Source organism: Dendropsophus ebraccatus, chromosome 10 (genome assembly GCF_027789765.1).
Source record: "Dendropsophus ebraccatus isolate aDenEbr1 chromosome 10, aDenEbr1.pat, whole genome shotgun sequence".
Lineage (NCBI taxonomy): Eukaryota > Metazoa > Chordata > Amphibia > Anura > Hylidae > Dendropsophus > Dendropsophus ebraccatus.
The window spans coordinates 76,352,747-76,617,055 of record NC_091463.1 but is presented as its reverse complement, the minus strand read 5'-3'; the positions used below and the strand labels follow the sequence as shown (position 1 = coordinate 76,617,055).

Below are 264,309 nucleotides of genomic sequence, written 5' to 3'. Positions count from 1 at the left end.
ACATTGCAAAACCATACAAGTGGCCATTAAAGCAGCTAGTTCAGACCACCTTGGAGGAGAAACAGACACTGGCTATATTGTATTTACAATAAGTCCGTCTTTAATTTTTTTCTTTCTATGTTTCTACTGCATCTTTACTATATTCCATAACACTGGTATATTTCAACGCTTCCCATCCCATGATATATAGGTACATGATGGGTTAGGTGAGGGAGTGTGGCACAGGCACTGGAGTCATTTAACTGTTTAGATGATATGATTAATATCGAGGTATCGTGGCATTGAAGCAGTTTTTGAGTATTCCATTGGTGGCACAGTGGCCAAATCCACACGTAATAACAATATAATATAAAGGTTCTGACCGGTTGTCACAGCAGTCCAAAGCCTTGGATACGGGCCCTATTACACGGGACAATTATCGTGCGAATCGTTTTGTGTAATTGCAGGCAACGATCAGAAAATCGGTCGTGTGTCGTTGATCGTTGGATTAGATCTGAACCTACAATTATCGTTAATCGTTCGCTGCAATTCCACATTCATTCGCTCAAGTTCCGCATTTGTTCACTAATCGTTCAGTGTAACTGCACATTGTTCATTGTGGGATCAGAAGGAATAAACGATCATAGTAACGATCGCAATAACGATTGTAGTAACAATCGTAACTAACATCCATCGTTCTGTGTAATTGCACATTGCACATGGTCCATTGTTTTGCTGGGATCAGAAGGAATAAACGATCATAGTAATGATCGTAACTAACAACCATCGTTCTGTGGCGAACAATTTCAGGTTAACGATAAACAATCTGGGATCGTTTATCGTTAGTCGTTAAAAATCACTCCGTGTAATAGAAGCCTAAGACTTGGTTCCTGCTGTGACTGATCTGGTAAATCAAGAAAGGAAATGTGACTGCATCCAAAATTTTTGAAATTTTCAAGTTTAATACATTTTCAGGAGTATACATGCAACATTTCCACCCCAATAAGTCTTAATATGTCAAGCATACATTTAGCGAGTGCAAAGTCCATATTTTTACGGTGTGAAATGAAGCACAGACCAATAGAAAACACACATTAAGTGATATCATCAACTGGGAGTGTTAGAGACAGCAGTGGTGTAACAGACAGCCAGTGTGGACCCACTGTGGATCACTGGTTTGGCTATGGGCATCAACAGGAAGCAGAGTCTCTCTGGTGCCCTCTGGGTCCTCACCCTTTATCCAGGATGCAGAAGCTGGTATTCTGTGGCCAGAGGACACCGGCTCACCAGCTTACTCCACAAGTCAGTGCAAGACCAGGGGAATATGCCTGGTCAGCAAGCCGGGTCATCAGTAGGAGAGTCTGTGCAGTACCAAGGGTGAACCAGGTATCATAGTCAGACAGGCAAAGGGTCAGGAAAGGGAGCTTCAGAGGCAGATTAGGCAACAGGAGTCGGCAACAAGAGAGGCAGACAGGGAGTCAGGCAGGAGGTGTAATTGAGAGAACAGGCACCACAGGTCAGGATTCACAAAGAATCAACAGAATCACAGAAATGTACCTTTGCTTAGAATGCACAGATACTACAACTCTCAGGCAGAAAAGAGCAGGTGGAGCTAGTTTAAATAGGTGCAGGTGGCTCTGTATCAGCAGAAGGCACAAGCAGATGAAGACAAGCTACCTCTGTAAATCCAGAGCATATGGCCACATACACACCCTAGTGCAAGAGGTGTCATTGCAGTAGGGACCAGAAGGAGAAAGAAGATTCCAGAAGACACAAAAACAAGCATTCCAAAAATCAGCAAGAGCGGACAGGAGTGTGATCCAAACAGGAGGTGCAACAGCAACCCACAGGTGCAGGGGCTCACCGTATATACTCTTCCCAGTATACACACGGTAAACACCTGCTCATTAGGTATAAAAGAGGGAGGATCTTAGCAAACTATTTGATCAAACAGAGTGACCCATGTCGCCACGTTAAGGCGTCCTCGAGACATGGTCCCTACTCTAGCATTTTCACACTAGCAATGGCCTCTCCTATAGTGTGGACAGAGTCATTGATGTGCTGCCAATTTTATTCTTTTTTTCTGTTGAATGTGGGGGGGGGCTACCTCCTGTTGGCTTGCACTCCAACCATGTCCCAAGACTGCTATAAAAGAGATCATTTGGCTCCTATCTGCCCAGTTGTAGGCTTAATCAGCCCAGGAGAGGCCATTGCTAGTGTGAAAATGCTAGAGTAGGGACCATGTCTCGAGGACGCCTTAACGTGGCGACATGGTATACTCTGTTTGATCAAATCGTTTGCTAAGATCCTCACTTTTTAATACCTACAGAGCAGGTGTTTACCGTGTGTACGCTGGGAGGAGTATATACGGTGAGCCCCTGCACCTGTGGGTTGCTGTTGCACCTTCTGTTTTATTGTCTGTATTTGAGCCACAAGCAGCGTGCAACCTGCAGTGTGGACAGAGTCATGGATGTGCTGCCAATTTTTTTCATTTTATTCATTTTTTCTTTTATTCTCAGCAATGTATCACGCCACCTATCCTTTATAAATACAACAGGACGTTTTGGCGTTAGCCTTTCTCAGCTGAGAAAGGCTAATGCCGAAACGTCTTGTTGTATTTATGACGGATATGTATTCTCTACAATAAAACTATGAAGCATTTATGGTGAGTGCCGAGATTGACTGTTCACAGTATTGCTGGGATTTTTTCCTACTACGTGCACCAGCCACAGACACAGAAGTGCCGTCTAAAGACTTTTTCTGGGCAAGTTGTCAGTATTTGTTCCTCTTCTTACCACAGGAAATCTGTATGTAGTTTTCATCTTGCATAAGCAGCAGTTTCAGCCACAAGCTAATATGATTATGTGATGATTTCTTAAGAAAAATATAATGTCTCTCATATGAAGATTACAATGTTTTATTGATTTATGATCAATACCCTGACAGCCCCCCCTAAAAACATTGAAATCTAATATCGCTCCCTGGATATTCCTAAGGACTATTGAACACCTGGGGAATCCGAGGGGAAAAGGTATGGAACACTTCACCAGATTGAGATGGGTTTTCCCTAGTGGGTAACCCCCCCCCCCCCCTCTTTAACAAAAGAAGACCGTTATTTCTAGATCAAAAGGCTAACTGTGTGTGTGTGTGTGTGTTCCGAGGTCTTCTCTACTTTGGGGACAACCCATCTCTAGCAGATAGGCTATCTCTTAAAGGGCTTATACAAAGGAAAGTCAAATTCTAATCTATTTCTCTCTAATATGGAAGGTATGGGGTTGGCTTTGCTTCTTTTTTGTTCATTGGCTTCAGCCCTTTGGATTCTTCTTAATCGTTGGAGACGGGGAAATCGCATACATAGATGGGTTGCCTCTTCAACATCTGGATATTCCTTAGAGATGTTTTGTCCTTCCTCCTGGAAAAATATCTATAAGGTTAGTTTTAACCACTGATTTCATACTGTTCCCCTTAAAGAGCTGAAAATTGGAGTTAATCCCTGATTAGTTCAGTGTATCTGTGGTTGGTGAAGAATAGATATCAGAGGGTTTTTGTGCTTGAAAGTGTCTGTAACTTAGAGAATGATTTAACTTTACTAGATAAGTGGTCCAAACAATAGAAACTACAGTTCAATTCTTCCAAATATTAAATAATGAACATGGGGAGGATGTATCCTCTATACGAGTATCAGTAGTTCTGTGACTGTTCAAAGACTGTAGAAGAGAGAGATCTAGGGGTGGTGATCCCTGACAGCCTTAAAATGAGTCATCACTGCAACCAGGTGGTAGATAAAGCTAATCGTATGTATAACCAGAAGAGAGAGGGAGAGTGTTTTTGATAATACAAACTGAACAAAAGAACTAGGGGACATATGAGGTTAGTTGGGTTAGTTACGTACTGTCATCTTTACTCAAAAATTCCTAGTTGTATCTACATAGTGGCAGCATGTCGGTCCAGTCACCTGACAAATACCTCTCTTGATTTTATGAAAATAACCAAACCTCTTTACCTTAACACCCCCACACCTCCATAAAGAAGATAGACCCTCCCTGTGCCCCCATACAGTAGTCAGGCCCTTCTGTGCCCCTATGTAGAAGCTAGCTTCCCTTCTGTGCATCTATATAGTATTTAGACATCTCTGTTCAGGCAATCCCCCTCTCCTCCAAAAAGTAGTATCCTCCATGTAGGCACCCCCCTCCAGCACCATCTCCCATGTACAGTAGGTAATCTATTTGGATACACTCTAATCTACTCTGTATAATGGTTGTACATGTGCTGGACATGAGCATCACCCCCCATCTGATCAGGGACTGCTTGTGTTTATAGTAGACGGCATACTGACCAGGGCCGGAAGTTACACTGGACTATAGTCATTGCGGACTGGGGCAGCAGTTATAATACAGCAGAATGACCAGTGGTGGCGGTTACAATAGACTATAACAGTGCTGGGGTTTTTTATACAGTGCTGGGGGAGGGGGGTCTATATACTGCTGGGGGCAGAGGGTCTATACAGTGCTAAAAGGAGGGGGAGCTCTCATGTGCTGTGGAGGAGATACACAATTTAAATTATATGCTTGTTCCATTGTACCGCGTGATCTGTTTGATGTTCATCAGTGAGTGCTAGCTAAATACTCATCATTATCAACATTTACTCTTCCTGTTATTACCTAACCAAGTTGGACTTTAAATCTTGAAAGATGATCTTGGCATTTTTCTGACGTTTTTGACTACAGATGTTATTGCCTTTTTTTTTCTCTTTAGCATTTTTGAGTTGTACAGAAGAAGGGGGGGGGGGGCACGCCAGAGAGGGGGGAAAAAAACACCATTGTTTTCAATTGTTTTCATTTCAGGGAGTTTTATGTTTACGCCGTTCACCCTGGGGTAAAACTGTCTTGTTATTTATGTTCCTCAAATCGTTACGATTACAACGAAATGTAACATGCATAACTTTTATTTTACGTGATGGCTTTTAAAAAATTCAAACCGTTGTTAACAAATATATGTTCCTTAAAACCGCTCCATTCCCAGGCTTATAGCGCTTTTATCCTTTGGTCTATGGGGCTGTGTGGGGTTTAATTTTTTGCACCATGATGTGGTACCTTGATTGCGCATATGTGACTTTTTGATCACTTTTTATTACATTTTCTGGATTTGATGCGACCAAAAATGCACAATTTTGCACTTTGGAATTTTTTGGCACTGACGCCGTTTACCGTGCAAGATCAGGAATATGATCATTTAATAGTCAGGGTGATTACGCACGCGGAGATACCAAACATGTTTATTTGTTTGTTTATTTATATTTATAAAATGGAAAAAGGGGGGTGATTCTGACTTTTAATAGGGGAGGGGATTTTTTATTAATAAAAAACATTTTTACTTTTTTTTTTTAACTTTAACTGGGAGTCCCCCTTGGGGACTTTTATATACACAGAAGTGATCTCTCTTAGAGATCAATGTTGTGTATATACACAATGATCAGTGCCCTCAGCGGCCATTGGTGTGGGTCAATCTAGGGGGGTGGGGTCTAGATCTTTAGGCTGGTTCTTCCAATGGCTGTTGAGGGGCGGGGCCTATGCAGCGATGACGTCAAGGATGGGGCAGGGCTAAGTGGCGCTAGGGACGTTTAGGCCGGGAAGCTCCGCCCACATATCCCAATCCAAAGATAATAAAAGCCACTTTTTACCAGAATAAACACCATGACGTATAATATAAAATAATTAATGAAAGCTGTAAAATGTACCCTTTACACCTGTGGAGAGCAGTCATAATGCAAAAAGGGGGTGACAGTGTCACTTTAACCCTTAGGCGACCCTGGACGTACCCGTACATCCAGGGCCGCCTCCACGCGTTCAGAGCGGGGCCGCGGCAGCCTGAAGCAATCGATGTGCCAATCTCATCGATCTATGCTGCATATCTATGCAGCATAGATCTCAATGAGAGATCAGTGCACTTATACTAAAAGTCCCCCAGGGGGGCTTCTAGTATAAGAGTAAAAGAAAAAATAAAAGTCTTATTATTAATAAAAAGCCCCCTCCCCTAATAAAAGTCAGAATCACCCCCCTTTTCCCATGTTATAAATAAAAATAAACAAATAAATAAACATGTTTGGTATCACCGCGTGCGTAATAGCCCAAACTATTAATTTATCACATTCTTGATCTCGCACGGTAAATGGCGTAAGCGCAAAAAAATCCCAAAGTGCAAAATTGCGCATTTTTGGTCACATCAAATCCAGATAAATTGTAATAAAAAGCGATCAAAAATTTGCATATGCGCAATCAAAGGACCGATAGAAAGAACACATCATGGCGCAAAAAATGACACCTGACATAGCCCCATAGACCAAAGGATAAAAGCGCTATAAGCATGGGAATGGAGCGATTTTTTAGGAACATATATTTGTTAACAATGGTTTTAATTTTTTACAGGCCGTCAGATACAATGAAAGTTATACATGTTACATATTGTTGTAATCGTAACGACTTGAGGAACATGCACAACAAGTCAGTTTTACCCCAGGGCAAATGGCGTTAAAACAAATACAACCCCCCCCCACACACACACAATAAACAAAATGTGTTTTTTTTGTTTGTTTTTTTTCAATTTCACCACACTTTGAATTTTTTTCTGGCTTCGCAATGAACTTTATGAAAAAATTCAGCTTGTCAATGCAAAGTACAATTAGTGGTGCAAAAAATAAGGGCTCATGTGGGTTTCTAGGTGAAAAAATGCAAGTGCTATGGCCTTTTAAGAACAAGGAGGAAAAAACGAAAACGCAAAAATTTAAATTGGTCGGGTCCTCTAAGGGTCATTTAGCCGGCGTGGCAACGGGACCCGCGCCGGCTAATAGAGGCGCTCCCCGGCTGTACATAACAACTGGGCCCGGCGCCGTTCAGATACGTCATGGGACGCTAAGGGGTTAATAAGGCAACGCGTTTCGGTCTGTCTATTGTATCACAGACCTTTATCAAGCATCATTCAATTCAATACACAGACTAAAAGGTGTTGCGCTATTAAACAGAACAATTGAGTCACATCTCTGTGTGATGCTCCTACTGTGATTTCGCTGGTCTCCTGGACGTCGACCTGCGGGTTCTTCTTTGGTTCCTGTGATCTCTTCTGACATACAACTCTGCATTTTTTTTACACCAATTGATTTGGAAAAAAAAGAGTACTCCTTTAATAGCCTATTAAATAACCTTGGAAAAGCAGCAACAACATCAATGACTGGATTCAACAAAAATCTGTCATGGATCCTTTTTTCTGGCATAGAAATACAAAAAAGGAAATGATAGCAATTGCTTAACAAATATATGGACTGTACAGCAATGTAGTGACTTTATCTAGGTCTGTATCTATTGGCTTGTCACATTGGCCCCTCCTTTGGTGGCCAAAATGCATTGGAACAATATTTTTTTTTTTTTTTATCTACCTGCATGAGATATTTCTGACTATTTTTCTGTCTAGGATATCATTTTGCTGCTGTAGTGTTTTTGCATTACTTAAAAAAAAAAATTAAAGGAGGGGGGATCTGACTGATTATTAGCTAAATTCTCTCTTTTATGACAACTGACTTTCACTTCATCCAGATGGGATTTATAGGATCTAGGATGGACTTGATCAGGGCCAGCATTAGCACAATGCTTACCTGGGCAAGTGCCGGGGCCCACAGCACCTCTAGGGGCCCAGAGAGTGATAGAGGCCCAGTGTTCTAATGTTCAGCCCACTCACTGTAGTGCAGGGGGAGCACTGAACATCAGATAATACAGGAGACAGAGCAGGACCTGGAAAGAGAGAGAAAAGGGTGAAGGACCTGATCACAAGACCCAAAGATCCTCAACCTCATAGTGTGGAGAGCAGCCTGACAGAGAGGAAGAGGGAGAAGACTGAGCTGTAATTTCTGTGTCAGTGTCTGAGGTGGTGGTGGTAGCCGGCTGCGTAAACTATAACTTGAACCTTTTCTCAGAGATTTACAAAAATGTTTTTTTTTTTCTTTCTAATGGCAACTAATCACAGCACAGCTTTTAATTTCCCATTCTGGTTTCTGGCCAGGTTTCTTGTAAACATTTCAGTACTTAGAGAGGGTTAAACAAGAGATTGTGTACCTATTCAACTAACTGGTTATATCACTTCACCTACACGCAGTGATTTATTGAAGACAGTCATGTTTTCTCATACTGTTCTCTAGGCTTAGTGCCAGGCTTTAAAGGTTTATGACCAGGCAAGTGAAAAGTTAACAACACTAAATCTAAAACGCAAGAGCAAACATACAATTATAAGGGTTGTCCATTTTGGGCATGTCTTTTTTTCTTACCTGAGGAATCCTATTACTATAAGTTGATCACCAGGTATGTTAGGGCCAGGACGCCAACCTGACTATCCCATACCTCCCAAGTGTCCCTCTTTTGGAGGGACAGTCCCTACTTTTGACCCATGCTCCTCTGTTCCTCTTTGCCACTTATATGTCCCTCTTTTTGACCTAGAAATGAGATTGGCATTAATAAACTTTTTATGTTGCTCTAGAAAGTGTCTAGCAAGTTTCTTACTGTATAATAGACCCAAACGTGCATATTATTCTATCATGTGGTGCATGTTGGATCCTAAAAATTGTTATAGGCCCCTTTCATACATCATTTCACACATGCAGTTCATATGGTCCCATACACACATCTGGAAGTACCCAAGCCTCTGTCATTCTTCTGAATCTGGCAGCCTAGCCGAAGAGATGCTCGGCTGCTCGGGAGAGCTACTGGAATCCCCGGCGCCGTCAGTGGATGCCACACTGCCTGCGCCGGGAACGGGACAGAAGACGCGTGGAGGCTGGGAACGGGCCCCATGTGAGTTAACTGTTTGTTTGTTTTATAGTGGTCACCCCATATGGTGGGGATGTGGCCATTTTTGAGCCCCCCCCCCCACACACAAACACACACTGTATGGGGCGACCATACCCGGTGTATAAGACGACCCTTGACTTCTAAGAAGAATTAAAAAGTCATCTTTATAAGCCGTAAAATACAGTATATACGGTGGTGCAGTTGAACATTTATACCTGATTGGGTCGGCCAGATAAAAATACACTTCTGATGTCCTTGCCTGTTGGCACTAGTCAATCGTTGAAGAGAGTCATTTTTAATGCTGCCATTATGTATCAATCTTTATATTAATGCTATTGATATCCCAAGCAGGACGTAATGAGATCTTTCTACTTTTCAGTAAACACAGCACACATTTGATTGCAAAAGATTTCTGGCAACTTTTTCATCCAAACAGGCCTTCCATCACCCATAGTGCAGGTTATATTGCTAATTAACTGAAAGCTGGATAACCAAACACCACTACAGGTATATCATCTGTAACCACTGTTCTGGCCTCATTCAGCAGACAATATAATGCTTGTCACCACATCCCCCTCTTATCCCAAAACTTGTGTCTACAACTGGATCACTATCTGCTAAACCAATTTCATAATTTAAAGTGGATGTCTATAGATGTCTACCTTTGAGATACCCTACATATGTGATGTGCTGACCACAGAAAGGGCTCAAAAAAGGTTACAGAAAGGGTCAAATTAAGTCTTTGCCATAGGAGATCATTGGTCTTTTACCCTACCTGGTGCTTGTGGGTTTAAACCTGGGGTCTTTTTAAAACATGGATATGTTAGGGCCCTATTCCACCGAACGATTATCGTTCAGATTATCGTTAAATTGTTCGAATCTAAATGATAATCGTTCGTTAGAATAGCAGTTAATGACTAATGACTAAACGAGAAATCGTTGATCGTTTAATAAGACCTGGACCTATTTTTATCGTTGCTCGTTCACAAAGCGTTCGCATTGAATAAGAAGTCGTTCGGTCATTTGCAGTAGTGACGAACGCAATAGCGACGACAAGACGACCGCAAGTAACGATTATCTTTCCATGTAAATGGAATGATTTCAGGTCTTACATAATAGCGGTCGTTTGGATCGTTTATCGTTAACGATTATGCGAACGATAATCGTCCGATGAAATAGGGCCCTTAGTGTATGGAACCATTAGATGTCCCTCCAGGTAGTGTAGGTGATGTGTGGGGCCCTCAAGCTCTTCAACTCCTGTAACCTAGCTCCTTCCCCTGCTAGGCAGTCTGATCATAGATTGCTTCGCTATAGCTGGTATACTATACAGGTTGGGGGAGGAAGAGAGAAGGAATTTATCTTGCTCCTAACTTGCTTTGGATTTTGGTTGTAGCCAATCACTGAGTCTTTTTCTCTATGCAATTTTTCTACAACAAGCGTTAAAATCATAATAATCATCTCTTAGATGTGGCACCTGGCTTCATGCAATGTAATGCATTTACAGTTTCTATATAGATATTATCATACAATATTTATATTAATGATTTTAAAACTTCAGAGATTTTGTCCAATAAAATTAGGTCAGTCATTCCAACTCATTCAAAAATAGTTTACTAATCATATAAGAGTTAATTATTGGCCACATGAAATAGTAAATTATGCTATTGTTGTCATCCAAGCTTGTATGGGATAGACCAGTTACACAATACAGGCTTTTGTACATTGCCTCTATTTACCTTGTATTTCAGAATGATCAATGCCGTAATGAGGTGCCAACTGTCTATGACTCAGGAAAAAAAAAGACAATCAGCAAAAAGAGAAGTTGTTTTTTTATTGTTCTGTAATGTTACACGAGACAGACCTGCCATTATTCTGTGTGTGCACCTAAAGGCTAGGTTCACACAATGTCTTTTTTGTCTGTCCGGTGGCCTTCTTTGTGGACGTCGGTCACTTTAAGGTCAAATAACATTCACTATTTCAAAATAATGGACGTCCCCAAAGACAGCTGTCGAACGGCCCCCCAAAAAAGTTGTGTGAACCTAGCTTAAAGGGGTATTCCCCCCAAAATTATTTAATATGCATTAATACGCTGCCCACCCGTAGCTTTTCATCTTTCCAATATAAAGGTATTATGGATTCTGCATAGTTTTGCTGTTATCCAGCTGCATTCACCTCCATGGATTGCATAGAATCATCAGACCTCACCCGACACGCTCCCTGCTCCTGGCCCCCACCCTCCGTGTCGGCATTACGTGTCCTCAGTCCCAGCACAGTGAAGTGACTGAGAACACTGATGGGGTGGATGCTGTTACAGAGGGCGACAGTGATCAGGGCAGCTGTGACTGCATCCCTCTCTAACAGCAGCCACCCGGTCACCCCAGCCCAGAGCTCACCCCTGTGTCCAGAGCCTCCCGGCACCCGCAGCACTCAGCCCCCTGGCCCCCACCCCAGCGCCCCCCCCCCCCCCCGCGGCTAGCTTCGCCCCCCACAATCGCCCGCGGCTAGCTCCGCCCCCCACAATCGCCCGCGGCTAGCTCCGCCCCCCGCAATCACCCGTGGCTAGCTCCGCCCCCGCAATCGCCCCTGGCTAGCTCCGCCCCCCACAATCGCCCGCGTCTAGCTCCGCCCCCCGCTAGCTCCGCTCCCCGCAATCGCCCGCGGCTAGCTTCGCCCCCGCAATCGCCGCCGTCACCGCCAACTCAGCTCTGCTACGCCGTCACCGCCAACTCAGCTCTGCTACGCGTCACCGCCAACTCAGCTCTGCTACGCCGTCACCGCCAACTCAGCTCTGCTACGCCGTCACCGCCAACTCAGACCTGCTACGCCGTGACCGCCAACTCAGCTCTGCTACGCCGTCACCGCCAACTCAGCTTTGCTACACAGTCATCCCCAACTCAGCTCTGCTACACAGTCATCCCCATCTCAGCTCTGCTGCTTCACCATCATCAGGCATAAGCATTGCATGATGGGAAATGTAGTTTTCTATCTGGGATATAGACCGGCTTTTAGAAAAACTTGTAACTTGAGAACGGCAGCAGCTAGATAGATGGGAGACGGCTCAAAATACTCACGGGGACTTGGTGAGTAAGGCCAGCAAGGTTTGGGAGCATTTCATTTTTTTAGCTCTTGGGGGGAATACCCCTTTAAGGCTACCAGCCTAAAGCTATGTTTACACACTGTCAAAATGATGACCGTTTTTAATGGACGGCTGTCATTTAACAACAAATAATAGGCATTATTGTACAAATAACTGCTACTGATATAAAAATAATGTCCGTTATTTGTCAGTAAATGACAGTCGACCGCTAAAATGTCCGCCATTTTGACAGTGTGTGAACATAGCCCTGAAGTGACAGGTATAATGTCCACATAGGTGAATGTACCCACAGTTGGGAATTCAAAAGGGTTGTCCTGGGGTTTTCCGGAAATGCCCCATGGGTGCTGGCAAAATAAAAGACATCCCATAAACACATGCTCCGATTCTTCATCACTGCTGTTTTGATGGAATCTGGTCCTCCACCCGAAATTCTACTGATGATGGGCTAACCCTGCAGGAACTGCTCACTATCACTAAGTCAATCTCTGGCCACAGCAGTGACCCACTCAGCCAGTGATGAGGTGAGCCAGCAGTTCCTGCATGGTTGGGATGTCAGACAACAATAAAGAACACCAAGGTCAAACACAACCATTTACAGGAAAATACATGGTATTTGGTTATTTCTTATTTTGACCTAGCCCAGGGACATTTGTAAGAAATGAGTTTGCTAACAGACAAATCCTTTAAAAGAGTTTTCCCGGGTAGCAACCATTTTTAGTATTTGTGCTCAGGCAGGTGAAAAATTAAAAAAAAAAAAAAAAAAAAACAAACAACACAAAATACTTAATTTCCTCACCTTCCCTCACAAACCCACAACTCTCTGCTCTCATAATTTCTGGGATTGCTTGGGACACCAGGCTACAAGTCACCATTATAGATAAAGATAAAGGTCTGCCTTTAAAAAAGACTTTTTGTCCCTTCCATTCCAAATGAATGAATTATTTGTGAATCTTGCTATGGCAAACATCTTGCTAATATGTATAGATGGGGTCTCTGAAATTTGGGGTTAGTCAAGCATCAGGTCAGCAAATTTTGCTCACCCACTAAAACAGCATTTTTTTAAAATTCAGAGGCTACACAACTTTTTCCCTTATCCCAGCTTGTGTCTACAACTGGATCACCATCCACACTGGATTTCACATTGCGAATTTTCATTCCACTGCGGATATGTAACCCGGCCCCTTTAACCCCCATGGCCTGCAGCCCCCGGCCTGCAGCATACATTACCTTTTCAGCGCCACGGCTGTGTGTGAGGCTCCCGGCTCTCGTCAGTCCCCATCAGTCAATCAGTGCTGCCCTGCACTGATTGAGGGGAGCCGGGAGCCTCACACACAACCGAGGCGCAGGTAATGTATGCTCCAGGCCGGGGGCTGCAGGCGCACGCACGCGGGGGGAGGGGGGGAGGGGTTAAAGGGGCCGGGTCACATTTTGGCAGTGGAATGAAAATTCTGCTGCGGGTATGTGACCCATTCAACTTTATACTACCAGGATCCGCAGCGGATTTTGCTGCAAACTCGCAGCGTGAAATCCGGTGCGGATCCGGTACGTGTGAAGCTACCCTAATAATTTAAATAGATGTCTCCTTACTGTTGAGACACCCTAAATATATGATAGCTTATACAATTTCTGGAGCACAAAAAGGGCCCAACTAAGCCTTTGCCAGAAGTGGTCACTGGTCCTTCACCCTAGAACTTGCATATGTTAGGGTATGAAACCACTATGGGTGTCCCTCCTGGTAGTGTAGATGATGAATGGGGCGATCAGGTTCTTCTTCTCCTGCCACCTGGCTCTTTCCTTTTTTAGGGGACCTGATCACAGATTGTTTTGCTATAGCCGGTATCCTATACAAGCTGTTTGCCAAGGTGGGCCACTGGTCCCTGACCAATGCAGGGCCTTCTAGCTTTTGTCATTTTGTACTTTTAAATAACACCTGGGTTACAGGCAACAAACCTCTGCACACTAAATTAAAAAAAAAGGCAGTAACTAATACAAAATTGTTTTGAGGTTTTTGTTTTATATTTTTTTAGTCTTCAGAGATTTTTTGGGGGGGAGCCCAAAAGTGATAGTGGCGGTCTGCTGCTGCCGCTTCTGTTGCTTGGGGTGACGGCATCAGATCGTGGCTCTCCACTTCGTTTGTCATTCAACATATCAAAAGAAAATTAATCCTCCGGGTAATTAAACCCATGACATGCTGCTGTCAAATCATGACAGTGGTATGAAGCAGGTTCCAGTATGGATATGCTTACCCATTGGAAGTCCAGCTGCGAGATCTGGCTTCTGATCCATTTCCATGGCCTGGGGGTCTTCTGAAGGCCAAACTGCCCACTATATGAACTGGGAATGTAAGTAGTAAAATACTACTACCAATATTAAGGGTCAATATATGACATATTTATTAACTGCAGATTTCAAAAACATTTCTGCATAGTCTGTACTGCCTGCTAGAATGACTTATGTAGGTCTACATGTAAATATGTTGAATCTCTGAATAATTGAAACCAGACATTGCTATATGTGGCCCATGTTACATTACACATCATACATTGAAAAATCTGTCCCTTAAATTCCAGAACAAGTTAGTCATAATTATGGCCCCAATCTGATGGCATATCTAACCCGAAGATCACACAGCTGAAGCTGATCAGAAGCATTTGAAGTAATACTACAGATTAGTGATGAGCAAATACTGTGAGATATAGTGAGATATTCGAATATTCGATATTCGTACGAATATCCCGCGAATATTCGATAAGTATTCGATAAGCGTTCAAATCCCCCAGCTTCCGGTTTCACCCTCCAAATGGTCAAATAGATGTTTTTCACTAATCAAATACTTGTTCCCATAGAATTTAATGGGATCGAATATTCGAATATCTCACTATTCACTCATCACTTCTACAGATCATTTATATAAATGTTTTAAATTCGGGGGATGAATGACAACCGGAAAAATTTGGGAATATTTGCAAATCCAGTCATTAGGGGTTTGATGTCTTCATCTGTGAGTTCTTTCTCAGGAGACAGTCTGAAGTTCTGTAAAATTGTTGTCAAGAATATGAACAACTCCATCCTGGCCAAACCTTCTCCGAGACAAAGCCGCTTCCCTAAAAGGGGAAAAATTGATTAGATGCAAATTATATTTAGTCAATTGCATTCCACCATACCTAGCATATACTGTCTTCATCTGTACCATAAAATGCCCAGCATGCCATTCTTCGCCATTGTCCTTGCTACAATGATTTAACAAAGAGCACTATTACACGGAACGATTATCGTGTGAAAAATCGTAATATCGTTCAAATTTAAACGATAATTGCAGGCAACGATCAAAAAATTGTTCGTATGACGTTGATTGTGGATTTAGATCTGAACCTAAAATTATCGTTAGTCGTTCGCTAATCGTTCGCTCTAATTCCACATTCGTTCGCTCAAGTTCCGCACCTTTTCACTAATCGTTCAGTGTAATTGCACATTGTCCATTGTTTTGCTGGGATCAGAGGGAGTAAATGACCATAGTAACGATCACAATAACGATCGTAATAAAGATCGTATCTAACGACCATCGTTCTGTGTGATATAATGAACAATTTCAGGTTAACGATAAACGATATTGTTTGCGATCGTTTATCGTTTGTCGTTAAAAATCACTCTGTGTAATGGGACCCTTACTCTTAGACATGCATAAATATGAACAAACTAGAGGTTTTAATTGAGTTTTGTAAAACATATTAGCATTAATAAATTGACAAGTGGGTGTTTACGACCGGTGCGGGGGCCCACAGGCCCAGATGTTCTTCACCCGCCCAACAGGCATTGGGTCAAATGTACTACACTAGTGCAGCTGCCATTGCTGCCACTAATGCTACACCCGGTACTGCTGCTATGAGCTCTACAGAGCTGCTTATCTCCGTCCTTGTCATTAATCATACTGTATTGCTGCTGCTGCTGCCGCTGCTGCCATTCCTGCAGCTATTACTCCCCCTGCTGCCACAACTACTAACACCATCCACAGAGTTCCATTTCCAGCCTTATCCTATAGTTCTAGCAGATGACATCACGTGACATCCAGTCCTAGGAGACCTCAGAGTGTCATAAACAACACCTTTATGCATCAGATCTATTACAAGGAGAGATGTGCAGTTGTCAGCCCATAATTTTTTTGACAGTTTTAAAAAAAAAGTCCCACAAACTGTAAAAATTGCATGCAGGCGGGGTGGGTGGGTGTGAAAATAACAAACAAGTGAACCATGGCTGGCTACAGGCTTTTGTGGGCCCTTGGGCGACATCATTGTTAAAGGGTTTCAGAGGACCCCTACTACTAAACAAGATTCTAGGGAAGCTGAGTGACCTTCTTTATACAAGATGCTAGGAGAGCTGAGTGACCTCCATTATACTGACTACATTACAAGATGCTGGGAAAGCTGGGTGACCTCCATTATACAAGATGCTAGGAAAGCTGGGCGACCCCATTTTACTGACTACTATACAAGATGCTAGGAAAGCTGGGGGACCTCCATTATACTGACTACTATACAAGATGCTAGGAAAGCTGGGTGACCTCCATATACTAAATACTATACAAGATGCTAGGAAAGCTGGGTGACCGTCATTATACTGCGTACTATACAAGATGCTAGGAAAGCTGGGTGACCTCCATTATACAAAATGCTAGGAAAGTTGGGTGACTCCATTATACTGACCACTATACAAAATGCTTGAAAAGCTGAGTGATCCCATTATAATGACTACTATACAAAATGCTGGGAAAGCTGGGTGATAACTGGCAGTGATAAGTTACCATCCTTCCTGATGTACAGCCCCTCTCTCCTCCTCAGGCCCTGCATATTCAGGCTTATCCCCCACTCGCGGTTGGTTAAGGGGAAGGTGTTGTCGGGATGGGGGCAAGGCTTACAGGGACATATCTGGGGCATTAATTTGGGTGCTGGGAACTGGGGGGGGGGGGGCTGCAGCATAACTTCTTGGGTGTCTAGTAGCCCTGCATTCAGTTGGAAGCAAGTTTCGGGGTGGGGGCCATTGAGGTGCTGTGGGCCCTGGCAACTGCCCAAGCAGGCCAGGTGCTGATGCTGACCTTGAAATAAACAAGTTGTGAGAGTGTATGGTAGGTGAAATAAATCAAATCATGTGTTCTGCTTAAGCTGGGTCCATACTACATTTTTCCTATCCTTTTAACGTATACATTTTATGGAAAAAACTGATGCAAAAAAACGGATGCAATTGTATGCCATTCGTTTGGATCCATTTTTCCATTGTCTTCCATAATTTAAAAAAAAACTGTTTAAAATGGATGCGTTTTTTTTCCCCACTGTACACAAAGATAGGGTTGACTACGTTTTTCTGTCTGTTAAAAGTAACCAATTAAAAACGGATACGTTGAACTGATATGAAAAACGTAGTGTGGACCCAGCCTTGGGTGAAGCCATTTAAATTTGAATACCTGCAGAGAATGGCATGTAGGCATCATTCTTCCTGAAGCATCCCTTGTCGTCTAAGAAATTGTTAGGATCAAACTTGCTAGGGCAGTCAAGTTTTGTTGGGTCTTGAAGAACAGAACACAACAATGGATAGATATCTGTGCCCTGAAAAGATAAGAGATGAAAACTGTTTTAAAAAGGTTCTTCAGGCTTACAAAAACTTGTCTGCTTTCTACCAGAAACAGCACCACTTGTGTCCTTAATTTGAATTTTGTTTTGCAGCTCAGTTCCAATTACTGTAAATTAATTATTCCCATAGAATTGCTAAATATGCATGGAATTTGAAGTAGAAAGTATACACACGCCATAGCCTATGCAAAAAAGAAAAAAAAATAGAAAAGCAAACGGGATTACTTGAAGTGTACATCTCATTAGAAAAAAAAAATGACATTCTACAAACAAAAGAAAAGTGAACAAAAGTCAACAAACATAAAGGAATCCTACAGCATATATTCAACGGCAACAAGTGTCAAACTTTAATTGCATCACCAATCATCAGAGCAGCAATGTTTCAAGCATGAATGGGCTTTGTCAAGCCATTCAAGACCATTTATGGTCGAAACGTTGCAGTTCTAATGCTTGGTGATGAGATAAAAGTTTGACAAGTCTTGATGTCCTTATACCAATTTGAGATTCCTGGTCAAACGGCATGCGTCTTAATACTCCAATTGATTTCTGGACATCGCTATCAAGGTGCTGTTGGAAGTAGTGTTTCCTGCTATATCACACAGACATATAAAAGCTTTGATGGGTCGGGGTTTGAGCTAGGAAAAGTCGCTGCTCAGTGTGTTCCGTCACATGACTTTGACGGCTGCATAATCTGTCAATGGAGCGACAGCACGATTATTTCATTATTCTACCTTGGGAAGAGTGTATCCCTTGAGCTGAACTTCTTTTGTGGTTGTATGGGGAAGATTTAGTGGGAGAATATCACAAAATCTCTGGATCTCGTGTATTACAGCATTCATATATGGCATATTGTTGCGGTCTTCGATATTTGTGATGCGGTTTTCACCAATCACGTGGTCAATTTCTGCGTGCAGTTTAGCTATGAAAAACGCAATAAAAAAAACATTGTTTATTTAGGCTATGCTCACACAACGTATCGGCAACAACAGCCGTACTTTTTGTGAAAAGATACGTTGCCTATTCTTCTATGAGATACACATAGTATACGCTCTTGCCGGGATCTCTTGCGGCGCCGCAAACAACTGACATGTCAGTTTTCTGCGGCAGCTATTCAGTGAATAGCGGCCGCAGAAAACCCTGTCAGTGCACACTGTGGAGCGAGCGGCTACAAGCTCCATAGTGTGCTGTGGGGAGTTCTGTTGTGGGCGCACGAAAGCTCCCGCATTAGATCTCTGGGGCGCCAAAGATCATCTGGCTAATACTGCAGTACCGGCCTGGATGATCTTTTCAGAGACCACCCGTTCCGTGTCCCAGCCAGGTCACGGAACGGCAGGTCTCATGCGCTATGTGAACATGGCCTTAAAATGTAATTATGGATCAATTATATAGTTATATACAGATTAGAGATGAGCGAACCTGGAGCATGCTCGAGTCGATCAAAACCTGAACTTTCGGCATGTGATTAGCGGTGGCTGCTGAAGTTGGATAAAGCCCTAAGACTATGTGGAAATCATGGATATAGTCATTGTCTGTATCCATGTTATCCATCCAAACAACCTTAGAGCTTTATCCAAGTTCAGCAGCCCCAGCTAATCAAATACCGAACGTTCGGGTTCGGATCGACTCGAACCCGAACCCGGTTCGCTCATCTCTAATAGAGATAGTTATAACAGATTAACTAAATATTAATCCACCTCGATTAGGTATCAAACAACCCTACATTTTATGGGCTATTAACACGTTTTTAAAATTCTCATGGCATTTAAAAACAGAAAAATCACATATAATACTAACATGTCAAAACTTTGTACAATGTGTACTGATTATATATTCAGTTCATTTTACAGAGGTATACTTCATATATGCTTCACTTTATTGATATTATGTGCTTTACTTTTACAGTTTATTAATTTAAAGTGTCACTGTCGTTTCAAAAAACATAGTCACAAAATAGTCATACATGTCACAAAAAGACTTGATCCGACAGCATCCAACAGTAAAAATATGGTGAGGTTTATTCGAGCATCATTCACAGTAGCAACGTTTTGACCCAATTGGGTCTTTTTAACCCAATCCCTCCCGGGACAATTTTCGTTTAGTTTTTTTCCTCCTCGTGTTTAATAAGCCACAGCGCTTACATTTTTTCACCTACAGACCCACATGAGCCCTTATTTTTTGTGCCACTAATAGTAATTTGCAACGGCAGACTTAATGTTTGCATAAAATATGCATCGAAACCAGAAAAAATTACAATATTACTTTTTTACAATATTACTTATTTGGGGTGGTTTTGTGTTTACGTCAAGCACCCTATGGTAAAACTGACATGTTATCTATGTTCCTCAAGTCAATACGATTACAACGATATGCAACTTGCATGCGTTTTATTTTATTTAATGGCTTTTAAAAAATGTAAACCTTTTTTAAAAAAAACTAAGGGGGGCATTTATTAAGTCCGGCGTTTTCTGCGCCGGACTTAAAAATGCCCCCGCAGCTCCGACGCTACGGAGGTTTATGTAGAGGCGGACTGCCTCTATATAAATCCCGTGTTCGCCGGTGTGCACAGCCGAAAAGCTACGCCAGCTGAGGACTGGAGTAGGTTTTCGGCATAACTTTAACAGAACAAGATAATGAATCTCGCGGACTATGAGTCCGCGCCCCCGTTCCGCCCCCTCCACACCCCCTCCCCGACCCCCCCAACGTACCCGGCGGAAAGTGACATTTTGCGAATATTTTATTCGCAAAATGGCCGTTTTGCGAATAAAATATTCGCAAAACGGCACTTTCCGCCGAAAATCAAAGATACGCCAAATGATACATGTCCCCCTAAGTGTTTCTTATAATTACTCTATTCCCATTCTTATAACACTTTTATATTTTGTAATAGTCTGGTAAGTAGGCTCTCTAGGAATATGTATGTAGTATGATGTATATAGTCAAGGAAGTATACATTAATTAGAAGCCCCCTGGGGGACTTCTATATACACAGCAATGATCTCCCCTTGAGATCAATGCTGTCTATATAATAGAGCACTGATCCATCAGATCAGTGTTCTCTTATACTGTTCTGCTGCAGACCAGACACATGGATTGCCAAGCTGGGATCAGCGTCATTCCGACGCTGAGCCCTGGCTCGGCCAGTATACCAGATCTCCTGATCACATCGCAGGGGGGAGATCTGTCACTTGTCTCTATGACATGTCAAAAGTTTTTAAAATGACAATGGGACTTTAAATAAAAACTGTTTAATACTTTAATTGCCCTGTGATGGCACCACAGAGGTATTCCATTGTAATGCTAGGTTCTTCTACAGTTTAGAACTGATCATAGGTGATGCTAGCTCCAGGAAAACTCGTGATTAACGTATCACTGAGGGATCCTTAAGAAAAATGGCCCATATTGAACTATTAGTTTAACACCAACCTTGTATTTCGGGGTACCTCATAAGTATCAGGAGCCCATGTCTTAAAGTAGAGCTGACTGTTTCTGTCCCACCAAAAAACAAGTTGAGTATGGTCATTATCATGTTTTTCCTGTCAAAGTTAGGATTGTCTTTTTCCTAAAAAAAAAAAAAAAGTGTCATGCAGTGTCATTCTTAAAAGTTAGACCCAGTTTCTGGAATAGAGCAGCTATGTTTTTTCTAATCCTGGAAAACTCCTTTAACAGGGTTATCCAGCGTTACAAAAACATGGCTACTTTCTTCCACAGACAGCCCCACTCTTGTCTCCAGCTTGGGCAGGGTTTTGCTGCTCAGTTCCATTGAAGTGAATGGAGCTTAATTGCAAACCGCACCTGAACTGGAGACAAGAGTTGTGTTGTCTCTAAAAGAAAGTGCCCATGTTTTTGTAGCACTGGATAACCCTTCAATGTAACTCAATAAGACTCACTGAGCATCTCATAGTTACAATGGCAAACTTACTTTCAGTTCATACCAGTTTCACAACTGATGTTAGGGCAGCGTTCTCCCGCAGGGCTATATTAACAGCTGCTGCCCTAGGCACCAATTAGCATTAGGATTTTCTAGTTTCTGAACATCATATTGATATCTGATCAGTCTTAGGCTGTGTTCCCACATTTACTGTATGTCACCACATGCAGCCGAAAGTAGACCCTCATGTAGTTACCAATAGGCATATGGCCACTTATCTTGATAACAGCACATAACTACTGGGGAGGAAATTGATTTCACATTGAATCAATGATTACAGCTGTCTGCATATTGTCTGTAGGAATTCTCACCACAGGATTCGTAGATTGGTAGGTAATAGCTCCAAGCATCATATTTAACACTGCCACACCAGACCTGAAAAATACAGCCATACTGTGACTGGATAACACCCCGCTAGGAGGTGGGAGAAAAAAAAAAAGTTGTTTCCTTCCCCCTGCTCCATGGTGCTGCCTCCCTGCAAGGTGCCAGACCATGACCATGGGTGCCTAGTGGTCATTACTGCCCTGCTCTCCTCTGCTCACAAGAACGCCAGAGCCCACATGCCAGGGCCCAGCGCCGACTCCTCTTTAGCCCCCTGGGACGTCTCATCTCTCTGCATACCTGCACTGTGTCCCTGTCTCTACACAGACAAAATTAATTTTTTCAATAATATGTTTGTTTAGTTTGAAATTTCTCAATTTCACGAGAAACAGGAGAGAAAATGCACTGCAAAATTTGTAAAGCAGGTTCTCCTGAGTACAACGGTACCCCATATGTGGGCATAAACCACTGTCTGGACACGCAGTAGGGCTCAGAAGGGAAGGAGCGTCATTTTGCAAAACTGCAGCTAGTATCGGTTATTAGAATAGCGCAGGTGCTAAAAATTTTTTAAATGAGATTACAGGTAATCTGGGGTAGTGACGGGCAACCTGGGAGCGTTTACTTGCTATCTGGGGTGTTTATGGGCAATCTGGGGTGGTACGAGCAGTCTGTGGCAATCTGGGGTGTTTATGGGCAATCTGGGGGTGTTTACTGGCTATCTGGGTTGGTTACGGGCAATCTGGGGGTGTTTACTGGCTATCTAGGGGTGTTTACTGGCTATCTGGGGGTGTTTACTGGCTATCTGGGGGTGTTTACCGGCTATCTGGGGGTGTTTACTGGCTATCTGGGGTGGTAACGGACAATCTGGGGGTGTTTACTGGCTATATGGGGTAATAACGGACAATCTGGGGGTGTTTACCAGCTATCTGGGGTAGTGACGGGCAATCTGGGGGAGGAGTGACAGGCATTCTGGGGTGGGTATGGGCAATCTGGGGTGGTTACGGACAATCTGTGGTAATCTGTAGTGCTTATGGGTAGCCTGTGGCAATCTGGGGTGGTTACAGGCAATCTGGGGGTGTTTACTGGCTATCTGGGGTGGTTACGGGTAATCTGAGCTGTTACAGGTAAACTGGAGTGGTTATGAATAATCTGGGGTGGTTAAAGGTAATCTGGGGGGGTTACAGGTAATCTGGGGTGGTTACAGGTAATGCGGAGTGGTTACAGGTAATGTGGAGTGGTTACAGGTAATGCGGAGTGGTTACAGGTAATCTGGGGTGGTTACAGGCAATCTGGGGGTGTTTGCTGGCTATCTGAGGTGGTTACGGGTAATCTGAGCAGTTACAGGTAAACTGGAGTGGTTATGAATAATCTGGGGTGGTTACAGGTAATCTGGGGGGGTTACAGGTAATCTGGGGTGGTTACAGGTAATGCGGAGTGGTTACAGGTAATGTGGAGTGGTTACAGGTAATGCGGAGTGGTTACAGGTAATCTGGGGTGGTTACAAGTAATGTGGGGTGGTTACAGGTAATCTGGGGTGGTTACAGGTAATGCGGAGTGGTTATAGGTAATGCGGGATGGTTACAGGTAATGCGGGATGGTTACAGGTAATGCGAGGTGGTTACAGGTAATCTAGGGCACTTGACTTTTTACCCCATCACCAATGATTTTTGGTGACGGGACAAAAAGTGCAGGAAGCATTTGGAACAAGTGATCAGTGGTATATAGTATATACCGCTGATCATTTGTGCCAGGACCACATTGGCTAGTCCCTGATCATTGCCCCATGCTCTCCGCCACCTCTGGTGGTGGAGAGAATGAGAGCTTGATCTTTTTTTAAGGGTACAAACACACTTGTCGTATCCGCAGCGAGTTTCTGGCTGCGTATTCGCAGTGAGACTCGCTGAGGATCCCAGCCATGTGTACTCAATGGAAGACAAACTCGCAGCAGGGATGTACATCCCTGCTGCGAGTTTGTCCGCAGCTCGCCCCATTAACTCCCCGGCTGCCGGAGACTATATTACACTTGATCCCGGCTACGGGGCTCCCGACGTCTTCACTGCCCGTTCAGCCAATCAGTACTGTGGTGGGGCAGCGCACTGATTAGCTGAGCGGGACGTGCCTGGAATCAGCGAAGGATCAGGTGATGTATAGTCGGGACCATGTGATGTATAGTCTCCGGCAGCCGGGGGGTTAATGGGTCGGCCTTTGGACAAACTCGCAGCAGGGATGTCATCCCTGCTGCGACTTTGTCTGCCATTGAGTACACAGGGCCGGGATCCTCAGCGAGTCTCACTGCGAATACGCAGCGAGAAACTCGCTGCCGATACGGCAAGTGTGTTTGTACCCTAAGGAATTAATCACTGTGAACACTAAGGTTATTCCGGGGGGGACGGGGGGGGGACATTCATTTCCTCTCACTGTGGATTAACGGTGAAAGGAGATGAAAGCATGTAGTGCACGTTACTGGTGGCCGCCGTTATACTGGTAATAACGGCGATCGTCGGTGCGGGGACTGGCCGGGACTGAGCCCACACTCTGCCCCAACTTCTCAGCGACCTCCGGTAGCTGAGAGAAGGGGGCTGCGGGCATTACCGACGCCGCTGCACTATTCTGCGCCATCTCCATAAAGAGCTGATGGCAGCAGAATAGAGCCCATTAGTGATCGCCATAAAAATTCATATCGGCGGTCACTAATAACATAATACATGTATTCTCTGGGTCACTAGGGTTACATCGATACCACATTTGTGTAGTTTTTTTTTTAACTATTACCACTTTGGCGCAATAGAAACTATCTTCCTAGCCAAAACCCACAAAAACTGTCGCCACATTGCAAGATCCATAGCGTTCTTATCTTTTGCGCGACAGAGCTGGTTTTGGGCTTATTTTTTGCGGGAAGATCTGTAGTTTCTATTGATACCAAATTTTATATGTATATGACTTTTTGGTCTCTTTGAGTCATGACGTATTTTCTAAAGCAGATTGATAAAATACAGCTATTCTGGTACTGTTTTTTTATTTTTGTTTTACAGCGTGTGTCGTGCGATATAATTATTGATATCGTTTTATAGATTGGGTCGTTACAGACGTAGCGATACCAAATATGTATAGGATTTGTGTTTTTGATCATTTTATGTAATGTTGTATAGTGTATGGGGAATGTAATGCATTTTTATTATGGGGGGGGACTGGGGGGATCGTGTTTGGTGCACTTTTTTTTACTTTTTTACACTAGTGTACATTACTGTACACTAGTGTAAGACTTAGATCACAGTATACAATACACTGTACTGCTTCTGCAGCACAGTGTATTGTGTCATGTGACCATCCTGCTGACAGGCAGTAGCACAGCCACCCCTGTCAGCAGGATGGCTTATCCATGGTAAGCCCGGGGCCTTCATTAGGCCCCCGGAGTTACCATAGAGACGTCGGAGGGACCGGACGGCGCCTCGGGACCTCCGATCATGTAAGTGGACCTACGGCGCCGTCCGGTACACACCGCTTTAACAGCGGCATTTAACGAGTTAAACTGCCCAGAGCGGAGAATCCTCCGCTCCGGGCAGTTACAGGAGGGTGTCAGCGGTCACACTGACCGCTGATCCCCTGTCCTGCAGCCGCCGCCGGGCGGTAATTTATTCCGATGCGTACGCCGTTAAAAGGCGTACGCATTGGAATAAAGCCCATTAGTGGCCGCCATGAAAAGGCAGCATGGCGGTCACTAAGGGGTCAAGTTCTCCGAGAGGGATAAGGAAGTCAAGAACGCGAGTTGCTCTGCCTTTGACACACGTTCTTGCTGGCATCAGCTTTCCAGAGAAAAGAACTCACTGTCAGGAGCAAAACCTATGCCTCTATTGTTCCAGCCTGACCACTTCCGCCTGAACTGCCCTCAGCGTCCACAGCGGCTGAGAAACTCCTGCACCTAGGCTGGGTAGGAGAGACCTCCCAAGGTGTGAATGCATCCTCTCAAAGCTTGTCTTTTCTGGTCACGGTCTCTGCTCCCTCTGGGCAGCATTTCCAGTCCACTGTCTTCCTGGACTATGATTCTGCAATCACTGAGTGAAGTCATTCAGTTTCCTCCAAGCCGTTGCCTGGCCTTCCGGCTCAATACCAAGATTTGGTGGATGTCTTCTCAGAAAAGGAGGCTGACATGCTACCACCTGATTGGCCATACGATTGCCCCATAGACCTTCTTCCTGGCATGATGCCTCCTCATGGTAGAGTGTACCCACTCTCAGTCCGGGAAACTGAACCATGTCTGCCTACATTAAGTAAAACCTGCATAAATGCTTCATCCACAAGTCCACCTCACTAACAGGTGGCGGTTTCTTCTTTGTACAGAAGAAGGACTGGTCCTTCGGCCTTGCTTCCACTACCGAGGCCTCAATAAGGATACGTTGAAGAATCAACATCCCCTGCCACTGATCTGAGTTGTTCTACCATCTTCGTGGAGCCTAGATCTTCATGAAATTGGACCTCAGGAGTGTGTACAATCTACTCTGGATCCATAAAGGTGATGAATGGAAGACCGTCTTCAACACCAGGGATGGGCACTTTGAATACCTGATCATGCCCTTTGGCTTGCATAATGCCCCAGCAGTCTTCCAGGAGTTACCAATGACACCTTCTGAGATCTCCTCTACACCTGTCTCATCATGTAACTGGATGACATTCTGGTCTACTCCTCAAATCATACACGGGGCATGTACATTAGGTGCTGTGATGAATAAGAGCCAATTGCCCAAGTTGGAGAAGTGCATGGTCCATTAGTATAGCCTTCCTTTTTTGGGTACATCGTGTCTGACTGTGGTCTGCAAATGTTTCCAGCAAAGCTTTCGACGGTTCTTCAGTGGCTACGCACCCACTAAGAGTGTTACAACAGTTCCTGGGCTTTGCCAAGTACTATTGACAGTTTATTCCACACTTTTCCACCCTAGTCACACTGATTGTGGCTCAAAATAAAAAAAAATGCTAATCCCAAGTAGTGGTCAGACGAAGCTGAACAAACCTTTGCCAGATTGAAGATCTTCAGTCTGCCCAGCAACTTAATCCCAAGCAAGCTAGGTGGTCCCTATTCTTCTCCCGGTTCAATTTTGTCATAAAATTTCGACCAGCGAAGAAGAATTTGAATGCTGATGCGCTCTCTCAAGCCTCTGATTTTCTTAGTCAAGAGGATGCCCCACACCATGTTATACCACCTGAACGTTTGGTGCCAGTAGGTTCTTTAGTTTTTCATAATGTCCCTCCTGGCAAGACCTATGTGTGCCCAGTGTTCAAAAGGACAATTTTATAATGGGGTTACTTTTCCTTGATCTTCAGGCATCCTGAAACCTGTAAGACTGGGCAGCTTATCTCCCATCACTACTGGTGGCCAAGTCAATCCAACCACATCATAGACTACATGGCTTCTTGCACCTCCTGTGTCCAAAACAAGATCTCCCATCTGAGACCAGCTGGTTGGTCTGCTTCAGCCCTTGCCCGTTTCAGTTTGTCCTTGGGCACATATTGCCACAAACTTTGTCAATAACCCTCTTCCTTCTGCAGGCAACACTGTCATCTAGGTTGTTACAGACTGTTTTTTGGATAAAGGATCTCAATTTGTTTTCAGGTTTTGGTGTGCCCTCTGTTCCCAACTTCAAGTGAATGTAGATTTTTCTTCAGTCTATAACCCTTAGATCAATGGGCAAGTCGAGAGGGTTAACCAGATACTAGGAAATTATCTCCATCACTTTATCTCTGCCCACCAGGACGACTGGTCAAATCTGCTCCAGTGGGCAGAGTTTTTCTATAACTATCTGGACTCGAGTTCCACAGGCATGTCTCCATTCTTTATAGTCTCGAGCAACATCCTTGTCCTCCATTGCCTCTATCTTCATCCTGTGAGGTACCTGCCGTGAAGTACCAGGCAGACAAAAGGAGGAGACCTGCCATAACTTTGTTCACAGTGACAAAGTCTGGCAGTTTGCCAAGTTTATAGACCATTTACGTTACTGAAGCACCTCAATCCAGTTGCTTTTGAACTCTGTTTGGCCCCCACCATGCAGATCCTGAACTCCTTCCACCTCCTTCCTAAATATGGTGATCCTTAATTGTTTTTTCCCAAAGGCTCATCTCTTCTCCTTCGCAAGCTGTCTCCTCTAAAATGTACGCTCTCAAGAACATCCTGGCAATGAAGACGATTAAAGGATGATGGTTGTTTCTGGTTAATTAAAAGGGTTTTGGTCTGTAAGAGAGGTCCTGGGAGCCTGAAGCCAACATCCTGGATCGAGATCACATCAAGAAATTCCTGCAGGCAAGAAAAAGGGGGAGGCTAAAGACAGGGTACTGTTAGGGCTGCAGGCCACCCCCAACCCCAGCTGCTCGGACACCACATGCCAGCACCTGCCACTACCTCCTGTTTGGTCCCTGGGTTGTCTCATAGCTCTGCATTCCTGCACTATGTCTTCCCAGCATCCCCTCTTCCTCAGGCACACGTGCGCCAGCTTTTGCTAATTTAAAAGGGCAGTGCAACCTTAATTGGTTGAACACTTAACACACTTACCTATAAATGTTGAACCTCTCCTGACCCCCTTTGAATGCTATCCATAGCTTGTGGTCCCAGGTTTTCTGCCTGTGACTCTTGCCTGTGGTAGCTGTCCTGGTTCCAGCCGTAAGTCCTGCTGTGTTCCTGCCTGCCTTTTTAGGTGTCCCCAACTCCAGCTGTTTTTGGAATAAAGACAAAGCTATGTTTTTCTAATTATAGATAACCCCTTTAAAAGAGGACCAGACTGGACCAGAAATTATCAGTACTCAGTACTCAGATTTCTGCAAATCCAAACATTTTGATGGATGTAACTGAAAGACATTGCAGAGCACATAGCAATGAGATGAAAGAATTTACAACCATAATGGTAAGGTGGTATGGGGAAGAGTGATGAAGTGTATAATGCTGAGGTCTGGTGTAGTCAGGGAGAGTGGTCATTTGCAGAGCAGAGCTTACAGTAAATGAACAGAGAGCTCTCTCATATAGTCCAGAAATCTATAGACATTCAGCGTTGGAGTAACTAGACAGGCAGTCAGTCAGTGTGTTATTTGTGAAGAAAAGGAGAGAAAAAGCCTTATCAAGAAGAAAGGGGTCAGTGACATTGTGTATGTAACAGAGGCAGACATTGGCACTTACACAACCACTGTAGACATATGCAGAGTCTTGCTACAGTATGTGATATGTTTTTAGCTTTGCTTTATGTTCAGCTTTAAACAATTCATTTCACAATCACCCCTTTATTTACCGGAAGTAAATTTACCATGTGTACATTACACATGTATACTCCAATGTGGTACAGCAGCCTGTGTATACATGACAATTTAAACCATGTACTGTGTTGCTCCAAGCCTTGGAAATTTTACAATGTAAAATAAAATAGGAAATTTCTATCTATCTATCTATCTATCTATCTATCTTTTTACCTTCATTCATCTCTGGGAATTTGTGATACAATTGCTATTGCATCTGATACTATTTTAGTTTAGGTAGATGGACCAGTTAGATATTAAGATAAACTGTTACCATATCTCTCCTCTCCAAACCAGCATGAGGACTGAATGAAATTGGTCATCAACCAAGCCTGTTGTGTACCAAGCCTGACACTGCTATCACTGAGCAAATGTCTGCCAGCCATGTGTCTCAACAGGAGCCAACACCACCGTTCCTAGCCAGGAAAAAGCTTTGCGGCTTATAAAGGTCACAAAGCACAAAAGCAGCAATTACACCTAAATAAAGACAATTCTTTTTTTTTATAAATGTAATATTTATTGACATTTTTTAGAAGAAAAACAAGGTAAACAGGTAGATAGGGCTACCAAACACATACCAATGTGGGTGTATGGCTAAATGCAAAGTTAGAAAACAGACACATAACATTGCTAACCGTAATAGACATATATCAGCCAGAACCATCAATACACCTATGCAGTTTTATCAAAAACAATATGTAGCCCCACCACAAAGTATAACTAAGGGTAAAAACACAAATACACGCAGACTTAGGGAAAACACATAAAGGAAAAGCAGGGAAAAAGGAGGGGGGGGGGAGGTACAGATCAACCTATCCAATACTCTACTCTATTAGTGAGATACTCCAGAGCGCCCACAGTAAGCTTCCCAGGGAGCCCAAACCGATTCAAACAATGGAAGTTGGTTGTTCAGAGATGCGGTGAGTCTTTCGAGGCCCCTGATTTCTTTTACCCTAGCCAGTAGGTCCTCAAATGATGGAGGGGATGTCCGCTTCCAGTTGCGGGGGATGAGGGTCTTAGCCGCTGTAAGTATCTGTAGCATCAGTTTGGTAGGTTTTTTACCTAGTGTTTTAGGCGTAACATTAAAAAGATATGTTAAGGGATCTAAAGGGACCGAAACTTCCAAGACTGATGAAAGCATTGCAGCCACCTGAAGCCAGAAGCCCGTTATAAGCGGGCAGTCCCAGAAGACATGGAGCAGGGTACCCACCCCACCATTACACCTCCAGCAGGCCGAGGGAATACTGCTATTCAATTTATGTAGCAATTCAGGGGTATGATACCAGTGCATCAGGAACTTGTAGTGGGTCTCCTTATAATTTGTACAGATAGAAGAAGAGGCCGCCCTGCTCCAAATCACCTGCCACAGCTCGGGGGAGATCACTCTACCCAGTGAAGCCTCCCATCTATCCATGTATTTGTGTCGAACAGGCATATCCCCCACAGGAGAGTTCAAAATTTGGTATATGGCCGAGATGAGGCCTCTGGTGGATCCTCCAGCCCTTATCAACTGCTCAAAGGCTGTGGGCCTCGAGACTGTGAATGACCCAAAAATGGAGTGCATATAATGTCGTATGGCCAGGTAGGAAAAATACTCCGACCTAGGGAGGTCGTACTTGTCCCTGAGCTTGTCAAAGGGCTGGAGGATTCGCGTCACTGGGTCCACGATGTCCGCATAGTGGAACAACCTTCTATCTATCCAATGTCTCACCACTGAGGGGGACATGCCTATCTCGAGGGCGGGCGTTAGCAAGAAGGACATGAGAGGAGAGGCCCGAGAGTAAAGGCCGAACCGAGCTGCGCACGTGGTCCATATCTGTCTAGTAAAGAGAATCGGGCCAAGCGTGGAAGAGGAGGGAATGGGGGGAGGGGCAGAAAACCACAGATAGGAGTTCGGGTGAACAGGAGCCAACCACAGTTTTTCTATTACCGCCCATACTTTAAACGTGCTTTGGGACGCCCAACCTGAGATCTGGCGCAGGTGTGTGGCCCAATAATAATGGAGGATGTTGGGGGTGGACAGGCCCCCCTGGGACTTATTATGCATCATCACTGATTTAGGCACCCTATGTCGCTTATTAGCCCATACAAAACGAAAGACCGCCGCCTGCAGTGCTTTCAGTTCACTCAGGGGGACTCGGACAGGAAGGGTTTCAAAATAATATAGGAGTTTCGGTAAAATGGTCATTTTCACCGAGGCTATGCGACCCAAGAGGGAGATATACTGGGAGGCCCACTTCCCCAGGAGAATCCTGAGATCCTTAAACAGCTGCGGAAAGTTTGCAGCATATAAAGTATCATACGAGGGTGTGAGCTTAATACCCAAATACTTTAAGGACGATGTAGACCATTTATACTTATAGTTGGCCTGCAAGTGCACAACTTGGGCTTGAGGGAGGTTAATAGGAAGGGCCTCAGTCTTAGTCGTGTTAACCTTATAACCAGACAGCTGGCCGAAAGAGGTCAGGAGGGTGTGGAGGACAGGCAAGGTAGTGAGAGGGTCCGTCAGAGACAGCAGGATGTCATCTGCAAAAAGCATAATTTTAAATTCCCTATCCCCCACCCTCACTCCCCGGATATTAGGGTTGTTCCGAATGGCACACGCCAGGGGCTCTATGCACAATGCAAATAATAACGGTGAGAGAGGACACCCCTGGCGCGTGCCATTGTGGATCTGGAAGGGACTAGACAATTGATTGGGTAATTTAACCGAGGCCGTAGGGTTAGTGTAGAGGCCATGAATTGCAGTCAGGAACGAGCCCGAGATGCCGTAGTAGCGTAAGGTCTCAAAGAGGAAAGGCCAACTAAGGCGATCAAACGCCTTTTCCGCGTCCAAACTCAGCATCAGAGCCCGTCCCGTCTGCTTATTCACTGCGTCAATGAGATCTATAGCCCTGCGGGTATTATCTGCCCCCTGGCGTCCAGGCACAAAACCAACCTGGTCCTTGTGTATGAGAGTGGGGAGCCAATACCCCAGTCGGGTCGCCAACAACTTAGTATACAATTTGAGGTCAGAATTCAGTAGCGCGATCGGCCTATAGTTAGCACAGTCCGACGGATCCTTCCCCGGCTTAGGGATAAGGGTAATATATGAATGGAGAAGGGGGGGTAGGCATCCGTTCCCCTCGCATAAAGGCGTTAAACAAAAGGACAAGGTGAGGTAGAAGAAGAGGAGAAAAAGTTTTATAGTAAAGATACGTAAAGCCGTCCGGGCCCGGGGCTTTGCCAGACGGCAGGGACTTCAGAATCTCCTGAAGTTCCTCCGTGGTAACTGGGGCGTTAAGCTCCTCTAGTGCCTCTGAGGGTAAGGTCGGAAGCCGACAGTCCTTAAGGAAGTCCCGTATCCGCCGCTGGCGGGCCCCAGGGTCCGAGGGCAAGGTGGAGGGGAGGGAGTACAGTTTAGAGAGAAAGTGAGAGAATACAGAGGCAATATCCCGGGGATGATACGTAGGATTGCCCATATGATCCTTGAGGACATGCGGGGTCTGAGCGGCCGAGCGGTCAGAAAGCATGCGTGCCAGCAATGTGTGGGCTTTATTCCCCTTCTCATAAAATCTCTGTTTAGAGTAGAGCAACAGACGCTCCACCTTGTGCATGAGAAGGTCCTTTAGGCGCGCTCTAGCCGCTATGAGCTTACGCAGTGTCCCAAGGGTGGGCTGATCAGTCAACTTCCGTTCAAGTGTCGCTATCTCCGTCCTAGCAGTCTGTGCTTGTGCCTGGGTGTCTTTTTTAAGTCGGGAGCCTAGTGCGATACAGTGCCCTCTGACTACCGCCTTATGAGCCTCCCATAGGGTGGACTGCAGCCCAACCGTGCCCTCGTTTTCCCTAAAATATGTGGAAATGCATTCTTTTATAGAGTCCCTATGAATCTCAGTCTTCAAGAGTGTTTCATTTAGCCTCCAATGACAGCAGCGGGTAGGGGATAGCAGAGAGGCCAATGATATGGCGACATGGCCATGGTCCGACCAGGAGATCGGCCCTATGTAGGCACCCTTTAACAAACGCACAGTCGGCACGTTCCCAAAGAAGTAGTCGATTCTAGTATGCGTCTGACGGGGATGAGAATAGAATGTATAGGAGCGCTCCGCAGGTTGATCAATGCGCCACAGATCATAAAGATTGTGGGTACGAATTAGCTTCCTAAATTCCTTAGAAATTCTAAGTAGTTCAGGAGATGGAGGCGTACCTGCAACAGAGTGCCTATCCATTATCCCAGACATGGGAAGGTTAAAATCCCCTCCAATCACACGTGGCGATGGTGGATAGGCAGCCACTCGCTTGAGGACCCTGCGGAGAAAGGGAATCTGAGTGCGTTTCGGCGCATACACATTACAGAGTAGAACCGGTCGCCCCTGAACAGTACCCTCCACAATAACATATCTCCCCCCTGGGTCTTGAAAGGAGGAAGTCACCTGCAAAGGGCAGTGCCGTGATATTAAAATAGCCACCCCCGCACATTTACCACCCGCCGAGGCAGAGTACACCTGAGGATACTGATGCTGGGCAAACCTAAAATTAGCAGTGTGATCAAAGTGTGTTTCCTGCAGGAAAGCTACATCGGCCTGGGCCTCCTTCAATTCTCTCAGTGCCAGTCTCCTCTTAACATTAGAATTTAGTCCTTTCACATTAATAGAGATACACTTAATCATTGGGAGCAATAACGGGAGGATACTTGCCCATATGGAGGCTCACCCGGCTCCAGGGTGCAACAAAGACCTGCAGGAGGAGTACCTTCAGTAGATTCGACCTGGCAGAGACGCTGCCGGACTGGAGATCTGTAAACTAGGACATAACTGTGGAGAGACAAGGTAGGGAAGGCAAGGGAAGACACAGGCAAGACTAACCCATAGGGGTAAAGTATTAACATTACAATGAAGGCACAAGGCCAATGCCCCATACACCAAACGTAGGGAATGGGGTAAAGAAAAAGCCAGGGAGATAAACTCACAAGGAGAAAGCCTGAACCCCAACGGAGGCGGAAGAATAGGGACAGGGGAGGAGAGAGCAGAAAGAGAAACAAACTCCGGTCTACAGAGCAGACCCACGCAGCAGAGAGAAGAAAATGCACATTTCAAAAACCAATGAGAAGACCCTAATTGCAATAAGAATACAGTTAATGCATTAAGGCAAACATAATCGAACCCAAGTCCTCTAGCTTCAAGCTACTATGGGTTCAGGTGGGGGTCCCATGGGAGGACCGATGACCAGGAGACAGAGTTCCAGATCGACGTCGACGCTTCTTTTGCCCCACCTGTTGCCAGACCGGAGGAAGAGGGGGGGGCGGCGGTGATAGAGTCCACTCCTCAATCTTGGGTACTCGGATATTCAGAGTGTCACAGAATCGAGTAAGATCCGAGAGGTCCCGCAGAACAGCAGAGCGTCCATCTTTGCGGGCAGATAAGGCAAATGGGAAGTTCCACCTATAGGTAATGTCATTGTCCCTCAGCAAGGTCAGGAGGGGGCGGAGCAAACGTCGTTTCTGCAGGGTGATCCACGAGAGATCTGGGAATAGCTGAATTGGGGCCCCATCAAACTCCAGATTATGCATATTTCTTGCCGTGTTCATTATACGCTCCTTCAGCTGAAAATCATGCACACAGCAAATTACGTCCCTGGGAACACCAGAGGAGGACCGTGGCCGTAGGGCCCTATGAGCCCGATCAAGCTTCACTTTGTGGGATGCAGGCTCCCCCAGGATGGAGTTAAAGATAGCCTCCAGAGTCTCAGGTAGATCCTCATCTCGCGTAGCCTCTGGTAAGCCCCGAACCCTTACATTATTCCGCCTCCCCCTATTGTCCAAATCCTCAAGGTGTCTTTGCATGTCGCTCAGGGCGGAAGTTTGGGAGCAAACCGTGGATTGTAATTGTGCTATATAGCCCCTGGTAGCGTCATGATCATCCTCTAGAGTCTCCATTCTAGTCGTAATCAGCTGGATATCCTTTCGCACTTCAGATATTTCAATACACGCTTTCTTGACCTCTGAAATCAATGAAAGGAAGTCATTTTTTGTAGGAAGTTGAGATAGGAGGTGGCGGACATCTTGCATGGAGGCCCCTTTAGGGGTGAGAGAGTCAGTGTCCGAGTCCTGGGCCATGGGCCAAATCCCTGAGGGAGAGCTATCCGCCCCCAGCGGGTATAGGGGGTCAGCAGGGGAGGCATGGATCTCAGCAGCTACATGGGTGAGAGCCCGTGTCGCCAGGCGCCCTTTTTCAGCTCTCTGTGATTTAGGCTGGGAAGCCATGGTAGAGCTATAGGCTTGGGCCTCAGTGATGGAGGCTGCACGTAGTGAGGGGGGGGGGGGGAGTCCCCTTTATCAGTCCTGAGAGGGTTAATGGTGGGCAATCCGGTCTGTCAGGCCGATGGAAGGGTTGCAGGAGCTGAGTGGGGGTGCCCAGCAGGTGCACACTATCTGGTGAGCCGCAGTGAGGCACAGTCCCTAGCCTCCGTGCAGGGGATCGTGGTGGCACAGTTCTCAGGGGGGGAGATGGCGGGCTCCCACCACGACAGTTCCCCCCTGCTCTCTCCTCAGATGGGGTGGGCAACAGAGAGCCACCGACCGCGGGAGTCAGCGCAAGGAAGCCGGTCTGCTTGTCCGGGCTGCTTCCGTGCAGGTCACCCAGCCGGCACTGCGTTCGTCCCACGTGACGGCAAGATGGCGCCGGGCCCGGAGCCGAGGGGTCTTCTGGCGCCTGCCGAGGAGAGGGCTGCGTGGGCAAAGCCGGGGTGCTTGGAGGGGTCTCCCCCGCTGTCGGAGCTCCCGCTCGTCCGTGGGGTAAGTCAGCAGCAGGGGGATCAGTGCGGGGCCGGGTGCGGGCTCTCCTCGATCTCCGCAGCGCTGAGGGAGGAGGGCTAGGGGAGAGAGGGGCCGCGGTACTGAGGCAGGCAAACTACCTTTTTATGGGTGAGACCCCCAAACCGGCTCTGGGGGTAGCGGAGGGTGCCTTTGAGGACTTCCTGGTAGATTTCCCCATGTACTGGGTGCCTTAGGAGTGAAGGGGTCTTCTGTGTAAGCTGCGTGGGTCAGGAGCTCTCCTCTGCACGTCCTACTCCATCTGCTGCTCGCTCCGCCTCAATAAAGACAATTCTAACCGCTTTGCCAAGCAGACACATAACTGCAAAATGGTATGCACAGCCTAAACAACCAGTTCCATCTTTCATACTGTTGCTATCACTGGACCTACAACAACCATAAAATCTGTTGCAAAGCTGCAAAAAATATATTTTTTTTGTGGCTAATATTTCAAAATCCAGGAATATTCTGTTTCTACTGTGCCCGTATAAGCACTATCTGGCAAATAGCTAATCTTTGCAATTTTTTATTTATTTTAGAAAGCAAAATAATCTGACAATGCATAAATTGCAATGGCTTTAATATTACAAAGGCCAGCTTGACATTAAAGGGGTTATCCAGTGCTACAAAAACATGGCCACGTTTCCCCCGTTTCCCACGTTTTACTGTTGTCTCCAGTTCAGGTGCAGTTTGCAATTAAGCTCCATTTACTTCAATGGAACTGAGTTTCAAAACCCCACCCAAACTGGAGACAACAGTAGGGGGAAAGTGGCCATGTTTTTGTAGCACTGGATAAGCCCTTTAAAGTGCTTAAAAGGGGCTAGTGACAGTCATAGGAGACTAAACCTTGCAGGCCATTTTAGCGATTCAAAAATCGAAAATGGCATCCGAATCTGAAGGATTATTTAGCCCGTTTGGCTAAATAAATGAACACAGGTTATTTTTTTGTGGGCTTGGCAATATTTTTAAATAAATTACACTGTTAAAATCAATTATACTGGTAAAAGTATATTCTACCACATGTGTTTTCTTCTCAACACTCTATGAAATGTGGATACTAGAGAGCCTTCCTCTGCACAGAGCAGACAGCCTGAGGGATACAAGCGTACAAAGCAAAACAAAATCGGTTCATTCATCTCTAATTGACACCCATTAGTGTAAACTCCAGTATATTATCAATTTCCAGCTGAATTTTTTAAAATGTGCTTGGCACTAAAGAGGCCAAGGGTATGCTATATTGATGACAGGCCACAGGATTCCACCCCAGTCAAATTGAGTTATGTCACCCACAGGGACGTAGCTAGGATTCATGGGGCCCTGTAGCAAAAAAACCATCCGCCTACACACTATAATATACAGTATATATATATTATATAGAAAAAATCTCTTGTGGCCAGAGGCAGAATCCTGCGTACAGCCACAACAGTGACTGGCAGAGGAGAAAGCCAAAGTCTGCTTGTTCTGTCCATACACTGTATTTAACTATAACAGCGTATTAAGAGCCTCATGGTTATATACATAGGTGCAGGAGCAGACTACCTTTTGCTTAACCCTTTATTTACTGCAGTGTGTAAGTGACCCAGTGTTCTCCTACATGCTGCAACACAAAGGGTTAATACAGAAGACAATTATTTCTCTGCTTCACTGATAACCCCTGACCTCTAAGAACAGAGGTCAGAGGTTATCAGAGTACTGAGGCAGAGAGCTTATCATTAACCCTTTTTTGTGTTGCAGCATGTAAGAGAACACTGGGTCATTTACACACTTCAGTACATAAGGGGTTAAGCAAAAGGACACAGGAGGCTCTTATCTTCGCTGGGCCCCCTCCCTCCATGGGCCCCATAGCAACCGCCTTCCCTGCCTCTATGGTAGCAACGCCGCTGGTCACCCATTCCTTAACCCTAATGCACATACCTCCTGCTGCTTGATGAGGAAGCAATCAATGTAATCTCTGGGTGAGTTGGGATCAAATGACTCCTCATTCATCTTTATTCGTTCTGAGATGAAATCGGTGAGTTTAAGCAAGCTTTTGTTTATTCTTTTGTGTGGTCCAGGTACATAGTTCATGACTGATGGCAGCATTTCCAGTAACTGGGTAAAGAAATACAAAACTTTAATATCAAAGAAATAATAAAAATATGTGATGAATAAACTAACAGAAAGTTCTACACTACTGTTAGTTCACTCATTGCCAATACAAATAGCAATAAGATTATGCATGGCAGCCCTAACTAGGTAACAAACACTGTATGGACAACCTCTTAAAGCGATAATGTATTCACCAACCAACTCCCCCAAATAACTGGTTCTTCTTAGCCATGTCTTTTAAAATGCGCCCAGTGCCTTTGTTAGGGTAAAAAAATTATCTTTTAATCTGCAGCGGCCGAGTCAATGTGGTGTGGCGAAGAGTGACTGTGCCTTAGGCCTGCAATGCCACTCCTTTCTTCTTCTCCTCATCATTATCAATGCCCCTGGCTAGGATTTCTCCCATTCATTACTTGTAAAAACAGTGCACATGTGCCTTAACGATCCAAAGTGGCACATGTGCATTGTTTAGACAAGCAGTGAATAGGAGAAATCCTGCCAGGGCCATTCCTAATGATAAGGAGGAAGAAGGGAGAGGCGTTGCATGCCTAGGGCACAGTCACTCTAGGCCACACCACATTGGCTCGGCTGCTGCAGATTAAAAGATCATTTTTTACCTTAACCAAGGAACCAGGTGCATTTTAAAAGACACGACCGGGAAGGGCTTACTCTCATCAAACAGACAGTACCAGCAGTTTTTTGGGGGGAGGGTTGGTTGATACAGTATCACTTTAAAGTGTCACACAGGCGTAAGAGGCATGTGCACAAAGTTGTGGGGGATGGGCTCCATTTTGCCTGATACAGCATCGGCTCTCCACTGTTTGTCCAGCGCCCACCAGAGATGTGGTCTGAGTCTTCTGGGTCCTCATGCAAAATCTATAACAGCACCCTCAGACGCCAGGGCCAGGGTCTGAAACCACTACACTACCATTTATGCACATGTGCTGTGTTCTCACGTAGAAAGTGTTAAGTCAGCTGTTGAAAAATGCTGCTTGTATAGTACTGAATTTCAGCTGATAGGGCCCCATAGAGAGAAATGTAGTGTCACTTACCTGACCCCACGTGCTGCTCATATCCATAAATACAGCCCCAAACATGGTGAGGAGGTTCTGGAAACTATCATTACTGTATTCAAAGCGGTCTCCAAACACAATGGAGCAAATTATATTTGAGACACACTGAAGTAGAAGTTTGGTTGGGTCAATGAATTGTTCTGTATAAACAATATACAAAATAACTGTTAGATATTAAGTTAAATATCTAAGGCATTTCTCATTTTCTAAATATTTAATGTACATACATGAACAAAAGAAATGAAATGAAGGTTAGATTGATGGAAAAAAAACAGAGAAAAGAAAAAAAGAATGCATTTGATTTTACGGTGATCAATAATGCCCTATTTCCAGATGTATTTGTCCTTTATGTACTTTTATATTGTTCTTAGAATTTTTATGCTACTGTTATGCTGTTGTTGTGTTTGTACCATTGCACCATTTCTGGTTGTAAGAGATTAACGAATACATTTACACAGCATCACCATTGGGAACACTCTAGAATGAGAAGGAGCTTGCTTTGTCCCCCCCTATACTGAGAGAAGAGAAGTAGTTCACATTGTAAGTAAATAAATACAGATCAAAACAGATTAAAAAAAAAACTGATCAAAACACATCCTTTTTTGACGTACACAAAGATGTGGTTGACCACATTTTTATATACACAAAAAACAAACAAACAAAAAGGACAGATTTTATTTTTTCTTTAATAATGGAAGTCAATGAGAACAGTGGGGAGAAGCTGAACATGTGGCTCAAGACTACCCAGGAACCCTTGAGGGCAAAGCAAAAAAATAGGGCGATCTTCCTCCAGTTATCGAGGTGCAGAACACCGTGTGAAAGAGGCCTTACAGTGAGAGGTGGCACCAATAGATAAGAAAGACAAGATCCTGTTTGCAGCTCAGCTTAACCCTCCCTATAGAATGACCTCTGCATAGGTCACAGAGCATGCCAAGATATATTTTCCATTTAGGTTAACACTTAACAGCTTAGGCAAGAGAGCTGCCTCATAATAATGTAGAAAGAAATTAAATAAAAAAAAAATAGTCAGAAAACATGTAGGTGATACATTTCCTTTAAAACCATTATAAAGTATATTATTGTGCGCTATGAGGTAGCTTTATCAGCTGGGATAAATCATAAGGCTACAACACTTCAAATAAGTAAGAATCTTGCCAATAAACAATACAACTGTAATACTATAAGCAGTGTTCAGCTTTAGTCTTCTGCTATGGTCATTCAGTGTATATATGTCATTTGGCACTAGGCATCTTATTGGAATATAACTAGAGATGAGCGAACCTCAAGCATGCTCGAGTCGATCCGAACCCGAACTTTTGGCATTTGATTAGCGGTGGCTGCTGAAGTTGGATAAAGCCCTAAGGCTATGTGGAAAACATGGAGATAGTCATTGGCTGCATCCACGTTTTCCAGACAAACTTAGAGCTTTATCCAAGGTCAGCAGCCATCGCTAATCAAATGCTGAACGTTCGGGTTCGGATCGACTCGAATCTGAACCCGGTTCGCTCATCTCTAAATATAACCCATTGCCTTCTTTACTCTCGTACTTATGATCATGTTGGCTAATGGCCAACACAAGTACCTTTCTGGGATCTAAGCTCTGCAATAAGAAAACGGGCTTCTTCTTGGATTCTTTCTTCAATAGTTTTCTTCCCCATGCCAAAGTTCCTTAGAACTGTGATGGAAAACCTTCGCAGATCTCTCCATCGCGAACCATTGGTGAAAACTACCCCTGAAAGAGAAATCATAGTTTAGGTACGCTACTCACAAAAAGTTAGGGATATTTGGCTTGCAGGTAAAATTTATGGTAAATGTAAAAAATTCTCCTCGCGGTGATATTATATTATGACAGTAGGGCATCTAAGAAAAAGCATGGTCATTTACTCATGTCAAACAATTTATTGATACAAAAACTTGTCACGTGCCCTTGAGCATCAATTACAGCTTCACAACGTCGTCTCATCCTATTCACAAATCTCCTGAAGCATCCCACTCTTCTTGAATAGCAGCCCTCAGGTCATTGAGGTTCTGGGGTGTAGAGTTACCTACATTATGACTTAGCTGATCCGGTTTTCTATGGGATTCAGGTCTGCAGGAAGTGTAGGCCACTTCATTTGAGGTCCCCCAGTCTCCAGCAGCCGTTCCCTAATGATGTGACCTCGATGAGCTGGAGCATTGTCAGCCATTAAGTTGAAATTAGGCCTGTGTTATTCATGCAGAGGTACAATGAGGCAATGTTATTCAAGTAATATGGGCTTGTTACTGTGCCATTCACAAAATTGTATTGGCACATCTGCCCACTCTGTAACACCACCACCAAGCTCTTTTTAAAGAACAGCAAGTTATGCAAAAAGTACCAAACCATTGTACAGTTGGACATGTCAAGGAGAATGCTCTTGTCAAGAGCCAGCCATTACACTTGGCTATTAGCACCGCCGGAGAGTACGGCCGTCCTCCCGCAAGTGTCGATGCTGAAGCATACGTTTGAACACGCAGACGGTTTTGAGGAGCATGTCAAAGGAATCCCTGATGACTGGACCGGCCAGTTGCTAGGGAAGTGGCAGCATTGCGTTTGTTGTTGCCATAGCATTGGCTTCGCTGCCCCCGGCCAATCGGCCCAGGTGTCATTTACGGACTGGCGTCCAGTACCGCCAGTCAGCTTTGCTTAGAGGTCTGGGGCTGGAAGTCCAGTCTCCATAAATATCCTACCCTGTGTGTCCTTCCTTGCCTGCGATAGAGCCTCAGTACCTGAGTGTCCCTTGACCTACCCCTTTTATCCTGATTGTATTCCTGGTTCCCTGATTCTGGTTTTTGGCTTCCTGACTTCCATTCTGACTTCTGATTTGGCACTTTGACTACTGACTGTTACAGAACTGGCTTGCTGACCATGTATTATTGTGTTTTGTTTGCCTTGTCCGTGTCACTTGTGCAGGTTTGGGACTGCCGCCCAGTTATCTGCTGCCATTTAGGGCAGTTGCGGTAGGGACAGCAGGGTGGGTGCCAGCACAGGGCCTCACCTGTCTTGTGTCCTCCAGTCCCCAACCTGACAGCTATACATCAACCTGAAGCCTTTGGTTGTGGTGGTGTTACAGTGTGGGCAGGTGAGTAGTGAATACACCCAATATATTGCTACTCAATATAAAACAACTGTTCTTATAATTAGGCAGCAATACACCAGGTGTACAATGCTTAAAAATTACAGACACAAGTTAAAATAGTTCATACACAAGACAGCAATATCAGAGCGACTCAATACATCAGACTGCAAATAGAAAGAAAAAAACAAGGGCACCAGCGCCTCGTGTCTTACCGAGATGACACTAAAATAGGGGGAGTGGGTGATTCCACTCACCTTTGTGCCCCTTGGGCTGTAGGCATATCACCCCTCTGGGGTAGCTGTAAATCCGTAAGGATATAGCAATAGGTAGGTGACTAGGATCCGGGACTGCAAAGCCGAAAATACAGAGGACGGGATACTCCCAACAACAGGGCCCGTAAGGTAACAGCAAAACACACGAAAAAAAATTGGTACTAAATACAGCGCTGTCCCAAAAGGACGATATGATGATATTGCACTGTTCTGATGAAGGGAGACTTACTTACCTCCTGAAACGTGTAAACTTTGTGCTTTGTTAATAAATTAGACATATTTAAAGTTTCTCAAGGTGCATATTTGGATTCCTTTTGGGACAGCGCTGCATTTAGTACCAATTTTTTTTTGTGTGTTTTGTCAATACATCAGAGGGAATCAATGGGAATATAATACTAAGCAACACAAATGAGTACACAATTTACACTACCATAGTGGTAACCATACACTTATTGCACAAATCCCTACCAGCCACTAGTTACAATGCCAGTAATGCTATTGCACCACCCACAGCCTGGTAAAACACAGCAAAGTGCACATGCCATCAACCATTTACAGTATGGGGCTATGTTCACACGCATGGTGTATGAGACCGGCCGGGTCACGGACTGGCCGATATCATTAAAGATCCAGCCAGATGATCTTTAGCCCCGCTGAGTTCTGATGCGGGTGCATCCGTACACGCCCGCATCAGAACTCACCACTGCACACAATGGAGCGTGCGGCCGGAACAGCTCGCTCCACATTCTGCACTGACAGGGTTTTCTGCGGCCGCTATTCAATGATTAGCGGCCGCAGAAAACTGACTTGTTAGTTGTTTGTGACGTCGCTAGAGATCCCGGACAGCAAGGTAATGTATATTTTCGTATTAATCAGGGCAATTGGAAACAACGGCCGTAGTTTTACGAAAATATACGTAGTGTGAACATGGCCTGATACTGATATACCAGTCAAGTGTGATATTATCTTCTGTCTACCGCATGCTGATGCCTCCAAAACACATTTCGCGTTGGCTTGCTCATGGAGACTGCCATTGTAACTAGTGGCTGGTGGCGGAGAGCGAAGGCGCACGAGAAATCCCAGTGAAACAATGGGACAGGCAGAATTTGAAGCTGGGCAGGCTCCACTTCAAATTCTGCCTATTTTGCTCTGTGTGAATGGACCCTAATTCCAGTCTGTGATTTTTAAGCATTGTACTTTTTTTTTCTTCTTTATTGGAATTATTAAAGTATTTAATTACTCACCTTGCGTGTTGTTGCCTAGCTATAGGAATAGTAGTGTATGGGCTGTGCAGCAGGCCTTTGGTCATTACAGGAATTATACTGTACTACAATATATAGAATAGTGACCAACTTACCATGGTTGTCCACAAACTGATCAATAGCAGGCTGTCTTCCACGACCAGAAAATTCCTCTGCCCGGTCAATTAATGCTTCCTTGATGGCATCGTAACCACACAGGACAACTATTCGATGGTGTCCAAAATATATAGTATATATTGAGCCATATTTGTTTCTGAACTGGAAAGCAGCATACAATTATTATCAGCTATACATCCCATGGTCCATATAATCAATAAAAAAAAAGTTTGGCTGGCATGGCGTTCGTATCAGTGGATTCTCTGGTGCAGTGAATCCTCTTATTTAGGGTTGTATTGCACCGGCCAATGACTTGGTGGAAGCAAGCACCAATCTGCTGGATCGGTGCTTGCTTACTGAGCCAATATACAGCAAGGGCTGTATATATATCTTCTAAGCGATGTCCGTGCAGCCCTTGTAAATTAATGAACCATACATTCTTGTACCTCTCTGTGCTCCCTGATGTCCCGCTAGCTTCCGAAGTGTCTCAAGTGAGAAGGCGCTCAGTCAATCACTGGGGCAGTGCTGTGGACAGTGATTGGCTGAGCAGCCTGTCACTTCAGATACTGCTGGGAGCAGGCCGAAGCTAGGGGGACATCGGGGAGTGTGGACAGGTATGTATGAGTTTATAGTTTTTTATTTTTTACACATTCATGAGCTGTCGGCCATGCATCGCTATTACGCTTAGCGATGGGTGGTCGGCGGCCCATGATATTTTAGGTCAGGACCAAAAGACAGGGTCAGCTGATGATCGTTGTCATTGGCTTATCATTGTTTTTATTACACGAAGCGATGATCTGCCGAATTGGCCTTATTGGGCAGATTATCGCTCTGTTTAGTAGGGCCCTTAGGAGCTTTGCCATCAGTGCAATCAGGTAAGGAATCCTTTAATAAATACTTTAATAATAATGCTTGCTCATCACTAGTAAGGATCCAAGTAACCACATCCAAGGTCAAATGTTGTATAGATGTTGGCATGTATGAATGTTGTCAAACTGTAATAATGGCTAATAGCAGAGAACAAAAGTGAGCTATTCCTTTGTACAATTTGTTGTCTGCTTCACTTGTGCGCAGAGAAATGCACCTCTACATAAATCCTGCATGCTCGTGCGCTGGTGGGGTATTTTTAAGACCAGCGCAAGAGATGCGCTGGTCTCCTCAGGGCCAGTTCACATGGAGTAAAACTGGCCGGAATTCTGCCAGCCTCCGTGTCTTACTGGCAGTCTATGGGAGACTTGCGCGCCTCCTCTCTCATTCACATGTCAATTCTTTGAGCGATTGCGAGCCTCCCATAGACTGGCGGGATTCCGCGGAGGAATTTTGCCAGTTTTACTCCATGTGAACTGGCCCTAAATGTCATATTTGAAGTTAAAAGGTTCAGGCAATTGAATGCTTATAGAAGGCAAACTACTATAGAATAGCTGCTCATAAGTGAGAAGAACAGTGAGCAAATTTTATATACGTTTGGTAAGGTCATGATTACTATATAACCCAGAGTGGGTGGCTGCTTTATGGTAGCATGTGTAGGTCGGTACTTTGTGTTTCTGTGCTCTAGGGCTGAAGTAATGAAGTTACTAGAAATGTGGTGCTAGAAAGTGCCAGAGATTTGCAATTCACTTCTATTTAAAGAATCTAAAGTCTTTCAATATTTATCATCTGCTGTATGTCCTGCAGGAATTAGTGTATTCTTTCCAGTCTGACACAGTGCTCTCTGCTGCCACCTCTGTCTGTGTTAGAAACTGTCCAGAGCAGTAGCAAATCCCTGTAGAAAACCTCTCTTGCTCTCCAGACTGGAAAGAATTCACCACTTCCTGCAGGACTTTCAGCAGCTAATAGGTACTGGAAGACTTGAGTTTTTTTTTTTTTTTTAATACAAGTAAATTACGAATCTCTGCTCAGCTCCTCCTGTTATATAACAGTGTTTTCAGTGTAACAGGTTTTCAAGGTGGACACAAAAGTTTTTTGTTTTTTTTACTTTATAACATCTGTTGTGATCTCATCCTGAATATACAGTTGGTTTTTGCTACTTAAAGGTGGTTTTTACTTTACTCTACATCAGTATCATATAGAACTATATAATATATAATGTATGATTCTAATACAAAGCCATTCTAAGTGTAATTCGTTAATGTCATTTTAAGAACTACCCCTTCAAAACTAACCTTCATCAACGATTTGACCATCTCCCCTCTCTTGATCTGCAGGATATTTCCAACAATGGGTAAAGGTGTTGGTCCAGGAGGCAGATTACATCTCCTGTATAGGGTGTTCCATGTGGAGAAGATGAGCGATAAAATGATCAAGATCAGAAGCAGGGATATAATCCCAGCAAGATCCATCTTTCCCTAAATATATTATGCTTGTTCCACCTGATCGGTTTGATGTTCACCAGTGACCGCTTAGTTATCTTTTATTGCACATTTATATTGCTTGTTAAGCGGGGCAATGTTTACTCCAACTAGGGCATGGGGAAGAAATGGGCTTGGCATTTCTCCTAGCACAGTCAATACAGTTTCTCGTGAAAAAAAAAAAAAAGTCCACTATGTTTACCTAGTTTTTTTTTAAATTATTATCTTTTGAACTGTGGGCAGTGAATAAAAAGACAGGAGCTGAATTAAAAATTTTACATTGAGAAACCTATACCAACTATATAAAGATTTCAAGGAGATTCTGGAAATGTGAACAAAAGGCGAGGTGCATATCATGCCAATGTATTTTTTTTTTTTCTTTTCCCCCACTCATTTAGATAGGACATGTGCCGAACCTACAACGGTTGATATTATGCCTTTCTGAATATAGAAATGCTGTGTAATACCTGGTTGGTGCGGTGACCCTGGACTTAGTGAATGGTGACCGTATGCTGCTATTTTAAATAGGTTTTAAACAGGTAGAAACAGCAGCACTTCCAATAGAAAAGTTGCATTTATTGTTCTGATGTGAACACACAGAACATTTATAATATTGGAAATGCTGCCGTCTCTACCTGTTAAGATTATGTAGGTGCTTTATTCATCACCTGAATACCTGCACTCAACCTTATTTTGGCTCTAACAGTGCTGCCCCAAGCTTGTATTTTGGGCAGTATGCTGAGCGTTGTAATGCTTGCGGTCACCAAGTGGATCATTAAAATGTCAGGAGTGGGACCTCTGGGTCAAGAGCATTTTCCTGATTGACAAAGCAATGAACAAGGGGGTGCAGTGGTAGTGACAGTCTCTGTCTCCAGGTGTAGCTTGTTCTGGGGGATAGTAATTGGGGTTTCCAGGACAGAGCCTTAGTAGGCCCCTTATTCAATCACTATGCACCCATCATATACACACTACGCACAATCACTAACGTACACAAACACACATTGACTGACAGACCAACACAAACACTGACTGACAGACACTGATGGAACGACTAACACAGACACTGACTGACTGACACTGACTGACATTGACCGACTGATGAGCACTGATTCACACACACTGACTGGCACAAATACTGACTGACACACTCAGACACTGACACACACAGCACTTACAGCTCAGTCTTCTACCTCTTCCTCTCTGTGGGGCTGCTCTCCACGCTGTAAGGTTAAGGACCTTTGGGTCATGTGATTAGGTCCTTCACCCTTTCCTGTCTTTGTGCAGGTCCTGCTCCATCTCCTGTGTCTTCTGATGTTCAGGCCGCTAACTCTGCACTACAGTGAAGATTAGAACATTGGGCCCCTCTCCCTCTCCAGCCCCCTAGAGCCCCTGTAAACCCAGTACGGATGCCAGCCCTCGGGATTTCCTTGATGTTAAAGGGGAACTCTGGCAAAAGTTTTTTTCTTTCAAATCAACTGGTGTCAGAAAGTTATACAGATTTGTAAATTACTTCTATTTAAAAATCTTCAGTCTTCCAGTACTAATCAGCTGCTGAATGTCCTACCAGGTAGTGGTTCATTCTTTCCAGTATGACACAGTACTCTCTGCTGCCACCTCTGTCTGTGACCGGAACTGTCCAAAGCAGGAGAGGTTTTCTATGGGGATTTGCTACCACTCTGGACAGTTCCCGACATGGCCAGAGGTGACAGCAGAGAGCACTTTGTCTGAATGGAAAGAATATATTACTTCCTGCAGGACAAAAATCAGCTTATAATTACACGAAGATTGGAGATTTTTAAATAGATGATTTGAAGAAAAAAAACAAAACACATTTACCTGGAGTTCCCCTTTTATTTGAGCGATAACATAGCACAACACAGATTTAAACTGAACTGGAACAGTTCTTTACGGAATTAAACTTGGAAAGATAATAGTTAACAATCATGTGTAAGAACAGTCTCTTGTACAGGATACTCTATGAGTATAAAGTTTAATATTTTTTTGTATTCATTAGGACGTTCCAAAGATGTCCAGGAGACCAATCCATACCCTTGTTGTTTTCTTTAACCCCTTAAGGACAGAGCCAATTTCGATTTTTACATTTTTCCACCTAGAAACCCACATGAGCCCTTATTTTTTGCGCCACTAATTGTACTTTGCAATGACAGGCTGAATTTTTTAATACAGTACACTGCGAAACCAGAAAAAAAAAAAAAGTGTGGTGAAATTGAAAAAAAAAAAAACGCATTTCGATTATTTGGGGGGTATTTGTTTTTACGCCGTTCGCCCTGGGGTAAAACTGACTTGTTATATATGTTCCTCAAGTCGTTAGAATTAAAATAATAGGTAACATGTATAACTTATATTGTATCTGATGGCCTGTAAAAAATTCAAACCGTTGTTCACAAATATATGTTCCTTAAAATCGCTCCATTCCCAGGCTTATAGCGCTTTTATCCTTTGGTCTATGGGGCTGTATGAGGTGTCATTTTTTGAGCCATGATGTTTAATTTCTATCGGTACCTTGATTGCGCATATGCAACTTTTTGATCACTTTTTATTACAATTTTTCTGGATTTGATGTGACCAAAAATGCGTAATTTTGCACTTTGGGATTTTTTTGCGCTTACGCCGTTTACTGTGCAAGATCAGTAATATGATAAATTAATAGTTTGGGCAATTACGCACGCGGCGATAGCAAAAATGTTTATTTATTTATTTATTTTTATTTATAACCTGGGAAAAGGGGGGTGATTCAGACTTTTATTAGGGGAGGGGGCTTTTTATTGACAACAACACTTTATTTTTTTTACACATATACTAGAAGCCCCCTGGGGTTAGGGTTATTCCCCCCTGGGGTTAGGGTTATTCCCCCCTGGGGTTAGGGTTATTCCCCCTGGGGGACTTCTAGTATATACAATTTGATCTCTCATTGAGATCTTTGCTGTATACTTATACAGCAAAGATCAATGAGATCGTCACTCGTTTGCTTTCGGCTGCCGCAGCCAAAAACAAATGAGTGCCGAGTCGGGGTCTGCGCCATCTTGAAGCGGACCCCGGCAGGTAATTAATACAGAGACAACGTCCCGGGGGAGCGATCTCCGCCACTAGACACCAGGGAAGCTCTGGATCCGGTAATCGGATGCAGCTGTCAACTTTGACAGCTGCATCTGATTACCTTCTTAGCGGGCACGGTCCGATCGCAACGGTCCCGGGCTACATGGGGCACCCAGGATCGAGGCGGTTCATAGCAGGGTCGCCGCGCGGCCCCGTTCTGAAGCCCCTTGCCGACAATAGGGCGTAATTATACGCCCTTTGTCGTTAAGGGGTTAAGGAGAAATAGCTAGTAGCCTTGTATACCCTGACATTTACACACTGTTTATTTCATTTGTAACCTCAGAAATACCTAGCAGCCAAACTGGCAGGAGATAACGTCATATGACTTAGTGTCAGAGGTTGCTGATAAACAACACTGGCGGGTTTATTGCCAGGTGCAGATACAACTCTAATCCAACTCTGGAGGAAGCAACATACAATCATTCATACAAGAAACATACAGGCTCCAGAATTACAGGATAGGAGAAATTATTCTCACAGCAGATGGAAATAACAGATTCTTTATTGTACAATGGGGAGAAGATCAGACCCTGCATTATACAATGTATACCATATCAGATCCTGTATTGTACAGTGTGGAGGAGATTAGATCCTTTATTGCACAGTATGGAGAAGATCAGATCCTGTATTGTACAGTGTGAAGGAGATCTATAGTTGCCAATAGTCCCAGTTTTGCCGGGACTGTCACAATTTTGAGGAGTCAGTCCCGGCAAAACTATGTCACAGGTATGTGCCGGAAAACTCCACCCAGTAGGAATCCCCGACCCCTGCCACCCCCAATGCCTTTAGCTATAAGAAATAACACTCTGTAATTACCCCGCTGCTGAAAAAAACATCTCTAGACCCAACCTGTGCAGCCAACTATCGACCTGTCTCCAATCTCCCCTTCATCTCTAAAGTCCTGGAAAGTCTGGTCTATTCTCGCCTTACTCGCTATCTCCATGATAACTCTCTTCTTGACCCTCTACAGTCCGGCTTCCGCTCCACTGAAACTGCTCTCACCAAGGTGTCAAACGACTTCCTAAATCCCAAGTCACAAGGAAACTACTCCTCTCCATGCTCAGCTCTCTTGGTCTTAAGGACTCTGTTCTCTCCTGGTTCTCTTCCTACATCTCTGACCGCTCCTTCAGTGTATCCTTCTTCTCCCTTACCTCTCTCTGTTGGGGTTCCCCAGGTATCAGTCTTGGGTCCCCTCCTCTTCTCCCCCTATACAGCCCCCATCGGACAGACCATCAGCAGGTTTGGCCTGCAATACCATCTCTATGCTGATGACACCCAGCTATACACTTCTTCCCATGACCTCACCCCTGCATTCCTGCAAAATACAAGTGACTGCCTATCTGCTCTCTCTAACACTATGACCTCTCTGTTACTCAAACTTAATCTCTCTAAGGGTGCCTTCACACCTACCGGATCCACAGCGGATCTCACTTCTGCAGATTCAAAGCGAGAACTGCTGCAGATCCGGTACCATTCACCCCTATGATAGCACATATTCGCAGCGGGATTAACATCCAGCTGTGAATATGTGCTTTAACCCCTCGCTGTCTGCTGCCCCGCCACCGCATTCCCCATCCCTGGCCGCATCCAGCAGCCCGCATCCCCCCATCCCCGGCTGATGCGGCCGGGGATGGGGGGATGCGGCCGGAGATGGGGGATGCGGCCGAGGATGAGGGATGCGGCGGCGGGGCTGCGAACAGCGAGGGGTTAAAGCACATATTCACAGCGGGATGTTAATCCCGCTGCAAATATGTGCTATCATAGGGGTGAATGGTACCGGATCTGCAGCAGTTCTCACTTTGAATCCGCAGAAGTGAGATCCGCTGTGGATCCGGTAGGTGTGAAGGCACCCTAAAACTGAACTTCTTGTATTCCCTCCCTCTAACAAACCTAAACCCAACATCTCACTCTCAGTCTGTGGTACTAGCATCACTCCTGTGCATCAAGCTCTATGTCTGGGGGTCATGCTAGACTCAGATTTATCCTTCACTCCCTATATTCAAGGTCTTGCACGCTTCTGTCATCTTCATCTCAAAAACATCTCCAGAATCGGTTCATTTCTCACCACTGACACCGCTCAGACTCTGACTGTCGCCCTGATCCACTCCCGTCTTGACTACTGTAACTCCCTACTAATCGGTCTTCCTTTCTCTAAACTCTCCCCTCTTCAGTCTATCCTGAACGCAGCAGCCAGACTTATCTTCTTCTCCAGCCATTATACTGATGTCTCCCCTCTGTGCCAGTCACTGCACTGGTTACCGATTAAATATAGAACACAGTTCAAACTCCTCACCCTCACCCATAAAGCCCTCCACAACTCTGCCCCTCCATACATCTCCTCCCTCCAGTAGTGGATTATAATAGGGGCGTTTCGGGCGGCAGCCCGGGGCCCTGAGCTCCTGGGGGGCCCATGACCACCCAAAAAGACTTATACTTTCAGCGGTGTACTGTCTCCTGGCTACACTTCCGCCATGATTTGCAAAAATCACAGGTTTTTTTATGGCAATTTTGCACAAATCAGGACATCATGACATTATCTGTCCTGTACTATGAACGCCAGGCTAGTGCTGCCATAGTTACAGTGGGGTGGGGGGGCCCAGGCTTGGTGAACAGCCCGAGGCCTATGGTAAAGTTAATCCGCCCATGCCTCCCTCATCTCCACCTACCATCCTTCCCGTGCTCTGCTTTGTGCTAATGACCTTACACTAACCTCTTCTATAATCAGAAGCTCTCACTCCCACCTCCAAGACTTCTCTCGTGCTGCACCAGTTCTCTGGAACTCCCTACCCAAAGACCTCAGACTTATTTCCAACATCCCCAGTTTCAAGTGTGCTATGAAGACCCATCTCTTCAGGCGTGCTTATAACATTTCGTAATCTCGTCTCCCTCTCTGCTATTTCTTCTCCATCCTCTCTATAACCTCTTCGGTGCTATCTACACTGTACTTGTTATCTGAGCTCAGAAAATGGCTTGTGACTGGCTTGCCCACCTACAAGCACTTAGAGATTCTATGTACAATGACTGGAACATTGACAAATAAAGCACTTGTTGCCTCTCGTGTTACTCCCAGTCATCCTAGTCTGTACGCTCTTGAGAGCAGGTCTCTTATTCTGTATTTTAATTTATTCATTGTATAATTTAATTTATTATAACCTGCAATGTATTTATATATTTAAATAAGCGCTGGGAATCTGTTGGCGCTATACAAATAAATAAATATTATAATTATTGTTATTATTATTATTATCATCATCATCATTATTATTAAGCAGTAATGAATGTACCGACACAGCAGGGAAACATAAGCTCCCGCTGTGACAGTATCTCTTGTGCCTCCAGCCACAAGGGACCGATCTCTCAGCCCGGTACCGGTGCAAGTGACGCCACAATGCAGAGCAGGGAGAGGAGTTGCTGGGGGACTAGAGGAACCATACAGGTGAGTATAGCTTTTTTTTGTTTTAATTATAGATGAATGGGGTAATGGTATGATGAAGGGGCAGAAGGATGGTGAAGGGGGTTGTAGTATGTTGATAAAGGTGCAGGAGGATGAAAGGGGTAGTAGTATGATGATGGAGGAGCAGGAGGGTATAGGGGGTAGTAGTATGATGGTGTAGGTGCAGGAGCATGAAGGGGTAGTAGTATCATGATTAAGGGGCAGGAAGATGAAGGGGTAGTAGTATGATGATGGAGGGGTAGTAGTATGATGATGGAGGTGCAGGAGGATGAAGCATGTAATAGTATGATGGTCGAGGTACAAGAGGATGAAGGGTTAGTAGTATCATGATGGAGGAGCAGGAGGATGAAGGGCTAGTAGTATGATGAAGGAGGGGCAGGAGGATGAATGGGGTAGCAATTTGATGATGAAGGGGGTAGTAGGATGATGATGGAGAGGCAAGAACATGAGGAGGGTAGTAATATGATGATGATGAAGAAGGATACTCAGGATTGTAGTATGATGATGTAGAGACAGGAGGATAAAGGGGTAGTAGTTTGATGATGGATGAACAGGAAGATGAAGGGGTAGTAGTATAATAGTGGAGGTGCAGGAGGATGAAGGGGGTAGTAGTAGTAGTAGTAGTAGTAGTGTCATGATGGAGGAGCAGGAGGATGAAGGGCTAGTAGTATGATGAAGGAGGGGCAGGAGGATGAATGGGGTAGCAATTTGATGATGAAGGGGGTAGTAGGATGATGATGGAGAGGCAAGAACATGAGGAGGGTAGTAATATGATGATGATGAAGAAGGATACTCAGGATTGTAGTATGATGATGTAGAGACAGGAGGATAAAGGGGTAGTAGTTTGATGATGGATGAACAGGAAGATGAAGGGGTAGTAGTATAATAGTGGAGGTGCAGGAGGATGAAGGGGGTAGTAGTAGTAGTAGTAGTAGTAGTGTCATGATGGAGGAGCAGGAGGATGAAGGGCTAGTAGTATGATGAAGGAGGGGCAGGAGGATGAATGGGGTAGCAATTTGATGATGAAGGGGGTAGTAGGATGATGATGGAGAGGCAAGAACATGAGGAGGGTAGTAATATGATGATGATGAAGAAGGATACTCAGGATTGTAGTATGATGATGTAGAGACAGGAGGATAAAGGGGTAGTAGTTTGATGATGGATGAACAGGAAGATGAAGGGGTAGTAGTATAATAGTGGAGGTGCAGGAGGATGAAGGGGGTAGTAGTAGTAGTAGTAGTAGTAGTGTCATGATGGAGGAGCAGGAGGATAAAAGGGTAGTAGTATGATGGTGAAGGTGTAGGAGGATGAAGGGGGTAGTAGTATGATAATGGAGGGGCAGGAAGATGAAGGTGATAGTAGTATGATAATGGAGAGGCAGGAGGATGAAGGGGTAATAGTATGATGAAGGAGCAGGAGGTTACAGGGGGTAGAAGTATGATGATGTAGGGGCTGGAGGATGAAGGTGGTAGTAGTATCATGATGAAGGAGCAGGAGGATGAAGGGATAGTAGTATGATGGAGAAGATGCAGGAGGATGAAGTGGTGGTAGTATCATAATGGAGGAGCAGGGGGATGAAGGGGTTAATAGTATGATGGTGAAGGTGCAGGAGGATGAAGGGGTAGTAGAATGATGATGGAGAGGCAGCAAGATGAAGGGGGTAGTAGTATGATGATGGAGGAGCAGGAGGATGAAGGGGGTAATAGTATGATAATGTAGGGGCCGGAGAATTATGAAGAGCAGGGCTGGACTGGCCATAGGGCACTTCTTGCAAATGCCAGAAGGAACGGTAGCCTCCGGGGGGCAGTCCCGTGCTCTTCCTGACCCGGCGACTCCTTTCCCCAACCATAGGGAAAAGGAATCACTGGGCCAAGAGGAGCACGGGACTGGCCCACAGCGCTCCTGTCAGTCCCCCGTCTGATGCGCGGCTGCCGAGGCTGGTGCATCCTATCCCCGGCAGTGCGCGTATCATAAAGCTCTCTGTGGGCTTGTTCTGAGGCCGCGACTTACGGCACAGAGACGTGTGCCGGAAGTTGCGGCCACAGGCCCACAGGGAGCTCTATGATACGCGCGCTGCCGGGGATAGGATACGACACCCTCGGCAGCTGCGCATCAGACGGGGCTGCAGGAAAAAGGCTCGACGGGGGAGCGCGTTGTTAGGTGAGTTTATTTTATTGTTTTTTTTAAACCTGCTTTCCACGAAGGGGGGGAGAAGCGAAGGGGCCATCAATAAGGGGGGGATGGGGAGAAGAGGCCATCTATAAGGATGGGGGAGAAGGGAACATCCATAAGCTTCTGTAAGGGGGCTTCTGTAAGGGGTGCAACATAAGGGGGCTTCTATAAGGGGGGCAACATAAGGGGGCTTCTATAAGGGGGGGCAACATAAGGGGGCTTCTATAAGGGGGGGCAACATAAGGGGGGCAACATAAGGGGGCTTCTATAAGGGGGGGCAACATAAGGGGGCTTCTATAAGGGGGGGCAACATAAGGGGGCTTCTATAAGGGGGGCAACATAAGGGGGCAACATAAGGGGACTTCTATAAGGGGGGCAACATAAGGGGGCTTCTATAAGGGGGCAACCTAAGGGGCTTCTCTAAGGGGGGCAACATAAGGGGGCTTCTATAAGGGGGGCAACATAAGGGGGCTATCTATAAGGAGGGGCGACAGAGAGAAGAGCCATATACTAAAATGGGGTCACATAGAGTCAGCCTACCCACTAAAAGGGGCCAATACAAATGTGCAGTGTGTATAGAGATGAGGATGGTGCCAGAGTGAGGAGTCTAATATGTCTGTCTGGCAGATTCTGTGGATTCGTGGCACGGAGAAGTTCTCATAACGGCCCAGGACAGATGGAGAAGGAGAAGAAAAGGGAAGAACTACAATCGGAGAAGACGTCCCCTGTGAGTCACTTGATATAACTGCGCTGTAATGTATATGGTGTACAGAGCCTGTGTGGAGCTGCGTCTACCTCTATATGACTGGATGAGGTGATAGTGATCTGTGTACAGAGGATCTTATTCTGACTAATGTCACCACACACTGACTAATGCCACCACACACTGACTAATGTCACCACACACTGACTAATGCCACCACACACTGACTAGTCAGTGTGTGGTGACATTAGTCAGTATGCGGTGGCATTAGTCAGTATGCGGTGGTATTAGTCAGTATGCGGTGGTGGTGTTAAACTCAGCATGGTGCCCAGGGCCGGAAGCAGTCTGCTTCTGTACACTGTGTAGTGGTGACGACCAGTAACTGCAGCTCAGCTACACAATACAGAGACAGAAGCTTCTGATCCCATTTACTGTGTTATTATCTGTAATTCCAGTCATGGCTGTGATGATACAACATGTAGCCGTGCTGCACTCACAACATTGTTTCATAACTTATCACCGCGCGGCAAGTGGGCCTGTGTGCTCGGAAATGCCAGGGCTGATTTTCAGTCCCAGTCCGGCCCTGATGAAGAGGGTAGTAGAATGATGATGGAGGAGCAGGAGGATGAAGAGGGTAGTAGTAAGATGATGGAAGGGCAGGAGGATGAAGGGGGTAATAGTATGATGATGGAGGGGAAGGAGGATAAAGGGATAGTAGTATGATGATGGAGGGGCAGGAGGATGAAGGGGTAGTAGTATGATGATCGAGGAGTAGGAGGATGAAGGGGGTAGTAGTATGATGATGGAGGGGCAGGAGGATGAAAGGGGTAGTAGTATGATGAGGCAGGAACAGGAGGAGGAAGAGGTAGGAGTATGAAGATGTAGGGTCAGGAGGATGATGAAGAGGGTAGTAGTATGATGATGGAAGAGCAGGAGGATGAAGGGGGTAGTAGTATGATGGAGGAGCAGGAGGATGAACGGGTAGTAGTATGATGATGGAAGGATAGGAAGATAAAGGGGGTAGTAGTATGATGATGGAGGGGCAGGAGGATGAAGGGGGTAGTAGTATGATGATATGCGGTGCAGCTGCATCATATGGGCACAAACTGCCAGTATATACAGTCAGTCAGTAGAGTGCTATCTCGGCTTCAACCTGTATGCTGCTCTGAGGTAGAGTGTGTAATATACTGAGGACCTAATAACGGGGGGGTGTTATATATTTGGGACCTGATACTGGCGAGGGGTGGGGTGGGGGGTAATGCTCCTTTTGTGTTGTTCTGACTATAAAATTTTAACTGGAAAATTCTGGGGAAGAAAAAACTCTGGTGACAAGCGACACCCAGCAGACCACACCCATGATAGACCACCCCCACAGAGACCACACTCACAATAAACCACACCCCTTGCTGTCGACACTACGGTGTCCCTGGAAAAAAAATGTTGGGTACCATGAAGATCAGATTGAACAGTGTGTACCGTAACCAGAAGCCATGACACAGATGTGAGACACAGCACTGCATACATATTGAGATTTTTAAGGAAATCTAATTAAAAAATCACAAATTTTTTACAGCAGCAAAATTGACAAAGTATACAATAAGAATGATGGTTACATTTCACTCATGCCACACGGGGGACAAATGACAATTTATAATCTATGGGAACATTTGCAAATCCAGTCATTCGGGGAGCAACATCAGATTCTGTGAACTTTGTCTCTGATGTTAAGGTGAAATTCTGGAGAATAGTTGTGAGGAAAAGAAACAGTTCCATGCGGGCAAGACCTTCTCCTAGGCAGATCCGCTTTCCTGAAACACAGAGAACTTTGTGACTTTTAAGTAAGTAGTAGGTGCCCTTACATTTTTACCTATTAAGCTGCCATTTCTGTGACGTATAAGTCTGTCTAGTATATGGTTAGTATAAGGCTCCTCTTGGACTGAGCATTAAAGGGATAGTTCCCCCCAAAAATGTTTTCTTTCAAATGAACTGGTTCCAGGAAGTGAATTGTAATTCACTTCTAGAATCTCAAGTCTTCCAGTACTTATCAGCTGCTGTATGTCCAGCAGGAAGTGATGTTTTATTTCTAAACTGACACAATGCTCTCTTCTGCCACCCCTGTTCGTGACAGGAACTGTCCAGATCAGTAGCAAATCCCTATAGAAAACCTCTACTGCTCTGGACCATTCCTGCCATGGACAGAGGTAGCAGCAGAGTGCACTGTGTCAGATTGGAAAAAATACACCACTTCCTGCAGGACATGCAGCTACTGATAAGTACTGTAAGACTTAAGATTTTTTTTTTTTATAGAAGTAAATTACAAATCTGTGGCACTTTCTGGCTCCAGTTGATTTCAAAGTTTTATTTTTTGTTGAACTACCCCTTTAAAATGCCTAGCTAAAGTTTTTCCCTTCATAGCAAAGAACATACACTTTGAAATAGCACCCCAACCTATACAACAAAAGCAGCACCTCAGTAGAAAAATAAGGAACTCATTTATCCAGTGTCTACATGCAGCAACATTTCAATACACTACCATGGGGGAGATTTATCAAACATGGTGTAAAGTGAAACTTGCTCAGTTGCCCCTAGCAACCAATCAGATTCCACTTTTTTTTCTCCAAAGAGTCTGTGAGGAATGAAAAGGGGAATCTGATTGGTTGCTAGAGGCAACTGAGCCAGTTTCACTTTACACCATGTTTGATAAATCTTCCCCCATGTGCTTAACCCCTAGACGACCCAGGACGTAGAGTTACGTCATGGAAGTCTGTCACGAGACGACCCTGGACGTAACTGTACGTCCTGGGTGGTTCTCCCGCTATGAAGCGCGCTCCGGAGCGGAGCACGGTTTCTAGGAGGTGGGGGCCGGCTGCAGTGAGCAGCCGGGACCTCACCGGTAATGACACGCTGCAGCGATCGCGCTGCCGTGTGTCATTAACCCCTTAAACGCAACCGCAGCATGTAAGTGTAAGTGACAGGGGGAGTCCCCTGTCACTTACCGATCGGGACCCCTGCAGTGTGACTGCGGGGGTCCCCATCGTTGAAACGGACCGCCGGAGGTCTCTCACCTGCCTCCATGCGGTCCGATCGGCGATCTGCTATACTGAGCCTGCACAGACAGGCTCAATGAGCAGAGCGCCGATAACACTGATCAATGCTATGCCTATGGCATAGCAATCATCAGTGTAGAAATCAAACTAGTGTATGTAAAAGTCCCCCAAAGGGACTTCAAATGTGTAAAAAAAAAAAAGTTCAAAACACTATTACACTACCCCAAAACCCTTCCCCCAATAAAAGTTGAAATAACCCCCCCTATCCCATTATATAAATAAAACATATAAAAATAAATAAATAGATAAACATATAATATACCGTAGCGTGCGTAATTGTCCGATCTATTAAAATATAACAAGCGTCATTGTGATCGGTGAACGGCGTACACGAAAAGAGGGAAAAAAGTGCTCGGATTACCGATTTTATGTTACATTATATAAAAAAAGTGATCAAAACGTCCGATCTTCACAAATATGGTATTAATAAAAACTAAAGATCATGGCGGAAAAAATTACACCCCATACAGCCCCGTAGGTGAAAAAATAAAACTGTGTCACAATAGGCACATTTTATTAATATTTAATTGCCAAAAAAAAGGATTTCATAAAAAAAAAAAAATATAACATTAGAGAAACTGTGTAACCTGCATATGGTTGTGTTCGGCCTGACCTATAGAATAATTGTATCATGTCTCTGTTACCATATAGTGTATTATGTAGACACAGGAACCCCCCAAACGTTACCATATTGCATTCTTATTTACCTATTTATATTTTCATAAGTAATATATTTGGAATTCCATCATACATGTTATGGTAAAAAGAATGACGCCATTACAAAGTACAACTATTCCTGTAAAAAACAAGCACTTACATGGCTTGTAGATAGAAAACTGAGAGTGCTAGAGCTCTTAGAAGGGGAGGAGGGGAAAACGAAAACACTAAGATCAAAATTTGCGCGGTCCACTGGATCATTTTGGGCCTGGTCCTCAAAGGGTTAAAGGAGAAGACCGTTGATTTCTAAAAGCCGACAGCTTGCTGGGGTGGGGAATTGGTTACAAGTGGAAACTTACCTCTTCCCGTGCCTGTGGTGAGCGGCAGGACCGATGGGCTATGTCATGACCCAGCCGATGGACTGACTGCTCACTGAGCGGTCATTCCATCAGCCAGGAGGGGCATTTTCACCCGAGTCATGACATCATCAAAACTCAGGGGAAAATGCCTTCCGGCAGGGGTCCTGGTGCTGGTCAATTGGCGCATTCTGGGAACACAGAGAGGTAAGCAATGCCTCATTGTTACACTCTCCCCTGCCACCTGTCACATCCATTTTCCCCCGAGTCGTGACGTCATCCAAAGATTGGAGAGAAAATGATTGTTCACTCAACAGTTGTTAAAAAAACCTTTAGTATTAAAAGCAATGGGCTAACTTCTTTACCTAACCCCTTTTTTCTCACTCTCCCTATGACTAGGTAATGGGCAGTGTATTTTATACTTGTTTGTAATGAATGACTGCTGAATAGAATCCTAGGCACTCACAGTGTGCTGTAGTTGGCAGTCCCCTAGTTAGCATGTTACCTTTTGTCCCTGGAGTGGATTATGTGAAATCTCAGGTCGCCTACTGTAATGAAGAGTCAAAGAGGAGTGATGGCTCAGTGTTTGTGCTGCACTCTGGCACTCTGCACCACTCCTCCCTCCATCTTCTCCTTCATCAATAATCTCTGCTCCCCGGCCTCCTGCTCCCTCAGCTGTCAGCAAGTGTCTCTGAGTGTTTATCTCTGACATAAACTGCCTACAGATATAGTTGTGTTGGAGCTGCGGTCTAGGGGTAAATCACTTTTGTTGAGACCAATGACCATAAAGTTTTTTCCCTGATGGAAATGAAATGTGGATTTTTTTTTTTCTAATTCTAATCATTGTATTAAAAAAAAAAATCATTTTAAACCTAATTTTCACCTAATTGGGAATTCTTTGCACTTATAGAAATAATTCAGTGGTGAGAAAAAAACAAACAAACTACATTTCCATCAGGGAATCGAACCCAGGAATAAACTTTCATTGTAAACTGGCATTCACCCCTAGACCACAGCTAAAACACAACTACATCTGATTGCAGATCAGTCCTCTGTAGGAAGTTTATGTCTGAAATAAACACTCAGAGACACTGGATGACAACACGAGCGAGCAGGGAGAGGAGGGAGAGGGAAGCAGTGGTGAGGAGGGCTAGAGTGGGACACAAACGGTGAGCCTCAACTCCTCTTTTACCCTTCATTACAGTAGGAGACCTGAGATTACGCATAATCCACTCTATGGACAAGTTACCAAAAGGTACCATGCTGACAAGGGGACTGCCAGCGACAGCAGAGCCGGGGTGCTGACAGATTCCTTTTGAAGCTATTATACACCAATACCTGTGGAGAATGGCATAAATGCATCACTTTTCTTAAAGCTTCCAGACTCATCCAGAAAATGTCCAGGGTTAAATCGGTCTGGGGTGGTGAACTGGCTGGAGTCTCGCAGAACGGTACACAACAAGGGATAAACATCTGTACCCTGTATCGGAGAATAAAAGAAAGAATAAAATGACTTGTCAGTCCTAATCCAGTGTGAGTAGTATAGTTATACATACATGCAATGTCTATACTAATGCATGGTGAAGCAGTCTGTATCAATCTCACTGCAACAATGGCACAATGAAGCAGAGCTAGTGGTGAATTCCAGATATGCATTCACTGTGCTTCACTCTGCAGATGCAAACATGCATTAGAATTGACATTAGGGAAGGCTTAGTATTGCTAGCACATTAACCGTATGTAACTGAGGAGGGATAGGGGCTTGTACAGCTCTGCAGTTCTGGACACAGTCATTGACAGCAGTAGAGGGGCCGAGACCCTACCAGCATTAGAATGAGTGAGGGGCATGAGCGTAGCTACAGTGACAGCAGACCACACCACTGCTATGGGGCCCGTGCTCAGATTATAATGTAGGTGGTTTGGTCTACCGCCCAGGGCCCATGGTTGTCTAAATTACCCACATCAAATAATGGAACTACACGGCTACGGCCATTAAACTAAACAGGGGCAAACTACCATACAGTGACCTACCCAGAGGGCCATCTACTAGAGGGGAACTACACAAGGTGCCATCTACTATGGGAGCACTACACGGGGGCCAGGGTGGGTGGATGGCCACGATTTAATCCACGATTGAGCAAAACTGACACAGCAAGACCCCCAGACCCCCCCCCCCCATCCCCTACGATAAGCAGTAGCATAATAACAGTTTTCTGCTATAAGGGCCCTATGAATCCTACCTATACCTCTGGCAAGGGGACACACATTTTGTAGCTATTCTATGGAGCCATTCTAAAATCATGAAGGCTAGGTTTTTTTTTTTAATGGCAGGGACATTAGAGGAGAAGTCTGCCCTAATGTTTTTTTAAATCGCAGGGCACGGAGGGAAAATAACAAAGTATACTAACTCACCTCTCCCTGTGCCTCTTTAGTGCCTGATTGCCGCTGCGGGACCCCCGTGGGTTCCATGATCCCCTGTGCTGCCTATGTCAACACCTGGCGGATGAACTGGCAGCTCTGCCAGTCAGTGACTGGGATGGGACGCAGCCAGTCCATCAGCCGGGAAGGGCATTTTCCCCCGATTCGTGACGTCAGTAAAACTCTGGTCAGTTGGCGCATTCGGGCACACAGAGAGGTAACCAATGCTTCATTGTTTCGCTCTCCCCTGCCACCTGTCACATCCTTGCCAGGGTTGGAATTCTCCTTTAAGGCTATATTCACACAAAGTCTATTCTGATTTTTACTTTGCAAATCTTTAAATATAACTCTATGGCTATATGCATACACAGTATTTTGGGTAGAATTTGATGTGTAGTACTTTTTCTAAAATCAGAAGTGGAATCAGCAAAGATAAATGACTCCTAGTTTGGCTTAAAATGTTGACCAAAATGTGTGTGAACATAACCTCAGTCTGCCTATGGAAGTACCAATCTAGTTTGCCAGCTTTTAGGGTTCAAGTTTGCAAGTCAATAACCTTATATTTATTTATGACTAATGATTTACAAGTTTTATGGCAGATAAACTGCGGTGAACTTGGGAAATATGTACAACTATCTGGTTTTGCAGGCTTTCAGATTATAGGGATAGCTCAAGTCTTTAATATCAGAAGATGTCTATCCACCATAGAACCACCATTTAAAGCATGAAAGGGGCTGTTTAATTTTATACACCATTTTCAAATACCTTCATAAAGCCATACCCCCATGAAGACCACCGGTGTCACATCCGCGGCCGCGGCACACACCTCTCGCCGCGGTCGCACTGTCACTCTTGGTCATGGCCACAGTCTTGTCCTCGGCCGCGCAGGTTCTGCCGCTGTTGCCCCATCTCCTGCTCTGTGCCGGGGCTCCTCCTCCGACTCCCTTTCAGCTCGACGGGCGCATCCCTTTCTCCTAGGGTGCACGCGCGCCGGCTCTGCTTTAATTTAAAAGGTCAGTGTGCCTTTAATTGGCTGCTGCTCTGCAGCTCTCCTATGTATTGCAGCCCTGCCCCACCACAGGTGTTGGAGCCTCTACATGCTTCCCATTAGTGTGTGGCCCAGCTCTCCTGTATCCAGCCTGTGTATCCTGTCCATATATTCCTGCCTGTGTATCCTGCTCAGTGGTTCCAACCATTCCTGGTTTCTGCCATCTGACTGCTGTCTCAGTTCCAGCCAAGCCACCTGCTGAGTACCTGTCCATGTGCCTACTAGTCTCCAGCTGCACCTCGCCACCGCCACTAGCAAGCCAAGCCAGGGGTAACGACCTGGGGGTCGCCTGCCGCAGAAAATCCATCCTGCCTTGCAGCAGGCTTTCATGAAGACCAGCGGCCCCTTAGACTCCGGTTCCTGGTGCGGCTTACGTCATCGCTAGTGGCGGCACAGGGGAACCACAACTCCCAGCGTGACAACAGGCCCATGTCTCCTAAAAAAAAACCTCTGAATTGGTGATCCCAAATATATCTCAAGCAGTTGTTATATGTCAAGAGTACTACAGTAAATTATTGTCTTCTAAAGATTAGCAAGTTCCCATTAGTATTCCGTGGACTCTGTATCTGTCTAAGCATGTGAGAACCGTTCTCAGTGTTGCCTCCTACGGGAGAGTTGGCCGCCTTGAACAAGAGGCTATTGTATTCCAGAAGCTATAAGGTTTTGTGCGGTCCTTAAAAGCTATACAGTTAAGTATTTTTGAACTGAAATCTGCCTCTGTTGTCCCTCACATCCAAACCTGCAACTGTGCAGGACTCTCTACTCTACACTAGAGCAGCCACTGCAACTCTCAACAGCTGGTCCCACTCCTAGCTCACCATGAAAAGTGCCCGTGTGGTGAGACATGGTTTATACATTCAGCAAACTTTCTTCGCTGCCATCATTTGGTAAACGTGCTTTAACTTTTTAGAACCCTAAAGGGCCTGGAAGTTTTGCATCAAATATAAAATTTTCATGAAAATATTATGAAAAGTTAACAATCAATATTTTTTTTATACAACCAATTTCTGCATTGGATTTGAGACCTGTATACTGGAAACCCCTATAAAAAATGCACCCCTAAAACTATTAACAACAGTATTTAGGAACTTTCTTTTTCTTTAACATGGCAAGTATGGCCTGTGTCAGCCCCAGTTAGCCTTGTTTACTTGACATCAGGCGTCAAAGTTAATTTCCTTTAATTTCTTTTTTCTGTAAGTTGTTTGCTTGATACTTGCCTTTGGAATGATGAATCCTCTAAATGCAGTGTCTCTGATGACAGTATGGGGGACATTCATTGGAATAACATCACTGAACCTCTGTATCTCATGGATGACGGCTTCCATGTAAGGCATCTTGCTCCGATCCTCAATATTCGGACTTCGGTTGTGGCCAATGACTGAATCTATTTCTTTATGCATCTTTTCTAGAAGAAGCATCATTCTCATTAGCCATTTGGTGTGATACCTGACATCATGCCCATTGTATATACAGTTTCCATATAGATATTATAACATGTACAATATTTTTTAGAGGTTTTGTCCAAGGAAACTAGCTTAGTCATATCAAACCAGAGCCAAGAACGGTTTTCCTAATCATAGGCAAGTTAATAATTGTCCATAAAAAAAAAATCAGTTTTACAAATGGAATCAGCTGAGGTAATATGGGATAGAACAGGTACACCAGACAGGCTTCCGTACATTGAGGCTATGTTCCCACACAGTATTTTTGCTCAGTATTTTGGTCAGTATTTTTCAACCAAAACCAGGATTGAATTGAAAACGCAGACGCAGCTGAAATTTAGTGGATGGCCTAATAGCAAATAATGGCCGATGTTTTAAAATAACGGTAATTATTTGTCATTATATGATGGACATCTACTAAATTGCCTTTCTATATTTTCAATTCACTTCTGGTTAAAAAATACTGACCAAAATACTGAGCAAAAATACTGTGTGTGAACATAGCCTTAACTTGTACTTTTTTTATTTACCTTGTATCTCAGGGTATTTCAGAAGGATGAGGAACCCATGCCGTAATGTGGTGCTGACTGTCTCTGTCCCAGCAAAGAACAAGTTCAGGACGGTCAGCAGTAGATTTCTTAAATTGAACTCAGAAGTTGGGTTTTCTTTGTCCTGTAATGTTATAAAAAGAAAGATCTGTCATAATCCCAGGCTTACATTGGAAGAATGAACAACTTTGGAACTAAACCTTTGTATTTTTCTTAGGTGACTATGCCCTCAGAAAGACCAACGACTCCATCTGTATTACCACCAATGTAAAAATCCATGTGCAGGTTTTCAAGCATATTTGAAGAGATTATCCAAGGACGAATGTTTTTTTTTTTTAGAAGTGCCCAAGGCTACTGCCAAAAACTATTGACCCTGACTCTCAATTAATTTTACTACCCCTTAATATAACAACATAGGATACTCACTAGTCCCTGTTCCCCCCCTTACCTCACTAGATACCCTGAGAACACTCCATATCCCCTGACGACTTGACATAAATAACTCAATGAATACAGAAGGAAATAATGGGTACCTGCTGCATTTTGGCGATGAAACAATCTATATAATCTCTGGGAGAAGTTAGGTCTATCGTTGCCTCGTTCATCTTCACCCTTTCAGCTACAAATTCAAGCATCTTCTCAAGAAGGGGGTTCATCCTATGGTGTGGTCCAGGCACATAGTCCATAATGCTAGGAATCAATTCATGAAGCTAAAAACAAGATGTATTTATTACCGAATAGAACATGTGTATTAATTCACAAAGTGTCACCCAATTATAATAAACATCTAGATCTGCCAAATGCCACCTATAATCGCTTCGTGTAATAGGGCCTTTAGACTCCTTCATTTGTGAGCTTATAGCAAAGGAATGCAATTAGTCAATAATGGTCCTAAACTAGATACTGATGAAGTCAGGGTAAGGGCTGTGCAGTGTACAGTCACTTTTATTAATACTGCCCCCCCCCCCCCCCCCAGAGGGGCCTCACCAGCACTAGTGAAGCCCACCTCACAGTTTGGGAAGCACTGAATACTGGCATTGTAAATGGTGCTTAGAATACTATTTTATTCTACGAATGTCTCTATATATGTGGTGGAGCCCCCGGATGGTGTTATAGCGGTGGGACGGACGGTCACTTGCTAGATGGAAGTGTGACGCCACTCCTGTGGTGGATGGCCGACATACAGCCGGACCTTAAGATTTTGTCACGTGACGCCAGTGCCAGATGGGCACACAGGTGTGATGGCATGCCTGCTTTTAAGGTGTAGGGATGGTTGTACCCCTTTCCCCTGTGTTCGGTGTCCTGTTGGGTTGCTACCGGGTACCGTGGGATAGTGTTGTCACGGATGATGTCGTCACAGGTGGCCAGAGAGGTGTTATGACCCTCCAGAATAGCAGGACCTGCCATGCTGTGTAGGTGGTAGTGAATAATCACAGTCTCCGTGGATAACGTTGACTTGATTTACTATTGGCAAATGTGCAACAGGTGATACAGATGAGCTTGGATATACACTTGATAAAGTTCCACTAAACACTTGAACATAGAGGGGGAGATTTATCAAAGGGTGTAAAATTTAGACTGGTGCAAACTACCCACAGCAACCAATCACAGCTCGGCTTTAGGCAGTGCTGAAAGGAAAGAGGAGCTGTGATTGGTTGCTGTGGGCAGTTTGCACCAGTCTAAATTTTACACCCTTTGATAAATCTCCCCCAGAGTCACCAGATCTGGGTGATAAATGATGAGTAGGATGTAGCAGTATTAGTAGAGTTGTACTAAGGTAGTAGTAGAGAGGAGGGGGCCATGAGAGTCTCAATCTAAGCAGTTATTTGCTCTGCCGGGATGTTGGAGTATATAGAAGAATACTTTTAGAAGAAGAATGAGAAAATCTGTGCCTGCATATTGACTTTTCTAGAGTCTTCACACCACCATATGCCCACTAGCATTGCCTGAACCATACTAATAGGTGACACAGGCCCCAGACCTTGGATGAGCAGAGTGCTGAGGGTTCCCTGGCTGAAACTCATGCTGCGAGATGGAGTTCATAGACTTTCACAGTAACTTTGCTCCACCCGGATCAGTTCCTAGCTCATTGGCTCTTTAGTGGATACTGTCCTGCACTGTTGTTTCTCCTAGTCTATGGCGTGAGTTAAGTTCTCTCCTGAGAGGTTTAACACTGCATCATACGGGGTATAGGCACTGAGAGAGAAGTTTGTAACAGAGCACTTTCCTGTGTCCTATTAATGCGGTGCACTAACTAAGACTGCTCCTTTTCCTTACTGGGGGACCTGGCGGAGGGCCAGGGCCCAGGTAGGATCACTGTGGAGAGCAATCTGGTCTGCGTCCTTCCTCCACAGAAACCCGACTAAGACTCCTTCTTCACCCAAGGCACTAACTTCCTATCCAGCGTATAAAGCACGCTGTGGTTGGGTGAAAAGAGTGTAACAGAATAACAGAGAGAAGAGGTGATAGGACAGAAGAAAGTGAAAATCTTACTGGCCCACAGATTCTAGTACACACAAACACAATAACCCTTACAGACACTTCAGCTGTGCAGCTTCTACACTTCAATACATAATATAGCGACATCTAGTGGTCATCTATTAATACTACTTTGGCTGCAACAAGACCACAAAAAGTACAGACTTTTGTGAAGGGTGTAAACAATAGTAACACCCCTAGTGGGAAACCACATATAGAGTGTAGCAAAGTACACAACAATACTAAGACGTGGGATTTTACTGTACCTGGCCCCAGGTTGAGCTCATCACTACAAAAACCTCACTAAATAAATTGAGTAGTTTCAGAAATTGCAAGTCTTCATATTCAAACCGATTTCCAAATACAACTGAGCAGATAACATTGGAGACCGCCTGAACAAGGATATTTCTGGGATCAACAGGCTTTTCTGTTGGTAAAAAAAATATGTGAAATAATAATAATAATAATAATAATAATAATATTTATTTGTATAGCGCCAACAGATTGTGCAGCGCTTACAGGCATGCTTATATTGACTTGATAATTATAGTAATTGACTTCAAGGGATTCTCTGTTAGAAAGGTCCCTTGACAATAAATTGATGACTAAGTGTCCTCATATTTAGCTGAACTCGAAAACTAAATGAAAACTGATGTACATGATAATTCCCCCCGTTGATCCTGGTTATTGGCGAACAATAAATATAAAGTAGATCATACGTTTATATTTGCTGATGGCTGCCACCAAACACTGCGCTTCTTCTTGGATCCTCTCCTCGATGCTTCTCTTCCCCATGCCGAAATTCCTCAGTGTAGTAAGTGAGAACCGACGGAGCTGTTTCCAACGTTCCCCATTACTGAATACAACCCCTGCATGGAGGAAATTGGGAGCTATTATCACAGCAATGTATCTATATAGATCTTTTAACTGATATCTAAGAAAAGTCTGTAATTTGACATATGTTTCCAGCCTTCTACTTCCAAACTACAATAAAGCAATGAATAAATAAAAAAAAAAAAAAAAATATATATATATATATATATATATATATATATATATATATATATATATATACACATACAGATGTAGCCTGGGTTAACTTGATCATAATGACACATTTAACTCGACACTCTAATTGACTTAGCATAGCTCCCTGACACAATTGTTGAGTCAGGGATCATGTTAACCCTGGCTACATCTGTATATATATATATATATATATATATATATATATATATACACACTGTGTTACGCTGTATACTTCATGAAAACTGATGGCGTTATGGAGATCCAGTCCCTGTTGCGTAGTTCTTCAGAATTTATAGATATGACATCATAAGCTGGCTTAGCCAATCTATGGGCTGAGGTGAGATACCAATGCAGTCACTGATTGGCTGAGAGGCCAATAACAACACATCCACAAACCTGGGAGGTCTGTACAGCAGGGATCGGAGATCCATGATGCTGGTGATGGTTCTCATGTTTGACTTGATGGCTACATGTGTATCTCTGTAATGTCTGCATTTTGTCTATATATGTACCCCTAGAATTGTAAAGTGCTGCAGAATATAGTGACGCTATTATATATATAAAATTATAATCATATGTCTAGAAATAAAATAAATAAATACATATAAATAAAAGTATTCAAGTAAAATGTTACTTACCGTGTCCTTGAAAGATTTTGTCAATTGAAGCCATTCTTCCTCTGCCACTGAATTCCTCTGCTTGGTCAATGAGAGCTTCTTTCACCGCCTGATAGCCGCTTAGAATAACTACTGGTCGTTGTCCAAAATAGAATGTAAATACAGGTCCATACTGAGCCCCCATCTGAACAGGGAAAGAGGCAGTAAAAGCTTATTAATTGGACATTATTTATACTAGGTGAATGGAACGTATTGCTTTAGATGGGTTTTCTAGGCAAAACAGATTGATGGCCTTACCATAGGACAAGTCATCAATCATAGTGAAGGAGGCCAGAAGCAGTTGGCTCAGCTCAGTGAGTAGCAGTGGTGACGTACAAGTGCAACTCAGCTCCCGTTCAAGTGACAGCCCCACCTGATAGTACCTTAGCTTTAAGTGGATGTCTTTTAAAGCGACTCGGTACCCATCATCTGACCCCCTCCAAACCGCTTGCACTGCCAGATAGCTGCTTTTAATCCAAGATCTGTCCTGGGGTCCGTTCGGCAGGTGATTTAGTCATTGTCCTAAAAAACAACTTTTAAACTTGCAGCCTTGTGTCAAATTAGTGTGGCCTAGAGTATTTGTGCCCTAGGATTGTGACACCCCTCCGTCCCTCCTCCCCGCCCTCTTCATCATTAGGAATGCCCCTTGAACAATTTCTCCTATTCATCACCTGTCTGAATACTGCACATATGCTGGATCGTCATATGCAGCGTTCAGACAAGTGATGATAAGGAGAAATCCTGCCTGGGGCATTCCTAATGATGAGGAGGGTGGGGGTTTGGACAGAAGGGCTTCGCAATCCTAGGGCATGGATATTTTAGGTCGCGCCAATTTGACACAGGGCTGCAAAATTAAAAGTTTTTTTTTAGGGCAATAACTACATCACCTGCAGAATGGACCCCAGGGCATTTCTTGTATTAAAAAGAAGCTATCCGGCTGTACAAGCGGTTTGGAGGAGGGCAGATTGTGGATTTAGAGTCACTTTAATCTTGATGCCAATGATCAGGTATTGGGAGAACTAGTTGGTTCAACTTCCGTTTCCTTATCCTGATAAGTAACACACCAAGCTCAACATTAACCACTTTTAGGCCATGTTCATACTACGTATAACAATGGCCGGGATGTGATCCGGCCGGGATGATCTTTACTTTAAGTGAATTCGGATTCAGGCCTCTGGAGCTTGGAGCTTATTTATCATGATTTACGCCTGGAAGCAGGTGTAGATTTGGTACACCAGGTGCAGATTCGGGCACCCGGTTTGCCAGATTCACTAAGAGACGTACGCCTCTTACTGAATCCTGCCTGGAAAAGGGGGTGGGGCTTAATATAAGACTGGCATACGTCGATCTTCGTTAATTAAATCCACCCCAAAATGTTAGTTTTACTGTAAAGTGCATTAAACAAAAAATAAAACCCACATTTTTGTATTATTGCATTTTGTTGTGTTTTTCCCCCATCCTTCTATTATATAAAATACAGAACATAGATAAACATCAGCAAATATAAATAATTTACCACCCCCCCCACTACTACACACACACCCTTAACCAGCCACACATACACCCATGCCTCCTTCTTCATTTCAAGATGATAATAAACAACATAATACTTGATTAACAAAATCTCTCTCTTTTTTTTTTGAAGGTATGAAGGAATATGCTCTATTGAGTCTATGGTACATGTCACCATAGGATGGCTGCTTGACAAACATCCATAGGGTTGAAACATTGCTGCTTTTGTTTGATCAGATTATGTAATAAAGAATTGATTTTTGACTTCACCAAGGATGCTGTTGGACCATCCTACATTCAAGTCTTGATGAGGGATTGTGGGCTTACCAGCATGCATCCACACATTATTGAGGCCTCAGTTGGATTGTGCTGCTGTTGGCTTTTTTTTTTTTTTTTTTACAATACCATAGATATGTCAAACTTACCTCCATAAGAGACTTCACCATCTCACCCCTCTTGATATGCAGCAAATTTCCAATCACGGGAAGTGGGGTCGGCCCTGGTGGCAAATTGCGTTTCTTGTATAGTTTGTCCCATGTTGAGTAGATGAGGAGGCAGGAGAGGACCAAAGCCAAAAGAAGGGTCCCCCATCCTGTCAGATCCATGCTGTTTTGAGATCTATCTACAATTTGTGTCACCTACCTACTATATATAGAGAGAGAGTAAAACCAATTCTCTTCTAAAGCTTTAGTTTATGGTAATGTAATAGTCTCAATCCTCTTATATAACATTTCTGTTTATTTATTGTATTTGTATATCATTTCATGTTGGGCGTCTTTTGGGTTATGAAACCATCTCAATTGAACATTCAGCCCCTATGAAATTTCAATAATTACTTGCTGTAACCTCTTCAAATAATAAGTAGTGTTAATCCTTCTTAAACTCATACACAGAATCGGGATTCACTCAAGGTTGCATGGATTTACTCCACAGTTTGTATTTAACATATAATCCAATTGAGTTTATCTTCGTTTGTTACGGTTCTTCTACATGAATATTAATGCATAATAATAAGCAAAACAACTTAATTACATTTATGGTTCAGCTGAATAAGAAAAATCCTGTAGAATACCTGCTGCCAGTTTAACACGGCACATCCAGTACTCTCTAATTAATGTTGACGCCTACTAAAGGAGTCCAGAATAATATGAATTTAGTTTATTTGGACATATGCGTATACAAAACCAAGAAGCATTCACAGGTCCGTGACCAGGAAGTGCTTCAGGAGTCATCAGAAAAACATCAGTATTTTCTGATGATAAAAACTGAAATAAATAATAAAAATACGTACTTACCTGTTCTAGGGCTGAAGCGCTGCTCTCTAGCGTCTCTTATCCACTCCCTTCTCACTCTTCTTGTGTGTCGGAGCACTGGGGTAGGTATCGGCTTCTTGTGGTTAGAGGTATAATCATTGGTGTTCCTAAAAAGGGATGGGCCCCATAGCAAACTTTTGATTGCCCCCCCCCCATCCCACTGTAGGTAATTCCCCTGTTTGTTCGCCAGTAGATATCAGTAGATATTATATATTAGGCATCTCCCCTGGTATCCCCCAGTAGATAGTGTCCTGCATGGTAGACATCTTTCCTAGTGTCCCCAGTGGTAGACATCTCCCCTCCCCGTAGATAGTGTCCCCCAAAATAGGCATCTCCCCTAGTATCCTACCCAGCACAGTACATAGTATCTCCCTTGGTAGTATGATGACAGCTCAGGAGACTCAGAGTTTTGCAGGAATGGGCCCCCTGATCTGGTGGGCCCAATGGCAGCCACTATGGCTGCTATGGTGGTAGTTACGCCCCTGGATATAATGCTGCCTCCAGCCAATTCACAGGGAAAGGAGCCAACGACTCCTCGCCTTGTCAAACACTGGTCTGCGTTTAACTGTATGCTCTGATGATTAGGAGCTGTTTTGCCAACTTATTAATACTTTATGAAGTTTTTTATAAAAAAGGTTTAGATATGTATTTAAGGAAGGCTATAGTCAATCTCTATGTTAAATAACAATGTTCTGGTACAAGCTGTGTAAAGTGAGTTACTTATAAACAGACACCAGGTAAAGGGGTACTCCAGGTAGAGGTTAAAAAAATGAAACTTCTGCAGAAGCATAACGCATTACTTACCTGTCTATCCCAGTTTTAAAACTACCAAAAATCCATTTGTTTGGAGGCTTTTTGCTCTGTATTGTGTTTCTGTCCTTCCTGGTTTAGCATTTCCCAGAATGCAATGCTTTCCCTTAGCTGATCACACAGTCCCTCACCCATACCAATCAGTAAAATTAGTGCTGCACCTGCTTGTGGCCGGTCAGAGATGGTGAATCACTCAGGGGATTGGGGTATCCAGCCAAGCCTCCTGTGACATCACGCCCTGCCCCCTGTCTGCATCATCAGCAAACACACAAAATGTGAGACAGATGCATGGATTACTTGTTTCCTTAGGGGGGATAGCAGAAGGAGCAGGAGACAATATGAATTAGCACAGGGGCCATTTTTTTTTCACTTCCTGGATTTCTATCAGCTACCAGTGTGGCAGAACCGCACAGATACGGTAATACATTGTATACACACATCTATATAACTTTGAATGTACTTTTAATAGAAAACAAGTTTTTCTTATCCCGAGTTCCCCTTTAGTCTAGCAGTGAAGCAACAGTGATACAAAATGGATTCCAAAGAACAGACTTCAAATACTCTACACAAATTAGTCCTAGGATTACACAATGGCATACAAATAAAGGGCCAGGCGCCGCAGTCGGCAGAACTTGACTGGGCGCTGATGAGTGCCGGGGAAGGGGTGTGTGTGGAATTTAGGACAAAAATAGGACAGGTCCTATTATTTCTAGACTTCCTGGGTACCAAGGCCGGCGGGGGGAGGGAAGGCAGGACGCACGCCATGTGCGCGGCATTGCGCTCTGCCCCCTCCCGTCTCTCCCCTGCCCCTGTCAAAAGATTGTGACAGCGGCAGGGGACAGAGGAGAGGGGGCAGACATAGGGACATCAGCTTAAGGGATCATTATGATCCCATAAGCTGATGTCCAAAAACGACCTGGGCATTGATGCATCAATGACCCCAAGTCGTGAAAGGGTTAAATTAGTTCTGCTCAAAAAAAACTCACATTGATAAATGTGCTCCATTATCTAAGTGTTTCAACACAGTGAATGGTGTAAATGGAAAAAATTGAAAAAAGTTATTTCTTTTTTGGCAGATTACATCTCAAAAAAAAAAAAAAAGAAATAAAAAAGAAAGGAAGAAAAAGACTGCTTCACATGTTCACTATTTTGAGGGCTGTTATCAATTACGCACATAATTCTATGTGGTGTGTGCATGCTGGCAAATTTCCGTTTGACTTTACTAAAGGACATTATTAGGCCTCGTTCACACTATGTGCTATGGCTAATTGGAGTACGGGCACAACCAAATGTACCCGCATTCCAATTAAGTTGAAGTGATGTTCTCCTGGCCGATACTGCAGATGCTTGAACATCTCAGAACATGGCCCTAATTTGTATTTACAGCCGTATTTTATTATTATTTCACTGTGCGTGAACCTAGCCAGTACAGTTAAAAAAACAAATGGTGGACGCTAACATGATACGTACAGTTTCTAATAGGGCATTAGATAAAAGGCTTCAAACATTTATCCAAAATAAAAAAAATAATCTAGTTTTTTATATCTATATTACTGCATATAAAACTTTGGTCACATTGCCAATTGGAGGCTGCCCAATTGGGCAACAGAATAATCTTGGAGACATGTTATGCTAATCTTGTACTTTGTCCTGTGCTAAACAATACAAGAAATAAATGTGATACAGCTCACAGTAAATCTATTCATTAGCATGGGAAATGGGAATATTCTTTTTAGTCAAAGGGAATGAAACCTTAAGGTGAGGTCAGGCCATGTGAAAAACTAGTCCACAACAACAAATCAAGATCCCTCCACTACATTATAATAACACTATATACATGTATTGTGCTGTACTCTGTTCAGTGGTGTATCTGTAAGAGGTACAGAAGTAGTAGTCTGGCCCAGGCCCTGATGCCTCTGTTGGGCCCACAAGGCAAATGCTAGGTGGGCTTACAAATTTGCAACGGGGTCAGGGAGCTTGAATTTACACCTTTGAAACTAACAAATTTACATGGTTTTGTAGTGCATGCAAAAGAAGATGGAGCTGAGGATACCCTACAGCACTAGTGATTAGTCAGTACGGATATCTGGGACCATGCTCTTTACGCTGGGTAATTCCCATGTGAACCATTACTTTTTTTGTTAGCTTGGCATAGGTTTCACTGACATTTTTCTGGCAGAAAAATGCTAAATGTGACGCACCCTTTGCATGCTCCCGAACACGCTACTACGCCACCTCCCTGTCGTGGCAGGGAGGTATGGGGTAATTAGGGTAATTTATTCTGCCACGCTTCAACTAACTGTCTATGTCTAGATTGTAAAATAGGGAAGTGTCGGCCGTAAGGAAATCACACCAACAACCAGTTTGGTCCAAGTTCCATATACACTCCTCTTTATTACTTCCTTGATCCATACATTTATAGGGTAGAATATAGGGGTGGTTACAATATAACATTATTACATTCCTCTTTGATCTAATTGGATTACACCAAATCTCTATTAATTTATGCATTTTCTACTGCGTAGCTTAGGCCTTTAGACTCTTGTGGTAGTAACGTTTTCTATCTTCACATATCTTCTGGACGTGACTTCCTCTATCTTCCTCTGCAAACCACCAGCATACCATTCTTTGTCCAGGACAGGAACCATTAATCTTCCATGTGAAGGCTTTGCCTTGCAGAAGCAGTTACAAGCTACTAGTGTATATATATATATGTCTGAAGCAGTTTGTTAAGAATTATATATTGTAATGAGAATCACGTGTTAGTATACATTGTAGATTTAAATGTTTCTCTTATGAGGGTCATCCCCTGACCCCATACTTGACAGTCCCCCCTAGAAACATTGAAATCACTTAATCACCCATTAGAATAACCTTTCCCTTGTTTTCCCTAAAAACTAGTAGTCCTGAGCCTTTGTAGCTGTCTCATGGTGAGGGATGGGGAGTAGGGGTATTTCACCCAGCTACTGGAGTTTGTGTTCCTAACAAACACCACCTCCTTCCACTGGGACTTAGTCACCATGAGAGTCTACCCTCCCCTTATCTATCCCTAATTAAGTTGTAAGTCTAGGTTATTCTTTATCATATAAGTGATTCAAAGGGAACCTGTCAGGCCCTGGGTTGCTCGGTAATAACTCTCATTGGGGGAGCCCCTTCTGTACTATCCTCCTCCATACAGGTGAAATTATCTTCCCCCAGATAAGGAAAGACTGGAGTAACCTCATCCAAACCCTTAGACAACATCTTCTTGACACAAGGGGTTACACAGATCACCATGATTAATGAGGCCAGTAAAACTACTCCTAGCACCGTGCCCACCTGTGCTAGCCACTTCTGCCATCCGTTCATCCAAGAGAAGTACTGGTCCCATGGGTCTGTTATGCCAGCATTCCTCTTTAGCTCTTCGGATATGTTGTCTAGTTTTTTAATGGCTAGGGTTACCTTACCGTTTGGACCAGTATTGTCAGGTATATAGGTGCAACAAACATCCTTGATCATTTTACATACCCCACCATTCTCTGCCAATACCATATCTAGGGCCATTCTGTTCTGGAAAGTCATAATAGATGTGGGGCCTAGTTGGTCTACCAATCCATGTAGGGCATCCCGAGTGTAATTGACAAATCTCTGTTGATTGTAATAAATATAGTTTATCCAATCCACATTCTTGTTTATGGTTATCTGAGGGAAAATTGATTCAAATCCTGCTTTCACCTGGTCCCTAGCTTTAAACTCATCTGGCACCCCCCTTGGGACTCCTATGGCATCTATGTATATGTGTGGGTCAAAGCTTACCTTTGGGGTCAGATCAACAGTTCTCTTGTGTCTGATGGAAGAGTCAAGGGACCTTGCAATTCTAGAATGAGAAAACCTCTTCCATCTTACCATCTTCAAGGGGTATTACATGAAGTGGCATTAGGGCATTGGCTAGTGCACATTCCCCTGTCCAATTACCTTCAAGTTTGGGTCTTATTTTCATATCCCCACAAATCCAGAACACATCAGCTACTGATTGGACCTGGTTCAGGAGTTGGTCTCTGGTTGCGTTACTGTAACTTCCACAATAGCCTGGTTCAAACTTACCCAGGTTTCTACCCTCCCCTTCGCTCACGAAGCATGTGTAATTACCAGGGTATATTGTGATTCCCTGGCTTCGGGTGGGTGCTTGTGTGATTATGGGATATTTTACTTTCCAAGTCTCACAAATCGGGTTGTTAGTAGTACTGTTGGTGAACAGGCTGAGGAAACACCGTTCTGAAGCTGGGTCTAGGTGTAGGGGAACTGACCCAAGGTGTGGGCGGGCACTAGAGCATACATAACAGTTTGATCGGTTGTATTGTGCTGCAGTGTATTTCATCCATTCTAACCAATAGTTGGTATCACTGTATCCTGTCTCAACTGCATATACCTCTTCTACCGTGGGGTCTGAGATAGCTACCATCTCATTATACATTTGCATGTGGGATTTGGCTAAATGTATTATATCCGTTGTTTGTTTCTCCTCTGTTCTCCACTCTGGAGAATGGAACATGTCCTTCAGCTTGATTCCTGCCTTATAACCAGATGCCATTCCCCGATATCCACCTATAACATATGTTCCTGCATCATTAGCACTGGGGTTTTCTACGGTTATAACTAGTTTCACCTTCTTCTTCTTAACACACAGTGGTTTGAGTAAGGTCAGTCTATCGAGTAAGGGTTTCCCATTCTTGTCTTTCCTCTGTAGTATAGCCTCTGGTCTATATCCCCAATCAGTGTCTCCAGTGTTCCATCCCACTGCCCCCCAGGAATCGCAATGTGGACCCCAATAGTTATCATCAGTAACACACATATACCACACAGTCCCCTCATCGCATGTCATTCCCCTGGGTAGATTAAAATTGACCTTAAAAGTTGCTATATGGGTGTTGGATGAATTATACCAGAGAGTAATGAACTCCTCATCTTGTGTAATGGCTACCTCTGTTGTCCCCCAACCCACCCAGGCAGAACACATTATAAAAAGGATAAAGACGTCTTTCATGGTGATGGACTGGTGGGTGACACCTTCTTGCAGTGAGAGGCGTGTATCCAGGTGGTTTTCCCTTCAAGTTTCACAGAAGTTGGAGACACCAAAAGCACTTGGTATGGGCCTTCAAATCTAGGTTCCAGAGCGTCTCTGACGTGCTTTTTCACAACCACAAAGTCACCTGGTTGGAGGGAGTGAGTGCTCTGGTCAGATTCTGGATCTGGAATAGAGGAGAAAACTGCAGCATGTGTTACTTTCAATTCATTGCACAGGTTTACAACATACTTCACAAGATTATCATTCCCTGCCTTCAACTGTTGTGGGTAATATGCCCCAAGCCTAGCAGGACCCCCAAATAGAATTTCATACGGGGTTAGACCGGTGGGCTGCCTAGGGGTGTTCCTGACAGAGTAGAGGGCAATAGGTAGGATCTCAGGCCATGGGAGGGATAACTCTCTGCTTGCTTTCAGAATTTTATTTTTCAGTGTGGCATTCATTCTTTCTACCTTTCCACTACTTTGAGGGTGATAGGGGGTATGTAAGCCTAAGTCTGCCCCTACCATCTTCCAGATCTCCCTAGTCACATCTGCAATAAAGGCTGGGCCTTGGTCGCTTTCAATAACTTCTGGAACTCCAAACCTACAGACTAGGTCGGTCAAAAGTCTTTTCACAGTAAGTTTGGCTGTCATGTTAACAACTGGGTAGGCCTCCGTCCATCCTGAGAACATGTCCACCACCACTAGGACATACTTGTATCTTCCACTCTTTGGTAGTTCCATGTGGTCAATCTGGATCCTCTGGAAAGGATATAGCGGTTTAGCCAAGTGTTTCTTGGGAGTATGCACTGTCCCCCCTGGATTGCAAGTCTTGCAGATGTCACAACTCTTAGCATAGGTAGCTGCTGCGATAGAGATTCCAGGTGCCAGGTAAAACTTAGTGATGGTGGAAATCATCTGGTTCTTCCCTCTGTGGGTGACTCCATGGGCCCACTGCACCACTGCTGGGAACAATGCTCTTGGTAGGCAGAGTCTCTTGTCCTTTCTCCAGAATCCATCTTCTTGCATCTTAGCTCCTTGTTTTTCCCACTCCTTCTTTTCTTCTGGACCTATCTGGGACTGGAATTGCTTCAACAGGGTAATTCCTGGATTGGGTATATCTTCTTCTTCTCCAGCTTCATCTTCTTTTTTCCTCCCTGCCCTTGTTAGCATGTGTATAGCAACTTCTGCTTCCTCTCGAACTTCTGGGAGAAGTGCTGCGGCCTTTGCTGCTAGATCTGCTCTGTAGTTGCCCTTGGCTTCTTCTGTCTCTGTTCTTCCATGGGCTTTAACCTTCAGGATGGCTACTTGAGCCGGTAGATGGAGAACTTCCATCAAAGTCTTCACGGCTCTGTGGTTCTTGATGGGCGTTCCACTAGCTGTCTGGAAACCTCGCAAGGCCCATTTCAGGCCAAAGTCATGCGCTATTCCATGCGCGTAGGCTGAGTCTGTGTAGATATTGGCAGTCTTCCCTTCCACTAGCTTGCAGGCTTCGGTCAGGGCCCTAAGTTCAGCTTCCTGGGCCGACATGTGGGAAGGAAGGGAGTTTGTCATCACAGTTTCTGATAAGGTGACCACAGCAAATCCTGTATGGAACTGTCCTCTTTCATCCGCGTACCTTGAGCCATCCGTGAAGAGAATATAGTCAGGATTGTCCAGTGGTGAAGTAGAAACATTTGATAGACGTGAAGTCTCATCTTCCATCTGCTGGACACAATCATGTTCTGGATAGTAATCTTCCTCTGCAGGGTAGTCTTCATCCCTGTGAGATGCAGCACTATTGCCTTCAATAGGATCACATTCCCCCCTTGAGAGAGGAAGCAGAGTTGCAGGGTTCAGAATTGTACATCTTTGCAGTGTGACGTTTTCAGGCAAGAGGAGAGAACTTTGCAGGCGTGTCTTGCGCTGCATAGACAAATGAGGTTGTTGGGACAATTTCAGAATGGCTTGTAAATTATGTGGTGCCAAGATAGTAACAGGATGTCCTAAGATGAGATCAGCCGTTTTGTCCAGAAGTGCTTGTGCTGCAAGAACTGCCCTGAGGCAGGTGGGAGCCGCTCTAGCCACTGGGTCCAATCTGCAAGAGTAATATCCAAGCGGCCGTGTTCTTCCACCATGTTTCTGGGCCAATACTCCTGAAGCATGACCATTGTTCTCAGAGATGAAAAGGAAGAATGGTTGAGTATAGTCTGGTATCCCCAAGGCAGGGGCTTGTAAAATAAGATTCTTAAGTTCATAGAAACAGTTCATAGCCTCTATGGGAAGACCATGTGAGTCCTTGATGTCAGCAAAGGAGTCATAAAGTGGTTGCATCAAAGCTGAAGCGTTGGGAATCCATTGGCGGCAGTAGGTAATCATTCCAAGAAATGCTTGCAGTTGGGTTAGAGTCTGGGGTGGCTTGATCTCTGCCACTGCCTTCTTGCGGTCTTCCGTAAGGTGTTTGGTTCCACTTGAGATACAATCACTGCACCATTGCAGTTTTGACTGTGACACCTTGCAGTTAATGGAGGCCAGGTGCTGAAGTAAGCTGATAGAATGATCTTCACAAACAAAGGCGTTTGGGGCACACAAGAGCAGGTCATCAACATACTGAAGGAGAACCACATCCGGGTGTGCCAAGATCCATGGTTGTAAGCATGTCTGCAGTGCTTGAGTGAATTGGTTTGGAGAGTTCTGTGCTCCCTGGGGCATTCTTGTCCAGGTATACTGTTTCCCACGATAAGTAAACGCAAAAAGGTATCTTGAAGATTCTTCTAGAGGAACGCTGAAGAAAGCGTTTGCAAGATCGATTACTGTGAAACAAGCAGCAAAAGGAGGTATTTGGGAGAGGAGAGTGTTGGGGTTCGGAACCACTGGGGTTTCCAGGACAGTAGCAGCATTCACAGCTCTGAGATCTTGAACCAAACGGTATTTTTCAGGTTCACCTTGTGCAGTCCTCTTCTTGACAGGAAATAAGGGTGTATTGGCAGGTGACATGCACGGGATAAGCACGCCGTTCCTCAGGAAGGCGGAAATCTGTCCTTCCAGAGCCTGTTCTTGACCAGCTTTCAAGGGGTATTGAGGTAGGTGGGGTGGTAATGCACCTTCTTTCAGGAAGATACGTACCGGGGTGACAGGAAGTAGGCCAATATCATCAGGGCCTGTGGCCCATAATCCATCTGGGATTAGGGGTAGCACTCTTGGGGGGATACGTTTCTGGCAAGGAAGCACTAGGAGTGTATGTATGGCTTGCAGAGCACATACTTCTTCAGTGGTAGGAGTATTTTCGAGGTCTAGATACATTCCAGATGAATCAAATCGGATAGTTGCTCCCATCTTCTGTAAAAGGTCAGCTCCCAGTAAGTTGGTTGGGCATGAAGGAGAAACAAGAAGTCTTGACAGTATACTCTGGTGTCAAACAGGCACTGGATAGGTAAGGCGAGTCTTGGTAGGTTGTCCGTCAACTCCGACACATGAGATATAGTCAGGAGAGAGGGTGACACCTGGTGGGATATCCGAGGTTCTTAAGACTGATCTGGCTGCACCCGTGTCCACTAGAAAAGGGATTTCATGACCATTTACTGGAAGTTTTACTGTTAAAACAGGGCCAGATTGATAAGAAAGGTCTTTGTCCGCCAGGTTAGTGAAAACAGTAGACACAGGCTTGCCAAGTTCCTATGCATCAGGGTAAAACCAGTCCTGAGGAGGAGGAGGAAATGATTGCTGATCAAGTTGGTCGTGCTGTTGAGATCTCTGTGGTTGACGACCCTGGCTTGAGGGTCGATTATATCTTTGTTGGCGGTCATGCGGGGTCATATTCTGTGGTCCCATGCTCAAATTGGAGAATCCTCGGGTTGGTGGGTAACCTTGCTGGGTTTGAAGATTCTGTCCTAAAAAGAGACGGCATTGCTTCCTAATATGGCCTAGTTTGCCACAAAAATAGCAAGCAGGTTTAGGCTTTTGGGGCCTATTGTTGTTGTTGGGCATCTGTTGGTGTCTGCCAGGGAAAGGACTTCCTGGATAGAGTTGAGCTGGCTGATTATACATAATCTCATCCACTCTTGAGGCATTGTTAGCACGAGGGTTTTGTGTTTGTTGGAAAACAGCCACATTATTATCAGTCAGTCTTTGAGGCGCATGATTAATCTGTTGCTTCTCAATAGCTTTCGAAATGAGCAAGACTTGGCTGTGGGGTAGTTCTATATATTCAGGGCGAGTTTCCACCAATTTTCTCATAATGGGGTCAAGAAGGCCTTTGACAAAAGATTCGACAAAAAGGGTGCGCTGGTGTTTTATCTTCATATCAAATCCCTGGTCTTGGAAGAGTGCCAACATTCTAGCATAGTACTTTTCCACCGTCTCAGTGGGTTCCTGAGATGTGTCGGCCACACTGACAGAGGAGTCAGCCAGTCTATCTTTGGCCCATTTCTGAAGTCTTCGGCAAAACTCTTCACCCGAGGGATAGCTGAGGGTATCTACCATCCCATCCTCCAATAATGCTGACCTGATAATAGGCCAAAAGGAATCTCCTGCCTTGATACCAGTAATATTAGCTAGATCCTGCCAGTTAGCGGAGTAGGTTTTCTGCACTTCATTGAGCCTACGGTAAAAAGGCATTGGTTGTTTCTCAGGATCAGGCAACTGGCTCAGTAGATTATTGATTTCAGCAGGGTTGAAAGGAACATACTTAGGTTTCTCTTGATTAGTCAAAACATGTTGAACTGGGGAAAATGGTGTTGGTGGTGGTGTATCGGCAATTGGTGGTGGTGGTGGTGGAAGCGGTAAGGAGTCAAATGAAATCAACGGTGGAGGAGGAGGAGGTGGAGGTTCCAGACCTGGAAGGAGGTCATTACTAAATGGATTATGTCTCGATAGGGGTATCATCTCGGTTGAGTTTTTCTGCGTAGTGGAGAGAGAATAATCTGTACACATGTACTGCCAAGTTTCTGCAAGTAAGTCAGCTATGTATGAGTCTTGAACTATGATCTTAATAAGCCGTACGCCGTAGCGTGTGGATGTGGCCATCTCGTATTGCAGATAATATTGTCTCACAACAAGGCTTCTCGGGAAACCCAAATAGGCCAGCACAGATAAGTGGTAATGAGAGTGAGGTTAATTCTTTAACTTTGACATTCTGGAGTACATTGTGTACTGTCTGTCTCAGTAAGCGGGCAGCTTCTTCATGAACATAATCTCTGTATATGGGGCCTACTGCATGTAGAATGACCCTACATTTCAGGTTGTAACCTGGAGTTGCCACTACTGCTGTCACTGGTAGGTGAGCACCCTGTCGGTATGCCAGGATGTCATCACAGTCTAACTGTATCTCCTTACCACCGTGCTTCACTATCTGTCTAGCCACACCTCCATTGTGTTTAAGGGCAGCGTTAGCTGGATTCACTAAAGCCTCTGTATCCTGATGTACCACATCACCTACGCCTATGACCAAGGTGGTCGAGAGATCCCATATCTTGGTAGTAAATACCGGAGTAAAAGGTATTGGGTTAAATTTCACTCTATTAGGTCCCTCAGACCTTCTAGTGGTAGTGTGGCGTGGGGTTATCGGATGATATGAGTCAACTGATACACGTTCATCCTCAAAACCAAACCCTGGGGAAGGCTGGCGTCTAGTCCTAAGTGACCCGCATTCAAATGTCTCGGGGGCAGATTCCCCTTTTCCATCACTCGGGTATGGAGATTCCTCCTTAAGTCTGATAGGGGTGTTATGGAATTGCTGAATTGTAGCTGCAGGTACTTTATCAAACTCATGAGACTGTGGACTGAATGGGGCACTTGATGCTCGCTGTGGTGATAAGATCATAATGGGAGCGGCACCTGGGGTGGGTACATAGTATGCTCCAGAGGCAGTCAATAAGGGATATAGGTTAGGAGCGCTGCTGTCCGGAAGGGTGGGTTTGGGTATAGCAATATGGCTGCCGGAAGCAGGCTGTTCCCCTTGGGTAGATGGGGAGGAGCTGGGAGTCCCAATATGGCCGTCCGCACGTATAGCAGTGTCACTAGGTGGGGCAGACTGGGCGGTTCTACATTCAGGGGCTGGATTTGGGCGTCCCCTCCCACAACTACTGCAATATTCAGCAGAGGGTGGATTCTGCTGATGGCAATGTGGACACTCCCAGCATCGTGGTCCACCGTCGCCATCATGGGATGTGTCACCCCCCCTATAGTACATATATGCAGTCACTTCCTCTTTTGCATTGACATATTCCACCTCTACATAATTATCTTTTGCAATTGAACATGCGGTGCGATGCCATGCTTGGGCAGCCAAAAGCAACTCATTATCCTCCAAGGTCCCTTTGTTCTCTCTAAGGGCCTTGTCCCACAGCGTAGCCTGCAGCCTCCCCTTTTTAGGCATCTGACAGACATCCATTAGTTTTTTCATATTAGCCACATGTTTCTTTCCTTCTCTTTTGGTTACCAGCTCGACTGGGCTTTCATAGGTATTATCGGGAGGCTTCGATGCAAACAAGGATCGCAAGCTTTCCATCGCGTTGCGAGTTTTTTCAGGACTCAGAGATCACGGGTGTTCCTACTCTACACTAATACCTAGTTCGTGCAATTCAAGCACGTGACCGTAAACCCAGCAAGTGAAACACTTATTTAAGATATCTGAGGAGACTAATCCTTCACAATATGGTCATTGGAGGCCCCCTGGAGGGGAATATAAATGTATAACAAGCTACAGAAACAAGTGTTTCCTGTCTGTTTGACTTCACCGGAAAATAAGGAAGTGAAAGTCAAACTTGAGGAAGTGTCTGGAAAGAACAGAACAGCTAACCGCAGCTGCTAGACTACTAGACTACTACTCCTATCATACGTTCTTTGTGTTACATGCAGCCACAGTGTCTGCGCTCAGAAGGAAAAAAAGGAAGTAGAAGTTTCACTTGCATTAAACTTTAACTGACAAATATTAACATACGGCCGCTCAAAATCAGAACTGGTCTTGCCCAGCACCACAGCCAAGGCTAATTCATTGACTTGAAACGGACAGGTTCTCTCACAAACCCCAAAATATCTAACAGATTCTCTTTCAAACCCCAAATTGTATCAGGTTCTCTGCCAAACCTCAAAATTGTAACAGGTTCTCTGCCAAACCTCAAATTCTATCAGGTTCTCTCCCAAACCTCAAATATGTATATCTCTGTAACACAGGTTCTCTGTCAAACCCAAAATTATCTCTATACTGACACCAGTTCTGACAAGTTAAACCACCACGTGTCTCAGAGCCCCAGTAAGATACCCATAGACAGTTAGTTGGTTACGACAAGCTGTACGTACACAATGATACACGTACATTTACGGGTTCTCTGGACGGCACAGCGGGAGGAACACCTCGTCGCTAAGGTCACCACGGGGATCGAACAGGTTACCCACAGACTCACACAGGACCGCCTGACACAACAGGTAAGCTACAGATTTATAAAATCAGCAGACTTACCGTTGTGGTGGAGTTGATCAGGCTCGTTCAGTCGGTCCGGGATCGTCTAGCAGACAGCCGGGTGTCGGTCCCACGGGGTAGGCCCCCCCTGCAGGTGCCGGCCTATTGTTCGGGCGCCAGTGTCGTGGCAGGGAGGTATGGGGTAATTAGGGTAATTTATTCTGCCACGCTTCAACTAACTGTCTATGTCTAGATTGTAAAATAGGGAAGTGTCGGCCGTAAGGAAATCACACCAACAACCAGTTTGGTCCAAGTTCCATATACACTCCTCTTTATTACTTCCTTGATCCATACATTTATAGGGTAGAATATAGGGGTGGTTACAATATAACATTATTACATTCCTCTTTGATCTAATTGGATTACACCAAATCTCTATTAATTTATGCATTTTCTACTGCGTAGCTTAGGCCTTTAGACTCTTGTGGTAGTAACGTTTTCTATCTTCACATATCTTCTGGACGTGACTTCCTCTATCTTCCTCTGCAAACCACCAGCATACCATTCTTTGTCCAGGACAGGAACCATTAATCTTCCATGTGAAGGCTTTGCCTTGCAGAAGCAGTTACAAGCTACTAGTGTATATATATATATGTCTGAAGCAGTTTGTTAAGAATTATATATTGTAATGAGAATCACGTGTTAGTATACATTGTAGATTTAAATGTTTCTCTTATGAGGGTCATCCCCTGACCCCATACTTGACAAGGATACCCTACAGCACTAGTGATTAGTCAGTACGGATATCTGGGACCATGCTCTTTACGCTGGGTAATTCCCATGTGAACCATTACTTTTTTTGTTAGCTTGGCATAGGTTTCACTGACATTTTTCTGGCAGAAAAATGCTAAATGTGACGCACCCTTTGCATGCTCCCGAACACGCTACTACGCCACCTCCCCGCCCTCTGTACCCACAATCTGACCCCCCCAAACTACTTGTACCTTCGGATAGCTGCTTTTAATCCAAGATCTGTCCTGTGGTCCGTTCGGCAGGTGATGCAGTTATTGTCCTAAAAAAATACTTTTAAACTTGAAGCTCCGTGCCCAACGGGAGTATCTGTGCCCTAACTTTGCACCACCCCTCCATCCCTCCTCCCCACCATCTTCTTTATTAGCAACTGAAACATTTTCTCCATGCTGAACATTGCACAGGTCCTTAACGATCCAGCCCATGTGCCGGGCTGACACAGGTGGGGAATAAGAGGCAATCTGCCTGGAGCATTCCTAATGATGAAGAGGGTGGGGAGGAGGGACAGAGATGGTGTGCAAAGTTAGGGCACAGATACTCCCGTTTGGCATGGGGCTTCAAATTCTAGGACTATAACTGCATCACCTGCCGAACGGACCACAGGACAGATCTTGGATTAAAAGCCACTATCCGAAGGTACAAGTGGTTTGGGGGGGACAGCTTGTGGGTACAGAGTCGCTTTAAGTTATTGGAACCAAGTTGTAATACCACATACAACTTGAGGACAGGTATGGCTATATATTTGCAAGAAACTTGATGAGTTTTTGTAATCCTAGATAACCCCTTTTAAGACTGAGATCACACAGAGCGGATATGCTAAAGATCTTTGGCAGTGGGAAATATACAAGTAAAAATCTGTAGGATAAAATGCAAAGCATTTCTGCTCGAAAAAAAAAACCTAGTGTATTTAAAATTCCCAGCATTTATGCTTAAAAAGAAGAAAAAAAGGATTAATAAAGCAACAGTTGTGGAAGAGCTACAGATGTGGCTATTTTAAAGTCCCATTTAGTATTTTGGAAACTACGGTAAAAGGATGGTGAAAAAAAAAAAAAAAGTGTAAATAACATAAAATAATCGCTGCTGTTCGCTAAATAACAGCCAAGAATGAATAACACAAAGATTAATTTGAAAGCTGCAGGAACTGTTGAAAAAGTGAGGAGCTGGAGATGCCTGGGCTTAAAATTTTGCGGAGATTAGTTGTAGATGGAGGAAGTCATGGCGGTCTACATTAAATTCGGTAGCAATAATCAGTGGGACACCTCCCCAGTGACTGACTGAGTGGGCAATTGCTTAGCTGTGTTGTGACGTTGCTGCTACAAGAGCCAGGTACGACGGAGGCGGCGCTACGAGGCATTGGGACTGGTTACCTTGTTTGTTATTTTCACCCCCAACCCCGTCTGCCAGCAGATGTCAAAGTTAGTGGGACATCTCCTTCAATGTAATTTTTGGAATCTTCCTTTCAAAACTAACCTCAATCAATAATATGACCATCTCCCCTCTACAATTCTGGTGGACATTTCCAAGAATAGGCAAAGGTGTTGGCCTTGGAGGAAGGTTATGTTTTCTGTATAGGGAATTCCATGTGGAGCAGATGAGAGATGAAATAATCAAAATCAGGAGAAAAGTTTAAAGCGAGATAAGACCTATCCATCCAGATCATTTTGAGGTTCACCCGTGGTCAGTGATTAAATAGCTATCATTATAAAAGTTTATTATTTTCTGGCAAAAAAAGAGACAATATTTTCTCCAACTAGGTCAGAGAGAAAGTGCTTGGCTTTACTTCTAGTACAGTCAATACAATTTCTTGCCAAAGCTCGACAGTATTTTTACCTAGCTTTTTTTTTTTTCCACTTTGAACTATGGCATGATGGTTTTTCAGCGCCTGACCCTTTTGTTGTTGGTACGATAAGCTGGTGCCAGAGCTGTCTGGCTGCGGTTTACCTTGAGAACACATGAAGGTTTGGTCATGCCGAACTTCCATGTGAATGATGAGGATGATAGAGATAGGTCATTGGGCCAATAGTTTTTGACTCTGGGTTCACACTACGTATATTTCAGTCAGTATTGTGGTCCTCATATTGCAACCAAAACCAGGAGTGGATTGAAAACACAGAAAGGATCTGTTCACACAATGTTGAAATTGAGTGGATGGCCGCCATATAACAGTAAATAACTGCCATTATTTCAATATAACAGCCATTGTTTTAAAATAACAGCAAATATTTGCCATTAAATGGCGGCCATCCACTCAATTTAAACATTGTGTGAACAGATCCTTTCTGTGTTTTTAATCCACTCCTGGTTTTGGTTGCAATATGAGGACCACAATACTGACTGAAATATACGTAGTTTGAACCCAGTTAAGGTGTATAGGCACCTTTAGATATCACTTTATTAAGGGGAATAATGTTTTTAAAGATGCTTGATATCTCTTTACAAAGGATTGAGGGGAATTACGAGGATGAACAGGCTTTTCACTGGAGTCCAACAGTTATCTCCATTAAGCCTGACTGTGGAGGAGAAGAGAGTAAGTACTCCTAAACTAGATTTTTGCCCTCTAGCTAAAACCCCTATTACGCGGGGCGACTGTAGGAGCAAACGAGCGCTGTCATCGCTCGTTTGCTCCTCATTCCCTGCTCGTTGCTCCGCTATCACGTGTGGCGTCAGTGAGCGGGTGAGTACAGGGGGTGCCGCAGGGAGCTGGGGGGGGGGCTGCCTGGGTGATCCCTAGATCCTCCGGGCAGCCTATGGAGGATAGTGGCGGTCTGATGCCGCCGCTCCTATTCTGCAGAGCGATGGCAGCAGATCGCTGCTATCTAAGTCGTTTGTCTTTCAACATGTTCAACAATGACTGCATCATTCATGTCGGCCGATCGTTGCTTTCTATTACACGGGGCGATTATCGCCCCTAATGGCTGATATCAGCCAAATACGGCCGATAATCCTTCCATGTAATAGGGCCTTAAGAAGGGAGGATTGGCTACGAAGGGTCCATCCAAAAATTCTAAAATGCTTTACCATAAAAAAATATATAGCAGTATTCTTGAATGGGCTTTTCTCACGTACACTTACAGGTGACATTAGATGTCAGAAAACGAGACAGTCCACGTATATGCTCCTGTAGGAAATTATACTGGGAATAACTGGGGGTCCTATTGTACAATATAGAGATATCAGATCTTCTATTGACCCCATTGACCCCAGCCTGACTCTAATATTGTTTTTTGCATCTGATTGTGTCTGTCATTGCTCTCCTGGCCCTCGACCCTATGAAGTATGCAGGTTTGGACCCAGACTGATATCCCCCCCCCTTACTGTCCATGCATCTAGTGGGGTTAAGAACCATCTACCAGTTGGGGGCTGAAAAAGAGGGGGGGGGGGAGCACTGGACACATATTCTGAGTTTTAAGAAAGTTTTTTGAAAATCACAATTTGCTTACAACACCAAATTTACTTAATGTGATGGTTTGCCTTTCACTCAAACCACATGAGGAATAAATTACAATTTATAATCTACAGGAACATTTGCAAATCCAGTCAATCGGGGAGTAATATCAAATTTTGTGAATTGCGTCTCTGATGTTAATGTGAAATTCTGGAGAATAGTTTCATGAGGGCAAAACCTTCTCCTGGGCAGATCCTCTTTCCTGAAACACCAAGAACTTTGTGACTTTTAAGTAAGAACATGGTATCAAAAGTATTACACACAAAAACACAAAAAATGCCACAGCGCACCAGTAATGGCCAGATACAGACCCAATACAGATATGAAAATAACTGAAAGCAGCCCCCCAACTGCTAAAAAAATCTTAATAGTTTAAACCTTACCACCACGATAAGGTGGCCTCATGCTTGGGATGGACCAACACTGTACTTTGGCCTCTCCATGGCATATAATAAGCCTATGCTCTGGGCATGCAGGATCCATCTAATACTGGCAAAAATAATAATAACCACCTGGGTGGGATGGGTGGAGTACGCGACCAAGTAGAAGCAGAGGTTTTCAATTTCAGCCATGGCAACGTCCTTCTGCCTAGTGTGAATCGTGTAGTAGGAGAGCTGACCAAATTCATCTTTTTGCCTGTATCACATGTATTAGGTGTTCTTGCTATTGTACTTACTCAGCTGCAAAACCCACACCCAAACCAATGACAACAGTGGTGCTGTTTCTGTAAGAAAGAAGCCATGTTGTTTGTAAGCCAAGATGACCCCTTTAAGTGATTGGAACCATATTGTAATACCACACACAACTTGGGGACAGGTATGCGTATTTTCCGGCATATAAGACAACTTTTTAACCCCGAAAAATCTTGTCAGAAGTCGGGGGTCGTCTTATACACCGGGTTGACCCATACAGTGGGGGGGCTCAAAAATGACCCGCATCGCCACCGTATGGGGCGACCATTTAAAGGACAACTCCGGCGAAATTTTTTTTTGGCTTATTTAACACACATTACAAAGTTATATAACTTTGTAATGTGGTTAAATACCCGGTCTGGCCCCCTTCCCCCACTTTCCGACCCCCAACCCCCCACCCCGGAAGTTAAAGAATGTATACATTACCTATTACGGTCGTCACGGTCCTCTTCTCTGGTGTCGGGTGACGTCAGAGCTGGGGGGCGGTCCGGGTCTTCTTCCTCTTCGGCGTCTTCATTGAGAGTGAATGGGAGAGAAAAGGCTGCTGGTGCACATGAGCACCAGCAGCCTTTTCATTGGCTGGAGCGCATCACATGGCTTCCAGCTTGCTCAGCCCTGATTGGCTGAGCTTGCTGGAAGCCATGTGATGCGCTCCAGCCAATGAAAAGGCTGCCGGTGCGCAAGCGCACTGGCAGCCTTTTCTCTCTCATGGACCCGGAAGCAAGAGACATCGCTGGATGGCGGACGCAGGTGACGCGGACGGCGGGCGAATGGAGTGGCGATCGTCACCGGAGGGATGGTGAGTATGGTGTCTGTATGTGTCTGTGTTTTTTTTTTTGGGGGGGGGGGGGTCCCGCCGGAGTTGTCCTTTAAAAAAAACAAACAGTTAACTCACCTGGGCCCATTGCCGGCCTCCGCGCGCCTTCTTCTCCGCTCCCGTTCCCAGTGCAGCCAGTGTGACGTACATTGACTGCGCCAGGGATGCCTGAAGGTCTCCTGAGCAGCCGAGCATCTAATCGGAGACGCTCTGCTGCTCGGAAGAGCTTCGGAAGAATGACAGAGGCTTCAGGTACTTCCGGAGCCTCCCGAAGCCTCTAACATTCTCCCGAATTTCCGAGCTTCAAATTGGAGACACTCGGCTGCTTGGGAGAGCTTCGAGTATCACCGGCGCAGTCAGTGTACATCACACCGGCTGCGCCGGGAACGGGAGCGGAGAGAAGACACACGGAGGCTGGGAACGGGCCCAGGTGAGTCAACTGTTTGTTGTTTTATTATTTAGCTGCAGGGCTGCGGTCAGGCAGGGGTTAACGTTTTTCGGCATATAAGGCGAACCCTTGACAATCTCTTTAAAAGTCAGGGGTCGTCTTATACGCCCAGTTGCCTTATACGCCGGAAAATACAGTATGTTTTTGCAAGAAACTAGATGTGTTTTTTTAATGGTAGAATAACAAAACCAAACCCTGATATGTTTTAAATCCAGAGCATGTATGCTCCAAACAAACAAACAAAGACAATGTATTTAAAATCCACAGCATGTATACTGCAAACAAAAGAATTGTATTGGAAATCCACAGTTGTGAAATAGCTACAGATTTTTTCATGCAGATTTTCTCATGCAGATTGTTTTCAGGCTATATCTGCAACACTGTAGCTTCTATGTAATGCCAGGAGAATTAATCACAGTAAGTTCATTAGCAACTTGACCTCAGAATAACCCTTCCAGCATTACAAAGAAGCTACAATGTTGCAGATAAAGCCTGCCGGGGACTTCTTTACATCAACTGTCTCTGAAGGGAGGGGGTAGGAGGGGAAGACAGAGAGAAAAGCTCATACACAGATTTTTGTGTCTTCAGCAGAAAAGCAACAGCTCAGAACTAGGGGAAGGAGACTGAATAGACAATATCAAGAATGAAAGGAATTGTTAGTCTCACCATGGGCAGCAACATATCAAAAATTATGTTTGAGTGGATTTCCCCTTTAAAAAATAGAGATTAAACATCTTAATGTATGTGCACAGAACTTTTTTTGAGGTAAAAATATGATCATTATCTTTATTTATGCATGCTAATTATTAACATTTGGCTTTATTCAATACACTATTCTTTGTTTGGAGCTTTATCGCCACCTAATGGTTATTTTGGGGTAATAATTGGTTTGTACATCTTTTCTATGCCTGTAGCAGGATGGGAATAATTGCAAGCGCACAAATGAACCCCCTTACTAAGTTGTGATGTTAGTTGTATTGCATTATTGAGAAATATGGTATTGTGCCTTTCATTATAATGACAATGTAATATTTAAAGGGTTACTCTGAAGCAAGGATGTGTCAGTACAGTACCCCAAAGATTTGGGCTATGTTAACACAGTTATTTTGAGTTATTTTGTGTAGGGCACAATGATGGAGTCTGTTTTTACCTTTGTGTTCTCAGATTTTGATGGGGTAAAGAAGGTGAGCCTGTCAAAGGGACTTAACTTAATCCAGAGCAAGACAAGTATTTTCTGGATACTGCTTCTCTCAGAATCTGGTGGTTAATGCTTTAGCTTCTAGATTTAATTCCTCCGGTTACGTACAGTTCCTTTTCAGTCGTCTGTATTGACCAATGGGTACATTCAGAAGCCATCTCAGAAGATGTCAGCTGTCAAACAATATAAAATTGTTTCTAGCCGTTGGTTTCTTATATGTGCTGCATACAAGCCTATCTATGGACGATATAATATGATGTAAAAATGAGATCTAAAAATTCTATTTTGTCTTGGCTAATGGTTGGGGTTAGGGATGAGCGAACTTTTGAAAAGTTCGGTTTGGTTCAATCTGGCGAACTTTCGTGAATTTCGGATCGGTCCGAACCGAACCGAAAACGAACCTTGCTCTAACGGCTGAATAATTGCAGCTACAATAGTGGGAGTGTGATAGGGTATAGTTTCGTTTAGTTGCAGTTGCTATTACAATGAAAAAAGTGGGAAAAAATTTTTCCAAAAATAATTAGAAAAAAAAATGATAATAATAGGAATAAAATTAATAAAATATAGTGAATAAAAGTGCCAAAATAGTGAAAAAAAAATATTGGAAAAAAAAGTTTACAAGCAGGATGCGGCAGCACTTGATTGCACCCAGGCCAATATTGTTGAGAAGAGACAAGTCGAGAACCAGGAGGAGGCAGCAATAGATTGCTCGCCTCTCAGTCCAGTATTGTTGAGAAGAGACAAGTTGAGCAGCAGGAGGAGGCAGCAGTTGATTGATTCCAGTCCAGTATTAATGAGGAGAGACTACTTGAGGAGGAGGCAGCAGTTGATCGATTCCAGGCCAGTATTATGGAGGAGAGGCTACTTGAGGAAGATGAGGCAGCAGTTGATTGATTCCAGGCCAGTATTATGGAGGAGAGGCTAAGTGAGGAGGAGGAGGCAGCAGTTGATTGAGTCCAGGCCAGTCTTATCGAGGAGAGGCTACTTGAGGAGGATGAGGCAGCAGTTGATCAATTCCAGGCCAGTATTATTGAGGAGAGGCTACTTGAGGAGGATGAGGCAGCAGTTGATCGATTCCAGGCCAGGATTATCAAGGAGAGGCTACTTGATGAGGAGCAGGCAGCAGTTGGTCGATTCTAGGCCAGAATTATGAAGGAGAGGCTACTTGATGAGGAGCAGGCAGCATTTGATCGATTCCAGGCCAGTATAATTAAAAACAGACTACTAGAAGAGCAGGAGGAGGCAGCAGTTGAATGATTCCAGGCCAGTATTATCGAGGAGAGGCTATATGAGGAGGAGGCAGCAGTTGATTGATTCCAGGCCAGTATTATTAAAAACAGACTACTTCAGGAGCAGGAGGCAGCAGTTGATCGATTCCAGGCCAGTATTATTGAGGAGAGGCTACTTGAGGAGGAGGAAGAGGCAGCAGCAGTTTATCGATTCCAGGCCAGTCTTATCGAGGAGAGGCTACTTGAGGAGGATGAGGCAGCAGTTGATCGATTACAGGCCAGTATTATTGAGGAGAGGCTACTTGAGGAGGATGAGGCAGCAGTTGATCGATTCCAGGCCAGGATTATCAAGGAGAGGCTACTTGATGAGGAGCAGGCAGCAGATGATCGATTCCAGGCCAGTATAATTAAAAAAAGACTACTAGAAGAGCAGGAGGAGGCAGCAGTTGATTGATTCCAGGCCAGTATAATCGAGGAGAGGCTACTTGAGGAGGATGAGGCAGCAGTTGATCGATTCCAGGCCAGTATGCTTAAAACAGACTACTTGAGCAGCAGGAGGAGGCAGCAGTTGATTGATTCCCGGCCAGGATTATCGAGGAGAGGCTAATTGAGGAGGATGAGGCAGCAGTTGATCGATTACAGGCCAGTATACTTAAAAACAGACTACTTGAGCAGCAGGAGGAGTCAGCAGTTGAGTGATTGCAGGCCATTATTATCGAGGAGAGGCTACTTGAGGAGGATGAGGCAGCAGTTGATCGATTACAGGCCAGTATAATTAAAAACAGACTACTTGAGCAGCGGGGGAGGCAGCGGTTGAATGATTCCAGGCCAGTATTATCGAGGAGAGGCTACTTGAGGAGGAGGCAGCAGCAGTTTATCTATTCCAGGCCAGTATTAAGGAGGAGAGGCTAATTGAGAACGAGGAGGCAGCAGTTGATCGATTCCAGCCCAGTATAATTAAAAACAGACTACTTGAGCAGCTGGAGGAGGCAGCAGTTGATCAATTCCAGGCCAGTATTATTGAGGAGCGGCTACTTGAGGAGGAGGAGGAGGCAGCAGTTGATGGCTCTCAGGCTAGTATTGTTACAAACAGACAAGTTGAGAAGGCAGCTTCCACCCAGTATGTTTACAAATAGACAATTGACTGTGGGGGCATTAGTAGGAGTAATATTCTTTTGGACCCAGAAGGACCTAGTACAGACAACTAAAGTTTGAAGCTAAGGATATGCATGTGTGTAAAAATCATTCTTTAAACATGACAACATGTTAATGTAGAGTTCAGCACAGGACAGTCAACGTTAAAAAACACCCCCTCTAACATTACACCTAGTCTAGCAGGATACAGATACGGTAAAATAGACAGAGAACATCACCCTCAGAATCCATGAGGTGAAGAAAGGACATTTAAAAAGGTACAGATTCAAGAAGGCTTTACCCCAGTTCCATTATCCAAAAATACGTGTCCAATTTTCATTAAATTGACACCTCACTGGCACTTGCTTTACAAATTGACGCAACTACTCTACTCAACTACTTCAAACCTGTTGAATCTGGGCCTATGGTTGTTGGCGATACACATATGTATATATTTTTTTCTTAACACCACTTTGATATACTAACCGGGTGTAGCGTCCAATCCAATGGATGTATGCTTTTGTGTTTTTTAAGTGCTGTCACCAGCTGGCTTAGAGGATAAGTCCAGTCAATTAATAAGTTTCTGGGTCAAGTCAGGGTACAGAAAGTTATTGACTGCCTGGACTTATCTTTTAAAGTGGGTAGGGGAAAAACCCCTGATGGGGTATGGGAGTGACCTCCCACCCTCACTTTTGTCACTCCCAAAAAACCTCAACCTATGGGTACCTTCACATGTGGCTGCGGGTCTGCTGAGTAAAATCCACAGGGCCTTTTTATACCGTTCACCAAATGGCATTCAGTACTAGGGTGCCGGCCAGACATACGCAGTTCTGCGCTGAACTGGGTATTTGCGCCCAGCCCCATAGTACTGAAGGTGGCATAAAATCAGACAACGATGCGCTGAGGATTTTAGCCAGCAGGGAACCACAAAAAAGCCTCCCATTGTAAAGGCACTCGTAAAGAAGGCAAGATAACCTGCCTTTCAGCAACTGTTTGTTGCTGTAACTAACTGTGGTGGTTTTTTATATCACAGTTGAAGGACAGCAGCCTCCGTGATATATACCCCATAGACAGCCTTATTCCACGCATGACTGCATGAGAGGCTTGAAATAATTTGCACACAGAAGAACCCCATCGGGATTTGCGGTGCAAGATTTCACTACTCTCATGATATCCACAAAATACCTCAAGAACAGTTAGTACCCGCTCACAAAACGGTGAGTAGTGTTCCTTGGCACGGGTGCCAGGGATAGAACCCCACGGCTATAGTTCACAAAAGGTGAAATCCACACTTTTTGAAGCATAGTCGCGGGGATTATTTTAGGGTTGCTACTGTTCTTGGGGTATGGGTTGGACGGTGCACTGGTGCAAGGCATTAATCTGGTGTGGAGATGTTAAATGGCCAACACACCATGGGCTTCAAATTTGGAAATGGGGACCTGTTATTTCAAATGTATCCGAATTAAGTTGGGAATTTTTAAGGTGATTTTTTAAAAAAAATTGGGGTCTAAGGGGGGAACATTACTTAATAAGTTAAATTACGGATTTTTACGTTGGGCACATATTTAGGATATCAAGGTCAATTTCTTGGACACATTGCCATGCAAGACGGGTGACTGATGATTTAGTCATTCTAATCAGGCAGGGGGTGGTATAATCCGGTGTAATCCAAGCACGATTCATTTTAACAAAAGTGAGTATCTCCACACTGTGGCAAGAGAGCCTCGTGCTGCATGATGGGATCTGCAGTGTATGGTGCATCCTGACAGGAGGTGGTATTGGGGTCACGGTTTTTCCACGCCTGTTGGTGTTGCCTTTCCATGTGCTTCCTCATGGATGTTGTCCCAAGATTATCACCCCTGCCACGACTGACCCTCTCGTTGCACAGCAGGCACAGAGCGATGTGCTTATCTGTCCCCAGCCGAAAGAAGTGCCAGACGACAGAGGACCGTGGTTTGCTTCCAGCCACGGGGGGCTTTCCTCCCCTGATGACGCTGAGGATAATGGTGCTTGGGGGCGCCACGTCTGATCAGCGACATCATCATCACCACCACTGCTTCTGTCCTCCAGTGGCTGGGACAGGATCTCAGGTGTGGCACTGGATGCCCCTCCCTGGCTTACAGCCAACACCTCCTCTGCAGTCTTTGCACGTTCCACCTGCTGCCTTTGGTGGACTACCTCCTCCTCCTCATCATCACTAAAAAGTGGTAGAGAATCCAAAGGCAGATCAAGATTTGCCAACAGTTCCCTGGCAGAAGGTGCCCCAGAGGTAAGTGGCATATTAATAACAGGGGACGGGGCAGAGGACTGTCGCTGACCGTCCCATGTAAGGGTGGTGTCTGATGATCCAGCTGACCTCGTTTGGGAGCTTTGGGGGGTGGAAGTGGAGGATTCGGTAAGCCAATCTAGAACCGCTGGCTTTGTGGTTCTTACAGAACAAGTGGGTGTCTGGGGTAGCTGCACCCTGCTGCCACGCCTGTTGCCTCGGCTGCCATCGGGCCTGGTGCTGCCACTTCTCCAACCCTCACCGCCTGCCGTTGCGGTCCTTGCCTGGGAAGTGCTGGAAGTAGGACGCTTGGACATAGTTCTTTGGTTGGTGTAAATTTTGAAAAAGAAATAATCTATTGGGCAGAAGGCACAAATTTTCAGTGACTATTGCTTTGTGGGTTGGAGGCACCCAGCAAAGCAGAAATGTACAGGTTATCCCAAAAAAAAAAACATTTTTTTTTTTAACTTTTTTGGTTGACGGAAATCAGCAGAGCACAAACGGACAGCTTTTGTGGGGCGTTGACTTCGCCTCAAATATAACAGCTGATCACAAACAAACAAAAACTTTTTTTAATTTATTTTTTTAACTTTTTTTGGTTGCTGTTGGCTAGACGGGTTTGACGGCAACCAGCAGAGCACAAATGGACAGCTTTTGTGGGGCGCTGACTTCGCCTCAAATAGAACAGCTGATCACAAACAAACAAACAAACTTTTTTTTATTTTTTTTTTACTTTTTTGGTTTCGAGCAGCTAGCCGGGGTTAACGGCAACCAGCAGAGCACAAACGGACAGCTTTTGTGAGGCCCTGACTTAGCGTCACCTACAACAGCTGATCACAAACAAACGTCTAGCGTCTCCTCTCTGTCACGGAACAGTAGCTGGTTCAATGCTACGTGTCCTGAGTTGACTCTTCTCACTTTTCTCTCCCTATTTCTTTTTTTTTATCTCCCTATCTCTCCCTAGATATCACAATTTTTGAGTTAGATGGCTATCTCTCCCTCTCTGTACCTAACTCTTGATTTCTCAGCCTCTTTCACTATGTATGAGCTTATCAAGCTTTCCCTGGATCTTGCGTTTTTTATTTTTTTATCTTCCTCTCTCCTGCTTCTCTCACAAACAGTATATACTCCTTCTCTATCTCTCCCTGTACTTATCCAGTTGTTTGTATATGTAATCTATGGGCCACATGTATCATCCGGCGAATGGATGATTTTCGGCGGAAAGTGCCGATTTGCGTCTTTTTTTAAGCAAAAATGGCGGATTTGCGAATAAAATATTCGCAAATCAGCACTTTCCGCCGAGTACGCCAGGGGGCGGAAAGGGGGCGGAAAAGGGGCGGAGAGTGGGCAGAACGGAGGGCGCGGACTCAGAGTCCGCGCGATTTATCATCCGTTCCGCCAAAATGTACGCCGAAAACCTACTCCAGTCCTCAGCTGGCGTAGGTTTTCGGCGGTGCGCAACGGCGCGCACGGGATTTATGTAGAGGCAGTCCGCCTCTACATAAATCTCCGTAGCGCCGGAGCTGCGGGGGCATTTTTACGTCCGGCGTAAAAAACGCCGGACTTAATAAATGCCTCCCTATGTGTTTTCCCTCTCTGCCTAACGTACACCTCCTCTCTCTCTGCAGTCTAGATACACAATGAGAAAGAGCATGGACGCTCAGGCACTTCCTGTTCCTGGAGTGACGTCACACACCTTGATATTCACATAATAACAGGATACAAAGGATTATAGGAGTAATAATCCCTTGTAGCCTGTTCGACGCCGTTGCGATTTTAACAAACTTCGTCACAAACTTTTTGAAAGTTCGGTTAGGTAACGAATCTGGTTCGTAACGGTTCGGTTCGCTCATCCCTAGTTGGGGTTCATTGGATGTTCCAATTGTTATTGTTTAGTTCAGATGTGAAAGAGTCCAGATGGTCATTGTGCCCCTCCAAATTGGTATAATGTCATCGATATATATCTACACAAGAGGACAAGATCCGCAGCAATCCTGTGGGCAGTTCTTCCCAGGCAGACATGAGTAGATTTGCAAAATTTGGCAGGAATATTGTCCCCATGGCGGTACCTGTGCACTGGAGGAAAACCAAGCAGAAGATTTAGCTAATGAACCATTTCTGGAAAAATGGAATGCTTTTCTAGCAGAACAATCCAAAGCTCTAGTGGGTCTTGTAATAGAAAGAAGACAAGATTTGATGGGTGAACTAGATAGAGAGATTGAAGAAATAAAGAACTCCCTAGACTGAATAGAGACTAATGATCATGTTTCTAGACACCGGAAAGAACTATGTATGAAACTAGATAAAATTTGCATCTATGATATCAACGTCTGTATTGGTCTAAGCCGACTAACATAAGATCACCATGGCCACAGACTGAACTCATGTTGACTTCTATAACCATATAGTGCAGCTGTTTTAGTACAGTGGTGCCTTGGATTACGAGCATAATTCGTTCTGGGACCGTGTATGTAATCCAAATCCACTCTTAAACCAAAGCAAATTTTCCCATAAAAAAATATAGAAATGGAGACAATTGGTTGCCCACTCCAAAAATAAGGATTTATTATTCTGAATAACATGTAAAACAAATTAAACAAACATTCAGAAACAGCAGAATATGTGATATTATAAGTTACTGTACAGTAATGGAGAGGATGGGAAACACAAGGGCGGACAGAGACTGCAGGGAGCATAAAGGAATGAGCAGGGCAGATGTGGGCACATAAATGCAGCACTCTGTCCGGGGAGAGAGGGGTTACAGCTATGAAGAGATTACCCCCACAGTCCTGTCCCCTGATGTAAGTCCCAGCCTGAAGTGTATCTGCTATGATTTGGAAGGTGAGGGAGACTTCCTGTGTCAGAGTTCAGTGCTGTAGACCACCCTGTACAGGCCATTCCCCTCCCCCACTCTGATTTTTTTGTTTTTAGACATTTATCAAATTGTTAGCAAGTTTTCTTTGCCAGGGCCCGATTGTCACTACTTTTACTGCAGATACCAGAAAATGACAGGAAAGCCCCATTTCTAGAGTTCAATTCAATGGTATTGCAACCTGCTAGTAATTTTTTGGGGATAGTTACCGGCAGTAGCGGATTATAATAGGTCCTTTTCGGGCGTGGGGGGCCTAAGGCCACCAAAACAGACTTATACTTGTGGTGGTGTATTGTCCCTGGCTACAGTTCTGCCATGATTTGCAAATAATCGCTGTTTTTTACCTCTATTTTGCATAAATCAGGGCATCATGACATTATCTACTCTTTACCATGAACACCAAGCTAGTGTTACCATAGTTACAGTAGGGTGGAGATTCCAGGCCTGGTGAACAGCCCGGGGCCTATGGTAAATTTAATCTGCCCCTGGTTACCGGCCACAACATCCCTGGGATTGAATACCTGAAGATTACAGGACCTTTGAAGAGTACTCTATCATTTAGAACAGCTTAAGAGAGGATAGCTACAAAATGATACATTTTCATTCATAAAGTTACCAGCAATTCCCTTTTAAAGTAATTACTAATTGCAGATAAATTTATGAATTAAATCGTATATTTTTATATTTATAGTATATTTTCATTTTACTTTTGCTTTGTAAACGAAAAATAGCATAATTAGCAAAAATATGCTGTATAAATATAAACTAAATGGACAGGCGCTATAAGATGCCCTTACAATAAAGCCTGAAAGTCCATTCAGTTTATATTTACTTAATAAAGCATATTTTTGTTCTACTTTTGCTATTTTTCATTAAAAAAAAAATTAAGAAAGGGTGCTGCAAAAAGCCATGAAAAATCCTGACACCAGCCTATTTTGAGATATTTCAATACTTATATTTTACTATTTTTGCACAACAATGGTCCTTTTTATTCACATGAAATATGTATAATTACAATATTATTATTCTGCTTGTATAGTGTAAACAATCATGCATTGGCTTGATATGGGGAATGTACTAATACAGGTTCCATTATCTAGTACAGTATTTCTCAACCTTTTTAAGCCAATCACCCCCATGTGATAAGATGTTGCAATAGAGTACCCCGAATGAAGTGATCAGTTATAAATACCGACTAAATAAGGCCAAGCTGACACTGCTACCATAGGTACAATATAAAGTCTACAGTTTCTTCCCAGACTCGTTCCCTTTAACAATGATACTAACCTGTATGTAATAATGCCCCCGTTCCAGACATTTATAATTCCCCTGTATCACAAAGTCCTTATGTAGCCAGATACAATGCCCCCTATATTCAGATATATGTCCCCCATAGCCATTAATTAGTAACAGTGACACTGACAAGGGTAGCCAGGGGCAGGCAGATATAATGTCCTTGTAGTAATATATAATGGTCCCATCTTGAATAATGACCTATAGTATATATAATGAAGTCAGAACAGAGCAAACTAAAAATTGGTTTGGGAGTCTGGACAAGAAGGGAGTGAAATGTTGAATAACTGAATATCATATGGAAAGCCACCAAACTTTACTACAAACCACATGGGGAGACCAAAGTACATAAGATCTAGCGAGGTACAAATGACAGCTCATAGTCGATGGGGGCATTTAAGAATCCTGCCAGTTTAGGAGCAACATCGGAGTCCGTGAATTCAGTCGGTGAAGTCAGTTTAAAGTTCTGCAGGATGGTGGTGAGAAAGATGAAAATTTCCATGCGAGCCAGACTCTCTCCCGGGCAGATTCTCTTTCCTAAAAGGAGAAATTATAAAGGACAGAAAATTCAGTATACGTGCATCGGCAGCGTGTGAATAGTTTGTGGTCTTCTAGGACTACTGGAAAAAGTCCAGAATAAGTCATCGGTTTTTGGCAAGCCATGGCGTATTCAAGAACTATAGTTTCAGTAATAAATAAATAAGAGGGTCCCTAATCTTGGTGGTCATGGCATGTTTGGCGACTGGGTCTTGTTGTTCCTCTATATGAAATGAGATTGTGGAGCTGAAATCAGCTTATTATGCACTGAATATGAATTTGTATCATGAATAAGGGCTAGTGTAGCCTAAAACGTGTCGGTTTCTTCACGGTTGTTCACAGAGCTAGAGGACTTTTGGGGTTTCTTTTTTTTCCGGTCAAGTTATTAGTTCATTGATTGCCCTGCAGACCAATGAAGTGGCCTGAATAGTTAGGCCTGCAAGTGGGACCTAGCTTGTGGGGTCTGTTTAGTAGGCCCAATTAAAACCAAAATTGAAATCCTGGAGGGTTAGGCTGGTAGAAAGTGAAAAGGATGGTAAAAGGCACCGTAGGTCTAAGAATGAACCCTTTCTGAATAAGTCAGAAAGGGTAATAATGTTTAGTAAGTGACTAAACCTTTTGAGTAAGATGTCAGGATTTCTGCTTGCCATTAGTGGTTATGATTACTGTATACTGTATAGTGTACATCCAGCCACTAAAAACTATACTGACCTACTACAATTGTATCTAGTTCTATCAATTATATCTGATGTAAAGAGCCTGGAGTGCAGGCTGACACATACAGTATATTGTATTTGTTACAAAGTGTTAGTCTACGGAAAGTCTAAGGCCTAATTACTTCTACTCTCCAGGTCGTCTGCCTCGCAAATATTCCAGGCCCTACCTGCTGAGAAAGCCATCAGTGCATCGTTCTTCATGAATTTGCCATTGACATCTAAGAAATGGTTCGGATTAAACTTCCATGGAGAAGAAAAGCGTTTAGGGTCACGATGTACGGTGCAGAGTAGAGGGTAAATGTCCGTGCCCTTAACAACAATGGAGTGCTATTAATAATAATTATGAAAATAATAATAATAATAATAATAATAATAATAATAATAATAATGTTACTATGTTTATAAAAAAATATATATATTCATCCCACAATAAAAACTATTGGATAATTTGAAGTGTAAACATTGAAACACTGTAAGGCCATGTTCACATAATGTTTTTTCTTTCCGTTTTTTATTTTTTAAAATGACTTCAGTAATTTTGAGTTCAAAATGGCAGGAGTCATTTCGCGTTTTGGACGCCCATCATTAAAGGGACGGCTGTTGGTACATTATTCTAGTTCAAGTAGACTGATCGCCCTTTGGGTGTGTCTTTAATTGAAAAGTCCATTGAATTTAATAGTAAAGACGGTGAAAGGACGGTGAAAAAAAAATGTGTGTAAAAAATAACATCAGTAACATTACTTTGACTAACACGCAAACAACATCCGTTATTTAATACACTATGGGGGAGATTTATCAAAGGGTGTAAAATTTAGACTGGTGCAAACTGGGCACAGCAACCAATCACAGCTCCTCTTTCATTTTACCAGAGCTGGAAGCTGAGCTGTAATTGGTTGCTGGGGAAAGTTTGCACCCCCCCAGCGTTAATTAACGCTGCAGGATGACACAGGTGCAGAAGCTGCGCCTGTGTCATCGGCGGCGCGTCCTGGCTATCAGTGATAGCCAGAGATCCGACCACAGAATCTATAGGGCTTTTAACAGAGAATTCTCCCTCTACAGAGGGAGAATTCTCTGTCCGCTGTCCATCAGGGCTCTGCCAAGTGATCGCAGAGCCCAGATGGTAGTCATGGAAACCGGAAGCCTCAGGCTACGGAGGTCGGCGGGGGGAAATAGGGAGGGAAGGCTGGGCGCTCTGCCCCTCCTCTCTCTCCCCTGCCACTTTCACAAGATTGTCACAGCGGCAGGGGAAAGAGGAGAGGGGGCAGACACCGGGACATCAGCTTATGGGATCATTATGATTCCATTAGCTGATAGCCTAAAACGACCTAGGCACTGAGGCATCAATGACCCCAGGTCGTGAAAGGGTTAAAATGTGATAATAAGGGACGTTATTTTGAAAAGAAAAAGCAGACATCGTTTCTCTCTTTTTTTTGTTTTTTTTTTTACTTAGTGTGAACATAGTCTGATACCAAGTAGAAACAAATATCAATGAAGTACAATGTAAATTAAAGTTTTCCTCATGGATCAGCTGCCATCACAGGAGCAACTATACAGTAAATGTTCTTTTACTTAGATTGAAATCAATAGTTTTATTGAATGCTCTAAAGGGATTGTGTCACCAGATTGCAACTGGTACAACTTTAGCTTTATGTCTTCTGTATAATTTTATTAAAGTTTTTAAAATCTCTGCTTACTGTCACTCAGTAAGAAATATCATTGTTTACAATCAGTAAAGATCTCTCCTGTTCGGGTGATAAACACGCACAGATTGTTACAATCATACATATATACACAAACAAACATAACTTGGGGATATCATTCATACATACATACATACATACCTTGGGAATATCACACATACTGTACATACACATACATACCTTGTGGATATCATACATAAACACACAGACATACCTTGGGGATATGATATCCTCTAAACTGAACATCTCTTGTCGCCATATGAGGTAGATTAAGAGGAAGAACATCACCGAACCGCTGGATCTCACTAATAACAGCCTGAGTATAATGCATTCTCATCCTGTCTTCAAAATTCGGGGTCCGTTCTCTTCCAATCTCTTGATCAATCTCCTTGTGGATTTTAGCTGAAAGGATAGATACATTGTAAAGTATCCCCCTATCTTGACCTCAGGTATAATTTGAAACTATCACCTACCATGTGCAGCTTATAACACTGGTTTCTTCTTAAATTTACCCCCTCTTACTTCTGTACCCTCATAAGCTACATTACTCATTGTGCGTAACTGCTGGAACTTCACAGCCGGCCTCTGAAGTGACAGGCCGCTCAGCTAATCAATGGCAAGACAGGACAGTGCTGTGGCCAGTTATTGGCTGAGCGGCCTGTCACTTCGAAGACTTCGAAGACATTGGCGACTTGGAGTAGGTAGAAGAAAGAAAAACACCTGGGACCATGGAGAGGTATTTATAAATTCTATTATTTTGTACACAGTCATCAGCCAGCAGCTGCACTGCGCTATTATACGGAGCAATGGGCGGTCGATGGCTGAGGAATTTTAGGCAGGGCCAAAAGACACAGCGAATAATTGTGGCCATCGGCTGATCATTCTCTTTATTACATGGAGTGATAATCTGCTGATCTAATTCATGTGTGATTTTTAACACATCAGAAGTCTTGGTCTGTGAGGTTTGGTTGCTAGGTCCCACAAAGATCATAAAAGGATTGAGAAGAAGAGTTTAGCTGAGCTTTGTGCCCATTTGGTTCTGTTCTGCTCTCCTTGGAGGTATCATAGACTTTCTATATAACCATACATGCAAGCTTCTCTCTCGGGAGGGCTGGCTAGTACCAAGGGGAAACAAAAGCTCAGTCAGTCACTTCTGCCTGCATATTTTAGTGATACGTTGGGGGTCTCCACCACCAACCAAAACCTCTACTTGTTGCTAGAGGTTTTTGTAAATGCTAGTTTTCCTTAGAGGTCTAACTCAACTGATGTAATGGTCAAACTGAATATTGTATGTAGAGAGGAGCGAACCTGGAGCATGCTCGAGTCGATCCGAACCCGAACGTTCGGCATTAGCGGTGGCTGCTGAACTTGGATAAAGCCCTAAGGTTATGTGGAAATCATGGATATAGTCATTGGCTGTATCCATGTTTTCCAGACAACCTTAGAGCTTTATCCAAGTTCAGCAGCCACCGCTAATCAAATGCCGAACGTTCGGGTTCGGATCGACTCGAACCCGAACCCGGTTCGCTCATCTCTAATTGTATGAGATAGTAAATCATGTGGTTTTACTGTCTACCAACCCTAAATTTTTCAAGAACCATGTCACATATTTTTCATGATAAAAAAGAAAGTGACACATCCCTTCTTCTGTGAAGTCCTACTTTGAGCTCCCGTTGAAATCAATGGAAGTTTATAGTAAAGCCAAGTTAAAAAACCACATCTAAATTAGCACCCAAAAAAACAAAAGCACAGTAGATTATACTCATCATTGGGCATTTCTCTATTTTGCATATTTGTAGACGGTGAAACTTAGGGCCCTATTACACGGGACGATTATCGTGCGGAAAATCATTATATCATTAAAAGTTAAACAATAATCCTTCTGTGTAATTGCAGGCAACGATCGAAAAATTGTTCGTTTGTCATTGATCGTTGATTTAGATCTGACCCTAAAATCATTGGTAATCGTTCGCTAATCGTTTGGTTTAACTCCACATTCGTTTGCTGTACTTCCGCAGACGGAGTAAACGATCATAGTAACGATTGTTGTAATGATCATAACTAATGTCTATCGTTCTGTGTAAGGCTGGGTTCACACTTTTGCAATCCTTCTTTTTATCAGTTTTTGCAAAAAACGGATGCATTTGTGTGCATCAGTTTTGATCGTTTTTCCATTGACTTCCATTATAAAAAAAACGGATCAAAACAGATCCGTTTTTTTTTTTTTTTTTACAGACACAAAAACGTTGCTGACACTATTTTTTTGTCCGTAAAAAAAACGGATCCGTTAAACGTTTGCTGAAAACGCAGTGTGAACCTAGACTAATATGGTGAACAATTTCAGGTAACAATAAAAAAATCTCGTTTGCGATTGTTAATAGTTAAAAATTGCTTAGTCTAATAGGACCCCATACTGTATATGATAGAAAGTGACAGTACATGCATAGAAGTTACTCCTTACCTTGGACTTCAGGATACCTTAGTAAGATAAGCAGACCATGCCGCAGGGTGGTGCTCACTGTCTCTATTCCAGCTACAAACAGGTTGTGAGTTGTTACTAAGAGATTTCTTAAATTAAAATCAGTATTAGGATTATTCTTCTCCTGTAAAGAAATCATACTTTTAGTAATTTGTAAAGTAATCACTGAATTAGCCGAATATTTAAAGGGGTTATCCAGTGCTACAAAAACATGGCCACTTTCTTCAAGAGACAACACCGCTCTTATCTTCAGTTCAGGTGTTGATTGCATTTAAGCTCCATTCACTTCACTGGAACTGAGTTATAGAGCCCCACCCAAAGAGAAGACAAGAGTGGTGCTGTCTCTGGAAGAAAGTGGCAACCCCAGGTTTTCCAGGATGTTACATTGACGGTCTATCCTTAGAACAAGCCATCACTGTGGTGAAAATCTCACCGACAGGATCCCCTCGATTAGTATATTGAAGCTAAAGATGGTAAAATAATTGGGGCTGTGTCTGGTATTGCAGATGAGAGCTGTCACTTGAATAGGGGTGAGGGTAGTTGAACTGCAGTACTGTGCATGGTTATATTTATATAGACAATGCTGGGCCATGTAGTGCAGTGAACACACCACAGAGTCTGCTGCTACCCTTTTGTTCTGCTCATTTTAAGAAAGATAGGGTTATGCACAATAGTTCCCTTTTCCAACATCCCCATATGCATGTTTAATAAGAAAATATTAGGTATTTGCTGCTGGCTTATCTTCTATCAGAAAGCAGGGCCTGGTACGGTAAAAGTCAACATGGACTGATCACTCTATGTTTCATGGCTTTGGGAAAAGGTAAGTGGCCCCAATTGACATTACGGTATATTATCACCTGTATTGGTGGCTTTGGCCACTTTTTATCTAATGTACTGTATATGGGCAACTAAAAGAGACTTACCTACATCCTGAGCATACCCCTTCCTGCTGAGGGTCAGGTTAGATTTGTTATTTACTTATGGCATATAAATTTGCAAGAACAGTGGGTTTATGCATATAGGGTGTGATTTATCAAACTGGTGCAAAGTAGAATTGGCTCAGTTGCCCCTAGCAACCAATCAGATTCCACCTTTCATTCCTCACAGAATCTTTGGAAAATGAAAGGTGGAATCTGATTGGTTGCTAGGGGCAACTGAGCCAATTTCACTTTACACCTTGTTTGATAAATCTCCCCCATAGTATTGCAGTATATTACTATTTAGCTGAATTAGAAATAATAATAATAATAATAATAATAATAATAATAATAATATTTCTTATTTATATAATGCCAACAGATTTTGCAGCACTTTACAATTCTGGGGGTACATACATAGACAAAAAACAGACATTACAGAGATACACATGTTATTATAAACCATACATGAGGAATGAGGGCCCTGTCCTATTTATATAGATGACTGGACCATAGTAACAGCAAAGCATGTTTGCCCTCTGCCCTTTGTCTCCAATCCTTTCCCTATACAGTTGTATAAGATACTGTTGTAAGCAAGATTGCTGCTATGTATTTTCAGAAAACCTTTCGAACACCAGTTTAAAGCTGCTGAAACCTATGAATATGTACAGTACCTCTTCCATCTTGATGAGGAAGCTGTCAATGAAATGCCTGGGTGAGCTGGGATCCAGGTTCTCCTGGCTGGCCTTCACCCTCTCATGTATAAATTCAGCTAATTCTTCTGAGATGCTGATCATTCTTTGGTGAGGTCCTGGGACGTGGTTCATAATGGTGGGAAGAATGCTGTGCAGCTGTAATGCCATATAAAACATAGAGATGGCAATTGATTTGAGATAGATTACAGTCACTCATTTAGAATTTCGTCAAGAACCACCATCTTCAGATTGTAACCAAAAATGTTTTGGGGACATTATTATTTATGGCAAATCTCTTCTGGATTGTATCTGGCGGTGTTGGACTATCTTTTGGGCATCCACATCTCATTATAAGGATCTATGTTTTGTATAGTAATGATTGCCCTCATTCTCATTGTTATGGAGTGGTGAAATCCTATGATGGACTCTCTCTGGAGACACTGCATTCCTTATTACTGTAACTACACGCGTGCTATCCCCCGGACATGACACCAGTATGGAGGCATCTTATTTACCTGTCCCCAGGAGGAACTTGCAATGTGAAAAGATTCTTCTGCAATGCCAAGGAACTTAATAAACCTCTCATCCTTGTACTCGAACCGGTCTCCAAATATGACAGAACAGAGAACATTTGAAAAGGCGTCCATGAGATTCTTGTGAGGGTCAAAGGGTTGACCTGGAATGGAAATGGACATTTTACTAAATCAACTGATTTTATTTTTATCTTTCTTCCTTCTATGTCTTTCTCAAAGATTACTCTGCAGAAATGTGGATTGATGGGGTAGGCCTTAACCCCTTAAGGACGGAGCCAATTTCCATATTTGCGCTTTCGTTCTTTCCTACTTGTGCTCAAAAGGCCATAGCACTTGCATTTTTTCACCTAGAGACCCACATGAGCCCTTATTTTTTGTGTCACTAATTGTACTTTGTAATGACGGGCTCAATTTCTGCATAAAGTTCACTGCGAAAGCAGAAAAATTTTTAATGTGTGGTGAAATTGGGGGGGAAAAAAAGCGTTTTTGTTTTTTTTTAATTTGGGGAGGTTTTGTGTTTACACCATTTGCCCTAGGCTAAAACTGACTTGTCATATATGTTCCTCAAGTTGTTATGATTACAACGATATGTAACTTGCATAACTTTTATTTCATGGCTTCTAAAAAAAATTAAAACCTTTTTTTTTTAAAAAAAAGGTTCCTTAACCCCTTAACGACATCGGGCGTAAACTTACGCCCTGGTACTTAGCGCATCAGGGCGTAAATTTACGCCCGATGTTTCCCCGATCGCTGCGTGTTCACACACAGCGGTCGGGGAAGATGGCCTGCTATAAATCATAGCAGGCCATCATAGCTTCTCGGCACGGGGGGTGGTTAACACCCCCCGTGCTTACGATCGCCGCTATAGGCTGATCAATTCAGATCAGCCAATAGCGGCGATCGGAACCTTTCCGGGTCATCGGTGACCCGATGACCCGGAAAAAAATGGCGGTCGGTGCTGTCCGAGGACGGCACCGACCGCCATTACTGTAAAAAGTAATGTTGATCGCCGTGCCACCGGCCCGATCGCCGTGAACGCCGTGAACTCACCTGTCCCGGGCTCCTGATCGGCGGCTTCCGGGTTCGCGGCGTCCTCCGTCATTCCGTTCGGTCTTCGGGTCTTTCCGGCGGTCCTCGTCGTCTTCTTTCGGCTATTTTCGGCTCCAGCCTCGTCATTTTCCGGATTTTGCGCTCTGCTGCCCCCTAGCGGCTGATATGTGTAATACACTTATCAGCAGCTACAGGGATATTCAGAATATAGAAAAAGTGTTTTTTTTTTTCCCCAATTTTTTTTTTTCTATTTTCTGCACCCTATCGCCGCTGAGTGTTGATTAGCATCGCACGAAAGTGCGCTGCTAATCAGCAACTCCTCCTTTTTGGCGTAGGGTGTTTTTTTTCTATATTCTACTGCCACGGTCTGCTTATAAGTGCTGCACATAAGTGCGGCATTTATCAGCAACTCCTTTGTTGGCGTAGATTTTTTTTATACTTACTGTAAAAAAAACACGTAAAAAACACTACATTACACCACACTACATTGAATAAAGTTTGACACTACACCACTACATACCCCATATACTAGTCCCCATATAAAGATGGCCCCCAGGGTGTTTTCGGTGTCAGAGGGATACGTTATTATTGGCTCCGACACCGAAACAGCCAGTGAGGATGAATGGGGGGGATCGTTCTTTCCTCCATTCATCCTCATCATCCAGTGACGTGTCTGGGGGTAGCGTAGCGTACGCTGCCCCCCAGACACGTCTTTTCCGCCAGTACCGTCCCAATAAGAGATGACGGTATGGTGTGAAATTCTACAAACTCTGTGAGAGTACCTCTGGGTACACTTACAGATTTAGGGTACATGCACACTGCGGAATGGCGAAGGATAACCCTTTGTGCATTCCGCAGCTGGCACCCGCCGGCGGACTGATGGAGGCGCGCGTCTCCATCCGTGTCATAGACTCCATGTTATGCACGGGCGGATTCCGTCGTCCATCCAAAGAATGAACACGTTGGACGGAGAGCGGAATCCGCCCGTGCATAGAATGGAGTCTATGACACGGACGGAGACGTGCGCCTGCATCAGTCCGCCGGCGGGTGCCAAATGCGGAATGCACGAAGGGTTATCTGTCGCGATTCCGCAGTGTGCATGTACCCTTAGAGTGTATGTAGGAAGGAACACCCGAATCCAGCCCCCAGATGCCCCCTCCCCCCCCATCCTCGGAGTTAGTGGGAAGATCGTCCGGGAACTGATCTTCCCACTGCTGGATAAAGGTCACCACCACCTGTACGGGGATAACTTATATACCAGCGCCCCCTCTTCCGGTCCCTCGCTGCCCGAGCTACTGTAGCTTGCGGCACGATCCGAACATATCAGAAGCCGTAATAAAGCCCTAATAATTAGTAGCCATATAGCGGACCCAGCGCTTCTGGATATGAAGGACCCCGTATCGCACCAGGACAACATTTTCCAGGTGACGTCCCCCACACTGGAGAACAGGAGACCCCAGAAGAAGTGCAGAGTGTGGCGTAACAGGGGGATCAGGAAGGACACCATTTCCAGTGTGACACCTGTCCTGATCCCCCCGGCCTCTGCATACTGGATCGCTCCAAGGCGCACCACACGTCACTGCGGTTCTACATTATCTAAATTCTGTCCCTTATTCCTATTTCAGGGGTCACGTTGGTCCGGGGATTATTCTGATCGCCATTATGGAGTCGGGAAGGAATTTTTCCCATTGATGAGGCTACTGTCGTCTGCCTCACGAGGGTTTTTTTGCCTTCCTCTGGATCAACACAGGTTGAATTTGATGGACACCTGTCATTTCCAACCTTATAAACTAATAATTGGCCTCATACCCCCAAATAAATTAGAATTGTCCCTTTTCCCCAGCTAAATAGGTATGGCCGCCATTCCCATTAGAGGATGCCATGATGCAATTACAAAGCCTCTGTGCGGCCAGGACAGTAGAAACCCCCCACAAGTGACCCCATTCTGGAAACTACACCCGATAAGGAATCTAACAAGGGGGGCAGCGGGGATATGGCCCCCAAGTGACGGCCACATTTGGGACGTGAAAATGAAAAAAATGGTATTTTTTATTTTCTCGGCACATGTTCTACGTAAGTGCCTGTCACCAGTGGGGTCCATATGCTCACTGCACCCCTTGTTAGATTCCTTATGGGGTGTAGTTTCCAGAATGGGGTAACTTGTCGGGGGTATCTACTGACCTGGCAGCACAGGAGCTTTATAATTGCGACATGGCCTCCATCCTCCATTCCAGCCTCTAAATGGCGCTCTGTCCCTTTGGTGACTTGCCCTGTGCCCATATGGCACATTATGCCCACATATGGGGTATTTTCGTAATCAGGGGAAACTACCCTACACGTTTTGTGTTAATTTTCTTTTTTAACCCCTTGTGGAAATGGAAAAAATCAAGGCTAGACCAACATTTAGTGTAATTTTTGTAAAATTTTTACTCTAAATCATTAATCTTGTCATGATTTTTTCATTTTCACAAGGGGCTAAAAGATAAAAAAAAAACACTAAATGTGTAGAGCAATTTCCCCTGAGTACGGAAATACCCCACTTGTGTACATAAAGCGCCATTCGGGTGCAGGGCAAGCCTCCGAAGGGAAGGAGCGCCATTTCGTTTTTGAAGGCTGGATTTGGATGGAATGGATTTTAAGGGGCCATGTTGCATTCAAAAGGCCTCTGTGTTGCCAAGACAGTTGAACCCCCCCACAAGTGACCCCATTATGGAAACTACACCCCTCAAGGAATGTAACAAGGGGTGTAGTGAGCATATGGACCCCACTGGTGACGGGCACAAATGTGGAACAATGTGGCGTGAAAATGAAATATTACATTTTTTACACTATAATGTTGGTTTAGCCTTGAATTTATCATTTTCACAAGGGGTTAAAAGAGAAAAAAACACACAATATGTGTAGAGCAATTTCCCCCGAGTCCGTAAATACCCCACATGTGGAGATAAAGCGCCATGTGGGCGCAGGGCAAGCCTCCAAAGGGAAGGAGCGCCATTTGGATTTTGGAGGTTGGATTTGGCTAGAATGGATGATGAACGCCATGTCGCATTTACAGAGCCCTCGTGCTGCCAAAACACTGGAAACCCCCCACAAGTGACCCCATTCTGGAAACTGCACCCCTCAAGGAATCTAACAAGGGGTGCAGTGAGGATATGGACCCCTTGATGACGGGCACATTTGTGCCATGAAAGTGAAAAAATGAAATTTTTTACTTTTACGTCACATTGTTCCACATTTGTGCCCGTCACCAGTGGGGTCCATATGCTCACTGTGCCCCTTGTTAGATTCCTTGAGGGGTGTAGTTTCCAGAATGGGGTCACTTGTGGGGGGTTTCCAGTGTCTTGGCAGCACGAGGGCTCTGTAAATGCGACATGGCCCTTGAAATCCTTTCCAGTGAAATTCAGCTTCCAAAAGCCAATTGGCGCTCCTTCCCTTTGGAGGCTCGTCCTGCGCCCCCTTGGCACTTTATCGCCACATGTGGGGTATTTCCGTACTCGGGAGAAACTGCGCTACACATTTTGTGTCTTTTTTTTCCTCTTATCCCTTTAAGAAAATGAAAAATTGAAGGCTAGAACGTTTTAGTGTAAAAAATATTTTTTTCTTTTTTCACGCCATATTGTTCGGAAAATCTGTGAAGCACCTGTGGGGTCCAAATGCTCACCGCACCCCTTGTTACATTCCTTGAGGGGTGTAGTTTTCTAAATGGTGTCCCTTTAGGGGTGTTTTTTAGGTTTTGGCACCCCAGAGCCTCTGCCAACCTGAAGTGGTACAGTCAGAAATGACCAAATATAACGGAGGCGTTGAAATTCACTAGGCGCTCCTTTGTATCTGAGGCTTGTGGTTGCGTCAAATAGCGCAATAGGGCCACATATGGGGTATTTCTATAAACTGCAGAAACGGGGCAATAATTATTTGGGTGCAGTTCTCTGGTAATAGGTTTATAATTATGAAAAATATTGGATTACAATAAAATCTCTGCACAGAAAATTAAAATTTTCAAATTTCTTACACACTTAGCTTTTATTTCTGTGACTCCCCTAAAGGGTTAAAAGACTTTATGGATATGCTTTTGCAGAGTGTGGGGGGTGCAGTTTCTGAAATGGGGTGCTTTGTGGGGCTTTCTAACATACAGGCCCCTCAAATACACTTTAAACCTGAACAGGTCCCTAAAAATATCTGATTTTGAAATTTTACTGAAAATTTGGAAATTTGCTGCTAATGTTTTAAGCTTCCTATTGTCTAAAAAAAATTAAAGATCGTTTAATAAATGCCGCCAACATAAAGTAGACATGTTGCTAATGCTATTTAATATATAATTTATGTGGTATAACCACTTTCTGTATACGCAAAAAAGTTTCAAAGTTGGAAAAATGCAGTTTTTCACATTTTTTCACATTATTTGGGTTTTTTTCATAAAGATTTGTTATGATTATCGACTCCAATTTACCAGAAATGTAAAGTACAATATGTCACGAGAAAACAATCTCAGAATCAGCCGGATAGGTAAAAGCATCCCGAAGTTATTAATGACTAAAGTGACACTGGTCATATTCATAAAATTTGTCTCTGTCATTAAGGCTATTTCAGGCTCTGTCCTTAAGGGGTTAAAATCGCTCCATTCCCAGGCTTATAGCGCTTTTATCCTTTGGTCTATGGGGCTGTGTGAGATGTCATTTTTTGCACCATGATCTGTACTTTCTATTGGTACCTTGATTGCACATATGCAACTTTTTGATCGCTTTTTATTTTGATTTTCTGGATTTGAAGCGACCAAAAATGTGCAATTTTGCACTTTAGAATTTTTAAACGCTTACGCTATTTACTGTGCAAGATCAGTTATTAAATAAATTAATAGTTTGTGCTATTACGCACGCGGCGATACCAAATATGTTTATTTATTTATTTTATAACACGGGGAAAAGGGGTGATTTAAATTTTTAATAGGGGAGGGGATTTTTTTATTAACAAAAATGTTTTTTTTTTACACACATAAGTCCTCCTGAGGTTAGGGTTATTCTGCCTGGGGTTAGGGTTATTCCCCCTGGGGGACTTCTAGTATCACTACACTGATCTCTTATTGAGATCTATGCTGTATAGTAATTCTGCATAGATCGAGGAGATCAGTGTTCTATTGCTCTCGGCTGCTGCAACCGAAAGCGATAGAATGCCGAGCCGGGATCAGCGTCATTGCGGGGCAGACCCTGGCCCGAACCAGAGGAGGGGATTGCTCCTCCGCAATCACATTGAGGGGGGGACGACTCACTTCAGATTCTCCTAACTTACCTCTCCCCGTGCCCACAGTGAACGGCAGGACCAGCCGTAGGACCCCTGCCAGGCTTGCGATCTCCAGAGGTGGCACATCTAGACCCGGACTCCAATCAGTGACTGGAGTGCCCTTTACTGATTGGCTGAGTGGTCAGTCCATCAGCCAGGACAGGCCTTTCCTGTCCTGACATCATCACAACTAGAGTTAAAATGCCTTCTGTCCGGGGTTCAGCGTCTGGTCCTGCTGCTCACTGTGAGAGTTAAGTTAGTACTTGTAATAAATTCCCCCCCCTGCCCCGGTCTGCTGCCGGGTTTTAGAATTCGCTGTACTTCTGCTTTAATGTACAACCACAGAGAGCAGCAATTCACTATACAGATAAACATTGACAATCACCACACCATCTTCTGTCAGTTCAATATACTTCCTCCAGCATCTAATAAAGGTCACCATATTTCTTCAATAACTGTTAGCCGACAGATATCTCTCCCGTTTCCCCCATACACTGTAATGTTCAGCACGGCTGAGTCTTCTTGTGTTCTCTATGGGGAAAAGGAGCTCTCTGAAAACAAAGGGATGCGGCAGCAATTTACTATCAAGTTACAGTTATCACTTATGTTACATGTCTTACTGTTAGATTTCCTAAATTCATCCACAATGCATTGCGCTTCTGTTTGAATTTTCCATTCAATACTTTTCTTTCCAAACCCGAAGCTCTTCAGCGTCTTCACAGTAAAAGTTCGGGTGAGTTTCCATCTTTCACCGTTGCTGAGACTGATGCCTGCAAACGAACATTTCAGAGTCTTATTCCTGCTACAAGATGGATACAAATGGACAGAACAAATGGTGTCCGTGTTTTTTGCCTTATCCTCTACAATAATTTATTTTATTTTGTATTTTTGTATAATGTATTTTGCTACATGGGGTAAAGGGAAATATAGATGCAGGAAAAAAAATTTGGTTTTTATACTTTTACAATTTACTATGAGTGTACCTAAGATCAGGGGTGTCAAACTTGCGGCCCGCCAGTCGTTATAAAACAACAATTCCCATTATACCTGGACAGCCAAAACTTTAAAGAGTCACTGTCACTAAAAATTTTTTTTGCAGAAATCAATAGTCCAGGCGATTTTAAGAAACTTTGTAATTGGGTTTATTAGGCAAATATGCCATTATCTGCATTTAAAAAGACTTTCCCCAGGTCCCCCCCTCTTCTCCTTTCTGTCATCCACTGCTCAGAATCAGGAAATCTCGACTGTTTTTTCATCGAATCTTGTCTGAGCTATGGAGAGGGGAGGGGGGAGCGGGAAGGAGCGAGATTAGAGGGCAGCTGAGAGCCGAGAACAAAGGATTACACAGCAGGGGAGCTATTCAGAGTGCTATTCAGAGGTCAGTGGTGACTGCAGAAGAGAGAGCCCATGATGTGAATGTAAATTAACTCTTTGTTGTCCTGTTTTGGTGCTTCTACTTTCTCTCGCCATAGGAGAACAATGAAGACAGGGGGGAGAGCTTCAAAATGCTTTTTCACAATAAAAATTCATTTTTCGGCTAATTACCCAATGGCAACATTTCTTGAAATCGCCTGGACTATTGATTACTGCAAAAAAAATAAAAAATAAATAACCGCAGCGACACTTTAACTTTTTCTAACAGCTACAGGCCTGCTGTTTGACACCTGTTTTATAGATGGAGCAGAGGTAGTTGTCACCTGCCAGTTTAGACAAAGAGATGGGACAAAGAAATAGCGATAAAATTTACCACTGCACAAAAGATCGAACCAGCCGATGAGAGGGCGTTTGCTCGCTTCTCAGCTGATCTGTGGCTCTTTTACATAGGCCAATTATTGGCTCATAGAATTTTTGATGTTTTTATTAAAAAGAAAAAGAGTCTGTGCATGAATCTCATGTAATCCAAAATTATTAATGTAATCTGGAAGTGTGGTTCAAGATCCTCCATGCAGGGTGTAGTGCATCACAATATGGCCCCTCTTACGCTTTTTTATACACTGCCGACTTACTGTAGTGCTGACCCATCACAGAGCTATAAAAAATGATGACCCAGAATTGTTATTTCATGGGGAAGTATAAACATTTTACTAAAATTATTTTATTAATGGGATTCTCCAATCACTATAGACTGGTGCTCAGAAAATGCAATATAGTGGTCATGTTAATACTGCCATAAAAGCAGGCACAAAATACTGTATGTCAAAATAATAATAATAATAATAATAATAATAATAATAATAATAATAATAATTTTATATCCTAAACAAAAGAACCTACTTTTCCAAGCAAAAGCAGTAAAATGGCACAAAAAAGTAAATCTATGTCTATACATATATCCAGAATCTTTCTATTGTATAGATTATTCCCTGACTGGTATTAGGATTGTAGGATTGTACATTTAGCTCCAGAGAAAAATAGATATGCATAGCTACAATGGGGGAGATTTATCAAACATGGTGTAAAGTGAAACTGGCTCAGTTGCCCCTAGCAACCAATCAGATTCCACCTTTTATTCCTCACAGACTCTCTGGAAAATGAAAGGTGGAATCTGATTGGTTGATAGGGGCAACTGAGCCAGTTTCACTTAACACCATGTTTGATAAATCTCCTCCAATATATCTATATAATGACGGGCTTGTGCACAGCCGTCACATACTAAAACGCCATATAAACATCTGAACCTTTATGAACATCTTTTTGTTCAAATGTTCATATAGATTTGTACATTTAGGCTATGTTCACACATAGCAAAAGAATCCCGCCAACCAGGGCCGTTTTTAGACTAGATGTGGCCCTGGGCAAAGTTGAGGGTGGGGCCCAAAATTCTGAAATATTTTAGCAACAATTTAAGGTCCCCATACATTTTACTCTTTTGTTGGTGGTACCTGTTGCTCCTGGTGGGTACGGCCATCAGTGTAAGGTGTATGGGGCTCTCTGGACAGTCCTCTGACAGATGATATCAGTGGACATAGGGGGTCGAGCTTGATGGAAAATCAACTCCCAACCTCTTTGTTCTCAGAGAGATAAGCCGCCATCAGATCTGTATGGCTATGGCTTTCCCCTCTCATAGAGAACACAGGAACACTTAGATGTGCCAAATTTCTGTGTATAGGGAGGACGGGACCGGAAGGGAGAGATAATTGTCAGCTGAAGGATTGTTCAGCCAGCAGTTGTTGGAAGTGTACGGCCACTTTTAAGGCCGTATTACACGGCCTGACATTCCGCAGAAGTGATTCCAATCTGGTAAAATGGAGCTCGCTTAGAGAGCCTACTCTATGGCTCTTTTATGATGCAGCAAAAGCTATGGAGGAGATTTATCAAACTGGTGTAAAGAAGAATTGGCTCAGTTGCCCCTAGTAACCAATCAGATTCCACCTACTTAGAATCTGAGTAATGAAAGGTGGAATTTGATTGGTTGCTAGGGGCAACTGAGCCAGTTTCACTTTACACCATGTTTGATAAATCTCCCCCTATGTGTGTATATACAGTATATCATTAGTGATGTGTGTGCAATGCTTGCTGTATATAGAAAACAATAAAAACATATATTACGTTCCCCGATGTCCTCAGGCCTTGTCTGTGATATATACTACCCAATGGCGGATTATAATGTGGGCGGTTTGGGCGGCCGCCCGGGGCCCGAGGCTCCGGGGGGCCCATGCCACGCCGCCCACATTATAATGCCGCTGCGACCCGGCCCCCCCCCCCCCTCATCACTGCAGGCTCTTGTGACCGCAAGCATTGTTTTGCTTGCGGTCACAAGAATCCTGCTCTTACTGTCCCCCGGCTGTTATGCAGCTGCCGGAGGTGTCCCGTCCTATCCCCCGGCAGCGCGCGCATCACAGAGCTCCCCGTGCGCTTGTGGCTGTGACTTCCGGCACACGGGGAGCTCTGTGATGCGCGCGCTGCCGGGGGACAGGACGGGACACCTCCGGCAGCTGCGCAACAGCCGGAGAACAGACGGAGCCTGCAGGACAGGAGAGGATCGACAGGGGAACGGGTTGTAAGGTGAGTTTTTTTTTGTTTTTTTGTTTTTTTAAATCTGCCTGCAGGGAGGGGGGGGGGGAAGAGGGGGGGGGGCATCTATAAGGGGGGGGAGAGGGGGACCATCTATAAGAGGGGGGCGGGAGAGGGGGACCATCTATAAGAGGGGGGGGGAAGAGGGGGACCATCTATAAGAGGGGGGGGGAAGAGGGGGACCATCTATAAGAGGGGGGGGAAGAGGGGGACCATCTATAAGAAAGGAGGGGGAAGGAGGGGGAAAGAGGGGGACCATCTATAAGAAAGGGGGGGGAAGGGGGGGAAGAGGGGGACCATCTATAAGGGTATAAGGGGGGGTAGAGGGGGACCATCTATAAGGGGGAAGAGGGGTACCATCTATAAGGAGGAAAGAGGGTGACCATCTATAAGGGGGGAAGAGGGGGACCATCTATAAGGGGGGAAGAGGGGGACCATCTCCTATAGGATTAGCACCCTCCTCTCCTGACATCCTCTGTGCTGCTGTGACCTCCCCTTTAAGATCAGCACCCTCCTCTCCTGACATCCTCTGTGCTGCTGGGACTCTGCGACCTCCCCTATAAGATCAGCACCCTCCTCTCCTGACATCCTCTGTGCTGCTGTGACCTCCCCAATAAGATCAGCGCCCTGCTCTCCTGACATCCTCTGTACTGCTGGGACGCTGCAACCTCCCCTATAAGATCAGCCCCCTCCTCTCATCCTCTGTGCTGCTGTGACCCTCCCCTATTAGATCAGGGCCCTCCTCTCCTGACATCCTCTGTGCTGCTCGGACCTCTACTATAGATCAGCATCCTCCTCTCCTGACATCCTCTGTGCTGCTGGGACCTCTCCTATAGGATTAGCACCCTCCTCTCCTGACATCCTCTGTGCTGCTGTGACCTCCCCTATAAGATCATCACCCTCCACTCCTGAAATCCTCTGTGCTGCGGTGACCCTGCGACCTCCCCTATAAGATCAGCCCCCTCCTCTCCTGACATCCTTTGTGCTGTTGTGACCCTCCCCTATTAGATCAGGGCCCTCCTCTCCTGACATCCTCTGTGCTGCTCGGACCTCTCCTATAGATCAGCACCCTCCTCTCCTGACATCCTCTGTGCTGCTGGGACCTCTCCTATAGGATTAGCACCCTCCTCTCCTGACATCCTCTGTGCTGCTGTGACCTCCCCTATAAGATCAGCACCCTCCACTCCTGAAATCCTCTGTGCTGCTGTGACCCTGCGACCTCCCCTATAAGATCAGCTCCCTCCTCTCCTGAAACCAGGTGGCAGTATGTTTATTGGGGCAGTGGAGGTGGGGTGGACAATGCTTACTGGGAGCAGCAAGGGACCAAACATTATGTTTATTGGAGCCAGCAGGGAGGGGAGGCAGGCAGTGTTTATTGGGGACAGCGGGGGGGTTGGGGGGGTCAGTAGCGGAGTATAATGTGGGCGGGCTGACCGGGGGTGGGGGTGGGGGCCCAGGTTGGGTGGACAGCCCGGGGCCCAGGGTACATTTAATCCGCCACTGATACTACCTGATCATGTTCCCCAGTGTCCTCACAGAGCGATAGCGTCCTGATTCGGACAATTTTCGCTCCATGTATTAGGGCCCTTACTCAGTTCAGAAGGTTACATGCCGGGACTGCCGCTATATGCCAGGAATGCCGCTATATGCTGGGACTGCCCCTACATTCTGGGACTGCCGCTACATGCCGGGACTGCCCCTACATGCTGGGACTGCCCCTACATGCCGGGACTGCCCCTACATGTCGGGACTGCCCCTACATGCTGGGACTGCCCCTACATGCCGGGACTGCCCCTACATGCCGGGACTGCCCCTACATGTCGGGACTGCCGCTACATGCCGAGACTGCCCCTACATGTCGGGACTGCCGCTACATGCCGGGACTGCCCCTACATGTCGGGACTGCCCCTACATGCTGGGACTGCCCCTACATGCCGGGACTGCCCCTACATGCCGGGACTGCCGCTAGTGGTGTAGAAGAAGAACTATTTATATGAATTGCTTTAAAAAAATAAAATAAAAAAATCACTATAGTCAGGACCAAATATTACCTCCATACCGTTATTGAAGAAAACTTTACTATATATAGGCCAATATTATCACCATAAAGTGACCGCCCCATAATGACTCTATATACAGACCAATATTACCACCATAAAGTGACCGCCCCATAATGACTCTATATACAGACCAATATTACCGCCATAGAGTGACCACCGCATAATGACTCTATACAGTGGCGTAACTAGAAATGGCTGGGCCCCATAGCGAACTTTTGAATGCCCCCCCCCCCTCCAAACACGCCAATAATATTAATATAATATATTACTTATATACTTACATCCAGCCAGGACAGCAGTGTGTGTGCGCGTTGTATACAGCCAGGACGGGGGGGGGGGGGGGTGATATATACAGCCAGGACAGGGGGGATGATATATACAGCCAGGACAGGGGGGGTGATATATACAGCCAGGACAGGGGGGTATATACAGCCAAGACAGGGGGGGATGATATATACAGCCAGGATGGGGGGGGGATGTTATATACAGCCAGGACAGGACAGGGGGATGATATATACAGCCAGGACAGGAGAGGGGGTATATACTGCCAGGACAGGGAGAGGGGGTATATACAGCCAGGACAGGAGAGGGGGTATATACAGCCAGGACAGGAAAGGGGGTATATACAGCCAGGACAGGGGGGTATATACAGCCAGGACAGGAGAGGGGGTATATACTGCCAGGACAGGGAGAGGGGGTATATACAGCCAGGACAGGAGAGGGGGTATATACAGCCAGGACAGGAAAGGGGGTATATACAGCCAGGACAGGGGGGTATATACAGCCAGGACAGGGGGGTATATACAGCCAGGACAGGGGGGTATATACAGCCAGGACAGGACAGGGGGGTATATACAGCCAGGACAGGGGGGTATATACAGCCAGGACAGGACAGGGGGGTATATACAGCCAGGACAGGGGGGTATATACAGCCAGGACCTGTGTGTGTTTCCTTCCCCTCCTGTCTGTCCCGACACAACACTGCAGCTCTAGTCACAGATCTCAGGAAAGAGGTAATGCTGATGAGGCTGCACAGAGCTCCGTAGCCGGGGTACTCACCCCTGCTGGTCTCTCCCATCCCCCGAGCTGTCTGATCCCTGAGAGAAGAGGAGGCCGGGTCCTGGGAGGAAGAAGACTCCTCACTGTTAGGCCCCCTTCACACGTCCGGAAAATCTGTCCGGATTTCCTATCAGGAAATCCGGACGGATTTCCGGACTCATAGGCTAACATCGGACACGGACACCCTTCCGGATTTTTCCGGAAGGGTGTCCGTTCCGGAAAATAGGAACGGATTTTTTAGATCCTGTCCTATTTTCGTCCGGAAATCCGGCACGGACGCCCCCATAGAAGTCTATGGGAGCGCCGGAATCACGGGCATTTTCCTGATGTATATCAGGAAAGTGCCCGTGATTCCGGAATGGTAGAGAGCCAGGACCTCACCACGGGGCCGACCGCCCGCTCGCCCGCTCCGCTCCGCCCGGATCTCTGCACTGCACTCTGCCCGGACCTCAACCTCGCTGCCCGGACAGAGCAGGATCCAGGACAGGTGAGATTACCCCTTTAGGACTACTACTCCCACCATGCTCTGATGGAGTTGCCAGGCCATGATGGGAGTTGTAGTTCTGCAGCCTGTGGCCATCCAGGTTGCAGAAGTACAACTCCCATCATGGCTCTGCTGGCAGGCCATGATGGGAGTTGTAGTTCTGCAGCCTGTGGCCATCCAGGTTGCAGAAGTACAACTCCCATCATGGCTCTGCTGACAGGCCATGATGGGAGTTGTAGTTCTGCAGCCTGTGGCCATCCATGTTGCAGAAGTACAACTCCCATCATGGCTCTGCTGGCAGGCCATGATGGGAGTTGTAGTTCTGCAGCCTGTGGCCATCCAGGTACACTAGGGGCTGTGTGGGTACCTGTGATTTATGTTGGCATACTAGACCATCTCGTCAGGAAATCCTGAAGGTTTTTCCTGATGGTTTCCTGATTGTAAAAACGGATTACTGTCAGGAAATCCTGATACTATCCTGATGACATTTGAGGTCTCCTGATCAGGATTTCCTGACAGTAAAAACTGACACGGACGTGTGAATGGGGCCTCAGGACGGATCACTGTGTGTCAGCTAGGTACAATGTAACCAGCAGAGCAGCGGGGATCTGTGCAGGGGCATAGCCGAGCTCTGGGGCCCACGGAGGGTATGTTGTTGCACTGCAGAGGAGACCTACCTACATACACCTGCTGTAGGGGTGTGAGGACGCAGCACCAGCGCTGGAGGAAGTCCTCGCTCTTCTCACAGTATCAGCAGCATAGTAGGAGCCAGGAGCCAGGAAGTTTGAAGTTCGGTATAGGTGGGGGGCCCGGCTTCACTACACACTATTCTCCCGGTTAGCTGGTGTCAGGACAAAGGTCCTGAACAGCTAACAGGGAACATCACAGCCTGGCCGGGCCCCCTGATGTGCCGGGCCCCGTAGCAGCGGCTACGGCTGCTACTGCGGTAGTTCCGCCCCTGACTCTATATACACTATATACAGACCAATATTACCGCTATAGACTGACCACTGTATAATGAACGACTCTATATACACTGTATACAGACCAATATTATGTGGCTGTCACTCTATGGCTGTACTATTGGTCTGTATATAGTGTGTATATAGAGTCATTATGTGGCAGTCAATCTATGGCAGTTACGGTTCAGGGAAGAAAAAGAGTGCTGCACATCACACCTATGGCTGATACTAGTACCCCTTGGCTGCATAAAAAACATCAGAATTCTGTATGTGAATTGATCAAGCCACACTGCCCCATGTACCGCGTGCAGGTATCTGATACACATGGGTCCCTACACTAAGTCCACACTTTGCATGTCAGTGACCACCACCCCCGCAGGCGTGCACAGTCAGGGAAGGGAGGCCATGGAACGGCCCTGCAACCCCCATGCCACAGGACCAGACCCAAAAATGCCCCACCAAAACCCAGCCAGCACCACCGGCTAATTGCGGTCATGTGGGTAATGACTATGGCAGTCTATCTATGGCAGGCAATCTATGGCCGTAATGACTCTACACACTATATACAGACCAATATTACCGCCATAGATTGACCACTGTATAATGACTCTGTATCCAGACCAATATTATGTGGCGATCACTATAGCTGTACTATTGGTCTGTATATAGTGTGTATATACTGTAGAGTCATTATGTGGTGGTCACTGTATGGCGGTGATATTGGTCTGTATATAGTGTCATTATGTGGTAGTCAATCTATGGCAGTAATGACTATATATACACTATATACAGACCAATATTAATGCCAAAGAGTGACCACTGCATAATGACACTGTATACAGAACAATATTACCGCCATACAGTGACCACCACCTAAGGACTGAATACCACCTTATTTTTTTCTCAATAAAATACACCGTATTGCAGCCAATCAGTGGCCTCAGTAGTCACCTGCAGCAATTACATAGGACTGATGAGGCCAGAAAATGGCTGCAGCTCCTATATACAGTCTATTCACCTCAACACTTGGAGTCTGCAGTGCTTATACACACACAGCAATATATATATATATATATATATATATATATATATATATATATATATACACACACACATACATACACACACACATCCATGAAAACACATTATACAGATTCATCCATTCATCCATTATACACTTACATTCATACACATTACACACTATATATACAGTATACTTACTCCCTCTAGCATGCTGGGTGTAGTGGTGAATCCCCCTCATGTTCCTTGCAGCAGCAGCAGGCTGTCATCCTCACCCGGCAGCCCTCTCCTCCATCGTCCCGACAGCTCCACACCAGGAGGAGGAAGTCACGTGCAGTAAGAGGAGCTGGGGGGAGGGAGAGCTACACAAGGAGCATACACCGAGCCCAGCGTCCTGCCGCCTCTGCGTGACCCCGACTAGCAGCAGCCAGGGATCATTCTCAGACGCTGCAGGACACTGTCTGTGCTCTCCTCTCCTACTGTAACTGCGGTAGGGGGCCCCTGGGGGATGGGGGCCCTGGGTAATTGCCCTGCTTGCCCCCCCTAACGTCGGCCCTGCCGCCAACCTCCCTGTCATATGGGAGGCTTGTGCGCCTCCTGGCTGAAGAATGAATTCCGCCACTTTTGCTACGTGTGAATGTAGCCTTAGTACTTTTCACATATTCTGTTAATATTAATATATATATATTTTTTTGTATTAAATAAAAGTATTATTTTGCAGGATGAAAAATAACACTATAACTGCAATTTTTACATAGAACGTCTGTGTGTGTGCCTGTTGGGGTGGGGGTGGGGCGGGGGTGGGGGGTCAAGTATGGCACCTTGAACGTTGCATGCTGCCAAAAACATGCCCACATGCAGTGACCAGTGGTGACCAGTTTTACTATTGTGATCCCTGTTATAGTGAGTGATGATTCCCCTTTACTATGGAGCGCCTCTTGTGTTGTTTATCTTTTATTGATCTCCTCTCCTGGCTTTGATCCTAGATTTGTTTTAACTCTTCATGTTTTCTAGATCCCACTTTGTTTTTAATAATTTTTAACCGTATACTGTGAATCTCTGGTGGATAAAACAAAAAGAGTAACAATAGCTAAAAATTTTTTTTTAGGTGATAAGGATTGGTATAATAGATCAGCCAGGTTTTACAATGTCCATAGTTTTTGACATAAATAAAATGTACAAAAAGTTAAAAATTAAAAAAAAAACAAAAAAAAACTTAGCCTGAATTCTGACATGAATCAAAACTTATTCAATAAATTAGAAACCATAAAAACCATATAAAATCAATTATATGTCAGATATTTTATATCCCCATAACTGTAACAGGACATCATTTTTTTTTATTTAAAAAAAACAACAACTTTAAAATAAATACCAGCAAATAAAAAAGCAGAGTCCATTGCAAAGAAAAAGAAGTCCTCATACCCTTCCTGACATTTGACATCGAAATGTTGGGGAAAAAGTATAAAGCATGTCAGAAGCTGAATCTACTTCATACACAGCAGATGATGGGTGCCTTCAGGTCCCAATACACCTAATACTTTAGTCGGCCGTGCCCACCGCCGGTATCAGGTGTATGGGGGCACTTCCTACTGTCCACTGACAGATGATGTCGGTGGAGATGGTGGTCAGGCGTGATGGAAAATCACTGCCCGACCCCTTTGTTCTGAGAGAGATAAGCTGCAGCCAGAGTTAACCTTCTCCTTCCCATAGTGAACATAGCAACACTTGGCTGTACTAAACTTTCCTGTGCATTGGGAGGACAGGCGACGGGCAGGCAAAAATTACGTATCAATGAACAATCGTTCAGCCTTCAGTTATTGTAGGCACACGGCCGCTTCTGCTATGAGGCGGAATGAGTATTCCGCCTCAGGCGGCAGATTCTGCGCCCCTGCAGGGGGCGGCAGACAGCAGCCCTGCAGCTGCTCACCAGTCCTGCGGCAGCCATCCGGTCCCGCCGCCAACGCTCACCGCTGTCCCCCGCCGTGCCTCCGCACCGACAGTCAGCAGCTATCATGGTCCTCCAGCGAGTCATAAGTGCCCGGGGTCAGCGGGCGCCGCAATGAGCGAGGACCGCGGTTACCGTTGGTGGCGGGACGGGACAGCTGCGGCAGGACAGGCGAGCGGCTGCTGGGCCTGAGAGTGGGGAGGCGTGTGTGTGTGTGTGGGGCATTGTTTGTGTTGGTTACAGGGGTGTGTGGTCGCGACGGGGGGGGGGGGGGGGGGGTTTGCGGTGCTAGTGAGGGGGCGGCCGCCTGAGGTTTGCCTCAGGCGGCAGAGACCCCAGAATCGGCCCTGTGAAGGCATATGGGACCCATGCAGTCTCCTGTGTTGTCGGGGTTCTGGACTCTTTGGTCTTCATGTCCGGTAAAATGCATTTTAATCCCATGTGCGAGGCAGGAGAAGAGCTGTGAACTAGTCATTTGGGCTGTGACTAGCTGCCAACAGGCCTCATTGTCTGTCAATCCCTTTCGATCCCTTAAAAGCAGCATTTAAATGTAGGTGACGTGAGTCGCTTCTGTCACTTACCGATCAGGACCCCCGCAGTGTTAATGTGCGGCTTCCGATCATTTTCCGTGACTGTCGCAGGTGTTATACCTCAAAACATTCAGTGATATGAAGTTCCCGCCGGAAATGGAGGCTCAGTATAGACTCTCTACTGGCTATACTGAGCTTCCATTGCTGGCGGAAACGGCATGTCACCGGATGTTTTGAAATGGCTGGCGATGGTGGGGAGCAGAACAAGTAAGTATATGTCCATAAAATATCCCCCACAGCCCCAGAAGCAGCAAAGGGCCAGCCCTTTTAATTCAGCATAGTGACTGTGGGCAAGTACAGAAGCTATGTATGTATGTATAATAATTATGTTTCCAATGGGGGAAATAAGTTTTTACATTGTAAATGTGGGATTTAGTTTGGACAATGTATAAAATATTATTAATATGTACATAAAACAATTAATAGCATTTTGGGAATTTTGTAATTGCTGGTTTATAAGGGTAGGAATCATTTTCTGTAATGCACATTACTGTAGGCATCCTATACACACAGATGGGAACCTAGTGTTAAAGGGGTTATACAGCGCTCGCACATTTTTAACATGTTGCTGCCATATAAGAAAACATACCAAAAATGTTTTGCCTACCTCTACCAATTTGTCCCAATTTGTTCACTTGTTTCGGCAGTGACAGCCTGCACGGCCAATCACAGGCCACGGCGTTGTCCTGTCTCAGTCAGTGATTGGTTGAGCGGGTTGGCGCTCTCGAGACAAGCTTGTTTCAGAAGTAAAAGTGGCTACAGACAGCAGGGGACACCAGTGACTGCATGGGAACCCCAGGGGAGCATGGAGAGGGAAGCATAACATGTTTGTTCTGTTTTCTTGTATGGCAGCAACATGTGCGAGTGCTGGATAAACCCTTTAAAATGTTAATACCACTTCTTATAACAACTAAATGTTTCCCTTACCATAGCCCTGGGTAAACTTCTCCAGCACTGGCACAGAGCCACGGGCACCAAATTCCTCCCCTCGATCAATAAGTGCCTCCTTCACAGCGTCATAACCACAGAGAACAACCACTGGCCGCGATCCAAAGTAAAGGGTATATACCGAGCCGTACTTATCCCAAAGCTGAAAAAATTTATATATTTAAATGATTCCAAAGTTTGAATAATAAAATCCTGATTCCTATCCTAACAAAAGATAGGAGGAACTGACCTTCAGGAGAGAATTCACCAGCTCCCCACTTGTTATGTGCAGCAATGTCCCTATGAAAGGCAGAGGTGTCGGACCAGGAGGAAGGTTACGTCTTCTGTAAAAGGTGTCCCAAGTGGAGTAGATGAAGATGCATGTAAGGATCAGGATCCCAGTCCATGCAATATCCATGATCAGTTCACTTTAATCCCTCAGTGATAATGACAAGCAACTAACACATCCAAAAATGTAATAGCTGTATATGGAAAACACTGGAGGGGGAGGAGACGGCTTGTTCCCTCGTTCCTCTAGAGCTGACTGTGAATGTTTACTTTTTACAAATCATATGATTTTTTTTTTTTTTTTTTTACATCACACCACCATTACTTTGTTTCTTTTGTGCCTGTAAAAAGGCACTCCTATTTAGAGCTATTACAGTCGATGCAGTAGGAGATAATATTCTGAAGAATCACCTAACATAAAGGGAGTAAAGAAACGTCATGTGACTTGTCTTTTAGGTCTTAAAACGTGGCAAAAACAACTCAGTGGTTAGTGTTGCTAATTTTTTTATTTTTTATTTTTACCCGAGCAGTGTATTAAATGAAAGCTGAACCCCAAATAAATCATAGTTATCATAGTTTTCACTATCTTTGAAGGGCTACACCTTTAGGCTATGTTCACACATTGTAAGACATCGGCCGCTCCGTGACCTGGCTGGCATCAGAAAAGATCATTCCAGCGGGTTCTGCAGTACCATTCAGATGATCTTTACCGCCACTGAATTTGGATTCCGTACGCGCCCACATCCGAATTCCCCGCTGCCCACAATGGAGCGTGTGGCCGGAGCCGCACGCTCCATTGTGTGAACTGACAGGGATGAATAGCGACTGCGTAACACTGACATGTCAGTTTCTTGTAGCACCGCTAGGGATCCTGGCTGAAGTGAATACTATGGGGGACATTTATTAAGTCCCACGTTATTTGCGCCGGACTTAAAAATGTCCCCGCATCTCCAGCGCTACCAAGATTTATGTAGAAGCGGACGGCCTCTACATAAATCCCGTGCGCTCCTGTGCGCACGGCCAAAAACCTACGCCAGCTGAGGGCTGGAGTAGGTTTTCGGCGTAACTTTAAGAGAAAAAAAATAATGAATTCCCCTCGGTCCCATCCACCCCCCCTCATCCGCCCCATAACCCCCCCCCCCCCCCCCGGCGTACCCGGCGGAAAGTGACCTTTTGCAAAATATTTTATTCGCAAAATGGCCGTTTTTCGAATAAAATATTCGCAAAACGGCACTTTCCGCCGAAAATCAAAGATACGCTAGATGATACATGTCCCCCTATGTGTATACACTCCCTCCGGGATTCTCTAAACAGCAGCACTACGTAAGTACTGTAGTATTCTCGGTTGTGATCAACAACGGCTGTGGTCAATACAGTAATTGCGTAGTGTGAACATAGCCTTAAGTTGGATTGATAAGTATCTCCATTGAGGGCTGTGGTTCTGCACCCGAATAGCCTCACGCTTGTTTTTTCTGCAGTCCACGATTTCCTTGCAGTTCCTTAAAGCGGGCTTGCTGATGTCTACAAATCAACACAGGACTCCAAAGGATTCCTCGCCGGGACCTCCCTTGGAATACAACACAATCTTTTTACATAAGCTATAACTAAACAAACACGAACATAGCGTAGGAACGGCAAACTTTGCAGTCTTAATAAAAGTCTTTAGGAGCATTCAGCAATCAGAGATTTTTGTGGCACGCCTTCAACTGGCCCAACCTTGACAGCTTCTTCCAAGGGAGTGTCAACCTGGAAGCCATGTTTGTACAATAAATGCAAAGTCTGGCGGTATGCCTAGGTAATACTAGTAAGACCTACGGGAGAAATTGGCATCCAGCAAGAAATTGCTGACTTGGTAAAAACATCTTAAAGGAACATGTGAACTGTATTTTAGAGACATAAAAGATTGTTGGCAGAAAAAGACCACTGGAACCATCTAGTCTGTCCTTTTAGTATTTCCCTTCTTATTATCTTAGGATGGATACAGTGGCGTAGCTACCATAGAGGTAGGGTAGGCAGCTGCTATGGGGCCCGTGCAGGAGGGGGGCCCAGGGAAGAAGGTAAGAGCGTGTGTCCTTCTGCTTAACCCCTTATGTACTGCAGTGTGTAAGTGTCCCAATGTTTACTTACATGCTGCAACACAAAAAAGGGTTAACTAGCAAAAGACAGAGATCTCTGCTTCACTGCACTGATAGCCTCTGACCTCTGTTCTACAACTGCTCAATCAAGTAGAAAAGGAAAATGTACAGAGCTCCGTGCAGAGGTCAGGGGTTATCAGTCCACAAGCGGTAAAGCAGGTATATGTACAGTGGTGCCTTGGATTATGAGCATAATTCGTTCTGGCATTGTGCTTGTAATCCAAATCCACTCTTAAATCAAAGCAGATTTTCCCATAAGAAATCACTGATATGCAGACAATTGGCTCCATACCCCAAATAATGATTTTTTTATTCTGAATAACATGTAGAACAGATGAAACAAACAATGAGAAACAGCTGAATATGTCATATTATAAGTTACTGTACAGTACAGCAATCAGCATGTGGTGTATAATGTATAGTAAGTGCATAAACTTGATAAAACAGCAGCAGTTTGTAGATACAGGATGGAACTGCAGATCCCCATAATGCAGTAGCGTAGTACAACAGGCTAGAATAGAGAAGCAGGGCTGCTGTCAGAGGCCTGTGTGGTTACATGACAGCAATGGGGAAGGTGTGTGTGTTCGGCATGGACCAATCAGGAAGTGAGGATCACAGAGCTGTGCAGGAGGACAGTGACAGAAACTTTTCTATACAGCAGTGTTAATAGCTCAGTGAAAGTGCTGGCACATTATAGCAGCAGTGTGTATAGCTGAGTGTGAGTGCAGGGACATTATAGCAGTAGTGTGTATAGCTGAGGGCAGGCACATTAAAGCATTGTGTATAGCCGAGTGTGAGTGCAGGCATTTTATAATAGCAGTGTGTATAGCTGAGTGTAAGTGCAGGCAAATTATAACAGTAATGGATGGGAAACACAAGGGTTGACAAGAGACTGCAGGGAGCATGAAGGAAGGAGCAGGGCAGATGTGGGCACATAAATGCAGTGCTTTCTGTCTGGGGAGAGAGGGGTTACAGCTATGGAGAGATTACATCCACAGTCCTGTCTCCTGTGTGAGGTGTCATTTTTTGCACCATGATCTGTACTTTCAATTGGTATTTTACTTGCATATATGCGACTTTTTGATCACTTTTTATAACAATTTTTCTGGATTTGATGCAACCAAAAATGCGAAATTTTGGACTTTGGAATTTTTTGGCCCTTACCCAATTTACAGTGTGTGATCAGGAATGTGATCATTTAATAGTTTGGGCGATTATACAAGTGGTGATACCAAATATGTTTGGTTGTTTATTTATTTATTTAAATGTATTTATTTAATGGGAAAAGGGGGGTGATTGAGACTTTTATTAAGTGACTTTTTTAAATCAATATATATATATATATTTTTTTTTTTAAGCATACACATTAATTAGAAGTACCCCTGGGGGACTTCTACTACAACTACACTGATCTCTCATAGAGATTAGTGTAGTATACCTAATACAGCACCGATCCATTAGATCAGTGTTGTATTGCTCTGGTGTGCAGCAGACCAGATTCATCGATTGCTGAACCGGGATCCCCTCTTCATGATCGCATTATGAAGGGGAGATCCCGCCTCTAGACACCTGGGATGGCGCTGTACAGGGCATTGAAATGCAGCTGTCATATCTGACAGCTGCTTTTGAATGTCCATATTAGCGGGCATGGCGATCGACCACACCTGCTAATAGCCGTGGTCCCGGGCTGCAGAAAGCAGCTGAGATCAAAGTGCCGTTAAGTGGTAAAGTAAGAAAGATCAATGTATATCAATGTATATCAGCTTCATGTGCCGTTAAGTGGTAAAGTAAGAAAGATCAATGTATATCAGATTTAGCGAGGTAGACATGAAAGCTTATAGCTAATAGGAGCATTTATGAATCCCTTCATCCTAGGAGCAATATCGGCGTCGGTGATCTCTGTTGTTGAAGTCAGTTTAAAGTTTTGCAGGATGGTGGTGAGAATGATAAAAAGTTCCATACAGGCCATATTTTTCCCCGGGCAGATTCGTTTTCCTAAAAAAAAAAACAAGACCTTTAGAAATAGAGAAAAAGTTTAAAGAGCTATATTTTGATTTTTCCATTTAATAATTTTAAAGTTGCGGATCTTCCTGAAGAATATCCTCTCTTTTACATGTGTGCCTTTAAGTTCAACCAAAGATCTCAGTTTCGCAGTGCTTTACATCCCTCAAATTGGTCCCCGTTCCATGTCACAATCTTAATTCACCTATCTGCATGTTTTTAATGTGGGGTTCCCATCCAACAGCTTTATGCTGTTGGCTGGGAAAGCCCCACACAGAGAAGGAAATCCCAGCATTATGATAGGATTCCCTGCTGCTGTACAGAAAGGAGGGGGGCGCTATGCACTCTTTACTGTATGGCCCTGGGAGGCCCTGGCTTCACCACTTAAAGGAGAAGTCCGGAAAAAATGTAAACTTTTTCAGCAGGCAGGGGCAGGGAGGACTTACCTCTCTGGACCCCTGCCAGAACAAATTTTTCCCCGAGTTCCAATGCTGTCACAAAAATACCTGACCTACCAGAAACACATAGGTGGGGAGGGCATCACTAAATATACCTTTAGGGTGCTTTAGTGCTACAAAATTAGACGACTAGAAAACAAGAAAAAAGAAAGCACTAGAAGCCAGCATACCTTATGATCAAAACATGTAAATGTTTATTTAAGCACAGAAAAAAAGCATAAAAACAATTAAAACATGAAAAAGACACCTAGCACCACCATAATAAGGTGTGCTAACATCCCTGGACTAGTAGGGCAGTGCTGCAGAGGCAAGGAGATGGGTAATGTTTCTCCCTGCTCTTGCCTGCTGGAAAAGTTTCAATTTCACTGGACTTGCACTCCATAGGCCTGAGCTATAGAACGAACTGGCTCCACATTAAGTGGTTAAATAGACCACCTCTGGTGTTTAACTGGTTGATACATTTCCCCCTATACATTTAGCCTCTAAAAAGAGATACCTGCTGAGAAAGCCATCATCGCATCATTTTTCTTGAACTTGCCGCTTTCATCCAAGAAATGGTTGGGGTTAAACTTCCATGGGGAGGAAAATAGTTTGGGGTCCCGATGAACGGTGCAGAGTAGAGGGTAAATTATTGTGCCCTAAGAAATAACAAGAGATGTAATTATGTTTGTAAAAGTCAGCAGGTACTGTTTATATGTAAAAACAATAGATGACTATGGGGAACATTTATGAACGATGCACCCCTGGCATATGCCACGTAAAAGACACACACATTCTTACCTTTTCTGTGGCAAGTGTCAGCATAACCCCCATTGCCTGTTAACATGATTTAGGCCTGCAAACTGTGCAGAAATCTACACCTACTGCAACAGAGGCTAGGATTCGGTTTTACTATAATTTAATAGCTTAAAAGGGAAGTCGCATGAAAACAAAACGAGCGAGGAAGAAAGGTGTGAACTTAATACTTAACTTAATGGACTTTGGTCATTTGGACCCAGGAGCAGCGTAAGTATATTTTGTTTATTATGGTACGCCCCCCCCCCTCCTTTCCTTCCTGCTTTTTTTTTTTATATGTGATATGGTTACACACCTTTTTATAGTTTTTCAATCGCCCTCTACTCTATAAATATATGCATTTAGAGGAAGATGTATTAAGCTCTGCGCCTAGCACAAACCAACAAAAGATCTGAAATTTTTGCGCAAGGACCGTCCTTGCCCAAAAAAGGGTGTCTTTTTGGCAGTTTCCACCTTGTGCACCATATAGGTGAGAGGGGACATGGCATACAATATTTATCAATATTTTTACCTGGATTAACAGAAAATAGGCTAAAAATCTATGCCTCTTGGCTTACGCATAAGCCTCTTAATAATTTCAGTGGAGCAAACCCTGGAAAATGTAAAATTTGGAGAAAAAAATATGGCTATTGATACATTTGGCCCTTAGAGTTTCCCTGTCAATTATGGTAATAGTAAGATGGACATGCATACACCTAGGGTTTCACTTTATTGAGTGCTTTAACCAGCAGCCGACAGTGTCTTCTTTGGCTGGTCTTCCCAAGAGCAGTGATCTGTTTGCCGTATTGGTCTACTAGGCATTGCTTTAAGCTAGTCAGAATCCTACTCTACAATTATGAGGGGCAACACCCCCAAAACAGCTGTTTTTGGATGGATACCTGGCTTTGATATTTCCCTGTTAATATCATCAGACTTGTAATTGAGTTAGATATCGCCTGAAGTGGCCACTTAATACGGTGGTTTTGGTGGTCTCTGTACAGGAGGCATCCCTTTTCTAGGTCCTTCCCTGGAGGAATATCTGCCTAGTCCTGTGTTTTGAGACTTGTAACTGAGGCTTTTTTTTGCAATTTTAATAATGGCAGTTTTTATCAGTAGATAAGTGTGATTATATAGTCAGGGGGTGTAAGTGTCCCACACTGAGGGGCAATTTACTTACCACTTAGCTTAATAATCTTGTCCATCACCTGATAATCACTCACATTTTTAAAATTAGGTTCACGACCATCTGACTGTTATTGCTGAATTGTCAAACTGTAAGACCACATGTCTCTGGTGTTTCGTTTTTTTTTTTCCTTGTATTGGCTACAGGTCCTCTTTAAATTGGGTCATTTTCTCCTTAACCTTTGAGGCTATGTTGTATTAGGGGCTTATGATTGCTAACACAATGTTCCCACCACAATTGATGCTAAACTTTTTTTCCCCACAAAGATTTAGGGGGAAATTTATCACTCTCTGTCTTACAGTAAGATTTTGTTTGTTGCCCATAGCAACCAATCACAATGAGTGATAAGTCTCGATCTAAGTTGTTTATCTAAGTTATTTATTCTATTCCTAGATTTAAAGGGGCACTCCTGCATTTCCTGCGGGTGCATAGTGAAGCAAACCAGGCCCACATCGGTCACTTGTTCTCCGTCTGAGAGTTGACTCTGGCTGCAGTGCCATATTCATTACAGATGTATATTACAAAGTAATATATATTTTAGATTAGAATTTAAGCCCTTAGTGACCGGGTTATTTTGGACCTTATTGACCAGGCCATTTTCATACTTTTTTGCATTGCCGCCTACCAAGAGTCGCAGCGTTGCTTTATTTTTGCCCACGTAGCCATATGAGATCTTGTTTTTTGCAGGACAATTTATACTGTTTAATGCTGCTATTTTCAGATTCATAAAACTTATTATAACATAATTTAAAATAACATAATAAATGTATTCTCTGGGTCACTATGGTTACAGCGATACTAAATTTGTATAGTTTTTTTTTTTTATTTTTTTTTAACTATTACCACTTTGTCACAATAGAAACTACTATATCTTCCTAACAAAAGCCCACAAAAACTGTTGCCACATTGCAGGATCCATTATATATATATATGACTTTTTGATCTCATTTATTGACCTGTTTTCGGAAGCGGATTGATAAAATTATGCAATTATGGTGCTGTGTTTTTTTTTTTTACATGTGGCACGATATAATTAAAGATAGATTGTATCTTTCTATGTACTACCTACCTTAGGTATTTGATATCCTCTAAACTGGACATCTCCTGTTACCATATGGGGCACATTCAAAGGACCAACGTCACAGAATCTTTGGATTTCATGGATGACTGCCTGCGTATAATGCATTTGCATCCTGTCATCAAAGGTTGGGACCCGATTTCCTCCAATTACTTGATCAATCTCTTCATGGAGTTTAGCTGTATTTAAAAACATACAGGGTTATTATAGCTAATATAGTCTGCCATATGTACAGTAGGTAACATATCATGATTTGAACAGTCATCTGGGAAAGTTGTCTCCAGTCTCTTGTGCACTTCATATTGTGCTCCCCCACCAATGAGCCTCTGACATTAGTTCCTAGGTTCTGTCCTCTGCTATTATATAGAAAATCACTTCCCTCTCCTTTAATGCCTGAACATGTCTAAATAGATATCTGAAGTTTTACAACAGGTCATAAGTAGAGATGAGCGAACCTGGAGCATGCTCGAGTCCATCCGAACCCCAGCTTTCGGTATTTGATTAGCAGTGGCTGCTGAAGTTGGATAAAGCCCTAAGGTTGTCTGGAAAACATGGATACAGCCAATGACAATATCCACGTTTTCCACGTAGCCTTAGGGCTTTATCCAACTTCAGCAGCCCCGCTAATCAAATGCCGAGTGCTTGGGTTCGGATGGACTCAAGCATGCTCCAGGTTGGCTCATTTCTAGTCATAAGCTATGGTGACCAGCAATAAACCTCATATTTTGTTCCTTTACATGGTGAATAGAGATGAGCGAAACGGGTTCGGGTTTGAGTCGATCCGAACGTTCAGTATTTGATTAGCTGTGGCTGCTGAACTTGGATAAAGCTCTAAGGTTGTCTGGAAAACATGGATACAGCCAATGACTATATCCATGTTTTCCACATAGCCTTAGGGCTTTATCCAACTTCAGCAGCCACCGCTAATCAAATGCCGAAAGTTCGGATCGACTCGAGCATGCTCGAGGTTCGCTCATCTCTAATGGTGAATGATCAGGTGTAAAACTACTCAAAAAAAATTATTTTAACATTATAGCTTGAGGATTTGTGCTTTGTATAGTGAACTTTTGAAAGGAAGTCAACTTACTATTACAGTATATACCAGACTACCCCTTTAACTTTTATAGTTATAGTGCCATCTGCTCTTTTAGCATAGTTCCTCAGGCAAAAAAATTAGCTTTTGCTATTTTTCAACAGACTATTGGACTGTAAATGAAATTATGCAAGTGTTTGACCTTCTGTTCAACTTCAGTTAAAGCTGTAACATCTAGATGCCACTAAGTAATGTTATTAAGCAAATCTAACATTGCTCAACAGTAAGATCAGTAGTAGAAGGCTAAGTTCACACTATGTAAAAATGGAGGGCCATTTTATATAGCAACAGCCATTGTTATGCAAATACTGTCTTTGAAATAACTAATGAAGCCCTTTGTTATGAAAGACTGACGTCATTTTTACATAGTGTGAACCTAGCCTTTATGTGTACAAAGGGAAAGAAAAAAATGCTAAACAAAACAGTTGGTTTCCCCCACTACAAAGTGATACTTTAACAAAAAAAAAAATACAATTAGATTTTATTTTTAAAGCTTTCATTTAATTACTTTTTTTGAGTATTACTTCCTTTTAGATTTGTGTCAACACCAAAATACTTATGTGCTTATTATTAATTTTGAGCATTTTTCAATACTTGAGTGCTCGACTCGAATAACGAGCCCCATTGAAAATAATGGAAGACTTGAGTATTTAACCAGGTGCCCCTGCTTGAAAGACCACAGTGGTAGGTATACTCCCCCCCCCCCCCCAATGTGGTTTAAAGTGTACCTATCATGATCAGACCTTCCAGATCATGGAGAGATCCTCTGTTAATCCGGAAAGTCGGGTCTCCATGGATACGGAGACGCGGTCACACGATAATGCATTTATCTCTGATTGTGTCTCTGTATCTTTGAAGGATCTCTCCGCTGATCCAGAAGCTCTGATCGTGACAGGTACACTTTAAGGCTGTGGAAATGCATTCTGCTCAGCAGCCTTTCAACAAGCTTTTTGTTAAAGGGGTTGGCCACCTTATGATAAAACTGTTCAGTGTTCATACTTGTAAGTGTACTCACTGCACTTACTGACAGCAGCTCCCTGTGTACCTCTTAGAGCTAAAATTACACTCCCCTTTTCTAGGCTGTGCTGTCCTGCTCTGTGGTGAGTCTGTCCATAAGATGGCTGACATGGAGGAGCATGTGACTATGCCAGCCCCCCAGTGTCCACCATAGGCATATACAGGTTCAGTGGTGGACACTAAGGGCTGGGCATGGTCACATGCTCCTCCTTATAAACCATCTTATCACCACAATAATTGCAGAGAAAGGAAACACAGTCTGGAGGAGGGGAGTGTGATTTTAGCTCTATGAGGCACAGAGGGAGCTGCTGTCAGTAGGTGTAGAGAGTACAGTTACTAGTACGGCACACTGAACAATTTTACTATAAAGTGGCCAACCCCTTTAACAAACACCCAAGCAGCATGCAATACTATCTCTCGAATTGAGTACTTTTGAGTAGCCTAATACTCAACAGAATACTATACTGGGTAGAGTGTGCTCGCCCATCTCTACTTATTACTCACCTTGTACATCAGGATACTTTAGTAAGATAAGCAGTCCATATTGCAGGGTGGTGCTCACTGTCTCTGTACCCGCCATAATCAGGTTTTGGGTTGTTACCAGGAGATTTCTTAAATTAAATACAGTATTGGGTTTATGTTTTTCCTGTAGAGAAATCAATTAGAAGTGCAGTGTTGTTTATTTTATTAACATGACTATTTAAATTGCATAGAGAGAGAGAGAGAGAGAGAGAGAGAGAGAGAGAGAAATAATATTGCTGCGGCACTCCAGTATAAGTGAAAAAGCAAACGGAGGTTTATTCAATCCATGTACAGGAAATATATATATATATATATATATATATATATATATATATTGTAGACGTGTCACTGGAGAAGTGTTCGAGGGGGTGTACATCTCACCGAGGTTGATACGCACGGTGAGATGGTGAGTCCAGGATGGATCTGTTGCTCAGCAGTACTATGCTGCTGAGTTGTTATTTATTTTTACCGGGCCTGGATTTACATGGAATGGCAGGTAGGCTTTGGTAGTGGGACTTGCCATTCCCTCCCCCTGATCCAGTTTGGGTGTTCCCATCAGGTCTGCTCTGATGAGCCTGAAAGAGGGAAAAAGCTCTCACAGTGTGCAGATGGTTGCTCTCAGCCAGGAGTGAACAGCCTGGGTGTCTGTTTGGGAGCAACCTGGGAATACAGCCTCTGTTGGAGCTTATACACACCCTGCGGTATCCAGGTGAAAGATGCTGTGTTATCTAGTGTCAGATAGGTGAGAAACCTGTTAGTAAGCGCCCAGACGGGCAAGATCTTTTTGTTTGTTTTTAAAAGCACAGTGTTGCTGTATTTCTGTTATGGACTGTTTATGCTGCAAATAAACGCCAAGCTGTTCTTTTATAAGCCAAGTCTTCTGTGAACTGTGTCCAACCACACCATCCCCCGGGAAGATCCCTACAATTGGTGGAGGATGCGGGCAAAACGGTTGCTTGGGGCAACGGTGTGCATCAACTTGGCTACAGCTGCTTATGTCCTGGGTGAAGACTGCTGCTTCACTCCAAAAACAGACAAGCAACATGGAGGAAATGATGAAGCAGTTAATGCAAGTGAGTCTGCAACAGCAACAGGCTCTGACAGAGGCTAACCTGCGCCATGAGCAGGCTACTAGACAGCAACAACAGGCTCTGACACACGCTAACCTGCGCCATGAACAGGCGATGGCTCAACAACAGAAACTCATTGAGCACCTGATAGCAAAGCAAGAGGCGCCTGTAGGTGCTAATCCACAGCCGCTGGCAGCAGCCGCGCCAGAGACTTTGTCTGTGAAAAGAGCCGTGCAGCGAGCGCTGCAAAAGATGACGATATTGAGGCCTACTTAACTGTCTTTGAGCGTGTGGTTAAGCGAGAAAAGCTACCCTCCACTGAGTGGGCAGAAGTGATTGCGCCCTATTTAACAGGCAAACCTCAAAAGGCCTATTATGACCTCAGTGAGCAAGAGGTCAAGGACTATCCTCGGCTAAGAGCAGAGATACTTGCCCGACTAGGAGTTACTGCTGCTGTCCGTGCCCGGAGGGTACGCAACTGGAGCTACAGTCTGTACAAATCAGCGAGGTCCCAGATGTATGACCTAATTCATCTGGCAAGAAAGTTGTTGGAGCCAGACACCTCTACTCCTGCCCAGATCCTAGAGAGGGTCGTGATGGATCACTACCTCCAAGCACTTCCTGCTGATCTGCAACGCTTGGTGGGACAAGGTGACCCTAAGAGTGCCGACGAACTTGTCAACCTTGTGGAGAGGTTCCAGGCGACTAAGGACTACATCTGTGATGTTCCTGCAGCACCTTCACCTCCCCGGAGTGCCAGACCTGTGCCGTCAGCTGGTAAGAGACTTCCATCTATTGGGGGAGTGTGGAGGGGTGCTGATAGGGGGAAGAGCACTCAGGAGGTGTCTCAAGGGCAAAAGACTGGTGATGGTCCAAGGTGGCTAAGTGGCCCTAAAAAGGACTCCCTGCCAAGGAGACCAGGCCCTATCCAGTGCTGGAGATGCCATGAGACGGGACATGTGTCTGCCCATTGCCCTCTTACCAGTGAGCCCATGGAGTGTGACGCTAGCTGGCGTCAGTCGCTATTTGCGGAACCGTCTTTTGTTGCAGTCACTGGACTAGAGACTGAACCGCAAGTCTGCAACATTACTGTCAATGACTTCCCTGTTAAGGCGTTGCTGGACTCAGGAAGCCTTGTCACCTTGGTTCATGCCAGCCTGGTGACTGGAGACTTTGTGCCAGAAAGACATATGAGTGTGGTATGCATACATGGCGATACAAAGGTTTACCCTATAATACTGGCTAATGTTGGGACTGAACTAGGCGCTGTACAATATGAAGTGGGTGTGGTTAAAAATCTCATGCATAATGTGATATTGGGGCGTGATTTTCCATTGTTCTGGGCTCTATGGGGAAAACAACAATCCCCTGAAAGGAGTGAGGATACCCCTAAGTCTATTGCATTACCCACGGTAAATGATAAAAATGTACAGGATGAAAATGATGCTTTTCCTTTGCAGGTCCTGGCTGGTGAGGAAGAGGCTCCTCCCACTGAGCAGAATGTTCCAGACTTAGAGGTGTCTAGGGATAATTTTGGTACTGCACAGGTGCAGGACCCCACTCTCAGAAATGCGAGAGAGCAGGTCACTGTTATGAATGGGGTATCTCAGGAACCAGATGCTGAAAAAAGATTTCCACATTTTTCTGTGACTAACGATTTCTACTATAGAGTCGCTAAGATTAGTGACGAGGTTGTGGAACAGCTTCTGGTTCCTAAGTCGTAGCGGCGTCAGGTATTGGACATGGCCCATAATCATGTTCTTGGGGGCCACTTGGGGACTGCCAAAATGCAGGAGAGAGTCCTCCAGAGGTTTTATTGGCCTGCGATTTATGATGACATTAAAAAGTACTGTGAGTCGTGCCCCACATGTCAGCTTAGCGCCCCAGTGTCGCATTTCCGCAGTCCTTTGGTCCCACTCCCCATCATAGAGGTACCTTTTGACCGCATTGCAATGGACTTAGTGGGTCCCATTGTAAAGTCGGCTAGGGGACACCAGTACATCTTAGTTGTCTTAGACTATGCGACCCGCTATCCTGAGGCTGTGCCCCTAAGAAACACTGCATCTAAGACAATTGCACGTGAATTGTTTTATATGTTTTCCAGGGTGGGGATCCCCAAAGAAATCTTGACCGACCAAGGTACCCCATTTATGTCAAAGGTGATGAAGGATCTATGCAAACTGTTCAAAATCTCACACTTACGTACCTCTGTATTTCATCCCCAGACAGATGGGTTAGTGGAGAGGTTTAATAAAACCCTGAAACACATGTTAAAGAAAGTGGTGGAAAAAGATGGTGGTCATTGGGATCACTTACTACCTTACCTGATGTTTGCTATTAGGTATGTGCCCCAAGCCTCCACAGGGTTCTCTCCCTTCGAGTTGGTCTATGGTCGTCACCCTAGGGGTTTGATGGATATTGCAAAAGAGACCTGGGAAAGCGAGTCCACCCCATACAAGAGTGTTATAGAGCATGTAGCACAAATGCAGGACCGTATAGCCACTGTAATGCACCTCCAGAGGGAGCAAGAGGGCCAAAGTAGAATTTACAATCGTTCTGCAAGAATCAGGACATTCAGCCCAGGTGACCGGGCACTCATACTTGTTCCCACTGTAGAAAGTAAATTCTTGGCGAAGTGGCAGGGTCCCTATGAAATTGTAGAAAAGATCAGTGAGGTAAACTACAAGGTACACCAACCAGGTAGAAGGAAGCCTTTCCAAGTTTATCACATAAACTTGATCAAGCCCTGGAAAGACAGGGAATCCTTGGTGGCGACAAACACTGTTAATAATTTGTCACAACCAACCCCTCCGGTCAAGATTGGTGATACTCTATCAGGGTCACAGAAGCAGGAGGTTAAGGAATTTTTGCAGAAAAATAAAGACAAGTTTTCTGACCTTCCAGGGCGTACGCATCTCATTCACCATCACATTGAAACTGAGCCTAGAAGCAGAGTAAACCTCAAACCCTACAGGATAACAGAAGCACGTAGGGATGCGGTATCGTCCGAGGTAAAACGTATGCTTGACCTAGGAGTCATTGAGGTGTCACAGAGCGAGTGGTCCAGCCCGATTGTGTTAATCCCAAAACCCAATGGAACTTGGAGGTTTTGTAATGATTTCAGAAAGTTAAATGAGATCTCCAAGTTCGATGCCTACCCCATGCCCAGGGTGGATGAGTTGATTGAAAGGATGGTAATGCCAGGTACATTACCACCCTCGATCTCACAAAGGGCTACTGGCAGATCCCACTTTCTCGTGAGTCTAAAGAGAAGACTGCATTCTCCACTCCTGATGGGCTCTTCCAATATGTAGTGATGCCATTTGGGTTACATGGAGCCCCTGCCACTTTTCAGAGGTTGATGGACTTGATTCTGCGACCACATCGTGATTACTCCGCTGCCTACCTCGATGATGTGGTCATTTTTAGCCCTGATTGGGAAAGTCACCTCTGTAAGGTCCAGGCGGTGTTAGATGCCATAAGTGATGCAGGGTTAACCATAAATGCGGAGAAGTGTGCACTAGCCTTAGAAGAGGCCAAATACCTGGGCTACATTATTGGGAGAGGGTTAATCAAACCACAGCTAAATAAAATTGAGGCAATACAGAATTGGCCTAAACCGCTCACAAAGAAACAGGTCAGAGCTTTCCTGGGTATTACGGGCTATTACCGTAGGTTTGTGCCAAACTTTGCCACAGTTGCAGCCCCGCTAACTGACCTGACAAAGGGAGGTAAGTCAGCAATTGTGACATGGACTCCAGAGGCCGAGAAGGCTTTTCAAAGCCTTAAGTCTGCCTTATGCCAACAACCTGTGCTAGTTACCCCTGACTTTAGGCAAGAGTTTCTGGTCCAGACAGATGCCTCCAACACAGGGTTAGGTGCCGTTCTCTCACAGGTCGTGAATGGCGAGGAGCACCCGGTGATGTACTTAAGCAGGAAGCTATCCCCTGCCAAGAAAAACTATGCCATTGTGGAGCGAGAATGTCTGGCAGTGAAGTGGGCCCTAGAGACCCTGAGGTATTACTTGCTAGGCAGGAAATTCAAGTTAGTGACAGACCATGCCCCCCTAACATGGATGAAGCTAAACAAAGAGAAAAACGCAAGGGTGACTAGATGGTTTCTGTCCCTACAAAACTTTAATTTCATTGTGGAACACCGGCCAGGGAAATTACAGGCAAATGCGGACGCCCTATCAAGGGTACACTGTCTGTGGGGACGAAACGCTCAGCCCTCCGGTCTGAAAAAGAGGGGGGGGGGATATGTAGACGTGTCACTGGAGAAGTGTTCGAGGGGGTGTACATCTCACCGAGGTTGATACGCACGGTGAGATGGTGAGTCCAGGATGGATCTGTTGCTTAGCAGTACTATGCTGCTGAGTTGTTATTTATTTTTACTGGGCCTGGATTTACATGGAATGGCAGGTAGGCTTTGGAAGTGGGACTTGCCATTCCCTCCCCCTGATCCAGTTTGGGTGTTCCCATCAGGTCTGCTCTGATGAGCCTGAAAGAGGGAAAAAGCTCTCACAGTGTGCAGATGGTTGCTCTCAGCCAGGAGTGAACAGCCTGGGTGTCTGTTTGGGAGCAACCTGGGAATACAGCCTCTGTTGGAGCTTATACACACCCTGCGGTATCCAGGTGAAAGATGCTGTGTTATCTAGTGTCAGATAGGTGAGAAACCTGTTAGTAAGCGTCCAGACGGGCAAGATCTTTTTGTTTGTTTTTAAAAGCACAGTGTTGCTGTATTTCTGTTTGCTGGACTGTTTATGCTGCAAATAAACGCCAAGCTGTTCTTTTATAACGCCAAGTCTTCTGTGAACTGTGTCCAACCACACCATCCCCCGGGAAGATCCCTACAATATATATATAGACGGAATATATATACAATGGTACCTTGGTTTAAGAGTAACTTGGATTAAGAGCGTTTTAGTTTATGAGCTCACAGTTTTTCAAAATTGTGACTTGGTTTAAGAGCATTGCCTTGGTTTAAGAGCTCCCTGTACTGGCTGGGAGGAGGAGCGGAGGAGGGGCATAGTCTGCATAGCGGGGTCTACAGCCCTGTACTCTGACCCAGGAAGTCTCCCTCACCTTCCAAATCATGGCAGATCAACTTCAGGCTGGGGCTTGCATCAGGGGACAGGACTGTGAAGGTAATCTCTCCATAGCTGTAACCCCTCTCTCCCTGGACATAGAGTGCTGCTATTTTGTGCTCACCCAATACCCTGCTCATTCCTTCCTGCAGTCTCTGTCAGCCCTTATGTTTCCCATCCTCTTCATTTTGGGGATCTATCTCCATCCTGTAGCTATAAACTGCTGCTGTGTTATCAGGTTTATGCGCTTACTATACATTATACCCCACATGCTGATTGCTATGCTGTACAGTAACCTTTAATATGACATTCAGCTGTTTCTAAATCTTTGTTTCATTTGTTTTACATGTTATTCAGTATAAAAAAATCATTATTTTTGGGGTGTGGAACCAATTGTCTGCATTTCAGTGATTTCGGTTTTGCTTTGGTTTAAGAGTGGATTTGGATTACAAGCGCGTCCCGGAACGAATTATGCTCGTAATCCAAGGCACCGCTGTATATATATATATATATATATATATATATATATATATATATATATATTCCGTCCAATCAGCTGCAGGGCCCCTCTGTGATGTCAGCACCTCCCCCTCACCCTCTTTATAGGCTGTCCCTAAACGTAGGCGGACAGTCGGCTGTGTGTGGAGAGCAGGATGGCAGCAGGCAGTTAGAGCAGAGCAGGGAGAGAATAACAGAGCGATCTAGGGACAGAGAGAAGAGGAATGGCAGAAATTGTATGATTGGCTGATTGACTTTTTTTAAAATTGTGATTTTCCGATTTTTGACACTTTTACAACAACATGCTTTAACAAATCTGTCCTTCTGTAATAGTCCCAGTATTGTAGCTACTATAGTTTAAGCTGTTTTGATTAATCTAGTTAAGATTCGATTCATGAATCTTAACGAGTTTGACCAAAAATTTGCAAAGTTTGCGAAACTAATTTCTAGCTGTTTTGCCCATCTCTAATTTTTTTTTTTTTTTTCTGCTTTATTTAAACACTTTATTTTTGCTTTTATTAAAACAAATCAAAGACTTATATAAGCAGGAAAAAGAGAGGTAAAGTATATATCCCCCACTATTGAGAAAGACATCAATAGTCATTACATTTATAGTTTCAGACATGATTTCCATAATTAAATATGCAGAGGCCTAATCTCTCTGACGCCAACCGAGAGACATCTCGCCACTAACAACTGCAACCTATCTCAATCCCCTACTACCACTCCTCCCCCTAAGCCTAATTGCCTATGATTCCATACCCTCCAGCCCGCCCACCGGGTGACAGACCACCAGCCCCAGCCTCATTCTTTGGTCAAGATTTACCGCTTTTCAATAGGACTGAAATAGGACTCAAAAAGAACCAGACCATTCGTACAAGTTAAATAAAGGTGCTAAAGGTCTGCCTACCACCCTTCGGAAGCATTTAGTACCATCAAGCCTGCTCAACTATTCACATGTATACAAGTACGCGCGTCTTCATATTATAAGGCACACTAGACTTATACCCAATGCTCCAAGTGGCTCTTCCAACCATATATTAAGGTCGAACAGAGCCATCGCGAGCACAAGGTCATTCTTCACACATACCTGGTTCAAAAGCGACTACATATGAACTTGATGTAATCTAGTTGTTAAACTAAATTATGTAGGCATATACTATTCATATACACATTGCCCCTAAAAATATATCTCAAAATCCACATAACATATTAACTTGCATTTTGTATTTCCGGGGCCACTACTCCACCACCCACTACACAGGCCGGAAGGCACAGAACCCCTACCTTATTTATTATTATAAAAAAAAGTGAAGGCAAGAGCCACAGGTTAATAAACCCATCATATACAGTTCTAAGGCGCCAGGGAGGAAAGACCCTCCGTTCCCATTACATAGCTATTTAAGGCCTTACAATAGTTCCAGAAACAGCTACTATTATATACATAAGGATACTATTTTGCATTAATGCCAGTGTCTCTCTCATGCAGAGAACCTCCCTATTTTTTCCCCCTCCATTTTATATTTCAACAGCACAACAATAATACATACAATTTATAAAAAATTAACCCATCCCACCCCCCACCCTACCCTGCCGAGGGAAGAAGGGGAAAAAAATAAATAAATAATAATAATAATTAATTTCCCATTTTGCGTACTATATGTTTTAACAATTCCAGCCTACATATAATATTCTTCATATCTGGCTTTACATATTTCCCAATACACTATAATAGGGGCCTCCGGGCGAATCCAATTTCGTATTAGCAACAGTCTGGCATAAAAAAAGGATCTTAGTACCTTTTTCACAGTTTTTTTCCCCACTTTGATCCCTCCAGATTCCCCCAAAACAGTAAAAAGCAGAGAAGGTGTCAATTTAATACCAAATGCTTCATTCGTTCTTTTGTATACCTCTAACCAATAACTCTGGATCTGTGGACAGACCCAAAGCATATGCAGAAAATCAGACTCCACCGATCCGCATCTAAAACACTCCCCACCCCGCCTTTTCTTGATCTTATATAAAGAAGTTGGATTATAATACAACCTGTGGTTTATATTAAATTGTATTAACCGGTGATTGCCCGATCTAGACACCAAATAAACATGTTGATAGATCTTACTCCATTGTTTATCACTAATAGGCCCCAGATCTCTCACCCATTTCTTTTTACTGTCATTACTTACTTCTACTGTTCTTTTTATATAAGAGTAAATATAAGAGACAATTTTTGTTTTAATTGTTCCCTTGCGCATTTGCTCAATCAGGGTGTCCAGATCGAACTCCACCTTCTTTAACCATACCGTATTTCCCAAGGCATGACATAGCCTAACATAATCGTACCATACGTTGTCCGCCAACTCGTATTCTCCCCTAATCCTGTTCCAATCTTTGATTTGTCCTCTTACATATATATCACCTAATTTTAAAATTCCCTTTCCTACCAAACTATCCAACACCCCAATTCTTTGTACCTCTTGAATACTCTCATTCCACCATATAGGGGTAAACTCAAATACCGATTTTAAATTTAATATATCCATTAACATCTCCCAAGCTCTAATTGCTGTCCCTACCAGGGGTTGGTTTCCCTTTCCTCCATTCCTCCATACTCCCATTTCTAAGATTTCATACAGGTTAAATAGACCAGCATCTTTCTCTTGCTACAACTGCCGGAAGAAATTACTTTCATACCCCCTCACCAGCCAAAACAGCTATGAAGACAGAAAGTACTGTATGTTTTCAGATCTGGAAAATCCAAACCCCCTTTCATTTTGGGAAGAGTAAAGGTCTCCAGCTTTATTCGGGCTCTTTTCCCACCCCAAATTAGAGAGTTGATCGATACCCTTATCTTTTTTAAATATCTATCTAATATCCAAATCGGAGATACCCCAAAAATATATAAAAATTTAGGGAGACAAATAGTTTTAAATAAGACCATCCTGTCCATTTTAGAGATGGGGAGTTTTTGCCATATCGTGCACTTTCTCTCTACCTCCTCTATTATATTTCTCAAATTCAGTTCATTAAACTCCTCTTTAACCCTAGAAACTCTAATGCCCAGATATCTAAAGCTGCTATTTTCTTCCAACACCCTCAACTGGGGCAAGGAGAAATCTAATCCCCTACCCAAGGGCATTGGAACGGATTTGCTCCAATTAATACTTAGACCTGAAACATAACCAATCTCTCCAATCAAATCCATTCCTTTTGGCACACTCCTACGGGGGTCCTCAAGAAACAACAATATGTCGTCAGCGTAAAGTGACACCCTGTCCCCCCACCTCTTGCCCCGAAGCCTATTATATCAGGATCCTCTCTTATCAACTGAGCCAAGGGCTCAATGCTTAGGGCGAATAGTAGAGGGGAGAAGGGACACCCCTGCCTAGTACCCCGACGCAGTGAAAAAAAACTCTGATCTCTCCCCGTTAACCAATACAGCTGCTCTTGGATTCTTATATAATAACTGCACCAACTCTATATACCTAGGGCCAATGCCAAAACGTTTCATTACTTCCCACAGGTACCCCCACTCCACTCTGTCAAAGGCCTTAATGGCATCTAATGACAGGATGGAGTGAGAGCATGGAGCACCGACCAGCTGCAAATTTTCAAACACTCTACTAATGTTATATCTGCCCATTCTGCCCGGTATAAACCCACATTGGTCCCAGCTCATCTCTAATTGTTATTATTATTACCTCATTTATTTTGATGAGGAAACTGTCAATGAAATGCCTAGGTGAGCTTGGATCCAGAGTCTCTAGACTGACCTTCACCCTGTCATGTATAAATTCAACCATTTTCTCAGCGATCTGGGCAATTCTCTGGTGAGGTCCGGGAATGTGGTCCATAAGTATTGGGAGAGTGCTATGAAGCTAAAAAAAAGAGATAAAATTCAAATATTAGACATTCTTACTTGGTAAATTCATATAGAAAATTGAATGTAAAGGAATCAAGAGGTTTTCCAGCTTAAAGAGTTTGTCCAGAGAAAATCTTTTTCTATCAAATCAACTGGTGTCAGAAAGTTAAATAGATTTGTAATTTACTTTTATTAAAAAATCTTCAGTCTTCCCATACTTATTAGCCACTATGTAATGCAGGACATTTTTTGTTTTCAATCTGACACAGTGCTCTCTGCTGACATCTCTGGCCGAGACAGGAACTCTGCAGAGTAGGAGAGGCTTTCTATGGGAATCCCATAGTATGGGAAGACTGGAGATTTTTAAATAGAAGTAAATTACAAATCTATCTATTTTTCTGATACCAGTTGATTTGAAAAGAAAAATATTTGCGCTGGACAACCCCTTTGGCATCAATTTACTTGACCCAAAATAACATTCTTACTTACAAAAATTCCATTTATATTTCTTCTATTCTAAACTTGCCAGTAGTTTCATAAACTATAAAGTCTACATTCTGACTATGTGGAGACTAACAAAACACAGTAAATACCTTGAGTTAGACATTGACAAAAAGGGGCCACCCTGGTATTTCCGTTTGTGTTCCAATACTCGCAACCGAGTGGGACTTAAGGGGATATTTATCAGGGTGGTGTGGTGCTCTCCCCATCATGGAGGCACCCCGTGGCAACAGGCTAGAGATATCTGGCTATCCCGTGTTTTGAGACTCGCAACCGAGACTCCGCAGACTCTTGTTTTGCATATTTAAATTTTGGGGGGCATCAGTGGAGACTCTTGATTGAGTACTTCATTAGAGTTTTTTTTCACTGTTCTCCTTGAGTTCAGTGATTACTGTGTTTTGTTGGTCGATTTATTATTGCCCCAACTAGCCAGAATCCTACTCCACACTGACGAGGGGCAAATACCCCGAAACAGCTGTCTGTGGATGGAGACCTGCCTTGGCAAGCCCTTGTCATGATCGCAATACTCGTACCTTGAGTTAGACATTGACAAAAAGGGGCCACCCTGGTATTTCCCTGTTTGTGTTCCAATACTCGCAACCGAGTGGGACTTAAGGGAATATTTATCAGGGTGGTGTGGTGCTCTCCCCATCAAGGAGGCACCCCGTGGCAACAGGCTAGAGATTTCTGGCTATCCCGTGTTTTGAGACTCGCAACCGATACTCCGCGGACTCTTGTTTTGCATATTTATGTGGAGACTAATATAGTTACTATAGACTGTTACATTAAAAAAGAAGAAAGAAGAAGAAAAAAGGAGAAGGAAAAGTCCTTTTTTAAGATTTAGGATTGTTGGCAACCCAGCGTGCATCCTACAGAAGACTGGCTTCATAGATTTACAATTAAGACAAAAGCAGAAAAAACAGCAAACCAGGGAGTTTCCAGCTCATAGTGCTTTTTCCTCAGACAGTGCCCATTTAAGAATGTTACAAATCCCAAATCAGTTACCTGTCCCCAGGTGGAACTTGTAAGGTGGAAAAATTCATCCACAAATTCAAGTAGTTTGGCAAACTTCTCATCCTTGTACTCAAAACGATCTCCAAATATGATGGAACAGAGAACATTAGCAATAGCATCCATGAATATCTTATGTGAATCAAAGGGTTGACCTGGAACATAATTGGACATTGATTATCTACAGTATCTATCTATCTATCTATCTATCTATCTATCTATCTATCTATCTATCTATCTTTCTTTCTTTCTTTCTTTCTTTCTTTCTAGGGATGAAGCAAAGCAAATCAGATTAATTTCAAACTTTACTAAAAATAAATCAGATTTGTTAAAACCACAGTTTTATGTAATTTACCTTGGGGTTATGTTGAGTGGTCAAGTTACTAAAGAATATTCATCTGCTACTCTTTTCACTCTGGCCTCATATCTGTACATCAGTTCATGTCCAGATAAGAGGCTGGTATATTACATATCTTACCATTAGATTTCTTAAATTCATCCACAATGCATTGCGCTTCTGTTTGAATTTTCCACTCAATACTTTGCTTTCCAAATCCAAAGCTCTTGAGCGTCTTCACTGTAAAACTTCGGGTCAGTTTCCATCTTTCACCATTACTAATAATTATGCCTGCAAGCGAACATTTTAGCATATGAGGCTGATACATAATGAATACAAATAGAACAAATGGTATTTGAATTTTTTAAAATCTTTTTACTACAATGATTTGTGTGTATTGATATATGGGGGAAAGGCAAAAATAATTAGATTTTTATGCCTTATTCACATCTTTAGGAGTAAATCCTATATATATCTGATATTTGTGGAGGCGAATTATTTGCAAGGAGGTATTTATCTTAAAATATATCACAATTTTATCTTATAAAAAGCAAAATTAAAAAATTCATGAATTCATAGTAATAAACATAATGTTATAAAATAAATAGAAACAAATAAGTAGTTCAATTCATAAATAAAATAAACAATAAAGTTCAACGTTGTATAGTGTAATTGGCTAAAAATAGAGCGTCAGCGCAGGGCCCTTGCGCCGGCTGCTCTATCAATATAGATCGCAGTTTGCATATAGAGTAAATGTCCTTATGGACATTTTGGCCTCTCTGGCCTCTTGCCCCGTGCTGATTTGGAGCCAGATGATAATAGTTGCAATATCGTGATATTGCTGCAATGTTTCAATGGGGCTTGGTTCGTATGCCCTTTATCTGATTATAGGTTACACTGTATCCACGTATGTATCTCAGTTCAATTGCACGTTATGCTATGTCCCACGTATATATCTTAGTTCCATAGATCTCACTTTGTGTGCACAAGGGAAAAGTTATGATCTGTTACGTGTAAAGTACAAGTAAAGTGCAATGTGGTGAGTGTTTGTAGTTGTCGTGGCTGATATTGTATACAAACTGTATCGGTGGATAAACCACCTCTCACCAGATATCCAGTAATCAGTAGCCGTATAGAGAATGAGTCAGTCGGGCTTTGGAGCGTGTTGCTCTCCGGTTTCCGCTGTTCTATCTTGTCGGCGTATGTAGGATTCACAGGAGGCTGTCACTGTGTCCGCATGGTATAGAGCGCGCGCTCGTTGAATCTCTGGCAACGGTTCCAGCGAGTGCAGAGTAGAGGCTACGGGAGTAGGTAAATGTGTGCCAAATGTCTTTATCGATTCAGTTATCTTTTGCAGACGCGTTTCAGGAGTATGCTCACTCCTTTCCTCAGTGAAAAATAGGTAGCTTTCACTGTTACCTATTTTTCACTGAGGAAAGGAGTGAGCATACTCCTGAAACGCGTCTGAAAAAGATAACTGAATCGATAAAGACATTTGGCACACATTGACCTACTCCCGTAGCCTCTACTCTGCACTCGCTGGAACCGTTGCCAGAAATTCAATACGGACGCAGTGACAGCCTCCTGTGAATCCTACATACGCCGACAAGATAGAACAGCGGAAACCGGAGAGCAACATGCTCCAAAGCCCGACTTACTCATCCTCTATACGGCTACTGATTACTGGATATCTGGTGAGAGGTGGTTTATCCACTGATACAGTTTGTATACAATATCAGCCACGACAACTACAAACACTCACCACATTGCACTTTACCTGTACTTTACACGTTACAGATCATCACTTTTCCCTTGTGCACACAAAGTGAGATCTATGGAACTAAGATATATACGTGGGACATAGCATAACGTGCAATTGAACTGAGATACATACGTGGATACAGTGTAACCTACAATCAGATAAAGGGCATACAAACCAAGCCCCATTGAAACATTGCAGCAATATCAGGATATTGCAACTATTATCATCTGACTTCAAATCAGCACGGGGCAAGAGGCCAGAGAGGCCAGAATGTCCATAAGGACATTTACTCTATATGCAAACTGCGATCTATATTGATAGAGCAGCCGGCGCAAGGGCCCTGCGCTGACGCTCTATTTTTAGCCAATTACACTATAGAACGTTGAACTTTATTGTTTATTTTATTTCTGAATTACTTATTTGTTTCGATTTATTTTATAAGATTATGTTTATTACTATGAATTCATAAATGTTTTAATTTTGCTTTTTATAAGATAAAATTGTGATATATTTTAAGATAAATACCTCCTTGTAATTAATTCGCCTCCACAAATATCAGATATGTATAGGACTTACTCCTAGAGAGCCTACATATGATTTCAATGTATTATTATTGTTTAGTTGTATGTGGTATTACAGTTTGTCTCTATTTACATCAATGGAACTGGGTTGTAATACCACACACAACCTTTTTTTGAGGTAATAGGGTTGTCTTAAATTGGAAAAGAACAGCTACTTTGTTGCAGAAGACAGCAGCAGCTCCTACTTGTATGTCTATATATATATATATATATATATATATATATATATATATATATATATATATACACTCACCAGCCACTTTATTAGGTACACCATGCTAGTAACGGGTTGGACCCCCTTTTGCCTTCAGAACTGCCTCAATTCTTCGTGGCATAGATACAACAAGGTGCTGGAAGCTTCCTCAGAGATTTTGGTCCATATTGACATGATGGCATCACACAGTTGCCGCAGATTTGTCGGCTGCACATCCATGATGCGAATCTCCCGTTCCACCACATCCCAAAGATGCTCTATTGGATTGAGATCTGGTGACTGTGGAGGCCATTTGAGTACAGTGAACTCATTGTCATGTTCAAGAAACCAGTCTGAGATGATTCTAGCTTTATGACATGGCGCATTATCCTGCTGAAAGTAGCCATCAGATGTTGGGTACATTGTGGTCATAAAGGGATGGACATGGTCAGCAACAATACTCAGGTAGGCTGTGGCGTTGCAACGATGCTCAATTGGTACCAAGGGGCCCAAAGAGTGCCAAGAAAATATTCCCCACACCATGACACCACCACCACCAGCCTGAACCGTTGATACAAGGCAGGATGGATCCATGCTTTCATGTTGTTGACGCCAAATTCTGACCCTACCATCCGAATGTTGCAGCAGAAATCGAGAGTCATCAGACCAGGCAACGTTTTTCCAATCGTCTACTGTCCAATTTCGATGAGCTTGTGCAAATTGTAGCCTCAAATGTGTAAAATGAGAAAAAAGATCAGGCACTCACCCATCAACGTGTCAGTTTTCTTCTTTTTTATTCATAGAAAAATCATAAAAACGCAGGGAGAGGGAGCATGGCAAGCAGGTCTCAGCGACGCACGTTTCGTGTCAAACAAACACTTCCTCTAGCTGATGATTGACAGCATCAAGCTGCATCTCCTGTAGTAAATACCCCACCCCTACGTGACGTAAAAACACACAGTGAATCCAACATACAACATTATAAAACCATTAAAGGAAGACATGTAGCTCATTTTTGTCATTTAGGCCAAGAGGACCTACTGCTTCAAAATAAGAAATCAAATAGGCTTCTCTTTGTATCAATTTCTGATGTCTATCTCCGCCGTCTCTATCAACAGCAATTCTTTCTAAATTGTAGCCTCAGTTTCCTGTTCTTAGCTGAGCGGAGTGGCACCCGGTGTGGTCTTCTGCTGCTGTAGCCCATCTGCCTCAAAGTTCGACGTACTGTGCGTTCAGAGATGCTCTTCTGCCTACCTTGGTTGTAACGGTTGGCTATTTAAGTCACTGTTGCCTTTCTATCAGCTCGAACCAGTCTGCCCATTCTCCTCTGGCATCAACAAGGCATTTCCGCCCACAGAACTGCCGCTCACTGGATGTTTTTTCTTTTTTTCGGATCATTCTCTGTAAACCCTAGAGATGGTTGTGCGTGAAAATCCCAGTAGATCAGCAGTTTCTGAAATACTCAGACCAGCCCTTCTGGCACCAACAACCATGCCACGTTCAAAGGCACTCAAAACACCTTTCTTCCCCATACTGATGCTCGATTTGAACTGCAGGAGATTGTCTTGACCATGTCTACATGCCTAAATGCACTGAGTTGCCGCCATGTGATTGGCTGATTAGAAATGAAGTGGTAACGTGCAGTTGGACAGGTGTACCTAATAAAGTGGCCGGTGAGTGTGTGTGTATATATAATATATACAGTATATACATATATATATATATTCAGTGTATATATATATATATATATATAATATATATATACACACACACACATGGGGGTGCCAGAAAATGATTGCACACAGGGGGCGCCAGCTGGGTACCCAAACCAGATTTTTTTTCCTGGTTCGTCTGAACCTGTCGATCGCGAACATTGATAGGTCTGCTGATCCCTACTAGTACAGCAATAAACCAATAGGAGATTGGCTCTATGGCACATGTACTGGCAGGAAAAACTGCCACCCACTTTTAGCAGGTGTGCCTTGAAATATTCCTTGACATACATTTAAAATGTCATGACTAGGGGTCCATTAGTACATAATTATATATCTTAATACCTTATACAGTATATATACATTATATATATCTCTACAAACCACTATATATAATATATATGTGTGTGTGTGTGTGTGTGTGTGTGTGTGTGTGTGTGTGTGTGTGTGTGTGTGTGTGTGTGAATGTTGACCTCATTTTCCTCATCAATCCCTGTCAGGTGAGTTTAAGAAGAATAAGAAAACTAATCTCATACCTAGACTGGCTAGGGCCAGGCTAAAAGGGCAGACTAGATGGACCAAGTGGTCTTTTTCTACCAACAATCAATGTTTCTCAGTTTATTGACTGTGATATTTGATGGCATGTTAGAAATATGATTAAGTCAAGAAAATTGTGCTTAAAGATTTTTATTGACTAAAATTGCCATAGTAAGACTAACTTATAGTATACAGGTATATACTTATGGTAATAAAAAAAAAGTAATAAGGGTATTTCTGCTTGTAAAAAATGTACAGAGCAATGCCCCAATGTGTTCAATGGGATTTCTGCTCTGTTGTTCACACAGCAGAACTAATGCGTGGGATGTTCCGCTCAGGATCCGCTTTCCGTCCAAAGAATTGACATGTCAATTCTTCTTGGGAATAGGAAATTTCAAGCAGAAAACTTTACTCTTCAATTCCTTTCCTATTCCTTAGTGTGAACATGCCCTAATAATACAACAACAAGGAGTTGTTTGAATTGAATAAAACTTTATATGTTCTCATCATTTGTGGCATAGCCAGGCTGTAGCAATAGAGTGCGGATCTGATGGATCCATATCATACTATATTACCTATTATCGTTGTGATATTAGTTACAGTCTGTTGGGAATTTTGCATGTTTACATGTTATATGCATGCTGTATGTTGCATCACTCCACTAAAGTTGTATCATGGTATATTACAATCTTTATAAGCTATGGATTAGGGATGAGCAAATTTACAATAAAAGGCTATGTTCACACAGCGTATGAGACCGGCTGTTCCGTTACCCCCGCCGGATCACTGAACGGCCGGTCTCTGGCTGGATCATCTCGGCCGGATCTTTCCGGCCGCAGAGCTCCGATGCAGGTTCATCAGCGCGCGCCCGCATCAGAGCTTCCCATAGCGCACAGTGAAGCGAGCAGCCAGAGCTGCTCGCTTCACTGTGTGAACTGACAGGTCTTTCTGGGGCCGGAATTCACTGAAAGCCGGCCGCAGAAAACTGACCTGTCAGTTATTTGCGGGGCCGCACAGATCCCGGCCGGAGCGTATACGATGGGTGTACGCTCCAGCCGGGATCCCATTGCTTAATAGGCTGTGTTCCGCTGCACAAAACTACGGCCGTTGTTGCCATAGGCAACAACGGCCGTAGTTTTACGTAGTGTGAACATAGCCAAAGTGTTGGCTTGTGGACTGTATCCAGCTGTTCCAGGCACCCGGAGTGGAATTAAAAAACAGGCGGTTGAAACGAGCGCCCAGCCTAGCAAAGTGCTACGGTAGTACTGTAATTTCTCTCACTTCTACGGATACATTTGCATTGATTTTCTTTTTATTGTTGATTTGCTTCCTGAAGCAACTTTCTAAACAGTTTTTATTACAAATTTCCTACCATTCAGCTGCTAACCAGTCTGATGCACTTTCTGCTTTCTCGGTGTTAGAGGTGTGTGGTAGAGGGTGAAAAAACAGCTCAGATAATAGTTAAGAAGGAGAAAATCCTTGGAGGACATTATTACAGGAAATACTTATAAAATTGTTTTTTCCCTGTACTTACTATTGCATCAAGGCTTCACTTCCTGGATAAAATGGTGATGTCACGACCCGACTACTAGAGCTGTGTGGGCTGTACTTTGTGTCTGTTCTACAGCGCATTAGCTAGGAAACAATATATGCCTTCTGCAAGTAAGTGTTTGAGGGAGTCTATAATAGTTGTGTATACATTTGTTATGCTAGTATTGTATAAAATCCTTGATTTTAGTGACAATGACTAAATATTTTCCTTACCATGACCCTTGGCAAACCTCTTCAGCACAGGTAAAGGGCATCGTGCCCCAAATTCATCATCATGATCAATAAGTGCCTCCTTCACAGCATCATATCCACAGAGAACAACCACTGTCTGTGGTCCAAAGTAAAGGGTATATACCGATCCATACCGATCCCAAAGCTGAAAAACAAATTACAGAGCAAAGTGCAAATAACAAATGTTACAAAGTTTTTTTTTGTTTTGTTTTTTCTAGTGTAATGAGAAAGAGAAATGACTAACCTTCATGAGAGAATTTACTAGCTCCCCTCTCCTAATGTGGAACAGCGTCCCTATAAGAGGCAGGGGTGTCGGTCCAGGAGGGAGATTACGTCTTCTGTAAAAAGTGACCCACCATGAGTGGAGAAAGATGCAGACAAGGATCAGGATACTTATCCATGTAATATCCATAATCAATTCATAGACTTAAATCCCACAATGATACCAAATAGTTCACTATAGCTATAGCAAGGTATAGCTACAGACAGGGAGGAGACAACTTGGCAACCTTGGGCGAACAGTGGAAAAAAGGGAATTAAAAAAAAAATTGGCCAGCCAGGTGAGAACAAAGTAATCTGTGAATCCTTGCCGCTCCACCGATCACTTTGAAGTGACTATTACAGTTTAGAAGCAGGCAGTTTATTCTCTTTATCTCATCTCATCACTAGTGCATCTTATTCCAATTCACGCAGCAAGAACCAGATTTGGATGGACCGGCAGGGCAAAAGCAAAGTGTTCTCTGTATCCGTGTAGCTCCAGCGACTGTTCTAGAGGGACTTGTACCATTGACTAAAAGGCCCACTCCACTCCACTCCACCCAGTCTGGCAGCCCTAAGGCACCAACATGTACATCCAGCAGGAACAGCAAATTTATAAAGCCTTCATGTTCCCAATTTGACACACATGAGGGAAGATATTTTACAGAATAAATTAGGCTGTACCTGGAGCGACTTCCAGCACATGCCACAAGGGACTTCTGACCTCATGGACTTCTAGGTCAACAAACTCCTCCTTATGGCTAACACCTACAGTATGAGGCTGGGTTCATACTACGTATATTTCAGTCAGTATTGTGGTCCTCATTTTGCAACCAAAACCAGGAGTGGATTAAAAACACAAAAAGGATCTGTTCACACAATGTTGAAATTAAGTGGATGGCCGCCATATAACAGTAAATAACGGCCATTATTTCAATATAACAGCCGTTGTTTTAAAATAACAGCAAATATTTGCCATTAAATGGCGGCCATCCACTCAATTTCAACATTGTGTAAACAGATCCTTTCTGTGTTTTTAATCCACTCCTGGTTTTAGTTGCAATATGAGGACCACAATACTGACTGAAATATATGTAGTGTGAACCCAGCCTCAAGGTGTAAATCATGGCAGAAATCTCTACCTGCTACTGAACAGGTTTCTGTGCAAGCCCTGTGACAGGCACAGAGCAGGTGCCATTCGTCAGGGTAATTGGGAGCAGGGTTTTATTTAAAACTGGTGTACAAGTATAATTTTATAAATGTCCCCCAATGTGTTCAAATCCTAATAAAGTGTTACTTGTTATGGGCATAAACTGTGAGGTAGCTTATGTGCAATGTGCTGTATTCTCTCTCCCACCTCTGGTGGACATATTGTATGCATATGAGAGGTAGGTCTTCACTTATTCTTCTATCCCCAAATCCATAACTCTCTACTCAGGTTTAGTCCTGGCATGACCAAGAAAGGAGAAGGTATAGTAAGAATCTGGCTTTAAAGTCAAAGGATTGGGAAAAATTTTCTGCTTTGTTAGCCTGGTTTTGTTCCATTCCTCCACCCAGAGCTAGAACTTCAAAAAGTGAAGATTATTCCCGAGACAGAGTGTAAACTAGCTACCTAAGTATCTTTCCTGGGACATGCATTGTGGAATCAACACTGCCTTGTGAGAAGCACTAAAACAGCCCAAATACTGATTCCAGGGGACATCTCAAATATTCTTACCAGCCTCCAAGGGGGAGAGAACTGTCTAAAGCCAGAAGGGTTAAGTTGAACAAGTGCACTTCCACAACTACTGGGCTCTAAGTGGGTTTCTGGTTATAGCTAGAGCAGTGTGACTTTCACACCATTAGTTCTACCACCCTACACCCTGCAATAGGGAACTGTAGTCCAAAACCAGCTTCTTCTAAACTGCTACTATGGGTAGCCACATGGACTGAAGGCTGACAGCATATTGTCAAAAGGCTTGGGTTGGTTTACACTCCACCAGGGTTGTGACCAGTTTCCTTTAGGTTTAGATCAACTATTACATTACTTACTATGCATTAGAATATTATGCCAGAGTTGAGGCTCATTTTTGGTGCATAGCGCATAATCTTTAATCATGCCCCCTTTTGAGGAAAAGTCTTCTTAAAACGGGGTCAAAAACTCATAAGATAGGGGAAATATCAGAAGCAACATGAGAAAATATATACTAGATGCTTTGGCACAAACGTCCAGCAGATGTATTAGGTAAATCTACAATAACAGAATTTAAACCTGCCTGGGATAAACCTATACCTATCCTAAGATAATAAGAAGGGAATTACTAATGGGGCACACTAAATGGACCCAGTGGTCTTTTTCTACTGACAATCTTCTGTTTCTATTCTTCTAATAAAGAGGTCTGGATGGAAATCTTTTTCAAAACTTTGCATAATGTTTACTTTGGCTTCAACTTGCTGGCCTCACCCCGCCACTCTGAGCGGATACTCCACTGCCCATAGTGTAGCACACTGGGAACTGACTGGCATGGTATCTGGTCCTGCCCCTACTCCCAAGCCTTTTGACAAGCTTTAACAGCATTTATACTTACCCATTAGAAGATTATGCTCTTGTAGGAGCCTTTGATTCTGCTGTGGCTGAAGCCTTGGGACTAAATTAAGCTCCAGCCTCGGTCCATGTGGTCCTACTAATAGCCAAGCATTTTATCCTGTGAGAATGATTGAGCCTCTCTGCACCTGATGTGCCAGTGGTGGCGGCGGCCATTATTATGTAGTTCTCTGCCATGAGGTTCAATATCCTCTGTTATCTAAAAGTAGTCCACCATAGGTTGCCTGCAACTTTTACCTAAGGTGGGGTAGTGGGTGTTTGTGTGTGTGTGTGTGTGTGTGGGGGGGGGGGGGGGTCAGGTGTGGTAGTGTGTGTGGGGGTAGTGATGATCAAACAGTAAAATGTTTGAGTTTGAGTTGAACCTCGAACAGTAGTGAAGTTCGGTTTAAAGTTTGACTCGAACTCGAACCCCATTAAAGTCAAGGGGAGATGTTCGACTTCATTTTGGCACCTATATGTAGTAGGAGAAACTGTAATTATCATCCTGAAGATTAAACTGGAAACATGGAACAACTTATAGCCTGAAATTTGGCTTTAACCCCTAGATGACCCAGGACGTAGAGTTACGTCGTGGAAGTCTGTCACCAGACGACCCTGGACGTAACTGTACGTCCTGGGTGGTTCTCCGGCTATGAAGAGCGCGCTTCACAGCAGGTGGGGGCCGGCTGCAATCAGCAGCGGGAACTTACCAGTAATGACACGCTACAGCAATCACGCTGCCGCGTGTCATTAACCCCGCGTGTCATTAAACCCCCCGTTTAAGTGTAAGTGACAGGGGGAGTCCCCTGTCACTTACTGATCGGGACCCCCGCAGTGTGACTGCGGGGGTCCCGATCGTTAAAATGGACTGCCGGAGGTCTCTCACCTTTCTCTGTGAAGTCCGATCGGCGATCTGCTGCACTAAGCCTGCACAGGCAGGCTCAATGAGCAGATCGCCGATAACACTGATCAATGCTATGCCTATGCCATAGCAATGGTCAGTGTAGAAATCTAAGTACTGTATGTAAAAGTCCCCCAAAGGGACTTCAAATGTGTAAAAAAAAAAAAAAAGTTAAAAACACTAACACACTACCCCAAAACCCCTCCCCCAAATAAAAGTTGAAATCACCCCCTTTCCCATTATATAAATAAAACATATAAAAATAAATAAATAAACATATAATATACCGTAGCATGCGTAATTGTCCGATCTATTAAACTATAACAAGCGTCATTGCGAACGGTGAATGGCGTAGACGAAAAGAGGGAAAAAAGTGCGCGGATTACCCATTTTATGTTACATTATTTATATAAAAAATTCATAAAAAGTGATCAAAAAGTCAGATCTTCACAAATATGGTGTTAATAAAAACTAGAGATCATGGCGGATATGGGCCCCATACAGCCCCATAGGAGAAAAAATAAAACCGTTATAAGCGTCACAATAGGCCCATTATATTACTAACTAATTGCCAAAAAAAAAAGGATTTAATAAAAAAAATATATATAACATTAGAGAATCTGTGTAACCTGCATATGGTTGTGTTCGGACTGATCTATAGAGTAATAGTATCATGTCGCTTTTACCATATAGTGCATTACGTAGACACAGGAACCCTCCAAACGTTACCATATTGCATTCTTTTTTACGATTTCACCTATTTATATCTTCATAAATATATTTGGGGTTCCGTCATACATGTTATGGTAAAATCAAAGACGCCATTACAAAGTACAACTATTCCTGTAAAAAACAAGCACTTACATGGCTTGTAGATAGAAAACTGAGAGTGCTAGAGTTCTTAGAAGGGGAGGAGGGAAAAACGAAAGCGCAATGATCAAAATTTGCGCGGTCCACTGGGTCATTTTGGGCCTGGTCCTCAAAGGGTTAAGAATGAAAAAGATGGGTGAACAGTGAAATATTCAATAATTCGAATAGAATAGCTCCCGATATTCGTACGAATATCGAATCCCATTATAGTCTATGGGAGAAAATTACTTGGGACCGTGAAATCAATATTCGACCACTAGTACTGTAGGTCACTAAGTACACAATGAAACCTCATTAAATGATGCCACCTAGTGATGAGCAAGTACTAAAATGCTTGGGTGCTCGTTACTCGAACCAAATACCTCCAGATACTCGAGTGCTCGTTTCGAGTAACAAACCCCATTGAAGGCATTTTTTGAGAGGACTCAAGTTCGGTAGAGGGAAGGTCGTGTGAAAACCTGTCAACCTCAGAAATTGATGGAAACACAACGGAAATGGACAGGAAACAGCAGGGGCAGCATGTATGCATGCCTCTGAGGCTGCCTAATGGCACCATTATGCCTAATTCTGTGCAACAGCCTGGTTAAAACAGAGGTAGGCATGGGGACCACCTAAAAACTCAGCCTGACACAGCATGGCAGTGAGAACACAGGGAACCATTAAAACAGAGGTAGCTTATCATGAACCACCCAAATATTCAGCCTGACACAGCATAGCGTCGAGGACAGAGTGAACAAAGTATAAGCGGTAGCCAGTCAGCCTTCCAAAAATTATAACAGACCTAGCATAGCAGTGAGTTCACAGAGAACCATTAAAAATGATTGAATAAGAAAGTGGGCCTCTCCAAAATTAGGCCAAACACTGCATGGCATTGAGCACACAGAGAACTGCTGGGATCAGCAGTAGCCAACATGGAGGCCAGGACGGAGCAACAGTAACCAACATTGAGGCCAGGCAGGAGCAACAGTAAATAACATGGATGCCAGGCAGGATCAGCAGTAGCCCACATGGAGGCAAGGGCAGGCACACCAGTAGTCAGCAGTAGTCAACATTGATGCCAGATAAGGCCCAGCAGTAGCCAACATGGAGGCAAGGGCAGGCACCACAGTAGTCAGCAGTAGTCATCATGGATGCCAGTAAAGGCCCAACAGTAGTCAACATGGATGCCAGTTAAGGCCCAGCAGTAGTCAACATGGATGCCAGTTAAGGCCCAGCAGTAGCCAACATGGAGGCAAAGGCAGGCACACCAGTAGTCTACATGGATGCCAGTTAAGGCCCAGCAACAACGAGGCAACAGCAGGCACACCAGTAGTCCACATGGATGCAAGTTAAGGCCCGGCAACAACGAGGCAAGGGCAGGCACATCAGTAGTCTACATGGATGCAAGTTAAGGCCCAGCAACAACGAGAAAAGGGCAGGCACACCAGTAGTCTACATGGATGCCAGTTAAGGCCCGGCAACAACGAAGCAAGGGAAGGCACACCAGTAGTCTACATGGATGCCAGTTAATGCCCGGCAACAAGAAAGCAAGGGCAGGCACACCAGTAGTCTACATGGATGCCAGTTAAGGCCCAGCAACAACGAGGCAAGGGCAGGAACACCAGTAGTCTACATAGATGCAAGTTAAGGCCCGGCAACAACGAGAAAAGGGCAGGCACACCAGTAGTCTACATGGATGCCATTTAAGGCCCGGCAACAACGAGGCAAGGGCAGGCACACCAGTAGTCTACATGGATGCCAGTTAAGGCCCAGCAACAACGAAGCAAGGGAAGGCACACCAGTAGTCTACATGGATGCCAGTTAATGCCAAGCAACAACGAGGCAAGGGCAGGCACACCAGTAGTCTACATGGATGTCAGTTAATGCCCAGCAACAATGAGGCAAGGGCAGGCACACCAGTAGTCTACATGGATGCCAGTTAAGGCCCAGCAACAACGAGGCAAGGGCAGGCACACCAGTAGTCTACATGGATGCAAGTTAAGGCCCGGCAACAACGAGAAAAGGGCAGGCACACCAGTAGTCTACATGGATGCCAGTTAAGGCCCGGCAACAACGAGGCAAGGGCAGGCACACCAGTAGTCTACATGGATGCCAGTTAAGGCCCAGCAGCAACGAGACAAGGGCAGGCACACCAGTAGTCTACATGGATGTCAGTTAATGCCCAGCAACAATGAGGCAAGGGCAGGCACACCAGTAGTCTACATGGATGCCAGTTAAGGCCCGTCAACAACGAGGCAAGGGCAGGGACAGCAGTAGTCTACATGGATGCCAGTTAAGGCCCAGCAACAGCGAGGCAAGGGCAGGGACAGCAGTAGTCTACATGGATGCAAGTTAAGGCCCGGCAACAACGAGAAAAGGGCAGGCACACCAGTAGTCTACATGGATGCCAGTTAAGGCCCAGCAATAATGATACAAGGGCAGGCACACCAGTAGTCTACATGGATGCCAGTTAATGCCCAGCAACAACGAGGCAAGGGCAGGCACACCAGTAGTCTACATGGATGCCAGTTGAGGCCCGTCAACACTGAGGCAAGGGCAGGCACACCAGTAGTCTACATGGATGCCAGTTAAGGCCCGGCAACATTGAGGCAAGGGCAGGCACACCATTAGTCTACATGGATGCCAGTTGAGGCCCAGCAACAACAAGGCAAGGCAGGCACACCAGTTGTCTACTTGGATGCCATTTAAGGCCCAGCAACAAGAAGGCAAGGGCAGGCACACCAATAGTCTACATGGATGCCAGTTAAGGCCCAGCAACAATGAGGGAAGGGCAGGCACACCAGTAGTCTACATGGATGCCAGTTAAGGCCCAGCAGCAACGAGGCAAGGGCAGGCACACCAGTAGTCTACATGGATGCCAGTCAAGGCCCGGCAACAACGAGGCAAGGGCAGGCACAAATGTAGTCTACATGGATGCCAGTTAAGGCCCAGAAACAACGAGACAAGGGCAGGCACACCAGTAGTCTACATGGATGCCAGTTAAGGCCCGTCAACAACGAGGCAAGGGCAGGCACACCAGTAGTCTACATGGATGCCAGTTAAGGCCCAGCAACAACGAAGCAAGGGAAGGCACACCAGTAGTCTACATGGATGCCAGTTAATGCCCAGCAACAACGAGGCAAGGGCAGGCACACCAGTAGTCTACATGGATGCAAGTTAAGGCCCGGCAACAACGAGAAAAGGGCAGGCACACCAGTAGTCTACATGGATGCCAGTTAAGGCCCGGCAACAACGAGGCAAGGGCAGGCACACATGTAGTCTACGTGAATGCCAGTTAAGGCCCAGCAACAACGAGACAAGGGCAGGCACACCAGTAGTCTACATGGATGCCAGTTAATACCCAGCAACAACAAGGCAAGGGCAGGCACACCAGTAGTCTACATGGATGCCAGTTAAGGCCCGGCAACAACGAGGCCAGGGCAGGCACACCAGTAGTCTACATGGATGCCAGTTAAGGCCCAGCAGCAACGAGACAAGGGCAGGCACACCAGTAGTCTACATGGATGTCAGTTAATGCCCAGCAACAATGAGGCAAGGGCAGGCACACCAGTAGTCTACATGGATGCCAGTTAAGGCCCGTCAACAACGAGGCAAGGGCAGGGACAGCAGTAGTCTACATGGATGCCAGTTAAGGCCCAGCAACAACGAGGCAAGGGCAGGGACAGCAGTAGTCTACATGGATGCAAGTTAAGGCCCGGCAACAACGAGAAAAGGGCAGGCACACCAGTAGTCTACATGGATGCCAGTTAAGGCCCAGCAATAACGAGACAAGGGCAGGCACACCAGTAGTCTACATGGATGCCAGTTAATGCCCAGCAACAACGAGGCAAGGGCAGGCACACCAATAGTCTACATGGATGCCAGTTAAGGCCCAGCAACAATGTGGGAAGGGCAGGCACTCCATTAGTCTACATGGATGCCAGTTGAGGCCCAGCAACAACGAGGCAAGGCAGGCACACCAGTTGTCTACTTGGATGCCATTTAAGGCCCGGCAACAAGAAGGCAAGGGCAGGCACACCAATAGTCTACATGGATGCCAGTTAAGGCCCAGCAACAATGAGGGAAGGGCAGGCACACCAGTAGTCTACATGGATGCCAGTTAAGGCGCAGCAGCAACGAGGCAAGGGCAGGCACACCAGTAGTCTACATGGATGCCAGTCAAGGCCCGGCAACAACGAGGCAAGGGCAGGCACACATGTAGTCTACATGGATGCCAGTTAAGGCCCAGAAACAACGAGACAAGGGCAGGCACACCAGTAGTCTACATGGATGCCAGTTAAGGCCCGTCAACAACGAGGCAAGGGCAGGCACACCAGTAGTCTACATGGATGCCAGTTAAGGCCCAGCAACAACGAAGCAAGGGAAGGCACACCAGTAGTCTACATGGATGCCAGTTAATGCCCAGCAACAATGAGGCAAGGGCAGGCACACCAGTAGTCTACATGGATGCAAATTAAGGCCCGGCAACAACGAGAAAAGGGCAGGCACACCAGTAGTCTACATGGATGCCAGTTAAGGCCCGGCAACAACGAGGCAAGGGCAGGCACACATGTAGTCTACATGAATGCCAGTTAAGGCCCAGCAACAACGAGACAAGGGCAGGCACACCAGTAGTCTACATGGATGCCAGTTGATACCCAGCAACAACGAGGCAAGGGCAGGCACACCAGTAGTCTACATGGATGCAAGTTAAGGCCCGGCAACAACGAGAAAAGGGCAGGCACACCAGTAGTCTACATGGATGCCAGTTAAGGCCCGGCAACAACGAGGCAAGGGCAGGCACACCAGTAGTCTACATGGAGTCCAGTTAAGGCCCAGCAGCAACGAGACAAGGGCAGGCACACCAGTAGTCTACATGGATGTCAGTTAATGCCCAGCAACAATGAGGCAAGGGCAGGCACACCAGTAGTCTACATGGATGCCAGTTAAGGCCCGTCAACAACGAGGCAAGGGCAGGGACAGCAGTAGTCTACATGGATGCCAGTTAAGGCCCAGCAACAACGAGGCAAGGGCAAGGACAGCAGTAGTCTACATGGATGCAAGTTAAGGCCCGGCAACAACGAGAAAAGGGCAGGCACACCAGTAGTCTACATGGATGCCAGTTAAGGCCCGGCAACAACGAGGCAAGGGCAGGCACACATGTAGTCTACATGAATGCCAGTTAAGGCCCAGCAACAACGAGACAAGGGCAGGCACACCAGTAGTCTACATGGATGCCAGTTAATACCCAGCAACAACGAGGCAAGGGCAGGCACACCAGTAGTCTACATGGATGCCAGTTGAGGCCTGTCAACACTGAGGCAAGGGCAGGCACACCAGTAGTCTACATGGATGCCAGTTAAGGCCCAGCAACAATGAGGCAAGGGCAGGCACACCAGTAGTCTACATGGATGCCAGTTGAGGCCCAGCAACAACGAGGCAAGGCAGGCACACCAGTAGTCTACATGGATGCCATTTAAGGCCCGGCAACAAGAAGGCAAGGGCAGGCACACCAGTAGTCTACATGGATGCCAGTTAAGGCCCAGCAACAACGAGACAAGGGCAGGCACACCAGTAGTCTACATGGATGCCAGTTAAGGCCCAGCAACAACAAGGCAAGGGCAGGCACACCAGTAGTCTACATGGATGCCAGTTAAGGCCCAGCAACAACGAGGCAACAGCAGGCACACCAGTAGTCCACATGGATGCAAGTTAAGGCCCGGCAACAACGAGGCAAGGGCAGGCACACCAGTAGTCTACATGGATGCAAGTTAAGGCCCAGCAACAACGAGAAAAGGGCAGGCACACCAGTAGTCTACATGAATGCCAGTTAAGGCCCGGCAACAACGAGGCAAGGCAGGCACACCAGTAGTCTACATGGATGCCAGTTTAGGCCCGGCAACAAGAAAGCAAGGGCAGGCACACCAGTAGTCTACATGGATGCCAGTTAAGGCCCAGCAACAACAAGGCAAGGGCAGGCACATCAGTAGTCTACATGGATGCCAGTTGAGGCCCAGCAACAACGAGGCAAGGCAGGCACACCAGTAGTCTACATGGATGCCATTTAAGGCCCGGCAACAAGAAGGCAAGGGCAGGCACACCAGTAGTCTACATGGATGCCAGTTAAGCCCCAGCAACAACGAGGCAAGGGCAGGCACACCAGTAGTCTACATGGATGCCAGTTAAGACCCAGCAACAACGTGGCAAGGGCAGGCACACCAGTAGTCTACATGGATACCAGTTAAGGCCCAGCAGTAGCTAACAAGTAGCCTTCTAACCCCAGCACCCTTTTGATTTTCAATGTGACTGTAGCAGTTGGGGTAAAATTCCCTGCATAATGTAACTACTCACTTCTACCCCTACCCCCACCCTTTCGATTTTCAATTTGACTGCATTCCCTGCATAATGTGACTCACCACCTCTCCCCCCACCGCTGTTTTGATTTTGAATTTGACTTTGATCCATGGGGATCTGGCAATTGTCTCATGCAAAGGGATCATCACTTGAGGTGTAGTGTACTTAAAATCCCAGCAATACAGTGTAGTACCCACTAGTTTAGGGGGGGCTGTACGGTACAATCTGGTAGTGGCTGGACCTAGACACACGCTGGGATACCCCTTTACAATGAGCAGTTAAGTTTTATGCAGGTGTACTACAAATGCCAGCCATTACAGTGTAGTACACACTAGTTTGGGGGTGCTTGACGGTGCTAGCTGGTATGGGCACCAACTGTACACACTTTCTATCACCCCTATACAATGAGCAGTGAAGTTCTATGCAGGATACACTACAAATCCCAGCAATACAGTGTAGTACACACTAGTTTAGGGGGTGCTATCTGGTATGAGCACCAACTGAACACACTTTCTGTCACCCCTATAGAATGAACAGTGAAGTTCTATGCAGGATGCACTACAAATCCCAGCAATACAGTGTAGTACACACTAGTTTATGGGGTGCTTGACAGTGCTATCTGGTATGGGCACCAACTGTACACACTTTCTGTCACCCCTATAGAATGAACAGTGAAGTTCTATGCAGGATGCACTACAAATCCCAGCAATACAGTGCAGTACACCAGGACCACCAGCCCCAAAATCGAAAAGGAGTACACTGAGCACTTTTTAGGGGTGTGTATGCAACACCTAATGTTCCCTTTCTGCCAGCAGCCGGTCACCACAGTGTGCTGGTTAAATCGCGGTAGCAGCACTGCAACTCCCAGCCAGCAGTCTGTAGTAATAGTTTTAATAAAAGCTGTTAAGCCCTGAAAAGGTCTGTTTGTTTATATTGCTAGTATATACCCTGCCTACTGGAACGCTAAATCCTACACTGACACTATAGTATAGTGGATAGTATAGATATAGGTAGGAAAGTGTGATTGGATTACTTTATATTACAATAGAAGCATACTGGTGTGCATACTTCTTTACCTTTCAAATTGTTTCCCCCCTTTTTTTTTTTTGGATTGGTTTGTTACCTTGTGGTCCACCGGGGATGGGCTGAGAAGGGGAGGGGAGAGATTTGTGCTTTATGGTCAACTATAATACGAAAAAAAAGTCAATCGCACTGCAAGCCTTTAGGCACAATCACTCACTATAGGATCTCCACAGACCCTTGAATTCCAATGCAGCAAAAAAATAGTGAGAGTGAATACGTGTAAAACACAGATGTACCTAAGTATCGTTAGGTTGTAGTCCTCTTTCCGAGCGGCATACCCGTGTAGAAAGGAATCCACCCACCACATGATAGAAATAATACCACTTCTCTATTAGATACATACATGCTTATAGTTATAAACACAATTGTTTATAACTATAAGCATTTATGTATCTAATAGAGAAGTGGTATTATTTCTATCATGTAGATTCTGACTTGTATATATTAGACCCTCCACCCCCTACGTCCTTGCGCATGAGGAAGGAGGAGCCTCATCCTCCGAAACGTCCACAGGACACCAGGTGGACGCTTGGGTGTGTGGATCAGCCGGTGAGCTGAAGTGTGCCAAGTATCTGAAAAATAAAATAAGCATATTGGACTGCAGTTCAAGTGTGTGGATTCCTTTCTACACGGGTATCCCGCTCGGAAAGAGGACTACAACCTAACAATACTCAGGTACATCTGTGTTTAACACGTATTCACTCTCACAATTTTTTTGCTGCATTATGGTCAACTATACCTCGGATGTATTAGTAATGTGGGAACATGCTGCATTCTTTTTTTGGATTCTTCCTCCGGTCGGATAGCTTTTTGACATGGTAATTGAACGGTACATGGTTTGCATAAGTTTTATGTTTAAGGCTGGTAATCATTTTCTGCTTCTTGGGTTTTCTCTTTCCTTACAGTAATTATGATGTTCATTTTTTGACATCCGATCTTACTTGCGTTTATCACATGGAATATTGCAAAATAGTTTAATAAGGATATAAATAAAATTAAAAAAAAAAAAAAAAAGGCCCACTCCACTCCACCCAGTCTAGCAGCCCTAAGGCACCAACATGTACATCCAGCAGGAACAGCAAATTTATAAAGCCTTCATGTTCCCAATTTGACACACATGAGGGAAGATATTGTACAGAATAAATTAGGCTGTACCTGGAGCGACTTCCAGCACATGCCACACTGACTTCTGACCTCATGGACTTCTAGGTAAACAAAACTCCTCTTTATGGTTAACACCTACAGTATCAGGCTAGATTCACACGCTGTAACTGTGCGGCTGTATTTTTTATGCGGCTGTAAATGTGCGGGTGAAACTCCGGCCGTGGGAAAAAATAGACATGCGGCTAAAACATACGGTCATTTACTTGGAAATCTGGTTCAACTAAAAATAACAAATAAAATGTTAAGAAAGTGATGCAAACACCTCTGGATGCATCTGGGAAAGCAGGGAACACAGTTTACATGAATCGCTATTACCGGGGTTTGCGATCCTCTGCACTAATGCCGATGTCTCTCATGGTTAATATATTGAATTATTAAAACACATTTTCTGTCTAATAAAGTCCCTTTTATTGTTCAATAATTAAATGTAAACGATTCCATCATTTTGCAATTAAATATACTGTTAAAATAAATATATATATAAATAAATGTATATTTATATATATATTTATTTTTTGACAGTATATTGAATTGCACAATGATGGATTCGTTAGAATTAAATTATTGAACAAAGAAGCTGTATTTATTTCAACGAAAATGTGTTTTATTAATTAAATATTAATTAGTACAGGAAGCTCCATAAGCCGTTAATTCATATTCCCGGCAATAGAGCATTCTGTACTAATCATCACTTAACTTTAATTAAAACATCAAATGTTTCTTCTAATTATGTTATGACAATAGCATTATTAGAAGAAACATTTAGAATTATATGTGCGCTCAGCTGATTGGCTGTTCGGCTGAGCGCACATATAATTAGCCGGTCCGCAGTACAGTGACTTCATTGTGCTGCGGACCAGCGAAGAGGACACATCGGGGTGAGTATAGAGTTCTCCCCACCCCCTCCCCTGCACGCATAGGGTCCCCCCTATTTTTATAACCAGCCGGGTTAAAAACCAAACGACAGCAGCCTGGTAACACCAGGGTGGGAAGAGCCATTGGTTTAGGCCCTCCCCAGCCTAAACCTTACCAGCCTGCTGCCGCCCGGTCCAGGAGCGCCAATTTTGACACTCCTGGACCACTGGCACCCGGATCTTCCCAGTACCCCTGGTGGCATTGGGTACTGGGGTAATAATAGGGGGTTAGTGTTAGCCATTTTATACCGGCTAACACTAGGCCCCGACTTAGTAATGGATTCCGTCTATTAGACGGCTTCCACTACTAAGTCTATAAAGTAAAGAAATAAAGACAAGACACAAGTTTAAAAATTTTTTTATTCAAATAAAAACACCCCCACACCCCTCATTGACCATTTTATTAAAAAAATTAAAACAACAACCGCTGGTCATCAACGTAGTCCATAGAATCCGACGTAATCCCCAGGATACCGATATCTGAAAAACAAAAAGGGATAAACACACAAAAAACACACAAACAGGAGCACAACACCCATCATTGTGAGCGGTGTTGTGCTCCTTACAGTATGCAGCATCTTTACAGATCGCTGCTTACAGTCTGACCCCCAAGGGGTTAAGGGAGGATGTATTGCATCCCCCTTAACCCCTTGGGGGCCAGACTGATGTCAGACTGCACCCATCCCAGCAAGGAAGGGGTTAAGTGACCCCCCTTCCTTGCTGGGAGGGGTGCAGTGCAGGGGAGGGGGTGGGGAGAGCTCTATACTCACCCCGATGTGTCTTCTTCGCTGGTCCGCAGCACAATGAAGTCACTGTACTGCGGACCGGCTCATTATATGTGCGCTCAGCCGAACAGCCAATCAGCTGAGCGCACATATAATTCTAAATGTTTCTTCTAATAATGCTATTGTCATAACATAATTAGAAGAAACATTTGATGTTTTAATTAAAGTTAAGTGATGATTAGTACAGAATGCTCTATTGACGGGAATATGAATTAATGGCTTATGGAGCTTCCTGTACTAATTCATATTTAATTAATAAAACACATTTTCGTTGAAATAAATTCAGTTTCGGTGTTCAATAATTTAATTCTAACGAATCCATCATTGTGCAATTAAATATACTGTCAAAAAATAAATATATAGATAAATATACATTTATTTATATATCTATTTATTTTAACAGTATATTTAATTGCAAAATGATGGATTCGTTAGAAATAAATTATTGAACAACGAGAGTGTCTTTATTACAAAGAAAATGTGTTTTAGTAATTTAATATATTAACTATTAGAGGCATCGGCATTCGGCATCATTGCCGGCTATTTTTGAAGTACTCCGTACGGACCGCCTGTCAATCCTCGGCCGCATATTCAGCCGCAAACAATGGTCTTGTTCATTTTTTACGGGTCCGTTTACGATCGGGCCGTAGATTCAGACATAGTGTGCACTGTGCAGCCGCATATCCTATACTTCCAAGCATACACACGAACCACCAAAAATACCGCCGCACAATTACAGCCGCAAATACAGCCGCACAGTTACAGCGTCTGAACCTAGCCTCCAGGTGTAAACCATGGCAGAAATCTACACCTGCTACTGAACAGGTTTCTGTGCAAGCCCTGTGACAAGCACAGAGCAGGTGCCATTCGTCAGGGTAATTGGGAGCAGGGTTTTATTTAAAACTGGTGTACAAGTATAATTTTATAAATGTCCCCCAATGTGTTCAAATCCTAATAAAGTGTTACTTGTTATGGGCATAAACTGTGAGGTAGCTTATGTGCAATGTGCTGTATTCTCTCTCCCACCTCTGGTGGACATATTGTATGCATATGAGAGGTAGGTCTTCACTTATTCTTCTAACCACAAATGCATCTTGTAAACACTTGCAGAAACTTGTAGAAGAGCCCCCAAATCCATACATCTCTACGCAGGTTTAGTCCTGGCTTGACCAGGAAAGGAGAAGGTATAGTTAGAGTCTGGCTTTAAAGTCGGAGCATTTGGAGAAATCTGGATTTGACAAAGCAAAATTTTCAGCTTTGTTAGCCTGGTTTTGTTCCATTCCTCCACCCAGAGCTAGAACTTTAAAAAGTATCTGAAGATTAATCCCGAGATCCTAAGTATCCTTCCTGGGACATGCATTGTGGAATCAACACTGCCTTGTGGGAAACACTAAAAAAGCCCAAATACTGATTCCAGGGGACATCTCAAATATTCTTACCAGCCTCCAAGGGGGAGAGAACTGTCTAAAGCCAGAAGGTTTAAGTTGAACAAGTGCACTTCCACAACTACTGGGCTCTAAGTGGGCTTCTGGTTATAGCTAGAGCAGTGTGACTTTCACACCATTAGTTCTACCACCCTACACCCTGCAATAGGGAACTGTAGTCCAAAACCAGCTTCTTCTAAACTGCTACTATGGGTAGCCAAATGGACTGAAGGCTGACAGCATATTGTCAAAAGGCTTGGGTTGGTTTACACTCCACCAGGGTTGTGACCAGTTTCCTTTAGGTTTAGATCAACTATTACATTAGCTTACTATGCATTAGAATATTATGCCAGAGTTGAGGCCCATTTTTGGTGCATAGCGCCTAATCTTAAATCATGCCCCCTTTTGAGGAAAAGTCTTCTTAAAACAGGGTCAGAAACTCATAATATAGGGGAAATATCAGAAGCAACATGAGAAAATATATACTAGATGCTTTGGCACAAACGTCCAGCAGATCTGGTAGGTAAATCTACAATAACAGAATTTAAACCTGCCTGGGATAAACCTATACCTATCCTAAGATAATAAGAAGGGAATTACTAATGGGGCACACTAGATGGACCCAGTGGTCTTTTTCTACTGACAATCTTCTGTTTCTATTCTTCTAATAAAGAGGTCTGAATGGAAATCTTTTTCAAGACTTTGCATAATGTTTACTTTGGCTTGAACTTGCTGGCCTCATCCCGCCACTCTGAGCGGATACTCCACTGCCCATAGTGTAGCACACTGGGAACTGACTTGCATGGTATCTGGTCCTGCCCCTACTCCCAAGCCTTTTGACAAGCTTTAACAGCATTTACACTTACCCATTGGAAGATTAAGCTCTTGTAGGAGCCTTTGATTTTTCTGTGGCTGAAGCCTTGGGATTAAATTAAGCTCCAGCCTTGGTCCATGTGGTCCTACTAATAGCCAAGCGTGTTCTCCTGTGAGAATGATTGAGCCTCTCTGCACCTGATGTGCCAGTGGTGGTGGCGGTCATTAAAATGTAGTTCACTGCCATGAGGTTCAATATCCTCTGTTATCAAAAAGTAGTCCACCATAGGTTGCCTGCAACTTTTACCTAAGGGGGGGTAGTGGGTGTTTGTGGGTGTGTGTGTGTGGGGGGGGGGGTCAGGCGGGGTAGTGTGTGGAGGGTCAGGTGTGGTAGTGTGTGTGGGGGTAGTGATGATCAAACAGTAAAATGTTTGAGTTCGAGTTGAACCCCATTAAAGTGGGCGCTGGAAATCAATATTCGACCACTAGTAGGTCACTAAGTACACAATGCAACCTCATTAAATGATGCCAACACCTCTGGAATGCAAATAGGACACCAGGGGAAGCATGCCTGGGTGCTTGAACATAAAGAAGAAGTTTACTGTACGTTTTGGTCTAGCGGTACTTGCGTATGTTAGAGGGTGCGTCATATTAGCGTATATATTACGCGCTTACTCGTGCGTAATATGCATACGCATGACGAACGCCAGGCCCCCGCGTATTGGCAGAGCTGTAAGGAAAAAATGGTCCAGAGATCCTCCCCATTTGGTTTTGCAGAAGCCAAATATCTTGAAGAAATTATGGATAGTATGGATTATGATCTCACTAAGGGATCAGTGCAGAATCCTAATCTGCATAAAAAACGAATAATTTAAAAAATAATAGTTGGCTTGCGGAGAAAGTTAAATGTAAGAAGAAATCGGGGGCAGATACAAAGGAAGTGGTCTGACCTGAAATACAAAAGCCCAGAGCGGCTCAGACAGATCTGTTCTGAGATATGCCAAGGTGAGTAATATGCTGGGAGCCTAATACTGGGGTGTCTAATATACTGGGGAGTCACATAGAGAAAAACATGCAGCAAGGTGGATATTAAAAAGGAATGCAAAAAATAAAGACAAACACTGCATACACAAATAACATTTTTATTAACAATAAAATAAGAATTTTTAAAGGGGTTGGCCACTTAATAGTAAAATATTCACTTTATACAGTATACTGACAGCCACTCCCTGTGTACCTCAAAGAGCTAATATCAGACTCCCCTCCTCCAAGCTGGGCTGCCCTGCTCTGTTTTGTTTTTGTCCATAAGATGACCAACATGGAGGAGCATGTGACCATGCAACGCCCCCTGTGTCCTCCATAGGTATATACAGGCTTAGTGGTGGACACTGGGGGGGGGGTTCACATGCCCCTCCATGTCACCCATTTTATGGACAGGAACACCACAGAGCGGGGCAGTACAGCCTGGAGGAGGGGAGTCTGAGTTTAGCTGTATGAGGTACACAGGGAGCTGCTGTCAGTATATACTGTGGGTACACTTATTAATACACTGAATTATTTTACTTTAAAGTGGCCAACCCCTTTAAGAATAGAAAAAAAGAATACTCTGCCTTTGGCGTTGCCTTGCCAGCATTTCTGCAAGCTCAAGTTGCAGGCCTGTCAGCAGGTGACTAGCTGCATAAAGGCGGGTGCGGACCTCATACTTGGGTGTGTAAAATGCTGGGTTCCTTATACTGGGGTATGTAATATGTTAGGGACTTCATGCCGGGTTGTGTAATAAAACAGCTTCTGACATGTGGGTACTGATTTATTTTGTAGAGTGACGCCAACAATGCAGGCACTGTCGAAGACGGGCGAATCCTCTGCCCACACCTTCCAGTAAGTGTCAAGATATGTATATTTAACCCCTAATGACCAGTTGTAAAATGGCCTTAAAGGAGTGGGGCGGCGAAAAATGTTTTTCCCCATTCCCTCCCCACATGAAAAGTGCTTCATACTATGAAAAGACCTAGATGCAATAAAAAATTTTAAATTAACCCTAGAATATATATATATATATATATATATATATACATACTGTATATATATAGTTAGTTAGTCTAGGGTTTAATTTAAATATATATATATATATATATATATATATGTATGTATGTATGTATGCACACACACACACAATTTCTTCAACAGTGAATTGTACATATTTTCGCATTTAGCTGTGACACAATGTCTCCTTCTGTTTTATTTTTCAGCTCCAACCGTCATGGATTCTCCAGGGGAATTTTCACCTGGGCCGTTCCATGATCAGCCATTATCGGTGTCCAGTATGAACAAACCCCTTTTCCTACAAACTTATCTATGTCCAAGCACTAGGGTTCATTGACACATTGATTTACGTCCTCCAATTTTTAACAGACATTCTAAGCTGAAGGTGTCTGCCCTCATCAGATCGCATGCTACCATGCGGCTTAAAGGGGTGATCCGGGTTGGGGTTATTTTTAGGGTATGTCCGGGGAAGGGGGAGAAATAGAGGCCAGTCACTGATGTCCCTGGTTCCATCGCCGGGTCCCGGATCGCTCCGCCCCATTCTCCCCTCCGGCCGCTGCTTTCTGGTCTGAACTGTGGCTTGAGACGTGACGTCTCAAGGCAGCTCTGCTATTCAGCGGCCGAGGCGGCACTCCACTCCAACCGTTGAATGGCTGAGCTGCCTTGAGACATCACGGGGATGAGCGATCTGAGACCCGGCGCTGGAACTGGGAAAGTAAGTTCCCGGCGGCCTCTATTTCCACCACTTTCCAAGCCATACCCTAAAAATAACCCCCACCCGGAGTACCCCTTTAAGGCCCGGCAAGTACCGGTATGAGAGACTGACTGGGAGTTCCAGCGGTTGACTTTTTTGCTTAAGCAGTAGAAAGAGGGAGATTATGATCACACTGTAAGAGCTCTAGTGAGACCGCATCTGGAATACTGTGCCCAGTTCTTGAGAACTCACCTAAACAAGGATATTGATAAAATAGAACGGGTCTAAAGACGAACAACAAAAATGGTAGAGGGTGTCAGACATAATGCCTACTAGGAAAAACTTAAGGAAGTCAATCTATATAGTCTAAAGATAAGAAGGCAAAGGGGGGGACATGATATGACATTTTTATATATGTTAAAAGAGTAAATATGGCTTAAAGGGAACCTATCACCGCCCGTGCTGGGTCAGAGCCTGACCGCCCCCCCCCCCCCGTTAGAGCCCCTTATACTCACCTCGTTCCCGAGGTCCCGCTTCTGGAGCCGGTCCGGGTCGGAGATATCACCCTGGGAAGCCCTGCGTTCGTGCTGCTGAGATGAGTCCGACGCCAAGAGAGAATAAATGGAGCCATCATTCTCTATGGGCGTCAGACTCATCTCAGCAGCGCGAACGCCGGGCTTCCCACGGTGGAAGCGGCTGAAGAAGCGGGAACGAGGTGAGTATAAGGTGCTCTAGCAGGGGGTCGGGCTCTGACCCGGCATGGGGGGTGACAGGTCCTCTTTAAGAGGGAAATGTTTTTAGGAAACAACTAAACTCAAGAACAAGAGGTTAGTAGGGGTTAGGGCTGGGCGATTACCCCTTGCCTCCACAGCCTGTTTTGGCCTTAATGCCCAGGGCCTATTTTTCAAACCTGACCTGTCTCTCTTTATGTAGTTATAACTCTGCAATGCTTTTAATTATCACAGATATTCTGAGATTGTTTTTTTTCGTGACATATTCCTCTTTATGTTTGTGGTATAATTTTGTTGATACACTCAAAAATTAGAAAAATGTACGTTTCTTTATCTTCAAAGCTCTCTTTTCCTAAGAAAGAAAGTCATGCCACATGAACTAATTATTACTGCAACATCTACAACATGTCTACTTTATGGTGACGTCATTTGGTGAACTTCCTTTTACTTTTTAGGATGTTAAAGGGCTTCGAAATTTTGCAGCAATTTTTAAAATTTTATTCAGTTCTGAAGTGGAATTGTGGGGCCTGTATGTTAGTTACCCCCATAAATCCTTCCATTGTAAAAACTGCACTCCTCAAAGTATTCAAAGTAACATTTCATAAGTGTATTAACCCTTGCAGAAATTTAAGCAAGTTGGAGGGGAAATTTAAAATTTTAATTTTTTTGGCAGATATTTAATTTTAATCCATTTTTTTTCTCTAACACAGCAAATACTAAATGAGAAATGGAACTCAATATTTATTCCCCATGTTTCAATGTTTCTAGAAATCCCCCATATGTGGCCGCAGTGCGTCCCCTGACTCAACCACAGGCCGCAGACATGACAGAAGCCTTGTGTATTTTTGGGGTCCTTTCTTATTTCAGGTTTTTTATAGCCAGTATATCACGTCACGGAGGCCTTGGGGTGCCAAAATATTTGTGTAAGACAAGTTGATGTTTCCATCGGTACCATACAGAGGGAGATTTGACACCCAGATCATTATTTATTAAATTTTTTATGAGGTGGTACGAATAAAAAACACAATTTAGCAGCGGTTTTTCATCATTTTTTTGAACACTTACTATACGTTACATATGACATGTTATCTTTATTCGTCAGGTCAGTACAATTACAGTGATATCCATTTTATATAGCTTTTGTTATAGTTTATGGCATTTATACTATGAATACTGTTTGTCTCTTGCATATTGTAAGGCCTGTACTATTTACATTTTTTCGCCAATGGAGTTATGTGAGGGATTTTTTTTTTTGTGCGGCATAAGCTGGCGTTTTTTGGTGATACACCTTTTGGGTACATGTGTCGTTTTGATAGCTTTTTTCTATATTTTTATATAGTATGTCATTTTGGTTAGTTTTTCTTTTTTTTTTAGGGCATTATATATATTTATCGAGCAGTGTAATTAACCCCTTCACGTCAGCAATCTGTATATATGCGTTCCTATTGCACATGCCCCGTGCAGTAGGAATGTATATATACGTTCCTGCTTTGATGGGGCTTTATGATGAGAGCGGGATTGCTACACAGATAACGATCCCGCTCTCATCTGAGTACAGCACCGGAGATAATGAGAATCAGCTGAGATCCCGCAGCTGACCCCCATTAACCCCTTAGTGACCGCCGATACAGCGGTCACTAATGGGCCGGTGCCGGCGCTGTATTTCATCTCCCCCCACCGTGAATCACGGTGGGGGGAGATGAAATAAGTAAAATCAGACCCCAGATCAGCCCCCCTAGTGCCCCGCTGATTGCTGATCGCTTGTGCCATGTGCTCCCCAGCACTTTTTATCCCCTGTCACCATGAATGATTGGTGACAGGGGATAAAAAGGGATGTAACCACCGCAGGTTGCCGGTAACCACCCCAGGTTGTCCGTAATGACGTCAGACTGCACGTAACCCCCCCAGATTACACATAACAACCGCACGTTGCCCGTAACCACCGCACGTTGCCAGTGACCCCCTCCAGATTGTCCGTAATCACCCCAGATTGCCTGTTAAAACCCCAAATTACATGTACCCACCCCAGATTACCTATAAGCACTTCAGTCTATCCATAACAATTCTAGATTGTCTGTAACCCCTCCAGGTTGCCCGTAACCACCGCAGGTTGCCCGTAATCATGCCAGATTACATGTAACCCACCGCAGGTTGCCTCTAACCACCACACGTTGCCTCTAACCACCGCACGTTGTCTCTGACCACCGCACCTTGCCACTGACCACCGCACCTTGCCTCTGACCACCGCACGTCGTCTCTGACCACCGCACCTTGCCACTGACCACCACACGTTGCCAGTGACCACCGCACGTTGCCACTGACCACCACACGTTGCCACTGACCACCACACCTTGCCTCTTACCACCGCACCTTGTCTCTGACCACCGCACCTTGCCTCTGACCACTGCACCTTGCCTCTAACCACCCCAAATTGCCAATGACCCCCTCCAGATTGCCCGTAACCACGCCAGATTACAGGTACCCACCTCATATTACCTATAAGCACTTCAGTTTATCTGTAACCACCCCAGATGGTCTGTAACCACCTAAGATTGTCCGTAACCATCCCAGATTGTCTGTAACCACCCCACGTTGCCCGTAACCACAGCAGGTTGCCTGTAACCACCCAAGATTGTCTGTAACCACAGCAGGTTGTCTGTATCCACCCCCACGTTGCCCGTAACCACCACAGATTGTCCATAACCACCCCAGATTGTCCGTAACCACCCCAGATTGTCCGTAACCACCCCAGATTGTCCGTAACCATCCCAGATTGTCTGTAACCACCCCACGTTGCCCGTAGCCACAGCAGGTTGCCTGTAACCACCCAAGATTGTCTGTAACCACAGCAGGTTGTCTGTATCCACCCCACGTTGCCCGTAACCACCACAGGTGGCACTCCTTCCCTTCTGAGCCCTGCTGTGTGCCCATACAGTGGTTTATGCCCACATATGGGGTACCGTTGTACTCAGAAGAACCTGCTTTACAGATTTTGGGGGACATTTTTTCTCCTGTTCCTCGTGAAATTTAGAAATTTCAAACTAAACCAACATATTATTGGAAAAATTCAAGTTTTTCATTTTTACTGGCCAATTTTGAATACTTTCCTCTAATACCTGTGGGGTGAAAATGCTCGCCACACCCCAAAATGAATTCTTTGAGGGGTGCACTTTCTAAAATGGGGTGACTTATGGCGAGATTTTACTCCGCTGGCACTACAGGGGCGCTGCAAACACACCTGGCCCTCAAAAACTTCTTCAGCAAAATCTGCATTGAAAAAGCTAATTGGCGCTCCTTTCCTTCTGAACCCCGCTGTGTGCCCATGCAGTGGTTTATGCCCACATATGAGGTACCTTTTTACTCAGGAGAACCTGCGTTACAAATTTTTTGTTACTTTTTTTCTCTTGTTCCTCGTGAAATTGAGAAATTTCAAACTAAACGAACATATTATTGGAAAAAATTCGAGTTTTTCATTTTTACTGTCTAATTTTGAATACTTTCCTCTAACACCTGTGGGGTCAAAATGCTCATCCTACCCCAAGATGAATTCTTTGAGGGGTGCACTTTCCAAAAAATCAGCAAAATCTGCAATGGAAAAGCTAATTGGCGCTCCCTTCCTTCTGAGCCCTGCTGTGTGCCCATACAGTGGTTTACGCCCACATATGGGGTACCGTAGTACTCAAGAGAACCTGCGTTACAAATTTTGTGGTGCTTTTTCTCTCATGTTCCTTTTGAAAATGAGAAACTTTCATCTAAACGTATATATTATTGGAAAATTTTAACTTTTTGTTGTTTTGCAGCCTATTATAATGGTGAATACTTTCCTCCAGCCCCTGTAGGGTTAAAATGCTCATTATACCCCTAGATTAATTCTTTAAGGTGTGTAGTTTCCACAATGGGGTCACTTATGGGGGTTTCCAGTATACAAACCTCCTAAATCAACTTAAAAAAGAACTGGTCCCTAAAAGAATCAGTTTTGGAAACTATCACGAAAATGTGGTCATTTGCTGATAAATTTCTAAGCCCCGTAACACCCTAAAAAAGTAAAATATGTTTACCAAATTATGCCAGAATAAAGAGAACATATCGGTAATGTGACTTAGTAACTAATTTATGTGATACGACTTTCTTTTTTTAGAAGCAGAGAATTTCAAAGTTCATAAAGTGCTAATTTTTCAATTTTTCATGATATTTTGATGTTTTTCACAAAAAACACACAAAGTAGTGACCAAATTTTGCCAATAATATAAAGTGCCATATGTGAGGAAAAAACTATCTCAGAATCGCTAGCATACGTTAAAGCATAAGCGCATAAAGTGAGACAGGTCAGATTTTGAAAAATGAGCCTTGTCTTTTAGGTGCAAATAGGCTTGGTCTTGAAGGGGTTAATGTAACGGGTTAATAGATGGATGCGGTGATACCAAATATATGTACTTCATTTATAGGGGATCATTTATAAAGGGGGATAGTAATGTGTATATTCGTGTATTTATTTATTTTAATTATTTATTATGTATTTATTTAATTTATTTCTTTTAAATATTTATTTATGCATTTGTGTGTGTGTGTTTTAACACTTTTCAGGTATATATACAGTATAATGCATTACAGCACATGATGTAATGCATTATATAGTGAATGAGCTGTCAGCTATACAGTTGACAGCTCATTCAAACGATCAGGTCCCTGCATCAGTGCAGGGGCCTGATCGTTACATACCATAGTTACCCAGACGCACCGGGAAGCGTCTGGTCTATGGTAACACCCCGAAGTCGCGCGATTGCTCGTGCGGCTTGGGGGGGGGGTGGGGTAACAAGGGGAGGGAGATCCTTGGGGGGGGGGGGGGGGGAGACGAAACGCGAGGGGGAGCCAAAGGGGAAGGGGGGCCAGGGGGAGAATTAAGCAGTGACAACGTGCCGCAGCCTCTTCCCGCCGATCGGGTCACAGATCTCCCGCATAGACGGTGCGGTCACAATGACCGTGGCGTCTATGGTGTTAACTCCCCAGGGGGACCATGGCTCCTCTCTGCGCAGTGGCAGGGGGAGGAGGCTGCGTCAGACAGCCTCCTCCCGCTGCCCGATCTCACCTAGGGACAGAGGGGGGAGGCAGGGACAGCATGACGTCCAGGGACGTCATGATGCAGTTTGGCACTGCTTTTCATACGTCCCTGGATGTCATATTAGGGGAAGGGGTTAATCGAAATAATTCAATTAATTCGCCCAGAATGTTAGAATCGATAAGATTTTTTGTGTAGATCGTAGATTTTCACAAAAAATTATTCCAGCAGAGCGGGAGGGTGGTGCGGCCAGGAGTGTCAGGGCGGGCAGGGCAACCGGAAGGTGCGGTGAGGTGCAGGGCAGATAAAGTGGACGGAAACTGCGGCGCTGAGTGTCAGGCGGGCGGGAGCTGCGGCCAGGTGCAGGGCGAGCAATCCGACTAACAGCCTGCAGCCGCTTAAAAGAGCAGTGATTGACCTGCCCCCGCCTCTTACACATAGCTTCCTGTCCTCCTTTCGGCCACCAGGAGGCTGCAGGGACTGTACAATAGGATGATAGCGCAGCTTCCGGTCCTGAAGCTGTACAGCTGGATCCCCGTTCCCGCTGTACAACTCCAGTAATGGCAGCGACGCTATCACTCTATTGTACAGTCCCTGCAGCCTCTTCTATAGACCGGGGACCTGCATGTGTGGCTGGAAGGGGAACGTGTGCCAGGGTAAGGAGAGGAGGAGGAGGGCTATGCACACTCCTGCCTCTGTCACCCTCAGCCAGGGCCGCTTTAACCAGAGGGCACATGGTGCACGTGCACCGGGCCCACTGGTTAAAGGGGCCCCCCCGAGCAGGCCGGCCGTTGCTATGTGCGACCAGTGCGGTCGCACAGGGCTCCGGCCACCAGCCTGTCATGGGGGAGCGCCATGGATGGGTAATCTACTTACCCCTCCATGGCGCCCCCTGCAGGGCCCCCCCGTCCGCCGCTGCCCCCGTCCGCTGCTGCTGCGGCGCTTCAGCGCTGCAGCAGCAGCGACACTGACAGAGAGAGAGCCATTGGCTCCCTCCCTGTCAGTCACTCTTGTGGCCGCACTTCCTGCGGTCACAAGAGGCCGCACTCTCCCTCTAGCGGCCGACGTCACTGGAGCATCGGCGCGAGGGTAAGGGGAGTGCAGCCTCTTGTGACCGCAGGAAGTGCGGCCACAAGAGGGAAGAGAAGAGGAACGCGTGGACCCAGGTGAGTAAAAGTGTTTGTTTTTTTCAATGTTATATAGCAGCTATATACTATTGGGGAGCACAGGGGGCTATATACTATGGGGGAGAACAGGGGGCTATATACTATGGGGGAGAACGGGGGCTATATACTATTGGGGAGCACAGGGGGGCTATATACTATGGGGGAGAACGGGGGCTATATACTATTGGGGAGCACAGGGGGGCTATATACTATGGGGGAGAACGGGGGCTATATACTATTGGGGAGCACAGGGGGCTATATACTATGGGGGAGAACGGGGGGCTATATACTATTGGGGAGCACAGGGGGCTATATACTATGGGGGAGCACAGGGGGCTATATACTATGGGGGAGCACAGGGGAGCTATATACTATGGGGGAGCACAGGGGGCTATACACTATGGGGGAGCACAGGGGAGCTATATACTATTGGGGAGCACAGGGGAGCTATATACTATTGGGAAGCACAGGGGGCTATATACTATTGGGGAGCACAGGGGAGCTATATACTATGGGGGAGCACAGGGGAGCTATATACTATGGGGGAGCACAGGGGGCTATATACTATGGGGGAGCACAGGGGAGCTATATACTATGGGGGAGTACAGGGGAGCTATATACTATGGGTGAGCACAGGGGAGCTATATACTATGGGTGAGCACAGGGGAGCTATATACTATGGGGGAGCACAGGGGAGCTATATACTATGGGGGAGCACAGGGGAGCTATATACTATGGGGGAGCACAGGGGCTATATACTATTGGGGAGCACAGGGGAGCTATATACTATTGGGGAGCACAGGGGTCTATATACTATGGGGGAGAGCACAGGGGGCTATATATTATGGAGAGCACAGGGGGGCTATATACTATTGAGGGGGAGCACAGGGGGGCTATATACTATTGGGGGAGAGCACAGGGGGGCTATATACTATTGTGGAAGAGCACAGGGGGGCTATATACTATTGGGGGAGAGCACAGGGGGCTATATACTATTGTGGGAGAGCACAGGGGGGCTATATACTATTGTGGGAGAGCACAGGGGGGCTATATACTATTGTGGGAGAGCATAGGGGGGCTATATACTATTGGGGGAGAGCACAGGGGGGCTATATACTATTGTGGGTGAGCACAGGGGGCTATATACTACTGGGGAGAGTGCACAGGGGGGCTATATACTAATGGGGGAGCGCACAGGAGGGCTGTATATAACTGGAGGAGCACATGAGGGTCTATATACTACAGGGACACCTTAAAACTATGGAGGCACAGAGGGGTGTAACTATGTAGGAGTACAGAGGGGTGTAACTACTGTATAGGGGTACAAGGGACCTAACTACTGTATGTGTTGGAGCCTAAAATATTTGTCTGGCAGATTCTGGAGAGAAGATTCACAGCCAGGAGAAGACTTCAAGGTGGCCCACGCTGGATGGAGAGAAAAAGAAAAGGTGACAGACTCTGATCGGAGAAGACGCCTCCGGTGAGTCACTGGATGTAACTTCACTCTGTTATAGGCTTGTACTGATAGGGGTCATGGTGTGGCGGTATTATGTAATGGTATCAATGGTGATATCTTTCTGTTTTGTTTAGTGCAGTTTTTATGTAATATGTAATCACTGAATGGTGGAAATAGTGTTATAAGGTAACTACTGTATGTATTGGGGCTCTTGATACAGTGTGGGGGCAAATTCAGTACATTATACAATGTGCAGAAAGGTAAGGGGGGGCCCACTCTTGAGGGCTGTGCACTGGGCCCACCAATGTATTAAAACGGCCCTGCCCTCAGCTGCCCCAGTCCCCCTCAGCTGTCCCAGTTTCACCCAGTCACCCACACTGTACTACTACTACCCCCCTCATTTTTACCTGTACTACTACCACACCCCTCATCCTATACCCGTACTACTACTACACCCCTTGTCTTTACCTGTACTACAACATCTGTACTACTGGGAAGCAATACAGTTGTTGTCTCAAACGTCATTCAAATATTATCTGACGCTGCAAGGAGAAAAATGTTCTGTTAATTTAGCAAAAAGAAAAAAATCGAGATTTAAATCGAAAATTGTCCAAAATGTTTTAAAAATCGAGATTTTAATTTTTGACCATATTGCCCAGCCCTAGTTGAGGGAAAGATCAGAAGCAACGTGAGAAAACATTACTTTACAAAAAGAGTAGTAGATGCTTTGAGGAAACTTTCAGCAGATGTAGTTGGTAAATCTACAATAGCCTGCCTGGTGTATACATATATCTATCAGGGGCGGTCTTGGCATTTCTGGGGCCCCAAGCGAAGTCATGCCCCACCCCCCCCAGTAGTCCTCTTATAACCCTCCTACCACCATACAGAGATTACATATCACCTCAAAACTGCTCTGAACAAAACAGGAAGATATTACCAATGATGCCATAAGATAATACTGCCACACCATGACCCCTATCACTACAGACCCTATAACAGAGTGCAGTTACATCCAGTGACTTACAGGAGGCGTCTTCTCTGATCAGCGTCTTTTACTTCTTTTTCTTTTTCTCTCCATCCAGCGCGAGCCACCTTGAAGTCTTCTCCCGGCTGGTAATCTTCCCTCCAGAATCTGTCAGAGAAATATTTTAGGCTCCAACACATTCAGTAGTTAGGTCCCCTCTACGTCTATATAGTAGTTACGCCCCTCTGTGCCCCCACAGATTAAAGGTGTCCCTGTGCTCCCACTTAATAATTAGGTATGTTCTGTGCCCCAGTATAGTAGTGAGGCATATAGGCACTTCTGTGCAGTCCCAATGTAATTAAGACCGCTGTGTGCTGCCCCCAGTTATATAGACCCCTTGTGCGCTGCCGACAGTAGTAAATACCACTTGTGTGCTGCCCCCAGTAGTATATACCTCTTGTGTGCTGTCCCCAGTTTTATATAGACCCCCCTGTGTGCTCCCGCAGTTATTTATAGACCTGTCTGATCACCCAGTTATACATAGCCCCCCTGTGTGCTCCCCCAGTATACTATATAGACCCCCTGTGTGCTCCCCCAGTATACTATATAGACCCCCTGTGTGCTGCTCCCAGTCGTATATACCCCATGTGCTCCCCCAGTTGTATATACCCCCTGTGTGCCCCCCCAGTTGTATATACCCACTGTGTGCTCACCCACTAGTATATAGCCCCCTGTGTGCTGCCCCCAGTTGTATATACCCCCTGTGTGCTGCCCCCAGTTTTATATACCCCCTGTGTGCTCCCCCACTTGTATATAGCCCCCCTGTGAGCTCCCCCACTTGTATATAGCCCCCTGTGAGCTCCCCCACTTGTATATAGCCCCCTGTGCGCTCCCCCCGTTTATATAGCCCCCTTGTGCGCTCCCCCCGTTTATATAGCCCCCCGTGCTCTCCCCCACTTGTATAGAGCTCCCCTGTGTGCTCCCCTGTTTATATAGCCCCCCTGTATGCTCCCCCGTTTATATAGACCACCAATGTGTGCTCCCCCCGTTTATATAGCCCCCTGTGCGCTCCCCCACTTGTATAGAGCCCCCCTGTGTGCTCCCCTGTTTATATAGCCCCCCTGTATGCTCCCCCGTTTATATAGACCCCACTGTGTGCTCCCCCATTTATATAGCCCCCCTGTGTGCTCCCCCATTTATATAGCCCCCCTGTGCACTCCCCCCGTTTATATAGCCCCCCTGTGCGCTCCCCCCGTTTATATAGCCCCCTGTGCGCTCCCCCCGTTTATATAGCCCCCCTGTGCACTCCCCCCGTTTATATAGCCCCCCAGTGCTCTCCTCCCGTTTTATTTAGGCCCCCACTGTGTGCTCTACCTCCTATATAGTATATAACACAAAAAAAAAAAACATTTTTACTCACCTGGGTCCGGCGTCTCCTCTTCTCTTCCCTCTTGTGGCCGCGGGAAGTGTTTCCCCTGCGGTCACAAGAGGCCGCACTCCCGTTGTCATGGCACCGGCGCTCCAGTGACGCCTCGAGCGTCGGCACCAGAGACACAGAGCGGCCTCTTGTGACCGCAGGGAAAACACTTCCTGCGGCCACAAGAGTGACTGACAGGGAGGGAGCCAATGGCTCCTGCCCTGTCAGTGCCGCTGCTGCCTGTAACTATGTGCGCTCGTTACGAGCGCACATAGTTAGCCGCAGCGGTCTTGGGCACCAGAGTAATTAGGTATGTTCTGTGCCCCAGTATAGTAGTGAGGCATATAGGCACTTCTGTGCAGTCCCAATGTAATTAAGACCGCTGTGTGCTGCCCCCAGTTATATAGACCCCTTGTGCGCTGCCGACAGTAGTAAATACCACTTGTGTGCTGCCCCCAGTAGTATATACCTCTTGTGTGCTGTCCCCAGTTTTATATAGACCCCCCCTGTGTGCTCCCGCAGTTATTTATAGACCTGTCTGATCACCCAGTTATACATAGCCCCCCTGTGTGCTCCCCCAGTATACTATATAGACCCCCTGTGTGCTCCCCCAGTATACTATATAGACCCCCTGTGTGCTCCCCCAGTATACTATATAGACCCCCTGTGTGCTGCTCCCAGTCGTATATACCCCATGTGCTCCCCCAGTTGTATATACCCCCTGTGTGCCCCCCCAGTTGTATATACCCACTGTGTGCTCACCCACTAGTATATAGCCCCCTGTGTGCTGCCCCCAGTTGTATATACCCCCTGTGTGCTGCCCCCAGTTTTATATACCCCCTGTGTGCTCCCCCACTTGTATATAGCCCCCCTGTGAGCTCCCCCACTTGTATATAGCCCCCTGTGAGCTCCCCCACTTGTATATAGCCCCCTGTGCGCTCCCCCCGTTTATATAGCCCCCTTGTGCGCTCCCCCCGTTTATATAGCCCCCCGTGCGCTCCCCCACTTGTATAGAGCTCCCCTGTGTGCTCCCCTGTTTATATAGCCCCCCTGTACGCTCCCCCGTTTATATAGACCCCCAATGTGTGCTCCCCCCGTTTATATAGCCCCCTGTGCGCTCCCCCACTTGTATAGAGCCCCCCTGTTTGCTCCCCTGTTTATATAGCCCCCCTGTATGCTCCCCCGTTTATATAGACCCCACTGTGTGCTCCCCCATTTATATAGCCCCCCTGTGTGCTCCCCCATTTATATAGCCCCCCTGTGCACTCCCCCCGTTTATATAGCCCCCCTGTGCGCTCCCCCCGTTTATATAGCCCCCTGTGCGCTCCCCCCGTTTATATAGCCCCCCTGTGCACTCCCCCCGTTTATATAGCCCCCCAGTGCTCTCCTCCCGTTTTATTTAGGCCCCCACTGTGTGCTCTACCTCCTATATAGTATATAACACAAAAAAAACAAACATTTTTACTCACCTGGGTCCGGCGTCTCCTCTTCTCTTCCCTCTTGTGGCCGCGGGAAGTGTTTCCCCTGCGGTCACAAGAGGCCGCACTCCCGTTGTCATGGCACCGGCGCTCCAGTGACGCCTCGAGCGTCGGCACCAGAGACACAGAGCGGCCTCTTGTGACCGCAGGGAAAACACTTCCTGCGGCCACAAGAGTGACTGACAGGGAGGGAGCCATTGGCTCCTGCCCTGTCAGTGCCGCTGCTGCCTGTAACTATGTGCGCTCGTTACGAGCGCACATAGTTAGCCGCAGCGGTCTTGGGCACCAGAGCGGGGCCCCCCTGGATGTCGGGGGCCCCACGCAATTGCGTGGGATGCGTGGTGCCCAAGACCGCTACTGATATCTATCCTAAGATAATAAAAAGGGAAATACTAATAGGGCAGACTAGATGGACCCAGTGGTCTTTTTCTGCTGACAATCTTCTATATTTGTATATTTCTATATAAAGCCCACACGAAGAGCAGGTTAAATCACATGCGCATGTTAATATCGAGTTAATCAAGGCAGTGAAAGAGTTGAAAATTATAGTTTATCATACTAATTATATAACTTTTTTCTACTTCAACAGAAATACCCACGGACTTTGGGCGAGATTTATCAAACATGGTGTAAAGTGAAACTGGCTCAGTTGCCCCTAGCAACCAATCAGATTCCACCTTTCATTCCTCACAGACTCTGGAAAATGAAAGGTGGAATCTGATTGGTTGCTAGGGGCAACTGAGCCAGTTTCCCTTTACACCATGTTTGATAAATCTCCCCCTTTGACTTGGAGGCAGTTTGCCAGCGCAAGTCCACCCACCTTTATGCAGCGAGTCACCTGCTGAAAGGCCAGTGCTGGCAAGGCGACGCCAAAGGTAGAGTTAATTTTTTTTCTTTTCTTAAAAAATTATTTTTTATTGTTAATAAAAATGTTATTTATTAGAGATGAGCAAATACGATTCAAACGAGATGGTATTCAATCAAATATTGCGGTATTCGAAAGATTCAAATTCAATCGAGTAGTGTGGAGAATACGCAGGAAATATTCGAAAGCCCTCCCATCGCAGTTAGCTCTTTTTTTAATCCAATCACCATGCAGGAAGGCTGTGAGGGACCCTGGGAGTACGCATGCAGCGTTAGAACGGCGTCTACCCTCATTGTTGTAGCAGTGGCAAGTATTCTCTCCCTGGCTGCTCCCATAGGTGTTGTGTGTGTTTGCTGATTGATGATTGACAGCTGACACACCAGTCAGCTGTCGGTATCTGGGCAGGACCTGGAGCCTCAGCCCCAATCACGCCTGGGACTACAGGTTCCATAAGTCCTTCGCCTGTTTCAAATCCTTTGCCTGTAAAAGACTCTAGTTACCTAGTGTTTCTTGAACTCGCTATTCCCTCTGACTTGAACTCCCGTTTACCTGACTTTTGGCTTGTACCCAACTATTCTTTGGATCTAGACTTTGTACTTATATTGACCGGCTGTTACTGACTAGGACCTCTGACTATTCCCTTTTTGTGTGTTAGTCTTGTCTCTGCTTTGTGTTTCCACTTGGATCAGGTTAGGGATCGCCGTCCAGTTGTCCACAGCCATCTTAGGGCTGGCGAGGCAAGCAGGTAGGGACAGCTGGGGCGGGTGTCAGTTCTAGGGTTGCACCTGTCTGTTGTTATCCCAGACCCCTCTACCTGACACTTATAGTGTCCCTGGTTTAGCCCACTAAGGACACATAATACATATTGTTCCAGTAGCCCACTAAGGGCACCCAATATCTACTGTTCCAGTAGTCCAGTAAAAGGCATGTGATACATATTGTTCCAGTAGCCCAGTAAAAGGCACGTGATACATATTGTTCCAGTAGCCCATTAAAAGTCATGTGATACATATTGTTCCAGTAGCCCAGTAAAAGGCATGTGATACATATTGTTTCAGTAGCCCAGTAAAAGGCATGTGATACATATTGTTCCAGTAGCCCAGAAAAAGGCACCTTCTATATACTGTTCCAGTAGCCCAGTAAAAGGCACGTGATACATATTGTTCCAGTAGCCCATTAAAAGGCACGTGATACATATTGTTCTAGTATCAGTCTATAAGATACAGCGGTCTGGCACTATCCGATACAGATGGCTAGTAACATGGTAGCAGTGTGGGGAGGTGGAAAAATTTACGGAGGTGCTCACACAGGAAAAAATATGTGCAAATCATCAATAGAGAGAATAACTTGAGGGCACTCACCGTTAAAAATGAAAAAATCTTTATTTAATCTTCCTTAAAAACATGTGTTCCTTAATGCTGCAGTGGATCGGGACGCCAAACTACAGCTGATTACTAGTCCATGACAGCTGTTTCGCACGTCACGCCGTGCTTCTACGGATGCTGGCTGGGTTCAGATGACCTAAGGTTTTAACCTTACTCTGGGCATGCGCACTCCAGCCTAGACGTCTCGAAAATATAAGTGTTAGAGTTTAAAATTGTCCTGGGGGTGGTACAATGCCCTTGTGGATCTTTGGTATATGATACCATACCGGGTTCCTGGGATATTGCGGTATTAATTTTTCCGCTCTCCTTTTTGATAGTAACCCCTTTTCCACTTGTTTCCTTAACATAGACTGTAGACGGGAACGTGTCCTATCCATGGGGTTTTCCCTCAGAGCCCGGTAGGTCCGTGTGTCCCCTAATTGTTTCAAGGCTTCTATTTTATAGTCTTCTTTATTTAGGATGACTATATTACCACCCTTATCCGCTTTTTTTTATTATTAAATTTTCTTGTGATTTCAGCCATTTAAGTGCATTTAATTAATCTTGCGTTAAATTAGCGGGTGATTTGGGGTAGACTAGTGCCTTAACGTCATCCAATACTCTTTTTCTGAAGAGATCCACATTACTCCCACTTGGTATAGGTGGTGTGAATGTGGACTTCAAGCCTCCTGTAAATTCCAGTTTATCCTCCTGTTTGCCCTCATTTATGTCATTTATGCCCTCTAATTCCATAAGCACAGAAAGGCAATCTCTGTCTTCACTGGTATGTGCACCTGCAAGAAAAAAACCTAGGTCGCCTACGCTTGTTGGAAGGTCTCCCTCTGGTCTTTGTTCACATTCAGTATGCGTTTTAAATGTTGCAAAGTGTTTTTTAAGTGGCAGTTTTCGTGTCGCTTTGAAAACATCAATTTCAAACTGTACTTCATCAAATTGTTCCACTATACAAAAATTTTGACCTTTATTCAAAAGAGATAACACATTACTATCCATTTCCATAGTGGAACAATTTGATGAAGTACAGTTTGAAATTGATGTTTTTAAAGCTACACGAAAACTGCAACTTAAAAAACACTTTGCAACATTTAAAACGCATACTGAATGTGAACAAAGACCAGAGGGAGACCTTCCAACAAGCGTAGGCGACCTAGGTTTTTTTCTTGCAGGTGCACATACCAGTGAAGACAGAGATTGCCTTTCTGTGCTTATGGAATTAGAGGGCATAAATGACATAAATGAGGGCAAACAGGAGGATAAACCGGAATTTACAGGAGGCTTGAAGTCCACATTCACACCACCTATACCAAGTGGGAGTAATGTGGATCTCTTCAGAAAAAGAGTATTGGATGACGTTAAGGCACTAGTCTACCCCAAATCACCCGCTAATTTAACGCAAGATGAATTAAATGCACTTAAATGGCTGAAATCACAAGAAAATTTAATAATAAAAAAAAGCGGATAAGGGTGGTAATATAGTCATCCTAAATAAAGAAGACTATAAAATAGAAGCCTTGAAACAATTAGGGGACACACGGACCTACCGGGCTCTGAGGGAAAACCCCATGGATAGGACACGTTCCCGTCTACAGTCTATGTTAAGGAAACAAGTGGAAAAGGGGTTACTATCAAAAAGGAGAGCGGAAAAATTAATACCGCAATATCCCAGGAACCCGGTATGGTATCATATACCAAAGATCCACAAGGGCATTGTACCACCCCCAGGACGCCCTATTGTCTCAGCAATAAATTCGATAACTGAGCCCCTGTCAAAATATCTGGACTGGCTCCTGCGCCCTATGCTAAGAACCGCACCAGCGATATTAAAGGACACTAATGAATTCCTTCTTGCTCTTGAAGATCTCACTTGCTCTCCTACAGCAATGCTATGTACAGTGGACGTGGAGAGTTTATATACGAGAATACCACATGAGTTGGGTGTAAATATTATAAGAGAACTCCTGCAGGAAACAAACCAGAGCACTGATTATATAGAATTCATCTGTGAATCCTTGATGTTTATTCTCCAAAATAATATCTTCCTATTTGACAACCAGTGGTATGTGCAATGCGAAGGCACAGCGATGGGCACGCCCATCGCGTGCACGTTCTCAAACCTCTATCTAGCCGCACTTGAAAGTAAAATGATATATACTACGTCTAACCACTTTTCCAAAGATATTTTCAGATATTTTCGTTTCGTGGACGACATATTTATTATATGGAACAGCACTGAGAGCGCATTTACAGATTTTGTCTCTTATCTGAACTCCAACAATATGAATATGACCTTTACCTCTAAATGTGACAGAGAAAGTATTGAATTTTTGGACGTAAAGGTAAAAATGGAAGAAGGAGAGGTACGTACCACAGGTTTTCGGAAATCTACTGCGTCCAATGCATTCCTACATCATCAAAGTTATCATCCACGACATACCAAAAAAGCCGTTCCATACGGGCAATATCTAAGATTAAGGAGGATAAATGATGCCGATGAAGTGTTTAAAACACAAGCACAGCAACTTACAGAAAGATTGTTGGATAGGGGTTATCCCCCAAATGAACTGGAAAATGCATATAAGAGGGCATATAACCAAAATAGGAAAGAACTGTTGCATAAACAAAAGAAGAAAACTGGAACTAACAAAAACAAAAATTTATTTGCCTTTTCATTCAAGTATAGCGCGATGGCTGATACTATACGAAAAGCTATCTACAAAAACTGGGATTTAATTAGAGCGGATCCAATCCTGGCAAGTGTACTGCAAGATAGACCCGTGGTCTCGTTCAGACGATGCGGCAACCTGAAAGATGCCTTGGTAAGAAGTGAGTTCAAAAAGAGAAAAACACCTAATTGGTTGGAAAAAACCACACCACAAGGAAACTTCAAATGCGGGAATTGCACTTGGTGTGGATATTTCCTTCCTGGGAAAAATGTTAGTATCGGGGGCATGAATTACATAGTTAAGGAAATGATCTGTTGTAAAACATCTCACGTAGTATATGCCATCATATGTAATTGTGGGGCTTTCTACATTGGAAAAACCATTCGTCCCGCAAACAAAAGGTTCAGTGAACACATAAGATCTATAAGGACCGGGAAAGGATCACCGCGGCTAATACAACATGTAAGGGAAGAGCATGCAGGTGACTACAAATGTCTAAAATTCTTGGGACTAAAACGAATCCGTCCTGCTGGCCACATAGACATTAATAAAAAACTGTTGCAGGAAGAGGCAAAGATTATTTTGGCAACTAATGCCCAAGGTCCAATCGGACTCAATGACAACATTGAACTAAACATGTTCTTATAAATGTAAAGGAAAGCCCATAGCGACAGAGGTCCCGCATTAGCATAAAAGAATGGACTTATGTCTGATTGCTATTGTTTTTAAATTTTAAACTCTAACACTTATATTTTCGAGACGTCTAGGCTGGAGTGCGCATGCCCAGAGTAAGGTTAAAACCTTAGGTCATCTGAACCCAGCCAGCATCCGTAGAAGCACGGCGTGACGTGCGAAACAGCTGTCATGGACTAGTAATCAGCTGTAGTTTGGCGTCCCGATCCACTGCAGCATTAAGGAACACATGTTTTTAAGGAAGATTAAATAAAGATTTTTTCATTTTTAACGGTGAGTGCCCTCAAGTTATTCTCTCTATTGATGATATTGTTCTAGTAGTCCAGTAAAAGCCACGTGATACATATTGTTTCAGTAGCCCAGTAAAAGGCACGTGATACATATTGTTCCAGTAACCCAGTAAAAGGCATGTCCTATAGATTGTTCCAGTAGCCTAGTAAAAGGCACCTGATACATATTGTTACAGTAGCCCAGAAAAAGGCACGTCCTATAGACTGTTCCAGTAGCCTATTAAAAGGCACGTGATACATATTGTTCGAATAGCCCAGAAAAAGGAACGTCCTATATACCGTTCCAGTAGCCCAGCAAACGGCACGTGATACATATTGTTCCAGTAGCCCATTAAAAGGCACGTCCTATATACTGTTCCAGTAGCCCAGTAAAAGGCATGTGATACATATTGTTCCAGTAGCCCATTAAAAGGCACGTCCTATATACTGTTCCAGTAGCCAAGTAAAAGGCACATGATACATATTGTTCCAGTAGCCCATTAAAAGGCACGTGATACATATTGTTCTAGTAGCCCGGTAAAAGGCATGTGATACATATTTTCCAGTAGCCCAGAAAAAGGCACCTGGTATATACTATTCCAGTAGCCCAGAAAAAGGCACTTCATATATACTGTTCTAGTAGCACAATAAAAGGCACGTCATACATACTGTTCCAGTAGCCCACTAAGGGCACCTGATATCTACTCTTCCAGTAGCCCACTAAAGGCACCTGATATTTACTCTTCCAGTAGCCCACTAAGGGCACTTGATATATAGTCTTCCAAGAGCCAACTAAGGGCACGTGATACATAGTCTTTTTATATCCCACTGAGGGCATCTTAACAACTATGAAGAAGGGTAGTGCAAAGGGACGGGGCCATGGACGCAGAAGAGGCGGTTCAGGCACAAGTCGTGTGCAAGCACCTGGACAATCAACAGCTGCTGCTGAGGGGCAAGCAGGTTTATGTTCTTCCAACATCCCTTAGTTACTTAACCGGCTAGGCATAGGTCAGAGTACACCACTGTTACGGCCAGACCAGCAGGAACTGGTGGTCAAACGGATAGAAGATAATGCTTCCACCCAAATGTCCACAGAGTCCAGTCCCGTCGGCAGCCAAGAGTCTGGACTGCAGAAACCTCGCTATGACCCTACTTCCTCCCAACCTGCCCAATGTTCTGAAAACATTGAGGTCACCTTTGCCCAGTCCCCGAAGCTGTTTTCTGGTCCTTTTCTGGCATCGGAATTTTATATGCACTGATGACCAAAGTTTGGAACATCCGCCATCTCCAGGTGATGCGGTTATTGAGAAACGGCACCCACCAGGTGGAATCTGCATAGGTGACGATGATGACGAGACACAATTGCCATCCGGGGAGGCAATGGGTCTGTCCGTTGGGCAGCAGGAGGATGACAGTGATCTAGTTGAGGAGGAGGCAGTAAACGACTTACTGACCGACCCAACCTGGCCAGTGGAGTCATCCAGCGGCTAAAGTTGTGGAGTTGCGGAGGCCCGTGCAGCCCTCCAAACTGCGTCCCAAGGAAGAGGGGTGTCCAGAGGCCGGGGAAACATAGAGCGAAGGCAGGTGAGAGGCAGCAGAGCGTAGGCCTGTATTAGCCCCCTGAGCCAAGCTCCCACCTCGAGGGGCCGTGTCTCTTTGGTTTGGACATTTTTTAATGTCTGCGCCGATGATAAACTTCACCACCTCAGGTTTGCGGCGCCATTTAGAAAGCAGGCCCTGGCCAGAGTGGGAGAGAGCAAACGCGGGACCAGCTATGTCAGGCGTCCCCGCTGCTGCCTCTTACCCTCGTTTGTCTGCTGCCTCTGCAGTCCGGATGACCAGGCAGGACACTGAAGCATCGTCCTCCGCTTCGGTCACATCTCGTCCTTCGACCCCTGCCTCCCCTTCGCCTGTGTCCTGCACTTCGCCTGCAGCTCTGTTTGCCTCCAGCCAACAATTGTCCATTGAGCAGGCATTTGAGCGTAAGTACGCAGCGAGCCACTCACAAGCCCAAGCCTTAAACAGCAACATCTCAAAAATGCTGGCCCTTGAGATGTTGTCATTCAGGCTTGTAAAGACCCAGTCCTTCTGCGACCTGATGGCGGCTGCCGTGCCACGGTATTCGCTCCCCACCAGCCACTATTTTTCCCGGCATGGCGTCCACGACCTGCACCAGCTTGTGTCTGGTAACATCAAGCGGGCCCTCAGATACTCTGTGAGCGCCAAGGTCCACCTCACCACAGACTCGTGGACAAGCGCCTGTGGTCAGGGACGATGCATATCCATCACGGCACATTGGGTCAATGTGGTGGAAGCTGGGACCGGATCTCAAACTGGGAGGGACTACCTCCGACCCCCCAAGGTAATTGCCGGCACAGGTTATGCCAACCCCACCACCTCCTCCTCTTCGTCTTCCGCCTTACCATCTTACTCAGCCACTGGATGGAGGCACTGCAGCACAGACGTGGAGATACAGCAGTAGGCCGTGCTCAAGCTCCTCAGCTTGGACGATAGACAGCAAAGCGCCCGAGGGGTGTTAAACGGCCTATTGCAGGAGACGGAAAGGTGGCTGTCGCCGCTGCAGCTCGGACCAGGCATGGTCGTGTGTGATAACAGCTGTAATCTGGTAGCCGCTCTGGAGCTCGGAAAACTCACGCACGTACCATGCCTGCCCCACATTTTTAATTTGGTGGTTCAACGTTTCCTGAAAACGTACCCCGACCTCCCTGAGCTACTGGTGAAAGTGCAACACTTGTGCGCTTAAGTCCCACGGACCCGCTGTTAGCCTGAGGAAGATTCAGCAACGCCTCAATTTGCCTTAACAACGGCTAATGTGCGACATCACCACTCGCTGGAAATCCACTTATTATATGTTGGCCTGGGTGTGTGAGCAACAGAGAGCTATGATGGAATACCAGCTCCAAAATCCCTGCATGTCTACCACTCAGCTACCTTGGCTCCACCAAGAGGGTCAGCAGCGATGACGGTAGAGTGAACCTAACCATCCCTCTCCTATGTATCTTCAAAGAAACCCTGCTCTCCACAAAGCAGGGCAACTTGTGTAGGGAGGAGGCTGGGACAGCAGTAGACGTTTTGCAGGGTGACACTGAGAGCACACTGTTGTCAGCTTCTCAGCAGCAAGGCCAGGAGGAAGAACAGGACGACGACAAGGACGAGATGGAGGAGGATGTGGAAAAGGAGGGTGCCCATACTTTGGAGGGTAGCACTCACATTGAGTGTGTACCGTCGGTTAGGCGTGGATGGGGAGAGGAGGAGGAGGAGAAGGAGGAATGGGAGAGTCAACCGTCTGGTGGGGACAGCCCATTGACAGCCCGTTGGACTGCATGGAAAGGGACTGATGCGTTGTCCTTATAATGGACAGTAGCCGATACTGGATCTTTGCACTCCTGGATCCCCTGTATAGAGACCAGGTTTGCTCTCTTATTCCCCTACAGGAGAGGACTCGGCGGCTACAGCAATACAAGTTAGAACTCCTGCAGACAATGATGGAGATCTTCCCACCCACCATTGCTAGTGGAAGAGAGGAGAGTTCATGCGGGAATGTTACAACATCCGCGAGGTCCAAGGGCAATAAGCCAATACGTTTGCTCGGGGGAAAAATGCCCCGGACAGTCCCCAAGGGTCAGAGCTTAAAAATAAAAGTGCAAATTAGCCTACGTTTTCTAGAAAGAAATTCCAGCTGTATCACATGTTATTTTACCTACTATTTACAGAGGAGCTCTATGCTGGAGGCTTCCTCTGGGGAGATGGGGTCCTTGCTGGCGATGGGGTCAGAGGGTCTGTCCTCCGTGGTGTTGTATGAACTGTCCCCCCCCAAAAAACAAAAAACATAAAAACAAAGACCTGCCACATGCTCCCCCGTATCGGCGGCTCTCCTCTTCTCCCTCCGAGCACATGTGGTGTGTAACGCACTCGGCCTGCGCTGCAAGCAGGCTCAGACTGGCCCACAGGGGAGCATGGGAATCCCCCGGTGGGCCCTACCCATTGTTGGGCCCCTTAGCAGGAGGTCTGTATTCCTGTTTAGCAGCTTCAGGATGACATATAATCCCCCAGTTAGTTTCATGGGACTTCAGTTTTCAAGAAACTTAAGTGGACGGCTGTGCTTTTTGAATAGAACAGGGATGGGGAACCTTCGGCCTTCCAGCTGTTGCAAAACGACAACTCCCATCATACCTGGACCTGTCCAGGTCCCCATACCTATACACTAGAACAGGGATGGGGAATCTTCGGCCTTACAGCTGTTGCACAACTACAACCCCCATCATGCCTTTGGCTGTCCAGGTCCCCATCCCTGGAGTGTCTGACCAGTTACTAACAGTGAACATTGCCGGTCACATACACAGCACTGTGCAAAGTCGCTATAGTAATGTGAAAGGTTTGGCACTCGGTATATCCGGTGTATGTAAGGTGGGCCCTTAGAATAAAATATTCTCTGGTGGGCCCAAGGTACCCCAGTCCGACACCAGCTGCAAGTCCTGTTACATTGTGTGAACATAGCCTATATATACATGCAAATGTGCACACTTACAAGACGGTCCCAACTTTCATCCACTGTGGGCCGAAACAGACTTTCCTCCATCAGATCTTTAAAAAATCAAACAAAAAAAAGGTATAGACGTCATCATCAGCATCATCATTCTAAGCTGTTTTATTCCTAAAAAGCTTAATACTTTTGTTATGAGAGGAGGGCCATATGCTGTGGGCTGCACATGACAAGGAGGGAACATATGATATATGCGGGCCTATGTGTTGGCAATTGGGTGGAGGTTATGTGGGTACAAAGTAAAAGGTTGTGAAAGTCCCAAGTATATCACACACCCCAATAGCAGATCCCAGTATATTACATATTCCTGTCTCAGGAATCAAGTATATTACACATCCCAGTATCACAACTCCCGTATATTACACATCCCACGATCAGGCTTACAGCATATTACTCACCGTGCCGTATCTCTGCAAGTTTGCGGGGACTCTTATATTTCAGGTCGGACTATTTTTTTGGGATTTGGACGGGGGTCCTTCTCTTGTTGAGATCCTGCTGGAGGGCACAAACCACCTTTCTTATTATACGCCTTTTATGTGTGTTGGGGTTAGTGACAGGGACACGTTCTAGGCCATAATCCATTTCATCCATGATTTGAACCATGAGCTTCAGCTCTTCATGGCCAAAAGGGGACGATTGCCTGGACATTTTTCTCTCTCCTAATCTCTGATCAGCTGCGGCCTAGCGTTCGAACAGCGTAATGCGTGATACACGCGAATAACATAATGCTCTACGGACGCACATTGGAATCATGTATGTAACGCTGCCCAAGAAATACGAAGGAAATGTGTGAACATTGCCATAAACGTTCGTAACGCGTTCGTAAATATTTTTCCTTCACAACTGTGGTATTATACTGCGATTTTGGGGTGTTGGGTGCACCAAGGCATGCTCACGCTAATATTCCAGTGTCATTCCGGAGGTGTTGGCATCGTTTAGGGAGGGTTCATGGGGGACTTGGTGACCTCCAAGTCGTCGAATTTGGATTTCCAAGTGCAGAGATCCCTATAATGGGATCGAATATTCGTTTATATAGTCGAATCTCTGTGCCTATTCGATTCGAATTCTCGAAATGCCCCAAATCATCCAAGCACATGTTAATAATTATTTAATCCTTCAGTACCAACACTACCTATCTGTGAGATAGCTGTCTGTACAAAAAAGTGAGTAAGGAAACAATGGCGTCCAGAACGCAGCACAGTGACTAATCGAAATGGCAACATGCAGGCAGACGATGGTACACTGACATAGTCGTCCATACAGCACACTGAATGAGGAGAAAATGGCGCCAAGAACACAGCACAGTGACTTTTATATGAGATGGTGATGTGATTTTAGCAGCCAATGAGACCCCTACACCTCAGCAAAGACGTTTCTGCTCTGCACTGATTGGCTGGCAAAAAAGGCGCTCAAATGCTAACTTGAACGCTTACTTGAACGAACAGTAAAATGTTCGGTTCGGTCCGAGTTCGAGAAAATCAAGATGTTCGACTCGAACCTAACTTTTCTCGAACAGTTCGATCAACACTAGTGGGGGGTCAAGTGGGGTTGTGTGTGTGTACGGGGTCAATTGCGGTAGTGTATGTGGGTTGGGTCAGGTGGGGTAGAGTGTGGTGGGGTCAGGTAGGGTAGTACTGTGTGTTTGTGTGTTTGGGGGATCAGTTTGGGGGTAGCGTGTGGGGGAACTACAAAGCCATCAGCAAAACCATGCAGCACCAGAAGTCACATTAATGATAAGTAGTACTTTATTCTTCATTAGTTGGCAACAGCACAACAACATTATTAAAAAGAATTTTTAATTTTTAAGACTTATTGGAGAAGATTTATCACACATGGTATAAAGTGAAACTGGCTAAATTGCTCCTAGCAACCAATCAGATTCCAACTTTCATTTTCCAAAGACTCTGTGAGGAATGAAAGGTGGAATCTGATTGGTTGCTAGGGGCAACTGAGACAGTTTCACTTTACACCATGTTTGATAAATCTCCCTAATTGTAGTTTAAAAGTGTTGGTCTCACATAAAATGCAGACAGTTACTTTTAATTTAGTTATAAACATATTGTATGGTTCTTATAGAATTTAAAAAAAATTGTCATTCATGTCTCTAGGCCAAAAAGGTTCCCTACCTCTGGTATAAAATATGCTGTTTTTTTGTTTTTTTTAAATGTATATATTTTTTGCACACTTAATTAAATATCATTATATAGCTTAAACCTACATATCCAGGCAATAGCTGTAAAATGTCAGTATATACAGCAAATCCATGGCTCACAAGCTGTCATCCACCAAACCCTAGTCTCCCACTCCCTAATCCACAAGCTGTGGATTACTGTGCAGTGTAATGATATAGCTGCACTGCTGTATCAGTAAAATTCTTTGAAGATCTAAACACTTTCAGCTCTCACCGTATCATATTAATACATGTTGCCAGAAGATGCCACGTCCACTGCATAACGTCAATGTCTGTGGATTATAGACCAGGAGAATAGGGCCTAAGGAGATAAAAAAAACACTCTGTAGAGGAAACTGCTGGGAAACCATGGCTGAAAGAGCTCATTTCCCAATCTGGGGAAACAATGTTGGCCCTGTAAATCACTAAAATCTGTTGTTCCTTGTATCGAGAGCATTTTTGGATGGATTCCTGTTTATTGACATTGGTAATGAATATGCAGAGAATTGTCTTGTCACATAACCATGAGTTATGTTGCATGGATTCATGTTGTTAGGTTATGATAATAATGTGTTTGAGCCTATCTATGGTAATATTTACTCCTCTGCTCCTGAGGGTATTCTTGTGACACATTGTATCTCATTACATGATGATTACTTATATTCACTGCATTTTACTATATTAATATATTTTACAAGTTTATATTTAATCCTGTGTAAGAATGTATGCCTTTATCGTGGAAGTCGAAGACTCTTTAAAGAGACAGAAAAGAGAGCTATGAGTTATTCTGCTACAAGCTACCGTTTTGCCTTTATTTCACATTACTATTACCAGCCAGGACATTACATATGAGGAGAGTCCTAAAGACTACTTCCCATCATCTAAGGGCAACCACCCTGTCACTCTGCCAGCATGACCAAAATTACAGCCCTCATCATCCGTCTCCTTTGTTATTCCATCTAGATGAAGGATTGCTATGGCCAACCTTTTGGACTGTCAGTTACAGGGACAGGTGCAGTTACAGACATGACCTTAGTAAAGCCTATTGCTGCTATTGATATCAGGGCTTGATGTCAACTGAGAAAAGATTAGAAAGACCATATTTAGAGAGTAGGCCTGAGTCTTGTATATTTGGATACTAGATTGACCTCTTTAGGAGAAGCATGGGGCCATGAAGCTAGTGGAACACTGAGAAACTGAAGGCTGGGGGATAGCTTGCCCACTGAAAGTGGTGCGAGATAGAGATGGGATGATGTGGCATGAGGTCTGTATAATACTTTACAAGATAATAAAATGTATCAATATTTTTACAAAAAAACATTTTTTGTGATGGGAAAAGTAATTCTTTTTGAAATTGGGAATCAGAGATATCTCCAGTCACAGTGACTGCTGGTAGTTGTCCGCTGTAAAACAAAGCCTGTGAATGTAGTGTATGGAACAAACTAATCTCAAGTATGAGTAGACAGTTTAGGCCCACTTTAGAGTGTCAGAAAACAAAGACTGCCTATAACCTAGAGCTGATGAAAAACAAACAAACACCACATAAATAACTAAAGCACAGACTTTACATAGACTGAATGGTCCTGTATTCCAGAATATAAACAGTACATGAGCTGTAGCGAGGTATAAATGACAGCTTATAGTCAATGGGGGCGTTTTGGAATCCCTTCATTTTGGGAGAAATATCAGTCTCCGTGAATTCAGTCAGTGAAGTCAGTTTAAAGTTCTGCAGGATGGTGGTAATAAAGATATAAAAAGTTCCAATCGGGCCAAATTCTCCCCTGGGCAGATTCTCTTTCCTGAAAAGAAAGAATGAGATGTAAAAACTGGTACATATGTAAAGAGATATGGTGGTCAGGTACCATGTGGTAAGATTTGTGCTGTGTTTCTATCTCCTATGGGCTTCCCTGATGATCTGACGATCGCCCAGGCAGCACCCCCCCAACACACACACACGCTCACCTGCTTGCTGCCGGCGCCTGTAATAGCGCTGGCAACGATCGAAGGAATGAGGAACAAGCGAGGGCTGACCTGACAGGTCGGCGCTCGGTTGCTCCCTCTGATCGCCTCGTGTAATAGGGGCTTTAGATTGGCAGTGGGGACTTAAAGGGCTATTCCCTCCAAGAGCTAAAAAAAAAATGCCTCCAAACCTAGCTGGTATTACTCACCAAGTCCCCCTAAGTATTTTTAGCCATCTCCCATCTTTCTAGCTGCTGCCATTCCCGAGTTACAAATTTTTCTAAAACATGGTCTATATCCAAGATAGGAAACTACATTTCCCATCATGCAATGCTTAAGTCTGATGATGGTGATGTAGTTGAGCTGAGATGGGGATGCAGCAGAGCTGAGATGGTGAAAATGCAGCAGAGCGGCACTGTGGGCGTCCAGGGGTGAGGGTGCTTGCGGGTGAGTTCGCAGGGGGGTGGGACTGGGGGATCGCACGCACTGGAGCGCCACCGGGTGAACAAGGGGGGGGGGGCACAGAATGTGGAGGGTGATACACGGTGTGATTGGGGGGGGGGCTGTGGGGGCTGCATGCACAGGAGTGCCGCGGGCTGGCCATCAGGTGAGTTGCTGGGGGGGGACATGCCCCAGATGTCCCGGTGGCCGCCTGCAGCATGTCCCCCCCCCCACTACAGCTCACCCGGCACCCGCGGTGCTCCTTCCATTGCAGCCCCCTCTTCCCCAGGTGTTCTGGTGGCCGCCCGCAGCATGTCCCCCCCCCCCCCAGCTTACCGGGCGCCCACAGCGCTCCTTCCATTGCAGCCTCCCTCCTCCCCAGATGTCCTTGTTGTCGCCCGCAGCATGTCCATACCCGCCCCCCACCGGGGGGGAGGGGTGACATGCTGCGGGCGGCCACCAGGACACCAGAGGAAAGGGGGAAGGAATGCTGCGGGCGCCGGGTGAGCTGAGGGGGGGGGGACATGCTGCGGGAGGCCACCGGGACACCTGGAGAGGAGGGGTCTGCAATGGAAGGAGTGCTGCAGGCGCCAGGTGAGCTGTGGGGGGGGTAGGGGGGGACATGTTGCGGGCGGACACCGGGACACCAGGAGAGGAGAAGGGTCTGCAATGAAAGGAGCGCCGTGGGCGCCGGGTGAACTGCGGGGAAAGGGGTTTGTGTGTACGCTGCGGGCGGCCACCGAAGGACCTGGGGGGGGGGCAAAGACTGTGGGTAGGCTTCGGTTGGCGGGGATAGACAGTGCTGGTGAGCTCAGGAGGGTTGGGGGGGGTGAATGGGGTTACACAGTGAGGGGGGCTGCTGTCAGAGAGGGAGACAGTGAACAGCAGCTGCAGCTGTCAGCGTCTCACTGTCCTCCCTCACTTCAGTGGACTGAGTTAGAAGAGCTAACCCAGCCCATTGAAGAGACTGGGGACACGTTATGCCGTCTCAGAGGGTGGGGGCCAGGAGCAGGGAGTGGATACGGGTTGGACTGAGATTTTGATTCTGTGTGTTTGGTGGGGGTGAATGCATCTCGATAACTGTGCAGAATCCATAATAAATTGATATTGGAAAGATGGAAAGCTATGGGTGGACAACATATTAATGCAAAATTTTTTTTTTTTTTTGGGGGGATACCCCTTTTAAGGCTCCTTAATAATGGTAACAATCCCAGAGTTTTCAGTTTAATCCAAGTCTATAGTACATGGGTGAGCAGGAATGACCAAACCTTCAGGCAAAGGATGGGTGCAATTTATTCAGTATACTAAATAGTTCATTTTAATTACACTTTCAAGATTTCCGCTTTCATACTAGCTTCTATAAAAAGATACCTGCTGAGAAAGCCATCAGTGCATCATTTTTCTTGAACCTGCCGTTCTCATCCAAAAAATTATTATAGCCAATGCAATCTGCCGTTAATAGGTTGCTTGTTTTTGGCTTACATTTCAACATGTACTTTTCTTCTATAATTTTCCAGTACATAAAACATTGCCTGTGGTTAGTGTTAATAATTTAATCTGGCCATTGTTATTCTTGTGCTTTTCTTTTCGGTAGCTGTACAAAAACCTTTAGACTTTTACATATTTTTGCTGAAAATAATGTGTTTAATCTTAATTTTTAGTGTTTGTGTTTTTACAGAATCATTTTACCCAAAAAATTTTTGTTTTGTTTTTTTGCCAAAAAATAAAATCACAAAAAGGGTAAAGATGAGTGAACTTTTTAAAAGTTTGGTTCGGCAGGTTCGCCGAACTATAATTTAAAGTTCGGGTTTGTCGGAACTGCACTTAAACTGCTAAATAATTGCAGGAATTTAACCATTTTACTGTTGTTAAAAAAAGTTTGCTCATGATACTTACCTGCCCGCACTCCCCCAGTGTCCTTCTTCTCTTGTTCTTTTTTCTCCAGTGACAGCCTGCTCAGCCAATCACTGGCCACGGTGCTGTACCATCTCATTCAACCAGTTATTGGCTGAGCAGGCTGTCACTCTCATTTCAGCAGTGACAGCCCATTCAGACAATCACTGGCTTGCTGGGATTGGACAGCAACACGGCCAGTGATTGGCTGAGTGGGCTGTCACCCTTTTTCCCTAGAGTGACAACCAGCTCAGCCAATCACTGTCCACAGTGCGGTTCCATCCCAGCCAGCCACTGATTGGCTGAGCGGGCCGTTAGTCTAGAGGTGGCCGAAAACACTGGAGACCAACAAGAGGACAACAGGAAAGTGCGGACAAGTGATTATTTTTTTTTTTTTTTTTTTTTAGATGCGTGGCTGTCATCTTCCCGAACTTGTTTAGAATTTAGCAAAAAGTTCTGTTTGGTAGCAAATCAAACTTTACAAAAATCTGAATTAATCTGGGTTCAGCAGGCTCATATAGTACATGGGTGAGCAGGAATGACCAAACCTCCAGGCAAAGTGCCTGCTTGACCAATCAAAACCGACCCCTTAGCCAGTGATTAATTAAATTAGCATTTCCTTCTACTCAGACACAGACCAAGAACTGCTGCGCAGTAAGACCTGGGCTCCATCAAAACAGCAGTTCCTCTATCACTTATTGACAATCGCTGAATGCAGTATAAGGCCATGTTCACACAATGCATGTGTTGTAGAAATCATGCAATTTGCAACAACGGCGGAGATTTATACAACATACATATTGTATGCAAATGAATGGAATCCTGTCCAGAGTGTATACACATACAGTAATATACACTCTGCCCGGGATCTCTAGCGGCGCCACAAAAAACTGGCATGTCAGTTTTCTGCGGCCGCTATTCATTGAATAGTGGCTGCAGAGAACCTGTCAATTCACACAATGGAGCATGCGGCTCCGGCCGCATGCTCCATTGTGTGCAGCGGCGATGCACCCACATCCGAAATCAGCAGAAGTGAAGATCATCCGGCCAGTACTGCAGCATCGGCCCAGATGAACTTCAGTAATACCTGCCGTTCTGTGTCTCGGCTGGGTCACAGAACAGACGGTGTTATACGTTTGTGAACATGGCCTTGTCTGGTATTGAATATGTGAAGAGTTTATGTTATTTTGCAACAACTACAAATATTTTTCATTAGTACAATCAGCTAGTCCTAAAGTGGTGCCGTATGTGTATGACAATCAATTATTCTGAGAGTTTCCCTTAAAGAACTACCCCAGGTTAGATGAATCACTTACCTTGTACTTCAGGATACTTCAGTAAGATAAGCAGTCCATATAGCAGGGTGGCATTCATAGTCTCTGACCCCGCTATCAATAGGTTTTGAGTTGTTACCAGGAGATTTCTTAAATGAAATTCAGTATTGAGATTATTTTTTTCCTACAGGAAATCAAGAAAGATCATATTTCACTTTCCATAATTAAAGTCATATGGTCACATATAGAATATAAGACTTTAAGTTGTTGTTGTTTTTTTTCCTCAATTGTTTAAAGGGGTACTCCAGCAATTTTTTTTTCTTTCAAGTCAACTGGTGCCAAAAAATGCCAGAGTTTTGTAATTTACTTCTATTAAAAAAAAAAATCCAGTCTTACTATACTCATCAGCTGCTGTATGTCCTGCAGGAAAGTGGTGTGTTCTTTCCAGTATGGAGAGCATGAGAGGTTTTCTATGGGGATTTGCTACTGCTCTGGACAGTTCCTGTCATGGACAGGGGTGGCAGCAGAGAGCACTGTGTCAGACTAGAAATAATACACCACTTCCTACAGGACATATTGCAGCTGATGAGTACTGGATTTTTAAATAGAAGTAAATGACAAGTCTCTGGTACTTTTGCTGGAGTACCCTTTTAATATCAGGCTCTGTGCTTTAGAAAATGAATGTTTTTTTCTTTTCAGTGCTATTTGTATTGCAGACACTACATGTAGTGCTGTATTGTTGCTATAACGTGGCTTCATCTCATGGCACCTTGTATTCTATGAATTAATACCTCTTCTATTTTGAAGCTGGCAATGAAATGCCTGGGTGAGCTGGGATCCAGAGTCTCTAGACTGGCCTTCACCCTGTCATGTATAAATTCGGCCATTTCCTCGGCATCCTTAGTTCGTTGCCAAATAGATGTTTATGAAAGTAACTTTAAGGGGCTGGGCTTTACTTGACCCAAAGTTACATATTTTCTTTGCATGACATCATATTCTACATTTGAGCTTAAAGCAAATGTACCATCAGGTACATTCGCTTTAAGCTGTCCCATGAATAGAACAGCACCGGCGCAGTGTTTAACCCGCGGCCGGTGTCCATGAATAAAATGGCGCCATACATGGGAACGGGGCAGCAGTTAAAAAAAAGGACCATGGCACCGGCTTCCCCGCACCATTCTATTCATGAGAAAACTTAAAGCGAATGTACTTGATGGCACATTCGCTTTAATTTAGATGGTTTACACCCACTACAGGTAACATTATATCATTTAGTTACCTGTCCCCAGGTAGAAGTAGCGAGACGAAAAGATTCACTCACATATCCAAGTAGCTTGGCAAACCTCTCATCATTGTACTCAAACTGATCTCCAAATATGATGGAACAGAGAACATTAGGAATAGCATCCCTGATCTTCTTGGCGGGATCTACAGGATGACCTAGAGTAAAATAAGTGAAATGAAATAATTCAGCATTGTAAGCTTCTTAAGACCTTCTTATTTCTTTATTGTAGACACATTCCAAAACAGCATAGAAACAAAATGGATGACAGCCAAAGATAAGTCATGCATTTCGGATACCTGATCCTGGTGGTACATCCTCTTTAAGCTCTGTGGAGTGAGAATGTCGGTCAGCATGGGGCACAGACTGCACTTTACTGAGGGAGGGGGATACTGGGAGCAAGCTGCACACTGGCATGTGAGGGACACAGACTGCACATGGAGGGGGGCCAGAGGTGCAAATAACCTAAACTGCAGCCCCACCACATCCAGTGCTCTATGATGCCTCCCCCAGTACTGTATAAAGAGGGCACCCAACACTTCCGAGATCTCCCTGTACAGTATGACAACCCACCCAGCACTTCAGAGACCCCTCGTTGTATAACCCTGCTCCCTCCCTATGTGCAGACCCCCCACCCCCTCCCTCAGTACTGCATAAAAGCTGTACCTGGCCCCTTAGAGATTAGATAAACCCCTCCCCCAGTGCCTGAAATCATGTAAAAAAAAGTCAGTGACTGTGTGTGGGAACAGATCTCCCCATATTCAGGTGATCATTGTAATTTGCTACTTCTGTAATGATCACCTGATGAGTAAATCTGTTCACAAAGAAAAAACACCTTAATTTTCCTCTAAAAGTATTGTCTTATCTTAGCACAGAGCCTTGTCCTAACATTGTGTCATAGACTGAGGGAACAGATGCAGACATTTCCAGCGATCCTCCGTTCCCTCTCTATGACATTCACTGCTCAGTAACTCTTAATTGATTCATTGATACTTTTCCTAACCACATATTACGGCCCTTTTACACAGAAAGATTATATGACAGATTATCTGCCAAAGATTTGAAGCCAAAACCAGGAATGGATTTGAAAAGAGGAGAAATCTCAGGCTTTCCTTTCTTACCTGATCTCTGATTATAGTCCATTGCTGGCTTTGGCTTCAAATCTTTGGCAGATAATCTGTCAGATAATCTTTCTGTGTAAAAGGGCCCTTACACACCAATTTATTGTGCTGATTGGTAATGATGAGAGACAGCTGGGCTACACACACACACACACAATGCTGTGCTGCAATGGGGTTCAGTCTTAAATGTTACAGCTGCCCTGCCACAGTGGTCTACAGTGACAGGACAGCTATAACATTGTATGTGTGTAGCCCAGCTGTCACAGTATATCGTGATTCCTCCACTCACATATCAGTCTTTTTTTTTTTATATTTTATTTTTCAAATTCTTGTATATTTCGTTGCTTCGAGGGATGCTTAAACGAAATATAAAAAGAATTGAATGAAAAAATCTGATGGATCTCTTCTAAACACAATAAATGTCAGTGTGGTAGAGAAGTGATGCCGTGCTTGCAGAGACTTCGATGTGCTCTATCAGTATAATGAAGATTACAATTGTTCCATGCGCCACCTGGTGGTGAAGTGTAGAAACTACATGTGAAAAAAGGTATTTTACTCAACGCGTCTAGATAGATTTGACACGTTAAAGTCAACATGACGCGCTGCTGCGTCAACCCGATCATGGTGACCTTGGCTACATCTGTATGTGATGTTACAGGTAGAAAATACAGTGTGCTGTGTGGTGTTACAGGTAGAGAATACAGCGTGCTGTGTGGTGTTACAGGAAGAGAATACAGTGCTGTGTGGTGTTACAGGTAGAGAATACAGAGTGCTGTGTGGTGTTACAGGTAGAGAATACAGTGTGCTGTGTGGTGTTACAGGTAGAGAATACAGTGCTGTGTGGTGTTACAGGTAGAGAATACAGCGTGCTGTGTGGTGTTACAGGAAGAGAATACAACATGCTTTGTGGTGCTACATGTAGACAATACAGCACGCTGTGTGAATGGGACCACAATGAAATGATAAAGTACTGCAAATAGATCAGTAACACAAAGAAATTGCAATGTGTGAGCACAGTCTAGATGTTCTTCAACAGTTTTGGGCGGGGAATGGACAGGGTGGAGGACTGTGATGAACAGCTGAGGGAAAGCAATGCATTCTGGAACCTGTAGTACTATGTCCTACTCAGTGGCGGTCTTTGGCAACAAGCACCCCAAGCGATCGCTTGGGGCCCCCAACATCCAGGGGGGCCCCCACGCCCCGCTCTTGTGCTCAAGACCGCTGGACAGGGCCGCTGCCCCGCTCGTTGCTGCCATCTGAACTGTAACTATGAGCACTTGTAATGAGCGCTCATAGTTACATGCAGTAGCACTGACAGGGCGGGAGACATTGGCTCCCTTCCTGTCAGTCACTCTTGTGGCCGCAGGAACAGTTTTCCCTGCGGTCACAAGTGGCATCACTGGAGCATCGGCGCCAGGACAAGGGGAGTGCGGCCTCTTGTGATCGCAGGGAAAACCCTTCCTGCGGCCACAAGAGTAAAGAGGAGACGCCCGGACCCAGGTGAGTATAAGTGTTTGTTTTATTGTGTTATATACTATATGGGAGGGGGAGCACACAGGGGTCTGTTTAACTGGGGGAACGCACATCGGGGGTCTATATAAATGGGGGGAGCACACAGGAGGGCTATATAACAGGGGGAGCACACAGGGGGCTATAGACTACTGGGACTTCACAGAGGGGTCTATATACTACTGGGGGCAGCACACAGGGGGTCTATATACTACTTGGGGCAGCAGAATGGGGTCTATATACAACTTGGAGAGCACACAGGAGGTCTATATCCAAGTGGGGGAGCACACAGGGGGGCTATATACTACTGGGGGAGCACACATGGGGCAATATACTACTGGTGGGGCACACAGGGGGTCTATATACTACTTGTGAGGCACACAGGTGGTCTATATATAACTGAGGGAGCACACAGGGGTCTGTATACTACTGGGGCAGCACACAAGGGGTCTATATAATACTGGTGGGGCACACAGGGGGGTCTATATACTACTGGGGGAACCACACAGGGGGTTTATATACTACTGGAGGAGCACACAGGGGTCTATATCCAAGTGGGGGAGCACACAGGAGGTCTATATCCAAGTGGGGGAGCACACAGGAGGTCTATATCCAAGTGGGGGAGCACACAGGAGGTCTATATCCAAGTGGGGGAGCACACGGGGGGCTAAATACCACTGAGGGAGCACACAGGGGGGCTATATACTAGTGGGGGAGCACACAGGGGGTATATACAACTGGGGGCAGCCAGGGGTGATTCTAGCCTCTCTGCTGCCCGAGGCGAACTATAGAATGACGCCCCCCCCCCCCCCGTCAATCCGCCCACATTATAATCCACTACTGCCCCCCCCCCCCCCACTGCTGTCCCCAATAAACATAATGTTTGGTCCCTTTCTGCACAGAGGATGTCAGGAGAGGAGGGGGCTGACTTTATAGGAGAGGTCCCAGCAGCACAGAGGATGTCAGGAGAGGAGGGGGCTAATCCTATAGGAGAGGTCCCAGCAGCACAGAGGATGTCAGGAGAGGAGGGGGCTAATCCTATAGGAGAGGTCCCAGCAGCACAGAGGATGTCAGGAGATGAGGGTGCTAATCCTATAGGAGAGGTCCCAGCAGCACAGAGGATGTCAGGAGAGGAGGGTGCTAATCCTATAGGAGAAGTCCCAGCAGCACAGAGGATGTCAGGAGAGGAGGGGGCTGATCTTTTAGGAGATGGTCCCCCTCTTCCCCCCTTATAGATGGTCCCCCTCTTCCCCCCCTTATAGATGGTCCCCCTCTTCCCCCCCTTATAGATGGTCCCCCCCCCTTATAGATGGTCCCCCTCTCCCCCCCCCTTATAGATGGTCCCCCTCTCCCCCCTCCCTTATAGATGGTCCCCCTCTTTCCCCTCCCTTATAGATGGTCCCCCTCTTCCCCCCCCTTATAGATGGTCCCCCTCTTCCCTCTCTCCCCCCCTTATAGATGGTCCCCCTCTCCCCCCCTTATAGATGGTCCCCCTCTTCCCTCTCTCCCCCCCTTATAGATGGTCCCCCTCTCTCCCCCCCTTATAGATGGTCCCCCTCTCCCCCCCCCTTATAGATGGTCCCCCTCTTCCCCCCCCTTATAGATGGTCCCCCTCTTCCCCCCCCCTTATAGACAGTCCCCCTCCCGCCCCTTCCTTATAGATGGTCCCCCCCTTATAGATGGTCCCCCTCTTCCCCCCCCCCCCCTTATAGACAGTCCCCCTCCCGCCCCTCCCTTATAGATGGTCCCCCCCTTATAGATGGTCCCCCTCTTTCCCCCCTCCCTTATAGATGGCCCCCCCCTATAGATGGTCCCCCTCTTTCAAGGAACTTTCTATATCCAAGTGAAGGAGCACACAGGAGGTCTATATCCAAGTGGGGGAGCACACAGGGGGGCTAAATACCACTGAGGGAGCACACAGGGGGGCTATATACTAGTGGGGGAGCACACAGGGGGTATATACAACTGGGGGCAGCCAGGGGTGATTCTAGCCTCTCTGCTGCCCGAGGCGAACTATAGAATGACGCCCCCCCCCCCGTCAATCCGCCCACATTATAATCCACTACTGCCCCCCCCCCCACTGCTGTCCCCAATAAACATAATGTTTGGTCCCTTTCTGCACAGAGGATGTCAGGAGAGGAGGGGGCTGACTTTATAGGAGAGGTCCCAGCAGCACAGAGGATGTCAGGAGAGGAGGGGGCTAATCCTATAGGAGAGGTCCCAGCAGCACAGAGGATGTCAGGAGAGGAGGGGGCTAATCCTATAGGAGAGGTCCCAGCAGCACAGAGGATGTCAGGAGATGAGGGTGCTAATCCTATAGGAGAGGTCCCAGCAGCACAGAGGATGTCAGGAGAGGAGGGTGCTAATCCTATAGGAGAAGTCCCAGCAGCACAGAGGATGTCAGGAGAGGAGGGGGCTGATCTTTTAGGAGATGGTCCCCCTCTTCCCCCCTTATAGATGGTCCCCCTCTTCCCCCCCTTATAGATGGTCCCCCTCTTCCCCCCCTTATAGATGGTCCCCCCCCCTTATAGATGGTCCCCCTCTCCCCCCCCCTTATAGATGGTCCCCCTCTCCCCCCCCCTTATAGATGGTCCCCCTCTCCCCCCTCCCTTATAGATGGTCCCCCTCTCCCCCCTCCCTTATAGATGGTCCCCCTCTCCCCCCTCCCTTATAGATGGTCCCCCTCTCCCCCCTCCCTTATAGATGGTCCCCCTCTTTCCCCTCCCTTATAGATGGTCCCCCTCTTCCCCCCCCCCCTTATAGATGGTCCCCCTCTTCCCTCTCTCCCCCCCCTTATAGATGGTCCCCCTCTCCCCCCCTTATAGATGGTCCCCCTCTTCCCTCTCTCCCCCCCTTATAGATGGTCCCCCTCTCCCCCCCCTTATAGATGGTCCCCCTCTTCCCCCCCCTTATAGATGGTCCCCCTCTTCCCCCCCCCTTATAGACAGTCCCCCTCCCGCCCCTCCCTTATAGATGGTCCCCCCCTTATAGATGGTCCCCCTCTTTCCCCCCTCCCTTATAGATGGCCCCCCCCTATAGATGGTCCCCCTCTTCCCTCTCCCCCTCCCTTATAGATGGTCCCCCCTTATAGATCGTCCCCCTCTTTCCCCCCTCCCTTATAGATGGTCCCCTTCCCCCCCCCCTTATAGATGGTCCCCTTCCCCCCCCCCTTATAGATGGTCCCCTTCCCCCCCCCCTTTATAGATGGTCCCCTCCCCCCCCCCCTATAGACAGTCCCCCTCCCGCCCCTCCCTTATAGATGGTCCCCCCCTTATAGATGGTCCCCCTCTTTCCCCCCTCCCTTATAGATGGCCCCCCCCTATAGATGGTCCCCCTCTTCCCTCTCCCCCTCCCTTATAGATGGTCCCCCCTTATAGATCGTCCCCCTCCTTCCCCCCTCCCTTATAGATGGTCCCCTTCCCCCCCCCTTATAGATGGTCCCCTTCCCCCCCCCCCTTATAGATGGTCCCCTTCCCCCCCCCCCCTTATAGATGGTCCCCTTCCCCCCCCCTTATAGATGGTCCCCCTCTTCCCTCTCCCCCCCCCCAATCCCCCCCCCCCCCCCCCTGCACAGCAGATAAAACAAAAACAAAAAACAGCACACAACTCACCTGCCATCCGTTCCCCCGTCGAGCCTCTCTGGTCTGGTCCCGGCTGATGTGCGGCTGCCCGGGGTGTCCCGTCCTGTCCCCGGCAGCGCGCGCATCAGAGAGCTCCCCGTGCGCCTGTGGCTGTGACTTCCGGCGCACGGGGATCTCTCTGATGCGCGCGCTGCCGGAGACAGGATGGCACACCTCCGGCAGCCGCACATCAGCCGGGGGACTAAGGCTGCATTCCCACGTTCCGTGATCCTGACGGATCACGGACGTGGAATGCATTTACCGGAGTCCCCCCGCGCCCGGACAGCATCTGTAATGAGATGCTGTGAGCGGGGGAGACTGTATTAATAAGCGCCGCGTGGCTGATTGATTACAGCGCGGCGCTTATGAATACAGTCTCCCCTGCTCACAGCATCTCATTACAGATGCTGTCCGGGCGCGGGGGGGCTCCGGTACATGGTACGATCAGTGGCGGATTATAATGTGGGCGGCCGCCTGAACCGCTCATATTATAATCTGCCACTGAATGCCGCCCCCATGAAGACAGCTGGTGGCGCCGCCTGAGGCAGACGACTCAGGTCGCCTCATGATTGCGGCGCCCCTGGGGGCAGCACACAGGGGGTCTATATACAACTGGGGCAGCACACAGGGGTCTATATACTACTGGGGGAAGCAAACAAGGGGTATATACTACTGGGGGCAGGACACAAGGGGTATATACTATTGGGGGCAGCACAGAAGGAGTATATATTACTGGCGGTAGCGCACAAGGGGTATATACTACTGGGGGCAACACACAGCGGTCTATTGTTTTGGAACGCGAGTCGAGGGGGGGCCCCAGACATAACTTTGCTTGGGGCCCCAGAAATGCCAAGACCGCCCCTGGTCCTACTGCTCACCTAGGAAGTACAGCCAAACAATACAGAACGAAGTCCCCCAAAGCAAATGAATTTTTGGTAGTTTTAAAACTTGGATAGACTTTATGCTTTATGCTTCTGCAGCAGTTTTTTTTTTTTTTTTAATCTCTACCTGAAGTTCCCCTTTAAATCTGCTGCTATGGTTCTAAATGCACTTATACCTTACGTGCTAATGTTGGGTTCTCTTACATTATTGTTTATGCTTTTACATGTATGTTGTTTCTATTGTCTCAGATAGTATCCATAGTGTCCTGCCCCTACTCTTCATTATCTGTGCTGTTGTGTTACACTGTTCTAGGTTAGTTCCCTTTAAGGTTGCATGGTGGAACTGTAACATAATGTCACTACCACTTAAGCTTAAGCCATCAACTTCCTGAACTTTCAAGGGCAGGGGACCTCCTCATAAGATAAATGCTCTGACCAACCATAGGCAATTGTTGGGTAGCAAATAAAAACTAGATTTGCATTTCCAGGGAAATACATAGTGCTTGAAAAGAGCGCCCCTTTACCAGTGACTTCCAGAGCGCCCCTTTTACTAGTGACTTCCAGAGCGCCCCTTTACCAGTGACTTCCAGAGCGCCCCTTTACCAGTGACTTCCAGAGCGCCCCTTTACCAGTGACTTCCAGAGCGCCCCTTTACCAGTGACTTCCAGAGCGCCCCTTTACCAGTGACTTCCAGAGCGCCCCTTTACCAGTGACTTCCAGAGCGCCCCTTTACCAGTGACTTCCAGAGCGCCCCTTTACCAGTGACTTCCTTTTAAGAGAAACTTTAATCCTGGGTGCCGTCTCTTTAAAAGCGACCTGGGTCCCTTCGCTCTTAAAGGGACCCAGGTCACTCTTAAAGGGACCAAGGTCGCTCTTAAAGGGACCCAGGTCACTCTTAAAGGGACCAAGGTCGCTCTTAAAGGGACCCAGGTCACTCTTAAAGGGAACCAGGTTGCTCCTAAAGGGACCCAGGTCGCTCTAAAAAGGGACCCAGGTCGCTCTAAAAAGGTACCCAGGTCGCTCTTAAAGGGACTCAGGTCGCTCTTAAAGAGACCGATTTTGCTCTTAAAGGGACCCATTTCGCTCTTAAAGGGAGCCAGGTCGCTCTTAAAGGGAGCCAGGTCGCTCTTAAAGGGACATATTTCACTCTTAAAGGGACCAAGGTCATTCTTAAAGGTACCCAGGTCACTCTTAAAGGTACCCAGGTCGCTCTTAAAGGGACCCAGGTCACTCTTAAAGGGACCCAGGTCACTCTTAAAGGGACCGAGGTCGCTCTTAAAGGGACCGAGGTCGCTCTTAAAGGGACCGAGGTCGCTCTTAAAGGGACCGAGGTTGCTCTTAAAGGGACCCAGGTCGCTCATAAAGGGACCCAGGTCGCTCATAAAGGGACCCATTTTGCTCTTAAAGGGACATATTTCGCTGTTAAAGGGACCCAGGTCGCTCTTAAAGGGACCCAGGTCGCTCTTAAAGGGACCCAGGTCGCTCTTAAAGGGACCCAGGTCGTTCTTAAAGGGACCCAGGTCGCTCTTAAAGGGACCCAGGTCGCTCTTAAAGGGACCAATTTAACGCTTAAAGGGACCCATTTCGCTCTTAAAGGGACCCAGGTCGCTCTTAAAAGGACCCATTTTGCTCTTAAAGGGACCCAGGTCGCTCTTAAAGGGACCCATTTTGCTCTTAAAGGGACATATTTCGCTCTAAAAGGGACCCAGGTCACTCTTAAAGGGACCCAGGTCGCTCTTAAAGGGACCCATTTCGCTCTTAAAGGGATCCATTTCACTCTTAAAGGGACATATTCCGCTCTTAAAGGGACATATTTTACTCTTAAAGGGACCCAGGTCGCTCTTCAAGGGACCCAGATCGCTCTTAAAGGGACCAATTTCACTCTTAAAGGGACCAATTTCACACTTAAAGGGACATACTTTGCTCTTAAAGGGACCCAGGACGCTCTTAAAGGGACCCAGGACGCTCTTAAAGGGACCCAGGTGGCTCTTAAAGGGACCCAGTTCGCTCTTGTGACATGTGTCTCTTTAAGAGCGACATGGGTCCCATACCTTTTGGAGTGACTTGGGTCCCTTTAAGAGCAACATGCGTCCCGTCCGTTTAAGAGCAACTTGGGTCCCGTCAGTTTAAGAGCGACTTGGATCCCTTTAAGAGCTACATGGGATCCTTTAAGAGTGACTTGGGTCCCGTCCTTTTAAGAGCGACTTGGGTCCCTTTAAGAACGACTTGGGTCCCTTTAAGAGCGACATGGCTCCCGTCCTTTTAAGAGCGACTTGGGTCCCTTTAAGAGCGACTTGCGTTCCTTTAAGGGCGACCTAGGTCCCTTTAAGAGCGATCTGGGTACTTATAATGGTAAAGACCATTGCTCGGTTACCATGACAATCTTCCTCATGTCAGTGAGACAAAATAAGGACCTTCCATATATTACATCTTCTATTGGCCAATAGTGGACATGTGACTGTGGATGGTGTGATACATTGCCTGACAAAACCTTAAGAGTTCCTATTGGCTGCTATATCTCAGCTATTTGCATATGTGCTGTGATTGGCTGTTAGCAGTTAGAGTGTGGCCATTATTTGCAATGGGCCATTATTTTCTATGGGAAATTTGGGGTCGTTTAACGTAAATTTCTTAAAAACGACAAATCCGATCGAAACGAAAAATAGCACACCTCACACCGCCGAGGGCTTCAAAACGCAGTTTGAATGGAGTGTGTGCACAAAGCGGTTCGGGCTGTATTACGCGCAGAAAAATGGCTGGAAGAAGAAACGGAAGAAGAAGAAGAAGAAGAAGACGGATTACAATATAGTGCTTTTCAAGCACTATAACAAATACTTGGAGCTCCATTATGGTGGGACTTTGTTGTGTGTTATGATATTCAAGTTTCAAGTCTCATGTAGATTTCAGAATCCAACTCACCTACACGCGGCACATGACTATCATAAGGTGTGCATTGTACCCTGCTTATATGCAATATATAGAAATGAGAAGATCATATGTACCACAGATACAAGTGATTCAGAAAGAATTTTTATTAAGTAGCTTTTAGCGAGGAACAAAACGTATCTTGTAAGGAAGAGGAGTGATGTCAATATCCGAAGGGTCCTCATCTGATTCCAAGCTGAAGTTCTGCAGGATAAAGGTCAGAAACAGAAAGATCTCCATTCTTGCCATTCCTTCCCCTAGGCAAACCCTTCGTCCTATAAAGAATGGACACAAAAGAGGGAGAGTTACTAAACTCAATACACCAGTTTTCTAGCTTAAAAAAAAAAAAAAAAAGAAATGTGCAAGCCCCATTTTGAACAAACATTTGGGACCTCTTTTTTTGTACCAGTCATGAAATGAGGGCTGGGCTTAAAGGGGTTGTCTAGGCTTAGAAAAACATAGCTTCTTAAGCACCACTCTTGCAGCTCAGGGCCTCTCAAGTGAATGGGGCTGAATTGTAATACCACACACAACCTGAGGAAAGGATTGGTGCTGTTTATGCAAGAAAGTATCTCATACCACTGTCATAAAAATGTATATTCTGTTTCATACCTGTTGAAAATGGCAAGAAAGCATCATTCTTCTTAAACTCCCCCTTGTCATTTAGAAAATGTTGCGGATCAAATTTTGATGGATTTCTGAAATATTTGGGATCTTTCAGTACAGATGACAGGAAAACGAACACAGTGGTATCCTTCAATGCAATAATAAGAAGCATCAGAAAACAATACATATATTCAATCATATGAAATATGCAGTTCCCTAGTGTTCAGATTCCCTGCAGAGCCTCTACAAGACACATATTATCAGAATGAGATCCTACATCATGGCCTTCCCAAATCTGGTTTTTATAGTTGTATTTTGTGATTGTGTATAATAAAGTTTTTTCAAATGATCAAAATTGGTATTATTTGATTGACCTTTGGGGTACTAGATATTCTTTGTTGGTGTATGTCTTCTCAATCCATGCCTGATCCATGGTTTATCTGTCTCCTTGGACTGGTATTCAGGTAAAAAAAACATTTTATTCAGACGGCACCATGTACAAGGGGTGGGGCCTAGAGCACCCTTGTCCTAGGCCTGCAGAACATGAAGATCCAGCCCAGGCCGAGGGCATGGATGTTCTATGCCCTGCCACTGACACAGCACCACACCACACTGCCTGAATGAAAAAAGTTTTTTCTTTTACCTGAAGACCAACCCCAAGAGACAGATCCTCAGCAGTGCATGGATTGAAAAGAGCTAATGAGCGATACAGATTTGCTTTAAAGGGTACAAATCCACTGGGCGGATCTGCAACAAATTTCTCTCTGTGAATTTGCAGCGAGACTAGCTGTGGATCCCTGCCCTGTTTACTCAATGGCAGAGAAACTCGCAGCAGGGCTGTACATCCCGCTGCGAGTTTGCCTGCAGCCCGCCCGTTAACCCCCCGTAGGCTGGAGCGAATACATCACCTGGTCCCCGCTCCGGCTTGCTTCGGGGCTTCTGGTGTCTTCATGTCCCGCTCAGCTGATCAGTGCGCTGCGGCGGGGCAGCGCACTGATTGGCTGAGCGGGACCTGCCGGGAACCCCCGAAGCAAGCCGGAGCAGGACCAGGTAATGTTTTCGCTCCAGCCTACGGGGGGTTAACGGGCGGGCTGCGGACAAACTCGCAGTGGGATGTACATCCCTGCTGCGAGTTTCTCTGCCATTAAGTAAACAGCAGGGATCCGCAGTGATCCGCCCAGTGGGTTTGTACCCTTAGGCGGAGATTTATCAATCTGGTGTAAAGTAGAATTGTCTTAGTTGCCGCAGCAACCAATTAGATTCCACTTTTCATTTCTCACTGATTCTTTGAAAAATGAAAGGTGGAATCTGATTGGTTGCTAGGGGCAACTAGTACAATTCTACTTTACACTAGTTTGATAAACCCCCGCCCCCCCCCCAAGGTTTCTGACATTAGGAACCTTTTTACCTACATTTGTGGACACATATGAGGAGATTTATCAAACATGGTGTAAAGTGAAACTGGCTCAGTTGCCCCTAGCAACCAATCAGATTCCACTTTTCATTTTCCAAAGAGTCTGTGAATTGAGAAGTGGAATCTGATGGGTTGCTAGGGGCAACTGAACCAGTCTCACTATTTACTGTTTATGCAAGGTTGCAAGGAGAGGTACAGAAAATGTATCAGACATCTTCATGAGCTATACAGCTGTATAACTGAAGGGCCATGGGGCACATTATGTCTGCATTTCAGTGGCTAAACTCTATACTTAAAATGAACACCCTTGCAACCCTTAGGCTGTGTTTCCACATATGCGTTTGGAATGCACTGTCACGTGCCGGCTAAGTGATTGCCCGCTCAGCCAATCAATGACTGGGGCAGAACACTGCCCCAGTCAGCGACTGGTTGAGCGAGCAATTGCAGCTGGAATAGCCAGTTAACAGTAGAAGATGACAGCTGGCGGTCATCAAAGTGACCCGGTAGAGGTACAAAGAAGGGTGAGTTTACTATTGTTTTTTCCCCATCTCCCAGCCTACCATTTTCCATTTTCGTATGACTTCATCTTTAAGCCTTTCTAAGTAGCATTTAATCTATAAATTGCTCAATGTCTAATACATCATACAGTTAAGTAATAAAGGACATCATGTTATGATCATGAATCCAATCTAATGTTGTTCAAAAATATTGTAAAGTGCACATTTCCTCTCACCTTGGGGATTGTGTATCCTCTGAACTTGGTGGTCTCCGCTGCTGCATGGGGCAAACCCATTGGGACAATGTCTGCATATCTCTGAATCTCATGAATCACAGCCTCTGTATATGGCATCTTGCTCCGATCCTCGATAGAAGGACTACGATCCGGACCAACAACGGTATCAATTTCCTTTTGAACTTTGGCTGTGGACACAGAAATCAATGTTTTTGCTATTATGAATTTTACAAAACAGATAGTTGAAGACTTTTCACAAAAAATAATAAAACTTGTAACTAATGTCTCGTGTCCCTCCATGTGCTCCATAATGACAACATGTTATTGACATGGCGTAATTTAGGTCCAAAATGTCTGTTTTCAGCAACCTGAATTTAATTAGTATAGGTATTACACAATAAAAGTGGTCATAAACTTTGTCAGTAAATAAATTTATAGCTGAAAACCAGACGCAGCCATACACATTTTAGTCCACATTGACCATTATAGCTATTCAAACTGGCCATACATGATCAATAAAGGATAAACAATCTCTCTGGGAACATTGTGAGAACATTCTTATCTGAAAGATCTTTCGTCTGATTATTGACCAAAAATACACAGCCAACTTTTTTCAGATTATTGTGGCCTGTCAATGGTCATCTAAAACTTTTGTCTATTGTTTGGGGCTATGTTCACATTACGGATGAGACCGGCCGTTCCGTGACTCCGGCCGGGTCACGGAAAGGCCGGTCTCAGCCCGGATCATCACGGCCGGTACTTAAGTACCGGCCGGATGATCTTTCCTCCATTGAGCTCTGATGTGGGCGCATCAGCACGCGCCCGCATCAGAGCTTCCCATAGCCCACAGTGAAGCAAGCGTCCGGAGCCGCTCGCTTCACTGTGTGAACTGACAGGTCTTTCTGCGGCCGGAATTCATTTAATTCCATCCACAAATAATGGACCTGTCAGTTGTTTGCGGCGCCGCATGGGTAGCGGCCGGAGCGTATACGATGTGTGTACGCTGCGGCTGGGATCCGATAGCAAACAATGCTATGTTCTACCCCGCAAATCTACCGCTGTAGTTTTGGGGCGAGAACTACGGCCGTAGATTTACGTAGTGTGAACATGAAATTAGGCTGTGTGCTTTACTATTCAGCTCATTGCATGACCCAACTTGTTAAAGGATAGTTTCTGCTTAAACTTCTTCTGGATTCCATCTCCTGCAATGGATTGAATCAAGCAGCGAGAAAAGGATTGAACTACTCACACACACATTTCACCTGGGTATATATAGAGATTGTGGGGGTCTCAGCACTGGCACCCCAAACCATCAAAAATGTTGACATGTCTCTGTGACAAGTCAAAGTTTTCTTTTTTTAATGACAGTCACGCATTATGAAAACCATGGAATTTTTTGGTATTCCTAATAGTTTAATATATAAAGGCACTGTATCATTTCTAGGGCCCAATCTATCTGTTTAAGGGTAAATTCACACGGGTGGATCCGCCGGGAGTCTCACGCACAAAATCCGCAGCTAATCCGCAATGCATGTATTATTCTTATTATTATTAATATGTGTATTGCGGATTAGCTGCGAATTTCATGCGTGAGACTCCCAGTGGATCCGCCCGTGTGATTTTATCCTAAGGGTTTCATTGTTCTTTACATAAATAAATAACCAGCCTGAAAACAGATAAGTAGGATGAAGAAGCAGGCCAAGCATGGACACTCTTTAAATGACCAAAGGTTGCAGAAAGAACCAAGTAACATGTACCGAAACTATCATACACTATTAAAATATCCTGAAAATCTTTGCTTGGAATATTGCTTAAAGCATTTCCCACTTACCACTCATTAACAATTCTTATGGGGGTTGGCCAACTAGCATTTATTTATCCAAAGGATAGGTATGAATGTATAGTCATACTTGGAAATCATTGTCAGTTCCATAAATATTGAATAAATTAATGGCCATACAAGTGCACTTCTGCTCTATTCACAATTACCACTTGAGAACCACTTTTTGGTGAGGATCTCAGCAGTAAGACCTCCATTGTTCATACATTCATACAGTAACTTAATTCAAGAAACCTATATGCTAACAGATATCCACTCTTATATAACTGATAATCCATTCACAGAGAAAACATACACTCTATAGTTTTTATTGGTTACATCTACCTTGTACGTCAGCGTGCTTGAGTGAGAGTCTTAAGCTGTGCCTCAGTGTTGTACTTGTTGTTTCTGTTCCGGCAAAGAAGAGGTTCAAAACAGTAACAAACAAGTTATCGAAATAGAACTCTGTGTTAGGGTTCCCCTTCTCCTGGGGGTAGAAATTTTATAAGTGTCAAGGTTTAATCATCATTTACAATAGAACAAAGTATATCGCAGAGTTCAGTTAATTCTTAGTGCTCATGCATAGTGTTGATCGAGAACTGAAATACTTTAAATGCTCGAGTGCTCATTACTTGAGTTGAGCATTTTTTTATTTCCACAGCCTTAAAACTTGTTTCAACAAGCTTTTTGTATACAAGCACCACAGCACCACAAGGTACTTGGTCGAACATCGTGCTCGATTGAGCACCATACTCGACTGGACAAAATTGCTCAAAATTACTCTTGCGCACAGTTGTAATATTGTTCTGTTCAATATGGAACTGTAATATGACACCTATAGAGATCCGCAAGGGATGTACTCTTGCTTTATATGTCACCAATTCCATCTGGAATCCAACAATAGAAATGTCTAGGGAAGAATAGCTCTATTTATATGGAGTCCATATAATGTTATGATGAGGCTGTGTTACTCTAATTGAGGCTATGTTCACACAACTTACTATTTTTTAAAAGAATGGACATTGTTTTCCATTAAAACAACTGCCGTTCTTTTCATACTGCAATGATATGCATTGAAGTCAATGGAACAGCGGCCGTTGTTTTCACACCATGTATTGAACAACAACCAAGTGCCGGATGACGTGTGTATATCCTGATAATTGCATGTTCTTTTCTGGCACTTTCTTCTCCATAGTGAAGCACATATTTGCTTATGAATGCAGAACTCCTGAATATTAAACTTTGCTCTGGGCATCAAGGCCAAATAGCACATCGGTCATGGAAGCGTTAACATTCTTTTAGGCGCTAAGCTATAGGAAGAAGGGTCCAAAAGGTCCTTTTATCACATAAATATTGTTAGAAAAGATATGTAATGGTTGGAGGAGTTTAGTACAGATTTAGCAAATTTCAGGTTACCTCTTTGATTGTAAGTATCCCATATCCAAAATCTCACCTCCTCCATCTTTATTAAGAAACAATCTATAAAATCCCGAGGACAATTCTGGTCCAACGTCTCCTGATGTTCCTTCACTTTCCCCTGTACGAATTGTTTTAGAGAATTAAGATTTTGGTATATTTTTCGATGTGGTCCAGGGATAAGTTGAAAAAGTTTGGGGAAAGCGTTAACTAGCTGAAAAGAAGATAATAATAATATCTTGAAATTTTTTTTTTAAGACACCCAGAAAAAAAAAAGACTGCAACCCCCAACCATCAGTAATTATGGTTTATTTGACATTTTTTAAGATTCTGTATTCCCAGAGCTATCTCTGCTTTGGTAGACCGCCTATAATTGCAGCATTGTATCATTAGTCTCAAGGATCAACTCTTAGGGTTATGCTATGTAAGGAGCTAGGGTGCTGACATTAACAGTAGTGAGACAAAACGGTGACGGGGTGACAGGCTCCTGACCCCCCGTTAGAGCCCCCTATACTCACGTGATCCCGCCGGGTCCCGCTTCTGGAGATGGTCGGGTCACGGAGATATCGGCTCCGAAGCCCGGCGCGCGCGCTCCTGAGATGAGTCCAACACTCATAGAGAATGACAGGAGAGTCCAGCGCTCCGTCATTCTCTATGAGCGTTGGACTCATCTGAGGAGCTCGCGCGCCGGGCTGCAGCGGCTGATATCTCTGTGACCCGACCATCTCCAGAAGCGAGACCCGGCGGGATCACGTGAGTATAGGGGGCTCTAACGGAGGGTCGGGAGCCTGTCACCCCGGCACGGGGGGTGACAGGTTCCCTTTAAAAAGTTTATTTTATTTTTTTTTTGCAAAATATGTATTCAAAAATTGTGTTGGTTTTTTTTTTATACTAGTAAATCCACCCCACCCCCAATAATGTTGCCCAAAAATTTAAGCAACCCCCTTTACAAGGAAAATGAACTAAGTTATAGTAACAATCATCACAGTAAGGCCTCATCCACATATCAGATCTTTCTGTAAAAAAAGTAGGTTTTTATATAGTCAGTTTTTGCAGAAACCTTAGGCTGGCTTCTCCCAATGGCCACTTATTATCTTTCTAAACTGATGCATCACTGATGCCATATGGATGGTTTCTCCAGAACAACACTGATCCTTATTTCTGAGGTCCCAAAAGAAAAACTGGTGTGTGGATGAGGCCTTAGGGCATTGCTGGGTTGAATTTGACCACCAGTATTGTGGCAATCACATCATTAAAGAGGTTATCCACTATTAAAAAAAAACATGGCCACTTTCTTTCAGGGACAGCTCTTGTCTCCAGTTTGGGTAGGGTTTTGCAACTCAGATCTATAGAAGTAAATGGAGTAACCCAACTTGAAGACAAGATTTATGTTGTATCTGTAAACCACATTATCTAGAATATATCATAAGTAACAAAGAAGAAATAAAGTAATGAAATTGCAGAAAAAATACACAAATGTATACCTGTCCAGTTCCAGAGTTTAATAAATTAAAAACTTCTTTTAACAAGGCAAGAAGTCCAAGAAATTTCCTGTCATCATATTCAAACCGTTCTCCAAAAACAATGGAACAGATCATATTGGAAACTGCCAAGGTTAAAAAGTATGTTGGATCACAAGGGATGCCTGGGATAAAGAGTGGGAATATTTAGAGGTGAAGTAAAGCACAGGTTGAATACTTTTTTTGCATTATATTTAAACAACACTTACATGGATTATCCAGTGTTAGAAAAACATGGCCACTTTCTTCCAGAGGCAGCATTGTCTCCAGTTCAGCTGTGGTTTGCAATTAAGCTCCATTCATTTCAATGGAACTAAGTTGCAAAACCTGCACCCAAACTAACCAGTAATACCATAGGGACTAGACATAATTTATGCCCTAAGGGCACAGTTATCTTTTTAGTCTGCTTATACCTAATTGTATAACAACCTGTACTTTCCATTGTATCAGTGTAGGCTAGATGCAAACATTTTTAGTTACTTTCCAGTCTATTTTTAGAGAGGTGGAAAGAACAAATAATGAGTTGAATTTTGTATTCTGATGTGTTTTTCAGTGATCGAACACTCTGTAAGGGACACAAACAATCTATTATACAGGGAGTTTTTGCCCAGTTCAGCCAATAATCACCTTAAGTAATAAGACCATTAGAAGAGCTTCAGAAATGTCAAAAGTAGAGATGAGCTAACTGGGCCAGGTTTGGGTTCGTACAAACCCGAACCATCAGCATTTGACTCCTACTGTCTTCCCATTCAGTGGGGAAGGTGGAGACAGCCTGAGTCCCCTGACAGTCGTGTTAAATCAAGGCAATGACAGTAAAGGCCTGACATAAAAATATTGGTCTCATAGATTGTAGCAAAACAAATGCGCAGTCCCTAAAATTGCTCTCAAATTAAATTCCAAGTTTAATGGCACCATTATCAGTGAAAAAGCACCAGAATCAATGTGTTTTACATAAAAGACCAATTGTTAGGAATTGTCAGGAGATAGAAAAGAGGCAGACATGGAATGGTGGATCCTAAGCTGGAAGCTGCCCCTGTGTCCCTCTCTACTTATCGCTATCTGCCATAGGCGGCAGCGGGTAACTTGGCGACAGTCCCCGATCTATATAGATGAAACACAAAAATGCAGACAAATGAAGAAACACAATAAAGAATGGTCGACAGTCCTAGGTCACAACAGCCTGGCACATAAAATACAAAATCAGATTTCAAACTCGAAGTCAAAGATAAGCAAAATAGGTTAGGGCAGGCGGATAACAAGATAAGTCAAAGAATCAGAACAAGGGGTCAACAACGTAAGGGTGTACAAATTCCAGCGGATTCCATAGCTCATACCCGTTCACGGCGGCGCGCCTCTCTGCCTGTGCCATAGACACCATTCTATGCACAGACGGATTCCACATTCCTACAAAAGAATTGACATGTCAATTCTTTCAGGGGGTAGCGGAATCGGGCCGCCCATAGAATGGTGTCTATAGAGCCGGCAGATATCTGCGCCACCGTGAACGGGTGCGAGCTACGGAATCTGTCAGAATTTATCTGCGGGGATTCTGTAGTCTGAACTCACCCTAATGCAGACAAGGGATACAGAGGAAGATGTAGCAGTATAAATATACAATAACCAGCAAGTAGTGCAGACACTGGAGGTGTTTTATGGGAAACCAGGGGTCAGGTTCAGAAATGGATAGGCCCAGCCCCTGATCTCCAATGACAGACACCCGAGCATGACACACAGAGTAGGAGAAGACCTGTCAGTCAAAGAATAACTAAAGCAAACCAAAGTTAACTTTGAAGATGGAAGACTAAAGGCCCTATTACACGAAGAGATTTTTGGCCGTATTACGGCACAATGTCAGCTGATCGTTGTCTTTCGTTGGCAACAATCTGCTGCCGCTCTGTGTAATAGGAGAAGCAGCAGCAGACTCCTATGGACTCCTCCCGCAGCCCCTTGCTTTCAGTGCATGTAATAGCATCGGCAGCGAGCGGGGAACGAGGTGCAAGCAATCTCTGACCTGACAGCTTTGCATTAGCTTGCTCCAGTCCAGGAGATTGCTTTGTGTACTGGGGGCTAAACTCAACTGATGCTACATTTTCTTTACTAACCTTTCCTTTTGTTAAACTCATCTCTTAAAAACCGAGCTTCTTCTTGAATGTGTTCCTCGAGACTTCTTTTCCCCATTCCGAAATTTCTCAGAGTAGTGAGGGAAAATCGACGGAGTTGCTTCCAGCGTTCTCCATTGCTAAATATAACTCCTACAGGCACAAGAGATCGAATGTGACATAATAAATCCCAAGTTTTTGTATATAGGATTTCTGTCTGTATACATCAGTCACAGAACAAATGCCTCATATTTATTACTTACCAAAATCTTTAAACACAATTTCAGCTACAGGAATTCTCCCTCTTTTGCTGAAAACCTCCGCATGGTCTATTAGAGCTTCCTTAACGGCATCACATCCATGTAAGACGACCACTCTCCTGGAGCCCAGATAAATAGTGAAGACATCTCCGTAAGTTTTGGCAAGCTATAGCAAGAGCAAAAATACATCAATTCGTATCCATCTATCTATTCTAATAATTAACTGCAGTGTTTAGTCTTCCATCGTTCAGAAATATTTCAGTCCCCACTTGGGATGCTTCTTTTTTTTTTTTTTTTTTTTTTTTAAGCTTATACTGGCCAAGTTTTGAGAAGGGATCTTAGAGAGTTTTTTAATGAAGGGAGCCATTTTTTGCTTCTTACCCAGCCTATTTATATATAACAAATATCCAAACTACAACATTTGAATCACAAAAATCTTTAATGGTCCTACTCAGCAGATCCAAAATGAATATGTACCACCCACCAGACCCCTAAACTTGGACCCCAAATTAGAATGATCCCCCCCCCCCCCACACACACACACACAGACCTTAGCCTACACACCAGCCTTGTATTCAGACTATAGGTCAGGACCCCCCTCCCCTCTCTGATACAGGCTTTCTAGTATATGCACTCCAGACTAGACACCCTTATCTACAAATCCTAGACCAAACATACCTTATATACAAACTTAGTCTATGTTCACACAGCGTAAAAGTAAGACAGTTGTTGCAATTGGCAACAACGGCTGTACTTTGTACGAATAGCTACGCTGCATGTTCGTCTATGGGATCCCGGCCGGAGCATATACACATAGTATACGCTCCGGCCAGGATCCCTCACAGCGCCGCAAACAACTGACATGTCAGTTTTTTGCGGCCGCTATTCACTAAGTAACGGCCACAGAAAACCCTGTCAGTTTACACAATGAAGCGAGCGGCAGCAAGCTTCATTGTGAGCTATGGGAGTTCTGATGCAGGTGTGCACGGATGTGCCCATATCAAAACTCTGCAGGCCGAAAGATCATTCAGCCGGTACTGCAGCCAGGATGATCTTTGCAGAGATCTGCTGATCCGTGACCCGGCCGAGTCACGGAACGGCCGGTCTCTTATGCCATGTGAACATGGCCTTAAAGTGCGTTCACTCTACAGATTCTGCGTGAAGAACTTCCTGCAGATTCCGCCGCTAGCCCGTCCCATAGGCTCCATTATATTCAGGCAGATCTTCAAGCAGGAGCATGAACGCACCCTTAAGCATAAACCACTTTCACCTTGTTTACAGAGCCCCTATAAATTACAGAGCCCCCCCCCCCCCCGAAAAATAAATAAATTAATTAAAATAAAATCTTGTTGACTTTGATACTCATCTCTCCCTGATCCTGCACTTTTTCCTCTCTCTCTTCACCTAAAACAATTAATACAATAGTTGGATGTTATAGATAATACATTCTTACTGTCATTAGTGACTGAGGCATTGCTTTTATGTTCAGCTGTAGGATGTTTCCCAGAAGTGGGAGTGGAGTTGGTCCAGGAGGCATCTCCTTCCGTTTACTCCTCTCTGACCACATGATGATAAGAATGAGAAAGGTGATACATAGAACAAGTATCCATCCAGGTCCAAAATCCATCATTGCAGGCCAGCACAAGTAAATATCACTAAAACACACAAACAGGAAACATGGCCCAGATTGATCAGTGGGTTTGGGTTTGTTCTACAGTCAAAGGGAACCTGTCACCCCCGTGCCGGGGTGAAGGCCACCCGACCCCCCGCTAGAGCCCCGGATACTTACCCCATCTCACCAAGTCCCGTTCTTGGAGCCAGTCCCGGGATGGAGATATCCTTGTCGTTAGCCCGACGCGCGCGCTACAGAGATAAGTCCGATGCCCATAGAGAAAGAATGGAGTCGTCATTCTCTATGGGCGTCAGACTCATCTCTGCAGCGCACGTCCCGTCCCGGGACCAGCTCCAGGAGCGGGACTTGGCAAAATAGAGTAAGTATCCGGGCCTATAGCGGGAGCGCGGGGGAAAGGGGGGGTCAGGTGGACTTCACCCCGACACGGGGGGGGGGGGGGGGGGGTGACAGTTTCCCTTTAATAAGGTACTATGGTACAAATGTATAGGACATAATGACCAATGAGCCACAATTATTCACCAACAAACCCTTATCAATAACGTGGTACAGTAAAAAATACATTTGTGTGTGTGTGTTCTGTGCAAAAGTTTTAGGCAGGTATACAGAGAAATGCATGTAAAGCTACTCATAGAGGACGGTGTCAATTGAAAAGCATTGTATAAAACACAATACGATAAACCATTAAAAAAAAACACAAGGAAAGTTCAGTTTTATCTTGTCTACTTCCATTTCCGGACTCATCTTTCTTAGCTAATTCTCCTTTTCCTACTTTGTGTCTTCTAGCAAGGTGGTCCATCAAAGGTCTACATGTCCCTATAACCCCTATAAAGTGCCCTGATAATCCTAAAACTAAGTCAAATAAAACAAGGACATTGTGTCACACCTCTGCTTACAATCTATTTTTATGACATTGAATCCCTATTCTCAAACACTTTCCTCTCCCCAGCACGGTGTATCTACTAACCTTAGATATACACTTGTCAGCTGTATCCAGGGGATCTGCAGAATTCCAGGCTACAAAGCATGTGATATTGTTTTGCTAGACTCTCCGCCCTTGTATTTTCAGACCTTTAACCCAATAACCAGCAATGCTAAGCCTCTCCCTCTGGCACTAATATTTCTTCTAGTATAAATACAGAATGTCACAAAAATGCTGTGTCAGAGGCAATTGTATCTAGCGAAAAACACCTTTACTAATTCTATTGAATAAATTCCACTTGTTGATGGATACTACTGATAAACACTGTACAAGAGTTTTATATGTTCCTCTTTCCACATTTCTGATGATTATACAAAAATATATTCATTGCCAAAAATAATAATAAAAAAAATTAAATAAAACAAAATAATGCACTCAGATAACCAAACTTCCTAACCACAACAAAAAATGTTGGACACAATAATAAAATTAATTACACTTTATTGAATAATTTTTTTTTACATATATTAAAAAGGAACTATAAACAGATTTGACTAATCTAACCCACAGTAGCAGATTATAATTGGTCAGTTCGGGCAGTCGCCCGGGGCCCTGAGCTCCTGGGAGGCCCATGAGCACCCAAAAAGACTATACTTTCAATAGTGTATTGTTTCCTGGCTATAGTTCTGCCATGATTAGCAAAAAAAAAAATCGCTGCTTTTTTACCACAATTTTGCACAAATCAGGACATCATGACATTATCATTCATGTACTGTTAACACCACGCTAGTGCTGTCATAGTTACAGTGGGGTGGGGGGCCCAGGCTTGGTGAACAGCCCGGGGCCTATAGTAAAGTTAATCCGCCCTTGGTCTGACATGTCCCTTTTGTGCACGGGGTGCTGATTGCAAATGTTTTGGCAGCTGGTGGGCTCTGGTGTTTTGGGGTAGCTTTGTCATGGTGGCCAAGAGTAGTGATTCCATCCCCAGGACACATGGGCACTGCGCTTGAAGGGATAACCCTAGGTGTGGCTGCAGGTGCAGGGACAAGTAAACTGACAGAGTCCAGCACTTAAACAAGAGGTTAAATCTTTACTTGAAGAAACTTCAGAGTAATACAAAAAAAAATACAGTACAAGACCGCTCACAGGTACTAGTGCAAAATAAACAGTACTTGAGGTAGACTTTAGGTAGAGGTGGGGAAGATTGATAAGACTGAGTATAGAGAGGGTAGTGTTGGGGCCTTTATCTCATTAGTATAGTACTCTGTTGGGATTGTAGTGTAGGCACTGTACTAGATACTTGAGAGTAGAAAATCCTTGTACTCACGTATATATAGTATACCGGGTTTCCCCGAAAATAAGACAGTGACTTATATTAACTTTTGCTCCCAAAGATGCGCTATGTGTCTTATTTTCAGGCGAACACCTTATTTTAAGCAATACCGTAAATCCTCCACTATGCCTTATTTTAAGAGGATGTCTTATTTTTGGAAAAACAGGGTATATATAATATTTTAATTTTTTTTATTTTTTTACATATAAGGCCGCCTTTTGCCAAACCAGATCGGCGAATGCTTAGAGTCCTATCTAGATCTCTGTCTCTAGGTTTCCCCAGGTAGTCAGCAGAATACTTTGGCTCTCAGCAACTTTGTTCTACTGGGGATCAGTCCCTCTTACTTTTCTTTTTTCTTTAGGGGGTGACTGTCCTGACGTTAAGAAGGATCCCAGGCATAGACAAAGGTTTACCCAGCTCACGGTTAACCTAATGCTAAGGGTCTAGCACTGCATACTGTTACCTCAGTCTCTGTTAAAGAATGTCAGCCTAAGTCCCCATCAAGGGCTCTGGCCTAAGCCAGGCGCACTTAGTCACTGCAGCAGGAACCTATGTCTTTTGTCTGTCTCTCATACACAACTCCTGACTAAAAAGACCCATACCAGGAAACTACCTCAACTTATATTAGGTTGTGTTACAGGAAGAAAGGAAAATAGAGAATGTGTGAGGGTAGAAGGTCTGCACCTGTGATTGGTCAAAGCACATAGCTAAACCTTTTCACCCTTGCTGTTTCTATATGATATGATCCAATCACATCCTGGATCGGGTCCCTGACTTCCTATGAAGCTAATCAGTGCCCTAATATCAATGCTAGCTGGTTCCTCCCTAACAAGTTTAGCTCTCCCTGCATGATCTCCTGTGGTTTCCCTTGGCTTTATCCTACCCCTTTTTGTACCTTACTTCTTTGGTTATCTGGCTTTCCTGACCTTTAGGATTTTGTGACCTGACCATTCTCTGGATTATGTTTCTGTACTTCTGCTGCCCGTTTGTTGTGACCTCAGCTTCCTGACCACCCCTTTCCGTTTGTATTCTCTTGTTTGTATTCCACCTTTGACGCAGGTGAGGGACTGTCTCTGTGGTTGTCTGCAGTCGCTTAGGACTGTCTGAGGCAAGTAGGAGGGGCAGTGGGCGGGAACGAGTTCAGTGTCTGTGTCTACCCTGGCCGAACTCTACCTGTGGATGTGACAACTGTATTGGGAAATCCTGGGAAAAAAATATCTATCTATCTATCTATGAGACCCAGTGCATCAGCAACCCCTTTTCCTAATAATGGCATCTATATTCTACTGATTTCATTGGACTGCTTTAATTTTAAAAGAATGGTATTAACTGTGCTGGCTTTGCCATAAGTAAAACACTGTGCGCATTAGGTAATAAACATTGAGAAAATGAGAGAGGTTTTTGTGCAAGGGAAAACTTGAAGTACACCCCAAGACCCAGAATTCTGCATAATCATGGTCACTCAGTGACGTACTAGCTGCACTTTAGCCCCTTCTGTACTTTGGTCATATAAACAGAGAGGCACATATATGGTTATATGGCATGTGGCCAGTGTTGAACTGTGCACCTAATGAACTATACCAACGTCCCTCAATGAACTGTGTCACTGTGCACCAAATGAACTGTGCCACTGCCCCTCTAAATAATTGTTTCCCAATCTGGTGCTCTTAAGCTATTGCAAAATTACAACTCCCATCAAGCACTCCTGCCAAATATGTAATCTCAGACTTTGAAAATATTGCACCCATCCGAATGATCAAGATAAGTAATTCTAAAGTACCATCCCAGACGAATGTTACTTAATCATACGCCTCCCCATATGCAATTGCAGACAATTGCGATTATGTCATGACCCTATAACTATAACCGGATCTGTAAAACTCAACAACTTGATCCCAAATGGCCTTAACAAGACCCCAGACACCATTTTCAAATAAGATTTTCCAGCTACCACATCTCTGTCCCCTCCTGTCTCATATTTATATATTTAAAGACCCATCTCTTGACACAATTTACATTCTGTCCCACCACTCCAGTTCAAACCCTCCCACTACCTCCAGTTTCTTCCTACACCTCCTCAGCTTCTTCCATCCAATGCCAAATACACATTACTCCCTCAGCACCCAGTTACCTATTTACCATTCCCTTCAGGGTCAGAACCTCCCCTCTGCTGCCACCATTGGATGTGTCGGGAACTGCAGGTCTGCTTAGTGTTGCTGTATGGGTCATCAAGGGGTTAAAGAAATGTAAAAAATAAAAATAAAATAAAATCATTTGTTAGAATACACCTTGAAATACACTCCAGGTAAAAGCATATACTGTATAATTTACGGATAGTAAATTATTATATAATACATAGAAGCTACTTATCTTGCTCAGCCTGTTGTGTATTATGAGCAATAGAGACCCCCTCACCCCTGTTCTTGCTAAATTTACTAAATAAATATTCATGTGTATACAGATTCACTAAGCCAATAGTATGCGCTTGTCAATCATTAGCTAAGGAATACACTCATGATGACTTCACTTTCTAGTATGGACCATGTAGGATACAGTATATTTTTATTGGACTATTCCAAACCCTCTGAACAAATTGTCATGGTAATCATCTGACACACAGTTGGTATTGTACATAAATCTCATTCTAATGCATGATGATAATTGTCAGGCGGTAGACACCTGCCCCAACAACTGTGATATCTAGTTGTAAAACTGTAGGTTGTAATAGAGCATGAACAGCAATCCCAATGACTAAAGTTTTTTTTTTTCCAGAGACTCTTTTTTTAATCAATTGGTTTTACAAAGTTATACAGATACTTCTTTAAAAAAAAAAAATCTCAAGTCTTCCAGAACCAGCTGCTGTATGTCCTGCAGGAAGTGGTGTATTCTTTCCATTCTGACACAGTGCTCTCTGCTGCCACCTCTGTCCAGAGCATTAGGAAATCCCCATAGAAAACCTCTCCTGCTCTGGACAGTTTCTGACATGGACAAAGGTTGCAGGAGAGAGCACCATGTTGCAATTAGGCTCTACTCTCTTGTTCCGTATTTGAAGGACTTGGAAGGCCTGTAGTGGAATTCCCCGTATGCAGTGGCGTAACTAGAAATTGCTGGGCCCCATAGCAAACTTTTGAATGGGCCCCCCCTCCAGTCACACCAATAATATTAATAGTACTACTTATATACTTACATACAGCCAGGACAGCAGTGTGTGCGTTATATACAGCCAGGACAGCAGTGTGTGTGTGTGTGTTATATACAGCCAGGACAGGGGTGGGTGGGGGGAATGTTATATACAGCCAGGACGGCAGTGTGTGTGTGTGTGTGTGTGTGTGTTATATACAGCCAGGACGGGGGTGGGTGGGGGGAATGTTATATACAGCCAGGACAGCAGTGTGTGTGTGTGTGTGTGTTATATACAGCCAGGACAGGGGTGGGTGGGGGGAGTGTTATATACAGCCAGGACAGGGGTGGGTGGGGGGAGTGTTATATACAGCCAGGACAGGGGTGGGTGGGGGGAGTGTTATATACAGCCAGGACGGGGGTGGGTGGGGGGAATGTTATATACAGCCAGGACAGCAGTGTGTGTGTGTGTGTGTGTGTGTGTGTTATATACAGCCAGGACGGGGGTGGGTTGGGGGAGTGTTATATACAGCCAGGACGGGGGTGGGTGGGGGGAGTGTTATATACAGCCAGGACGGGGGTGGGTGGGGGGAATGTTATATACAGCCAGGACGGGGGTGGGTGGGGGGAATGTTATATACAGCCAGGACAGCAGTGTGTGTGTGTTATATACAGCCAGGACGGAGGTGGGGTGCTATACACAGCCAGGACAACAGTGTGTGTGTGTTATATACAGAAGGGGAGGGGGGATATACAGCCAGAACAGGGGTTTATATACAGCCAGGACAGGGGGGGGGGGGGTTATATACAGCCAGGTTAGGGGGGATGATATATACAGCCAGGACAGGGGGGGGGGGGGGTTATATGCAGCCAGGACAAGGGGTGGTATATACAGCCAGAACAGGAGGTGGTATATACAGCCAGAACAGGGGGATGATATATACAGCCAGGACAGGGGGATGATATATACAGCCAGGACAGGGGGATGATATATACAGCCAGAACAGGAGGTGGTATATACAGCCAGGACAGGGGGATGATATATACAGCCAGGACAGGGGGATGATATATACAGCCAGGACAGGGGGATGATATATACAGCCAGAACAGGAGGTGGTATATACAGCCAGGACAGGGGGATGATATATACAGCCAGGACAGGGGGATGATATATACAGCCAGAACAGGGGGATGATATATACAGCCAGAACAGGAGGTGGTATATACAGCCAGGACAGGGGGATGATATATACAGCCAGAACAGGAGGTGGTATATACAGCCAGGACAGGGGGATGATATATACAGCCAGGACAGGAGGGGGGGTATATACAGCCAGAACAGGGGGATGTTATATACAGCCAGGACATGGGGGGGTTATATGCAGCCAGGACAGGGGGTGGTATATACAGCCAGAACAGGAGGTGGTATATACAGCCAGGACAGGGGGGGGGGTGATATATACAGCCAGGACAGGGGGGGGGGGTATATACAGCCAGGACAGGGGGGGGGGTATATACAGCCAGGGGGGGGGGTTATATGCAGCCAGGACAAGGGGTGGTATATACAGCCAGAACAGGAGGTGGTATATACAGCCAGGACAGGGGGATGATATATACAGCCAGGACAGGGGGATGATATATACAGCCAGGACAGGGGGATGATATATACAGCCAGGACAGGGGGATGTTATATACAGCCAGGACAAGGGGTGGTATATACAGCCAGAACAGGAGGTGGTATATACAGCCAGAACAGGGGGATGATATATACAGCCAGAACAGGGGGATGATATATACAGCCAGGACAGGGGGGGGGGGGTGATATATACAGCAAGGACAGGGGGGGGGGGGTGATATATACAGCAAGGACAGGGGGATGATATATACAGCCAGGACAGGAGGGGGGGGGGGGTATATACAGCAAGGACAGGAGGGGGGGTATATACAGCCAGGACTGGGGGATAATATATACAGCCAGGACAGGAGGGGGGGTATATACATCAAGGACAGGAGGGAGGGTATATACAGCCAGGACAGGGGGATGATATATACAGCCAGGACAGGGGGATGATATATACAGCCAGGACAGGGGGATGATATATACAGCCAGGACAGGGGGATGATATATACAGCCAGGACAGGGGGATGATATATACAGCCAGGACAGGGGGATGATATATACAGCCAGGACAGGGGGATGATATATACAGCCAGGACAGGGGGATGATATATACAGCCAGGACAGGAGGGGGGGTATATACAGCCAGGACAGGAGGAGGGGTATATACAGCCAGGACAGGGGGATGATATATACAGCCAGGACAGGGGGATGATATATACAGCCAGGACAGGGGGATGGTATATACAGCCAGGACAGGGGGATGGTATATACAGCCAGGACAGGGGGGGGGGGGTATATACAGCCAGGACAGGGGGTGGGGGGGGGGTATATACAGCCAGGACAGGATGGGGGGGGGGTTAAAAACAGCCAGGACAGGACAGGGGGATGATATATACAGCCAGGACAGGGGGGGGGGGTATATACAGCCAGGACAGGGGGATGACATATACAGCCAGGACAGGATTGGGGGGGGGGGGGGGTTTAAAAACAGCTAGGACAGGGGGATGATATATACAGCCAGGACAGGGGGGGGGGGTATATACAGCCAGGACAGGGGGATGATATATACAGCCAGGACCTGTGTGTGTGTCTCCTTACCCTCCTGTCTGTCCCGACACAACACTGCAGCTGTAGCCACAGATCTCAGGCAGGAGATTATGCTAATGAGGCTGCACAGAGCTCCGTAGCCGGGATACTCACGTCCCTGCTGGTCTCCCATCCCCTGAGCTGTGTGATGCCTGTGAGGAGGCCGGGTCCGGAGAAGGAGATTCCTCACTGCTGCCGGCTACTGACACACACTGTAAGTGGGGATCAGTGTGTGTCAGCTATTACCTGCAAATGGTAGCAGCAGGGATCGGGGCAGGGGGCATAGCCCAGCACTAGGGCCCAGGGAGGGGATGTAGTTGCACTGCAGGGGGGGACCTACCTACGTACATCTACTGTGGGGGTGAGTGAAGAGACAGCACCAGCGCCAGAGGAAGTCCCCGCTCTGCTCACCCAGCGGTATCATAGGAGCCAGGAGCCAGGAAGTTCGGAACAGGTCGGCCCGGCTTCAGAACACACTATTCTGCCGGGTTAGCTGATGTCATGACAAAGGTCCTGAACAGCTAACTGGGAACATGACAGCCTGGCCGGGCCCCCTGATGTGCCGGGCCCCGTAGCAGCGGCTACGGCTGCTACTGCGGTAGTTCCGCCCCTGCCCATATGACAGTATCTCCAATATAATGCTGGGAGCAGGTAACTGTATGAATATGCACGGTGCTGTAATAAAGCAATGGCTCTGTCACTACAGCACTGCACATACTCATACAGTTTCCCCGCTCCCAGCATCATATTGGAGATGCTGCCTTGCGGGGGATTCCACTACAGGCTTTCCACGTTCCGTGTCCTCTGTGAAACACACATTGTGGGAATTAGGCCTTTGGGGATAGTTGAGACCATGAGCTTTAAAGTACGTCACTGGATCAACGAGGAATGAACTGTACATTATATGGGCGAGGAATTATCCCATTTGTATTAGGCAGAGGGGAGATGTTGATACAAGAGGGGTCCTCCTCAGATTTTAAGTTGAAGTTCTGCAATATGAAGGTAAGGAACAGAAAGATCTCCATTCTTGCCATTCCTTCTCCAAGACAGATTCTCTTCCCTGTAAAAAAAAATAGTAGAATGTAATGAAGTACATTTAACATTATAAAATTACAAGAGGTAAATTGCTCCATAGAAACATAAAAGATTGTTGGCAGAAAAAGACCATCTGGTCCATCTAGTCTGCCCTATAAGTATTTCCCTTCTTATTATCTTAGGATAGATAGATGATAACGATTCACTTACAGTTATACTACATGATTTTACTGGGGCTAAATTTCAATGTGCATTTTTACTGCCTTTTTTATGACATTTTTTTAACAGAACGTCAGTATACCCATTAAGGGATTTTTAACATCTAACACTTTTAACTTATCAACATGATTACAGTGTTTGGCCACCTCCATAAGTCCCATAGAGTTAAATAAAGCAGCAATGCACATGTTTGACCAGAGCTATGTTCAGTTATCCCACAATTGTCCCTTTGTTATCATTGGAGGTTGACAATGTCAAGGGCCCCCAGTGACCACCCATCACAACACATATTGTAGTTTAAATGGGCACTGTTGGCATAACTGAAATCTAAATTAACAGTAGATGTAATGTAAAGCAAGTTTGCAATTTGCATTCTTTTTTTTTTTTTTTTTTATAGTTATCATGGAAAACAAAGCTATGCTTACTTCTATCCAGGTCCAGTCACCAGAAGCTTTTCAGTCTTCTGCTTGTTTAAAAAAGAGATCAAACACATGACGTCTGACCGTCACAGCTCAATGTGTCCGTCAATCAAATAACTGTTTTCTCTGTGAGTGTGCAGGTGATCGGGACTTCATTTGTTTAGTCTCTTTTTTTCAACCAACACAAGACTAGAAAGATGGCTTCAGGAGACTGGACCTGGATTTCTGGTAAGTTCAGCTTTGTTAGCATAATAACTAAAATAAAAAAAAATAAAAAAAAAAGAAATGTAAATTTGAAACTTTTATTTTACACCTCAAACTGTTGATTTAGATTTTGAAAGTTATAATGACAAGTACAATTTAACAATTTTCTTCCCCAGCTCTCTAAGCTTAATGGGAACCTGTCACCCCCCGTGCCGGGGTGACAGGCTCCCGACCCCCCGTTAGAGCCCCCTATACTCACCTAATCCCGCCGGGTCCCGCTTCTGGAGGTGGTCGGGTGACGGAGATCTCAGCCGCTGCAGCCCGGCGCGCTCGCTGAGAGATGAGTCCAACACCCATAGAGAATGACAGGAGAGTCCATCTCCGTCACCCGACCACCTCCAGAAGCGGGACCCGGCGGGATTAGGTGAGTATAGGGGGCTCTAACGGGGGGTCGGGAGCCTGTCACCCCGGCACGGGGGTTGACAGGTTCCTTTTAAATCCATCTCTTGGTCAGTAATTTCGTGCACATACAGTATCAGTACCTGTTGAAAATGGTATGAATGCCTCGGTTTTCTTAAATCGACCATTGGCATCCAAAAAGCGACTTGGATCAAATTTCTCTGGGTTTTGAAAGTATCTTGGATCATTTAGAGCTGAGTCCAAGAGAGCAAACACGGTGGTGTCCTTCAAGAAGATTGACAGAACGTTATGGAAATGGGAAGATTGAACTGTACAAATCTGTCAAAGAGTAATGATAGCCCTAGGGACCATGTGCTTGGCCATATTATGTTTTGTGTTTTTTTTTTTTTATATAGCCATAGCATGCACAAGCAGATAGTCTATGGGGCCATATTGTACTTACTGTAGTTGTCATGCTCTTTCTGATGTTGTATATAACTTCCTTCTACTAGTTTCCCCCCCCCCCCCCCCCCCCCCCGGAGACATTGTCATAAAGAGGCACCTATTTTTCACTAGTATTGAGCTGTAATAACTCTTTCTCACTCTTTCCTTTGCATAAGACCATATGTGGTATCCCACTATTGAGTGCACCTGCTAAAAAGTTCTCTCTCAGGTTAAAGTGGTGATGAGGTATTGTACAGTTACAGATGCAGCAAGAGACAACCAGTTCTTTAACAACTAGTACTATATCTAGTATGCAGTGCTAAGCACTTTAAAGGCAGAGGTAATTAAGGAACACCCTGACCCACGCCGAGAAAACGTCTACACAGAGCAGGGCAGTATCCTGAGCACAAGAGGAACTAGCCTCGATAGGACAAAGCAGCAGGAATGAAGGCCTATGTATACTATCGCGCAGTGCAGGTAACTGGGACAGCCCGGGACACTTAGCTATGCCCAAATAACAATGGCTGGGGTTTGTAGTACCCTGACAGGATGGGTAGCTTGACACTGTGAGGCAGAAAGTGGTCAGACGAAAGTTTGAACACAACTACAAGTAAACTATTCACTACAAAGTATATATTCAGGTTCCGCAGCTACAGTACATTGGGTTGGGGCTCCTCTGACAAACTCTTCTCATCTACTCTACAAGCACTGCTACAACTACCTCTTCTCTCCTCTACACTCAAGCACCTCTTTAAGCTCAACAAAGTTAAGCAGTAAAAGTCTGTGTCAAAGAGTTATCTATTCTGCAAAAATGTATTGTACTATTGTCATGCTATCAGTATTTATTATTCCAACCTTGGGGATTATGTATCCTCTGAAGATGGTGGTTTCAGCTGCTGCATGCGGAAGACCCAAAGGCAAGATGTTTCCAAATCTCTGCATCTCATGAATAACAGCATCTGTATAAGGCATTTTACTGCGGTCCTCCACAGATGGACATCGGTTCTGGCCAACCACATGGTCAATTACCTTTTGGACTTTAGCTAAGGAGAAAAAATCCATCTGTTAATACTTTTACTAAATCACAGTGCTTATACCAAAACCATGATAGTATTTTACATGTCACATTATATATTATTACTATGGCATGTGCAATCATATAAAGACCTAAGAATATGCGCGCCAGGACACCAAAAGTTTACCCAAATGCTAAAAATGGCAATTTTTACCTTGGACTTCTGGATACTTCAGGAAAACCCTCAGACTGATCCTTAAAGTGTTGCTTGTTGTTTCTGTCCCAGCAATGAAAAGGTTCAGCACAGTAATAAACAAGTTTTCAAAGTGGAACTCTGTGTTATGGATTTCCTTGTCCTGGAGGAGAAAACAGATAGTATTATATTAAAAAGGTTTCAGTAGTATATTACACTTGCTACTGAGGAAAAGGCTCGAATCTAGCACAATTATCTGATTCACACTATATAAGGGCCAGTTCACACTGAGCAAAAGCGGCGGAATTAGCAAAAAAAGTGTTCCGCCTGGAATCAGGGCTTGCAGAATTCGGCATTAACTTTTCTGCTACTGCTCCATTCAATTGGAGGACACAAGACCCCTGTTCTTGTGATCAATGTAGTTCCATGAGTCAGTTATCACCTATTAATTAAAGATGAGTGATAATAATCCTGGAACAACCTAAAGAGTTAAAGGACCAATCACTTTGTGAGCTAAAGCATGTACAGTAAACATGACAACACCATAAAACATGAACTTTTTTTTACCCTTTTTTCATATTATTTTTCTTACCTGCTCCATCCTTATAAGAAAACAATCGATGAAATCTCTGGGGCAGTTTGGGTCCAATGTCTTCTGATGTTCCTTCACTTGGTCCATCACAAACTCTTTCAAGGACCAGATATTCTTCTGAACTTTCCGGTGTGGTCCAGGGATATGGCGAAAAATTGTTGGAAAAGCGTTGAGAAGCTAAAATGAGAAAAATATATTTATAGACAACCAATATTACAGATTTTACAACAGAATCCAACATTTCAAACTATTAAAACAACTAAAAAAGATGACTTCGAGTTCTGGTGCTAGAGATGTAGGAGAGAAGCCTCGAGAGCTCCATGCCATCTGCCACAAAAAAAAAAAAAAACGCTTAAAATCCCAGTTGATTGTCTTCCAACACTAAATATTGACCCCATGTCAGGGTGAGGTAAATTGGGTCACAAAGTACTCACAAGCCACAACAACCCAAGTAAGGTACAGTAGACAGAGCCAAGATGCCTCAATATTTGCTCTTTGTCTCAGGAATGACCTTCATCTAAAGGCTGTATTACACAGGCCTGATCAACAATGTAAACGAGCACGGATCTGCTAGCTCGGCTTTTGTTTACGGAACCTATCATGCAGCAAGGCTGCATGGACATTGTTAGCAATGTCCGTGCAGCCCTTGCCTTTAGTGTAAGATAATAAAGTATATCTGTCCACGTAGCCACCGGTGGAACTTCAGAGCCGGTCTCTGAAGTGACAGAACGCTCAGCCAATCACTGTGCATGGCTTTCTCGGCCATTGATTGGCTGGGCCACTTGAGAAACGGGCTCCAAAGTTCCACTGGCGGCTTCAGACATCGGGCAAAAGCACCAGGGAGCGTGGACAGATATATATATATATATATATATATATATATATATATATATATATATACTGTATATGTTATTATTTTCTTCACAAAGTTATTACATGTAGCGGTGCTCAATCCCCCACCAATAATTTTAGGTCAAGATCAAAAGACACAATCATCAAACGATCAATGTCAACGTTTGATCATTGTCTTTAGTACACGGAGCAATAGATTTTTGCTCTGTGTAATAGGGGCCTAAGTCAAAAGCATCTGAGGCAAACTACAAGCCCACCAAGATAAAATACAAACAAAATTCACAAAGGCTAGATGCATTGCTCTGAACACTGAAGACTCCCTGGTCTGGATAGTGTCTGACAATGCTGCAGGGTCTACAGCAAGAGATAGACAAACATAGAGAGTGCATCTCACAGATTGAAATAAGAATGTAGGTCCTGGAGACACACCAAGATCAAATTTACTCTAAGGATCCTTTTAGATGCAAAGATTTCTCGGCTGCAGTGGCTGCAAAGAGTGCCGTTCTGTGATATCGCTGCTCATTTGCAGTGCCCTTACACAGCACAATTAGCACAAAGAAAAAATGATAAAAGCGGTGGCCTTCCTGGCGTAGTCCGTCTGGACCAGGAGTCTGATGTCTAAATCACTGGGTTCCCTCAATGTTACCGGGCACTGACTCCACGTTCTATTGAAAAAAGTTCTCTATTTGCATTCAGCTACCCATTTTGAGGAGGCCACCCTTCTCTTCATCCTTACACATCACAAGAAATGTATTGTATTGTCCATGTATTGTCCATGCAGCTATGAAAACTGACATTTTGCAGATTACACAGCAGCACATACTTACCGTTGCTCCTGTGATCCGGCATCCTGTTCCTCCAACTCTCCTATCCAGCCCCAGCATCCTCAGGCCCCATCCCCTCCAGAATGATTGACAGCCGGAGAAGGCTGAGCCTAAAGATACAGCAACTGGATAGAACAGCTGGAGAATAGGATGGGGGATCACATCAGCAACAGTAAACATATAATTCTATGTGATCTACAAGCTGACAGCACGGATATATGTATATCCATGCTGTCAGTTTTACCTTTGCTCTTGGTTAGCACGGTGATGCTTTAAAGAGGACCAATCACCTAAATATAACTGTCCCTATTATGAAAGTACATCTCTCCCTAAGTCTATTCATGAAGATACAGACTGCATTTGCAGTCTGTATCTTTACACTTTACCTGATCCTCTGTTCCCTGGCTGTTCCGGTGGGCGCCGCCATCTTGATGACGTCACTTGCGTTCCAGCGGTGCATTCCAGCGTGACGTCATCAAGATGGTGGCGCCGCCGGAACAGCCAGAGGACAGAGGATCTGGTAAAGTATAAAAATACAGACTGCAAAGGCAGTCTGTATCTTCATAGATAGACTTCATACAGATACAGACTGCATTTGCAGTCTGTATCTTTATACTTTACCTATCCTCTGCTTCAGTGCCGCAAGGCCGGGCGCCGCCATCTTGATTACGGGCCTTGCGTTCCACCGCTGGAACGCAAGTGACGTAATCAAGATGGCGGCGCCGGCCTTACTGCACCGAAGAAGAGAATTAGGTAAAGTATAAGATACAGACTGCAGAGGCAGTCTGTATCTTAATAAATAGATTAGAGAAGAGGGACTTTAGATAATACACAGCGATCTTGCGCTGTATAGCGCGAGATCACTGTGTATTAACGGAGCGGCAGGCAAAGGATCATGGGAACCTTTCCTGCCACTCTGCATGACGGGAGTTTCCTGTCTGGCGCCGACTCTTTTGAAAAGAGCCGGCTCGAGACAGGAAAGTAAAAAGGGAATCATTCGAAAACGTAGCAATAAAAATAATGAATTATATTTGCAAATGTTAATAAAATTATGATTTGCATCTAATTAGGGAATACATTTTTTTTACTTTCGTCCATGATTGGTTCTCTTTAAAATATATATATTATGTATATTTAAAGGAAATCTGTCAGCACCTATTCTTGGTCTGAGGTGCTGACAGTGTAAGAAAGGTCTGTGTTATCTAGTGCCGTCTCATGCCTCTATTTTCCCGATCGGTCCCGTCAAAGAGGGGGAGTGGTGATGGCTTTGTGCCGCACTTCGTGACGCACTTTGGCCCGCATCACCACTCCCTCTCCAGAGCTTGTATTGAATATTCATGGAGCCCCATGAATATTCAATACAAGCTGGGAGACAGTTATGAAGATAACTTACAGAAAGTACGGGACTGATCGGGAAAATAGAGGTATGAGACGGCACTAGATAACACAGACCTTCCTTACACTGTCAGCACCTCAGACCAAGAATAGGTTGCAAAGTACTTAGTGCAAAGTATAGACTTTTAGAAGCTTCTGGAGCTGTGAGGCCAATCAAGAAGCTTTTAGAGCTGTCTAGAGCCTTCTAGAATTTTCTAGGGCTGTCCCGAAGTGTCTAGAACTTTCTGGGACTGTCCCTCAAGTGCACATAGCCGTATAAATACAGTTACCTTGAACTTACCAATTCATTTGATGTTCTGCAGAGTATAAGTAAACTAGTGTACATAGCTAAAGTTAATTTGGAAGATAAGATTCTCTGGGACAGAATCAAAGACCTAGAAAACAGCCCCTGATCAAGTAACCATTACAGTAGCGCTCAGTATATGAAATGCTCAACCATTTTTATTACCTGCCAAATTGATGAGCTTATCGTGAAGCTTTCTTTCAACAACTGCAGAAGACTAAGAAACTTTTTATCTTCATATGCAAAGCGTTCACCAAAGACAATTGAACAAATTACATTGGAAACCGCCAAAGTCAACAGAAAAGTGGGGTCAAAAGAAGAACCTGCACAAGATATTAGTGACACATTTAAAGAATACAAGGACATTGTTTTATTAATACAAGTAACAATATTAGTAAAGGAAAAAATAATTTGACTCGTAGTGAAGTGGAGGTGAGACTAATAGCTTTGTAATGGCATAGGCTGTTATGACACAAAACAATAAAAGAATAAATTATTGTATAAAAAAAAATTACAAAACTATTTTTACTGATACACATATACTGTAGGCCATGTTCATATGGCGTAAGACACCGGCTGTTCTGTGACACGGACGGATGTACCGGCCGGATGATCTTCATTTCTGTTGAATTGGGATGTGGGTGCATCTGTGGGCACCTACATCCCAAATCACAATGGAGCGTGCGGCCAGAGCTCACACAAGACATTGGTGGGATATGTGGAAAATATCCCTATTAGAGATGAGAGAAACGCTGATCTCAAGGAAGCGAAGGTCAGTGCTCTGCTAATCAAGCCCTCTGCTCCCTGCCGTTCCACCCCAGATGCCGGGGAAAAGGAAGGAGATATATGAATGGGTGACCCCAGGACAACTAACGGTGGGAAGTGTTGTAGCCCACAAAGGGAGGAACATTGTCTCTGCAGTGCAGCAGGGAGTCATACACCTTGCATGGCACATGTGATGAACCTCATAGTGCACAGGTTTCTTCGAACATGTCCTGCCAATTGTTGATCTCTTTTGAGGACGCGACTGTGTTTGTGAGCAGGCATGACTATGGGATCAACGACATCATCCCACTCGTCCATGTTCTGGAAAGTGTGCTGAACAACATCATCAGCAAGCATTCCCAGGCCACCTATCAACCATACTGGCCTGGGTGCAATCAAGTGGTGCTTCGTCCTCTAATAGTCTCTTCTCAATCATACTGGCCTGGGTGCAATCAAGTGGTGCTGCCTCCTCTAATAGTCTCTTCTCAATCATACTGGCCTGGGTGCAATCAAGTGGTGCTTCGTCCTCTAATAGTCTCTTCTCAATCATACTGGCCTGGGTGCAATCAAGTGGTGCTTCGTCCTCCTACTCCGTCAATTGTCGCACTGAGTCTTACTTCTAAGACCTGCTGTTATCAAGAGATACAGCCAGGAGAGTGCACAGTAGCACACGTCTCTCCCTGGCTGTCAATCAAATCTGATTTGTTTGTTATAGTCTATAGAGTGAATTGAATGTTCTGCCAATTGGTAGGTGCAGCACAGTACCTCACACTACCCTGACTGAATCTCGTGCTTGAAGCAGGTCTCAAAAGTGATACCCAATGTGATCAGTAATGTTTGACATGTCTAATGACATTGAAGAAGATTTCCTACAGCATCCGTAGGGAATTTATTCACATGTCAAGGTACAGAAGTGCAACATTTTGACCCAGGCGTAGGGTCTTTGTCAAGCATACAGATCTGCTTGACAAAGACATTATGTCTGGGTCGAAACCTTGCACTCCTGTACCCTAATATGTGAATACATTCATATTGTTTCACTAAGGATGCTGTAGGAACTATAGGCCCACCACAAGGATAGTGGGCCTTCTAGTGTGCATTCTACCTTACCACTGAGTGGCCATTAGGATTTTCACTTCCTCAAGGTGTTGTTGGACTTTTTCTTTATTTATTGGAATGTCTAATGACATGTCAAAACTTCCTGCAAATGAATGCATGGCACATGCTTATCAAAATGGCCCCTGACTGGTGCCTGAAGGGGTTGATAAAAGTAAGTGTGCTGTCCCCTCCCCCTTCCTTAACATGACTAGCTTGCTGATGAGCCCTTTTTTAATTGACTAACCAATTAGCAGTCCCCTTAGTCCAGCCAAGTGGACTTTGTAGGTGGATATGCACCCCTGGAGTCCAGAAGTGGCATAGCGCTACAAGCCTTCTGTTTGCAAAAAAACAAACAAAAACAAAACAAAGTCATGTGGAAAAAATTATAAATGTTGTGGCCTACCCCCACCCACAAAAAAGGAAACGTGTTATTCAAGTATTCATTTGATGTTATGATCTATATTCATCCATGTTACATGGTAAATTAGTTTCCATATCGGGAGGAGGTGTTTATACTTTCAACTAGTGTTAAGCAAACTTGCTAAACGTTCTCCAAAACCGAATGCTCAGCATTTCACTCCCGGCGGTTGGAGAAGTTGGATTCCACCCAAAAGAGTCCTGGAGAACAGGGATCCATGTTTTCCTGAACAGTTTGGCAAGTTTGCTCAACACTAGTTACAACACCTACAAATTAAAAAAAAATAACCCCTAATTTGCTAATATTCCCTGGTGGAAAATTAAGGTGTTATACTAGTTACAGTCAGTAAAGCTTTAATCTCAAATATTTTAGTAATTTTTCTAAGCCTTCAAGATTAGGCTGAAAGGTATTGCTGATACCATAGTTGTGGAAGGGGTTTCATGAGCTGTAAGATATCACACTAGCTGTCGTTTGGTCGTTTTAGGCATTGGTCAATCTTTGGTCATTGACGATTTTGCGTAACCTTTCTTTTACTAAAACCTGGACATGTACCTCAAAGTAACAATCCTCTAAATGTTTTAAATAGTAACTAGTCTAGAACTTAAATACAACCTAAAAAATTGCTTACATATATGTGTGGAACCAGGAAAAGGCTTTAACCTAGAGCTCTAGTACGGTGGTACTTAGATGTGTTGATAATGGCTGTGTATTACCCTGTTGTCCATCTAGTACCATAGTGCTACCTGTATCTTCTTATACTGACCTGTATATTTCTTAAGCTCATCTTTAAGACAACAAGACTCCTCTTGAATTCGCTCTTCAATACTCTTCTTTCCCATGCCAAAGTTTCTTAATGTAGTGAGAGAAAACCGACGTAGTTGTTTCCAGCGTTCCCCATTACTAAAAAGAACTCCTGAGAAGATGAAAACATACACCATGATTTAATATCTGAAATCTGAACATGGAGCTAACTACACTTTAGTTTATGTCCCAGGACCCTTTCTATATAACCCTAAGTCTAAGCCTCCATTCATATTGACTCTTGAAGTGGCTCTCCACCCACAATCTCTCCCCCCAACCCCCAAACCTGCTTTTAATCCAAGATCTGTCCTGGGGTCTGTTTGGCAGGTGATGCAGGTATTGTCCTAAAAATTACTTTTAAACTTGCAGCCCTGTGTCAGATTGGCGTGGCCTAGAGTATCTTTGCCCTAGGCCTGCAACACCTCTCCATCCCTCCTCCCCGCCCTCTTATCTGAACAATGCACATGTGCCTTAATGATCCAGCACATGTGCGCAGCTTAGACAATTGATGAATTGGAGAAATCCTGCCCAGGGGCATTCCTAATGGTGAAGACGGCAGGGAGGAGGGACAGTGAGGTGTCGCAGGCCTAGGGCACAGACACTTTAGGCCACGCCAATTTCACACAGGGCTGCAAGTTTAAACATTGTTTTTTAGGACAATAACTGCATCACCTGCTGAACAGACCCCAGATCTTGGATTAAAAGCAGCTATCCGACCAGTGGACTTGAGTCTAAAGTGCATGCCAGCCTTCTGACTCTCCACCGACAGTTGATGTCACTAAAAAAAAAAAAAAAAAACGGATCGGGGTGTCTGATTTTTACTGCCTGGCATTTTTGTTCTTGCAGGAATAAGCCAGCCCCATAGTTGACAACAGCTGACTACAGCTTATCCCTCTCTGTAGAGCAAAGATAAACATTTGGCCATGCTGAACCTGTTAGCCGAATAAACATTTATTGAATATGTATGACCTTTAAAATAAAAAAAGTTACACACCATAGTCTCTAATGAAAAGTGATGCTATAGGAACTTTTGCTCTGTTGCTGAAGACATCAGCCCTTTCCACTAGAGCTTCCTTCACCGCGTCAAATCCATTCAGGATAACTACTGGTCTTGGTCCAAGGTAAACAGTGAAAACATCTCCATAGATCTTTGCAAGCTAAGGGAGAGTTAGCACAAACATTCAGTTAGAGGCATTAGGTCCAGATTAATTGGGTTGTCCGGAAGTACAAAAACCATGACTGCTTTCTTCTAGAAGGGGCATCACACCTGTTTATTGGTTGTGTATGATACTGCAGCTCAGCCCTACTGAATTAAATCGAGTTCAACACAGTAGGATTTCCCTAGGTTGAACCTGATGGACTCTTGTCTTCTTTCAACCTTATTTACTATGTAACTATGTTACTATGAGTTTACCAGATGCTGGACTGTTTTTGGAATAAGCAGCTGTGTTTTCCCAAGGTTTAAATCCCACATACAGTTTTTGATAAAAAAAAAAAAAAAAAACAGGTGTGGAAGGTAAGTATAAAGGAAAGATTAATACATTTCTTCTCTGTTGTGTTTGGTTAAAACTGCATTTAATCTGCTTCTAAAACTAAATTTCCGGCCTAAAAGCCCTATGAGGCTGGATTCGCATTATGTTTTTGCAATCTGTTTTATGTTTATTTATTTATTTTGAGGGGGGGGGGGGTAAAAACAGCTAAAAACAGCACAACTGCATATAAGTGCTTTTATGGTAAACCACACCAATGTAAAGAAACGTAGTAAGATCAACTCATTTTATTCTCACCTTCTTGAATGATGTGTGCAATTCTTTTATGTTCACCTGTAAGACATTTCCTAGAAGAGGCAATGGAGTTGGTCCAGGAGGCAACTCCTTCCGCTTACTGTTGTTTGACCACATGATGAGAAGGATGAGACATGTGACACAAAAACCCAATATAAGGGTCCAGGCTCCAGTGAAGTCCATTGTCTCAGGGAGGTTTTACTACAATTCAGAAATAATACAATCAACCATTGGCCTGTAACTCCATTTGCTGGGATTGCCATAGAGAATTTGTCACTACAACAATTATATACAGTATAATTACATGCAGAGATTAGAGACATCGAGCTGCTGCTGGGAATTCTGACAACATTGGAGTATACTTGAGAGCAACCCATACTCATGGTATGAAGAAAGTACGTCAATGCTGGATGAGTACACGTAGTGGCATCTCCAGTAGCACAGTTCCCATAAGGAGCACAGGGAAAGCCAGTCGTAGGTGTAATCCTTAGGTCCTGGTAGGTTGCAGTGGGCCATGTCGGCGAAAAGCTCCTCTCCAACCGCTGCCTGATGACCAAAGCTTTCTGCAGATTGCAGGGCTTTGAAGACTTAAATAACTTACTCAGTGTGGACAGTACAGGTCCATTGTCAGTGGTATTCCCACCCGAGGTGTTTTAGTCAGCCATAGCTGGACAGGCAGGGATGCAGGAAACAAGGATGTTCACCATACACTTCAGGGACACAGCATCAGGCACTGGATGGCAAAACCCCACTCTCTGGTCCTCAACATAGTTTGGTACACCACTAGTAACCTGTAGGCTGCAAATGACTGGAACTCTTCTTTCCTAGACCCTCACTACCAGCTAACTTATACTTCAAGGCTGATCACCCATTGGTGGAAGAAAAACTTGGGGTACTCTGACATGGGATTGGACAGTGGTACAGGGAGACAACAGGTTGGGCCTCTGATGTCTGGGTAAATAGAGAAATATCTTTTGGCCGGGTGACCTTTACAGGGATTAATGGATTAAGGGTTACCCTGACAAACCAGTTCTCAGCAGGTAGCAGTCGGAAAATGCTTAGTCACAAGCACATCTAACCCTTCCATCACTCTTTCAGCATGTGCCTTCCCTTACGGAATAGAAAATAAACACAAATGCAGTTTTTACATACTTCATCCACAGATTAAACCCTGTACTAAAGATAATAGTATTGCCGCCCTGCACACACACACACACACACACACACATACATACACAACAGCAGTGGACACATGGACTGTGTCTGGTAGAGATAAGCGAACTTACGGTATCAACGAAGCAAAACACTTTGTTAGCTCGGCAGTCGGCTTATCAGCCTGCTGCTTATCAACTCTGTGCCATAGACTTATTTTGATTTTTTTTTATAGCATTTTTGACTCTTTAAAAATTGTATAAAGTCAGAGAGCCATGTGCAAGTAGACAGGGCTGAATATTATAAATGCAATAAAAGAGCCAGCATAAGATTCCTATGATCTGCCAGTATTCACACACAGGGTTCTGTAAGCCTATCCAAACCTAAGAAGAACAAGAAGATCATAGCATAGTCAGCATAGTAGGTAAAGAATAAAAACACCAAAAAAATCTCAGAGGGGCTGCCATAATTTTACAGCCGCTGGTACCCATGGCAGGGTTTCCTGCCCCAACCCACCTCATGACTCATACTGTGACATCATGTTCACTGGAAGAAGAGGAAATAGACAGTTAATTTGACATCACAGGAAATAAAGAAATAACAGAGCAGTCATGTGACCCAGCCCGAGAATAAAAACTGAGGGAGAGATTTATCAAACATGGTGTAAAGTGAAACTGGCTCAGTTGCCCCTAGCAACCAATCAGATTCCACCTTTCATTTCTTAAAGACTCTTTGGAAAATAAAAGGTGGAATCTGATTGGTTGCTAGAGGGAACTGAGCCAGTTTCACTTTACACCATGTTTGATAAATCTCTCCTTGAAAGCGTATTGAGATAGATCACACAAAACCCAGAAAAGTCATTGCAATGCTAGTTTATTGAAAAGTCTGTGACAACATCTGCAAACCCTTAACATATAACCACGTAATAGCACACCATCATACTTTTAAGGGGGTATGGAGGGGACTTGAGCCCACTCTATACATGGCTGTTACCAGCAGCTGAGGGTTTCCCCTAATAGTCTGTAATGAGCAATAACCAGTCCCAACTATTTATCCATTTAGATGCCGCTAGACTTAACATATCAGAAAAATAATAGAATAAACAGTAATAAAAAGTGACATACAGGGGTACCTTGGTTTAAGAGTAACTTGGTTTAAGAGCGTTTTGGTTTAAGAGCTCACAGTTTTTCAAAATTTTGATTTGGTTTAAGAGCATTGCTTTGGTTTAAGAGCTCCCTGTACTGGGTGGGAGGTCGAGTGGGGGAGGGGCATGGTCTGCATAGCGGGGTCTACAGCCCTGTACTCTGACCCAGGAAGTCTCCCTCACTTTCCAAATCATAGCAGATCCACTTCAGGCTGGGGCTTACATCAGGGGACAGGACTGTGGGGGTAATCTCTCCATAGCTGTAACCCCTCTCTCCCCAGACAGAGAGTGCTGCTATACTGTGCCCACATCTGCCCTGCTCATTCCTTCATACTCCCTGCAGTCTCTGTCAGCCCTTGTGTTTCCCATCCTCTTCATTACTGTACAGTAACTTATAATATCACATATTCTGCCGTTTCTGAATGTTTGTTTCATCTGTTTTATATGTTATTCAGAATAATAAATCATTATTTTTGGGGTTTGGAACCAATTGTCTGCATTTCAATGATTTCTTATGGGGAAATTTGCTTTGGTTTAAGAGTGGATTTGGATTACAAGCGCGGTCCCGGAACGGATTATGCTCGTAATCCAAGGCACCACTGTATATGCAAAAGTAAACAACAGATCCCATTGCAAAAAAGAGGCCCCACAAAGCCTCCAAAAATTAGAGCAGTTAGAATAGGGCAATTTTAAGCACCTTTTTTTCTTATGCTGCGTTTACACGGAACAATTATCGTGCGAATTCGCACAATAACGAATTCGAGAGATAATCGTACGTTTAAACGCTGCGAACGATCAAGCGACTAGCGATAAATCGTTCATTTTGATCTTTCAACAAGTTCTCAAATCGTCGTTGATCGTTCGCAAAAAATTCGCAGATCGTTCTGTGTAAACAGTCGTTCACCGATTTACCCTATGTGTGAGATGGGCTTAAGTGATCTCAAAACGATCGCAAAATGAATTTTCCGTACGATATATTGTACCGTCTAAACGCTGATCGTTATGAAAAACACATAGTTACTTCGACATCGTTCATCGTATGATCGGGCGAATTATCGTTCCGTGTAAACGTAGCATTAAAGTATTCATTTTTTAGGCTAGTAAAATAAAATTGAAGTCAAAGCCAGGAACAGTCTATAAACAGGGAACAGGTCATAAAGGAAAGTGTAAGGGCTCTATTCCACGGGACAATTATCGTTCGGATAATTGTTAAATCGTTCGGTTGAATAGCAGTTAACGATTAAACGATCGCTTAGTAAGACCTGGACCTATTTTTATCGTTGCTTGTTCGCAAATCGTTTGCATGGAATAAGACATCGTTCGGTCGTTCGCAGTAGCGGCGAATGCAATAGCGACGACAAGACTACAGCAAGAACTAATATAAGTAACGATCATCGTTCCGTGTAAATGGGTGAACGATTTCAGGTCGTTCGCAATAGCGGTCGTTTGAGATTGTTTATCGTTAACGATTATGCAAACGATAATCGTCCTGTGGAATAGGACCCTACGTGGGCGTTCACCAATCAAAAAGATGCAGGTTATAAAATACAATGTAGAAAATGTTCTATTGTACAAATAAATCTGTCAAAATATCCGCTGGTAGATACACATATTTTCACATATTTTCACGCTCACTACATGTAAGCACTTGTGCTTGTACTTATGTTCATTCAATAATACAGGCATAGAAACGTAAGTAGAGTACTTGCATAACACTCTCCTATAGCATTCACTACATACAAACATATACATACATAAGTACAGTATATGCCTATACATTTTCTTACACACACACACACACACACACACACACGCCCTTACCTCTAATAATGGTTAGGAGTTGTACATGTGGCAGGCCTGGGGTGGGCAGGTGGACAGTGTTATCATTAGCAGCTCCAGACGGACAGCGTTTCCTACGGAGGCAGCAGAAGATAAAAGGACGTGCAGTTACTTCCTGTTGCTAGGATCCGTGCTAGGTGTGTACTGTACATTACATCACCACACAGGGACCAAGGAACAGCAACAGCCAGCACAGCCACACTGCTTTAGGATAGCTTCACACGTACCGGATCCACAGCCAATTTGCAGCGAAATCCACTGTGGATCCTGATAGTGGGAAGTTGAATGGGTCACATACACGCAGTGGAGTTTTCATTCCGCTGCCTGTATGTGACCCAGCCCCTTTAACCCCCTGCATCCCACTGCCTGCAGCCCCGGCCCGCAGCATACATTACCTGCTCGGGAGCTTCACTGCAGTTGCGGCGCCAAGCAGGTAATGTATGCTTCGGCCGGGGCTGCAGGCGGCTTGGGGTTAAAGGGGACGGCTTACGTATCCGCAGTGGAATGAAAATTTGCTGCAAACTCACAGCGTAAAATCCGCTGTGGATCCGGTACGTGTGAAGGCACCCTAAAGGAGTTATCCAGCGCTACAAAGAAATGGGCAATTTTCACCTCTCTTGTCCCCAGATTGGGTGGGGTTTGGAACTCAGTTCCATTGAAGTAAATAGAGCTTAATTGCAAACCGCACCCAACCGCAAACCGGAAAAGTGGCCATGTTTTTGTAATGCTGGATAACCCCTTTAAAGGGAATCGGCTGCATGAAGAAAGAAAATGGTTGCCGCACTCACCATTCATGGTATTAATGTACACTAGAGATGAGCGAATCACTCATCTAAATGAAGCGCAGCGCTTAGTTTCATCAGCGCTCCGCTCATCAAGCCACCGGCCTTTTAGTGCTGCTTTACTCCCTGCCACTCCGCCTCGGGTGTGCTCATTTCTAGTGTAGACTCTTTATTTCAATAGCGTGGACATGGTCAGGGTAGATGCCAGCCTTGCTGCCTAGAGGGTATCTGCACTGACCATGTGCACTCTAGGGAAGTAAAGAGTCTACACTAATATCATGAATGGGGAGTGCGGCTACTGTTTTCTTTCCTCATGCATCTAATTACCTGTACAGTATACAGTATACTATACAGTATACTATACAGTATACCTGTACAGTAAGCACAGACCTGAGGTCCCTGGGAAAATCGGTCATTTATATAGCGCCCCCTCCATCTGTTGTATTGCTGTAAGGTGACTAATAACTGTCAGTGATAACTGTTAAGGCAAGCGGGCAAACATGTACCTGTCTTATATCCATCTGTGCTTCTAGAACTTAGAAATATGCTTTTATTCTCCAGTGCAAAGTATTAAAGAGGCTTTCCCAGGACCCTGATCTGCTGCTAGCTGAAATGCATTCCTATTCCTACTTGACTGACAGTAAACTGTAAGGTAAACACTAAGCAGGGTGAGGGAGGGGAGCGAGGAGGGGTTACAGCTTGCAGCAGATCAGGAGTTTGGGCGTATTACATGCCATGGAGTACAGTGCAGTAGTACAGTGTAGAGTTTGCCCTGAGCATGAGGCCACCTTATCGTGGTGGGGTGGTTTACACTGTGTGCAAATGGTAACCAAGAGCCTCATTATTTTTGTGGGATTTTTTTTTTAGAAAAAAGTCCCCCAATTGCTAAAAAAAAGTCTCCATAAAAGTAATGAGGCTCTTCCAAATAGTGTAAACCATCCCACCAATGATAAGGTGGCCTCATGCCCAGGATGGACCTACACTGTACTTTAGCCTCTCCATAACATGTAATAGGCCTATGCTCTGGGCATGCAGGATTCATCTAATACTGGCAAAAATAACCACCTGGGTGGGATGGGTGAAGTGCACGACCAAGTAGAGGCAGCCACTCCCCCCATCTGGAACACCGGCAAAAAAGATAAATTTGGTCACCTCTCCTGTAACACCATTAACACTAGGCAAAACACATTGCTATAGCTGAAATTGCAATTGTGTTTGCAATTTCATCCATGGCAATGTGCTCCTGCCTAGTGTGAATGGTGTTATAGGAGAGGGGACCAAATTTATCTTTATTGCCTGTAAGCGGTAATGCGAGGTGTATAGCTTACAAGGAAGAAGGATGGTGTATAGCTTACAAGGAAGAAGGATTTACAAGGAATAACATTTTCTCACTGGGCTGATTAGTGATGGTTGCTATCTATTTGCTGCATGCACACCGATGAGGGGCAACACCCCGAAACAGCTGTATGTGGATAGATACCTGGCATTAATTTTTCCCTTGTCATTACATCGACTTAGAGGGCCACTTAATATGGTGGTTTTGGTGGTTTCCTTACAGGAGCCACTTTTTCTGGGTCCTTCCAGGAGGGATATCTGGCTAGTCCTGTGTTTTGAGACTCTTCAATGAGGCTCCACAGGCTCTTCTTTTGCATATTCATGTTTCCCAGGGGGCAATGCATCTAGGATTTCACTACATTGAGCGCTTTCACTATCAGCGTTTCTCTTATTACTCCAGGAGTGCAAACTTTTTTCGGCTTGGAGGGCCACATAGTATCACTCCCAATGACTTTACTTGATCTCCTCCCTAGAGTATCAAGGACCCTCATTCATCCAGAAATGAAAAACCCAAATTCTCAGATCTATGATATGGAGGATATGGACTCAAAAAGGGAATACCCCTATTGATGTAGTGTCAAGGCAAACATTCCCATCTGATCGGAGAGTAGTTATTGATTCACAATCACAATGCATATCCCAATTGTCAAGGTAATAATCTGACACAGATGGTATCAAGCATGGATACTATTCTAATGCATCAACAGGTTAATAGGTGGTAGACACTTGCTCCAACAATTGTGACACCTAGTTTCATAGTTACCAACAGAATCCTAGGACTCTTTGGGGCCTATTCCACAGAGCGATAATCGGCAGAATCGGAGCGATAATCGGCCGAATCAGCCCGTTTCGGCCAATTATCGCTCCATGGAATAGAGAAAACGATCAGCCGATGATCGTGTCATCGGCTGATCGTTCATTTAGCTTCAAACCTAAAATCATCGTTCACCATCAGCGCATCGCTACAGTGGAATAGCGGTGCGCGGCGGCGACCGACGATTTCAAAACATAATACATTACCTGTCCGGGTTGCAGGTCTTCTCCTTCTCCCGGTCCCGAGCCGCAGCAGCTTCGGAGCGGGGCTGTCTGAACTGACGGACCATTTAGCCAATCACTGGCCGGAACCGCCACGGCCAGTGATTGGCTGAGCGGTCCATCAGTTCAGACAGCCCCGCTCTGAAGCTGCTGCGGTGCGGGACCGGGAAAAGGAGAAGATCTGTGCCTAGACAGGTAATGTATGAAACAAGGGCTGCAAGGCCTGCAGCCCTCACTAAACGATAATCGGGGCCATGGAATAGGCCCAGTAAACGAGCGCCGATCTAGCAGATCGGAGGTCGTTTACATCATTGTTCGGGCCCTGCTCGACCAGTGGAATAGGACCCTTAGGCCATGTTCCCACACAGAATTTTGGGCCATTTTTTCACCCATAAAACAAATGGATACAACAATGGCTGTATTTTAGTGATTTCAAGTGCAGATGTGAATCAGCAGGGCCGGACTGGGACTTAAAATCAGCCCTGGCAATCAAACCCCAGCAGCCCACATACCATATCATGGATAGCCGTGTAAAATACGAGCTGTAGAAAATTCTGCTTCATTTAGCCATGTCCCCACTACTCCCTTAAACATGTGAACCCCACCATCAGCACCTAAAAACAATGCTATAACATGATCTGCTGTGGATTTGATGTGGCATATATATGCACTCATTCAACTGATTAAATCAGAAGCATCAAATCCGCATTGGAATAGGTATGAACGTGCCCTTAAAGGAAACCTGTGGGGTCTATACCAGGTACACAGCTGTAGATCCCAGCGTACAGATCAGGGACTGGATCTTTAGTCCAGTGTAAACCTCTATAATCGTTCTTTTCATTACCAGCTGAAGTGTCACAGAGGTGGAACCACAGCAGCACCTTCTGCCACCGTCCCTTCCTGCTCTGACTGATGGACGTATAGGGTGCTGCTGCTGCCGCTGCTGTTGTGAAACTTTAGTTGGAAATGAAAAGGACAATTATATAAGTTTACACTGGACTAAAGGTCCTGTCTGTGATATCTCGCTCACATCTGTCTGCTGAGATTTATAGCCCTAGACCTGGTATGGACCTCACAGATTCCCTTTATAGGAGAAAAGCATGGCCACCTTCTTCCAGAAATAGTGCCACACTCTTCTTCAGTTTGTGTGAGGTATTGCAGCTCAGTTCCATTGAAGTGAATGGAGCCAAGTTGTAATAACCATACACTGAGGACAGGATGGTGCTGTTTTTGGACAAAAGTTACTATATTTTTTAAATCCCTTTTATCCTGACTATGTTTGCACACCATATAATGGCGGTCAAAGCTACATAATAAGCTGCTAGATAGCCATTTCCTACTGGATATCTATCTATCTATCCATCTATCTATCAGTAGGGCCCCATGAAAAATTGAAGGATATATAATGGTAACATAGGTAAGAATTTTATGTGCATGATAACAGTGTCATAGTTAATAACACCAGTAAGCAAATATCACCATAGTGTACCCGTTACTGCCATACTGTTATTAAGCAAACCCACCAATACTGCCGATACTACCAGTATATAAGTAACAAATAATATCACCCCACCATGAGAACGGCCATTATCACCACATAATGACTAATACCGCTACACTGTAACTGAATACAATCCACTATATACAACACTAATATTACCAATAATACGAGTAATACCATCACACCATGCCCACTACTCTCACCATACAGTGACTGGATAATACCACTATACCATCACACCATGCCCACTACCCTCACCATACAGTGACTGGATAATACCACTATACCATCACACCATGCCCACTACTCTCACCATACGGTGACTGGATAATACCACTATACCATCACACCATGCCCACTACCCTCACCATACAGTGACTGGATAATACCACTATACCATCACACCATGCCCACTACCCTCACCATACAGTGACTGGATAATACCACTATACCATCACACCATGCCCACTACTCTCACCATACAGTGACTGGATAATACCACTATACCATCACACCATGCCCACTACTCTCAGCATACGGTGACTGGATAATACCACTATACCATCACACCATGCCCACTACCCTCACCATACAGTGACTGGATAATACCACTATACCATCACACCATGCCCACTACTCTCACCATACAGTGACTGGATAATACCACTATACCATCACACCATGCCCACTACTCTCAGCATACGGTGACTGGATAATACCACTATACCATCACACCATGCCCACTACCCTCACCATACAGTGACTGGATAATACCACTATACCATCACACCATGCCCACTACCCTCAGCATACGGTGACTGGATAATACCACTATACCATCACACCATGCCCACTGCTCTCACCATACAGTGACTGGATAATACCACTATACCATCACACCATGCCCACTACTCTCACCATACGGTGACTGGATAATACCACTATACCATCACACCATGCCCACTACCCTCAGCATACGGTGACTGGATAATACCACTATACCATCACACCATGCCCACTGCCCGCAGCATACAGTGACTGGATAATACCACTATACCATCACACCATGCCCACTGCCCGCAGCATACAGTGACTGGATAATACCACTATACTGGCACCAAATAACAGCCACTATATAAAGACCAATATTCTCCCAGAACAGTGACAATAGAACACAGATGTCACACTCCGGCCCTCCAGCTGTTACATCACTACAAATCCCATCATGCCTGGACAGCTAAAGCATGGTGGGAATTGTAGTTTTGCAACACCTGGAGGGCCGGAGTTTGACACCCCTGATACTGAGGTAGATCCCAGCTGTATAAAGGTTCTGCAGACCTGATAAGTGATTATAGTGCAATTATATCCTGTCACTCACAGTAGGCGTCTTCTCTGCATGAAGAGACGTCCACTTTTCCTTTTCTTCTCCATCTGGCTCCGGCCATCATGAAGGCTTCTCTGGCCATGATTCCTCTCCACGGGATCTGCCAGACAGACATTTTAGGCTTCATGCTCCAGCAACATCCTCATCTATACATCCCCCCCCCCCATATAGAATAGACCCCCTGCTGTACATCCCCCCATATAGAATAGCCCCCCTGCTGTACATCCCCCCATATTAAATAGCCCCCCTGCTGTACATCCCCCCATATAGAATAGCCCCCCTGCTGTACATCCCCCTATATAGAATAGCCCCCCTGCATCCCCTCCCATATAGAATAGCCCCCTGCATCCCCCCAATATAGAATAGCCCCCCTGCATCCCCCTCCTATTTAGAATAGCCCCCTGCATCCCCCTCCCATATAGAATAGCCCCCTGCACCCCCTCCTATATAGAATAGCCCCCTGCATCCCCCTCCAATATAGAATAGCCCCCTGCATCCCCCTCCTATATAGAATAGCCCCCTGCATCCCCCTCCCATATAGAATAGCCCCCTGCATCCCCCTCCCATATAGAATAGCCCCCTGCATCCCCCTCCCGTATAGAATAGCCCCCTGCACCCCCTCCTGTATAGAATAGCCCCCTGCACCCCCTCCTGTATAGAATAGCCCCCTGCACCCCCTCCTATATAGAATAGCCCCCCTGCATCCCCCTCCTATACAGAATAGCCCCCCTGCATCCCCCTCCCATATAGAATAGCCCCCTGCATCCCCCTCCCATACAGAATAGCCCCCTGCATCCCCCTCCCATATAGAATAGCCGCCTGCATCCCCCTCCCATACAGAATAGCCCCCTGCATCCCCCTCCCATATAGAATAGCCCCCTGCATCCCCCTCCCATATAGAATAGCCCCCTGCACCCCCTCCTGTATAGAATAGCCCCCTGCATCCCCCTCCTGTATAGAATAGACCCCCTGCATCCTCCTCCAATATGGAATAGTCCCCCCCCCTGCACCCCCCTCCTATATAGAATAGCCCCCTGCATGGCCACATGTGAAGGGGTTAAAAAAAACCCCAAAAAACATTCTCACCTCACCTCGCTCCCAGCAGCTTCTTCCTCGGCTGCATCTTCGGTCCACGGCGGCGGCGGCTCTCCTCTCTCTCCTCCAGGTCCTCAGCGGCGCGTCAGGGAAGTGACGTCACCGCTGGGGGCCTGGTGGAGGTGGCTGCAGACGTGCCTGCACGCGGCACGTCTGCGGCCCTCGGCACTTGGGGGGGGGGAAACAGGGCAGAGACACGCCACCGCAGCCCCCTCCCGCCACCACAGCCCGCTCACCTCGCCTCGGCTGGCCCGCTCCTGACGTGCTCCGCCAATCAACGAGGGGCCGCATCGGCCCCACGTTGATTGGATTGGAGGAGCATGTCAGGAGCGGGCCGCAGCAGTGATTTTTTTTTCCGTTAAGACAGCCGGGCGGCCCACGGACTGGTAATCTGGCCAGCCCAGCGGGCATTTGCCCGCCTTGCCAGATTACCAGTCCTGGCCTGTGGGCGGCCCACGGACTGGTAATCTGGCCAGCCCAGCGGGCATTTGCCCGCCTTGCCAGATTATCAGTCCGGGCCTGTGAATCAGTATCAGTTTTATAAAGAATCACTGGGTCTTTATTATACATGTTAAAAGATATACAGTAGATAAAACGTTATTACCAAAAGTTGACAAAAGATGTGGCCATCTTCTAATTGGAATAGGTTGTAATAGAGCATGGACAGCAAACCAAATGATTAAAGGGATTTCTAGAGACTTGTTGTCACAAAGTTTTACAGATTTGTAAATTATTTCTATTAAAAAAAAAAAAAACAAGCCTTTTAAATAGGAGTAATTTTCAAATATATATAACTTTCTGATTTAAAAAAAAAAATCCCCTCTGGAATACCCCTTTAGATTCAGGTTGATTTGACCTTTAATCTTATATAACCGTACTTAGCTGAACAGCCTAGATTGTTTTAAATTAACATATACAGTGGTACCTTGGTTTAAGAGTAATTCGGATTAAGACCGTTTTGCAAGAAGAGCTCACAATTTTTAAAAATTGTAACTTGGTATAAGAGCATTGCTTTGGTTTCAGAGCTCCCTGTACTGGGTGAGAGGGGGAGTGAAGGAGGGGCATGATCTGCATAGCTTGGTCTACAGCGCTGTACTTGGTAGATTCATTTCAGGCTGGGGCTTACATCAGGGGACAG

The 264,309-nt window shown here is 44.7% G+C and overlaps 6 protein-coding genes and 1 long non-coding RNA gene across 14 annotated transcripts; all 7 read right to left on the bottom strand.

Annotated features, from left to right (window-relative positions):
- Nucleotides 1-14,276: 14,276 nt before the first annotated feature.
- On the bottom strand, nt 14,277-46,142 carry LOC138766101 (cytochrome P450 2A6-like). The gene is made up of 9 exons (XM_069943447.1): nt 45,885-46,142; nt 43,722-43,884; nt 40,577-40,726; nt 38,974-39,134; nt 37,751-37,927; nt 20,952-21,087; nt 18,260-18,447; nt 17,363-17,504; nt 14,277-15,011 (listed from the first exon to the last, which is right to left on the bottom strand). Exons 1-9 carry the CDS (start codon nt 46,059-46,061, stop codon nt 14,827-14,829), a joined length of 1,479 nt encoding a protein of 492 aa, XP_069799548.1. The 5' UTR covers nt 46,062-46,142; the 3' UTR covers nt 14,277-14,826.
- A 10,957-nt stretch (nt 46,143-57,099) lies between these two features.
- On the bottom strand, nt 57,100-71,372 carry LOC138766434 (cytochrome P450 2G1-like). The gene is made up of 9 exons (XM_069944028.1): nt 71,193-71,372; nt 69,238-69,400; nt 68,290-68,439; nt 67,837-67,997; nt 65,626-65,802; nt 65,075-65,216; nt 64,320-64,507; nt 60,975-61,116; nt 57,100-57,324 (listed from the first exon to the last, which is right to left on the bottom strand). The coding sequence occupies exons 1-9, from the start codon at nt 71,370-71,372 to the stop codon at nt 57,137-57,139; spliced, it is 1,491 nt and encodes a 496-aa protein (XP_069800129.1). The 3' UTR covers nt 57,100-57,136.
- Nucleotides 71,373-101,155: 29,783 nt separating this feature from the next.
- Nucleotides 101,156-202,977, bottom strand: LOC138766093 (cytochrome P450 2G1-like). 3 transcript variants are annotated; one of them, XM_069943432.1, is made up of 10 exons: nt 202,916-202,977; nt 158,206-158,299; nt 157,944-158,106; nt 151,536-151,685; nt 109,075-109,235; nt 108,539-108,715; nt 106,930-107,071; nt 104,683-104,870; nt 102,936-103,095; nt 101,156-102,052 (listed from the first exon to the last, which is right to left on the bottom strand). In XM_069943432.1, the coding sequence occupies exons 1-10, from the start codon at nt 202,960-202,962 to the stop codon at nt 101,871-101,873; spliced, it is 1,464 nt and encodes a 487-aa protein (XP_069799533.1). In that variant the 5' UTR covers nt 202,963-202,977; the 3' UTR covers nt 101,156-101,870. The 3 variants fall into 3 exon arrangements, with proteins under 3 accessions (XP_069799533.1, XP_069799531.1, XP_069799532.1); XM_069943430.1 differs by lacking the exons at nt 151,536-151,685; nt 157,944-158,106; nt 158,206-158,299; nt 202,916-202,977 and adding exons at nt 116,037-116,186; nt 128,481-128,643; nt 128,731-129,014; XM_069943431.1 differs by lacking the exons at nt 151,536-151,685; nt 157,944-158,106; nt 158,206-158,299; nt 202,916-202,977 and adding exons at nt 116,037-116,186; nt 128,481-128,643; nt 128,731-129,014 and having other exon boundaries at nt 102,936-103,077.
- LOC138765781 (cytochrome P450 2G1-like) lies at nt 131,189-151,231 on the bottom strand. Its single transcript, XM_069942832.1, has 6 exons — nt 151,052-151,231; nt 149,385-149,561; nt 139,012-139,153; nt 136,389-136,576; nt 133,859-134,000; nt 131,189-132,898 (listed from the first exon to the last, which is right to left on the bottom strand). Exons 1-6 carry the CDS (start codon nt 151,229-151,231, stop codon nt 132,717-132,719), a joined length of 1,011 nt encoding a protein of 336 aa, XP_069798933.1. The 3' UTR covers nt 131,189-132,716.
- A 1,272-nt stretch (nt 202,978-204,249) lies between the features above and the next one.
- Nucleotides 204,250-209,710, bottom strand: LOC138766097 (uncharacterized). The gene is made up of 3 exons (XR_011358676.1): nt 209,569-209,710; nt 208,290-208,431; nt 204,250-204,479 (listed from the first exon to the last, which is right to left on the bottom strand). It is a non-coding gene; the product is annotated as an uncharacterized lncRNA (long non-coding RNA).
- A 9,967-nt stretch (nt 209,711-219,677) lies between these two features.
- On the bottom strand, nt 219,678-232,131 carry LOC138766096 (cytochrome P450 2C18-like). Its single transcript, XM_069943440.1, has 10 exons — nt 232,050-232,131; nt 230,906-231,107; nt 229,456-229,618; nt 229,196-229,345; nt 227,058-227,218; nt 225,611-225,787; nt 224,503-224,644; nt 222,339-222,526; nt 220,198-220,339; nt 219,678-219,860 (listed from the first exon to the last, which is right to left on the bottom strand). Exons 2-10 carry the CDS (start codon nt 231,080-231,082, stop codon nt 219,706-219,708), a joined length of 1,455 nt encoding a protein of 484 aa, XP_069799541.1. The 5' UTR covers nt 231,083-231,107; nt 232,050-232,131; the 3' UTR covers nt 219,678-219,705.
- Nucleotides 232,132-232,595: 464 nt separating this feature from the next.
- On the bottom strand, nt 232,596-256,109 carry LOC138766095 (cytochrome P450 2B19-like). 6 transcript variants are annotated; one of them, XM_069943438.1, is made up of 11 exons: nt 256,022-256,109; nt 251,908-252,105; nt 251,115-251,277; nt 250,083-250,232; nt 247,204-247,361; nt 243,685-243,861; nt 243,114-243,255; nt 242,740-242,927; nt 241,584-241,725; nt 240,064-240,224; nt 232,596-235,553 (listed from the first exon to the last, which is right to left on the bottom strand). In XM_069943438.1, the coding sequence occupies exons 2-11, from the start codon at nt 252,085-252,087 to the stop codon at nt 235,545-235,547; spliced, it is 1,470 nt and encodes a 489-aa protein (XP_069799539.1). In that variant the 5' UTR covers nt 252,088-252,105; nt 256,022-256,109; the 3' UTR covers nt 232,596-235,544. The 6 variants fall into 6 exon arrangements, with proteins under 6 accessions (XP_069799539.1, XP_069799535.1, XP_069799534.1 ...); XM_069943434.1 differs by lacking the exon at nt 232,596-235,553 and adding an exon at nt 253,573-253,602 and having other exon boundaries at nt 239,500-240,224; XM_069943433.1 differs by lacking the exon at nt 232,596-235,553 and having other exon boundaries at nt 239,500-240,224.
- Nucleotides 256,110-264,309: the final 8,200 nt, after the last annotated feature.

Excerpts from the sequence above, each read along its gene's own strand:
- LOC138766101 (XM_069943447.1), bottom strand. The coding sequence starts at position 46,061 with ATGGATCTTGCTGGGATTATATCCCTGCTTCTGATCTTGATCATTTTA. Across the intron at positions 21,088-37,750 it reads TCCTCATCAAGCAGCAGGAG|GAAAAAGACAATCCTAACTT; the intron begins GTATGTGCATTA and ends TTTTTTTTTTAG. Across the intron at positions 18,448-20,951 it reads GAGGTACCCCGAAATACAAG|CTAAACTGCACGCAGAAATT; the intron begins GTTGGTGTTAAA and ends CGTTTTTCATAG.
- LOC138766093 (XM_069943430.1), bottom strand. The coding sequence starts at position 128,898 with ATGGATATTGCATGGACTGGGATCCTGATCCTTACATGCATCTTCATC. Across the intron at positions 108,716-109,074 it reads CAAGTTCCTCCTGGGGACAG|CTGCACAGCATTCTTCCCAC; the intron begins GTAAATAAGATG and ends ATGGCATTACAG. Across the intron at positions 103,096-104,682 it reads GAGGATATCATATCCCCAAG|CACTCCATTGTTGTTAAGGG; the intron begins GTATGTCTGTGT and ends TATTATTAATAG.
- LOC138766095 (XM_069943434.1), bottom strand. The coding sequence starts at position 252,087 with ATGGACTTCACTGGAGCCTGGACCCTTATATTGGGTTTTTGTGTCACA. Across the intron at positions 243,862-247,203 it reads TAAGCTCATCAATTTGGCAG|CTTCTCAACGCTTTTCCAAC; the intron begins GTAATAAAAATG and ends TTCTCATTTTAG. Across the intron at positions 242,928-243,113 it reads GAAGTATCCAGAAGTCCAAG|CTAAAGTCCAAAAGGTAATT; the intron begins GTAAAAATTGCC and ends TTTTCTCCTTAG.
- LOC138766096 (XM_069943440.1), bottom strand. The coding sequence starts at position 231,082 with ATGATGGATTTTGGACCTGGATGGATACTTGTTCTATGTATCACCTTT. Across the intron at positions 229,619-230,905 it reads TGCCTCAGTCACTAATGACA|CTTGCCAAAACTTACGGAGA; the intron begins GTAAGAATGTAT and ends CTCTTGCTATAG. Across the intron at positions 222,527-224,502 it reads CAAGCACGCTGACGTACAAG|CCAAAGTTCAAAAGGAAATT; the intron begins GTAGATGTAACC and ends CTGTGTCCACAG.
- LOC138766434 (XM_069944028.1), bottom strand. The coding sequence starts at position 71,372 with ATGGATCTGACAGGATGGGGGACCCTTCTTTTGGCTTTGGTCCTCTCC. Across the intron at positions 67,998-68,289 it reads AGCCATCAGCAAATATAAAC|AAAAGCCTGTTGATCCCAGA; the intron begins GTATGATCTACT and ends TTTTACCAACAG. Across the intron at positions 61,117-64,319 it reads GAGGATTCATCATTCCAAAG|GGTACAGATGTTTATCCCTT; the intron begins GCAAGTATCAAG and ends TCTCCGATACAG.
- LOC138765781 (XM_069942832.1), bottom strand. The coding sequence starts at position 151,231 with ATGTCCAATTATGTTCCAGGTCAACCCTTTGATTCACATAAGATATTC. Across the intron at positions 139,154-149,384 it reads TCCTCATCAAAATAAATGAG|GAAAAACATAAACCCAATAC; the intron begins GTAATAATAATA and ends ATTTCTCTACAG. Across the intron at positions 134,001-136,388 it reads GAGGATATCAAATACCTAAG|GGCACAATAATTTACCCTCT; the intron begins GTAGGTAGTACA and ends GTTATTTCTTAG.